At 35.4% G+C, this 288,358-nt stretch overlaps 1 protein-coding gene, 1 non-coding gene and 1 pseudogene across 5 annotated transcripts; 2 read left to right on the top strand and 1 right to left on the bottom strand.

Annotated features, from left to right (window-relative positions):
- Window positions 1-67,446: 67,446 nt before the first annotated feature.
- Window positions 67,447-276,020, bottom strand: OLFM3 (olfactomedin 3). 4 transcript variants are annotated; one of them, XM_058439528.1, is made up of 7 exons: window positions 174,986-175,000; window positions 173,976-174,112; window positions 106,296-106,442; window positions 100,104-100,259; window positions 94,533-94,752; window positions 75,525-75,631; window positions 67,447-74,353 (listed from the first exon to the last, which is right to left on the bottom strand). In XM_058439528.1, exons 4-7 carry the CDS (start codon window positions 100,248-100,250, stop codon window positions 73,676-73,678), a joined length of 1,152 nt encoding a protein of 383 aa, XP_058295511.1. In that variant the 5' UTR covers window positions 100,251-100,259; window positions 106,296-106,442; window positions 173,976-174,112; window positions 174,986-175,000; the 3' UTR covers window positions 67,447-73,675. The 4 variants fall into 4 exon arrangements, with proteins under 4 accessions (XP_058295511.1, XP_032011118.1, XP_058295510.1 ...); XM_032155227.2 differs by lacking the exons at window positions 173,976-174,112; window positions 174,986-175,000 and adding an exon at window positions 275,600-276,020; XM_058439527.1 differs by having other exon boundaries at window positions 173,976-175,402.
- Window positions 129,283-129,389, top strand: LOC116470016 (U6 spliceosomal RNA). The gene has a single exon (XR_004248454.1). It is a non-coding gene; the product is annotated as a U6 spliceosomal RNA (small nuclear RNA).
- On the top strand, window positions 167,399-168,701 carry LOC116469700 (dnaJ homolog subfamily A member 1-like; annotated as a pseudogene).
- Window positions 276,021-288,358: the final 12,338 nt, after the last annotated feature.

The raw sequence follows: 288,358 nt of genomic DNA, 5'->3' as shown, positions 1-288,358 counted from the left end.
TATCCAACAGGTGGATGGGTCATGACTGCAGCGTTCCTAGCCTCTTTCAATGTCCACTTGCGTGCTGGCATCTAGCCCTGAAAGACACTTTTGTGTTCTTGGCCCTTAAGCTCTATTTGTCGAGTACCGTGGCCATTCGTATACAGAGGCCTACTAGAGGGCTTCTGTCTGCTTCAGTTGTGGGTATCTTTGCCTTGTTAAGTGGATCATATGCATTAACTGTTCTGCTTTATAAGTGAGGAAAATGAAAGACTAAACACAGTAATGATATCAGTGCTTCTATCTCTCCTTTTAATATTCTTCTGTATATAACTCAACAGTCCTGCATGCAATGTGCACAGCCATAGAGTTCCACTTCCTGTCACATTGTATACTGGGAGTTTCAATCTCTGTCTGACTTTGTAAATAAAGGCTCTGACAGGGGAGCGGCTGAGAGGAGGACAAGGTTCAGAGTTAAGTTGCTCATAATTCCAGTGCAGTTGAGGTAGGTCTTTTTTAAATGGTTGGTGTATCACTTGCATTCTGGGATTAGTAGTACATGGCTGGAGTTAGTCAAAATGTTATATCTAACAGTCTTAGGGTCTTCTGTATTCTGATGAGGTTTGTGGAATATATCCAGACCTTTCACCCATGTCCATTAAGTATCACCATTAGTAAAACTGTAGTTTAAGTAAGAGAATATGGCATTCCCAAAGCTTTGATTTATAATGTCATCAAAAGTTTTCATCTTTTGGCCAGGCGTGGTGGCTCATGCCTGTAATCTCAGCACTTTGGGAGGCTGAGGCGGGCAGATCACGAGGTCAGGAGATCAAGACCATCCTGGCTAACATGGTGAAACCTCGTCTCTACTAAAAACACAAAAAAATTAGCCAGGCGTGGTGGTGGGTGCCTGTAGTCCCAGCTACTTGGGAGGCTGGGGCAGGAAATGGTGTGAACCCAGGAGGTGGAGCTTGCAGTGAGCCGAGATCGTGCCACTGCACTCCAGCCTGAGTGACAGAGCGAGACTCCGTCTCAAAAACCAAACAAACAAAAAAGGTCTCATCTTTTTATGTCTCTGTGGATTGTTAGTGTAGTGCTTTATTGCTATTCTGATAACCTGTTAACATGAGGGCTTGTCATCTCATCTTTATTCTCAGTCTGATTCTCTATATATTTACACCACCTCCTCCTTGAAGGATGTAGTACCCAAAGCATGAAAGGATGTATTTGGAGAACAATTGGATATATGGAGTTAACAAATCCTTGTTTGGTAAATTTATCTATCAGTTCATTTGTATATCAATTTATCTACCATCAGATATCAGAAGATTTAATGGTCTTTTAAGCTGAGAGAAAGAGCATGTGCAAAAGATGGGAGACCAACCATCACATCACATTCCATCATGTAATAAGAATACCTAGATGTTTGGTGCTGCTTTAAATGTGAACAGAGTAATGGGAACTGAATTTACTAAGGCAGGATGAAACCAGACTTGCTAAGCTGGTGTTTGGACTTTACCCTGTTGGCAGTGTGGAAACAGTAAAGGTAATTAAACACCAGAGTAACTTGGTTCAGATTTGTATCTCAGGGACTTAGCAACTGAGGCATCCACTGATCAGCTGGAAAGTGCAGGGACCACAGACAGGACTACCAGCTTGGAAACTGTTATAATAACTTAGGTGAGAGTTTCCAAGGGCCCACATTAAGACGGTGGTTGCATGAAGGTTGGAGAACAGGGGAGGTGAGAGATTTAAGAAATACCCAGCTGATGGACCAATTAGATTATGGATTTGATGCGATGGGGGAGAGAGAAAGAACAGTCAAGGATTATAGCTGAGTACATATTATTTGGATTAATGGATGCACGTTAATTTCTCACACATTAAGGCATGTGGAAGGGGCAGCAAATATCTGGGATTTGACCTTGTGTTATTTTAAATTTGAGGTATCTGAAAGACAACCAGGTGGAAAGAAATTAATATTTATTAACCACCTACTAAGCACTTGTACAGTGTTAGAAATTACACGTTTCATTTTATTCTCCCAATAACAACATTAAATTTAATTATTTTACAGATAAGGATCCTGCCTTCTGTACAACTTAGTTGCAAATTCTTGTTGATAGTAGCAAGATTTCATGATTAATGTAGTGTAGCCCAGAGTTGAACCAAGATCTAGCTGTGTCTTATTCACACACTTCTAGCCATGAAAGGTTAAAGGGTATGGGGTGAGGTTGGAGAGCAGTCAGTACGAAGACCCTGGATACAAGAGTGCCTGGTTCATATCCCACCTCTGCAAGTTCTAAGCTTTGTGGCCTGAAGTAAGATCTTTAAGCACCCTGTGTCTTATCTTCATCTTTGATTAAATAAAGGACAAAACAATACTAGTGTGTGCAGAATTGGTGGGTTCTTGGTCTCACTGACTTCAAGAATGAAGCCGCGGACCCTCGGGGTGAGTGTTACAGTTCTAAATGCGGTGTGTCCGGAGTTTGTTCCTTCTGATGTTCGGATGTGTTCGGAGTTTCTTCCTTCTGGTGGGTTCGTGGTCTCGCTGGCTCAGAAGTGAAGCTGCAGACCTTCGCAGTGAGTGTTACAGCTCTTACGGCCGCACGTCTGGAATTGTTCGTTCCTCCCCGTGGGCTCGTGGTCTCGCTGGCTTCAGGAGTGAAGCTGCAGACCTTCGCGGTGAATGTTACAGCTCATAAAAGCAGTGTGGACCCAAAGAGTGAGCAGTAGCAAGATTTATTGCAAAGAGCAAAAGAACAAAGCTTCCACAGTGTGGAAGGTGACCCGAGCGGGTTGCCGGCGCTGGCTCGGGCAGCCTGCTTTTATTCTCTTATCTGGCCCCCACCCACGTCCTGCTGATTGGTAGAGCCCTGTGGTCTGTTTTGACAGGGCACTGATTGGTGCGTTTACCATCCCTGAGCTAGACATAAAGGTTCTCCACATCTCCACCAGACTCAGGATCCCAGCTGGCTTCACCCAGTGGATCCCTCACCGGGGCTCCATGTGGAGCTGCCTGCCAGTCCCGTGCCGTGCGCTCGCACTCCTCAGCCCTTGGGTGGTCGATAGGACTGGGCGCCGTGGAGCAGAGGGTGGTGCTCGTTGGGGAAGCTCCGGCCGCACAGGAGCCCATGGACGGGGTGGGAGGCTCAGGCATGGCGGGCTGCAGGTCCCGAGCCCTGCCCCGCGGGAAGGCAGCTAAGGCCTGGTGAGAAATCGAGCGCAGCGCCGGTGGGTCAGCACTGCTGGGGGACCCAGTACACCCTCCGCAGCCGCTGGCCTGGGTGCCAAGCCCCTCATTGCCCGGGGCCGGCAGGGCCGGCCGGCTGCTCCGAGTGCGGGGCCCGCCAAGCCCACACCCACCCGGAACTCCAGCTGGCCCACAAGCGCCACGCACAGCCCTGGTTCCCGCTGGCGCCTCTCCCTCCACACGTCCCCGCAAGCCAAGGGAGCTGGCTCCCGCCTTGGCCAGCCCAGAAAGGGGCTCCCACAGTGCAGCGGTGGGCTGAAGGGCTCAAGTGCCACCAAAGTGGGAGCCCAGGCAGAGGAGGCGCCGAGAGCAAGTGAGGGCTGTGAGGACTGCCAGCATGCTGTCACCTCTCAGTAGTATCTGTTGCATAAGGTTGGTTTTTGAAGTTTAAATATGAGTGCATATATGTGTATGTGTATTATGTATATATCAAGTGTATGTATGTGTATATATATACATGAATAAGTGCATATTATATACATATAGATATCACTCAAAAATAGTTTCTGGTATGTGTTTGCCCTAGGTAAGTGTCTGATAATTATTATTACTATTATTAGTGTTATGACATTTGCATTTCATGTGAAATCATCTCTTAGAGAGTTGGAGATACAGGTACAGAGGCCAGGAAGAAAGGTTAGGGATCAAATATTTTGATGTTGGTCATAATTAGAGTCAGTGAACTGAAATGATTTTTCTTTTAGTTTTAAAAGTTGTTTTGAATATTTAAAAATCCGACTTTCTGGGAGAGAGCTTTCTTTTGTAAAAGGAGACTTATATTTATAATATAATAATAATAATTCAACCAAAGCACATACTTCAAAAATCTTCACCTGTGCTTTTCTTTTAATATGTTAAAATCCCTTTGGTGTCTTTGATAAATTAAATTTATCTAGGTTTTCTAGAAATGCTTTTGGGATTTTAGTAAGGAGGAAAAAAAGCAGTTTTCATATGTAAGTGCAAAGTACAAAGCAATTTTTTCAGAGTAATGTAATAAATCCACGAAAGTCCTGATGGATTCAAACTCCAATTCCTGCACAGTATTTCAAAAGAAAATTATGATAAAGGGAAAGTGTTAGCTCCATAGATACATGAAGCTGAGATTTGCTTTCAAAGTAATCTTATTTTGGGTTTGAAACTGGTAACTTTCTTAATTGTTCCAAAAATTCTGAACCTCTGCCCAATCTGTTATTACAGCAGTTTGTAAATGCTTCATTTTGCTAATTTATTCATTGATATGTCAGATATCTTTTGATCTCATATAGGTTCTAATGACTGTGTTAAGGGTTCAGATATATAGGGTTGACTAAGGAACAGTTCTCTATGACAAGGAATTCATAGTCACATGGGAGGGACAGGGAATGGGGTATTAAACACAGGTTATTATGGAACACAAAATAGACAACTAACATTGTTTGGGGGAAGAAAGTTTTTCTGGAGGAAATAACACTGAGCAGAATCTTTAAGGACATGTAGGGTGAACCAGGTAGAAAGGAGGAGAAGAGGGAAAAATGTTCTAGGTAGGCGGAAACAGTAATAGTAAAGTCATCCAGGTGAGATATAACCTGGTGAAGAAAGAAAAGTCCTACTTAGCCCTGCAGTGTTGCTGGAGCATAAAGGGCAAGGCCTGGCTGCATTCTAGGTGAGTGATGACTTTAATTAGATCAATGGTGAAAAAGGTGGAGGCAACAAACATGGTCACATTTTACAACTATTTACTCTTTCAATGAAGAAAACGTTCTCAGCTAGATAGGAAATCCAGAAGACAATAAAAAAAGTTGGGGAAACGACCACAAGCAAGTGACATATAAAGATGTAAACATCTTGATAGGTGAATTATTAAGAAATCAATAAGACATAGCCATATAGAAGACTGTATTCTTCCTACAGCTGGTAGGATGGAGTCTAGTCCTTTTGAAGATTCAGACTCTGAGAGAGGCTTCTCTGCTTGAGCTGACTCTAACATGTCAACAGCTACCCTGTGTCAGCTGGTTAAGATCATAACTTTCACAACGATCCCCCAAGCTCATTAGAGACAGCAGCAAAGAAATAATGGTAGATATCTATCTCTTAGCTTATCTGTTCCTCTAAGCTGGGTGATATATGTAAGATGATGTGCAGAGTGACTACACATTTAAATATATCAACCATATAATGTACTAAGTAAAAGATTTGTAAGGTTTTTGAAAAGACTAATTATACATTTAGTCATAGGAACTATTAACTATATCTGTAACCTACAAAGACCCTTTACACACCAATAATAACACTCCTCTCATAGGAGCAGAGTTTTTCTTCTTTAGCAAATATATCTATATTAAAATGACAGAGCAATGTCTTTTGGGGGGAATTTCTCTTATAAACTGATATCAACTGACTTTCGAAATTTTCAAAATGAAATTTTGGTTTAGAAATTGCAGAGGTGTTTTAACTCTACCTCATCTGACACCTGGGCAAATTGACCCATTCATATGTATAACTCAGAAGAGAGTAAGTAGGTCCTGTTCTTAAATCTCATACATGGTTTAGTTTGCCCTTTTCTCCTCTAGAAGGAATGGGCAGCTGCCTCATTCTTCTTCATTCTCTAAATCCTGAGATTAATCTGTTAATCTGAGCTGTCTGTGAAGACAGATCCACAGATAAGGCTACTTAGCCTTACTGGATTTTCATGGCAGGGAGAATTTGTTGGAACTTTATTTACATATATTTACTTGTTTTCCTTTTTATAAGCTATTAGGTGCACTTTAATAAAGGAGATAAATTAGAAAAGGGTATAGAAGAAAACAAAACACCATGTCCTGTTGCACATATTGTATAAATTCTCAATATCTTCTTGTTCCCACAAGGGTATTGAGTCCCTAAATCCTATTAGAGAATACAGATTGAGTTCGTAAACTGAAAGATCTCTGGAAGTAAGTTTGGTCATAGTTTATGAATTTAACTCAGTTATGTATTTCCTAAACTGAAATCAATTTCATTTTTATTCTTAACCACAGAAACAAACATACATATTTGAAGTCTTATTTTAGACATACTTGATTGAAGTGGTCAAATTCTTAAATTAAGAAAAAGGCTCGTATTTGAAAAAGGAAAATAAAACAACAACCACAACAACAAAAAGACAAGACAGAAATACTAAGCAACTTTATTTCATCCAGGTGCTGCTTAAAAATACAACAAACTGTCTTCAGAATACTTTCATGTGTTGTTGAAAGAAAGCACTGCAGCTAATATAGCTACAAAGGAGAAACAGTTATTCTTAAATGTCATCTATTTGCTGGACCTGAACAGGGTAAGGATTCAGACTTGATTCATTCAATTACTATTCCCAGCAGTGTTCTCACCAGCATATTGCTTTTTTGGCTGCTCAAGAAAGTTGAAATAAGATTGGGTTGTATGCAAGAAAGACCTTAAAGAAAGAAAGAGCAGGTTATTGGCTTTAAAAACTAAAGAAAGTACATTTTATATTTTGTTATGTAAATGAATTGAAATATAATGCATTTTATTTTTTTTAACCTCAGCAAACAAAGCTTTTGGAGTGATAAAATAAATATGAAATCCAAAACATGAGTCAAAATGTTGTCTTTTGTGAATTTCAAAACTTAGCACTCTAGTTTTATGATAAATGTATTCTATTTATTGCAGTGTACAAAAGTGCATAAGTTAAAAACTAGTAGAATTAGATAAACATATTTTTCATCACTATTATGTCCATTTTCTCTTTACAAATCAAATGTTTGAAAAAGATGCCTTATGCCTCAAAGCTATTTCACTGTATTCAAAATATTTGCTGTTACTAGAAAATGATTTTCTAAAGGAATCCTGTTTATTGATTTTTGTAATAAGCCTAACCCAGTATAGTTCTTTTTTAAGTAAATTTTTAATACTTAAAAATTGTGTATACTTATAGTTTACAACACAGTATTTTGAAATATTCATACATTGTTCAATGGCTAAATCAAGCCCACTAACATATCCATTTCTTCACATACTTATTTTCTTTTGTGGTGAGAACACTAAACATCTTTTAGCAATTTTTATGTATGTAATAAATTGTTAACTGTAGTCACCATGCTGTACCATAGATTTTTAAATTTCTTCTATCTAAAATCCTGTATCCTTTGACTATGTCTCCCACTGACTAGTATAGTTCTACATATGTAGTATGTTCTCATTTTGCACTAATCTGGACAAAATGAAATCTTTAGATGGCCTTAGACATCTAATCATATATTAAATTTAAAATTAGCACCGTAGTACAAATTTTTTGAACATTATTTGCAAATTTTAAAAAATTACCTATTAGGAAATTATTGCGCGTGGATTCACTAGATACTTTACTGAATAATATGAATAATATTTTTTCATTCATTTAATGAATAATTATTTGGCATTTTTCCCTAATGAACTGAAATATTTATTTAAAACAGCTATTTACTTGTTACTTTAATAGTAATTAGAATACTTGGCTTTAAGTAGAGTTCACTGGTAGTGCAGTGTTATAGTTGATGGATTTAATAATGTTGAAGTTATTGTACTGGCATCTTATTTTCAAGACTGTACCAACAGGAAAGCACATTTTGAAGGAATCTGAGCCATTTTGTAATAGGAAAATACCTCATATGAGTCATTTCTTCTTATCTTTTGCTGTAGTGAGTTTTAGAATTTCATAATTTTAATGAAGCAGTTTATAGAAGCATGTTTCCTCAGAGGGTTTTTAGTAATACATGAGAATTCTACAGCCTTTGACAATGAGTTTAAAACATAAATATGACTAAAATGTGGTATTATTTATAAAGGATTCTTTTCTACCTGGTGATTTTTTTTGGAATGCCTCTTTCCTAACTCAGCAATACAGAAGTTCTTAGTACCTAAAGCATATAGAGTTGAACCTTGTTTTTTTATTCATCTTCTGATGGATTGCAGATAGAATTACATCTATTAAAACAAAATGAGATTTAGTAAAAGCTGTTACAAGTCACAGGTAGACCATGAAATGAGTATTAATCTTTCCTCCTCAACAGCCATCTTATCAAAGTATTCCTTAGGTGGGTGGCTAAGGTAGAGAAAGACTGATATATGGCCTGTGATATTTTCCCCATCGTGCTCTCAGGAAGGACACCTGTTGACCTTCAGGTAGTGCTCATTACCAGCCCTAGTGCATCCCGTCGCTGTCTGATATGCTGCTGCCTTGCCCTATGGCCCCAAATTAACCAGCCTATCATAGATTACTTTGATGGGTAATTTCCCAACATTGCATTAACTCAGTTCAACAGAGTAGAAGAAGACAGGCTCTATTTATCTGAAACATTTAATGAGGCTCCGTAGTTAGGCACCATGGCCCTCAAAGTAAGCCAGCGTTAGCAGACTGGACAATTGCTCCAATTCCTTATGAGAACTGACCCAGCATTTGATGATGTCTTGATTCATTCTACAGCCTTCCAGGAACACCAACCAAGCTTACAGAATGACAAAAGTTTATCAATAACCACAGCAAATCTATGCTTTTGATTTTATTTATCAATAACCACAGTAACTTTATGTCTGTGATTTTATGTCACCAATGATTGCAATTAATTGATCCTTATTAATATTTTCTAAATGTATTCCATAGAAATAACGTTAAAGCATGTTTCTGTAATCAAATAATTTTGCTTTTGGTGGTGGTTGTTTGAATATTTCATCAGGGATTTGAGAATTTTTATTATGCTCCTATACATTGTGATTCTCCAAGCTTTATTTGGCCATACATGTTTTTATTTTATTTTAATATTTTAAATTAAGATCATCCTTTTAGTTGAGAATCTTTTCTATAAACAATACTCTTTTCTACTCTTGATGTGGGTAATAGTGTAGTTGTACACATAGCACAAATGCAGATTTCTGAGGCATTGAAAATAAAGAATTCATGATCCCACATATTGACTGAAGTAAAGTTTGTTCATCTGTGGTTTAAGCATTACAAACCACAATGTTAACAATAGATTTTGCATATTAAAGAGCATTCTCGTAATGAACTGTGTGTTACCAAATATTGCCACAAAGCTGTCTTCGTAATTGTCTCTTAGAGATTTGGCTTCATTCTTTCCTTAAGGCCAAACTTCATCTTGAGACTTGGAAAGTGTCCTCATTATGCTAGGATGCAACTGTTCTTATAGTTATACAAAGAGGCAATAAACATTGCCAAGGATCAAGGTAACAATTTTATAGTATTATGCCATCCCAACAGAGGTCATCTGAAGTTGATAAAATAGCTCCTGTATGATCAGAGACCTTTGACTTAATGAAAACGGTTATAACAGATCCAGAAAATTGACTCACTCAGTAAAGCTGTCTTTTACATAAAACGACATATTTTTTCTGTTTGGAATGATCTTTTCTGCCGAATACTGCCTTAAAGTTTTAAATGAGCTTAGGCCAAAAACCTTACAAAACAAATGAATTTGTAATACTTTTGACTCACTGGCCTATAGTTCACCTTTGCAGAAACTGCTAGTGAAGCACATTTGCTGCGTCTTCAACAAGGACAGGGCTGACTCTGCCAAATTGCAAATGAACGTTCTTCTGTGCCACTTCCTGGAGTCCTTGCCTTCTCTTGTCCTGTCTTACTTGGAGCATCCTCTTAAAACCTCTACTAATGACAGCATTTCAGGCAATGTAATGAAGTGGAGATGGAGATACTTGCGAGATGAAGGTCTGCCCAGAGCTCCAAATAGCACACTGCAGAAGCCAACACTGATTCAAATCTGTCATGAGAGTTACCTGAACCCAGAGGCTGGCTAGCTCACTTTATTTTATTATTTTTTTAATTATAAATAAACTTTATTGGTATAGTAGTTTGGAACATGATCTGTGTAGATTATTGACCTCCATCTTGGTAAAGTAGGGATAGTAATAGTACCTCATAAGTTTGCAAGAGTAAAACGAGTTTAAAAATGGATAATGCTGGCTGGGCGTGGTGGCCCACGCCTGTAATCCCAACACTTTGGGAGGCCGAGGCAGGTGGATCATGAGGTCAGGAGTTCGAGACCAGCCTGACCCACGTGCTGAAACCGCATCTCTACTAAAAATACAAAAATTAGCTGGGTGTGGTGGCACATGCCTGTAATCCCAGCTACTCAGGAGGCTGAGGCAGGAGAATCACTTGAACCCAGGAGGTGTAGGTTTCAGTGAGCCGAGATCGCGCAACTACACTCCAGCCTGGGTGACAGAGTGAGACTCTATCTCAAAAAAAAAAAAAAAAAAAAAAAGATAATGCTTAGAATAATATCTAGCACATAGAAAGTGCTCAATAAATATTCATTATTGGTGTTATCATTGTTTCTACTTCTCACATCCCAGAGCTCTTTACAGTTACCTCCCAAGACATCCACCATTTGGTTCTGTACAATACTGAAGCTCTTCCATTTACAAACTTTCAATTAACATAATTTCAGAGACAGACAAAGCAATGCTCCAGGAAAAAAGAATGCAGAAGCTGCATACACTATAGATGGTGACAGTGGCCAATGACAGACTGTCATTTTGAACTAGTGACAGATTAACTTAGCAACAGTCTTTCTGAGACTAACCTGTCCCAGGAAAGATTAGCTTTCTCTGTTTTCTTTTTTCTCTTTTTTTTTTTTTTTTCACTTGCCAGCAATAGATTTATTTTTTGGAGGCTAGCTCACTTTAAATAGAAGGGCAGACTATTCTCTGCAAGCACTTGTTTAGCAGCAGCCTTAATATTCAAATTACTCTTGTGTTAATGATAGCTAATTCACCTTAGTAGAGTAAAGCACTAATGAAACTGTCTAGGGTGACGCAGATGTATTCTGTGAGTCATGTTAGCTGGTCGGCCAGGTGAAACAAAGGTGAACTGTGAAAGAAGATAAGGAGAACCACAAAATGCAAAGATAATTTTTTGTCAGAAAACGGACCAACAGAAAAAGTGTTATACTTCCCAGTAATGCCCCTCTCATCCCTGTGGTACTCATTTATTCCACTTGTACTTACAGAGGCTCTGGGCCTCCCTGCCCTGCTTATCTCTGCTCCGTATGAGTTTCAGTGGTGTGACCTTAGCACTTCAGAGTGTTAAGGTGACCTACAGTACCAGTTTGCCCAGGTTGAGGGGTTTCCTGGGACACAGAAATTTTAGTTCTAAAACCAGGGCGGTCTGAGGCAAGCCAGGATGGCTTGTCACCTTAGTTAACAAGCAGATAAGTGCTTTTTAGGCCCCCTTCTCTCTCCCACCAACTTAGAGCCGCGGTAGTTCGCAGGAATGAAAAAAGCATGGTTTTAAAATGAAAAGGTCATTGTTTAACTTATTTGTGGCTAGGCAAGATAGTGAACATTTTTCACACCATGTTTTTACATTTGTAAAATGAAGATAATAAAGTTTATCTCACATGATTGCAGGAATATGGAAAAACTTCTTATAAAGAGCACTAAATTAATGTCAGCCTCCTCTAATTTTCACAGGTGTTTTGCTCCTTGCCTACTGTAAGACAATACTTTTTACAAAACACAGGTATTCTAAATTTTTGTTGTAAAACTGACCTCCTCAACACTTACATGGAGCCTTGTATTTAAGAACTTTATTTTACAGTCCTTGAATATCTCTGAGTATTCCAGGTGACTCACATGAATATTCAAGGCCTTTGAGGTGTTGTGTTACATTAGGTGAATATCTTCTCTAATAAAGTTGGCTACACAACATCAGGTAACTTTGATTTGGTCAGCTCAGTAGGAAAAACTCAACTACTGCTTAAACTTATGTGTGGCTTTCCTGACTTAACTTGTAGTTTTGGTCAAAGTGGTAGATCTGGTAACTTTAGGCTGACTCCTCATGAACTATAAAGCAGCTCTGAGTTGGATGTGGCACATTTCAGCAGAGGCATGTCATTTTACCTCACTTCATCCTTCCCTACTTTTTGGGACTGGTCTAGACTCACTAAGTCTAAAAATATAGCACTTTCTTATTGAAAAAAACAGAAATATATCTGCTTTGTGCTTTTAAATATCTGGCCATATATTTGTAGCTCAGAAACGTAGGCATTTTTCTCCCATACTTTGTTGATCATGGGCTTCAGGGCAACTTTTGCACATAACTGAAAATCTTAAGCTAAAGAGAGAAGGTAGAGTGTGAGCTTATTTCACTAAAAAGTAGTGGATTTGTCATTTTTTAAACATGTCTCTTTTTCTATTCAATATTTACTATTATTATTATTATTATTTTTTTTTTTGAGACGGAGTCTTTCTCTGTCCCCCAGGCTGGAGTGCGGTGGCGCGATCTCGGCTCACTGTAACCTCCACCTCCTGGATTCACGCCATTCTCCTGCCTCAGCCTCCCAAGTAGCTGGGACCACAGGCACCCACCAACACGCCCGGCTAATTTTTTTGTATTTTTTAGTAGAGACGGGGTTTCACCGTGTTAGCCAGGATGGTCTCGATCTCCTGACCTCGTGATCCACCTGCCTCGGCCTCCCAAAGTGCTGGGATTACAGGCTTGAGCCACCGCGCCCGGCCAATATTTACTATTATTAACTCAACATAAATGTTACTATTCTCTAAGGTCAGAGATAAGTAACATAAATGTTATTATTCTCTAAGGTCAGAGATAGGAAAATCTGTGTATTAAGTTGACGTCATTACTCTTAATGGCATAAACCACAATTACTTTTGCACTAACCTAATAATATGGAGGGCCATTTGAGGACCCCTCATAAACTCTATTGACTCAATAGACATATGTTCTGATCATAAAACTTTAAAAAACGCTATGCTCATCACTGCTTCTATACCTTTGCACATGCTATTCTCCCTTACTAAAATGCCCACATTATACCCTCTTAATTATAGTGTGGGGTATAATGGCACACTTATACTCATTAATTAATACCTAGTTCAAATGAACTTCAATGTATAGCTTTTTGGAAAAATTTATACTGTAGCTTCCTGTTCACATACCTATCTCCTTAATAAACTGATCTCTATAGCTTACTTAATTCTTCTATCCCCAGCTCCTAGTGTAAGTTCTGGCAATGCATATTAAAATGAAATAAAATTTTGTTGAAAGAATGAACAGATAGATGAAAGATGAGTTTTTAGGTTAAAGTTTGACTATTAACTTACTGTGTACACTGGAGTAAGTCATTAGCCTGTCTCTGGGACTCAGAAAATGATACCCCCAAATGAAGGCCTTCAAAGCAGCCTCAGAAGCAACAGTTTTTCTGTGACCTTCTGCCCTCCTGTCTCCCCATCCCATTCTCCCCTGAGGTAAGCCATAGAAATGAGAATCCCTCTTCCCCAAGGTGGGTCGTAGAAAGCAGAACTCCTTTTCCCCAAAATCAGCCACAAAAACCTAAAAATATTACTCTAACTTTCCCTCTGCCCTATCTGTGTAAAAGCTGGCCACAAAGAAATTATCTGACCTAACTTTCTTGATTATAGATCATAAGACCCTCATTCTGGAAAGGGTCCTGCCTCATACCCAGAAGGAAGGAATCATGCTCTGAAAAGCCAAGAAGAATCTAGACAGACAGGCCTTACTGGGTTTCCTTACTCAGCCTATTAGCATTAGAACATGTTCTTTTTGTCCAATCATCTTTCTACATGGCAGACCATATTTTGCTGAACCTAAGTATAAAAATGGACAATTTCCCCTGTATCTTTAGGTCTTCATTTGGTAGGTTCCCGTGTATACATGTTAAATACATTTGTATGCCTTTTCTCTACTTAATCTGCCTTTTTTGAGTCGATTTGTCAACTAACCTTGAGAGAGCAAATCCATTGGCCCCTTCACCATCGAAGTTTCTTTACCTATAAAATAAAAGTACTAGAATAGATATTTTTATGGTATATCACATCATTGTACCCAGTCAATAATGCCCCTTCCCTGTCCCTCAAAGTGGATTATACAGCTCAGCTCAGTGCCAGGCAACTCCCAGTTCTTCCTGTAGGTAAAGTATAATTCCTGCCCATGATCAGAATGCCAAGTGAAGTAACAGTGTTTCAGTTTTGAGCAGAAAGTGTTTCAGTTAAGAGCCTGAGTTAGAATTACGGCTGATGTATAGCCTACATATTCTATGAATGAGACTTAAACAATTGTTGTTGCCAACTATTTGAATAATTCACTCCTTAAGTTTTCTTTCCTGGTCTGTTTTTTCATAATATTACTAGCATTTAATAAAAATCGCTCTACTACTAATTATTATCACTTAGGTTTTTTGTTTTTGTTTTTGTTTTTTTTGGAGATGGAGTCTCGCTCTGTCCCCCAGGCTGGAGTGCAGTGGCGCAATCTCGGCTCACTGCAAGCTCCACTTCCAGGGTTCCCGCCATTCTCCTGCCTCAGCTTCCCGAGTAGCTGGGACTACAGGCACCTGCCACCGTGCTCAGCTAACTTTTTGTATTTTTTAGTAGAGACCGTGTTTTACCGTGTTAGCCAGGATGGTCTAGATCTTCTGGTCTCGTGATCCACCCGCCTCGGCCTCCCAAAGTGCTGGGATTACAGGCGTGAGCCACTGCACCTGGCCTCACTTGGGTATTTTCAATATATTTAGAAAAGATGAGCTTGAGAAGTGTGTGAGGCAACCTTAAATTCATGAAATACGTCTTCCAACTAGTTTGTCACTGATCTTTTAGGCTAGCTTGAGCCATCTTCTAACAAGCGCTTGAAAACCAATAGAAGCCAGTGGCTCACGCCTGTAATCCCAGCACTTTGGGAGGCTGAGGCGGGCGGATCACAAGGTCAGGAGATCGAGACCATCCTGGGTAACATGGTGAAACCCCGTCTCTACTAAAAATACAAAAAATTAGCTGGGCGCGGTGGCGGGCACCTGTAGTCCCAGCTACTCCGGAGGCTGAGGCAGGAGAATTGGGGCAACCCGGGAGGCGGAGCTTGCAGTGAGCCGAGATTGCGCCACTGCACTCTGGCCTGGGAGAAAGAGCAAGACTCCGTCTCAAAAAAAAAAAAAAAACAAAAAACCAATAGAAGCTCATCATAGTTGTTCCAGCACAAGTTCTGGCACCCAACTGTTAAGGCAGGCAAAGTCTAAGTTGGTCCCCCAATAATCCCTACATACTAGTAATCAAGGCCTCTCATTGAGTAACTTGCTTGTAAGTAATATAATACCTCAGTGTTGAGGGGATATTGCTTCTGTCATTAGATCGCAAAAGATTCTGACTTCTGTGTCGGTAGCAGACTCTCTCCTTTGCTGGCTTGATGAAGCAAGCTGAAATGTTGAGAGTTACATATGGCAAAGAACTGAGGTTGGTCTCTGTCCAGTAACCAAAAAAAGACTGAGGCTTTCAGTCCAAAAACCTGTGAAAGATGGAATCTTGCCAACAATCACACAATCTTAGAAACAGATCCTTTCCATTCTGGCTTACGAATGAGATGACAGCCCTGGGTGACACCTTGATAAGAGGCATGTGAGAGACAGACTCTGAAGGAGAGGACCCAGTGAAGCTGCGCATGGACTCTTGACCATAGAAGCTATGAGATAATAAACGTGTGTCACTCTGATCCTCAAAGTTTATGGTAATGTTTTACACAGGAATAGATAACTAATATAACTGTGATTTATTAATTCAACCATCTGTTCATTCTACAAATGTTGATGAAGTATTTATTATGTACTAGAACAATGTTGGCACTGGGGATATAACAATGAACAAGCAGACATGGCTGTTGTCTTTTTGGAGCTTATTGTTTAGAGGGGAAGACATACCGTCAAATTTGCAATTTTAATAAAGTGTGGTAAGAGTACAGAATAGGGATCATGAGACACTGGGAGTCTAAATGGCAGAAAAACCTGGCTAGTAACGTTGGTGTTAGGAGGGTTTATTTTAAAAAGTGTTATTTTTGAGTTCTGAAGAATAAGACATTTATTACACGAAAAATGAAGAGAATGCTCCAGGGAGAGAGAACTTATGTACGATGACCTAAAGATGAGAGAGAGCTTGAGACAAGGGTAGAATTTCTCTATTTTTGAATCTGAGACACAGAAGCCTATTTAGATGTGTTGAGATAACATGAAGGCCTGGCAAATCATTTTCAGATTTAAGACTTCATGCTGAAGAAAATAAGCTACAATTACTGGTACAGAAACAGACACATAGACCAATGGAACAGAATAGATGATCCAGAAATAAAGCAGCACACCTTCAGTCATCTTATCTTTGTCAAAACCATTAGAAAAAAAACGAAAAACAAACAAAAAAGGACTCCCTTCTCAATAAATGATGCTGAGATAACTGGCTAGTCATATAGTCATATGCAGAAGAATGAATTTGGACCCCTACTTTTCACCATATACAAAAATTAACTCAAGATGGATTAAAGATTTAAATGAAAGACTTCAAACAATAAAAATCCTAGAAGAGAACCTAGAAAATGACCTCAACATCAGCTTTGGCAAACAATTTATGGCTAAGTCCTCAAAAGCAATTACAACAGAAACAAAAATTGAGAAGTGCAACCTAATTAAATGAAAGAACTTCAGCACAGCAAAAGAAAGTATCAAGAGAGTGAACAGACAATCTACAAAATGGGAGAAAATGTTCCCAAACTGTGCATCCAAAAAGTGTCTAATACCTACAATGTATAAGAAACATAAACAACTCAAAAAGCCAAAACAAAAACAAAAACAAAAAAAACCCTATTAAAAAGTGAGCAGAGGACATGAAGAGATACTTCTCAAAAGAAGACATGCAAGTGGCCAATAAACATATGAAAAAATGATCCACATTACTAATCACAGAAATGCAAATCAAAACCACAATAAGATAACGTCTGATACCAGTCAGAGTGGCTGTTATTAAAAAGTCAAAATATAACAGATGCTGATGAGGCTGCAGAGAAAAAAGAATATTTATACACTGTTGGTGGGGATGTAAATTAGTTCAGCCACTGTGGAAAGAGGTTTGGAGGTTTCTCAAACAACTTAAAACAGAGTCACCATTCAACCCAGCAATTCCATTATTGTATATATACCCAAAGAAAAATAAATTATTCTTCAAAAAAGACACATACACTTGTATGTTAATTGCAGCACTATTCACAACAGCAAAGACAAGGAGTCCTCCCAGATGTCCATCAACAGTGGACTGGATAAAGAAAATGCTGTACATGTATACCACAGAATACTATGCAGCCATAAAAAAAAAAAAGAAATCATGTCCTTTACAGTAGTGTGAATGCAGCTTGAAGCCATTATCCTAAGTGAATTAATGCAAGGACAGAAAACCAAATACTGCATGTTGTCATTAATAAGTGAGAGCTGAACATCGGGTACTCATGGACTTTAAGATGACAACAATGACACAGGGGTCTACTAGAGGTGGGAGGGAGAAAGGGGACAAGCACTGAAGAACTACCTGTTGGATACTATGCTCACTACCTGAGTGATGAGATCATTCATACCTCAAACCCCAGCATCGCACAATTAACCCATGTAACAAACCTGCACATGTACCTACTGAATCTAAAATAGAAGTTGACATTAGAAAAAAAATTTAAAAAATAAACTACCGCTGATGACTTTTAACAGATGAAGAACATGGTCACATTTTTGTCTTTGGAAAGAACATTCTGCTTGCATTGTGGAGCATGGTTTGTCTATTGGTTACATTCAGTTGAAGCAGAGCTATGGTGACTTTAATATTAGGGATTTACTATAGGAAATGAGCCTTATACAATGTAGGAGAACGAGGGATGCAAATGTCTGGAAAAAGAGCATGAAGATCTAAAAGGCCAAGCACATCCAGCCTCTGGAGCAGACCTGAAGGAGTTGTTTGTGGAGAGGTCTATGACAAGTGGTTGCCTCTGTGTGGCTACTTCCTCTGGAGTCCATAGGTATGAATCTGATGGTGAGCCAGGGGTTGCTGTTGGCAGATCAGAAGCTGGGAAGATAAGCTGCACATGCTTCTACTATGCTCTACATTTTCTTTTTTCTGTAGTCTCATCACCTTCCAACTGACTATAAAATTCTTTCCTTTGTTATATTTATTGTCTGTCTCCTAATTAGAAATATAAACTCCATGAGTGTGGGAATATCGGAACATTATTTTTATTCCTATCTATTAATATTTATTTCTATTACTAAGTAGCTTAGATCTAGCCCAAAACAATGCCTGGTTCATCAGATACATATAAAAAAATAGAAAATTTATGTAATTTCAGTTATCAAGGTATATATTGACAGGTGTTTTGTGATAATTCTTCAAATTTATTAATTGGCTCTATTTTGCTTATGGTGAAATAATAAAGTTTATCTCAAATATAATTACAAATGTTTTAATGTTTCTATGCCAGGATTGAGGCATTTTATTTAATTCTTTACTTCTTACTATAGAGATGGAAATCAACTTAAATGAATTCTAATGATGATGATTGAATACATTAACATTGGAGGAAATTGTGTTCATAAATTAATAGTCACATGGGGACATAGATCAGTTCTCTTTTTCTGTAATATTTATCTTCAGTTCATATCTGATCAATTTATTTTGATGATTCACTTTCCAAATTATGAAGTTTTCCCTGTGGTTCTGCATTTTTATATTATTGGACTGTTCTAAAAGTGGCAATTTTTCTAATTTCTAATCCTCGTAAAGTCCTTATGCTTGTTCTGCACATTGGGACTTAGATTAGGAAGCAGAAGATTTCTGTTTCCATTAGAGATGATGTCTTGTTAGATAGAATTGATTTCAGTAACTTGTTCTCCTGAGATAAAGTCACTTTCAAGTTTCTTGAATAACTTCCCATCAAATTTCTCATGATTAGTACTCAACAATTTCTCAGCTTGAAAGTCTTCTTGTATATTAATGTTGCAAAGCTCTGCCTGGTTTTGAGTCATAGATTCTGGTGTGACAGTTCATCCCTTGCCCCCTGGGAAACCCAGTGAAAAGCTGTTTTTGAATATGAGCTTGTTTTCATGCATATACAGTGACTTCCTGGGGCTGTTTGTGAAAGTTTGCTGGAAATGAATGCAGGCATCTTGGGATGAGGGTGGGGTATTGTATAGCTTGTGGATTCTACTTCTACTTTGTATCTTTCTTTTTATTTGCTGTATCTTCTTTACTTCTACCTCTAACCGACTTCATTTAGTCCTGGACGGCAAATTAGAACACTAGATGGACATTATAGGAAGTGGCTTTAAAATGAGACAGGGTTTGAATTAAATTATAGCTGTGCTAGCCACGCCATTTACAAACTACATGGCCTTAGGCATTCAACTTAGTTTTGTCAACCCCTAATTTTCTCATCTGTAATATACGTAATTTCTTTATCTCAAAGTTGTATGAGAATTTAAATTGTGTGTGTGTGTGTGTGTGTGTGTGTGTCTGCAGTTTCTGGCACCCTATAGGTGCTCAAAAATGTTATTTACTGGTATTAAAATTGAATTAAAAACTTATATGTACATTCAACTAGGTTTTTCAGTAAATGTGGAAAACCAATCCACAAAGGATGGAAATTTAAAATGTAGGTTACATGATCTTAAATAATCAAGAGTCACTTTTCTAAATTAATTTGCTTTAGTTTTTTCTTTTTCTTCTCTTCCTTTATGCTATTTTTTCCAACTTTATTGAAGTATAATTGAGAAATAAAGGCAGTTTATATTCAAGTTGTACAGTGTGATGATTTGATATACCTATACATTGTGAAATTATTACCTCAATCAAATTAATGAACACATCCATCACCACACCAAGTTATCATTGTGTGTGTGTGTGTGTGCATGTGCGTGTGCGTGTGTGTGTGTGTGTGTGTGTGTGTGTGTGTGTGTGGTGAAGACACTATAGCTCTTTCTAGGCACATTTCAAGTAAACATTACAGCATTACTAACTAGAGTCACCATTACGTTGATTTGTCCCGTGACTGATTCATCGTATGTGTGCTTTTTGAACAGCTTCTCCACATTCCTTGCTACTCCCCTCCCAAGCCCCCATCAAACACCATCCTACTTTCTGCTTCTATTAGTCCCACTTTTTTAGATTCCATGTATAAGTGAGATCATACAGTATCTGTCTTCCTGTGCCTGGCTTATTTCACTTAGCATGTGTCCTCTAGGTTTACCTATGTTGTCACAAACAGCAGAATTTTCTTTTTTAAGGCTGAATAGGTTTCAATTATGTATCTATACCACATTTTCTTTATCTATTCATTGATGATGGAAATTTAGGTTGATTCCATAGCTTGGCTATTGTGAACACTGCTGCAATGAAAATGAGAGTGCAGATAACTTTTGGACATAATGATTTCATGTCCTTTGGATATATACCCAGAAGTAGAATTGCCGGTTCAGGAGGCAGTTCCATTTTTAATTTCTGAGGAAACTCCATACTGTTTTCCACAGTGACTGTAGCAGTTTACGTTCCCATCAACAGCATAAAAAATTTCCCTTTACTCACTGACCTTTATCCTTACCAACATCAAAACCATAATATTTCATTATAGTTTTGATTTGCCTTTCTCTAATTAGTGATATTGGGCATTTTTTCATATACTTTTTGGCCTTTTGTATGTTTTATTTGAAAAATGTCTATTTAGGTTCTTTGCCCATTTCTTAAGTTAGGTTATTCATTTTTCTGCTATTGAGTTGCATGAGTTTCTTATATATTCAGGATATTAATTTCTTATCAGATATATGTTTAACAAATACATTATTTCATTCTGTGGGTTGCCTTTTCTTTTTCTTTTTTATTTTTTTAATGGAGTCTTGCTCTGTTGCCCAGGCTGGAGTGCAGTGGTGCGATCTCGGCTCACTGCAACCTCCACATTTCAGGTTCAAGTGATTCTCCTGTCTCAGCCTTCTAAGTAGCTGGGATTATAGGTGCATGCCGCCATGCCAGGGTAATTTTTTTTGTATTTTGGTTGAGACAGGGTTTCACTGTGTTGCCCACGCTGGTCTCGAACTCCTGAGCTCAGGCAATCCACTGTCTTGGCCTCCCAAAGTGCTAGGATTACACATGTGAGCCACTGTATCTGGCCTTCCGTTTCATTTTGATTGTTTCCATTGCTGTGTAGAAGCTTTTGTTTGATGTAGTTTCATTTGTTTATGTTTGCTTTTTTGGTCTATGTTTTTGGTATAAAAACCATTGCCAAAGCCAATGTTAGGGAGTATTTTCCCTGTTTTCTTCTAGGAATTCTATGGTTTTAGGTCTTAAATGTGAGTCTAATCCATTTTGAGTTAATTTTTGAATATTTTGGACTAGCTCAAGTTTATTCTTTTGCATGTGGATATCCACTTTCTCAACCCCATTTATCGAAGAGATAATTTCTCCATGTGTACTGTGTGCTTCTGTCAAAGGTTAGTTGACCATATATATGTGGTTTTATTTCTGGGCTCTCTATTCTGTTCCATTGGTCTATGTGTCTCTTTATATGCCAGTACTATACTGTTTTGATAACCATCAATTTGCAATACTCTTTGAAATCAGGAAGTATGATACCTCCAGCTTTTTCCTTTTTATTCAAGATTGCTTTGGCTACTCAGGGTGTTTCGTGGTTCCATACCAATTTTGGGATGTGTCCTCTATGTCCATGAAAAATTTCATTGGAATTTTGATAGAGATTACATTGAATCTGTAGACCACTTTTGGCAGCATGGACATTTTAACAATATTAATTCTTCCAATCCATGAACACGGGATATATTTCCATTTACTGGTGTCCTCCTCAATTTCTTTCATCAATGCCTTATAGTTTTGATGTATAACTATTCCACCTGCTTGGTTAAATGTATTTCTATTTATTTATTTATTTATTTATTTATTTTTTGAGATGGAGTCTCACTCTGTCACCCAGGCTGGGGTGCAGTGGTACAATCTTGGCTTACTTCATCCTCCACCTCCCGGGTTCAAGTGATTCTCTTGCTTCAGCCTCCAAAGTAGCTGGGACTACAGGCATGTGCCACCATGCCCAGCTAATTTTTGTATTTTTAGTAGAGATGGGGTTTCACCATATTGCTCAGGCTGGTCTTGAACTCCTGACCTCATGATCTGCCCGCCTCGGCCTCCCAAAGTGCTGGGATTACAGGTGTGAGCCACCGTGTCCAGCTGTATTTTATACCCTCTAATAATATTGGAAATGGGTTTGTTTTCTTAATTTATTTTTCAGATATTTATTAGTGTATAGAATTTTTTGCATGCTGAACTCAATTTCTGAAACTTTGCTGAATTCACATATTATTTTTTGTTTTTTAATAAAATTTTTAGTGTTTTCTATATATAAGATTATGCCACTTGCAGACAAAAACAATCTAATTTATTTCCTTTTGACTTAGATGCTTTTTAGTTTTTTTTTTTCTTGCCTAATTGCTCTGGCTAGAACTTCCAGTTATATGTTGAATAAAAATGATAAGAGTAGGCAGTTTTGTCTTGTTCCTAATCTTAAAGGGAAAGTTTTAAGCTTTTCATTTTTAAGTATGATGTTAGATGTGAGCTTGTCATATAGGGCCTTTATTATGTTAAGATATATTATTTCTATTTTAAGTTTGTTGAGAGTTTTTATTATAAAAGGATGTTGAGTTTTGTCAAATACCTTTTCTGCATCTATTGAGATCATTATGTACTTTTTATTCTTCATTCTGTTATTGTGGTGGTAATATCTATTGATTTACATATGTAGAGCCATGCTTATACATCAGAAATAAATCCCATTTGATCACAGTGCTTATTCCTTTTACTGTATTAATATTTTAAAGGAAGTATCTCTTGTTGGAGTCTGTGTATGCTTAAGTTAGTCAAACCTCAACTTCTTTTATTTTTAAAAATCTATTGTGGGGTGATCTTAACTATTCTCAATTTTTCTGTTAAAAAATATAGTTTCCCTCTTCTCACCTGGTAATCACTTAGTTACTAAGGATTTAATCATTATCTGAAATGTGCTTAGAATTAATTAGCCAGAAAATGCTGCCACTGACTTCAAATCAGATAAACAACTTTATATGTTGGTTAGCACGGAACTAAGGAAGGACTAGGAGGACAGATGAACTCAAAGGTCTAATGGAGCCTACAATACACATTTGTTGTTAATGCACATTCATTTTTAAAAACATGCCTAGTATAATTCTCATATTCTCTAAATACTTGCTTGTTGGTTGCTTTCACAGCCAGATTTTCCAAAAGTGCTTCCTCTATAGTTCAGTGGAATTTTAAGTAAATTCAAAATTTGTAAATTTAAAATGGTATGGTGTAAGACACATTACAAACATACTTATGTGCACAAAATTTGAAGTCATTCAAATCACTATAAATAAAATGTTAATCCAGACTCATACTAATACAAAGTTAGTGAGTAGAGTGAGATGTAAATTCTTATGCTATCATCATGTGGCAATACTACTTTTTCTATGTACATAAATATCCACCTTATTTTGTCAGAATCTAGAAAGTTTTATTCTGATAATGATCAACCACTCTTTCCTCATTGTCTTCGTGTGTTCACCATCTTTCATCACCTTCTCTCCATATCATATCACTGAAACAGCTCTTTCTATGACTTCTATATCATTAAAGCTAATGAACATTTTGCATTGTTAAATTTCCTCTCCTTGAAACAGCATCTTTCCTAGTCATTGTGTACTTTCTTTCTTTCTTTCTTTTTAACTTTCTTTATTTTAAGTTCAGGGGTACATGTGCAGGTTTGTTACATAGGTAAACGTGTGTCATAGGGGTTTGTTGTGCAGATTATTTTGTCACCCATGTACGAAGCCTAGGACCCATTAGTTATTTTCCATTTCCCTAGCTGTATTAGTCTCCTTTACAAGCTCATTCTTCTATAGCCTCTTCTATTTTCACATTAAATCTTGCCTTGGGCAATCTTATTCTTGTGTAGACTTCAGTTATTATAGGTAGGAAGGATTACAAACATGTTCCTCTTTCTCAGCTGATATGAAATTTTGTCATCTTCAGTCATGATTTTCTCACTTCTTTTCTATTCAACCTCAGCATATTTGTCCAAGTTACCATGAACTCTTAACGTGGATCATGTAGTAGTTTTTAGATTGACTTTCCTATATTTATTCTTACCTTTTTTCCAATTCAAAACACAGAAGCCACAGCGATGTTTTTGAAATATAAATCTCATTTCTTCCCATCTATGCCCCATTAAGTAACTTTTTTGGCTTTTCATGATTGTCAGAATGAACAAAAATACTTACATTCTCTAAAACCTTGTATGACATGTCATGTAAATACTTCTCCAGGCCACTGTGGTATCACACTTTCACCCATTACTTTTGGAACACCTACACTAGACTTTTAAGATATATTTTTTGTAGGTTTTCTTCTTCCATAGGCTATTCTTTCCGTCTGCTATACTTGTCCTGCCTTAATACAATGTAGCCTAGCTAACTTATTTTCCCCAATTCCCAACCCAATGTTCACTTATTCAAGAAGTAGTCCCTGATATCTTAAACGAGATCAGTTGTCCTTACTGAAAATTCTTACAGAACCATGTACATCTCTGTTATAATGTTAATGGCCATTGTAAATTTACATGTATGCAATTTTTAAGTCCTCAACAAACGCTTTTGCTCTGTGAGTTGGCAAGGTTAACCTTGTTTGCTGTTCTTGTTGTTGTTCACCATTTAACTTTAGCACCTAGCACACAGTATCTCAAACAAAATAGCAAAAAATACTTTTTGCATGAGTGCCCGAATGCATTAAGCAAACACAATTAGATTCTACTTCTCAATTTCTAGAATAGTAAGTATAAACTCCAAATCTCCCTTTATGTTCAAAGCAAATGAAATAATAGAAGTGTTGGAAGAAAGTGTTAAAAAGAAAATGATGACTGGGCTAGATGTCAAGTGATAGAAGTTTAGATATTGAATCTTCAGTTTCATACTTGTGCCCCTTTAAGCAAGACTCTGCCTCAATGTCATTTTTAAGATAGAAATAATAATAATAGTAATAACTAGGCTAAATTTTATGATGAATTTACCATATGCATTAGATAGCTGGCTAAAAGATGTAAAGACATGTCAGTTCATCCTTAGAATTCCTATGAAATATATACTAATATAAAAATTAAAACAATAACATGTAACAATTATATAGTACCATATGCCCAGCACACTTTCAAGCCTTTTACATTCATTAGTTCATTTACTCTTATGTAACAATGTTGTCAGGAGGATTAGACAAAATATTCATCAGAAACATTGTGTATAGTGTACATCAGAATATACAGGTGTTAATTATTATATCTATACAATCTAATGAAAAGTATACTTCTGTGTAAAATGGGGATTAGTTACGCTATTTTATGGCCAGTACTAGGCTTCTTTATTTTCTGCCGGGACTATTTTTCTTTCATGACTCCTTTTGCAGTAATCCATTGTTAGTCAGTTTTCACCTGTGAGGATTTTGTCATATTTGACATTGCATATTTAGTATTCACAATTCTCTAACACTGCGTGGCCAGAGGAAAATACTGTTTTGCATTCTTATAGTGTGACATAACTGCAGAGAGGTGATAAATTATTTTTATATTCTTGAGGCCTATACAATCATATTTTAAATATGTTTACAGGCTTAAAAATCAGAACTATTACATACGATAAACAGGTTTTTCAATGTATTTTTGAGATTTTATTAAAATAATTATTTATTTCACAAAACTGTTTGAGATAAATGAGACCAAATACCTGAGGGCATTTCTAACAATTGCAAAAAATAATATAAATATTGGCATTTAATCTTCCAGTATATAGCATATTACATTTAAGTTGAATATACTTTCCTATAATGAACTAAATAAAATTCTGTATAAAATCTTATGGGGAATAAGAATAATGGATAAAAAGTATTCAAATGTAAAATGATTTATTGCATGAAGCCTGCTTTTCTATTTTTTTTTTAACATTAGAGGTGTATAGATCTTTCTTCAAAACACAGGTTCTTTATTTACTGTATGTTGGTCAGTCATAGCCCTTGAGGTGTTAACTTCAGGAATTTCTCAATCTTTTCTTGTTAAAATAGATTTTTCTAGCTCATTTTTCATACTCCCAAGTAGCCAATAGCAGTAATAATAGCATGTAAAGTTATACAAAGTTGACTTCCCAAATAAAGACAATCCGGAAGTGAGAAACCAGATCCTAGTTCAACTTACAATAGGGCTTCTGTTTCGTTGTGTGTAACACAAGAAATTAGGACTAGAATTCCATTCATTCATCATTCAAACATATATTTAATGTACCAGACACTGCTCTAGATGCTAGAGATAGACAAAATTTATTATGAAGCTTATATTCTACAGGAAAGACAGCAAAAAAATGACTTTATGATTAAATAGCATTTTGTTATTAACATTCTTTTGCAGAAATATTTTTAACCTTCTTTATATAAATAGTACTTTGTTTATAGTTGTAATTTAACTTAATAAATTTTGTCATATTTACTGGCTTATATAGAGAGTTCGTTTGTGGGAATTCCTCAAAAATTGAAATAGTGTTTTAACTTTTTTTAATAAGTTGCAATACCTTCTACAACTCCTGGAACATAATGCCTTCTTAATGATGGTTTGCTAAGCAGATGAAGGAATACAATAAATAAATTAATTAAAGGAAGAAGAAGGGAATGAGTAAAATTTTTGGAGCCAGATTGAAGCTAAGATGTTCAATAATCTCATTTGGGCCAGAATCTCTGTGTGTGGAAGCCAAAGTTACATTCCCTCACTATACTCTCTTAGGAAAGTGGAATGGTACACTTCAAAGAACTTCTCATCCAAATATGTAACTATCATTCACAGAGAGGTACAGTATTTAATTATTAAATTTAATTTAAATTTATAGTATTATAATTACAGTATAAGGTTACAGTATTATAATTATATATAATAAATACAATTAAGGGACATTTGAAAGCATGTAAATTAGAAGGGGGTTTAAAGAATTTGCTTTGTGAACAATTAAAATCAATTTTACAAATAACCATTCTCTCTATTTGGAGCAACAGAAATTGAAATCTGGTGGTATGCATCAACCAGGCAACAGCGCAAAGTCATGCTGATGTTCTGAGGCCAGAAGAAAGAGCTGTAATAAGGAAACATCAAGTGACATGCTAGAGGGCCTGGAAATCCTCTGTAATGAACAGTGAAATATTTCCAAAGAACATTATTAGACATTTCCATTCCCTTACATAGAGAGAAACTATACCTCTCGCTCTTCACGTAGTAGCCAATACTGCCTAAGATGAAATGGATTAATGTCTCAGTAGTGTTAAAAATTGTAAGAAAAGAAAAAAACTTAGGCAGTAATTGCCACGAATTATATTGATCTTATGAATATATAATCCGTTTTTTAAATAACATTACTTATTTCTCATCTATTAATTGGATTAGTAATTTTATGACTTTTATTTTGACATAAAAAATTTTACTCTATCTTTTATATATGTGGATGATTGTGTGTGACTCTTCATATGTATATAAAGCCTATATTTATAATGCATATACTTGCTTCAAAAATATTTAAAAAGATGTACAATAGATGATATGCAGAAACCTTTTTTTATCTGCGGTGTAGCCTTCTCTGATTCAGTTACTTGAGATCAATCATGGTCCAAAAATATTAAATGAAAAATTCTAGAAATATACAATTCATAAGTTTTAAATTGTGCACTCATCTGAGTAGCCTAATGAAATCTCACACCGTCAGGCTCTGTCCTTCCTGAGTCATGAATCATCCCTTTCTCCAGGGTATTCTCCTGTAGACTCTACTCATTCATCAGTCACTTAGTAGCAGACTTGGTTATAGGATTGACTGTTGAGGTATTGTAGTGCTTGTGCTCAAGTAACCTTTGTTTTACTTAATAATTACCCCAGAGTACAAAAATAGTGATGCTGGCAATTTGTATATGACAAAGAGAAGCTGTAAAGTGCTTCCTTTAAGTGAAATGTGAAAGTTCTCGACTTAATAAGAAAAGAAAAGAAATCATATCCTGAGATTGCTAAAATCTGTGGTGAGAATGAATCTTTTATCCCTAAAATTCTGATGAAAGAAAAAGAAATCCGCACATACTATACATAAGGTTCGATACTATCCGCAGTTTCAGACATCCACTTGGGGTCTTGAAATGCATCCCCTGAGGATAAGGGAGGACCACTATATTCCTAAATATTCTGAGTTAAAGATTTTCTTAAGCAGAGAAATTTAAAATATATATTATATTTGCCTTTTCAGGCTCTTATCATAAATGTGTGATTAAAAGCAACTAGTAACATAGTATTAAATTATTGTTGAAAAATGTAACTATACACTTAAATATGAATTCCTCTTAGTAACATTTTAGCTTTTCTGTATTTACAAATCATCTTAAAGACAAAGCAAACTCAAAACAAATTTTCCTGTCTAGTATTTAAATTTTGGCCTGAATATATTTCCTGAAATCTAGACTTTGGTTATAATCTCACAATGAAATCAGCAAATGATCTGGAATTGGCAGGATCATTTTTCCTAGAACTACGTTAAAATGTCAAATTTGAATGGTATTATTCATGAAGCACAATGGGACATTTGAGCTTTGCTGGTGCCCATGGAATGATATTTTATCTGAGGGATATTGTCATTTAACAATTCCAAATGCCAATCAGCAAAATCCAAAGTCCTTTTATAGTGACTTTGAGCTTGCGTCAAAACATGATGAACAAGTTGAGAGATTAATCTAGTGAAGCAAAAGATTCCAGGCAAAGACAATACTCACTTTATCCAATTTGTGGTTCTCATACTGTACAGATTAGGACTTTTGTGGGCAGTTAGGGTGGTAGATAATAACTAATTATTTCAGAAATGAGAGCTGTCAACACATGATATCCAGGGCTTCAATCAAGTAAATAATCTTTTTAAAAAGTATTAATTTGTATTATCAATATTAACTTATATTTATTCACATACCCATTCTGTTACTCTTTATTTCTTACAGTGTGTCTGGGTTTCCATCTTGGATTATGTTGTTACTGATAGTAAATTCTTAAATATATTCTGTGCTGGTTTACTGGTTCATTATTTGAATTCTTCTTGATTGATTTATTTGTGAAAATATATTTATTTCGCCTACATTTTTGAAGGCTATTTCATATGAGTATAAGAATGTTAAGTTGGCAGTTACTTCTCTTAGTAGGTTAAAAATTTTGTTCCATTTTTGGTTGGATTCTGTTATTCTCTTGAGAAATCAGTTGTAAAATTAATTTTTGTTACTTTGAATAATGTGCCTTTTAAAATTTTATTCCCTATTTCCAGATTCTCTCCTTTTGTTTGAGGTTTTCTTCTATAATGTGATTAGGTGTGTTTTTGTTGTTGTTGTTATTGTTTTTATTGCATTTAAATTTTCCAGTGCCTATTGAATATGTGGATTGTTGTCTTTCCTGAGTTCTGGATTCTCCCCTGTCTTCTTTTCAAATTTTGCTTCTGCTTCATTTCCTTTCTGATTTGTGTTTGGGGTTATATCTACATTTATGTCAGATATTTGACTGTGTTACACAGCTCCTTTTTTTTCAACTTTCCACTTTTTTAGATGTGCTTTTGTTTATATATTTTGACTATCTGCTATTAAATTGTTTAAATTCTCAACATTCCTTTTTTTAATGATATTTTTCTTTTGGGATAATTTTTTCCCTGACAATAAAAATAAAAAGTTTCCTGAAACATTAAAAAATACATTTAGTGAGGGTTTTTTTAAAATGATTAAACACTTACAGTTTTTATTTCTACAGACTTAAAATTTATCATCATCCTCAAATGATTATTGTGAAAGTTTGTAATTAAAGGTTGGTGAGTATATTCTCTCAGCACTTTAAAAATATTATTTTACTGTTTTCTGGCTTCTATTCTTGCCATTGCTGAATATCCTTTTAAGTTAATTGTCATTCTTTTAAATACAATCTGTCTTTGTTTCCATCTTCAAGACATTTTTTAAGATCTTCCTTTTTTTTTTCTTCTTCTTCTTTGGTTGTCAAATTATGCTTTTAGTTAAATTTTTTTCTTTATCCTGTTTAAGATTTGTTGTACTTCCTGGACATGAGGATTTGTGTCTTCAATAATTCTAGAAAATCATAAAAATTTTAAGAACATTTTGTTGGAGTATAATATGCACTCAGATAAGTGTTCACAAGTGTGCAGTTCAATGAATTTTTACAAACCACACATATAGATCTAACCAGCCCACAAATCCAGAAATACAATATTTGTAGAACTCCAGATGCCTCCTTCATGTTCCCTTTCAGTCATCTTCTACTGCCAAGTGTTACAACTGTCTGGAATTCTGTAACCAAAGATGAGTTTTGCCAGTTGTTGAACTTTCCATAAATGGAATTCCATAGTATGTATGATTTTGTGTTGACTTATTTTGCCCAATGTTTATTTTAATCACTGAGTAGCATTTTATTTTTCAAATCCAGACATTATTTTTTAAATATCCCTTAAAAAATTGTCTTCTCAAACACCAGTTACACATATGTTAGACTTTCTTATTTTCTTTCTTATCTTCTATCTTCCAGCTCATTGTTTTACTGGCTTGTATTATCAGTAATTTCTTTCTTCTTTTTTGAGAAGAAGTCTTGCTCTGTCTCCCAGGCTGGAGTGCAGTGGCTTGATCTCGGCTCACTGCAAGTTCCGCTTCCTGGGTTCCCACCATTCTCCTGCCCCAGCCTCCCAAGTAGCTGGGACTACAGGCGCCCGCCACCACACCCGGCTAATTTCTTTTATGTTTTTAGTAGAGACAGGGTTTCACCATATTAGCCAGGATGGTCTCAATCTCCTGACCTCGTGATCCACCTGCCTCGGCCTCCCAAAGTGCTGGGATTACAGGCGTGAGCCACTGTGCCCGGCCCGTAATTTCTTAATACACATCTTTCAATTCATAAATTTTCTTTTGAGCTATTTATAACCTGCTGTTTAATCTGAACGTTGGTTTCAATCTGTGTTTTTAATTTTAGTAGTAACTTTTATTTCTAGAAATACTATTCACTTACTTAAAAATATGCCTTATCTTTTAAAAAATATCATATTGATCTTTTATATTTTTATTCCATTTTAAATGTATTTAAATATTTAAAGATACTTCTGTCATATTCTAAATCTTATGGTTATATTATCTGATGTTATCAGATGCCTAATTATACTATTGGCTGTTTCTGCTCACTCTCCCTAATGGTATATTATGTTCCTAAAGTGTTTTGTGATCTTAAGTAATTTGAACATTTGTAACATGAATATTTTTTAGAATCCCAGCAGTTATTGATTTTTTGTGCTACTTTTTTGAGAATACAGTATTTGCTTTTGATTCTTCAGGAGGATACTATTAAGTTGATTTTCTCTTGGACCTTGCAGATAGTGTAGATTAGAATTCTCAGTTTTGTGTGACTTGAAATTTCCAGGAGATTTTTTTTCACCTATATTTCACATAAAAGCTAAAACTTCCTTGTTTTCCCCTTATGCCAACATTATTTTTTCTCATCTGTAATTTTACAAGGTTATAGGCCTCTGAGGCATACACTTTTATGTGGAGAGCTCCTTTCTAACACTCTACCTTATGTGACACTCAGGGTCTTGCCACTTATTCTATAACTGGAATGAAAGACAAAGTCCATTTTACTGAGATTAATACATCATCTTAGATTAGCCATGCCTTTTGAGTAAGCTCACTATTTATGTTTTCAGTTCCTCCTTTATTTTGCCTCTGAGGTTTTGTTTTTAGTTCTTATAAATTCAGCTATGTCTTTAAAATGATGTTTGCTATACATTATAGACCATTTTCAAATGCTTTGTTTTGGAAGTTTTTTTTTTTGTTTTGTTTTGTTTTTTTTTGAGATGGAGTCTCGCTCTTTCACCCAGGCTGGAGTGCAGTGGCGCGATCTCAGCTCACTGCAGGCTCCGCCCCACGGGGTTCACGCCATTCTCCTGCCTCAGCCTCCCGAGTAGCTGGGACTACAGGCGCCCGCCACCACGCCTGGCTAATTTTTTGTATTTTTAGTAGAGACGGGGTTTCACCGTGTTAGCCAGGATGGTCTCGATCTCCTGACCTCGTGATCCGCCCGCCTCGGCCTCCCAAAGTGCTGGGATTACAGGCGTGAGCCACCGCGCCCGGCCTGTTTTGGAAGTTTTAAAGGCATCTATTCTGCCATATATCTGAGTTAGAGGATTTCCTCTTTTCTTTAAAAAACACTCACTCTATTTTATTGGGTAGCTCCCTCAGTCAACAATGACTTTGGGGAAGTTACTTTAGTTTTTGTGCCTTGTTTTTGTTTGTAAAATAAAGATGATAAAATTATCTATTTCTTGTGATTTTTTTGGATCAAATAGTATAATACATGTAAAGTGCTTTCAATAGTGCCAAACACATACTAAGTTGTCAGTAATTGTTAGTTATTACTACTAGCACTATTGTAACTGTTGATGACCCTTTTGAAGATATCGATTTCCAAGCTTTCAATTATTATATTGACAATAATAATTGATAACTTAATATTTATAGATTTCCCATGTCACATCTTTTATGCAAGTTTCAATTTATGCTGCCAACTTTTCCTTAAATAATAGTTTCTTCAGAGTTTAAAGTAATCCAAGATGTTATCTATTCCAAATTTTGATCTATTTGAATAATGTCAAACAGATTACCATCCAGTCTGTCTTGACTCATGCAAGGATGTGGAACTCAAGGAATGTATTTGATTTGTAATTCCCTCTTTCTTATAACTCATCATCAGCTTTCCTTCTTCCTTCTCTGGCTTATATAAATGATATGTACACTGATGTAGGTCATACATAGAGAAAAAGAACATGATTTCTAATGCTAACCATTTGACCCTGACACATCATTTCCTGGGAGAAGGGAGAAGAGAGTTTAGTAAAGAAAAAATAGTGACCTAGTTCAAGATTATATGTTATTTCTTTCATTTATGTTTGGACTTTTTCAGGCAGCAGTTCGGAATGGTTTCTAGATCCAGAGAGACTATATGCCTGAGGCTCTTGTACTTATAAAAGGTCAAAAAGAAAAAAAAAAAAGAATGCTCATGAGTGTTTCTATTGATTCATTTAAGATTCTTTTTGATTTAATACTGTGGAGACCAGGATTAAATATCCTTTGGGACTATGTTCATATAGATATGGCATGTATTATTGAATTATACTTCCCAGTCTAACCTAGTAAAACAGGTGTAGTTTTAAGCCTGATAAGTTTAGGACAGTTATAAAATCTAATATTTTTATTTCTTGTTATGTTATCCTTACAGTGGCATTTTCGCTGCTTTGCTTTAAAATATGAGAATGAAAATGATAGATTCTATTTTATTTCTATCCTTCTGGTATAATTTAAAAACCATCATAAAATAATCAGGGAAATTGTCTCTATGAACAATTATGAAAAAAGCTATTCAAGCTGAATGCCTCTAAGTGAAGCTTCAAGAATGATGTTAATTTGTTGTAAGATACATTTCTGATGAGAATTATTATAAAAGGAGGAAAAAAGGCATACCAGAATTCTAGAAGCCCTAAAAACTAGAAGCACACCCATACAACAACTTCTTTTTCCTCCTCTGCCTCCTTTACAATTTTGAATGAAAAAATAACATAAAGTGCTTCATTTTCACTTATTATGTTTGCAATGGCATTCTCAGATGAAGGCTGGCTCTTTTAACATCAAATTCTCCCTTTAAATTACAGCAGAGATGAAGCATGTCACCTTTCTTTCAATTCTAGCACATAAAGAAAACCTAAGTTTTTTATCTTAGCACTTCAAAATTTCTATTTCCTGGCACAATATTATAAGATTTTTCAAGAACTAGCAACATTATTGATGGTATCAAAAAAGAGGGAAAGTGATTTTTTTCTTACATACAGCGTATCTCTGGTAGTAGTTATTTTCTTCTTCTCAGGAAATCACATTGATTATCGCTTATTCACAAATGATTTAAAAATCTTTAATTTTGGAACTGCAGATCTATATGCACAATGAACCAATCAATCATCTGAAAGTTACACAACCTTTCTAAATTTGAACTCCTTATTTTTCCCCAAACCGTATTCCTCTTATGCTAAATGAATATTCTAAATTAGACATACTTTCCCAAGCCTCACCTACTAAATGGTTCTCTCTGCTTCCTATCTCCAACATAGACTTAACCTTCTCTCCATAGTGACCTACTCAAAGTTTATTATATAGAACATGCAGCTCCTAATGTCACAACTTTCTCACACTCTGCTCCCTTTGCCTGGAGCACAAGTCTCCTGGGCTTCCTTTATGTCTCCACCTCATCCTTTTGGATCCCTAACTCTCCTAGGAAGTGGTGATAACTTAAGAACCTCTCAGTTTAGACGGAGAGATGGGAAGCCAAAAGAATAATATAAAGAAATGTGATAATAGGAACTTCATTACAATAATTTGTTTATATGTCTTTATGTTGTTAAATTATAATCTTTTTGAGGTCATGGGTTGTATCTAATTTATCTAATAACCAATAAATATTATTGTATGTTTATTAATGAATAGATGCTTAATAAATATTTACTAAATATTTACTAACTATATGTAGTTCTCATGACCTACAGTTACAAAACCATTATTATACAAGTATCAGTAACTGTTTTCATTCTCAAATAAGCTCTAGTCAACGGCTCACTGACAAGGTTCAGATTTACATGAAATCATAATTTTTGAGACAAAATCCCAGGTGTCTTCCAAACTTGGCATAATATAGTTTACACATCCTATTGCAGATTGTGCTTTTGAAATGCAAAGGGGCAGCATTAAACCAAGGTAAATATAAGGCCATTAGAAGAAATTTGTATGAGCAAATTATTTTCTCACCATGCAAAGTGACTTCTTTCTTCAGCAGGACCTATATAGAGTTCTAGTTTGCTATTGGTCTAAGGATCAGAAGACCTGGTTTATGAGGCCAGTTCTGGTTCCTCTGTGAGCTAGCTATATAATTTATACATTTTTTTGAGGCTTAGTTTTCTCATTTATAAATGTGGGTGATAATACTTGCCGTGATTACCTCACATAGATAAAATGAGGCTCAAATGAGCCAATGCACATGAAAGTACTTTGAAACATACAGGTTGCTGTGAAGGTGTAAAATATTATGATTAGATAAAATGTATTAGTTTGTTATCATTATATAAATAGAGATGAATGTTGGAGTGTAAAAAATAAATTTCTGGTCATGAAGTCTTTGCCCATGGCTATGTCCTGAATAGTTTTCTTCTAGGGTTTTATGGTTTTAAGTCTTACATTTAAGTCTTTAATCTATCTTGAATTAATTTTTGTATAAGGTGTAAGGAAGGGATCCAGTTTCAGTTTTCTGCATATGGCTAGCCAGTTCTCCCAGCACCATTTATTAAAGAGGGAATCCTTTCCCCATTGCTTGTTTTTGTTAGGTTTGTCAAAGATCAGATGGTTGTAGATGTGTAGTGTTACTTCTGAGGCCTCTGTTCTGTTCCATTGGTCTATATATCTGTTTTGGTACCAGTACCGTGCTTTTTTGGTTACTGTAGCCTTGTAGTATAGTTTGAAGTCAGGTAGCGTGATGCCTCCAGCTTTGTTATTTTTACTTAAGGTTGTCTTGGCTATATGGGCTCTTTTTTGGTTCCATATGAGATTTAAAGTAGTTTTTTTTCTAATTCTGTGAAGAAAGTCAGTGGTAGCTTGATGGGGATAGCATTGAATTATAAATTACTTTGGGCAGTATGGCCGTTTTCACAATATTGATTCTTTGTATCCATGGGCATGGAGTGTTTTTCCATTTGTTTGTGTCCTCTCTTATTTCCTTGAGCAGTGATTGGTAGCTCTCCTTGAAAAGGTCCTTCACATCCCTTGTAAGTTGTATTCCTGGGTATATTATTTGCTTTGTAGTAATTGTGAATGGGAGTTCACTCATGATTTGGCTCTCTGTTTGTCTGTTATTGGTGTTTAGGGATGCATGTGATTTTTGCACATTGATTTTGTATCCTGAGACTTTGCTGAAGTTACTCATCAACTTAAGGAGATTTTGGGCTGAGACGATGGAGTTCTCTAAATATACAATCATGTCATCTTCAAATAGAGACAATTTGACTTCCTCTCTTCCTATTTGAATATCCTTTATTTATTTTCTCTTGCCTGATTGCCCTGGCCAGAACTTCCAATACTATGTTTAATAGGAGTGGTGAGAGAGGGCATCCTTGTCTTGTGCTTGTTTTCAAAGGGAATGCTTCCAACTTTTGCCCATTCAGTATGATATTAGACATCAAAAGCAATGACAACAAAAGCCAAAACTGGCAAATGGGATCTAATTAAACTAAAGAGCTTCTGCACAGAAAAAAAACCAAAAAACTATCATCAGAGTGAACAGGCAACCTACAGAATGGGAGAAAATTTTTGCAATCGATCACAAAGGGCTAATATCCAGAGTCTACAAAGAACTTAAACAAATTTACAAGAAATAAAGCAAACAACCCCATCAAAGAGTGGGCAAAGGATATGAACAGACACTTCTCAAAAGAAGACATTTATGTGGCCAACAAATACATGAATAAAAGCTCATCATTACTGGTCATTAGAGAAATGCAGATCAAAACCACAATGAGATAATATCTTATGCCAGTTAGAATGGCAATCATTAAAAAGTCAGGAAACAACAGATGCTGGAGAGGATGTGGAGAAATAGTAACGCTTTTACACTGTTGGTGGGAGTGTAAATTGGTTCAACCATTGTGGAAGACAGTGCGGTGATTCCTCAAGGATCTAGAACCAGAAATACCATTTGACTCAGCAATCCCATTACTGGGCATATACCCAAAGGATTATAAATCAATCTACCATACATAGATACATACACATGCATTCATATGTTTATTGCGGCACTGCTCACAATAGCAAAGACTTGGAACCAACCCAAATGTCAGTCAGTGACAGAGTGGATAAAGAAAATGTGGCTCATATACACCATGGAATACTGTGCAGCCATAAAAAGGATGAGTTCATGTCCTTTGTAGGGACATGGATGAAGCTGGAAACCATAATTCTCATCAAACTAACACAAGAACAGAAAACCAAACACCGCATGTTCTCACTGATAAGTGGAAGTTGAACAGTGAGAACACATGGATACAGGGTGGGGAACATCACACACCGGGGCCTGTCAGGGAGTGGGGGGCTAGAGGAAGGATAGCATTAGGAGAAATATCTAATGTAGATGATGGGTTGTTGGGTGCAGCAAACTACCATAGCACGTGTATACCTATGCAACAAATCTGCACGTTCTGCACATGTATCCCAGAACTTATAGTTAAAAAATAAAGTCCTGAATTTGATAAAAAATAAATTTATCTTATCTGAATTTATTTGTTAAAAATTTTTCTTATCAATAATTGTATTACTGTAATAATTGCTAATTTATTGAGTGTTTGCAATGCACTAGAACCCATGCAGATCATCTCATTTACTTCTAACTACAAATCCATAAAGTAGGATTGGTTATGATCATCCTTGCAGATAAGGAAGATGAGACATACAGATACTAAGTGATAAGGGTGTTCTATACTATTGCAGAATTTCAGCATCCAAATTAATTTTACTCCAATTCCTAAAGTGGTCCTTGTAAAGAAAGAGAAAAAAAAGTTCTAAAACATGAGTATACTCTTGCTAGTCAGTGAGTTATTTACTTTTCCCATACTTTCCCAAGAATTATTCTAAGGTGAACAGTACATGAAATTACTCTTAGCATGTTTACCTAGGTCTGTTTTTTTTTAAGTTTTTACAATGACATAAGAATAGCACATGGTATTACACCAGGAGGATAAAAAGGAATCTGTATGAGATGCTAAACTTTTTCTGTAAACATGCATTTTCCCCTGAGAAATTTCTTTATCTAAGTTCCCTAAATCAGGAGATATCCGTTAATTATCTACCATTTGCTCAAGCTAGAATCATTGGTATTATATATTTTTTAATTTTAATCTTTCTCTTTCATCCCTACTTCCCTATCCTTGTTTCATTTAATCAATTATCATGTCCTGTCTCTTCTACCTTGTCTGTATTTCTTGATTTAGTTTTCTTCTCTTCATCTCCTTTCTACCACACTAGTCCAAGCCAAAATGTTTCTTTGCTTAGAATACAGCAAACATCTTTCAACTGGTCCCAATGCATCTATTTCACATTCCTTTTAATTCGTTCTCCAGTGGCTAGATTGATTTTTTATAATGCCAATTCAATAATGCTATACCTTTGTCTGAAATAGTTTGTGAATTCCAGTTTTTCTTCAAATAAAGTTGAAAAGCCCTGACATGGATTTTGAGTCTCTGTATGATCTGTTTTACCTAATCTCATATCATACTATTTTCCCCTCCTTTTATACCTAGTAGCCATATGGACCTTACTTCACTTCAGTCAATACCCATGCTTCTTCCAGCGTTGGAAGCCTGTACATATTAGTTCCTCTGCCTGCGAAGCTCAGTCACCCTCACCTGCCACCTGGATACAAATAAGTCATTCTTCAGGCAGCACTTTACATGTCACTTCCTAAAGGAGGCATTCCTCCATCGCCCATAGATTGGGTCAGATTCCCTGTTAATTGCTCTTATGCATGCTGTTTTTCTTTTTTTAATAACCTATATCACAGTAATTCTTAATTATGAAAGAAATTATCTTTGTAACTCAAACAAACACAGAGTTTTTGTTTTTCTTATACTTTTGTCCTTATAGCTGAGTAGTGTAAAAATTATTTGAGATCCCTCAGAAAGTGAGATGGCAAAAGATCATAAATAGCTATGCTCTAAAATTTCCCCTGTCATACCTGTTTACTGCTTGAGGGCAGGATTTCTATTCTGTTTATTGCTGTACTGTGTGACTGTGGCACAGAGTGGGTGTGCAATGACTGTTTGGTAAATGAGTCAATATATGAAGTTTCTCTATAGATTATCTAGAATAAAATAAAATATAATTCAGTTCTTACTACTCAGATAAATGGAAACTTCCCCTTATGAATCTCTTCATGGAATCAATAATCTTTAGCCTAGCTAAATTTTTATATATTTTTTACTTTGTTATCCTTGATGCCTAATATATTTCTTGATTTTTATTACTTAATCTTAGAGACACCAATCTGAGCTGAATGCCATTATTCTTATTTTTATAAATAAAGAAACTAACTGTGGTAGTCTTCCAGCCAAAAGGATTTGGAATCCTTTACCGCCTTCCATAGTAACAGGACTCTGGCTGGCACATAGTTTGACATTTCTTTGACTTTCTTGCATTAAGATACGTCCTTTGGGCGAATTCTCTCCCATCTTGTAAGAGAAACTATGTGTGCCTCTAAGCCTGAGCTTTTCAGAGAATAGATGTGCCTTCTCTTCTTCAAATACTTTCTCTCTTCCTCTGACTAACCCTGGGCATGGCAACTCAGCTGTGTCTCTGAATCTCTGTGAGGAGAACGTCCTTTGTGCTTGGAACATACATGTAAGCAGCAAACAAATGTCTATTATGTCTGACCTGTTGCAATTTGGGGTCCAGTTTTTAAGCAGTTTGCCTATATGATCAAGGTACACTCAGAAACGTATTATAATATTCTCTATGGCCACCAGGTGGCTTCCAATCTCAGGACTGCTTGGCTCAAAGACCCTCCATCTCCTTCAAGGACATCTCTGGGGAACAAAATACAGAAATGTCTCTTTAATTTGTGTATTTATATAACCCTGCTTCATCTATCCTAGTTCTTATGTGATTATTTCCTCCACTTTCTTTTTTAGGTATTAGTGTGTTTCAATCATTCATCCAGTAATTCTTTCAATTAACTTTTAATGAATGCCTACATTTTTGGAGTAGATTCAAAGAACAGTTAAATCTCTACTCCTGAGAAGTCTGTTGGTGGTCAAAAACACAGGAAACGAATACTTAATAAATAAAATAGAACACAATTTTAAAAGTGGTGTATGTCGTAGAAATGCGAATACAAAATTTGAATGCTACAAGGAGAAAGTGCTTGTCATGTTTCTGTTAATATGAGCTGACGACTAATTAGCCAATATCCTGCTTAATTTATTTTCTTCCTTACAACCCAGTAAGGTCAGAGCACTTCTGACATCTCTATTTGAACTAGAGTAGACGAGAATGAAAGAGGAGGCCTCTGATGAGATTCTAGCCCTTTATCTCCTTGTAACAGCCCTTATACATTGAGTTGCACAGTTTACTAATGAGCTCTAAATTGTGTCATTAGGCAGGTAGTTTGGTTTCATTATCACCAATTCTTTCAAAGTGGCACTGCTAATCTTTCTAATTAGCCAAGGAAAATCACTGCCAACCAATCAGATAACTGGACTGGTGAAAATAGGTTACCTGGAAATGGTTGGCTTAAAACATAATAGTGTGTTCAGAAAATATTTTGGCAGAAATAGTAATTCCAAGGGGCAGGGAACATACATGGACACAGACTGCTTGAAAATAGTTCTGAGTGTTGGGTTAATTTGTCTTTGAAAATTCACAAAATAAAAAAAATATTTGCAGAAGTTTAATAAGTTATTCTTCAAACATTTTAATCTTTTCTGATTACATAGCTATTCTGTACCATAGATTGTTACCCCCCCACATGTTCACTTCACATGCTTACACATACACTTCCATTTTATAATGTCATCTGTATTTTCAAGAGAGCATTGGTTCAGCAAGCCACATTTCTAACACGTGCGTTTTCTTTTATCTACATATTTAAAATTAAACTAAATTTTATTTTAATAAAAAAGTAGAGGCAAGAGTTTCATACCAATTGCCTATGGTGCAATTCACAATTTATCCTTTGCTTTTCAAAAGAGAACATATCAATTTTGAATCAATCAAAATCTTTATAATGAATTCCAGTTAAAAATATATGTATGGCCCTTGATGTGTCCGATTGTAATCAGGCTGTAGAACCTTCTAAGTATAATGGCTCTAGAGACAGCTCTTATTTAATGGTTCTAATGTCAATAAGACCAGTGGCTAATTGTTGCAAATAATAGAAGTAGAGTTCTTATAATAGACTATGTTAAAGAATAAATTTCTCTTGCTATGAAAATAAATATGTTGAATTTCTTCAGCATTTATATATGGCAGGAGACCATTTGAATAGGTAAAATATTTTATAGCTTTGACATTAGTTTTTGATTTTACTGGATATTTTCCAAATACAAAATAGAATTTTAGATCTTGAGTTTATTGTACATAGAATTTGAAAGAAATAAGCTTTATTATCTGAAAAATTAATCTTTTTTTTTTTTTTTTTTGAGACAAAGTCTCGCTCTGTTGCCTAGGCTGGAGTGCAGTGGCATGACCTCGGCTCACTATAACCTTTGCCTCCTCGGTTCAAGCGATCTTGTGCCTCACCTCCCAAGTAGCTGGGATTATAGGCGCACACCTCCATGCCTGGTTCCTTCATATTTCATTTGTTATAAATTATGAAAAGTTAAAATGATGACAGATGCTATCACTCACCCCTTTTCATCCCTTTTCCACTTTATTTGGGTTACTTCCCTTAAATCTTATTATTCTGTTACTATTTTTTAAGTTGTCCCTTACCTAATCCTTGCTTTGTACTACGTGCCCTTCTATTGCAATACAGGCTATTAGAGTTCATTCTAGTAATAGTAGTAAGCTAAATTTCATATGCGTTAATATTGTTAAAATTATTTTGTTTAGAAAGGGAAGCTTTAGAGTATGGTCTTCAATATCACCTTAGACTCATCTTGGATTAACTTTTTGAGAGCCAACAAGTTACTTATTCTTCTGGAGCAGAACAAACTAGGGAGCACAGGTTACTTATCTCTGTAAATATAATCTTTTCTGGTCTTAACTATCTGTTTATGCAAATATCCTATCGGTTCTATATATTTATGCAGAGAGTTAGAGATGATTGAGAGATAATAGGATTTGATGATATTAAGTGACAACTTTAATGAGAACCCTGAAATCAGACCAAGAGATTCGATGGGAATTTCTTCCAAGAGATATATTTAATTGGGGCTTGAACAGGTTTTAAAAGCCTGGATGAATAATTCTATTAAGAAAAATGCATCTAACAAATAGAACTACTAATTGAACTGTAATGCTGACCTTTAAAAATAACAGACATGATTAAATGCATATCATCAGAGTGGGCTTTCTGTCTAGATATAAGGCTTTTAAGTGTTTCTTTCCTCTCTGCTTATTGACTTCGGTTAATATATTCTGTGGATTTACACTAGATGTATTCAAGAAAGTAGAAAATAATTAACCACCACTTAGGTTACTGTCAAGAATGATGAAGTAACAGAGATCCACCAGGCTTTCATGGACTGCTGGACTCACAATATTTTAAATCTTTGGGATCTCATTAGTAGTACTTCCAATACAGTATCTTTGAAAATGAGTTTCATTTCTAGTTTATGAAAGAGACACATGATTATCTGGTAAATTTAACTCAATGGGAACAATCCTTTTTTTTCATCAAAAATAGGATTTGATCAAGAGGTTTCAGCTAAACACTTGAGAGACAAATGACTACCTCCATGAAATGAATGATTGGTGTATTAGTCCTTTTTCATACTGCTATTAAGAAGTGCTAGAGACTGGGCAATTTATAAAGAAAAGAGATTTAATTGAATCACAGTTTAGGTGGCTTGGTAGGCCTCAGGAAACTTACAATCATGGCAGAAGTCAAAGAGAAAGCAAGGCACCTTCTTCACAAAGTGGAAGGAAAGAGAAATGCCGAGTGAAGGGGGAAGAAACCCTTAAAAAACCATCAGATCTCATGAGAACTCACTCACTATCACAAGAACAGCATGGGGAAAACCACTCCCATGATTCAGTTACCTCCACCTATTCTCTCCCTTGACAGATGGTGGGTTTTATGGGGATTATGGAGATTATAATTCAAGATGAGATTTGGGTGGGGACAGAAAGCCTAACCACATCAGTTGGTAAGATACTACAATTTTGGAAAAGCAATGGATATGGGAGAGGAGAAAGAAAGTCTCATGACTCCTCTGGAAGGTGAGTTGGCTAATGACGTTTGTAAGAATAAGATAAACACTAGGGATAAACATTTAGCAAATGGACTTCTCAAAACACACTCTGAAGTAGTAGCTATTATTATCTAAATTTGATGTGAAAACCTTGGCTTGAATAACTTTCTTAAAGTCACAATGCTGGAAATCAGCTACAGTCTGTGTGGCTCCAAATGGACTTTAAATTTCATGATTGTTTGGAAAAACAAGGTGATAAATTTTAAGGAGTGAAAAAGAACAGGGTTGTCACCTGGTGAGCAAAAAGATAGAAACTTAAAAAGAAGAACATCCACAAGAAGAACATAAAGCAGGAGAAAGTTTGCTACTTGAGATTTTTTGAGGCTCAGATGAAGTGAGAGTATTTTCTAAATAACCAAAAAACATACATTTCAGTTTTTCCAGCTATGCTCCATTTATAAAAATGCAAAAATTCTAAATAGCTGCTTTTATTTTCTACTTAATGTTCTAAGAAGAGACACACTTACAGTCAAGTGTCAAGTCAGACATGAATCAGCCTATAATTATTATATATATATTGCATAGCTAATGTTCCTTAAGTCCCTTCTTATTCATTGCATGATTTAACATTGCTCTTTTTTAAATAATAGAATTCACTATGGAGCTCATACAACTACCACTTTCAGCTATTAATCAAGAAGTAATTCAACTGAGAAAGGGGAGACCGAGTTGCTGAATCATTTCTCATTTTGTAAAGTCTACCAGAATAACCCATAAAGCAAATATCAACCTATTACAAGTGAGTTGTGCAAGAAAATTATTTAGAATAAAATGACAGTTTGTTTTTTCAATTCACACATGTCTTGAAAACTGGCTTGGGTGTGACAACAGCATTTCACATGACACTTTCTAAAGGTTAGAACATCAGAACAATTTGCCATAAATTTGTCATTTGTTTGCTCTAATACTTATTGTTGAAGAGCAGAACAAATAATTGTGCACACTGGCTCAGCAAAGACCTTATTCGTGGCTTCTCAATTTACTCATATGTAAATTAGCATAAGAAATAAATGAGAAAATGAAAATTTCTGTTGACTTTTACTTAGATCAGGAAACAGTAAAGTTTTTCTTTTACAGAGCCATATAGAAAATATTCTAGGCTATGATTAGTCTCTGTTACAGTCACTTGGCTCTGCCATGGAAGGGAGGCAGCAACAGATAAAATGTAGCAAACGGGTGTGCCTGTTTCAGTGAAACATTATGCATAAAAACAGGTGGTGGGAGGATTTGGCCTCTAGGCTGTAATTTGCTAATCCTTTACGAAATTCAACAACCCACCTCTGTGAAAAGTGTGGAAAATAAAAATCAGAGTTTTAGAAACATGGAATTTTAGAGGTTCTGTGGCATTCCCCCATTCATTTTAAATGAGAAAACTGAGGCCTAAAATAAATAAGTGAATTGCCTGGAGCATCACAGGTACACAGTCACAGAAAAGGAATCCTGGTCTCGCAGGTCATTGTTCTGGCAGGATTGCTGCCTTTGTTGCCCAGAGAATTGCAGAGGAAAAATGACCTACCTGGCAGTGTGGAAGGACACTTTTTTGGTAGTCTGGTGGTGCATCTTTCTGTATGTCAATATATGCAAATATATGCTAATTCAAATGGGATATTTGGCAAGCCTTAGGGATCCCCATTTAGCTGCTACTAAGGAAGTTATCCCCAAAGAATACAAACTAGAATAAAATTGTTCCAAAGCCTGATTAATTTTTTGTGGTCTGTGTAGAGCTGCCTGCTCATTTCTCCAATTCCCTGAGCTGGGTCTCCTCTGTGGTCGTCTCTTCATTTTTTTGCAAAGGTCACCAGGCAAATATGCTCTGACTCCTCCTTTTCATGCAAGCAGGAGCCCTGGCTCACCCTGGCTTTGTTGACCATGGTGCCAGACAGATGCTGGAGATCGTTTTAAACTGAAATTTTTCATGTTTCGTGATAGACTGGAGTTGAATGATTTTTAATTTGGAGTGCGTTCTGGAGATTAAAGCAGGTGGTTGACTTTGGAACCAGACTTCTTTCAGAGTAGGAGACTAAAACTGGGAGCAACTCTCCTGCAATTTGTTTTTGCAAAGAAAGTGCTTTAAAAATACCAAAAGCAAACTCACCATTTTGGACATTAGAATATGAACATTAGGTAGAAATTCTTATAAGAGGATTAGTAAACATTGCTCTGATGAAGATGATGATAACAATAACAAGCAATTACAGAGGGCTTACTACATGACATAAACAATTCTAAGTCTTTTGACATGTATTAAATAATTTATATTATATTATGTTCTGTATAAAACCCCTCCAGAGCTCTCCATTATAAAAAGAATAAATCCAGAATCCTTAGCATCTAGATCAATACTCTCTCACATACTTTTTAGTACTTTCATTATTCTCCTGCATATATCATACGCTGTAGACATTTGGTGCTACTTGCTATTTTTTAAAAGCTTTTCGTTATCTTCTCTGGACTAGACACTGCTTAGGTGCTGGGAATACAAAAAACAGAATTCCCTTTTTACTTTTGAGAAGCTTACTCCCTAACTGGGGAAATGGCGTTCAGCTAGTTCTAGATTCTATAAACCTAACTGGAAGGAGGGGAAGTTAATAAGGCTTTTGTTGAACCCCCAACTAGTTAACTAGTTAATCACATAACTATGTTTATTGCACATTTTTATCCTGTCATTCAAATATTAGATTCCATTTATTACTTGAGTGCTTTCCAAGGTACTGTTGAGTAGAAAAATATACAGTAGAAAAATATCAGTTTCTTTAAGCTTATCTACATTTAGAAAAAGGAGAAATAAGCTTCTCTAGAGAAGCTATTCTAAATGTAGGGAAAAAAAAGCCCAGGGTTGATTATTTGCATAAAGGAAAAAAGAACAATTAGAATAAAAATACAGTAAAGAAAGAAAAAGGTCAATATCTTGAAGGTCAAGATGTTGAAAAGGGTCAAAGAGAATGAGGGCTGAGAAAAGGCCCTTTAATTTGTCAAGAAGGAGATTACCAAGAATGCATATTTAGTAAAGTGGTAGTAATAGAAGCCAAATTTCCAGTGGCTAAAAAGAAAACAAGTAACCAGGGTCTAAGAAGTAATCATGTACATACTTTGCATTGAATGGAATTACCTCAATCATAGCTTTAGAAGCAACAGAAGCTTGAGAAGTCTAGATTTTTAGAATCCTTAGTTACCTGTTATCCATTGGAAGAGATCTATAGGCTTTATTTATATTAGTGTTTCTATATGAAGGATTTTTATTTTTAAAATTTCTTACATTGATAATGTGAAGATATGAGGGTCAACAGAAAGTGTATGTTTAAGAAAATGAATCCTGCTAGACTCTTTCAAATCACCTTGAAACTTTGGCTGGTGATCTAAAACCAGCTGTCTTTAGAGATATGCAAGAGCTGGAAGCAGTTTACAGAAAACAAAAAAAACGATGGGATTATTTTGAAGGACCACTCTGCCTTCTTTTTTTTAGCATTAATATACCAATAATTATTTGGATGAAATTTTGGTTACAAATATAATTTTGTTTTTAAAAAATTATGTTCTTGCTCTATTTTTAGAGTATCATAACCCTAACCCTTTTTTAGTTACCAAACACAGAGAATAGCAAGTTTCAAACAGTAGCAACTCTTGAATTAGAGCATTTTTGTCCTACGTAATCATAGTCTGACTTAGAAGGCAGTGCTGGAATGATGGTTGAATATTTCTTTCTCTTCTATTCTCCCAATTTGGGTAGAAGTAAATTAAAATATAGCTCACAAGCAACAATCTATTTGGTAGCAGGGCTAGCCTTGTATTTCAAAACATTGGGAAGGGGAGTTTACTTGACATGTTTGACTAATAGTGAAAAAAAGCTGGCCTTCGGATGTCTGAATAGTTGAGGAAAAAAGCAGCTATTTGGTATATTGTCTTTTTAGCTGCTTAGATGTCCAAAGAATCTTGTGTGACTAATTAATATGTACCCTGAAAGTTTACTCATTGTTAGACCATGTAGTCTACCACAGTGGTTTCTAGCCTTTCAGATTTGAAGAATCTATAACTTTTTAAAAAAAGTCAGCACAATTATATCACATGGCCAATATACTATATCAGCAAGACTTGGGCACAGCTGATGTTTTTGCTTAACTCAAAATTATTCACTTTTTCTCTGGTAACAGCACTCTGATTTTTTTAGAGGATCCAGCTCTTCCTCCTTTTTACTCCATGTTGTTCATAAGGGTCTGACTCTATCTCTGGGCTTAGGTATGGACATTTAGACCATTAAACCCTCTGGCTACAATGATTTGTTCAGGGTTGGTCGTATTATCTACCCATATCCAGTAAGAGTTTTGTTGAACTATTAGGAAAAGTTTTCTTTCCACTACTAGGATTAGAAGTAAGGATGATGTAAGCCTGACTCCTATGAGATCATTACGTCAAATTTGAGGATAAAGCCCTTTAAAAAGCAAAGTAGAGCCAATAAATGGAGAGAGACCAAGTCCTGAAAACGTCAGTTGAATCATAGATGTAGACACATTTGCAACTATGACAATGAATTTCTTTCATTACATGAGTCAATAAATTCTCTTTTAGTTTAAGCCAGTTTGGATTAGGTTTCAAACATGTGCAGCTGAGACTAATATACCAAGAAAGACCATTTAGAAATGCAAATAACTGCCATCGTTAATCATGAGCATTTGTTTATTTTTATTTTTAAAAATGTTAAAATTTTTGTGGGTACATAGTAGCTGTATATATTTATGGGGTACATAAGATGTTTCAATACAAACATGCAATGTGAAATAAGTGCATCATGGGGAATGGGGTATCCCTTCACTCAAGCATTTATCCTTTGAGTTACAAGCAATCCAATTACACACTTTAAGTTATTTTTAAATGTACAATCAAGTTATTATTGACTATAGTCACCCTGTTGTGCTATCAAATAGTAGGTCTTATCCATTATTTCTAACCATTTTTGTTTGTACCCATTAACCATCTCCAGCTGCCTCCCCGGCCCCTACTACCCTTCCTGGCCTCTGGTTATGGTCTTTCTACTCTCTGTGTCCATGAGTTCAATTGTTTTGAATTTTAGATCCCACAAATAAGTGAGAACATGTGATGTTTGTCTTTCTATTCCTGGCTTATTTCACTTAACATAATGATCTCCAGTTCCATGTTGTTACAAATAACTGGATCTCATTCTTTTTTATGGATGAATGATATTCCATTGTGTATATGTAACACATTTTCTTTATCCATTTGTCTGTTGATGGACACTTAGGTTGCTTCCAAATCTTAGCTCTTGTAAATAGTGTACAAAAAATATAGGAGTGCAGGTATTTCTTTGATATACTGATTTCCTTTCTTTAGAGTATATACCCAGCAGTGGGATTACTGAATCATATGGTAGCTCTATTTTCAGGTTTTTGAGGAACCTCCAAACAGTTCCCCATATTGGTTGTACTAATTTATGTTCCCACCAACAGCATACAAGGATTCCCTTTTCTCCACATTCTCTCCAGCATTTGTTATTGCTGTCTTTTGGATATAAGCCATTTTAACTGGGGTGAGATGATATTTCATTGCAGTTTTGATTTGCATTTCTCTGATGATTAATGATATTGAGCACCTTTTCATATGCCTCTTTGCCATTTATATGTCTTCTTTTGAGAAATGTCTATTTAAACCATTTGCCCATTTTTTGATCAGAGTCTAATAAGATTTTTCCTGTAAACTTGTTTGAGCTCCTTATATATTCTGGTTAACAATCCCTTGTCAGATGGGTAGTTTGCAAATATTTTCTCTTATTCCATGGATTGTCTCTTCATTTTGTTGATTGTATTCTTTGCTTCACAGAAGCTTTTTAAGTTGGTATAATCTCATTTGTCCATTTTTGGTTTGGTCCCCTGTGCTTGTGGAGTATCACTCAAGAAATCTTTGCCCAGACCAATGTCCTGGAGATTTTCCTCAATGTTTTCTTGGAGTTGTTTCATATCTTGAGGTCTTAGATTTAAGTCTTTAATCCATTTTGATTTGATTTTTGTATATGGTGAGAGATAGGGCTCTAGTATTATTCTTCTGCATATGGATATCCAGTTTTCCCAACACCATTTATTGAATATACTATCATTTCTTCAGTGTATGTTCTTGGAACCTTTGTCAAAAATGAGTTCACTGTAGGTTTGTGGATTTGTTTATGGGATCTCTATTCCGTTTTATTGGTCCATGTGTCTGTTTTTATGCCAGTACCATGCTGTTTTGGTTTTTATAGCTCTGTAGCGTAATTTGAAGTCAGGGAATGTGATACCTCCAGTTTTGTTCTTTTTGCTTAGGATAGCTTTGGATAAGGGTCTTTTGTGATTACATATAAATTTTAGGATTTTTTTTTTATTTCTGTGAAGAATGTCATTGGTATTTTGGTAGGTAGTACATTGAATCTGTAGATTGCTTTGGGTAATATGGACATTTTAACAATATTGTTTCTTTTAATCCATGAACATGAAATACTTTCCCATTTTTTGGTGTTCTCTTCAATGTCTTTCATCAGGGTTTTATAGTTTTCATTACAGAAGTCTTTCGTTTCTTTGGTTAATTTCTAGGTATTATCTAATTTTATGTGTGGCTACTATAAATGGGATTACTTTTTAATTTCTTTTTCACATTGTTCACTGTTGGCATATAGAAATGCTACTGATTTTTGTACGTTGATTTTGTATCCTGCAAATTTAGTAAATTTGTTTATCAGTTCTAATAGTTTTCCTATGGAGTCTTTAGGTTTTACCAAATATAAGATCATATCATCTGCAAATAAGGATAATTTGACTTTTTTGTTTCCAATTTGGATGCTCTTTATAACTTTCTCTTGTCTGACATCATCATTTGATTTTAAAAAAGAACATCTTCATGAAAAAGAAAGAATAAAAGGCAATCCTTTGAAAAAGAAATTATTTAATTTTATAAAGTCATTGCATTTAACATTCTTATTTCTTAACAGACAAGTGAAAACCTTATCAAAAGACACCAAGGAATGGCTGGTCCAATAGGACAGTGACTAAACTGAGGCTCAAAAGACAACAGTTTGAGTTTCACTTCTACCAGTTAGTATTACAGATTATTAGGCAGTTACTTGGATTCCTTGCATGAGTGACCCTTCAGTTTTTAACTGGAACAAATGATTCTTGCATAGCTATCCCATATACTAGTTATGAGAAGAAAAGTATGAGCTAGTTTATATAAAAAGTTCAAAAGTTTAATTTCAATATAATGCGTAATTTATTAATTTCTTACCTGTGATTATGACTTGAGGGCTGGAGAAATTTTAGTTTAATCTCTGAATGACTTTGGTAAATTAAGCTGTATCTCTACATGTATGAGGAAACTTTCAAAGCTTAAAAACATGGATGAAACTGGAAACCATCATTCTCAGCAAACTATCACAAGGACAAAAAACCAAACACCTCATGTTCTCACTCATAGGTGGGAACTGAACAATGAGAACACATGGACACAGGAAGGGGAACATCACACACCGGGGACTGTTGTGGGGTGGGGGAAGGGGGGAGGGATAGCATTAGGAGATATAGCTAATGCTAAATGACGAGTTAATGGGTGCAGCACACCAACATGGCACGTGTATACATATGTAACAAACCTGCACATTGTGCACATGTACCCTAAAACTTAAAGTATAATAATAATAAAATTTAAAAAATTTGTAACAGTCATTACAATATATGGTTTCAATTTTTTGCTAACATTTTGGGTACAATTTAACTTAAATATTATAAAATGCATACTCATTGAATATGTTAGAGTTAAATTAAATAAAGTGATATTTTTCAAAAATGCTCACATGTGAAGAAATGAACATCTGTTTTATGGGCTAATTATGTGATGTGTAGCAAGCACTTTTTGTTCATAGTTCTGTTTTGAAGGATTGGTCAACGAGCCATATCATAAACACTGTTAAAATGGGACTCTTGTGCATGAATAAATCTGTGTTCTTTTCTGTACTCTCAGCAGATTTTCTTTTTTAAAAGACAGACTTGATTTTTAAATGAATTTTATGGCCAGAACGAAGCAACTGATTTTAAATCATTTTAACAGGCAAAAAGTCTGATTTAGTGAAGTCCAGGACTTCTTTACCAGGAGACTGTTCTCTTTGGCTGTGTTATTTCTAAAGTTCTGGACATTAAGCTGAGCTTCTGTGAATTAGCAGCCAAAGGACAGAAGTATGGTTGTTTTTCTATTTGCATCACGTCTAATCACATTTGGCAGGAGAAAGAAGAAAAACGAGAATGCAGATAAAGCAATTGCTGACTGCTCTTGAGGCTACAAAACTCTGTCCTTCCCTAATCCTGCATGGGTGTGTGTCGATTTAGATGGTCTGTTCATTGGCAGCTTGCCAATCAGATGAGTGGTTCTTCTCTTTTCAGTCTGCCTTTGAAGTTTCCTGTTGCAGGGACCAGAGGTAATAGGCCATTTTGCACAATTTATAGGAGCAAAGTGAAAGTAGCAATTTCTCCTTCAGAAAGCTACTGAAATGTCACCTGCAGTGAGCATATGTTTGGCAACAAGGTCATGTACTTGGCCACTTAAACAGTTTGACCAAAACCAAAAGGCCGCAGTGTTTTGAAGTGCTACAATTTCACTGGGGGCATTATGACTTGGCCCAAATATGTCAGCACCTTTTCAGGTTGGCAACCCTCAGTCAGGTTTGCACTATTTCATTTCAATATTGTCCTGAACCGACCTGATTTATTAATTTTACCAATGCTGTATGCCTTCCATAGCTGTGGCTTTGCTAGATAAAATGGGTTTTGCTGCTTCCAGGCTTCAATGATAGTGTGATAGATAAAGCACATGGGCTCTGGAGCTAGACTATCTTGAGATTTAAATCCCAATTCTGTCACTAATTAGCTGTATGACTTTGGGAAACTTACCTACACTCTTTGTGCCTCAGTCTCCTTCTATGTGAAGTTGGGGTAGCTACCTCAATTGTTTTTTGTGAGGATTAAGTAAACTAATATAAGTAAAAGTGCCTAGCATATTTTAAGTACTTCATCAACATAAGTTATTATTATTATCATCATGGTTAAATTTTGATACTTTATTGAATCCTCTTATTTTTTGGTGATCCAGAAAAACTAATGATATCACACAATTGAGTCTGGAACATTTATTGACTATATGTACTTTGTTCATATCACTATCATAAGTGCTGTTGATGAAAGAAAACCAGATGATTAGCTCTTAGATGACTATGGCAATATCTGACATAGGGATAATTATGACAGAGAATAAAAACTGGTAGTTTTCAAGGGAACTTTGCAATTTATTTTGATTGAATTAGTTAAGTAAGCAAGCAAAGTACCCATAGCCCTTGGTGCTACAGTGAAGATACTGGGCAAAGCATTAGAGGGTCAAAGAGATAGATTGGGAGTTCTTTTCCACAAAAGGACTTGAAGCTTATAGAGATTTTGTGTTTCATCCCTGAGTATTTAAGTTTAAATGAATACAACACCTAGCTCCAAAGACAGTGCTTGACACACAGTGAATATTTTTTCGAATAATTGTCCTTTCACTTTATGAAGCAATTTCACATACACCTTCTCATCCAGGGTTTCTCAGGCTCAGTACTATTGGCTATTTTGGGCTAGATGGTTCTTTGTTTTAGACGACTGTTCTCTGCAATATAGAATGTGTAGCAGTATTCCTTGTCTCTACTAACTGGATCCACATTCCTCACTCTCCCCACCCCCAGTTATGGTAACCAAAAATGTCTCCAGACATTGTTAAATATTATGAGGGTCAAAATTACCTCTACCTGAGATCCATGAATTCTCACTTGATCTTCAAACTTTTTTGTGTGGGGAATGATAGTATTAGGTTTCAAGTATACAGCTGAGAAAACAAAATTTCAAAGCATTTAAGTGACTTATGCAGTGTTCTCTGGCTAGTGACTGGCAGAGTCAGCACTTGAACTTGGCAGGTTTTCTTGAATCCTAAGCCCGTCTTCTGACTTACATGACTGTACATGGCATAAAAGCCAAGACTGAAGCAGGTGGAATTACAGGGTGAAATAGCGTGCAAGGGCAGCTGGCTGATTCAGTTGGGCTGGTTAGAGTAGTGAGCACTCAGCAACTCTTCAGTTATGTTTCTATTCTCCCGGCCATCTTTGAAATAACAAAAAATGGCCACAGTGATAGTTTCTGGGGTTGAGTAAAACTCCCAAAAGGAACATGCTGTTTACTTTATATTATAGAGCAACAAAGTGTCTATCTTATCTAAAGAAATGGAAAGAATAGCTTGGTCAAATTTTCCTAGCCACGGACACAGCTTATTGATATAGAAGGACATAATGATTTTGTTTATATTTTGAGGGTCTAATTTAATTTCCTTTTCTTTGTTTTAGAGAATAATATATTTAAATCTTTCTTGAGGGGAAAAGTAAGGAAAAGAGCACTTGATGTCTAGAGTGTGCTTTAAATCATTCATGCAGACTGGCCTGTGAAATATAATTGCTGTTGCTTCCAGGAGGTTTTACAGACACAAGAGATCTAAATTTTACCTAACTGTGAAAATAAATTAGGGCCTTTTCCAGATGATGCTCCCTGAACTTTAAATCTCCTTTGCAGTTTCAAATTCTATGTAAACAACTTGGCATTAAAATTCATTCAATAAGATAAGCTGGGCTAGCACAGGTGTAAGCAATGATCACTATTAATATAAAGAGGCCAGAGAGAAAGAGATAAAATGGAAGCAACAGAAAACGGAATGAGGGAGCTGGAAAGAGTTTAGAGGACAACATTAAAATCAACACATGAGAATGATTTATATGAAGAATTTAGTGAAAAAAGAGAGATGAGAACTTTCCATCATAAATCAGATCTCTTTATATGCATTGCAGTGAGCATAAGGACACCCAAGACAGATTTTAGTTAAGAAAGTAGATATTGATAGAAAAGAGTTTGATGGTTTATCATTTGTTTCTAAAGAAAGAGTTTGATGGTTTATCATTTGTTTCTAAAGCTATTATTAATGTGATCAATAAAACATTTATTCCATGCAGGCCAAAATAAATGTATGTGAAGCAGATTGGACTCAAAGCATTGAAATCAAGACTTTCTCATTAACTAACTCTGTGTGTTTAGACAAAATTGAATCATCTTGAAGAACACAGATTATCAGGCCTTACCCTAGGGTTTCTTATTCAGTACCTCTGGTGTGAGGGCACAAAAACTGGCCTTTATAACAAGTTCCCATGTGATGCTGATGCTGTTAGATTGGAAGCCACGCTCGTGAACCATGGGTTTAGGTATCACTGGTACCCTCATGGAGCCCATTTCTCAGGCGTAGAATGTGACTGAAGACTACTTAACACCAAAGTATTTATCTGTGAGAAGTCCTTTTTAAAAGCATATACATATTTTTAAAATATATACACATTCTTAAAAGAATTGTTTTCAGTTATAATCTAGGACCACTCTACTGATCTGACTACTTTATGAGAAACATAATCAGATGATTATAACATATGAAGACTGTCAGTGCTACATTCTAGTGTCACCCTGGATATTATATTATTGAAAATAAATGGAATTAGGGATTTTTGGGGGGTGGGAAGTGACAGAATATTTGCTTTCATTACTTTTAGGATGCCCCATCTGTAGCTATTCTTTCCTCTTGCTTTCTGGTACTCTTTTGACAGTTAGAAAAATGAAAAATACTGATATAGCAGACAAATTCTGGAACTAACACTTCCACAAATCATTGATAATCCATTTTCCAACTTCTTCGAATTCCAGACCATCAACAAGTAAGTACTATCTGTCTATATAGTGTCATGTTTTATATTCATATTCTAGTTTGTAAATCCAAATCCTTTTCAAACGTCTAATGATGTCCTCTAATTTAAAGAATGGCTAAACTGAATTATCTGGAGTTCTAAAGAACAAAATATTGTTTAAAAAGTAGTGGTCATTTGAATACTTTATTACCCACTCCGTATTTCTGTATGTAGTTCTGTAAAAACAATGGGACACTTTAAACATTTAGGGAAATAAAATTATTATTTGTAATTTTGAAGGAATCTTTACATGTTTAAGCACTTTGAGTCACACCGTGTACTAGGCATTATACTAACTGTTGGAGAAACATTTAAATGAATAACTGATCTTAGTTTTAAGAAGTTTACGGGCTGGGCGCGGTGGCTCAAGCCTGTAATCCCAGCACTTTGGGAGGCCAAGGTGGGCAGATCACAAGGTCAGGAGATCAAGACCATCCTGGCTAACTAAAAAAAAAAAAAAAACCAAAAGGGTGTGGCCTTCCCTGTCTGAGGCAGGAGAATGGCGTGAACCCGGGAGGCGGAGCTTGCAGTGAGCTGAGATCGCGCCACTGCACTTCAGCCTGGGTGACAGAGCAAGACTCCATCTCAAAAAAAAAAAAAAAAAAAAGGAGTTTACAATGTATGAGGAAGACAACTTAAAAATAACTAAAATATAATACAATAGAAATCTGCTGCAATAGGGGTATATACAAAATAGTATGAGAACATAGAGAGTAGAAAATGCAGTACATTTAGAAAACTATTTTTAGAAAGAAACATCTCTTGAATGACCCAAATTCTTTAAAATTATTTAGGCTATTCAAAACAATAAATGTTATTAGCTTTGGTGGAGTTAAGCAGCAGAAGTTAAAAGCATTGTGGAAGATAGTATGGTGATTCCTCAAGGATCTAGAAGCAGAAATACCATTTGACCCAGCAATCCCATTACTGGGTATGTACCCAAAGGATTATAAATCATTCTACTATAAAGACACATGCACACATATGCTTATTGCAGCACTATTTACAATAGCAAAGACTTGGAACTAACCCAAATGCCCATCAGTGATAGACTGGATAAAGAAAATGTGGTACATATACACCATGCAATACTATGCAGCCATAAAAAGGAATGAGATCATTCCCTTTGCAGGGACATGGATAAAGCTGAAAGACATCATCCTCAGCAAACTAACACCAGAACAGAAAACCAAACACCACATGTTCTCACTTATAAGTGGGAGTTGAACATTGAGAACACATGGACAAAGCGAGGGGAACAATATACATCAAGGCCTGTTGGGAGGTGGGGGGTGAGGTGGGGGAACTTAGAGGACGGGTCAATAGTTGCAGCAAACCACCATGGCACATGTATACCTATGGAACAAACCTGCACTTTCTGCACGTGTATTTCTGCACATGTATCCTGTGTTCTTTTTTTTTTTTTTTTTTGAAATACAGAAAAAAAAAATGCCAGTAACTTTTAAAGGTTTGTTTTGCATATTATTCAGGCCTACATCAGGGTTCTCATAAATTGATTACCATGTCCCTTTTCATGTGTCCATTTATGCTTCTAAATAGTTCTTAATGGTTCACTGTATTTGAAGGCCATAAGCATTTGCTGATGAGTTACTAGTTTAATTTGTCACTGTTTCTCCAATACATATATTTAAGTGCTTATCGTCTTTTAATCCTAGATATTCTTCTGGAAGTAATAATAAAAGTTGAAGCTGGAAGGAAAATAAGTTTAAATGGTGTTCTTGGGATTATATAGTGTCATTGAATGTCAGAGCTAGGACTAAATTTCAGATATTTTGATTTATAATATGACTTATAGTATGAATAAAATTTTTGCCACATGACATTACTTGATTTTGAAAGTTGAAATGGAGCTATGTTTTGAACATACTTAAAGAGGAATAGGCTTCAAATGAAGAGTTTCCCAGGCCTGGAGTGGCAGTCGTGTTGATGAATGGGGGTGAGTGGCAGAGCAGATTGAAAAGTGGAACTTGAATTAGCAATTAGCAGAGAACCATGGAATTTGCCTTCTTTTAAAGTAATAAAGACTTTAAAAAAAATTTTGAATACATGCCACTTTTAGAGTGTTAAATTATGTCTTTCCTGATCAGGGTCATCCTTGCCTGTGAGAGTTCCTAAATATAGCAATGGGCTGTTTTCTTCTGCTTAATTGACTAAGACAAAAATTAGTTATTATAGACCAAATTGTTACTTCCCAAAATGTAAATGTTGAAGTCTTACTCCCTATTGTGACTGTATTTGAAGATAGAGATTGTAGGGAGGTAATTAAGGTTAAATAAAGTGAGATTCTAACCCAATGGAGTTGGTGTGCTCTTAAGATAAGGAAGAGACAACAAACATCCCTCTCTCTCCACAAACGTAGAGGGAAGGTCTTGTGAGAACGCAGCAAGTCGGCAGCCATTTGCATGATAGGAAGAGAGGCCTCTCCAGAAAGCAACCTTGCTGGCACCTTGACCTTGGACTTCTAGCCTCCCGAACTGTGAGGAAATAAATTTCCATTCTTTAAGCCACAAAATCTGTGGTATTCTGTTGCAGCCCAAGCTGACTAGTACATTACTTAACGTTAAGAAATAGTATGTCTTTATTTTATTCATTTGATCTCACTGGTCTCAACATCTCTAGAATATTATGTGATTAGCTGAGACTAGATGGACTTTTCTAAAAATATGATGCTTTGAGAGGGATGCTAGGCTCCTTGGTTGAAAGGTAAGAAAGCAATGGTAAGAAACTGACTTATGACAAACATAAGATAATTCTATATAGTGATTTAATATAATCGTAAACTTTTGCCCTTGACAATGTCTGCATGTTCATTCCCTGGATAATGAATACTTCCTGCTATATTTTAACTTTATTTGCTCAATATATTCCTTAAATTCATGTACAGCATGTACTGTGACTAATACAAACACAGCAGCCATGAGATCCATTTCATTAAGAAAAGATTAGGTAGAGACTTTGAAAATTTCCCATGAAACTTTGAAGCACAATTCACTCCTTAATTAAAAGCAAACAGCTTTGCTTTTTGGGATTAGGCTACCTAATTATACAAAAAAGAGAGAAGATGTTGATAGAAAATGTTTGACTGAAAAGGGAAGAAAATATTACCAGAATTTGCTGCAAATTAATACCGTTCCAGAAAGCAGGATACAAAAATGAAAATCTAAAACATTTTTGTAAATTCTATGCTTCAGTTTTCCCCAACTAATGAATTAAAATCTGCACTGCTCCAACGGCAAGCAAAAGTTAAGACAATGGTACTGAGAGATTGTCAATCTATACTATAGAGAACAATCTTTCTGAGATTGGAGCATTTATTCTGACCTCCCTACTATTTCACAGTGTAACCACAGGCAAGTTAGTTAATCTTTCTGTGACTTCATTTACACCTTTGTCAAATGGAAATAATAACACTTACTTCATGGGAGTATTTGGAGGTTTAATTAAATTAGTTCTTTGAGCTTCTTAGATGAAAGTGGCTATAGAAATGCAAAGTGCAATTATTAAGGTCATTTTTTCCTTTCCTATATGGAACAGGATGATTGAAACACATTTATTTCAATTAGAAAACTGACTAATTGCCTAATAGAAACCCTTCCTTGTGGCATATGATATAATAGGTCAAATCTCTTTATAATTAATTGTATCATAATCTAATTCTTTAGTAACAACAAAAATATAACTGCGGCAAAAGATTTTATGTTGAGAATCATGCAATATATAAAAATTCTAATACCTTAAGGTAATAGCAATGGAATTTGACTTATAGTCTTTTCGTGAAATGTGCTTTCTTCTATACCACCATCTATAGGGTTGATGCAATTCCCCAGCTTCTTTGTGTCATGAATTTATTACTTTTGCTTTTTGGTAAAACAAAACAAAACAAAAAAGCAAAACAAAAAGAAGCGGTGTTATCTAAGTAAGGAGGAGGCTAATTCTCTAAAAAGAAAAAGCTTCCACAAGAAAAGCAATCTGTGTATACATACTCTTATCTGGGGGTATGACCACGTGATCAGGTAGTTTAGGATTAGGCCACCAGTCGGTAGGTTAAGGAATTGAGAAGTGCCAGTGTTGGAAGATCATCTGCAGTAGTAGTGTTGGAGACAGCAATGATGAGCCAGGATGCAAAATATTGGAAAAAAGCGAGTGAGATCTGAAGGTCTGCAGATGATTCTACAAAGAAATTTAATGAATACTGAAGCCTGACAACAAGAGACTCAAAACTGAGCAATGGTGCTGTTGGAATGAGTGGACAGTGAGTATCAATGAAGGGCAGAGAGAACCCAAACTCACCTCTAGACCCAGGTGTATGAGAGCCAGTCAGAGAGGAAATAGCCTTCTTTGAAAGAGAAAGTTACGTCCCTTGGGGAGAGCTAGTTTTCCATTAGACTCAGTAGAGGTTCTCAGCATTGATAGCTTACTAGAAATGTTAACGTCTCCTCAGAAACGCTAAAAGCAATACTGCTGCTGGGCCCCATCCAAGACCAAGTCAATCAGAGTCCATGGGGGATAGATTCCAGAGAACAGTATAAAAAGACCAGTGAAACACGCAAAGAGAGTCAGCTGATCTTCGACAAAGAAGCAAGGTAATGCAATAGTGAAAATACAGTCTTTTCAATGAATGATGCTGGAATAGTTGGGCATCCTTCACAAAAATTAACTCAAAATGGATCAGAGATCTAAATGTAAAACATGAAACTGTAAAATTCCTAGAAGATAACATAGGAGAAAATCTAGATGACCTTTGGTTTGGCAATGATTTTTCAGTTTCAACACCAAAGGCACAATTTATGAAAAAAAAAGATAATAAAAATGTATTAAAATTAAAAATCACTGCTTTGTGAAACACACTGTCAAAAGAATGAAAAGAAAATCCACAGGCTGGGAGAAAATATTTGTAAAAGACATATCAGATAAAGGACTATCATCCAAAATATACAAATAATTCTTAAAACTCAACAATAAGACCACAAACAATCCAATTAGAAATGCGCCAAAGACCTTCACAGACACCGCACTGAAGAAGATATACAGATGGCAAACAATCATATGAGACAATGCTCCACATCATATGTCATCAGATAAATGTAAATTAAAGCAGCAATGAAGTACTACTACACTATTAGAATGGATAAAATCCAGAACACTAATAACATCAAATGCTGGTGAAGATGCGAAGCAACAGGAACATTTGTTTATTGCTGATAGGAATACAAAATGGTATAGTCACTTTAGAATACAGTGTGGCAGTTCCTTATAAAACTAAACACACTCTTACCAAAGGACCTAGCAATTTTCCTCCTTAGGTTGACCCAAAGAAATGGAAAACTTTTGTACACCCAAAACCCTATACACAGATGTTTGTATCAGCTCATTTGTAATTGTTAAAACTTGGAAGCAACCACAATGCAATTCAGTAGATGAATGGATAAATAAACTGTGGTGCATCCAGAAAATGGTATAGTAGTCAGTGCTAAGAATGAATGAATGATCAAGCTATGAAACGACATGTAGAAAACGTAAATGCATATTAATAAGTGACAGAACCCAATGTAAAAAGGCAACATATGATATGATTCCAATTACACCTTACAACATTCTGAAGAAGACTACACTGTGGAGACAGTAAAAAGATCGGTGGTTGCTAGGAGTTAGGAGGGAGGGAGGGATGAATAGGTGGAGAACCGGAGATTTATAAGGTGGTAAAATTACTCTGTATAATGCTATAATGGTGGATACATGCCATTATACATTTGTCCAATCCCGTAGAATGTACAACACCAAGAGTGAACCCTGATGTAAACTATGAACTCTAGGTGATAATGATGTGTCAGTGTAGGTTCCTCAACTGTAACATATGAAGCACTCTGATGCAGGCTATTGACAATGAGGGAAATTTTGCCTGTATAGGGACAGGAGACATGTGGGAAGTCTCTGTACCTTCTGTGCGGTTTTGCTTGGAACCTGAAACTGCTCTAAAAAAGTCTGTTTTTAGAAAACAAGCAAAAAGTCAACAGACACTTCTTCAGAAAATTGAGGTAAGCTTAAGAACTGTTACTGTAGGCAGATTTCCATTAGATCAAGATGAAGGGAGCTTTAGGAGCAGAGGTTAGAAAGGTGGGGGATATTGTTTATGACAAATTTTGAGTTCCAGAGGACGCACTGGTTGGGAGTCAAAAATCTGAAAGTGGATGTACATGTCATAGGAAAGTAGACTGAACTCTAGTTTTAGGTTTCTTGAACCAAGGGTATTAGACTAGATGATCTCCGGCTGTGAACCTTGGGTAGTGGGATGGGGAAACAGGAAGTTCTTGTCAAGATCTGTCAGAGTTCTCTTGCTTCCCTTTTACTCTTCACTATGAGACACAGGGAAAAGGAGAAGGAAAATCCGATTCTTAACAAGTAAAGTCTTCCTTTGACGGTTGCCATTAGGAGTAGTGATGAATATAAACCACAATCCAGATTACCTTTTTTTCCCTTCATTTTCCTTTTTTTAGTAGCTACCCAAAATATCAGCCTTATTGGATGTCTTTGTTTTTAAAAATAGTTTTGATTAACATACCTTATAACGAATCATGCATTACTGTTTCATGGTCATTTCTCATGCTTAGAAAACTTGTATTTCATGCAGGTAAGCACTTTAGGCTTTGACAAATGAAAGACTTAGTACTAGCCAGTTAATAGATGGCATTCAATAAAAATGAAATCATCTTAACACAACCTGCCTGTTAATAACAAGAAAGGTAGAAGCAGCTTTCTCTGCTGGGAACTAAAATTCAGCATGATTCTTCTGAGGATTAAAGTCTGCAGTCTGGCCCCTTGACTATCTGAAAGTTGCTGAATGAGACTTTACAACTCCTGTCTTTCTGGGTGTCTAAGTTATAGAAAATAAAATGTACAACATCAACATGATCTGAAGACTATGTGGTTTGATTTAAGAATTTTGGAAGTCAATAAAGTGAAAACATGGTTTTCAGATGTAGGAGACGACCTGGTGGACTTAACTTTTCTTATCATCTTTTTATACTATGACACTTCTGTGGCATTTGGGGAAAATAGAAATGGGAACATGGGCAAATGGCCCAATACATCTAATTTAATCGGATTCCATTCCTATGTCATATGCAGCACTGCAGACTTTATGCTTTCTTTACTCAACTGTATTCTGTTTCCTTAGACCATTACATCAGTCTTGCAAAGCATTTATTTTATTTTTCTGGCTGAAGCAGTAAGTGTGGGCAAAGTTCTGTCTGCAGGATGTTCTGGGGAGCCTCAAAAGGCAAGATATTTATGACTGCAACAGATGTTGATGATTTTTAAGAAAATGCTGACTTTATACTATGGATCTCTACCTCTCTTAGGGAAAAATAAGGAGTTTCCAATTGCCTGCAAGCTATAAGAACAGAAGGGCTAAACGGCCTAGCTATAAAAGTGGAACAGTAAAATTCTGATGAGGAAAAAAAATAACAGAAGATTTATCTCAGTTATTATTAGAGGGGAAGAAAATTTCTCTCTCAATGGTTCATTCTTTGGTTATGGTTCCACATATACGATTAAGAGAAGAGGTAAAAAATTAACCCTGCATTCCGAAATACTCATCTCTGTTTCAATATGATTTAAAAAAAATTAAGCTGACTGCAGAAGTGCAAATATTCCCTACTGTTAGTTTAGTATTATTATTGGTATGAGTCGTGGTGGAGTAGTAGTAACAATAGTTGTACAAAGTCTTAATCATATTGTTCCACTGTTACCACGTTACAGGTAAAAATAACTGAGGCATTTGGCTGGTGTTATTGCAGACTCCAGATTTGAGATTTCTTTTAACCTGCTATCTAATAACTGTGTTTAGGCAAACATGTATTTAATCCTATTATGTATATGAACACAAAAAATTCAAAGCAATTAAAAAATGAATAGAGAAATGGACAACTCAACAATATCAGATGTTGAGATATACACGCTGGAATTCTGACTTTGAGATAATTTTTTTTTTTTTTTTAAACAATTGATTGCTTCATTCTTTCATTTGTTCGTTCGTTTTTTCAACATTCATTGGGAAACCTCTATATTCCAGGCACTAATCTGGGCACTGCAACTAAAAAACATGAGTAACACAGCGATAGTCTCTGTCATAATTTACTTGCTGTTTGGCAGTGTATGAAAATTAGAGAAAACAAGCAGCTTCAAAAATATGAAACTGAGTCTTGCAGCATTTAACAAAGGAACCACTAGAGAAAATAAGCCTACAGAGCACACGGTGAGAAACAGAGATGTTCTCCTCGGTCATCAATGGCTCTTATGAAATTCCTCAAGCACTGTGGACTGCAAAGTTCATAAAAGAATCCTATCAGTTTGCCTTTAATTAGTTTCTGTGTCCACAGTAACCAGCATCTAATTTATTTAGTAGTTACACTTGGTATTTTTTGAACACACCATAGATATTTACTGAATGAAGGAATGAATTGTTTCAACTCAATCAACTTGTATATAACTTAAACTTCTTTTTTTAATTCTTACTGAAAGCTTGATTTTATCTTCTTACATTGCCTTTATCTTTTCTTTATTATTCATTTATGATCTAAACTGATTTTGGGGATCTCCCTGGTTTTGGTGAAAGTTAAACATTAAGGTGTCAAGAAGATTTCACTTGACTTAAGAAGCCTCAAAATCAGCCTAAAGAAAGTCCCAGACAGGATAAAGACTCAAGGAGGAATTTCAGTCTAGTACAAACATATTTATATAATAATAAATACTCCAATTCCCTTTGGAGATTCATTAGAGGAGGCTTTGCTTCTATTTCTTAGGACCACTAGAAATTGAATCATTCCTCCAGAGTAATGCACCTAATATGAGTTGCTGTGGTGAAATCCTGGTTCAAAAACAAGGTTTATTTGAGCAGATTTTATAGCACCATTAGTCAGCTTCTGACAGAATTTGGTCTGACAAACAGCTCACATATATTTGGGAATGTAATTAATTGTGCTGTAATGTCAAGGGCAAGATTTTGTTTGTTTGTATAATAGATATGTGAACTTGCTCTTTCCTAAAAATCATTTCACCAATATCACTGTATACTCCTGCAGAAACAAAAAACACATAGTTTCTTGTGAATTTGTGTGACTCTTGTTTTACCTTTATTTTTAATGTTGATGCTATATACAGAATTATTTGGCCTGAGTAGGCGTTACATTGGTCCAGGAAGAATAAGTGAAGATTTCGACAAGAGAGGAAAGATGACATTCAGAATGTGGGTATTAGATAAGCTTAGAAGAAAGAAGTCTGTATGGTGCATTTGTGGACAAGGATAGAGACTGAATGACTGGATGAGTATTTTGGAGAATAATGAAAATTAAGTTCTAAATGTCTGGCAGATTCTGCCAATACAACTTGAAATTGATGTATTGGGAAACAGAAAGCGCTTTGTTGATGAGCAAAGGTGTGTTAAAATGTTTTATGAATATGAACCTGATGGAATAATGCAGGTTACATTTTGTGTGGACAGAGAGTAGAAGAAATATCTGCCAGCAGCGTGTTGTAGTATATTTTCCAGATAGAAGATGGTGAGACCTTGTGTCACTTGTAATGCTGGTGTGAGTCAGTAAGATTGAGGAGAAAGTCTTTTGGAAGAAGAAATAACAGATTTGTGTATGTTAGTAAGAATTTGGACATAGGGAATGAAGGTGATGGAAGAGTTAAATATGTCCAGAAGAATAGTGATATTATTGATCAAATATAATGGTTTAGCTGGTCAAGCTAGCAACATATAGAACCTACTTAGCAGAGATCACTACGTTAATATAAATGTTGTTCTTGACTCCAGGAGATTCATAGTCTAGGGTGGGAAGTGGACAAGTAAATATATATTTATTTGTAGTGCAATTGCTGTGATAGAGATAAGTACAAGGTAATACGACAGCACACAAAAAGAAGCAAATCACACCCCTAAGGGAATAGTTACAAAAGCTTCCTATAAGAACAAAAATTTAAGATCATCTCTGAAACAGGGGCAAGAAGTAACCAATTAAGGAAGTTATGACAGTGTTATAGGTAGAAGTGACAGCAGGGAGAAAATGATGAGGAGTGAAACCTAAATTCTTATTTGTTGAGGATGATGAAGGGTTGTGTATACTGTTTTAAGGAGATTAGAATTTGTATCCCCTAAGAAGATGGTGTGGGAGAGATTAGTTCATTTATGGAGATATTACCTTGAAATTCATTGAACATTTGCATACAGATATCATTTAGATAGCTTGAAATGCTAAAATTGCAGATGTGAGATGAATTTGGAAGTCATTCAGTAATAGTTGAAGAAAGTGAGAGGAGGAGTTCTTAAAAGTAGTGTAATGAGGAAAGAGCCACAGACTTTTGAACTGAGGTGTGGGAGAGAATATTCCTAGTTAGGTAGTAAGTTTAGTCAAATAATAGCAATATGAAATGTTTGTCTTAGTTTTAACATAATGTAGGTAACTCTCCAGAAACTACTTAAAAACTTTTGGAAACTGAATTAGTAAACTTTTATCTCTCCTTTCCCTCTGGTATTTTCCCTTTCAATCTGAGCTACAGAACCATGAGTTCCAGTTCACGCACAGTCTTTATTGATCTTTTAGAATCACAGATTAGTAGAAGGTTAGAGCAGAAAGAAAGCTCGGAGACCATCTGGTTAAGTGGTTTTCATACTATTTTTTTTTAATCACAAAATGTTTTCTGACCAAAAAAAAAAAAAAAAAAACCCAACATCGAAACATTTTTAAAAGTAGATAAAAGTAGGGTTGTCTGTATTGGAGCTGATGAAAGAGTTTGTAATTTATTATATCGTCTCAATTAAGTTCATCTATCCTTTTATGGTAGACTCTGAAGAAAACCTCAAGCTCGAAAGCGCAGCTTTTGAAAACTATGCCCAATATTTTCATTTACAGAAAAAAAACCTTGCTCAGAGACGTATCATTATATTTAACTTTAGAACAAATATTCTGCCTTCTGGAAGAATTCCTTACATTATATAAAGAAGTGTTCTTCACTGATGTTACTTAAAAGGCATTACCAGGTGCCTTTACTTAGAAACTGGACTGATTAATGAACATCAGGCTTCTTGTTGGTGTACCCCTTGAAAACATGGGCTAAGGAAGGAGGGGGTAACTCCTTCATCTTTCCCTGACCTTGGTAGTACATGTCCCTTTGATAAAACTCTGTCTGTTCTGCCAAAGACAAATCATATTTCTACGAAAAGATTTTACTTACAGGAGAAAACGGAAAGTCGGGAATCAAATGTTGAGTGGGTGAAAGTTAAAATGATTTTTTTTTTAATTTTAAAAACAGGTATTAATGAGAAAAATAAAAATAACTATGGGAGCCCTTTTAAGCTTCTTTTCCCTGGAATAAAATGTACTGTATCAGGAAGGGGCCTACTCACCCAAGAGAGCAAATTAAGCCTAGTTTTACCTTCTTGACACTTCTTATGTTTAGAATTTTACCTTAGTAAGATATAGAAATTAATTTCCAATAAAATAAATTTGGAAAAGTTAATTTATCATGATGTTCCCAGAATGAAACAAATATTTTAGTGTTTTTATGTATGGTAAAGAGGTTACTTGACCACCCATACTTCTTTGGTTACTAACACTTATTTTGGTATTATTCTGTCAGACACTTTGCCAGGGGCAGGTATGTAAGGCAAAGATTCCATTGACCCCACTCTTGAGGAGTCCACACTAACATGAAGGAAACAAATCATTGCAATGTGGTGTGATAATTTGATAGTACAAAATCAATACAAAGGGAACACAAAATAATATGTTTCTATATGAAATAAGATGATGTCTTAAATTCTAAAAGATGAATCAAAATTTAATGAAAGAGAGTTTGAGGTTAACCTTGAAGTGAATTATGAGGGAGGGTATATACCTCACTCTTTCATCTGAGTTGGAAAATAATGGCTTACTTCGTCAGGAAACATTTCATAAAGCCGTAGCTGATGGCAGTACTCCTTGGCCAAAGGAAAAAGTAAAACTGGTTATACGGGAAAAGTAACAGAGGTCAGTAAACAAAAGAATCATTTCGAAACAGGGCATCAAATTCCGGTCATAGAGATGGAGATCGGGAAATTGATTGAATGAGAGCTGAAATCACTGAGTGAACAAAAAAAATTGGAAGATACTTGCTGAGAACAAATACTTGGAACAGGCATTTATTTACATGATTAGATTTTATCTTTTCATAAAAATCTGATAATGTAAGAAATTGTTCAACTTCTTTTTCTATGCATACTTCATATTCCAAGAATAGTTTCTTTTTTTTTTTTTTTTGAGACGGAGTCTCGCTCTTTCACCCATGCTGGAGTGCGGTGGCGCAATCTGGGCTCACTGCAGGCTCCGCCCCCCGGGGTTCACAACATGACTGCCTCAGCCTCCTGCGTAGCTGGGACTACAGGCGCCCGCCACCTCGCCCGGCTAATTTTTTGTATTTTTAGTAAAGACGGGGTTTCACCGTGTTAGCCAGGATGGTCTCGATCTCCTGACCTCATGATCCGCCCGCCTCGGCCCCCCAAAGTGCTGGGATTACAGGCGTGAGCCACTGCGCCCGGCCTCCAAGAATAGTTTCTAATGAAGTTTAATAAAGATACTAGAGAGAGAATGAAAATATTTATTTTTATTATTTTTGGTTTACATTGAAATGGAAGCTAGTGGGTAAGTCTTCTCAAGTCCTTTATGAGAAAAAGTCAAAGTAAACATCACTGATGGAAACAGCCTCAATTCTGTACTCAGCATGACTTTATCTGTGTATGATTGCAGTTTTTTAAATAAAAATATTTTTAAAAATCCTGAAGCTGTAGATTATGTGCACGTCAACTACCATAGTTTCTAAACCATGGCAAGTGTTAAAAGCTTTCTCTTTGCTGTTTATATGTTGCTGCAGTAGCTAATTTCAGAAGAGGAATTTGCAGTTAAATTTGATGGAGCATACTGCATCTGCTCAATTCCAGTCAGAGTCTAATGGTGCTGCCAAAAGGCTGCATTAGCATCATAAGACAATGTTCTCCAGACTCAAATAGATGTAGGACAGGCTTCATAATAGAGACTCTTGGGTCACTGAATCTAACAAGAACGTGCCTGTAAGGCTCTGCCACAGAAAAATAACTGGATTCAGTCATATATCTATATAATCTCCTCAGAGGTTTTACAGGGAACAACTTCGTCTTGAGTTCTTATGAAAACAAAACACAAAAAATTACTGATACTAGGATGTTGATTTCTTTCTGAATCAAGCTGAAATTCTTGAGGATTGCAAGACAGATGACAGCCATTCAGTGCTTGTTACAAGAATATTTAATAAATTTGGGATTAAATTAGATTAAATTGACATAGTAGTGGTATTCTGGGATATGGATTTCTTTGGAAATCTGATGAAAACTGGAAATCCTCTACCAGAAAGAGTACACAACCACATCTATATAATAAATTTAGCATACATTTTCAGGGGGTTCAGCCATTCCCAGAAGGGTATTTTTGGATTTCAAGTTAAAACAAAAACAAAACAAAACAAAAAAACTCCTGTAACTGAGAAATGTTGGGAATATTTGGTCCATGGATTTCTAAGAACAGAAATAAAGAGGACAAATTATTTTACATGGAACAAGTGATGACGTTTCATTCTTTGAATGAATTTACCATGGCAGGCTTCTTCTAAGGGAGACCTCCCTTGACTATCTCCTCTAAACGTTATCTCTTATCCCACCTTACCCCTAGCAAAGGCAGTCACTCTTTATCATATGTATTTTTTATTTTTTCACAGCAATTAATACAACCAGAACTTACTTTTTATTAATTTTTTGTTGCAGCCTGTTCCCATTAGAATGTAAGCAAATGAACACCTTATTTGTCTGTTGATGGCTATAACCCTAGCGTCTAGAATGTCATCTGGGAATACATAATGCAGTAGTATCTGGTTGTAAAGTTGGCTAACTACCCACTGGTAACATATATGAATTCATGTTAAGTCAAGAATGATATGGACAAACAGCCGGCTGGAAATATATTACTGTAGCATGATAAGCTTCTATAACATACTTAAATGGTCAGTGTTTCTTTTATTCAGCTGATTTCTTGCTCCATTTAAACATTTTTTGTCACAAAATATTAATTTTCTTAAAATGCCTATTTATATGCAACGTTTTCAAGTCTAAATTGTGGTAGGGAGTATATATTATGGCACTAATAATATAAATGACTATTAGTCATTTATAAAAATCAGCTGCAACTCTTCCGGGCATAGTATAACATTGATAGGGATAAAACATGACACTGAACTGCATAGATGTGTATGGTTTACTAGCAGACTTCTCAGGGCACTAAAATATTCCCAAGAACTTTTCCATGTTCACCATATCGCTTTGTATCTTTAACTAGGAATAATTATATTTATATTATTTTTTAAGATTGTCCTAGATATAAAATATAAAAGTTACTGTATCCTCTTAGCAATATACTTTATTCCTTTCTTTTATGTCAATTTTAAGTCATGTTTAATAATAGTTTATATCTGTAAAACCTGTTGGGCACTTGATAAACTGAGCTTCAAAGGGAGTAAGTTTTATGCCAACTAGTTTGACATTTTGGAGACAAGGCAGGCTCCAAACAGGATTAAAATTCCACTATGCCTGATGCAATAGATCAACCAAAAGAGAAAAACTGCATAACATAATTTTAAGATGTAAGTCAGATAAATCAGCTTGGTAAAATCAGTTGGGGGAAACATTTTTTTTTTCTGATTGGCTGACTGCTAGAGCAAATAGTTTTCTATTCTTTATTCAAGAGATTTTCAGATTTGCATTCATCGTTTCTTAGAAAAATAATGAAAAAATTTTCATGAAGTTGTTTTTTCTTCCATAAGTTAATGTTATCATTATTTTATTTTCTAGTATAAGGCCAACAATTCAAAAGAACAGATTTTATTAAGTCCCAGACTTTCTCTGAAGCCACTAGCGATGACAAATTGTTAGCTAATAGTTTTATGCTGAGTTTAGTTAACTTTTAGAATGAGAAATGATTCTATAATCTTGATTTCAGTATGGATACTGCTTGCTGAGTTGAATATTTATGACTCTGGGCCTTTCTATAAATAACTGTTTAAAGCTATAAACATTAAGTAATGAAGGCTTTGTTTCATCCTATAGAGTCTGCATATAATTCATGCTCTTTTCCTAGAACACTAGGTAGACTATTTCATAGTAGCTCATCTCATGTTCTACTTATCATCTGATGATGGAGAAAGTGAAGTACACTTTGTTTCTAGATGTCCATTTTTTTAAGCTTATAAACAACAGAAATGTATTTCGCACAGTTCTGGAGGTTGGGAAGTCCCAGCTCAAGGTGCCAGTAAATTCTGTGTCTGGTGAGGGCCCTTTTTCTGCTTCATAGATGATTCCTTCTTTCTGCGTCTTCACATGAGCATCCATCCTTTGATCATGTCATGAGAACTTTATCACACAGAGTACAACAAAGAATATAATCATAACTACTCTATCAAGTCAACAAGATGACATTTTGGATTCTGTTTTCCAAAGTATTATATTTCTATAAAGCTTGACTTTTAAATACTCTGCAGTGGCTAAAGTGATCAGATAAGTTTTTAAATTTTTTTGTAAATTATTCTTTAAGGAGAATAACACTAAAGAACTATTACATGTAAAACTTACCTTAATAGGGAAATTATTGGTTTTATTTTGAAATGAACATAAGCGTAATTTTATATAGTTACATTTTTAAAATAATTTTACTGGTTGAAAAATTCATACACCTAAATTTGGTAATTATTTTAAGATATAAAATCTTGTTTCTTATTAAAAAGAAGAAACAATAAGAAATTAACATTATTTTCTGAAGATAAGATCTCATCAGAGAGAATAATACTGACTACAAGGGTGAAATGACTCCATGAGTATGGAGACACGAATCAGAGATTCTGAGTTTGTAATGAATCTTAACTAATCATAATTCTATTTATATAACACATCTGCTATTCTTTTTTCTTTTATCTCTACATATTGGAAACATACTGAAATACTATCATTATCTGAACTCGTAGATGTAAGTTTAGGTGCAAATAATAAGCATTGTGATTCAAGCACCACAAATAACACACAAACACAATCAGACCATGAACATATTATTATTTGAGTGATATGAAAGCTTGTTAATGATCTGGCTAATTCAGAAAGTATCAGTTACATATTTCAGTTAGGATTAAGACTTTCTGAGCTTGGATTTCTCCAATGCTTTGATTATGTGAGTGATTGAAAAATACTCATTATTTCCCTCATAAGATTTATTTGTTGGAGATTAAAAAAACAGTGAATAGAGTAGTTCTTATTTATTTTAGGCATAAAACTGATAATAATTAATTAAGAAAAATGCTTTTAAACTGTAAATGTTTAATGATTATCACATTTTAAAATTCATGTTTCCCCACTTCTAGTGACAATAATAATATCTGTGCTTGCTCTAGCAGCACATACACTATAAATTGGAAATGGTGATAAAATCTTACTTAGAAAACAATAAAGTGGTTTGCAAGTTTCATACCTCATGAATAAGCTGTGATCAGCCAAATTTTGAATGTATGTGGTACAATATAACATTTTAAACAAACGAGTAATGATGATCCAGATATCTATTAAAGGCTATCTACTTAAAAATTCATTCATTTTTAAAATTAAAGTGACTTTCTTTCCTCATACAAACTCAATATATGGAACACAGACTGGTTATTTTTGTGGTGTGTGTACAATGACAAGTGAATCTCTTAAATTTCCAACTCCCAGTAGCAAACCAGAGCTTATGTAAACTCGTTAAAAAAAGAATAAAATATTGCAAAAGGACCCAGAGTAGTCATTAAATCATGTTAACTTTTTGTAGGCAAAAAAAGAAATCATTGTTAAACTTTGACAGTTTCAAGATTGGGTTATTTAATTCTACAATTTTGACAGTGAGATATTTGAGGATGATGCTTTACTTGTGACATTTGAAATGAATTACACTTAAATATTAGGATTTCTTTACATGATGCTTTATCTAAATCATTACATCCTTATCTTTCAAAGAAAATCGTGGTACTATGTATGTGTGAAACTAAACATTTAAAACAATTTGTTTTATTATTTATTATAGAATATACTTTTTAAATTGTAAAACCAACCTATATTAGTTTCCATAAAGCTGCCTTAGGGAACTATTTTTTTAATATGTGGAAAATATATCCAAACTCAATGAAATGTTTGATATATAGTTAGATTATATGTTTCATAGAGTTATTAACATAAGTATTATTAAAGCTCTTCCCTTTTGGTTACATTATTTTTCCACATACAGTGAATCAAGGTAACAAGGGGTTGTTTTTCCATTTTGTTTTCTGAATTGGTTATTTACACGTTTGAAACCACGAAGACAACTCCCAAGTCTCTCCATATTTTATTTTGCACAAATCTTGCCAATAACTCCTCAGGGCTCATAATCTAAATCTAAAGGACATTACAGAAATTTTTTTTTCTACAAGTTTTCAAATGTGCTTATTTTCAGGGTCCTGACATAAGGAATTTCATTATTGCAAGTTGTATGTAAAATATAAATTAAATGCTAGTACATTTAACTATGAAGAACAAAATTTCTTTAGTGTATAATAAATGAGTAGAGTCAACTCAAATCCAATATTTGGAATCCAGATGCACCTTGTGCAAGAAACTATATGGGTTGCATTCAGTGGAGTGAACAGAGTAACTCAGTTGTACGAAATCAGTTGTTGCATTCAACGTCAGTGGCCCAATAAACTTGGGGTAAAATACTCTATGTAAGGTGTCTGGTTTGGTTTTCATTTTAGTTTATAATGCTTATGTAAAGGGGTAAGCCAAGAAGATTATTCTTGACCACACTTGAAAATGGACTCAATTACTGAGATTAAATTTCAGTGTATTTTATAAAAAATATTACTTTCACAGAAGTGAAGAGATACAATAGCACAATGGTGGTTACAATGGTAGAAATACATAGTGCCAATAAAATGTTAGCAAGAGATTTAAAAATGACTGTACAGCACCGCATCAGAGAATTGTGTTAACAGCAAAATGATTAATATTATTTTTCAATATAAATGAAAACCTTACATTTTTTAAAGAAATAAATGGGATAAAAGTGCTTTTTGTTCTCCTAATTCCTACCAAAATATTTCCTGATATGGAGCAAAAGACAGTAAAAAATGACAGTTTTAAAAAAAAGACATTCATGCATTTAAGCCACCATTAGTCTCTGACTCTAATATAAGGCAGATCATTAATCTCTTGCAAAACTATGACTTTAGCCACTTAAACTCTTTTTTTTTTTTTTTTTTAGTGCTTTTCATGACAAGGACATGATAGGCCTTGTAAATTTAGAAGTTAAGATGTGTTTCCAACATGGTAAGTTAGACAAGCTCAGCTATTTTTTTGAAACACCAACTTTACAATAAAAATGCTTTGCTTTGGAGAAATGGTGAAAAATAATAGTGAAGAAAAAAACTGAGGGGGTCCTATAGAGTTTATCACAAATTACACTGTTTAGATCAATGAAAACATATCACATTTGCCTATGTGTCATCCTCTGTCTTGATGATATGGAAAAGGGTGACATTGAACAGGACCTGGTGGCCATTGTTCCAGGCATAGAGAGCTCGATCTCTTGCATTGTAGTCAAGCATGGATATGTGAAAGTATTGGTTATGGAAGGGAATGTCTGTGTACTCATATGTGGAGGTTTTGGTGGAATAGGAATAATACACCTTGGCTCCAGTTAAGTGGGAGTTGGTGACATACAGTGTCCCACAGATCATGAAAGATTCCCCTGCACTTCTCTTGGGGTATCCAGTGCTCCAGCTCTTCATCACCTCCAAGGTATCTTGGTTAAGTTGGCTGATGACAATATTGCCTGCATTCTGGTTAGTTGCATACACAGCCCACAGCCCGATTTCATCAGCCATTAGGTCGATGTCAGAGAATCCACCCCATGTGTAGGGGTAAACATTATGAAAACCAGCATACTCCAGGCTTCGTTGGGCAAGCACTCTCCCCATATCAAAGCTATATTTGATGATGATATTACTCTGATACTTGTTAAAATAGAGTGAGCCATTGTAGACAACATGGTTAGTTCCTGCCCACTTGAAAGGAAGGTTGTATGTCCTTGATTCAGCCCCACTGACAAAGTCTGCAATTGATTTGTATTCACGAACAATTTTATTGTTAGTATAACTGTCCATGTACCAGACCTGAGAAGAAGGAAAAAAATAAATGGAGTGACTAAATTCTGTACTTTTCTCATAATTCCAAAAGAAAGACAGTGAGAGTCAGCACTTATTATTATTATAATTCTCAGGCTCTGGAAGCCACACTGTCTTACTGCTGACCTGCTGCAATGTATTTCAGGCTTTTGTAAAAATATTGCTATGATCTGCCTATGTGGAAAAGAAATAACTGAATTTACTACCTTGACATTAGTTTGCTTTTTTGCTTTTTCTTTCTTTGTTTTTTAAATTCCTGACCATTTGGTACATATCACTGAGTGAACCAAACATACGTCAATGCAAATTACAACACCTGGTAAATAATGCCATCAGTGAAAACTACAACAAATATAACCTTCAGCAAATTACATTTATTCTATCTCTTGCACTGAAAAAAAAATGTATAGTCTAGTTTTTCATACTCAATTGAAATAAGTACCATGGAATCTTCTAGAAACACTTGTTTATTGGGCTAGCCTGTAAGTACAACTACATTTTAAAGAAACAATTTTACTAACTTAATAACTAACCTCATTTAGAAGTAACCCTAGAGAATCTTAATTTTTACTGAGTCCTGTAATAGGACATAAATAGAGCTATGGCAAGTTTCTAGTATATTGATTTACATAGCACAGGCATTGTCAACTTATGAAAATACCCCCCAGAAGTTTCAGCGCTATTTCTTTTAAAATTACTTCTAGACTCCAGGGATATTTAAGCTTATTTAGTAAATTGGTTTTGCCCTTGAGTTTTTCACTTATTTAGTCCTATTTTTTCATACTAAGGAACATAGTTTAGAAAGAGTATGCAGGGAAGTTTGCCCTTGAGTTTTTCACTTATTTAGTGCTATGTTTTCATACTAAACATATTTTAGAAAGAGTATACAGGAAGTTAGCCCTTTTCAAGCATAAAACATGACTAAAATCAATAAAAATTAGATTTGCTAAACTGATGAATTAGAAGATAGAACATTTTACTAAAATAGATTTGTCATTCTTTCTTAGATATGTAAATATTATCAAACAGAAAATATTTGCAAATTATGTAACAGTTCTCAAGTACAAACAAATATCCCTGAGGAAAATGAATAGTCCAGAAGAGAAAAAGTGTAAGCAGAACTTAATTCTAAGCAAAGGTGTTTGTGGGAGAAACATACTCTGTTGTTTTTCTCAGATGCTAAAGGATCTGTCATCCAAGCACCAAATCGGGTTCCAGATGTCTTGACTGTAACTGGGCCTGTGATTTTCATCAATTTGCCACATGCTGAAATTAGAGAAACACAAACATATTAGATGAACACAGCCAATGATTCCAACACGCATACTCACACTAAGAGCAAAGAAGGGGATCATAAAACTAAGCCAATCCATGGGATTAATATCACATTTCTGAATAAATGATTATTCACAGTGGGTGCTGGGCCTTTAACCAAACATTGAACCATGAGGAGTTGCTTTTTCAATGCTCCAAATTTTAAACATAAAATTTTAAAGTGGGAAATGATTTGTACAATCTGGAAAGAAATAAATGAGGAACATCATTATCATTATACCAATTCAGTGGCTGCTTCTTTTAAGTAAAAAGTTAGACAAATGAAGCAAATTGCCCATAGACCTGTTTACTTGATAGCCAGAAACTCCTCCCCTTCTCCTGTCCCCATGCCTTGTGACTATGGATAACTTATACCAGCCAGAAAAACACTACCAATTGATTTTCATTCTGTTTGGCAAAGAAGCAGCCCCCAAGAAAGATAACTTTACAGTCTATAAGAATAAAACATTCAATCACAGTCTATAAGAAAAAGGTAGAGATTTTAAAGGTAAATGCCTTATATAGATAGCAGGTCTGATAGGGCAGATATGAACACACAAAGAACAAAACCCCCAAAACTCAAACCCTCAGACTCTGAAGTCACATGCAGATGAAAGATGAAGAGATGTAATACGTGACAAAAAGACTTTAATGAAAAAAGTTATAATATTTTTATCAGCCCAGCCCACCTTTGAATAAGATCTTAGAAATAGCTTGGACTTCATAAATTCCAAAGCCAAAACCAAACAGAAAGCTAGACATTTTTGTGAGGTTTTTAAAAAAGATTACTATAAAGTTTTAACCGTATTTTAAAATAATGTTTTTGTCCCTTTACCTGGATTATATTAGTTTGGGTCACTTATTATGCTTATCTTTCTTTTTATTTATTTTAAATTCAACTTTTATTTTAGGGGTACATGTGCAGGTTTCTTACATGGGTATATTGCATCCAGGTAGTAAGCATAGAACCCAATATATAGTTTTGTGAGACTTTTAAACAGTAAAATTTAAAAGTGATTTATTAATTATACACATTGTGAAAGGCAATATGAGTGCCTATAAAATGTTGGATTTTGGTCTAAACTTAAAGTCTTCTTTCTCGTCCATTTATATGATGTTATTTTCTTCTATTTCTTTCTTTTCTTAAAACTCTTTTGGGTCATACTTGGTCTACATATTTTCTTTCCTCCTCTGACTATTTAGAATTGATCAATTTCTATTAGTTCCTGTTGGTTCTTGTTTGTTTGGGAAGAAAAGAACACATACCCAAAGCAAATCAAAGACAAACTAATTATAACTTGAAGCTTATTTTGGCTCAGTTTTCTCTATGTGTGCTTCTTATAAGAGTAATTTATAATTGGCAGAATACTAAGCTTTGCAATTAGGAAAATGATGAATGGTAACATTATATTTTGCACTATTAGTTCAGTGATAACTACAAATTTAATAATCTCTAGCATTTCATAAACCTGAATTGAATATATTTTTCCCTTTTTGTAAAAGAAATCAAATGTGATGGCATCGTTATGTCCATAGCGTTGAGTTACTTTATGATTTCCTCAAATCAGTAAAACTGGATCAATAATTCAGAAGACTTTATGACATTATCTATAGAATTGCAAGACCTTGCATTAAGCCCTATTTAGAATATATAAGCTCTACTTGGTACAAACACATAAACAATATATGAGTAAAGTAGTATCAGTTTGAACTAGAAAATGTTAATCATATTCTGAACGGATCTAGTTGAGTATATTTTCTGAATGCAGAATAAGTGGAAGTAATATTATTTTTAATAATGTCCTATATACATTTTTTAATCAACAGATGATAGCATAACAATTTGAAGTGTAAGTAGAGTATAACAAATAGAAGGGCCTCTCTTTCCCCTAAAAACATCATAAAACGTGATTTTTTTTCTAAGCATGGAAAAGTAATTCTGACTTAAGATGATGGAGTGATACATGATTTTATCTGCTTTCATTTTCTATGATCTCATTAAAATGATAGTAAAGGAGTAAACCATGAGGGGAAAAAAACAAAAGAAAAAAGCAAAGCAAAGGTACAAGAGCCATCAGTGAAGAAGTTTTAACCAATTTCCAGAAGGCAGGGTTGATGAAAAGTGGTCATTAAAGATGAAGATGGAATAAGATGCATTTGTGTCTATGCAGAGCAAGTGAGACCCGAGGAGGGAGATGATCTGCGTTGAAGAGAAAAAAGAAAGGACTCAGAAACATAAGTAGAAAGAATGCTAGGAGAGAGATGGGACTCTGAAAACAGAAACACCACTTAAACCATGCCTTAAGAGCAATTGATTCCATATTCATCTGTAGATGCAGGACTCCAGAAGGCAAAGGAAAAAAAAAATATGAAACTGTGTTGGTGATCTGAGTATACCTAAGGTGATTAATACAGACATTGGAGGGCCAGAAGAAAGCCTTCTACACAATGGCATTGGTTGTTTCCCTGCCTACTCACCACAGAAAGAATTGCCAAGCCCTAGCTTAATAACAAGAGTTTCCAAGCACATTTATTGTTCAAAACTTTAAAAATGTATATATAACCAAGGATGGCCAGATTTTTTCAAAAAGTTTTTAAGAATGACTGATGTAAATGTTCAGAAGAACCAGGGCTCCCCACAAAAGAGATAACTCAGAGAATAGACAAGATCCAAGTACCTTCTAAGAGATTTGTATAATATATACTGTGTATTGTAAAAGGAAAACACAAAAGAACTATTCGAAAACAAAAATATAATTATATTAAAAAATAGATTGCAAGATAAAAAGAGTTATCTCCAAAATAAAGCAAAAGAGATAAAAATGAAAACAAGAGAAAAAATATGGAGGCATCTAGGATCAATCTAGAAGCTCCAGCATCCGGAGAGCAAGGTTTCTAGAATGAGAAGAAAGAGAAAAAGAAAAGAAAATTATCAAAGAAATTATACAGGAAATCTCCCCAGTAACAAAACCTAAATATTCAGATTAAAAGAACACATGATAATGAATGAAAAAAAGATCTACTTCTAAAAAACTACTGTGAAATGTTAGAAGATTAAGAGTAAATTGAAATGGAAACTTTTTAGAGAAAGAATACGAGCTTGTCACATGCAAACAGGTAGACTTAGACCAGAATTGGGCTTCTCATCACCAATACTGGATGCTAGAAGACAATGATGAGGGCCTTTATATTTAGGAAGAAAATCAGAGGAAAACAGAATAAAGATATTTTTTGACATGTGCACTTTCCAAAAATTTACCTACAATGAACTCTTTCTTCAGAAATTACTTGGGGATATATTGCAGTGAGTACGCCAAGACAGGGGAAGACATCAGACAAGAAAATAGTGACTTCCTGTCCCAGAATGACAACTATGCAGTGGGCTTTGAGAATAATCAGCCCAGAATGGAAAGACAGTTCCAAGAGGGAGGTCTCAGAAATAAGTGGAATTGATACATAGATAGACTGTATGAGATCCTCTAGAAAAACTAGGTAATGCAAAGGCAATTATTGATGTATACAAAATAATTCACTGGAATTTAACTCTAGTAATAGCCTCCATTAAATGGAACAAATATGACATTGGGCTTAAAGAGGAAGGAAATGTGTCTAAGTCCACCACTTAGCTCCCAAGGAACAATATAGACATTGCTATAATAATGTAAACACTCATGTCTAACTTGTAGAATCAGCCCATAAACTAATTACATAAAACTTGTTAGACATCTCATCTCCTCTGTGATTACAGGAAAGCCAAAATGTTTCCAACCATGACAACATGGAAGAATAGGTAAAGTCCACGTTGTTAGGGAATTAAACATTGGGAGAGGAAATGGAAAGAAAGATGGGGGTGTAACTGTCTTCATATTTTAAAAATATGGAGGTAAGAGATTTTTCCTATTGTTGAAAAATAATGAAGATTCAAATCTAAGACTTGAAATTACAAAATTGATAGGGTTGAACTGTGAATAGTCATGAAATCATATTAGGAGGAAACATGAAAGAAAGCAGAGTTGGCGAAGTTATCTAAATCCTCATCTTGCAGAGAAGGAAGTCAATAAACAATGTCTAAAACTGTAAACCAAAATAATTGAAGAAAAAAAGCATGTTAATAGAAATATAGACATAATCACTAATAGCCCTAAAATTAAACTGTTAAATGTGGTTGAAACTGGGGAGCAGAGCTAAAGAAGGAGACTGTTGCTTTTTATTCTAAGCATACAATTTTCCAGCTATGTGCATACAATATTTAGGTTATAATGTAAACCAATTATATTACATTATATATTATAATTATATATTATATATAATTATATATTATAATATATATTATAATTATATATAATATAATTAAACCAATTATATTACATTATATGTAATGTAAACCAGTTACATTATATATTATAATGTAAATCTAGCTATGTGTGCATACAATATTTAGGTTATAATGTAAAAAGTTAAAACAGCTGTAAAAGTTTAGTAGCCTTTAATTTTATAAAGCAAAAATCACATTTACATATTGCCTTTTGAAAAATCTTTTCCAGGTTTTATATGCCATGCTTCCTTGGGACCAGGAAGTAGATGAAAATGGAAGATGTAAATAGTTTGCAGAAATGGAAACTGTGAATATTCTGCATTTTAATTTGGCCTTTATCCTGTAAGGAATAGATGGAAACTCTGTTCTTTAAACTTTTAGCTCTTACAATTGACATGGCAATCTCTTGCTCTTTAATTCTTTCAACCTTAAAAAATTAGAATTTATATTATGAATTATAATATTTATCACTTAATATATCAAAGCTAATAAATTTACAGTGGTTAGCAAATGTGCAGGAGCTGTAATAAAAGATACTGTACATATGATTCAAGTATGAATGATATGCATTTTCAAAGTAGTTAAATGATTACAATCTTGGAAAATATACTCCTGTTGGAGATCCACTAGTTAAAAGAGAAAATGTTAGTCTAAAACTTAAAAATATTTTTAAAATGTGAATGATTTTTATGATTATTTGAAAAAATATACACAGGATCTCAGAAGTCAGTTGAGTCCAATTTTGTTCTGAATACAGATTAATACAATGTCTCGAATATGAAACAAACATAATGTAATGTGCATTCCCACAAAACTTTATACTCAGGAAATTACCAAGTGGAAACACAATCTGTAAAAATTTATGGCAACTTCAAGTTCTTTCTATTGTCCAAGTGAATATAGATTTTTTAGTTACAGAGTTTGACTTAACATTTTAGATGGCCAAACTAATGACAAATGGGATCTAATTAAACTAAAGAGCTTCTACACAGCAAAAGAAACCACCATCAGAGTGAACAGGCAACCTACAGAATGAGAGAAAATTTTTGCAATCTACTCATCTGACAAATGGCTAATATCCAGAATCTACAAAGAACCCAAACAAATTTACAAGAAAAAAACAACCCCATCAAAAAGTGGGCAAAGGATATGAACAGACACTTCTCAAAAGAAGACATTTATGCAGCCAACAGACACATGAAAAAATGCTCATCATCACTGGCCATCAGAGAAATGCAAATCAAAACCACAATGAGATACCATCTCACACCAGTTAGAATGGCAATCATTAAAAAGTCAGAAAACAACAGGTGCTGGAGGGGATGTGGAGAAATAGGAACATTTTACACTGTTGGTGGGACTGTAAACTAGTTCAACCATTGTGGAAGACAGTATGGCGATTCCTCAAGGATCTAGAACTAGAAATGTCATTTGACCTAGCCATCCCATTACTGGGTATATACCCAAAGGATTATAAATCATTCTGCTATAAAGACACATGCACACGTCTGTTTATTGCGGCACTATTCACAATAGCAAAGAATTGGAACCAACCCAAATGTCCATCAATGATAGACTGGATTAAGAAAATGTGGCACATATACACCATGGAATACTATGCAGCCATAAAAAAAGATGAGTTCATGTCCTTTGTAGGGACATGGATGAAGCTGGAAACCATCATTCTCAGCAAACTATCGCAAGGACAAAAAACCAAACACCATATGTTCTCACTCATAGGTGGGAATTGAACAATGAGAACATATGGACACAGGAAGGGGAACATCACACTCCGGGGCCTTTCATGGGGTGGGGGGACGGGGGAGGGATAGTATTAGGAGATATACCTAATGTAAATGGTGAGTTAATGGGTGCAGCACACCAACATGGCACACGTATACATATGTAACAAACCTGCACATTGTGCACATATACCTTAGAACTTAAAGTATAATTTTAAAAATATATAAAATTAAACTTCAAAGTGAAGTTTGATTTACCACCAAGACTGCTTCCTATGGTATAGGTACCTTATTGCCAGACTGAAGCATGATTTGTACAAAGCAAGAAGACACAATCCTGGTATTTGTCTCAAATGTCTGCATATTTCAGATGTTGAGGTGTGCATAATCAGATGTTGATTAGTTGAAACCTGAACAAGAACTGTCCTTGGAGCTCTGAATCATACCATTAGCCTTATCTAATCAACATTTCCAAACAACCCGCAGCACATCACTGGCTTGGGGTGTCTTTGGCTTCGATGGTGCTTGAATCTAATCCAGCCTTGCATTTCTATGGCAAACGGATACTGCTGAGTCTTAGGTTGTTTCAGCCAAAACTTAGGACAGAATTTGTACCGGAGGTTAAAACCTTCTGGCTCTTAAGCTAAACATTGGGTGACCATGGTAAAGTGGTCTTTTGGCTAGTTGACTCTTTTATTTTGTACCTGGTTTTGTAAGGAAAATTGATTCTTACTCCAGTCAAGCATACCTTAGAAAGCAAACTTTACTTTCGTGTAGCACTAAGCATTTCTCTGAAATATGTTAGAGGGTAAAATCAATAGTTACTATTTAAAGATTTAATAATTAATTTATTCATTTGACAACCATTTACTGTGAACTTATTTTGTACCAGAACTATTCTAGGTGCTGAGAATACAAAGGTGAACAGGGAGGCAAGTTGCGTGTTATAGCTTCCCAAAATACTATGGCTTATGCTTCTCCTTTCTGTTGCCTTTTTTCTTCTTCTTTTCTCGTTTTTAAATCAACTGGAAAGGAAATTTAAAAAAAGAAGTTATATCGGACCAAATCTGTATTGAGTAGAAAAGGACACAGCAATGAGTGCACTAAATATTTGTCAACATTAAATAAAAATTATTGAAATTCAGTCATGAGTACTGTACCATAACAGCATTCCGTTAAGACAGTCTTCTTAGATAACCTGAACTATATCTTATGTTTAGCCATATTTGCCTCTACTCTTCTTCCACAAAACATACTCATAAGTTGTCAACATAACAAGCAAATTAAGCTACTGTTCCATGTTTACTGTTTATAAAAAATGAATATGTGTGTCTAGTAAAAAAATCAAATATAGTTATATTTCACCATATCTCACTGACTTGTTCCTGCAAACCTATCTTAAAGGTAGTTGTTCTGTCTGTATGATAGAAACTTATTCCTATAATCAGGAAATCAATATATATCTAGTGTTGGCCAGGGAAGGTCTTATGAACACTTATGAATTTAGTGTTTTGCATTATTCGATTCTCCTCTGTGTAATCTTCTGTCATGTTGCTTCATGTCTATCATCCATTAGCTATCTTCTCTCTACCCAGTGACTCAAAATGCCCAATTGCAGGCTTTGTCTTCCTGGTATTACTCTTTATTTGACCTCAGTCCATCACAACTTTTATTCCTGGAGTCAAATCCTTTGGGTAAACTAATATTTGTAGTGTTAATATAAAAAATATACTTTAAATGAAGAGTTAATGTCCCAAAGCATTAACAATTTAAAAATAATAACTGCATCTTCGGTTTCTTATTCTGAAATAGTGAATACATTAAAAATGTTATACTTGAAAGCAATATACTTGCTTAAAACCCAAAGTAGGTATATGATAATTACGTATGAAAATGTCCTTTACTTTTCACTGAGTAGGGGACAAAGTGCTTTGCATAAAGTTTCTCCACATTTGGTGACCATGTAAAGTGATCTTTTGGCTAGTTGACTCTTATTTTTACCTGGTTTTGTGGGGAAAATTGATTCTTACTCCAGTCAATCTTACCATAGAAAGCAAACTTTTAGGTGGTTAAAAGAATAGCTTTTGTATGTGACTTATGTGCTTCATTCATTTATTTATTCATTCATCCAGCTAAGGTTTTTTTTTTTTAGCAGAAAGCACTGTTCCAGATACTAGAGTTAACAATAATGAGAAAGCATGACACCTCTGTTCTGGTGAAGCTTACATTTTGGTGAGAAGAGAGAAAGAATAAATTAAAAAACAAATAAACAAACATATCATACAGAAATAAATTTAATGCCAAGATTTAAATTGGGCAATTTTATAAAGAGTGACTGGGGAGCTACTTGATATTGGGAGGGTAAGGAAGACCTCTCAGTGTGCGACATTTACTTTGAGATCTTATTGACAAGAGAAGGACATTTAGGCATTTAGTTTATTTACTGGAGCAGCTGTTTAGTGGATTTAGCCATTTAGAGAATAGCTAGGGGAAGGTAGCTTCTTACAGTGGTTGGGGACATGGGTTAAAGAGTCGGCCTGGATTTGAATCCTGATTTTATCCCTTATTCGCTGGAGACATTGAACAATTTTCTAACCTCTCAGTGTTTCATGGGTAACAATAGAACTAATACCTATATCAAAGTGTTATTGAGAAGATTAAATAAAAAATACAGGCTACATGTTTAAAGTAGTGCTTGGTACATAGTTAAGTACTTAAGAAATAATAGCTATTATTATTGTTATTGCAAAGGCCTTAATATGCTTGATGAATTAAGAGGAACAAATAAACAGAAAGAAGATCAATGTGTTTAGAATACACTTGGAACAGAAGAAGACGAGATTGGAGAGATGAGTAGTCCACATTAAGTTTGTAAACTTTGTGAAGACAAGATTTGGATTTTATTCTATGAATGATCAAAAGTCATTGGATTATTTTGAAGGGGGAGGAGAGTGACAGAATGTAAGCTACACCTTAGAAAGATCTCTCTAGCTACTGTATAGAATATTAATTGTAGAGTGGATAGAGTGTAAACAGATAGTCTCATTAAAAGGTTATCAGTTTCGGGAGGCCGAGGTGGGCGGATCACAAGGTCAGGAGATCGAGACCATCCTGGCTAACACGGTGAAACCCCGTCTCTATTAAAAATACAAAAAAAATTAGCCGGGTGTAGTGGCGGGCACCTGTAGTCCCAGCTACTCGGGAAGCTGAGGCAGGACAATGGCATGAACCCGGGAGGTGGAACTTGCAGTGAGCCGAGGTCACACCACTGCACTCCAGCCTGGGTGACAGAGCAAGACTCCGTCTCAAAAAAAAAAAAAAAAAGTTATCAGCCTGATTTAGGTGAAAGATGATGGAAGCAGTTGTGGAGATGGAGAAAAGTAGATGGACTTGGGGTATGTTTTTAGAACAAAGTGGATAGGACTAGGCTTTGGATTAGATGTGAGGAAAGGGTATTTAAAAACTCAAAAAAATAATGAAGGATAACATCTAGATTTTTGGCTTGTCCAGCTAGGCAGATTATAGTGTCATTTACTCAGATGAAATGACTGAGGGAGGAAAGGGTTTGGGAGCAAAAATAAAGAATCCTCCAGGGACAATTCTAAGTTGTTCATGACTATTACACATATCAGTGGAAACAGCATATAAATCTAGGGAACAGATACTCCTTTGAGTTTTGACAAAACAGTTTTGATGGTTTTTAGCATAATGATGACAGTGAAAGCCAGGGTCTACATATTGCCTCAGAGGGAAGGCATACACAGAAAAGAGAAAGGTATCTAGCACAGAACTCTGTAAATCACAATATTTATAAGACTCATCAAAGAAGCCCAAGAATAAGCTATAAGTGGGATAGAAAAAATAAGGTGGTATTAAGAAATCCAAAAGAAGAAAGTGTTTTAGAAGGATATAGTACTGACCTGTGACAAACACCACTAAGATGTCTAGCAACATAAGATCAAAGAAATAACCATAAAATTTGGCAGCAAGAGTCACTGCTGATTACAAAACTTAGATAAAGTGTGGTGATCCCAGAAAATGAATCGAAATTGGTTTGAAAAGAACGTAAACCAAAGCAGCAGCTATAAAAGATTCTTTCCAGGGAAAAGAAGTAGGGAGATAGGGGTAGGAAAATATGAGATTACAGGAAATTTTTATTGTTGTGCTGATGATAGTTAAGAAAGGTTTGTTTATAAAAATAATCTAGTAGGGAGCAATACGCTGATGTTGTGAAAGACAATAATTAAATAAATGAAGCCCATGAGCAGATGGTAGTTTAATCTGTTTAGTAACCATGAGTAATCATGTGCCTATCTTTCCTTTTATAATTTTTGTGTGTGAGTGTCTCTCTGTTTTTACTCCCATCAATTTCACAGGAAATGTTCTTAGAGTGGTATATTCCATCCAGGTTTGAACACTGAGGCATGAGTTAGGAAGCCTTGTTTCAAATCTAGGCCACAGCATTCAATCATTGTATGAAGTTGGACAATGCCTTATTCTCTGGAGTGGAATTTCCTCATCTATAAAATGAAAATTCTGAAGCCTGACATTTTTTCATTTTAAGGGAACATTGAATAGATAGTGGATCAACAGCATGTACATGCTGATGGAGAGAAGGTGGTATTTGTGGTTGTGGTCAAATAAACACCATCAGCGTTATGTTTATGATCACCATCATCTACCCTTATTCTCAGGAAGCAAAAAGCTGACAGAGCTCTCAGTGTTGATTTCTTCTTAGTAGATGCTTCCCTTACAAATGGTTATTGATTTCCTAAGCTAGAATTCATCTTGCCAAATGAAATTAGCAAAATTAAAGTTACAGGAATGTATAAAACTGGCAGCATCTTTGTTTATAATTTTGTGTACCTTAGTGTTAAGTAACATAGGTATCTCCAGATTTTAATGGAGCATAGATACTGTAAAATGTGGTAAAATAAAATAATAAGAGTCATTTTTTACTTCTCAGCTTCCTCACACTAGCTTTTGTTCAAATAAATCATTATCTTTCTCACTTTACTCTCACTTTTTATGAGGACAAAGGGAGCCAGAGAGGATAATTTTCCCAAATGCCTGGAAGACAAATGTTCCTGCAAAGGTGGATGGCAAAGAAGGAAGTTAGGAGTCTTGCTTCATTGATTTTCTCCTGCTATGCTCTTCTGTCTGCAGTAAGATACGAAAACATTAGCATTTATAAAATATTGTATGTGCACATTGCGTATATTCAGAAAATGTACTGAAATATACATCTTACCAAATGTAATAATTGAAGAAAGTGACCATTTTATTTCTATCATGACTTTTGGACATTAAATTTCTTATAATCAGTTACAATCCATATTTATCAATCAGTAGCTCAGGAAAAGATATCATTTGGGATTCAGCAGGAAGACCAGTTGTTTGGACCAATGAAGTGTAAAAACCATCTGTCCTCTCTTTTGTTTATTTGTTTATATATATAATTATTTCTTATGTAATTGGACTCTGTAATATCCTGCACTAATAGCTTCTGGATTTGAATCTTAAGGCCATGCCCTTATAAACAAATTAAATGGATTACTGAATATGTTTATGGACAGAATGTTATTTCTTTTTACTTAAGGCCATTAGAGAACTCATGCATTAAGAAATACTTCTGATTTGATCTTTAAAGTCTACCTATTTAGGTACTTAAAATAAGTTTGTACCATATATTTGGTAGTAAAATAAATTTATGTTATTTAAACTTTTATTTGCATGTCTAGCCTTATGAGTTATACTTGTGAGGGAAAGGTACAGATAAGAGTGGATATTTAAAATGTTGTATTGGATAGAGCACCGGAAGGAGTTTCTAATGGTTATCTGGCAAATGGGATCAAGAATAATATGAACATTCTAAATAACGAACATTTTTCAAAGTTAACACAGTTTCACCTTTTTAATTATTTTTGAAACTCCCTTGACTCTTCCTTTTACCTTTTCTGGGATTAAGCCTAATTATGAACATATCTTTAAGGAGAAGCCTGTTCAGCATTCAAACTGAATGACAACTTGTGTTATGAAATCCCAACTAATTTTACAATTCCTACTTGCCTTTGGAAATACAGGTTTTATATTATTAAGAGGCTCATAACTTAGTCGTAATCTAGAAAAATGTAGGAGATAAGAGGAGGATTAATGATAAATAAATATATGATAAAGTTTACCAATTACCAAAAATATGGCTAAAATATAACTAAGGTTCTAGAGTTCCAGAAGAAAGAATAAAATGCATAGACAATGGAGACATTGCCATTCTATTTTACAACCTAGAATTTTGGGAAGAGCAAGACTGTTTTTGGTAAATGACTTATTTGAAGATTCAATTTAATTTAAAGGAATATTCTTATAAATTTCTTCTATTGCATTTCTGAGTCAAACCTCACTCATCTCTACCTCAGGCACACAGCTTGACTTTTTTGTTAATTCCTGTTTTCACTGAGATCTTTAGTGTCTCTTGCTTTAAGTGCTAATAAAGCAAAGTATCAGATGTTTTGGAATGAAATACTGCATTGCCATTGAAGAGAGAACAGTTGGCAATGACAACACACATGAAAAAAGGCTGTGCTTTTATTTTCCTTTCCCCCCAAAAGCTTTTTGGCTTTGTAAAAGATATTGATGTGTTTTATATTTGACACACATTGATTTATTTCTTGAAAGCAACTTAAAGCTTTTGATTTTACAAATCAAATTTGTTCTTGAACATTCTGCAGACACTAAATTTTTGTCCACTGTGTTTCAGGTATATTGCGATGGTCTCCAGAAATTCAACTAGAACAAGACATTCATTCTGATCTCTCAATGCAGGGAGAATTTATCTATAAGGGTGTAAAGATTTAAAACAGAAAAACAAATGGGCATTTTCTGTAAAATATGTTAATGTATTAAGTGTCATGGGAGAGTAGGGGAGGTGGTTGTGGAAGACCATGCCAGGGGAATCCAACCATATTAAGGAAAAATCATGGAATAGTTAAAGTGGGAAGGAAGAGTGTCCCATGACAAGGGAGAGCAAGTTCAATGTCAAGAAGGTAAAGAAAGCATGCACAATTGAGAAACTGGAAGATTAGAATGGTTAAAGCTTAGAGTGAGTGCATCATGAGAACTCAAGGCCTTGAGAATCGGGCAGAGCCCATTTCATGAAGACAAAGCATGCAAAGGTGTTTGGATTCCATTTTAAAGGTAAACCACTTGAATACAGGTGTAATATAACAAGATTTGTATTGGGGAAAGGTCACACTAAATATTTTTTAGTGATGGAGAGCCAAAACAAATGGTCAGGAGGCCATTTGAGTAATTCAGTTGAAAAATCACGAATGACATTCTGAATTAGGCTGGTGGAAGTGAGGATGCAGAAGAGGTGGTTTTGAGAAATTGGTGAGAGGAGAGATAAAAGATATGGTGATTGCATGGCAGTGTGAAGTTCAGAGAAGAATTAAGAATGAATCTAGCCTCTTTTTTTTCTACAACAATTGGGTGGATGGTGGTTCTATTCATTAAATTATTGAGGTATCTAGGGAGTCTTTATTATTTTGTACCCCACAAAGACATTATGTATCGGGAAAGAAATCTCAGTCTTTGAACTCAGAAGGACTTCCATGTAAAGTGATTGCCTCTAACATGAATCTTTGGCAAGTTAATTTAAACTTTCTGAGTATCTGTTTTAGTGAAGTTGTTGATACTAATGCCTAACCCAGAGTTCTTGCACAGATTGGAAATAGCACATGCAAAGCAGCTGGCCTAGTGCTTGTCAAGCAGTAGGCATCCAATATTGCTGTAGTTATTGACTTATGTGTCAGTTGTCCCCACTAAAATATAACCTTGACAGGAAGAGGGAGATGGTCTCCTTCCCATCTTTGCACCCACAAATACCTAGCAAAGTGCCAGCACACATTAGAGAGTCAATAAATAATTGTTAAATTAAAGTATTAGCCCATAGATAATTTGGTTCTCGTTTAAAAACTACTTTGGCATAAACGGTAAAGACAGTAACTCAGGTTCTACTTGTGACCTTAAATTTCTAATCTTCTTTCTGTTAAACATGAAGTCTCAAAGCTGTGTAATAGAATCTAATGCTTCACTAGATGGCACCAAACCATTGCCCTAAAACAGCACTAACACGAGGGAGTCGGGGCAGAGGACTGGAAAGCTGGGAAGCCTTATTATAATCTACATTAAATATCTATTTGGTGTTCTTAGGGGTGTGTACAAACTTTAATCACGTTTTTTCAGTCGAATTCTCACATACATACAATTACATTCTGCATATCTAGGAATGTGACATGATTCAATCAAGAACAGGGGACTTTATTCTATTCCATCTTTCATTGGAGTACATTAAGAACTTAGAAAAGGACATTACTGTACTTCATTCAGGCCAGAGGTCCATTGCTGTTGAGAGATTTTCCTAATTTTTCCAAACTTTTAATTCTCTAGTAGAAATAAGCAAAATGGTGCCCATGGTGCCCCAGTGGTCTTGATGACTTGTGATTCCTTCGGGATGTTATTTACTATTGGGGGGTAACTTAGATTTTGCAGGCAATGAGACTAGCTTGTGTTTTAGCATCTTAAAATTCATGTGATGTATGCTGTGACATTTATTTAAAAGCAAATCCACTGAAAAAGTGAGGGAAAACACATTCATCATTGTTGTAATTTTATTGTTTCTAATCCATTTCTACCCTCTACTAATTGGCCATGTGGGTTGAGAAGCATTTGTGTAGAGTGAAGATGTCTTTGATGAATAAGCCTTCTTGCTCTTGATACTATATTGCTGATTCGATAATTATCCAATGTCCCACTCTAGATCTGAGCAGCATAGCAACTGGATTATAGGCCCTTTTGGAACAATTGAACCCCTGACATGCTTTTTTTTCCTCTACCCTTTCTGTTAATGGTCCTGATGTTAACATCAGTTTTCTTCCCCAAGTCTATGCATTCTGATATATGGATAATTGGGCATTTGTTTATGAGATAATATTAGCCTTGGAGTTCAAGGGTTCTCAGAGATGAATTGATCCAAACTGTACCAATTGCCAGGAAATGTAAATACTAAATTGAGTGTTAATCAAACTATAACCTACTGCTATACTAAAAGTTATATGTTTGATTTCTTCTGCAATTGTATATATACATACATATATTTATGCACTATATATAATATAATAACATATATAATATATACTACCACACATCTTCTTTCAAATAGAGTGGCTCTTTTAAGAATAAAAATATGAAGTTTCATTTATTAATTTTTTCAGTAACCATGTGGTTTTATACTTCACTGTATAATGACTGTATGGCTCTGCCTGGACGTTTTCTACATTGTAATTAAGGGTTGTGGTCCAGCTGATAAAATCTCCTCCTTGTTCAGGAGATGCTCAATAAGTGGTTAATTGACCTAAACATGATGGGATGGTAAAAACTACCCAGTTATTGAGATAAAAAGCATGAAAGAGTTACATTCATTGTTTGTGGCAATGGTCCCTCTACTAAGTGAATAAGAAACTGAAGGCTGCTAATAATCTACGAAAGCATTTATGAAATGTGGGAACTATTTTCAGTATTTTATAAAGTCATCTCAATTAACTTATATAGCAATCATCTCATTAAATAAGAAAGTTGAATACCGATTTTATTGCTATTTGATATTTGTATTACATTAGTTGCCAAGTTTTGTTTTAGATTAGCTAAAATAAAAATAAATATTGATTAACTAATGCAGTTTATTTGACAGTCAAATTCTTTCTAACACTGTGGTCCACTGGATAAAATTAATTAAAAAGATCCGTGATGTTACAGATATTAAGGATCAAGTCCTAAGCATAAGGATGCTATAGAAATATTATGCAAAGTTCAATACGAAGAATAAAAAGGATGAATGCGTGCCTACTTAAATTAACCCTCTTTGTCCAAAATATTGAAAGAGGCTATATTTGGGAGGTTACATGTGGGTTAGAAACAACAAACAAATGGGGTTAAAAAGAGCTGAGGAGAATACAGAACTACCCAACTGCAGTACAAATTATTTCCATCTAGGTAAACCAGACAGAATACCTGTAGAAGGAAAGCTTATTTATAAAATTGGGCAAATCCCAGAAGTTGTTTTTTGTGTTGTTCATTCAAAAACATAACTGACATACTTTAAGTTTCAGGGGGTTTACTAACTAGAATCATCCTATTGCCTGTCCTTGCTTCAGTAGAGTGCATTCGTACTTAGCAGATGCCAGCTGACTACACGCAATGCCTATGTGCTTGGGTTTATTGTGACATGCTAGGAAGAGTGAATTGATTCTCAGGGTCTGGAATGGTTTCTTTATAACAAATGGACCTCCTCCTCAAAAGCAAGTCAAAGCCCTACACAGACAAATCCTACAGATTGTCACTTGCAGAAAATCTTTAACCAGGTATTTTATGAGCTAATAGAAAATGCACCTGGATATTTCTTTGTAAACTTCATATTATTGAGGACACTGGGTAATTCTTCATTTGAGATTTACTTCTTAACTTATTTTGTGGAGACACCATCTGGCAAGCCCTGTCACTAATATGGGCATTAAACTAAAGATATTTCTTAATATAAAAAGAATCAAATATAACAGCAGAATTTCCTTATGTAAGTAATATTTACCTATTGTATATTAACCATAAACTCCACAACTCGAATTATAAAAGCAGAACATGTAAAAGAATTATTTAAGTGCTACGTTAAATAAATAACTTTTCCCTTGCTTAGTCTTATCATGCCCTGCCATTTTGACTCAAATAGGACGTGGCTAAAAAGATGCATTTCTTGTTATGAGTAAAACAGATCATTCTCTGCTACTTGAAATAGGTAATACGGTTGAAAAGTGTAGAAATTATTCTTATGACTCCTTATAGAGTAAATTTATTCACCAGATATTTATTGAGTGACTTTTCTTTGCCAGGTAGTTTTCTAGGCATTGGAAGATACATGTCGTGTGAACATGATAGACATAGTTCTTGTCCTCGGAAAAGTCTAGCAAGACACATTGTGCTACACATGCAATGATAATGAAACAAGATAAGTCCAATCATTAGTGAAATATCAGGATTTGGAAGTGCCCAGTGGGGACACCAGCCTAGTCTGGCAGGTCAATGAATGATTCTATCAAGAAACAACATTTAAACTGAGACCTGACAAACGAATAGTTTATCACATGTGTCAGGTGAAAGTGTGTTGATGGAGGCAGGGTACATAGGGGAAGGAATGTTTCAGAGCAGGAACAAACAACATCTTATAACAACTCCAGGTAAGACAGTGTAAGGCACACATAACTGGGACTTAGTGTGTGAGGAGAGAAGTAGCAAAAGCTAAGCCTGGAGAAGCAGAAGGGGCCACACATGAAGGGTCACATAAGCCATGGACTGTATCCTATGACATAAGGAATCCATAGGCGATTTTAAGCAGAGCAAAATAATTTCAGATTTATACTTCAGAAAATCCCTTTGGCAATAATGTGCACAATGAGTTAGAAAGGAATGAAAACTGGAGTCACAGAATCTATTATACATAGTTGATTGTTAGAAGACCAACTGCAAATGAAAAAATGTAGACTGTGTTTGAGGAGGAATACAGAGCTGAGGATTCTTGAACATGTGTTTAGGCCTTCAGGTTTACCTTATTTCCTCCTCATTCATTTTGTTGGGTTCTCGTAGAAATCCTGGTATGATGACAGTGGAGCCTCCCATGTAGCAATTTCCCACACTATTTTGAGGCTGTGATAACTGAATGCAACATTTTGCATTTTGGATTTCTTTTTATCACTTGAAGCATATTTGTAAAATAGTCTTTACAATATTCCTGCAAGCCATTCAAATTTTATTTTAAGTGTTTATGTTTATTCACTGAAGTTTTCTTTACTAGAAATTAATCATATTTTGTGTGTGTGTGTGCCTTACTTCTCTTCCCAATTTTCCTGGTCCACAAAAGGATTTATTTATCTTGAGAGAACACTTTCTATGGGTATTGACTTGCCCTCCCTGTCATGTCACATCATGTCAACAACTAAAATACTGATCCTAAATTAACTTGTAACTCCTCCTTATTCAATTCATGGCCACTTATTTATTTTACATTCAAGTTGCAGACTAGTCCCATGTTGACTTCAGTTAAATAATTAGCTCATGGATATCATGAAAGAGTTTGTAACTCAGACCAGATTGGACCACACATTTTAGGAGGTAAGAACTGGAGTCCATGACCCATGCGTGTCACATGCTTGACTCTTTACACAGTGGTGAGTACCTATTTAAGTAGTTGCTACCTTTTCATTTCTTGAGTAGATCAGAGCAGTTGATGGCAATTCTGTAAATTGGAGGAATTATTTCCATTTGCTTTAATAATTGCTGTTTGACATTTGGTCCCAGGGTAACTTCCCTTTCCCTAGTCTCTAAATTTCCCCACTAACCAAAAAAAAAAAAAAAAAGTTTCTTTTTCCTCTAGCCAAGCAATGACTGATATCACATATTGGAAAATAAAATGTATATCCACTAGTGTAGTCCATAGAGTTGACTGTATTTGCCAGACTACTTATTTGAAGCCACCAAATGGTAACACAGTGCTCTAAAAATCAAGAAACCATTAGCCTAGCACAGAGTACCCAGACATGCTTAAGTCATTAGGGGACACTTCACACTCAGAAAATGGGCTCTGATTTCTTTACAGTTAGATATTTTATGACTCTTTATAAAACGTAAGAACACAATTTTCTTTGAAACTATATAAAAACGTAACTTAGACAAATTAAATTGTCATACTCACTTAGCTTTTTCATGCAGTCACGAAGTCTTGTTTCCAAGCTCAGCACTCTTTGGTGTAGTTCCTCGTAGTCATAGGCACCAATTTCCTCCTGAATTCCAGTGAGGACAGCAGACAGATTCCGTATTTCCTCCTTGAACTGGGTGATTAACTTAGCATCTGTTTTGTACTGTTCCAGCACGGGGATCAAAGGCAGGAGCTCGTCCATTTTCTCTTTCAACTCCTGTGAAAAGCAGCCTATTGTTCCTGAGAGTCATTTAAAACAGATCATGCTGCTCTGTTCTTTTTATTATGATACTTAAAGGAAATTATTAAAACAGCTTCAACATTTCTTATTGATTTTTGGTTGAAATTAGGTATTTTGTGAAAATTTAAGTGGTCATGTGATTACTACTAAGTCCATTTATTTCAGCTTTTCCATACAAGAACCTTTCTTTAATGCTTACTTTTCTATAACAAATGTATCCTTATCATAATTAGAAAAACTTCTTATGGTAGAAACTAGGGCTATATACTATTTAATTTTCTGGTAACATTTTATGTAGTGAACAATGTATTATCTAGTTAGGAAATATAAGCAGAATCCATCTTCTAATTATGAATTAAGTTTGAATAAAGTGATTAAAAATAGGTCAAATACCCTATGATTGTTCAGTTGAGTCTAATCATCCACCTACTAAGTATCCATGTTATGGGGCACATACAGAAAATTGTGGACTCTGGATCAGCTTTTCTCTGACACTTAGAATTTTTCCATCATGTCCATCTACCAACTTTGTTTTTCCTTTGTGCTCAGGTATTCCTCGATCTTTTAAATATCAATTTTAGCACAACTTCATTATGAAGGTAAGTTCAGTAAGTGTTATAAATCAGGTGAAGATTCCCAAGGCTCAGAGAAATGTATGTTACTGTCTACTATTTTGAATTATCACCTGTACTTCGACTCCATTTATCTTACCATAGATAATTTAAACGTCATTATGTATGGCAGAATTAATTGCCCATGTGGTGAATTAACTCTTTAAGAAACCAAGGTGTGTAGTTTATGTAACAGATGAGCCAGTTACACAGAGTTGTTTGAAACTGAAGCATTGACTTTCATCAAACACACACACACACACACACACAAACACACACACACACACACATACACAGTGTATATTGTCAAGCAGTATCCCTCACCCCTAGCTGTAACAGGACTGAAGCATGCCTACAGTTTCACCTTGGGTTTCTAGACATGTCACCTTTACTTCTTTCTCTCTAACTTCATAGTAGTGAAAATAGTAGTGAAAAGAAATAAATATTTATTTATTTATTTCAGGAGTTTGATTCAATTGTGAATTTATTGGAAAAATGTCATTTGTGGAAAGAGCTGTCCCTCTTACAATTATTTGAGAATAATATATAGGTGCTGTCAGAAATCATACTGTACACTAACTAATTTAAAGAGCTGAAAATTGCATTTTTAAATTACATTCAGGAGATGTTATTACTATAAATGCATTAAAATAGCAGGAGCTCCCATTGCCGCCCTGATTTATGGGCTTGAGTTTCTTGTGGGGTAATTTCCACTTGCTCTGTAAGTTCAGAATCTTTGAATTTGTTCACATGTACATATTGAGTGGGAGGCTAAGGAGAGACTTAATAATGGAAAGATTCATAGATATCACAGTCAAAGGCAGAATTGCAGTGCTTTGCTCATTTTGTCAGTTCATTTGGAAATAGACTTATTAAAGTATCTTGTGTTATCCCTAAAGGAAGACACAATTGTTTCATTAGGATTTTAATGAAAATATTTCTGTATCATTTTCTGCACATTATAACAACTGTACAATCAAAGGTTTTACATTCTACTATGGGCATATTTAAAAGAGAGCAATTCAATGTCAAAATGTTGGTAGCTTTTCTTCTCCCTCAATTCAAAACTAGGTATTTATATTTTTTAATCTTTTCAACAATTCATAATTTGATTATTGGCAATCAATTGTGAAACTCTGGAAACTTATATGAGAGCATTGGAATGTCCATCCAATGCTCATATCAAATATTTAAAAGATTATGGTAGAATAGCATAGACCTGTGTTTGTTAATCTCTTCTAGAATTTCACTTTCTACTATGAGTAGAGCCAACATCAATCTCTTCATATAAGAATGACAATCTCAAGTATAGTAGTTGGCATAAGCTTTCTATCTGAAAGAGTGTAGAAGACAAAACCTACTTAACATTCTTGATAAGATGGAAATTTTGTAACAGAGGAAGATTTTTTTTTTTTTTTTTGAGACGGAGTCTCCCTCTGTCACCCAGGCTGGAGTGCAGTCAGTGGCGTGATCTTGGCTCACTGAAATCTCTACCTCCCAGGTTCACACCATTTTCCTGCCTCAGCCTCTCGAGTAGCTGGGACTACAAGCATCTGCCACCACATGCAGCTAATTTTTTGCATTTTTAGTAGAGACAGGGTAGGAAGATTTTTTTTAAAGTATTCTTCAATATTGAATTTACTTTGGAATGTTCCATTTCTTCTTTTCAAGTATAGTACTAGCACCTATAACAAAATCCAACTCATGGTAGGACTCAAGAAATAAATAAACTCCACAAATATATGTTGAGCACCTAATTATTATTATTTGTAATTCAGAGACCTAAAGTCTACTTGGAGAAGCAATGCAGCGTTAGTATTAGAAGGTATAAGTCTGGAGTTGGACTTTGTGAATTTGAATCTTGGTTCTCATGCATATTAGATATATGATGCTGGATAAATTACTCGACCTCATTGATATGGTTTGGCTCTGTGTCCCCACCTAAATCTTATCCCAAATTGTAATTCCCATATATCTGGGAGGGACCAGGTGAAAGGTGATTGTATCATGGGGGTGGTTTCCCCCATCCTGTTCTGATATTGAGTGAGTTCTCATGAGAGCTGATGGTTTTAAAGTGTGATACTTCTGCATTCATGCTCACGCTCTCTCTCTCTCTCTCTCTCTCCCCTCCTGCCTTGTGAAGAAGGCAACTGCTTCCCTTTCCACCATGACTGTAAGTTTCCAGAGGCCTCCCCAGCCATACAGAACTGTAAGTCAATTAAACCTCTTTCTTTCACACATTACCCAGTCTCAGCACAGATATTTATAGCAGTGTGAGAATAGACCAATACACTCTTTGTGCACCAGTTTCCTTGTCTTTAAAATGGAAACGAAAATAGTGCCTAAGTTACAAGATTGTTGCGAGGATTATACTGTTAATATACTGAAAGTGCTCAGAACTATACCTTGAATATGTATAATATTCTGAAAAATCATTATTGTTATTATCATTACTGTTACTTGGATTTTGACATACAACTTCAGCATATACTTGGATTACATGAACTAGGAAAATCCAAGCCATTATGTCACATGGTGCTGCTGCCTGAAAATTGTTTTCTTATTAGTAGCCTGGCTGATTTGCTGCTAGGCAATTTATAGGACTAGGCACATTATTTCTTTGGGGTTTATCTCAATTTTGTATCCTTTTTGTTTCTTAGTTTCCTGTCTTCTGTCAAAAGTTCCTAAAGATGCACATGCTTCATCATTCATTCCCCAGCCCTGTCAACCCTGACACTCTCAAACTGTCCTTTGGCTTTGCAGAATTCTCACTGCACTGTCCATCTGTGCCAAACAGCCTGAGCTCCTCCCCTCCTGACTAGTTCCTTCTGGGAATGCTCTTCCCACACCTAAGGTGCCAGCTTACTATTTTCTACTTTGCTGATGACCTCAGCATTGGGTTCACATTATTATTTTACCATCTACACTCTAACCCTGAGAATTGAAAATTGACATAGTAAATCTTTGCGTTTTCTTGATCCCCCTGTAATTTAGTAGTGGAGGGGTAGGGTCACTAGTACAAAACTGCTTTCTCATAACTCTTCTTCTGGTCTTTTTAAAACAAAATTAATTGCTCCTCCCTTTATGCTCATAAGTAATGTTTATGCCTCTATTCACCATTAATTCACCTGCCTGTTAGTTGTCTTTCATAGAAGACAGATTACATATAATACATCCAGCAGAGGGGCTAGCCGCACCTTGTATATGGTATGTGCTCAATAAATACTGGCTAAAATTAATTCTTTTGCTCTTCATCCTCATATTCTTCTCTGTTTACCATTTATCCATAAGTTTCCTATTTATCCAGTTCACTCATACTCTCATTTTCAATAATCTTTAAATTTAAGTATATTCTAAATCTTGCTCTAATTTGTCCTAATTACTTAACCTGCTGGCTTTGCTTACTTCTCTCTTCAATTTAAACCTCATGATTAATCACTTCAGTCCCCTCTCTTTTCAATACCCTCAACTTTCTTGCCTTCTTTTTCTTCCTTTGTGACCTTCTGGGTCAAACTTTAAAACCAGTTCAGAGTGTAACACTTTTCTATACCTCTCTACTCAGTCTCTTGAGTACCGCTGAAGAAAATTACAAAACTATGAAACTTTCTGCCACATTCAAATGTGTTATGCAGAGACTCAGTTACATGTTCCTCACTAGCTCCCCACCAGCCACCATTATGTGTAGGAAGCACTCCTTTCCTTGCCCAAGCACTTGAATTCAGATCCACTCCCTCAACATCAGCAGTGAATCTCACTTCCTAATTGACAAGAAAACCAGAGGCTATTAAGTGGGCAACCACAGTGTTTTATGAACTACGTGCTGTGCCTAGGTAAGGCAAATGGGAGCTCAAATTGCAGACCAAGAGTTTTTTTCTTTTTTTTTTTTTTGAGAAGGAGTCTCTCTCTATCGCCCAGGCTGGAGTGCAGTGGCGTGATCTCGGCTCACTGCAAGCTCCGCCTCCCGGGTTCACACCATCCTCCTGCCTCAGCCTCCTGAGTAGCTGGGACTACAGGCGCCCGCCACCACACCTGGCTAATTTTTTTTTTTTTTTTTTTGTATTTTTAGTAGAAACGGGGTTTCACCGTGTTTGCCAGGATGGTCTCGATCTCCTGACCTTGTGATCTGCCCGCCTCGGCCTACCAAAGTGCTGGGATTACAGGCGTGAGCCACCGTGCCCGGCCGAGTTTTTTCTTAAAATTCATAACTCTTTCATATATAGTTAACAAAAGTCCACATAGCATGATTTTTTTCTCCATTTTCAGTATTTGTAAATAACTGTCAATAAAACACTTAAAATCTAGAAAAATACTTTATTTGGATAAATTTATGAAACAACTCTCTCCACATGTTCATATTAATGGCATAGTTATCTCTTTAAATAATTTATATCATCTACTTCTTTCTTCATATTAGCAGGGCATAAAACCATTAGAGAAACATTTATAATTTAATTATTAATTTTCCTTGGGGAAATTTCCCTTGTTTCAGAAACTCCACCAGACTCTACAAGAATGAAGCTTTTTCTATAGCAAGGCTTCCATGTCTTCCTACCAGCTAATGGTCAGTTTCAGTGGAGAGATGACTGAAATCCCCCATGAGTCTTTTACCTTGCACATACGGGCCAATGCACAGTCATTTCTAGCTGAGTGCCCCACTGCTGTCCATCCCACTCCATGTCTGATTTGGATTGACAAGATTGCAGAAGTCAAACCTACCTGAAAATGCTTGGTCATAAGTGTCTTTCGATCATCTTCAATCTGCCGAAACTTTGCCTTCAGCCCTTTCATTTGGGTTTCCATTTTTAAAACATACTGGAAATCTCTCTGAGTTCTCAAGTTTAAGACTTCAATAGACTGGGACATGTTCTGAACCTGTTAAACAAGAATATTGTCTGTACATTATTATCTGTTTGCAGGTTTGTGCAATCACTAAGAAATAGCAAAAATGCCGTTAACATAAAAACTAGAAGTGCCAAATTCATAATTGCATTCCCATATGACACATTTTCAGAAGAACAATTCTTCATTATAAACATTTAAAGAATTCAGCAAGAGAAAATTATACCTAGATAGGAAATTTAAAAACGGGCATTCTAGCATTAGAACTGACTGAATATAAATGAGCTTAATACAGTAGAAAAATAAGCTTTAAAAATAGGATTTTCATTTTAAGGCTTTGTAAGCTAATAACACCCCAACCTGTTAAATGTCAAAATAAGTTGTTTCTGTAAGTACTAATTCTGACTTCTTAAATATCTAGGATGTTTAGCAATTGTGGATGGTAGTGAAGTGTCGAAGAGGCCTAGAATGCATTCATTCTAGCTCAGTAAGTTCTTAATGGGTCTAAAGTACTCCCGGGGTGAGACTGAATCGACTAAGACAAGTGGTAGCAGTACTAGAACACTCCCTAAATTGGACAGCATAGTGTTCGAGGGACCCGGAAAACGGTAACTGTATCAAGTGCTTGGTAGACAGGTCTTAAACACATTTTAAGCCAATGGCACCATCCCAGGTTCACTGAACCCTGGGCTACTTGGAAGTAAAAAAGAGGTAATCTATAAAGCATGCAGAAATGAGAGGAAAAAATGACTGGTCTAATTTTTGTAGCAACAAAAATCTGAAAACAAAGAGAAAGCATCTAATAACAGGGGATATGTTTAATAGAGAAATAGAATATGAATGACCCATGATAAAGAATAAGATCTCTATGCTGTTAGTACTCAAAGCAACAATTTTGGTATCACCTAGGAGTTTGTCAGAAATGCAAAATCTCAGAAATGCTCATCCAGAACTACTGAATCAAAATATGCATTTATCAAGATTCCCAAGTGATTCCTATGTCTATTAAAGTTTGAGAAGTACTGCTCAACATAGAAAGATTTCAATGAGAAAAGCAAATGTAAAGATCTTCATAAAATTTGATCTTTTTTGTTGCTTTTGTTGTTGTTGTTGCTGTTTTTTGTGAGACGGAGTCTCGCTCTGTCACCCAGGCTGGAGTGCAGTGGCATGATCTCAGCTCACCACAACCTCTGCCTCCTGGGTTCAAACAATTCTCCTGTCTCAGTCTCCTGAGTAGCTGGGATTACCGGTGCACGCCATTATGCCCAGCTAATTTTTGTATTTTTATTAGAGTCGGAGTTTCACCATATTGATGACTATCACCTCAAGTAATCCACCCACCTTGACCTCCCAAAGTGCTGGGATTACAGGTATGAGCCACTGCGTCCAGGCCAATCTGTTTATTCTAAATCAAATACAAATACATGCACACACATATAATCAGTAAAAAGTTATTTTCATTGAAAAAATGTGATTTACAAAGGGATGACTTGTTCAGACACAAATTTTTGTCATCAGATAAAGTGGCAATGCTAAATGGATCAGCCAGCTGTAAAGTTCCCATAGTTGATACATTCCTTAGAACTATAATATTGGAAAAAGGCAATGAATACTGCCTTGGCCTGCCTCAGTTCTTTGCCTTTTTTTTACCCTTTTCTGTTCCCTCTGCTGTCTTGATCCATCATCATCTTGCCCTATTTGGATCCTGTCCTTTTAGGACATATTACAGTCTGGCTTGTCTTTAATTGTGTTGCGTGGGTGTGGAGTAGGGGCAGGGAAGTGGCCTTCCCTCTGTGGGCTCCATGAGGTTAGAAGCTGTGTCTTACTCATATCTTCCATTTCCAAGACCTTACATGGAACCAGGCACAGAGTAAGTGTTCAATGAATATTTATTGAGTAAAATTATCTTGGGTTTGTAATAGTAATAATAAGTAATTAGAATTTTAAGGAGAGTCTTCCTCCTCCTGTCTCTGGTTAGGCAACAGCATTATAGGAATGTAAGTATTTCTTAATTTACTAAAAGTTTAATATTCAGAAAGCTTTATTTTTAATTTTTAAAATATTTAATCTAGCACAAAATTATTAAGACAACATTGGAAGCATGGTAACGCCATTGTGGATAAATGCAATGCTTTCAACATAATTTTCTAACTTCATTTGTGGTTAAACATGTATAAGGAAAAGCCATTTGCATTAAAAAAACTGTCTACATATTTAAATATGGCATTTGTCTGTGAGAACACGTATCATTAGCATGGCTGATATCCTGGTAATAATTCTATGTACCTGGGCCAAGTCCGTACAATTAGAAAATGATGGGCAAGATAAGGTATTCTGGATAAAGTTAAAATAGCCTGTCTTTGTTTCTGCCTATGACTCGCCCTATAAAGTTAATTTTCAACTTCATTTGTGTTACAGGAAAATGCACTGAGATAATTTTTGCTAAGGCTTGATGGTGATGTATATTGCAGAATCATGTGTAATTAGAGGAGCTACATTTGGGGTAATGGCTAGAGCTAGAGCTGTCTAATTGGGCAGGATTTGGCTTCAGGTTGTCTCAAGCATCTCTTGCTGGTTGTACCTAGGATTGTTTAGTTTCCCACTGGCTATAGAGGCCTACAGAGCATCAGTTTCCTGATGACACAGGAGACTGGATACCCATGACGACATGAGTAGGGAAGGAGAACTGTCTGCTACATTCCCTCTTTTTGTTGGCTTATCTCTGCGGTTGTTCTGTGATTGAGCTTTCCAGAGGTGTTTCTGTGATTAAGATCTCTCAGCATAGTTTGGCAAGCTCATTGTCACCCTTCCTGGATAATTCTTTTGGAATTTTTATTTATTCTGGTTCTTTGTATAAATAAAATATCTGGGGCTTTTCTGGACTTAAACACAAATTAACTTCAATTTTCACTCTCGCTCATAATTAGTGAGGTGGCCACTTGAAAAAAAGTTCTATTAATTAAATATGTTTGGATAGCCGTGAGTTTAACACATATAAACTGATTTCTTGACAGTAGGACTTAACAAAACCTTTAGTAGTAAACTGTGTATTAGAAATCTTCAAGAGTGAAGTATCATGTACAATGTTTCTTAAACTTATGTCGTTGGTGAGGATGATGGCAGTGTCCTATTCAAAAAAATCACACTTTAGGAAATATTGACTTAGATAATACTAGACATCTTTAAATGTACAGGGAAGCTACATAGTTAACAAATAATTTTTTAGGTGAGCAATTTTAGTTTTGGCATACTAAGACCTGAAATATTGTGAAACCAATTATATTTTTTCTAATATTCAATAATGTAAATACCTGTTAAAATGGTAAACAGAGCATCATTTAAATAAGTATGGATATACCAATGGGATTTTGTATGACACTGGTATAGCATTGAGAAAATGCAAATAGATCTGTTACAGCCCATAACTTACTGATTGAGTGACAATGGAAAGTTTTCAACCTAAAAACCACTAGTTTTCTTTTATATAAACTTAGAAAGATAACTATCCCTTCTACAAGGATTTAATGAAGTAGATACAAAATATAATATAGAAATATACTAATTATGGGAACTATTGTTGTAAATATAAATATTGTCTTTATTAACAATATTCCCTTATATATGACTAAATCAATCTTTTTGGTTAAAAGTGAAAGAGGTGCTTAAAGGTCATGCTCTTGTTTGCCCTTTGGTGCCTTGGATATATGTGAAACTAGAGAGAGATAAGCAAAGGACTGGCTCAGTCTGAAATACTGTAATATCTCAGACATCTTTTCTTTGGATAAGTGCAGCAAACCAGTGCTACTTAACCTCCTTCAGGCCACTGTAAAAGAGTGCACACAATTTATGATTCCTCTTTTGCTCTAAAACTACCGTATGGTAAGTTTAATACATCTACCTTGTGGCGACTACAATTTTGTTAATAAATTTTGCTTTTTGTCATTCATGTATTAATAAATTTTTAAAGGTATGATGTTCTAGAATTTCTTGAAAACATTCAGACAAATTACATGTTGGATAGATGGAGTGGTCATATTAATTTCTATTATTATTTTCAACCAACCAATATAATGCTTTCATACATTTTTGCTTTATTCATCTTTCACTAATTCCCAGTTTTATCATAGCTGTGAAATACATTTCACTTTGAACCTGTAAAGGGAATTATCCACTTTCTGACATTTATACTTTATTTTAATTTTTTCAACTGATTTTTGAAGAAATGTTTGAGTGTATGTGTAGGTGTGAGTATGTAATGCTGTACTGAAAAGTAGCAACAGAGAAGATAAAGTATGGTGTCTAAGAAAATCTCTCACCTTAGTTTATGTAGAAAAAAAGATATTTCTGGGTAGAAAAGAAGATTGGTGAAGAACATTGATTATCTGAAGGGAAATACAATTTAACAGGAAAGCAAAATTGGATGTAAAAGATTAGATCTTTTTACTAATGTAAATAATTTCCCTGGTAAACAAACAAAATTAAAATATATATTTGAATTTTTATATAAATAAAAAAATAAACTTTCGGAAATATACCCAAGAATAATCATAATTCTCGCTCTGTCACTCAGGCTGGAGTGCAGTGGTGAGTTCTTGGCTCATTGCAACCTCCGCCTCCCAGGTTCAAGAGATTCTCCTGCCTCAGCCTCTTGAGTAGCTGGTATTACAGGTGCGCACCACAACGCCCAGTTCATTTTTGTATTTTCAGTAGAGACGGTGTTTTGCCATGTTGGCCAGGCTGTGTTGCCAACTCCTGACCTCAGGTGATTCACCTGCCTCAGCCTCCCAAAGTGTTGGGATTACAGGCGTGAGCCAGCACACCTGGCCTTGTCATGGTTTCTAATAGTTAGATGCATGTTAGCTGAAGTCATTATTCTGAATGAAAATGACATATGCTCTTGTTGGATGACAGATATTGAGGGATCCGAAAGGATGGGATCTTACCATAAAAGGAGGCTTAAGAAGAAAGAGCCAATAGGTGATGATAACTTCAAGCAGAGGGGAAGGAGAAACAGACTAAGCTTTGTATAAGCACATGAAAAAAATCCTAAAATCTTAGAGCATCAATATACTTGCAAATAATATATACAGAGGAAACTTATTTTCACTATGTAGCAGTGGAAGAAAGTCACCATGGCAGCCTGAAATTGTGTAAATAATGAGTGTCTCTATTAAAAAACTTGATGATTTCATTTTTTCTAGCTTCTCTTCATTTTTTGTTAAAAAGTTTCTATTCAATGCCATAAATGTGTGGGTGATCATGAAAATGACATCACACAGAGTCAATTATTAAGCATGATGTCCTCTAAAACACATACTACCTAATTTATCTTATTATTCCTAATGACATTTAGAATCCAAACACGTCATCTTTCCATAATCTGGCCACCCCAGCTGTCTTACTACATTTAGAGCCCAGCACAGTGAAAGTCTGAGTGAGAATATTTGACAGAACCATTCATTGGTTTTCCTCGCTCCCAACTAAACATAAATAACCTTTCATGAGCTCACATTTAAGTGCAAAAGAGAATAAATCAAAGACATTCTGCATTTGATTGTTACGAATCCATATTTAGTAAATTATGGAGAGAATGGTATTGAATGAAATTAAGAGCTTAATGTTAAAAGGAATGACTTAGAGAATGATGATAAACACTTGGAATTATTCATTATCTGTCCAGATAGCTTGCATATCACATGCAATTATTTTAACTTTCTTGCAAGGTTGTTATTGGATTCGAAAGTTTGAGCTCCAAGAGTCTAGTGTGATCCTGAGAGTTGAGCTGAATTTTTTTTTCCTTAATGAGATATCAATTAGAGATTAAGATATATGGTAGAGAGCCAGTCTTAAGGTGGCAAGGTTAGAAAAAGTAAAAATGTCATAGAAATAGGACAAAGACAATAGCAGGAAGCTTGAGGTAACCCTTTCAATGATCAGAAAAAATGCTTATTTGAGAAGGGGGACAAAAATCAAAAGAACCCTCTTCATTATTATCAGCTCTACCATATTTCCTTTTCAAAGAATGTTCGATTTTACTAAAAATATGCATAGGGAACACAGGACACCTACCTTTTCCAGTAGTTGGCGAAGCTGTCTGCTTTTGGCATCCCGGGAACACAGGTTTTGTTCTGGAGCAACAACTGTGCAAATGCACCGCCCATCAGGATCCTGAGCTGAGCTGTACACCTGCCACCCTTCTTTAGGACTAATCTGAGTCTGAGGAAACCAATGGGAAACATAAAACACAGACTCCTGTTATAGGATAAAAAGAGTGTTGGTTTGTAGCATTTCAAGTAAAACACTTTTTTGATAATTTAACTTTGTGTTTTCATTCTTTAAAGTTAGCAGAGAGATATTAAACAATTTATATAGGCAGCATAGCTTCATTCAATATACCCTCCTTATCAATGTCCAAAACAAGATCCTTTCTTGTCTTTGGGTGCCATATTAGTAACTGATTTTGATCTCATGCTATTTCCCAATGCTTTTTCCATTTTGTGACATTTTAATGCAACTTTAGAAGCATCTAGTAACTACTTAATTACATATTACTCATCTTTCTACATAAGATCTTCTTAACAGTAAATGGCAATTACTAATATTATTATTTTCGAATTATAATTTATGTGTGACATTCTGAAACAAAGTCCTATTTCAAGGAGGTTTCCCATATATTGAAGGCTTAATTATTAATAAAGTGGAAAAGAGATCATTGACAACATATGGTAAAAATAATTAGACCAGCACTATTTTGCAAGAAATGCAGACTCTTAGAGGCCTTAGAGTTTTTGGCAGAGTCTGCCAAATTGATTTCCCAATAACTTCTGTACGCTTATCACTCTACCTTCTTAGAACTCAAATGTGAAGGGATGATATTCCAGTTCTACTGCAGTTTTTCTACGATTTATGCTTCTAGATTTATCTTCTGTACCATCCAACAGAAACCTTTAACCAAATCGGTCTGTGTGTATCGTGCAAGCATGCCATGTTGATTCATGTCTTTTTATGTCACTCATTTCATTTTTCCTGCTTGGAATGCCTCCTTTATAAACCATCAATTTATTCAGCCCTTGTGATTTCTACCTGTTGTGAAGAAATTGTCTGTACTATTCATTAGGTATTTAATGTATATTGTCTAGAATTGTCATTTGCTTTTCACATATCTCATTTCAACAATTAGCTTATATCCAGCTTTTTTTTTTTTTTTTTTCCAGACAAAGCCTCACTCTGTCACCCAGGCTGGAGTGCAGGGGTGAGATCACAGCCCACTGCAGCCTCCTGGGCTCAAGCAATCCTCCCACATCAGCTGATAGGCTCACTGAAACCTCTGCTTCTCATGTTCAAGCGATTCACCTGCCTCAGCCTCTTGGGTAGCTGGGATTACAGGCATGTGTCACCATGTCTGGCTAATTTTTGTATTTTCAGTAGAGATGGGGTTTCACCATGTTGGCCAGCCTGGTCTTGAATTCCTAGGCTCATGTGATCCAACCGCCTCGGCCTCCCAAAGTGCTGGGATTACAGGCGTGAAACACTGCACCCAGCCTAGCTATTAGAAATGTAAATATTTCCTATTTGACCTATCAAGTAGACTCTATCAAGCACAAAGATGAGCATTATTATTTTTTATCAAATCATTTTTCAGCTAGAACATCAATAGACTTCCAAATAATGTACACCAAACAAATTTATTTTCATAAATAAATTTCAGTGGAAGAAAGTTACCACAAGTAGACTTGAAATTCTGTAAACTAGAAGTGTCTGTACTAATAAACTTGATGGTTTTATTTTTCTAGCTTCTCCTGATTTTCCATTAAAAAGTTCTTTTCATTATACAGATAGAAGCTATTTTAGTAGAGATGGATTTCGCCATGTTGGCCAGGCTGGTCTCAGACTCCTGATCTCAGGTGATCCGCCTGCCTCGGCCTCCCAAAGTGCTGGGATTACAGCTGTGAGCCACTGCACTGGGCCAGGAGCAAATTTTTAAAGTGACTAAAGCATGAACCAGGCTGACTTCTTTCTGCACAGATTTACCATAGTGTGTAGAGTCTTCTGTCTCTAGAATTCACAGCAGAAGAGACACAATCTCCTGTATACTTTGTCCTAGGTTCCAGCTCATCATATACCATAAACCACCACAAAGGTCTTTTTCTTCTGAAAGCTTTAATGACAACTACTTCTAGGTGCTGATAGGCCTTCCAACAACAATCATGAGCAAATATTGGGGATGTTAAAAATTATAAATTCAAGAAACTCATGATGATACCACAGTCATCATCCTTGATCTATTACATAAAGGAAATGGTACCAGACATATCTTTTTAATGTTTTATTTTCTAACTCCTTTAAAAAAATTAGTTCATAGATGTTTCCAATGCTGCCTTTTATTTTTGGGGATCAGACTTGTTAACATCGTCCCCATCCCTTCTTTCTAGCTCTTATGCTTGAATATCCAGTTAGGATGGAAAGATATACTTAGAATTATACATTATTCAAATTAGATAAGATCTTAGAGATTACTGGGTTAGTCTTTTAGTATTATTTTTTAAAATGCAGACTACCCACAGAATGGATATAGAAACAGCTTAGCAGAGTAATTTCAATGATATAATTAAAGGTTCAAGTTGAGTAACAGTATGCGATTTGATATATCTGGACATAAGCCCTGCAGTTTTAGCTGGGCTTCTCCTAACATTGGATGCAAATCTAAAATATGCCAGAAAATTGAGGCTTGTCACTAGGATAAATTAATCTATTGGACAAAGGATGAGAGGCCACCTAATTATAATATTAAAATATTTTAACAGCAGTCCAAACACTGATTATTAAACCTGGCAGCATTAATATTGATGTGCACTTGCCAAGTGTTTGGCTAACTAGTGTGGAGCTCATCATGACAGAACTCCATGTCAGTTGCTCTCTGGAACCAGGGAAGTGGGAAAGGTGAAGAGGGTTTAATGTTCATTTAGCATTTCCCCTGAAGTGTCAGTTCAATAAAACTAAAGACTCCAGACTTGTTTGTACTTCCAATTGTCTTATTGTAAGAATCAGTGAAAAGAGCCATGACCTTAACTACTACAGAGCTACTTTGAATGATCTAAACTATAAAAAGTCACCTTTTTGACAAGAAAAAGGTAACTCAAAAGAGGAAAAAACCTAATAGAAAAGATGAGTGCTTGACAGTCCTGTGGGTTTTGATAGAGACCTCTGTGTTGGGGTCAGTGATAAATAGAAGAAGCTTTATGAGTGTTTCTAGTGTTCTCTTTTAGGGAACCCATGCTGGCATTGAAAAGAGAGTCAAAATAAAACCCACTAAGATCTCTGATGGAAGGATGTATTTAGAAGTTTTTTGGATACCCATAAGAAAAGACTTGCTCCAATTTTAACATATAAGAGCAATTATTCAGGTGTCAATAAAACATGCAATAATAATAGCAATCATTAATGGAGTTCTATTCATCACCTGGCAGTTCATATGTGCTATTGCTTTTGAATATTATAATACCCCTATGGACTAGGTGTTGGTATTCTGCCCATTATACAGATGAGGAAACAGACTTAGAGACAGGAAGGAACTTGTTCAAAGTCATTTAGGGAGTATCAGCGAGTAGGGAGATTTGTGTAAATCTGCATTTTAGGCAGACCTGGGATTTGTACTCAGAGAGTCTTATTTCAGAGACTTAAACTTTTTTTTTGAGACAGGATCTCGCTCTGTTGTCCAAGCTGAAGTGTAATGGGGTGATCTCAGCTCACTGCAACCGCTGCCTCTTGAGTTCAAGTGATTCTCCCACCGCAGTCTCCTGAGTAGCTGAGACTATAGGCACACACCATCATGCCCAGTTAATTTTTGTATCTTCTTTGGTGATGGGGTTTTACCATGTTGCTCAGGCCTACCTCGCACTCCTGGGCTCAAGCAATCTGCCCACCTCAGCCTCCCAACAGAGAGTGAAATTTAACCACCACACTACACCATCAATTATTTTAATCCCCTTTCATACATAATGTTTATAACCTTGGTAGCATTTTCTGAACTGCTGTGAAGCTCAGTGCTTAGACCTGGAGGGTACATATAGTTTATTGGTACCCAAAGCATTAATAATCACAGTGATAACTGATGCAGTTCTCTTTGAACCTTTCGTGTTAATTGGAAGAACTAAATGAAGTATGGAGCAGTTTTTAATATTGTAAAACTCATAAAATATTTAAGAATGTTCTAAATAGGAGAATTAAAATCATAGTTTTAACAATCGTATTTCAAATCTGGATTATTTGCTTATAACTTAATTACAAAGCTGTGCTTTATAAATATAAAGCTACTGTATGACAGTTCTAAAGCTTCAGGGGCTTTGTAATAGGAAAGAAGGATCTTGAGGCTTGACAGGTAAAAGTAAAAAATAATCAAACTACCTTGCATTTCAACAGATTTTTTGCTTATAAAATCCCTTCTATTGTTTTAGTCTCACTTTTCTTGAACCAACTATCCTTAGAAACAGACAGTGTTTAAATTTACTTATGAGGAAACTGGAAACTAAGACTCAAAGAACTTAAACATGTTTTTCCAAGTCATCCATTTAGTTAATGCCATGTATAGGACTTATACCAGCTTTCCCCAATTTTTAGCCCAGAGCTTTTTGTGCTCATCCTCTTTGGATAAATGTATGTAGATCATCTATGTCCATTCACCAGTAACCATAAACACTGCTATAGAGAAGACAGGCCCCACTGTAGTGATGAGAAGTGATGTGCCCAGGCAAGTAGAGGGCATTATCCAAACAATATGGGAACAAGTAGCCATTGGTGCCCCAGAGGAACAGATAGCAGTAAAGGCTCTGCAATATATAGTCAGATATTCCTGTGGAAGGCACGGCAATCATTTATCAGGGTCCAGGTGGAGGGACAGGCAAAGTAAGAGAATTCTGATCCTTTGAACAGAAGAAAATCAATGGATTGAATATTGCTAGATTTTTTTGTATTATCCTGATTTTCTGGGTATTTCATAAAAAGGACAAAAAGGGATATAGCTACTGAAAGTGGTGTACAGATGGAGGAAATAAAGCCTAAATAAATCTGTTTATTAAAACTTATTTGATTTAGAGTGGAGATACCTGAGTGATGACAAATCCCTGATAAATTTTCTGTCTGAAAATAGGCTTGGTCCCAGAGAGTGACATAAGGTTTAGCATGCTAATGGCTTCAACTGTGGAGACAAGAGAAATGTGAGGATAGGAATTAGAGAGATGTCGACAGACCACGCCAAAAGAAGCTGTGTTCTGGAGGATGTGTTAATATAAGATGTCACTGCATAGCTGTTTTCTTGCTATTACTTATAAGAATACTTAGGACTGAATAAGAAACGCATATTCTTCACTGAAGGAAAATTCCAGGATTTAAGAAAAAAACAACTATAAAAGCAATAATAATAATAATAATGAATAAAAACCAAAGACTATCAAATTTCGGTTAGGGTGCAGTGGCTCAGGCCTAAAATCCCAACACTTTGGGAGGCTGGGGCAGGTGGATGGCTTGAGCCCAGGAGTTTGAGACCAGCCTGGGCAACACAAAGACACCCCCTCCTCTCTAGGAAAAATGCAAAAATTAGCTGGGCATGGTAGCCTATAGTCCCAGCTACTCAGTGGGGTGAGGTAGGGGGGCCGCTGAAGTGGGAAGATGGCTTGAGCCTGGGAAGTCGAGGCTACAGTGAGCCAAGATAGTGCCATGGCACTACAGCCTAGGTGACAGAGTGAGACTCTGCCTCAAAATAATAATAATAATAATTTAGGTTGGCCACCTCTGCTTACGCCCTTTGGAAATCACAATGACTTAGAGTTAGGAAGGTCCTTAGAAGTCATATTTAGTCCCATGTCTTTCCACACAATGGAACATCTACAAATTCTCCTTGTGTTTCCATTTGACCTCTGCATGAAAGGGATTTCACTGCTTTACAGGCAGCCCCCTCCACTGAAGAAAAGCAGGGGACATGAGCCGAACTTCTCTTTCTGCAGTTTTCCTTCTTTGGCCCTACTTTTGCTTCAGGCACTTAAGCTAGAATAAATCTACTCTCTTATCCATGTGATGATTCTTCTATAAGAAAGTAATGATCATATTCTCTGTCACCATCAAGATTTGCCTTTCTGTTCTCTCACCTGGCTTCCCTCCTTAATTTGTTCAGTTGCCCTATCACAAAAATGAGCATTACCTAAGAGTTTAGGGAAGAAAAACAGAATTTGGGGGGGAAAAACAGTCATATACAAATCAGTTAAATCAAATATCTTCATCCAGGACTAAAACACATTGGTTAATTGAGGTTAAGAAACTTAGAAGATATTGACAGTTCATTTCAAGGTATTCTACTCATTTTATAGAAATTTAAATTGACTAACTCATCAAAGTAGTTATTCATGAGGAGAAGCCAGCTAGACCTTTGAAAATGTACCAAAACAAATGACATGCCCACAGGTTCCTTCAAGGCCTCTTCCCACCACAGCAGTAGGGCTGACTATTTGAGAACAGCGGTTGTCTGCTGAATGTCCTCAAATTTTTTAATTGCTGTTTCCCAGGGTCTTCCTGGTGTGAAGCCCACAGCATGAGGGATTTCTCAGAAGCTCAGCCTCAAGGGGAAGTTACTCTGCATTCAAGAGACGCGCCAGAGGGAGCCTGAGCCTTCTGAGAGCTGAGGCTTCCTCTGCTCAGAAACCAATGCCTCCAAAGGCTGATGGGCCCAGTGGATAGATTGGAAGGGGGATAAAAAAGAAAGAAAACAGGGCCAACAAGAAGGATAAAGGAATGTTTCAAGATTCTGAGAAAAACAAGAGGGAGCTTATTCCCTAATAAGGAGCTGTATTTAACTACTTACTGATAAAAACATCTTGGAAATTTTAAAACCCCTTTCAGCTTTTGAGATAATCAGGTGTGCCCTGTTTCACAGGCACCTGCCATAAATTGATTTAATTGCCATTCAATGATTTAAACCCTATTTTTCCTAGTTTTCTTTTTCCAGGTCATTTGAAACTATCATTCTAAAAAAGGACTATGATCATATTTGTGTAAATCTGCTTTTCTTAAGCCATCGTATTTATGTTGATCTGTTTTTTTAACTTCTGCATATTCCATGAACATTCAGATTTCAAGATCTACGTGTGCGTGTGGTATATTGCAAACTCATCCCATTCATACTGTTTAAAGTGAGAACATGGAGTGAGAAAATTGATGAGAAGAGCTGGTTTACTACTTTACAGCAATACTTAGTGAGCTAGGGAGCTGTCAACCCTTCCATCTAAGGGAAGAGTTTTGCTGGCCCTCCATGTGGAAGCAGCAGTAAGGGTACCTTGGAATTATTTGAGAGGCAGCAGGAAGAATCCCCTAAGCAAAAGAACCGCTTTCACTGCTTTGCCACATGCCTAAAATGCCAAGAAAGGATGATTTTTTTATTCTTTATAAATGCAAAAACTTTGCGAATGGTTATGACATGATTGAGAGTATAGCTTTTCTCCAATTCTGTGAGGCCAGGGAGATGAGAAAATATACTCTAAAGGATGAAGGTGTTGGTGTGTAGGAGGGAAAGAAGAAGAATCTAGGGACATGGAAACAATCTGAGCGGGGTAGTGAGAACCTAGTGGGGCACCAGGGACCAACAGGACCAATGACTGGCAAAAGCAATGGTGAAATAGCTTTGTTGAGTAGGGAGGTAGTCATGTAACTTGGTTCTACACTTGCCTCTGCCATTAACCACATGGGGGAAATCTGATTGGTGGCTTAAATATTTCCAGTTAGTCTTCCCATTTGTAGAATAATGAGGCTGAATTAGATCAGTCATATTTCCAGCTAAGCTCTTAAGAGCCCTAAGATTTCTAAGGCGATACCTTGACTGAGGCAAGGAGTTGATTGTGTGGGGAGATAACACGTGGTGGAGGCCCAGTAAATGCCTCTCCCAGTCATTTATTATCTGACCTATGAGCTCTTTTATATTTTGAATTTTCATTTTGTTTTATTCAAAAATATTTATTTAGCACATATAGGATTAAATTTGCAAAAAAAAATCTGCTGCTAAAAATAGTATGAACATAACTGGCTTGATGGTTTCTAAGATCGTTTCCACCTTTCTTGCATTAACATTTTATGTTCCTAGTCTAAGAGATACTGATGCATTCATTCTTCACCACGGGAATCTTAAAGTATGAGCACTCATTTGGATAATTAGAGAAATGTCATAGACATTGCTATTCTGTAAAGCATACCTAAAATAAAAACAAAGAAACATCCAAAAAAGGTTTTCTCCATTCCAGTGAATACCATTTACTGATTTATTTTCAGTAGCCATAGTGAAACCTTTTCTACATTTTCTGTTTTTGTTATTTTTTTTTTTTTTTTGCAAAGAGGGGGGAATCAAAAGTAAGAATCGTCTGTGTCAAAACATACACATACATACAACAATGCTTTATATATATTTTTCAACTAACAATTTTTCGATCAGTGAGTAAAGATATTAAGTCACTTGCAAGATAACTAGAAATCCTAAGAGAATCATGTATAATTTTGGAAATTTGATTCTCATCAGTCAACAATAAAAAATAACCAAGCCAATGTCTATATACACAAAAAATGTACATGTCAGAATCAAGGTGCCAAGTTTGAAATATAACTCATTAATTAGTACCTCAGTTTACATTCATTATCCTGCAAGAGTTAATTCAACAATGATGTTGAAATTCGGTACTTGGACATTGAAAAAAAAATTGGCTCAGTAATTATTAGATAATATAAGTTTCTGTTTTGTAATTGTTTACTGATGTCTATCTTGCTTTCTTTATAACTCCAAATCTCTTTTACATCCTTCCTGCCAGGCCACTTCATGCAAGTAGGGAAGAGAATCTCAGCAATGGAGGCTCTGGGGTTCCATAAGTAACCTAAGGGAAATGAAAATGTAAAAGCAGGTCAAAGTGTGGCTCGTATGTGCTCTGCTGGTGCCTTAAGCACTGGGAGAATCTGGAAAATTATGTAATTATTTGGTCAGACTATACTCAGTTAAGTAACATTGGTTGATAGATTATTATTAGTAACTAATAATGATTAGTTACTAATGGAACTAATGGGAGGCTACTTTTCTTTCCATATCTGACGTTTTCTGATCCACTGGGGTAACCCACATGAAAGTGAAAACCCCTAGTTTTGCTTTTGTACCTTTTATTTCAGGGCAGAGGAATTATTTTCTAAGAAATTTCTTTTATTTGAATTTGTAAATTTCTATTTCAAAAAATAATAGTTTTCATTTTTCTTTGAAATATCGAACATGTTGCTCACTGAACCTTGCTTCAAACTATCAGGAAATACTTTGTTAAAATGTAGGGAGGATTAAAAAGCCATTAATTTTAGATGAATGAAGATTATACAAGATAGTCTTGTGATAGGAAGTCTTCATAAAATATTAAAAATACAGGAAGATGTTTTTATCAAGTAAGTTTTCTATTGTTCATGTTTCTTAGCTTTCTTAAAGGAATTTTGAGCAGGCTTTAAATTGGCGAGTTTTTTAATTCATTTATGCTTAAAAGATGTTAGTTTCTTTGAGTGAATTCATTGCAAATAGTCACAGGCATTGCATTCCAAGGAAGAATCTGCTGTAGTAAAACTAGATTTGACAGAATATACTTTGTAGCTTACTTTGTGGGAAAAATTATGAAGATTTTTACAGATATTAAAATAAGCAAAAGATAAGAAACAAAACATATATATATATATATATTTAAGAATTGCCCAAGCTTCCAAGTAATATAGTTGAAGCTTTTCACCCTTAAGAATTTAATGACTCTAGTATTCTCTTTCATAGCTCGTTTCTCAAGCAGTGCATTTTTGGGGTATAACTATAAAGTGTTTATAAATAAATAAATATGATGAAAGTTACCACATAGATACTACATTTTTGAAGCTGACCTGTAAAGGGAGAAGCAAAATCTTAGCCTTTGCAATTTACAAAACAAAGCCCACTAAATGCACTTACTTCTCAAGATGGCCAAACCCACCGCAGTAACTTACTAAGGTATCCGGAGTCGACAGCCTCGTGGTGTTCAGTCCCACCAAGGATGGGAGAGTTTGGGACATCCAGTTTGAGATCATTGCCATGGTACTAAGCACAGCGCCAAGCTTCAGCAGTGGAGGACTCATTGCTGTGGAGCTAATGAGTTTTCATAGTGACTGATTAAGATCCCGGTGCCGGGCTGGCAGCGGGAGGCGTGACTGCAGCGCGCCACATCTACAGCATGAAAAGAGATCAACTTCCCCAGCTCTAATCACCCAGGAAAGCTTACGGAACCTCCTTCCCCCATCCTCGTGGGAAGTGCCCTGCCCTTCTTTTTCCTCCCTTACCAGACATTTTGCTGGATCATCAAACAAAATATTCTTGATAGGCTTGGTTGGTAATTATCAGAGAGCAGAGGTTGGAGGGAGGCGGAAACTTGAGCTTTCCCAGCTCCACTTTAGTTAGTTACCATCAACAGAATCCATTTCCTCTGGGGTTTGTGTAAGTATAATCAGCTACTCTTTATCTTTCATTAAAAAAAAAAAAAAAAAACGCCTTTAAATGGAGGTCTGCCAAAGTGCACATTTCAAACACCAAACTTAATATCTACAGATTTCTCTGGGCAAGGACAGAGTGCTTTTAGGCAGAACATGAAAATAAAGTCTGCAAATAATTTTCCAGATGATCATATTGAGAGTAGGAGATAATTTTTTTTTTTTTAGAAAGTAATCTAAAATTAGCCTCAGTGCTTTAAAAATACAGTCAAAGATTAATAGCTACTGCTTGTGGCAAACATTACCTTTAGGCATCTTACACCTGAACAGACAGAAAAGAGAAAAGGCAGCCTTGCAGAAAAACTTCTGTTATAGAAATTTTATATGTGTTTCCAGTTTTGCTTTTGAGAATGAAGGCTTTGCTTCGTAGGTGTTCAGTCACACAGGAAACTCAGTTAACTCTATTTTGAGTTTGTGAGGAATGACGGACTGATATGGAAAGTCTGTAACTTGAGAGAACGTGTGATTTAGTATAAAGGGCACAGGACTTGGACTCAGGAAGTCTGAGGATCTAGTATTTATTCTCCTCCAGTTAGCCATGTGACTGGCCAGTGACAAGATTCCTTGGCTTCAGTTTTTTCTACAATATAAGGATGTTGGAAAATATGCTCTCTAAGGTCCCTTCCAGCTCTCAAATTCAATGATCTGTTTATTAGATTCCATTAGCAATTGTGGTATATAGAATCCAGGGTTTATGGGTAACTTTATTATATTATTTTCATAAATACTATAAATTTCCCACATCCAAATCTCAGGTTCCAAATGAAAGAAATCAGAGGTCTTTGTCTTATCCAATATATGTGTTTTAAAATAAAAATATAAAGAAGACACAAAACAAAATATGGATGAATGAAAATTAAATGAAAAGAAATTGGTTACAAAAAGGAAAAAATATTGTTTCAATTTCTTAGGAGAATTCTAGACTTGTTTGTATTTGGAATCTTCAGCCAAAGATATATATTTTTCTTAAATAGTTTTGGCAGGAGAAATAAATAAAATGTCCTTAATAAAATTGAAAGAGATACATATTTATAATGTGTGTATACTTTATTCTCAAAAACAGCTTTAAACTGGGGTGGATGCTAAGAGACTCCTCAAATCTTCCTTGCAACTATTAGCTTAGAATCCAGGCCATTTTATTTTTTCAAAATATATCCAAATGACTTCAATCGACTCTTATTTTTTAACCACAGTGCCCAGAAAACCAAATGTTATTACTTTTGTATTCTTTCAAAAATCATGCCATATGAAAAACCAATAAAGACACAATATTTTATGTATTAAACTTAGCAGAAAGCCCTGTGAAATTTTACGTTAGTATTACAATGTGGTAATGACAAAAAGCAAAGTGGATTTACAAATCTAATGTTGAAAAATACACCTGGAACTCTATCTTACTTTAATAAGGAAGGGGGGTGTCTTTTCAAGAGCTTAATTTCCAAAATTGAAAGAAAATATACATATAATTACTAGATAATTTAAGAAATGAGGTGGCAGATGGTAATTATACTTATTAATGAACTATCAGCCCACAAAATAGTAGCATTTTTAGAAGAATATAAGATTGAATGTCAGGGGAAAACAGTGCTCTGATTTGCAAATTATAAAGAAAAGAAGAAATAGAGAAAAACAATACAAATGGAATGCTTCTTGTAATTTTCCAGAGATGCAAATTACTACACTAAAGAATTGAAGTAGAACAATAGTAAAAGTTTATGATTCGGCGATGTTTATGAACAACGTAGAAGCTAAACTGTGTTGTTTTTAGAACAGGTTTAAATGATACACATTGAAGTAGAAAAGCTCAAATTACAATAATTATTAGTTGTGGGAAATTAAAACAACTGCAATTTGCAAAGAGCTAAATAGTTTGCAGTACTCTCATAGTCTACTGAAGTGATATCCATTTGAAAAGTTGAGTCCTAGTTTGCAAATGGGAGAAGGGATTAGTCTATTTAGAAGTAGCGGACTGTGTTTAGGGCAAGCAACCAGTAGTTGCAGAAGTTCCACAAGCATAGTGTGAATGGTAATGATATCACCACTGGCAATGAGATGAGGCTGGAAATGCTGGCTGTGACCAGCTCAGGGCTTCAGGGTCACCCAAAAGCGTTTGGACTTTATCTTGTATGTAATTCAAGAGTTTAAAGCAAAGCAGTAAGATTGTTAGTTTTATGTTGTGAATCATTGCTTTGTCATTTTCATGATGCAGGATAGGCAGGTGGGGGCTGCAGAGAGTGCAAAGCATATCAGAGACAGGAAGGTCACTTAGAGGTATATTCTCACAGTTTGAGCAAGAGATGATGAGGTCCTGAAATAATAAACTGTCAGTGAGGTTCAAAAGGATGAATTCCATAAAGGTTTGCACAACAATTGGCAGTCCTTAGTGACTGAATAAATGTGAGGCAGTGGAAATTACCTGGGAGAACTTTTAGTTTTGGGGTTTGGATGATGAGTGTCAATCATCAGAATAAGATACACAGGTAGAAGCATAACTTTATGAAGAAGATAGAATTTATTGTCAGCTGTTATGCATCACCTGTAGTACTGAGGGTCACTGGATGATAATGTGCCCCACACCTAGAGTTCAGAAAAGAATTAATTTCCCTAGGCCTCAACAACTTAATGGACTAGTGAGTATAATGTGTCCTACATGTATGAAAAAAATGGTTAACTTAAAAATGCAGTTTTAAAACTACCACGATTTTCATTTATTCAATTCACGGTAAACTATAAACTTAATTACTTATACAGTCCTTAAAAATAACAAACCAAAATCTCTCTATCACTAGTAAATAGTGAAATATTTCTAAATCTAATAATCTCACAAAAAATGTGATCTGACTACACACATTTTCTTTGTAGAATTTCATAGTGGATCAATAACTATATAACCTACAATTGTGCATTATTGCTCATGGAATGCTGAAAGCTATTGATTAATATATTTATTCATTAGATTTTTTATAGTAGCCTGTCCTTTTTATTACCCAGAGAGTATATTTCATGATAGACTTATATAGTAAATAATAAATAAGCAAATAAATATTGAGTGAGAATGACTCATAGGTAATTTATATAATATTGGCATGTTCTGTCATTAGAATTTTATTTTTGTCTTTTATTTGTAGAGCAAAAGTTAAATGTTGCTTTAATGACCCTGCACAGACATATAATAATATATATTTCCTAGTCTGGGACTGTATGTATGGTAGATGTATGTGTTCTAGAAGACACAACCTAGGTAGATATGAAAAATCAAATACATGAAAAAAACATGATGACCACATAAAATATGGTAGAAAATAAACAGTTAATGAGGTAATTGTGACCTAAAAGTTTGACTTTAGGTAAAATGAGAAGACTTAGGTTGCTTGCTAAACAGTAGAAGCTTTAAGACGAAATAGTGTACTCGTACTTTATTTATTATTTAAAACAAAATTTAAATTTGTAAATGGCTTCAGGCAGAGGGGAAAGTGGCTTATTAGATATAGTTGTAAAGGTACAAATATAGGGCTGAAGAAATTATTGAAGAAGGAGGAGGAGAAGAAAAAAAGAGATAAGAAGAAGGACAGCAATTGAGTAGGACATCGAAAAGTGAACTGTATTGACTGATTAAACCAGAGTGACCTCTAGAAAAAAACAGTGGGCTCCTTTTAGCAAGTTAAGTAGGAAAAATAGGAAGAGTAACATAAAATAGAAGAAGGTGGAAGACAGAGTAGTTGTGTTGAAATCACTTGGGGAATGCTGGATACCCTGGATGGGGTGTGGTTTGAGAGTGACCAGGTACATAAACAGCTCTCCACCCCCTGTGGCACCTTAAAAGCAGTTTAGTGGATAGTCCTCCAGATTCTTCCACTTACTAGAAAGATACCATTGACTAAGTCAGTCTCTCAGTCTCCATTTTATTATCTGTAAAATGAAGATAGAAGTACCAATGTGAAATGGTTATTTGAGAGACTGAATGAGATGACATATTTTGAAAGTGTCTGTAGTATGTCAAATGCAAAATAAATGGCAACCCTGTTTTTGACAAGAAATACCATGATTTGAGCCAGCCAAAAGGAATAGACCAGCTGAAGGAACAATCAGGCCTAGAGAAGGTGGAGGAAAGTCTTGCAGCTTTGCAAGGGGGTAGCTGAGTGGAGCTTGGAGTATATGCTGTCTTGCAATTCAGTCACCTTGGGTGAAGAGAATAATACAACTTTGCTGCATGACACCATCAGTCTGTGGCTCTGGGGCTAATAGTCCAATTCAAAGTAGAGGAAAGGGACTGATTGCTATTTTTGCTTCCCTCTTCATTGAAAAGTCGAGGTAACTACTAGAAAACTTCCATAAGGTCCCACTACCATATCTGCTGACTTCCTCACCTGTGCCCACATAGTTTACCTTCCTTTTGGTTGCTATGGATAAATTGACTGTGTTCCTAGATAAGGCAGAGCTCTCCTCTGTGCAATAAATCAGTTATTTTGGACAATCATGCATAAGAATTACTTGCAAGCCTGTTAAGACCCAAATTTCCAGGTCTCACCTGAATCTAATTTAGCTTTAGGACAGGACAAAATAGTTTGCTTTTCTAACAAGCTCCCAGATGATGCTGATGCTGCAATTCTTGGCCCACCCTTTGAGTAGACAGCCCTAGGATATATCTCTCTCACCTACTCAAAGACAACTCTTATTTCCTCTTTTTCCGACGTCAATAAATTTTCCCTCTTTAGCAGTTCATTCCCAGCATCACAAATACCACCATACTTTTCCTACTTTAAATGCAAACAAACAAACAAACTTTCTTGATCTTATTCTCTCTCCAGGAATTCCACCATTTCTCACTCTCCCTTTACAGCATACCCTCTGAAAGAATTGTTTATACTCACCATCTTCAATTTCTCTCTTCCTAATTGCATTTTTGTTTACACTTCTCCACTCCGCTGACACTGCTTTCATCAGGCTACTAGTGACCCCTAGATTGCTAATCTAGCAGTCAATTCTCAGTCCCCAACTTTCTTAACCTATGGGCAGCATTCATGAGAATTTACTTTCTCCTTTTTGAAATAATTTTTTCACTTGGCTTCCAGGATGCCACACTCACTAGTCTTCCTCCAATTTTATGACCTCTCTTTCTTAGTGTCATTTTCTGATTCTTCCTCATCTATATGCTAATGATTCCCAAATTCATTTTTTTCCCAGCAGACCTCTCCTATCAATTCAGAACTGCATATCCAATTATCTACTTGACATCTCCACTTTAGTGTTTAATAGACATATTAAATTTAGCACATTGAAAAAGTGAGATCCTGTTATGGCTCCCCCAACCCCAGAAAAGAAAGCAAAACAAAAATACACCAAACAAAAAAACAACAACAAAAATACACATGCAGCCGTTCCTGCAATCTTCCCATTTCAGTTAATTGGCAACACTATGGTTAAGTTGCTCAGGTCAAAAAGTTAAGTTTCAATCTTAATGTGTTTTCCTCCACATCTTATCAATTCAGTCAGCTAGTGTCTACTCTGAAAATATATCCAACATTCAAGTATTTTGCACCATCCCCACTGCCACTGTGCTGCTTCAAGCCTCCATTGTCTTTTATCTGGATTGTTACAAAAGTCACGAGTTACGGCCTTTGTGTCACTTCAGCCCATTTGTTACTGCTGCACACCAACATTATCTTGTTAAAATATAAACCAATTATGTTATTCCAATGCCTAGATTCCCGTCTTTCTCATGGTGAAGGTCAAAATATTTAGCTTGCACTATGAAGTTCTGCATAATGTGGACTCCTCTTATCACTCTGATTTCATTTCTTTCAGCTCTCCCCTTTGTTAACTCCACTGGAGCCACTCTGGGCCCCTGGCTGTTTCTCAGAGATGCAAGGCAATCTTTCACCTTAGGGCCTTTGCACTTGCTCTTCTCTTGTGGAATTGCAATCTCTCAAATATCTCCTCACTTCTTTTTCTCCTTCCTCCCAAGGTCATCTCTCAGAAGGTCTTTTCTGGCCACACTATCTAAAATGTTTACACTTTTCACCTGGTTGCTTTATATTGTCTTTTGCTGCTGGTACTTTTTTTCTCTTTAGAACTAGGTAACATGCTATCTATTATATTTATACATCTTGCTTATTATGTTTTCTCCACTAGAAATCAAGCTCCATGAGGGAGAAATGATTCCTGGTTTCTTTACTGGGGTATTCTTAACCTAGAAGAGTGTTTAGCACACAGTAATTTCACAATAAATATTTATGAGATAAATGGATAAATGAATATGTTACTATTTAATTTCTGGCCTGCTCTCAGATTAAAAAGGAAACCATTTTTTGTGTGAATATACAGTAGAGCCTATTCTTGCAAAACAAGCCAGTACAATATATTCCAGTAATGTGTTTTGTATGTATGTTTTTACGTGTGCATGAGGGACCTATACGTGGGTAATGGATAGTGAAAAGTATTGAAACATTATGCTTATAGTTACATGTATTTTTTCCCTCCATTTTTCACATGTAGAATGCAAGCACTTTTGGTCTAAGCCAAGAAGTACTAACTCCAACTTTGATTCCGTCTTCTGTTGATAAGCTTCACGGGTCACTGGAACCCTACATAAATATGGAAGCAATCTTTTCTTCTTCTTGCCTTTGGCTAGCCAAATTTTTCTCTAATAGCGTAGGGGTGGTAGAAGGGACTGTATGGTATGTAGAGAATACTTGTAAAAAACCATTTCACTATCTATATGTATATCAAGTATCATGTTGTACACCCTCAATAAATATGATAAAATTTTAAAAGAAAAGACAGATTTAAAAAAAATGCTTTAGAGAAGATTGAGATCTGAGTCTCCTTTCACCGAAATCTCCTTCAATTTGGCCCTTGGCAACCAATTAGGGACCACTTGTAGGTCCTAGAATCAGTGCTTTGTCATTTTTGCCTTGAGGTTTCAATATTGTCTTAAAAGTACTCACTAATGAAAGAATGAATTTAGAATGAAAAACATTTGCAAAGTTCTTTAAAGGAAGGATTTCTGTCTTCTCATCTTTGCCTTCATCTGTGAAGCTGACTGATGCTCTATAAGCCCGGGGGATCCTCCATTGGCAGCTGTTGCTGCTACTTCAAAGGAGAAAAAATGGATGTGTGGGAGAGAAATATATTCAGGGCAAACATGTTTTTTTTTTTTCTCTCTCTCTCTCTCTTTCTACTCAAAATTGAAGAAGTGGGAAAATATAAATCCAGGATTAGTCCAGAAATAAAAACGAAGAATGCAGAGTGGTGTGACAGAAACCTTCAGCTTAGTCACTACCTTGCTTTGGGTCTTAGGTTCTTCAAATAGGAAATAAAGATATTAAACAGAATTTCCTATCTAGCCCCTTTCATGATATAGTGCCACTCTCAAGAGCTCAGTCTTTATCCCTGCAGTCTCACATGTACCCTTTCACTCCCTGTTCTGGCACTAGTAGATGACTAGCCATGTGACCTCCCAGAGCTGTGGTGTTCTCATGTGTAAATTGGAGATAATAAGAGATACTCTTTGGTATTTGTGAGGATAAAATAAACTGCTACACAGAAAGCCCTGTTACAGGGCCTGGAACATGATCAGCGCTCAATCAATGTTTGCCATCACTATGCAGAAGAAATGTATGCATCTGCTACCCATCTTCATGGAAGAAAGCATAAGCACAAATGTTAGTGACAAAGAAGCGAAGTTCATCAAACTTTGGAGTAAATTAACAATATAAAATTTATCTTTAGAGTTTAAATATTCATCTTTCTAATATGGTTTGTTCATATGGATTGACTTCAAACATTCTAGAAAGTATATAAAATGTGCCCGTCCTATTTTTTATTGAGAAGCTTCCTTATTTAAGCCTGTCAGCCAGGCACTATTCTAAGAACTTTACATGTATGAAGTCGTTTAATCCTCAGACAAACCCGATGAGGTAGTATTGTTATTGTAACCAGTTTATAGTTAAGGAACTGAGACACTGAGAGGTGAAATATGTTAGCTGAGGTCACACAGCTAATAAATGACAGGGCCAGTATATGAACCCCCATAGTCAGATCCCAGATAGTGTGTTGTTAGTTATGCTATCTCACTGTGTCTCATACACACACTCACCTCATAGTTATGCAAAAAACTAGCCAATATTGATTTCAAATTTTGTCTTTTTAAAATAATTAGAATTATGTAGGTGAAGTATTATAGGTTAGTTATTTGCATGCTCTATCAGTAAGTGAGTGCTAAAAGTTAAGCACAAAAATTAAAAGCAACTTGTCTTCACTTACTGAGTTTATCTTTGAATGTGATAGAGCAAAGCTCTCATCAGGGAGGCATTGACACTCAGGTAAGGGCTTGGTCCCCCTGCTTTATTTTCACTGCGATCTATTTTCAGACTTTTCTAATTCACCCAACTCACTAGGGCAGACTGAAGTGTTAAATTACTGCCAAAAGCTTTTCTGGAAGAAATTGTTTAGAAAGAGAAATTTTAAAGAGATTGGGAAATTGCCTGGTGATCAGAAAGGAGACTGTTTCAGTGGTTGTGTGAAAGAACAAAATTGGATCTTCAAATGTGCAATTTTCTGAAAAGTTGTTATGAGTTGTTTCATAAAGCTTATCTCCCTCATGGCATATAAAATGTATGTTTAGCAGGTACCAAAAATCTGGTGGTAGTAAACAACCCCAAACATCAAAGTATGAAAGAAGATTACATCTGTAGCCTGCTTTTTAGCAAATTCATGCAAATAGGAGATCTGCAGAGCAGGGTTTTATGTAGCAGCATAGTTACACTGTCATCATTGTCCTCTCATCAATATGTGTAGTAAAGGTTATTTTGTGTTTTGAAAGCTCTGGGCAGACAAATACGGTTAAATATATACCTCTAAAGATCTGGTGTTGAAATAAGTCAGGCACTATTTATCACTGAAAGCATCCTAAGAGTTATACAGTTTTATGAGAGGTTGACGGAAACAGTTAAGGCTGGTTCATTAAAATAACCACCACATAGATGAAGCCATATAAAGCCTTTACTTCATTAAATTGCCCTTTTTGGCTTCAATGCAATTAAACACTTTTAACCTTATAAAAACTGTTTCAGGAGGACATAAGTAACTCAATGTAAAAACAACTCCCTTTGCAAATACTCATCTGTAAAGAGACCAGTGACTTATGTCTGAACTTAGCAATAGATAAGTAAAGGAAAAAATGTTGTAAAGGTTGTCTCTTGTTATTGAAATTAAATAGCTGACTTTTTTCTGCTACTTAATATTTTCTTGTTCCCTCCACATTTTCCAGCTTAATTATGTATTATTTTCTGTTGTCAGAAAAACATAAACAGAAGTATGTTATGTCTCTCTCATTGACCTTTAAAGGCACTGGTCTATTAAACATTTATCAAGTGCATTCTTTGGAGCAGGAACTGTACTATTCTGAAAATTTAAGATTAATATGATACAGCCTTCTCTTTTGAGTAATTCATCAAACTGGGATTGTAACAGAATACAAGTGATTATGCATATTGGATTCAAATAGTTCCACACTTGTAAGTACCTATAGGGATATAATGGAGGAGTAAAAGAAGAGGGAATTAGTACCACATAGTGTAATGGTCAGGGAAGACCACAGTGGAAAAGAGAATGCTTGAGCTAGTTTTACACATTCAGATCTAAATTTCTAATTCACCCAGAGAAACTGACAGTAAAATTTTACTGTAGGCCCTGAACACAAGATAAAATGTAAGTCATAAGGATCTTGGTCCTATACTCCAAAAGACATATATATATGTTAGCTCTTTCTTTGTCAATGTACATCTGTTGCCCTAGTACTTTACATTTTCATCTCTCTTTTCATTAATAAAATAAAATAGTGATATTTACCTAAAACATAATATAGGGCTACTGAATGTAAAGAGACTGTGAAAAGGAAGTAACCGTTGTCAGGAAAACAGTATTTTCCTTGAGAAGTACAACAGACACGCAGAAATATCTGAGTTCTCGGAGAACCTTGCATTATCAAGAAAATAGATTCAAAATTACAAACACACATTATCCAACAAGTAATTTGGATTATAAATTTACACATAATGAGTCATAATGTACAGAGCTAAAACTGTAAATCTAGTATAGAGGCTTCTTGTCAGGTCTCTGCAAAGAGGCATATATACATTATATAAACATTATAACGTGAGGAGTGTTAATATATTTACCATTATTGAAAATGGATCAGCTTTGCAAAGCATTCCACCCCCTCCCGATGCTCTCCTTTCCCCCTCTCCTTTCCCCTTCTCTCTCCCTGCCTTCCTTCTCTTACATTGTTACTTTCATCTGTCTTTCCTTCTTTTCTACCTCTTTGTCTCCTTTTCTTCCTTCCGTATTTTCTCCTTTCTTCTCTTTCACTTTCAGCAAACTTTACTGAGTCCTTTCTAGCTGTTCTGCACTGAAGTAGGATTTAAGTATGGTTTCCAAGAATTCTCCAGGTAATTTTGATGTGTTCTCGTTTTTAACCATTGCCTAGGCCGTATGGCTGCAATTTAAGCACAGATCATTGTAATATTTTGCACTTCATATTTGGAACTTTTGATTTACCTCTCCACTCATTCAACACTGTTTTAAAACAAAACAAAACAACTTTTTTCTTATCCGAACATTGAAAATGCATGTTTAGGTCACAATTTACATTTTATTGCAATCCATAAGGTTTTCAAGAAGTTATGGATGTCAAAACTGGAAACTCCTCAAAACTGGTGTTTAATAATCATAGTGTATTATTCATGTGAACCTCATTAATAGCTTTTTCTTACAGGACTGGTTAATAAATATGTCAATGATAAAAAATAAATTTTCTGTCATGTATTTTCCCTTTCAATAATATGCGTATTAATATCTATTAAAATATCCATATAAGTTAGTTAATATTTTTCTACCAAAAATATATGTAGAACTATTTGAGGAGCAAGGTCTGTTTCACAGTGAAACATGAAACCTGCATTTATGCATTCAGGAAGGATTTATTGATCATCCTGTATATGCTAGACACTAAATGCTGGAAATCAGGAACTAATGCAATTCACTCTGACTCAAGATCTCCCATTCTAGTGGGATACTGACAGGAACAAGAAAGAAATATAGCTGTAAGTATAATTTCCATATAATAGGACCCATAATGTGTACAATGTGCAATGGGTCATTGATATGGTTTGGATTTGTGTCCTCGCCCAAATCTCATATCAAATTGAGATTCCCAGTGTTGGAGGAGGGGCCTGGTGGGAGGTGATTGAATCATGAAGTGAACTTCCTCCTTGCTGTTCTTGTGATTGTGAGTGAGTTCTCACGAGATATGGTTGTTTAAAAGCGTGTAGCACCTCCCTCTTCACTCTCTTCCTCCTGTGCCAGCCATGTAAGATGTGCCTGCTTTCCCTCTGCCTTCTACTATAATTGTAAGTTCTCTGAGGCCTCCCCAGCCATGCTTCCTGTACAGCATGAAGAACTGTGTGTCAATTAAACCTCTTTTCTTTATAAATTACCCAGTCTCAGGTAGTTCTTTATAGCAATGCAGAACAGACTAATACAGTCTTAAACTGTTAGTGATTAATTCCATTTGGGTGGGATAGAGGAGGCTTCAGAGGGATAGTGGATTTCCATGGCTTCAATAAATTTCCCAAGAAAATCAGGAAGGAAAGGCCATTTCAACACTGGTGACAGCATGTGAAAATTCATTTCTGAAGTGTGAAAGATCCCATGTTATTTCGGAGATCTGAGTAGCTTGCAGTGGGGGCAGTGAAAAATGCATGATAGGGGGAAGGAAGAGAGGAAATAGAGTTGGAAAGGTAGCAGGAAAAAGAGGTAGCAGAAACATGTAGCTCTCCAAAGAGAAGATTAAACATTGCTACCACTATGTCTTTACGGAGTTTCAGGAAGAAACTGTTGATACCAAACCAGTTTGTTATTTAGAAGAATATCATTCAGAAAAGATGCAATAAATATTAGGGAGTGGGCGAGGAGTGAGAATGCCAGCTGAGAGAGTAGTTAGAGGGCCATTTCCGTGTCAGCATAAGAAATAACAGAAAGACTGGGGAAGAATAAGACATGGGCTAGGCACATTACACAGGATTTTGTGAATAATTAGATGCAAAGACAAGAGAGAGAAACAAGACAAAAGTGGCTTCTAGATTTCACAAAATACAATACAAGTTGAATGTACCTTATTTGAAATGCTTGGGGCCAGAAGTGTTTTGGATTTTGAAATATTTGCATTATACTTACTGATTGAGCATTTCTAATCCAAAAATCCAAAATCCAAAATGCTCCAATGATCATTTCCTTTGAGCGCCACGTTGGTATTCAAAATGTTTTGGATTTTGGAGCATTTCAGATGTAGATTTTCAGAATAGGAAAACTCAACCTATATAACAGAAAGTGTTTAAGAATTGTCTAGGCCAGTGCTTCTTAAACATTGAGGTGCAAATGAATCACTTGAGGATCTTGTGAAAATGTAGATTTTGGTTCAGAAGTTGGGAATAGAGTGCTCGCTAGAACAGCACATATACTAAAATGGAAATGATACAGGGAAGGTTAGTGTGGCCCCTGCCCAAGAAATTGGGGATACAGTCTGAGATTCTGTATTTTTAACAAGCTCCCAGATGATGCAGAAGGAGCTGGTAAACAAAACACTCTTTGAGTAGAAGGAGCCATGGAAGCCAGCTCAGAGACTGTGGAATTAAGTGAAGTGCTGATGTGTGTAGAAAATAAGGAGGCACAACCAAAGTGGGGTTGGGGGAAAGGCCAGCTATGTAAGAGAAGTGAGAGTGAGGATTGCCCAGAGACACACACGCTTCTTATCAAGAAAGGGGGTCCAGAGTTCTTGTCATCCAGAGCTAATTGTTAACAGAAAACATTTAAAAGTAATCCACTTTAAATAGGTACCAACATTTCTTTCTTTTTTTTTTTTTTTTTTTTGTGAGACAGAGTCTTGCTCTTTCGCTCAGGCTGGACTGCAGTAGCGCTATCTAGGCTCACTGCAAGCTCTGCCTCCCAGGTTCACGCCATTCTCCTGCCTCAGCCTCTTGAGTAGCTGAGATCACAGGCGCCCGCCACCGTGCCCAGCTAATTTTTTGTATTTTTAGTAGAGACGGAGTTTCACCGTGTTAGCCAGGATGGTCTCGATCTCCTGACCTCGTGATCCGCCCGCCTCGGCCTCCCAAAGTGCTGGGATTACAGGCGTGAGCCACTGCGCCTGGCCGGTACCAACATTTCTTAGAAGTAAAGAAAAGCTGCTGTTAAAAATTTATCTCGAACTAAAAAAATAAAAAATAATACTATCCTTATCGTGAGGATATATTTGCAACTGCGTGTTAACTCAGCATGAATAACAAAGTCTTAATTCATATATGTGTGTGTTTATGCAATTATTTTAACAATCTCATTATTTAGTTTCATTTCACAATCATAAAGAGATTTGTTTTTGCAAAACTCTTCAAGGAATTCCATAATTTTTTCAGAGCCTCTTTTATTCTTTTGATATCCATATCATTGTCTTTTGAAGAGTACATCCCATAATTTTCTCTTCAATCATTAAACAATGTATACCTTCCAGCTACTCTTTAGTAATCCCTCTGTGTTTGGTCGGACCAGTTCTCTCATAACACTTCCATCAACTTCATGAAATCATGTATGTGTCTTTTACATGATACTAACTTCCACCATATTTACAATAAATAGCATTAGGTAGTCATAATATCCAAAAATCAGTGGCCCAAGAAGGATTCCACTGTTAGGCAATAAGGGATACTTTAGTGGGATTGAGAGGTAATTCATTAAATAAGTGGCCATATAATTAGTGAATATTTCTGATGGCTTGGATAACACGTACTTTGATAACTTTAACTCAGGGTTGTCTAGAGGCTTAAACATAATAGCCAGTCACCCATATGCTCTGACTTTTTGATATAGGTAGAAAAGAAAGAGAAGGATCCTGCTTCCACATAATTCACTCATTTTAGGGAAGGATTCTACTAACCACACGCAGAAGAGTTAATGCATTGTTTTCTCAGCAGCTACAGAAATCTGAAATGAATAGTTTGATTTGATTATACTTCCTTTATTATTATTTTTTTTTTTAGACACATTCTTGCTCTGTTGCCCAGGCTGGTGTGCAGTGGTGCGATCGCGGCTCACTGCAACCTCTACTTCCTGGGTTCAAGCGATTCTCCTGCCTTGGCCACCCAAGTAGCTGGGACTACAGGTGCCCACCACCGCACCTCGACAATTTTTGTATTTTTAGTAGAGACAGGGTTTCACTATATTAGCCAGGCTGGTATGGAACTCCTGACCTCAAGCGATTTGGCCGCCCTGGCCTCCCAAAGTGCTGGGATTACAGGTGTGAGCCACTGTGCCCAGAGATTTGATTATACTTTTGTCTGTCAGAAAGAAGATGATCAGAAGATAACTGCATCACTGGCTGCTGCCTAGACATTACCAGTGTTTGTAGTATCTACGTTACTACTGTCTCAGTGAGGCCCGAGTATCCAGGAAACACCATAGAAGGTTCAGGGAAAAGGGAAAGCCTGAATAGTTGCTGATTGGCAGCTGAACAAAGATAAAGCTATTCCCATATGACAGTGGATCGGAAGGTCACGATAATGGAATTCTAGTCTTACTGTCCATGTGAAGTTAGCAGCATGGCATGCCTTAGTTTCTTTTGAAGCTTCAACATTCTCTGATTCTATGCATTGTATTAAGAGCATGGGCTTTGAAGTCATGTAGACCTGGGTTGGAATGCCAGGTTTGTCACTTACTGTGTGATCCTATGTAAATTAATTATTTTTCTGAACTTCATTTTACTAATCTTCAAATTAGAGATTATAATATCTACTGATGAAGCCCATCTGACAAGGTACTCCAAAGACATAGTTCAACGATGTTAGGTTTATCAATTTGTTGTATGAAGGGAGATTGCACACCAGAAGCATGGAGCATCCTAACAGGCAAAGGAAGAAACAGGGTTAAAAATAGGATTGGGGGAAAATGGTGTTTAGGCATACTTAAATAAAGAAGAATCTTGATAGTGCTAAAAATGAGCAATGCTCAAAGTAAAGAGATTAACATCAGGCCAGAGTTAAGAAGTGGACTCTGGATTCTGTTTCCTTGGAAACTCCAAAGTTAAGATACATGTTGAATATTGTATCTGAAAAACCCTTATCTGAAGTTTTGCACCTGGGTTGAAAATTGAAGCTGTTTCTTGGTGTCAGTGACTCAAATCTTCCAGGCAAATGTAGGTTGTTCCATTTTTACTGATCTGATTTCAAACGGCAAAGTTTCTAATAGTCTGTGATTTTAGAGAACAAAGTGTCTCAGTGTTACATCCTTTGGTAAAGCAGCAAAAGCACTATTGAGAGGTTCGCCTCATAGGCTTGTACAAATAAAATGAAGCAATGTACATGAAGTACTAAGCATAGTGCTTATCTTATAAGCAATTTTTACTCTTACTATTATTGTTTAGCTGTATTTTCACAAATAAATATCCCATAATAAGACAGGATGCTGACTTAAAATGACTAAACTTTAGTTACTGAAAAGCACAATTCTGAAAACTTAACTAGCCAATAAAGGGAGAAATTCATTCTTATGACCTTAGATACCCCATGCTTTCAAGAGGAGTCTAGATGCAGCACAATCAACTGTTGCCTTTGATAATACTGATTTTCTGATCCCACCTCACCAGAAATGTGATTCAATAAACAGGCTTACAGGGAAATATGTATTTGCACTTTTCAAAAGCTCCTGATTTTGATATGCAACCAAATTTCAGAAAGACTCATATAATGAAATGACCATGAGGAAGCATTGTAATGCATATACTATTCCCAAATGATCAGAAGTAAAAGTTTAGAACATTAAAAATATGGCATAAATATGATCTTGTACAGATTTCACTCAGTGTTGTAATGCCCTTTGAAAATCCCTGATACATTTTCAAGTTGAATACCTTCAGTATTGGTAAAAATAAATCCTATGTAATTAGTTGCTTTTTTTTTTTTTTTTTTTTTTTTATGGAGTGTTGCTCTGTCAGCTCATTGTAACCTCCGCCTCCCAGGTTGAAGCAATTTTCATACCTCAGCCTCCCAAGTAGCTGGGATTACAGGCATGAGTCATCACACTTGGTTAATTTTTGTATTTTTTAGTAGATACGGGGTTTCACCATGTTGGCCATGCTGGTCTCAAACTCCTGGACTCAAGTGATCCACCTGCCTTGGATCCACCTGCCTTCTCCTCCCAAAGTGCTAGGATTATAGGCATAAGCCTGTGTGCCTGGCCTGTAGCTGCTTTTGATATTGGATATTTCCAATCATGAATAAGTCCTTGCTATACTCATACTCCATTCATTGTCTGAGTTCTGCTTTCTGCTGCACCAGCCAAGATTTACTTCTTTCTGCTACATAACAGCCCTTCAAATATCAAGCTACTTCAGCTTGTATGTTTTAGGGAAGAATATGGCCCAGATTTTTGACCATTTCTCTTATGATATGCTTTCAGAGCTTCCCCCTTCCTGGTTATTCTCATCTGGACACATTCTTGCTGGTTAATCTTACTAGACTCAGTACAGAATGATATACTCTGAAACATTCTAGGTTTGTGTGATGAGCCTAGATCAGGAAAGTAAAGAGGCTTATTCATAAAAATGTCAATATATTTTTCCTTATAGAATTAGGAAAATTATCACAACTTAAACATATTATTTTTTTCATGAAGAATTGTGGTTATATAACTGACACAAAGAAAACATTTTTATTCTAAGCCAACAAACGCTGTCTGCTAAAGTGAAGTTCCATTGCAGAGGACATGGTTATTTTTCAATTATGATAATATATATCTCAGTGATAAATCGAATTAAAATTTCCTCATCACTGCACATAATGATTTAAGATATATTCTTAAATCTTATTAAAGATTTACTATCCCTAATTGCTATTGGCTCCCAGACAATTGTCTCACAGGATGGATCTCTGAGCAACTTGATGCTTCAGAAATGGGCTGAGACTCCGTGGGGAAAACAGCTTAGAGGGCGCCAGTGCCTCTTCTCTTCTGCTTCAGGGCTTTGAACTTTAGTTTCAAATTTAGCCCACTCTCCCTTCTCCTAACTCTCCTAACAACTTCAGGTGTTACTGAATTAGCTCATATGCAGTTGGTTAATTGGGGAGTGATGTCAGTATAATGTGAATTTGTTCTGGTTCATATGCTTTTTTTTTCCAAAATCTTTAATATTTTATATGAAAAATAACAAGCAAAGTGTATTATCATAGCTGAAAGCAGCAAGCTGCAGTTATGAAGTCCTTTACACAATGATAATTTGCCTACAGTTATTTTCTTGACTTGATTTGGACATGTGTTGCCTGTGTTACTCCCTAATGGTGCCTTTTCTCTTGTCTCTGTAGCTCAGCTACCTCAATCTTTCCTTACATCTATTTTTGTCAAGTAAACTTCAACTTGAAAGTTAAGACCCTAAACAATATTTACTGAAGTATTTTTATTTATTAGCAATATAAAATTTTTTTTTAGCTGTGTTAGTATGTAACACAGTTACTGTTTTTTGTTAATTCTCTAACAATTGTATAGGTTTGAGGGGTATGCCATAACCCTTCTTGTTTATAATGCACGATTTTGGAAAGCATGAGGTTTTTTGAGGAATGTGTGTTTTGCATTTTATTAGCACCATGATCAGGAGTCTCCCAACCAGAACAGACCAAGAGACAGTGTGGTTGAGGGGATTTTGTGAGGTTGGGGTCCTTTGATCTTCACTCATCTCAATGGCTGTAAATCCTTTACCTCAAACATTTGTGGTCAACTTCAATACCAGTGCCAATATGCCTCACTGAATGTGAAAAGTTAATGGCTGAAAAGATATTTTTATCTCCCTGTTCAAGGCTTTTAAGACATGCCACACTACCACAAACAGAGGCCCATAAAAACAGTTTCTCAGGATTCTCCCATTTCTGCCCTCACCTTAATGACTTCTAGCCCATTCCATTTGGTTTTATCTATTAGGTTGGTGCAAAAGTAATTTGCTTTAGTTCAACTCCTTGGCTTCAATTTCTTGGCTCAGACCTTCAAAGTTGATTAGTATTTCTGTCTCCTCCTTATGTAGAATTCACTTTGGTTTCCCTCAGCCATTTGTACTGTGGACTTTCTGTGTGGTTTCTTGCTTATTCTGTCTTCCCTGCTCCAGTTTTGAGCATTATGGAGCCCCCTGCACCAGGCTGATTTCTCAGCAGTGCTCCTAATTGGAACAGCCCTGGCAAATCCTTAAAATGAAGTTGATTTAGTAAGATTGTCATGAGAGAATATAACGGCATTTTTGATCCTGCGGGCTTACTTTCAAAGTCACTTTACCTTCCAATAAGGCTATGCCTCTTCAATCTTTATACCTGCAAAAGCAATCTAGCTATTAGCATAAACCCAGAGTAGAATTCAATCTACACTGCAGACCCCTAAGCATTTACTTCTTCTTTTATAATGTTTTTAAATGCTGTTTCATATTCTGGTAGCTTCTCCAAGTATGTGATATTACTCCACATGTGGGAGGATATTGGAATAGAAAGTAAAGACACATTGATTCCTTCAAATCAGCAGCAGGTCATTCAGCAGTGCTTTGTGCCAATGTACCATGTAACCACTTCTTACTCTACAATCATTAGTTTCTATCCTAGCATATCCAATAGCCCCAGAAAGTCACAGCCTGGACAAGTCCTGGGAGACACTGGCTGTAGTGCTATCATTCAAAGTCTGGTAATGCCCACATTGGATCAGAGTTGGCAAATTCAAGGACTACAAGGTCAAAATTATGTAACCATAAAATTATATAACATTTAACTCTACTAGATTTGCTTTTAAAAGGAAAATAAAGAATCTGTATTAACATCTTAATGAATTTACACAGCATAGCTATTTGGTTGAGGGTTTATTTTATTTGGTCAGAATCCTTCTTAAAGTTAGGCCAGTGATTTTCATTATATGCAACAAAGCTGTTTGCCTTTCCAAATGCATACAGAAGAGAAAACAGCAATCATGTTTCATCAGCTGAAGGAATCTATCAGTATGTAGAGCACTAATGACTATTCATTTGTATATTTAAAATACAGCCAGATGAAATAAAATGTCTCAAATTTCCAGAAAGTTGTTTTCTTCAGCCAAATGTATTTAAGGAAACATTTTATTTAGTAATATAAATAAATATGATATAATTATTTCTACGTTAAAATGTAATTGCTCTATTGGAATCAGAAGATCACTACTTTTTTATTTTAGTTGAATCATTTTGAATAAAATGTATTTTTGAGTTGGTATTAAATCAAATAAAACTGCTTTAAATATATCCGTTCTATTTTAATTTTACCAAAATAAAATATCTTCAATATTATTGTTCAAACACTGCAATTTATGTGTTGAATCAATAGATGATAAAATTCTAAGAATACATAATGCCACATCTTTTTTAGCTTACAGTGATTAGTACCTTAATTTAAATGCTTGCTTCATAAAAGCATAAGTAGTTTGTTAAATGTCAAGGTATATTAGGAATGTAATGTGCATTTTAAAATCTGGTTAATGTTAATTTAAAAAATAGCTATGAAAGAACATAGAAAATTAAAGAACATTTAATAGTACTTAATATAAACAAAGTAAATTACTTAAATAAGCAGTCATCTGCTCATATTACTGTTTTTACATATGCATTCTACATAAAAATTTTTGCAATTTAGGTAATAATTTAAATGCAATATGTAATATCACTTATCCTTTATTCAAATATTTGCAGGTTTTTAAAATATAAATAGTAAGTATGACTTGGTAATGGAATGTAACATCTCTAATTTCAAGTTTTATGTGTGTGTAATTTAAAATATTTATTGGTTTTACGACATGTTGTGCCTGAGAGAAGAGCATAAATATTACGTTTTAATGGAGTCAGAGGATACAACCATTATTTAAACCCCAAACACTTGGCTCATTGCTGACATGGACAATAGTGACTTACTGGTCTGCACCTTTATGATGCAGTCAATGGGGACAGCATTATGATACGATATTTAAACAGCACATTACTTTACAACCTCTTATGATCAGTTATATTGCCTATACATTAAACAGGCTTTGGTGGTCAATTTGCATTGCTATACTTATTTTAAGGATGAGTAATTGGTGTGGCCAAGGAAGGCTAAAAACATGACCACTGCTGCACAGCAATGTCACAGGAAAAGTTGAACCTCTGATTTATTTATCAAATCTGGAGATAATCTTTACTAGTAATTCTATCCTTTGTGATCTTCTAAGACTAAAGCATTTTGCTGTAAGAACCTCATCACTAACGTAAATATTATAGACTGAGTTTTCAATATTACAATGGTGTCATGTTCTTAGTATCTTAATTGTTCTTAATGTTCTTAATGTGGAGAACTCCTGAAGGATTGTTACCTTCCTTGTCAGCCACACAATGTTTATAAAGTCAATCTAGACCAGAATATTATTCCAAAGTCGATCTAGACTAGAATACTATACCCCAAACCAGTTGTTTCCATATTAGACAGTTTTCTGTTTTCTGAGGCAGGGTGAATTTCATGATTATTTATCCCGTTAGGTCAGAATAACTCGGTGATGAAGACCTTGTACTCCATGATTAGCCATAACTAGATGTGAATTCTGCCTCTACTACCAAACAACTGTTTGACTCAAAGAAACTTATTTAATTTATAAATATTTCATTTACCTATGTCTATAACAAGAACAAATAATAGTTTTTGCTTCATAAAGTCAGCATGAGGGTTATGCTATGGTTTTGTTATGTCCCCATCCAAATCTCATCTTGAATTGTAATTCCCATAATCCCTATGTGTCATGGGAGGGATCTGGTGTGAGGAAATTGAATCATGGGGCAGTTCCCCTATGCTATCCTCATAATAGTAAGTTCTCACAAGATCTGATGGTTTTATAAGGGGCTCCCAATTTGCCCAGCTCTCATTCTTCTCTCTCCTGACACCTTGTGAAGAAGGATGTGTTTGCTTCCCCTTCCACCATGATTGTAAGTTTCCTGAGGCCTCCCCAGCCCTGCAGAGCTGTGAGTCAGTTAAATCTCTTTCCTTTATAAATAATCCAGTCTTGAATATGTCTTATAGCAGTGTGAGAATGGACTAATACAATAAATTGGTACCACTGAGAGTGGGGTGTTGCTGTAAAGCTACTGAAAATGTGGAAGCAACTTTGGAATTGGGTAACAGCCAGAAGTTGGAACAGTTGGAGGGCTCAAAGAAGATATGAACATATAGAGAAGTTTGGAACTTTCCAGAGACTTGTTGAATGGCTTTGACCCAAATGCAGATAGTGATATGAACAATGAAGTCCAGGCTGAGGTGGTCTCAGATGGAAATAAGGAACTTGTTAGATACTGGAGTAAAAGTCACTCTTGCTGTGCAAAGAGACGGGTGGCATTTTGCCCCAGCCCTATAGATCTGTGGAATTTTGAACTTGAGAAAGATAATTTATGGTAGAAAAAATATCTAAGCAGCAAAGCATTGAAGAGGAAGCAGAGCATACAAATTTGGAAAATTTGCAGACTGTCAATGTGATAAAAAAGAAAACCCCATTTTCTAGAGAGAAATTCAAGCCAGCTGAAGAAATTCACATAAGTAATGAGGAGCCAGATGTTAATCACCAAGACAATGGGGAAAATGTCTCCAAGGCATGTTATGGTGGCTCTTCCCATCACAAGCCTGGAGGCCGAAGAGGGAATGGTTTCATGGGCTGGGCCCAGGCTCCCCCTTCTGTATGCAGCCTTGGGAAATGGTTCCCTCTATCCCAGCTGCTTCAGCTCCAGCCGTGGCTAAAAGGGGCCAATGTACAGCTCAGGCTGTTGCTTCAGAGGGTGCAAGCCCCAAGCCTTGGTTGTTTACATGTGGTATTGGGCCTCTGTGTACACAGAAGTCAAGAACCGAGGTTTGAGAATCCCTACCTGGATTTCAGAGGATGTATGGAAACACCTAGATATCCAGGCAGAAGTTTGCTGCAGGGGTGGAACCTTCATGGGAAAACACTGCTAGGACAGTGTGGAAGGAAAATGTGGGGTCAGAGCCCCACACAGAGTTCCCACTGGAGCACTACTTGTTAGACCTGTAAGAAGATGGTCACCATCCTCCAGATCCCAGAATGGTAGATCCACCAACAGCTTTTACCGTGCACCTGGAAAAACTGCAGACACTCAATGGCAGCCCATGAAAACAGCCTGAAGTGGGGCTGTACCCTGCAAAGCCACAAGAGCAGAGCTACCCAAGCCTCTGGGAGCCCACCTCTTACATTAGTGTCCCCTGGATGTGAAACATGCAGTCAAAGGTGACCATTTTGGAATTTTAAGGTTTAATGACTGCCTTTTTGGCCAATTTCTCCCTTTTGGAATGGGAGTATTTACCCAATGCCTGTACCTCCATTTTATCTAGGAAGTAACTAATATGCTTTTGATTTTACAGGCTCTTAGGTGAAAAGAACTTGCCTTGTCTCAGATGAGACTTTAGACTTGGACTTTTGGGTTAATGTTGGAATGAGTTAAGATTTGGGGGAACCGCTGGGAAGGCATGATTGTGTTATGAAATGTGAGCACATGAGGCTTGGGAGGGAGCAGGGGCAGAATGATATGTTTTGGCTGTGTTGCCACCCAAATCTCATCTTGAATTGTAACTTTCATAATCTCCACATGTCATGGGAGGGAACCAGTGGGAGGTAATTGACTCATGGGGGCAGTTTTCCCCATGCTATTCTCATTATAGTGAGTGAGTTCCCATGATATCTCATGGTTTTGTAACCATCTGGTGTTTTCCCTCTCTTGCTGCCATGTGAAGAAGGACATGTTTGCTTCCCCTTGTGCCATGACTCTAAGTTTCCTGAGGCCTCCCCAGCCTTGCAGAAGTGTGAGTCAATTAAACTTCTCTTCTTTCTAAATTACCCAGTCTCGAGCAGTTCTTTATGGCAGCATGAGAACAGACTAACACAGGTAATTATGAAATAATTGACCAGCTAAAATGCTTAGTGTAATGCCAGAAATATATTAATGCACTATTCAAAAATATTAGCTGTCAACAATATTAACATTCCCATCATATTTATTTGTTAAATAGTCCCAATAGATAGCATGTAGTTGATGGAAAATTGTGAAAATTTACTTGGTAATTACAAAAATAATTGCTTCACCTTCCCCCTATAATGTGGATATATCTCTTTGTAGCTGAAAAAAAATGAGACATCAGTAGCTCAAGGGATGTTGTCCATTACCTTAAAATTTTTCCATAATTCATCAACAACATCATGCTCACCTTTCTCCCTCACAATGTTCCCAGACAGTTTTAGCTACAGTGCATGGCAATGACTTCTGGTGTCATATTTTTCCCCACTGCTATCACTGGGACTAGTGCATATAAAAGTATCCACCTTGAATTAGCTAAAGACAACACAGTTGCCTTGCAGTACCAGTATTTGAGATTCGTAACTTTTCATAACACCTTTGCAATCTTTGTCTAGCTTTCCAACTGCTTGTTCTACTTCTTCCTCACACATCCCAATTGCTACGTTTCTAATGCCTCTGTCCCCTTAGATATTACAGACTGTTAATGGCCTATTAACACATCAAAATTAAACTCAAAATTCATTTCCTCTCAGAAGGTTTCCCCAACTCCTGGCCTCAAGCAAACTTAGGAGATAATGGGGGTCTTTTTTTTCTCACAGTGGCTTCCTGTGGGAGTGTAGGCAGAAAGGTCAGAATTATAATACCTAGAGAGCTTTTTTTAAATACCCATATGCTGAGGGCTTTTCTTCCCCACATGCTGTGGGAATGAGTGCAAGAATATATAATATAAAAATTTTCCAAGGTACCTTTAATACAGCATCCACTACTTCCTTTTCTTATGACACTATACAGAAACATTGATTCTTGACTTTATAACTCTTTTTTTAAAAAAAAAAAAACAGAAAAAAAGAAAAGATCCTGTATTTCTAATTCTGGTAAGAAATTTAGACAGAGTAATATGTTGACTTTATAACTCATACATACTCAGTCACTATGCAGTTACCTTATTTTATAGTAGTTTAGTTTTATATTTATCACCCTTACCAAACTCCTTGACAGCAGGAGTTTTTTTTTTAATCCCAAGAAAGTATAATGCTAAATACTTGATAAAAATCAGTAAGTGTACTTTTGCGCTGACACATGAATGAATATATTTTAAGACCATTTTACTTATTGTCTATTAACTATAAATCTCAAGTAGAATAACAAAATGTGTGTTGAAAAAAAGTTTTTTTAGATCCCAACAGAGAAAACACAGTCTAAACATTAAAGTTCAAATATTTTGTTTTATAAGAAAGCCCCCAGATCATCATTCACTTTTACTGTAAACAAAATTATAATAAGGTTAGTTTTACTTTGCTAGTTAATTTACTCATAGTAAATTGTGTAAAAATATTGAGTGGTTTGGCTGACATCTTCTGCAGAAAGATGCATCATCAGCAGTAAAAATAGATAGCTTGACAGGCTATCAATAGACACAAACCCTAAAATGGAAATCCTAAAACAGTTGAGAACTTTCATGTGTTTTAATTTAACAATAAACATCTCCATAGATAAGTCACTCAGGTGCAACAAAACCAAAGCCAAACCAAACCAAACAAATCATATTTATAATCTAAATTGTATCAAAAAATTTAAATTTTTTGATATTTGATACAAGTAATATAAATATGATTTATAATACTATTAAGTACTTTGAAAATAGAATGCACATAGAGGGAGCCAAGATGGCCGAATAGGAACAGGTCTCGTCTACAGCTCCCAGTGTGAGCGATGCAGAAGACCGGTGATTTCTGCATTTCCATCTGAGGTACCGGGTTCATCTCACTAGGGAGTGCCAGACAGTGGGCGCAGGACGGTGGGTGCAGTGCACCATGTGTGAACTGAAGCAGGGCGAGGCATTGCCTTACTCGGGAAGCACAAGGGGTCAGGGAGTTCCCTTTCCTAGTCAAAGAAAGGGGTGACAGACGGCACCTGGAAAATCGGGTCACTCCCACCCTAATACTGCACTTTTCCGATGGGCTTAAAAAACAGCACACCAGGAGATTATATCCCACAACTGGCTCAGAGGGTCCTATGCCCACGGAGTCTCACTGATCACCAGCACAGCAGTCTGAGATCAAACTGCAAGGCGGCAGTGAGGCTGGGGGAGGGGCGCCCACCATTGCCCAGGCTTGATTAGGTAAACAAAGCAGCCAGGAAGCTCGAACTGGGTGGAGCCCACCACAGCTCAAAGAGGCCTGCCTGCCTCTGTAGGCTCCACCTCTGGGGGCAGGGCACAGACAAACAAAAATTCAGCAGTAACCTCTGCAGACTTAAATGTCCCTGTCTGACAGCTTTGAAGAGAGTAGTGGCTCTCCCAGCATGCAGCTGGAGATCTCAGAATAGGCAGACTGCCTCCTCAAGTGGGTCCCTGACCCCTGACCCCCGAGCAGCCTAACTGGGAGGCACCCCCAAGTAGGGGCAGACTGACACCTCACACAGCTGGGTACTCCTCTGAGACAAAAATTCCAGAGGAACGATCAGGCAGCAGCATTCGCGGTTCACTAAAATCCTCTGTTCTGCAATCTCCGCTGCTGAGACCCAGGCAAACAGGGTCTGGAGTGGACCTCTAGCAAACTCCAACAGACCTGCAGCTGAGGGTCCTGTTTGTTAGAAGGAAAACTAACAAACAGAAAGGACATCCACACCAAAAACCCATCTGTACATCACCATCATCAAAGACCAAAAGTAGATAAAACCACAAAGATGGGGAAAAAACAGAGCAGAAAAACTGAAAATTCTAAAAAGCAGAGTGCCTCTCCTCCTCCAAAGGAACGCAGTTCCTCACCAGCAATGGAACAAAGCTGGATGGAGAATGATTTTGATGAGTTGAGAGAAGAAGGCTTCAGACGATCAAACTACTATGAGCTACAGGAGAAAATTTAAACCAAAGGCAAAGAAGTTAAAAACTTTGAAAAAAATTTAGACGAATGTATAACTAGAATAACCAACACAGAGAAGTGCTTAAAGGAGCTGATGGAGCTGAAAGCCAAGGCTCAGGAAAAACATGAAGAATGCAGAAGCCTCAGGAGCCGATGCAATCAACTGGAAGAAAGGGTATCAGTGATGGAAGATGAAATGAGTGAAATGAAGCGAGAATGGAAGTTTAGAGAAAAAAGAATAAAAAGAAACAAATGAAGCCTTCAAGAAATATGGAACTATGTGAAAAGACCAAATCTATGTCTGATTGGTGTACCTGAAAGTGACGGGGAGAGTGGAACCAAGTTGGAAAACACTCTGCAGGATATTATCCAGGAGAACTTCCCCAATCTAGCAAGGCAGGCCAACATTCAGATTCAGGAAATAGAGAGAATGCCACAAAGATACTCCTCCAGAAGAGCAACTCCAAGACACATAATTGTTAGATTCATCAAAGTTGAAATGAAGGAAAAAATGTTAAGAGCAGCCAGAGAGAAAGGTCGGGTTACCCACAAAGGGAAGCCCATCAGACTAACAGCTGATCTCTCAGCAGAAACTCTACAAGCCAGAAGAGAGTGGGGGCCAATATTCAACATTCTTAAAGAAAAGAATTTTCAACCCAGAATTTCATATCCAGCCAAGCTAAGCTTCATAAGTGAAGGAGAAATAAAATCCTTTACAGACAAGCAAATGCTGAGAGATTTTATCACCACCAGGCCTGCCCTAAAAGAGCTCCTGAAGGAAGCATTAAACATGGAAAGGAACAACCGGTACCAGCCACTGCAAAATCATGCCAAATTGTAAAGATCATCAAGGCTAGGAAGAAACTGCATTAACTAATGAGCAAAATAACCAGCTAACATCATAATGACAGGATGAAATTCACACATAACAATATTAACTTTAAATGTAAATGGACTAAATGCTCCAATTAAAAGACACAGACTGGCAAATTGGATAAAGAGTCAAGACCCATCAGTGCGCTGTATTCAGGAAACTGATCTCACAGGCAGAGACACACATAGGCTCAAAATAAAAGGATGGAGGAAGATCTACCAAGCAAGTGGAAAACAAAAAAAGGCAGGGGTTGCAATCCTAGTCTCTGATAAAACACACTTTAAACCAACAAAGATCAAAAGAGACAAAGAAGGCCATTACATAATGGTAAAGGGATCAATTCAACAAGAAGAGCTAAATATTCTAAATATATATGCACCCAATACAGGAGCACCCAGATTCAAAAAGCAAGACCTGAGTGACCTACAAAGAGACTTAGACTCCCACACAATAATAATGGGGGACTTTAACACCCCACTGTCAACATTAGACAGATCAATGAGACAGAAAGTTAACAAGGATATCCAGGAATTGAACTCAACTCTGCACCAAGTGGAATTAATACACATCTACAGAACTCTCCACCCCAAATCAACAGAACATACATTTTTTTCAGCACCATACCACACCTATTCCAAAATTGACCACATAGTTGGAAGGAAAGCTCTCCTCAGCAAATGTAAAAGAACAGAAATTATAACAAACTGTCTCTCAGACCACAGTGCAATCAAACTAGAACTCAGGATTAAGAAACTCACTCAAAACCGCTCAACTACATGGAAACTGAACAACCTGCTCCTGAATGACTACTGGGTACATAACGAAATGAAGGCAGAAATAAAGATGTTCTTTGAAACCAACGAGAACAAAGACACAACATAAGAGAATCTCTGGGACACATTCAAAGCAGTGTGTAGAGGGAAATTTATAGCACTAAATGCCCACAAGAGAAAGCAGGAAAGATCCAAAATTGACACCCTAACATCAAAATTGTAAGAACTAGAAAAGCAAGAGCAAACACATTCAAAAACTAGCAGAAGACAAGAAATAACTAAAATCAGAGCAGAACTAAAGGAAATAGAGACACAAATAACCCTTCAAAAAATTAAGGAATCCAGGAGCTGGTTTTTTGAAAAGAACAACAAAATTGATAGACCGCTAGCAAGACTAATAAAGAAGAAAAGAGAGAAGAATCAAATAGATGCAATAAAAAATGATAAAGAAGATATCACCACTGATCCCACAGAAATACAAACTATCATCAGAGAATACTACAAACACCTCTACACAAATAAACTAGAAAATCTAGAAGAAATGGATAAATTCCTTGACACATACACCCTCCCAAGACTAAACCAGGAAGAAGTTGAATCTCTGAATAGACCAATAACAGGCTCTGAAATTGTGGCAATAATCAATAGCTTACCAGCCAAAAAGAGTCCAGGACCTGATGGATTCACAGCTGAATTCTACCGAGGTACAAGGAGGAGCTGGTACCATTCCTTCTGAAACTATTCCAATCAATAGAAAAAGAGGGAATCCTCCCTAACTCATTTTATGAGGCCAGCATCACCCTGATACCAAAGCTGGGCAGAGACACAACCAAAAAAGAGAATTTCAGACCAATATCCTTGATGAACATTGATGCAAAAATCCTCAATAAAATACTGGCAAACCGAATCCAGCAGCACATCAAAAAGCTTATCCACCATGATCAAGTGGGCTTCATCCCTCGGATGCAAGGCTGGTTCAACATACACAAATCAATAAATGTAATCCAGCATATAAAAAGAACCAAAGACAAAAACCACGTGACTATCTCAATAGATGCAGAAAAGGCCTTTGACAAAATTCAACAACCTTCGTGCTAAAAATTCTCAATAAATTAGGTATTGATGGGATGTATCTTAAAATAATAAGAGCTATCTATGACAAACCCACAGCCAATATCGTACTGAAAGGGCAAAAACTGGAAGCATTCCCTTTGAAAACTGGTACAAGACAGGGATGCCCTCTCTCACCACTCCTATTCAACATAGGGTTGGAAGTTCTGGCCAGGGCAATCAGGCAGGAGAAGGAAATAAAGGGTATTCAGTTAGGAAAACAGGAAGTCAAATTGTCCCTGTTTGCAGATAACATGATTGTATATCTAGAAAACCCCATTGTCTCAGCCCAAAATCTCCTTATGCTGATAAGCAACTTCAGCAAAGTCTCAGGATACAAAATCAATGTACAAAAATCACAAGTACTCTTATACACCAATAACAGACAAACAGAGAGCCAAATCATGAGTGAACTCCCATTCACAATTGCTTCAAAGAGAATACAATACCTAGGAATCCAACTTACAAGGGCTGTGAAGGACCTCTTCAAGGAGAACTACAAACCACTGCTCAATGAAATTAAAGAGGATACAAACAAATGGAAGAACATTCCATGCTCATGGGTTGGAAGAATCAATATCGTGAAAATGGCCATACTGCCCAAGGTAATTTATAGATTCAATGCCATCCCCATCAAGCTACCAATGACTTTCTTTCTTCACAGAATTGGAAAAAACTACTTTAAAGTTCATATGGAACCAAAAAAGAGCCTGCATGGCCAAGTCAATCCTAAGCCAAAAGAACAAAGCTGGAGGCATCATGCTACCTGACTTCAAACTATACTACAAGGCTACAGTAACCAAAACAGCATGGTACTGTTACCAAAACAGAGATATAGATCAATGGAACAGAACAGAGCCCTCAGAAATAACGCTGCATATCTACAACTATCTGATCTTTGACAAACCTGACAAAAACAAGCAATGGGGAAAGGATTCCCTATTTAATAAATGGTGCTGGGAAAACTGGCTAGCCATATGTAGAAAGGTGAAACTGGATCCCTTCCTTACACCTCATACAAAAATTAATTCAAGATGGATTAAAGACTTACATGTTAGACCTAAAACCATAAAAACCCTAGAAGAAAACCTAGGCATTAGCATTCACGACGTAGGCATGGGCAAGGACTTCATGTCTAAAACACCAAAAGCAATGGCAACAAAAGCCAAAATTGACAAATGGGATCTAATTAAACTAAAGAGCTTCTGCACAGCAAAAGAAACTACCATCAGAGTGAACAGGCAACCTACAAAATGAGAGAAAATTTTTGCAACCTACTCATCTGACAAAGGGCTAATATCCAGAATCTACAATGAACACAAACAAATTTACAAGAAAAAAACAAACAAGCCCATCAAAAAGTGGGCGAAGGACATGAACAGACACTTCTCAAAGGAAGACATTTATGCAGCCAACAGACATATGAAAAAATGCCCATCATCACTGGCCATCAGAGAAATGCAAATCAAAACCACAATGAGATACCATCTCACACCAGTTAGAATGGCCATCATTAAAAAGTCAGGAAACAACAGGTGCTGGAGAGGATGTGGAGAAATAGGAACACTTTTACACTGTTGGTGGGACTGTTAACTAGTTCCACCATTGTGGAAGTCAGTGTGGCAATTCCTCAGGGATCTAGAACTAGAAATACCATTTGATCCAGCCATCCCATTACTGGGTATATACCCAAAGGACTATAAATCATGCTGCTATAAAGACACATGCACACGTATGTTTATTGCAGCACTATTCACAATAGCAAAGACTTGGAACCAACCCAAATGTCCAACAATGATAGACTGGATTAAGAAAATGTGGCACATATACGCCATGGAATACTATGCAGCCATAAACAATGATGAGTTCATGTCCTTTGTAGAGACATGGATGAAACTGGAAATCATCATTCTCAGTAAACTATCACAAGGACAAAAAACCAAACACCACATGTTCTCACTCATAGGTGGGAACTGAACAATGAGAACATATGGACAGAGGAAGGGGAACATCACACTCCGGGGACTGTTGTAGGGTGGGGGGAGGGGGGAGGGATAGCATTAGGAGATATACCTAATGCTAAATGACGAGTTAATGGGTGCAGCACACCAACATGGCACATGTATACATATGTAACAAACATGCACATTGTGCACATGTACGCTAAAACTTAAAGTATAATAATAAAATATAAAAAGAATTCTAAAATAACTACAAAAAAAGAAAAAATAGAATGCACATAAATATGCATTGATATACTTTGAATATACACTGAAACTAGAATTTACATTAAAATTATTTTAAACATATGTATTTTAGCTTCTTATGTGCTAGAACTTAAGTACCACAGAGAGAAGTGGTCACATTGTGAGTGCATAATATGATGAATGTTGTCATGGAAAAATGAATTATTACTGGGTGATCACAAAGTCAGCTACTCACTTTGAGTTAAAGATTTATGAAATACGTTAGAGAGATGATAATTGAGTTGAGCGTTAAAGAATGGGTGGCAGTTTTGCAGGAGTGAAAGCAGAAGCTCAGAGAACCTGGTGTGTTTGAGAGGAAGGTAAGAATGTTCATGTCCTTGAAGCATAGGAAGGTGAAGATTATAGATGAGGTCAGAGATGTTGAAAAGGGTTGGAAAGCCTCATAGGCTGTATGTGCATCAACATACTGGCAACAGGGAGTTAGCAAAGGTGTTTATCAAGGCAGTGGCATGAGCAAATTTATTTGTTTCTTTGATTTAGTCAGAAAACCCAAGTGGTTGAGTGGAGAATAGATCTGGTAAAGTTAGGTGGCTATGGCAAGAGTTCAGAAAATTTATTTTTAAAGGTCTGAAAAAGGCTAAAGATTAATGATATATTAAAAAGGTATTTAGGATTGATTGGATAGGAGAAAATTAAGAGATGAGTGGAAGCTTTAGTACATATATGTCTGATTGAAATAAGTGCCATACTTTTCTTTAGAGGGGATTTGTTTTTAAAATAAAAATTATAGCTTACTTTTCAACTTTTAAAAATAGTGTGTGTAAATACTATTTATCTAGCTTCCCTGGAAAGATCTCAGTTTTTCTGGTTCAATCTCATTTCTTCAGAAGTTAGACTTTCCAAGTTAAATGATGATGAATGATAATTATTCTGTAATGAAACCTCAACTTGGCATGAACGAACAAGACAACATGAAATGCGGATTAAAATTTTGCATCTAATTACTATATTTTAGTAATGAAGATGAACATTTTGGTACTTTTTAGAGTTCAAAGGGCTTGTTCTATCATTTTTGCTTCTGTAGAAACTCTGTTGAAGATTGTCTAGCACTCTATATCTTAATGAGTACAATGCAAAAAATAAGTTAGTTTTAGGAAAAAAGGTATTAAATTTTAAAATCTTTAAAAACAAATCAATCTAATTTTAATTACATGATTGTAGGACATTTAAAAGCTGACATCAGCTGAAAATTTATATTTCAGTGAATACTTAAAATTTTGAGAATATACAACTTACATTTTCACAAACTAAGTGAATTGCTAAAATAAGATGAAGTCTATCAAAATGTCACCATAAAACATAGCTACCTTAATATGTATAAACATGAAGAAGAACTGAATGGCTTCATAGAATGTAATAATTAAAATATGAGCATGAGAATAGTGCCGTGTCCCTTTACAGTGCCTCCAAGCTTTCCTGTTGTTGCTCTTCCTTCTGCATATGTATATTCATTTATAAGAACATAAGCAGGAAAGAAGAGCCTCAAGAAAATCCCAAAAATGATTTAACATTGTATTCTTGCTGTTTTGTATATCACAATTTATTTTGTGTGGGGTAAATTGTCTTCAATATATGAAATTCAGGCTCATAAAATAGGGTAATAAAATGCAAGCTTTTATATTAAAAATAGAAAAACATATACATTATAATACTATCATGTTAGTCATTTGTGGAAGTTGTACAAAATACAGCAACCCTGTAAGGCCTATAGGACCTTAATTTAAGGAAAATGTAACTGGCTGGGGCCCAGGTGGGGGGTGCAAGTATTGTAACTTTTTCATGGTTATGAGTACTATGTGGTAGATCTGGATTTATTTTTTTTTTAATTTACAATGTATTTGTTCTTCCCTAGTATAACAGAATAGTTGAGTATAGAGGAGTGTTAACCATATGGCCTGTGTTCAAATTCTATTCACACCATTTTCTAGCTTAGTCAAGTTACTAGATCTTTTTTCAGTTTTCTCTAGTGTAGAATGAAGAAAATAATGGTACTCTGAGAACTGTTTGGTTTAAATGATGCAATACTTCATTATTTAAATTTTGCCAGACCAATTAAACACTAACAAATATTGACTTTTATTGTTATTCTCCAAAAATTTACATTTTATTTATTAAAATAATTAATCTCAAACTTCAAGATCTAGCAGAGAAAATATTTTGACTATTAAACTGTAATATGACTTCAACATTTAGTTATTCATTTCTTCCTCTTGTCTACATTGCTTATTATGAGCAGACTGGCCTGAGAGCAAGAATAATCATCATAGCTTTGTAGTCCTCTAATTCTATAAGTTGGAAAAATACATAGGGAACTTTTTAAAATATATAATACTTTTACGATTAATAGTGGTTTCTGAAAAATCCTTTTCTGTCTCTTGACCATGTGGTTTTCAAAGATTGATTATATTTTGGATGATTTCACATTAGACAGCAAATAGACACACGTCAAACTAACCCAGAGGGAAGCTGGGAGAAATTCCAATGAGTATTACTTGATTTGAACATTGTCCCCATCACTAAAATGCTAATTTACATTGGCTGGACAGCTAAAGCTATGCATGTCTGGAATGGAAGATCTAATATTTATCTTGATCATTTTTTGCCTGAACTGCAGTCAGTTGTTGCTATGGTCAATTTCTTTTCTGTATCTTCACAGTATAATAAGAATTCTAATAATATAATAATGATAATAATAATAGTAACAGCAGTGACAAATATTTATTGAGCATCTGTCAAATGTCTGGTACTATGTATATAATTTTCATATGTACTAAATAATTTGATCATTACAGATATTGAGGCAAGTGTCATCTTGTTACTCACATTCAGTATTTTTAAGTAAGGAGTTTGAGGCTCAACAACAGTAAATTTCTTGCCCAGGGTCACACAGAATAACTGGGATTATTTTATCTCAAGCGTTAGATCTGTTGTTCTGTGTTGTGATACTGTTTGAGGTATTGAATGGAAGGAGAAGGCAGATAATCTGCAAATCTAACTTTAAGAAATAGGGGCATGGATCTAGTCATCTTCCCCAACTGGCTAGGTAGTTTCCAACTGGCCAGCTGGAATTTCCCATCCTGATTTAAGTAATGAGCAGACATTACACTGAAAGTCATTGCAGAATTCCAAATCCCAGCTTCTGTTATTTGTGGATTAGACTTTCTGAGTCACAATGACTATGAATCCCCTCATGACTAACAATTTCATTAAGCAGAATTATTTCTGACCTCACAGTCCTGGCTAAAATCCATTTAAAGATATTAGTTTATGAAAAAAGTAATTAAATTCACTGTTAATGAAGAAAAATTAAATGATTCTGTATAAACAGAATTTTAAAATAGATAATCTCCTCTAGATTGGGAGGAAAAATACTGAGATGGCAGTGAGCAATCTGAAAAAGCAATTAAAATACATATTCTATTAGAGCAGTGAAACTATTTTATATGATACTGTGATGGTGGATATATGTCATTATATATTTGCCAAAATCCATAGAATGTACAACACAAACTCTACTGTGAACTGTGGAGTTTAGTTAGTGTTAATGCATTAGTATTGGCTAATCAATTTTAATAAAGGTACCATCTTAATGCAAGATGTAAATAATAGGAGAAACTATGTGCATGTCTGTGGAATAGAAGGAAGATATAGGAACACTACTTTCCACTCGTTTTTTTTTTGTAAACCTAAAACTTCTCTAAAAATAAAGTCTGTTAATTAAAAAGTAAAATGTATATTCTAGGACATAAGATGAGTTAAATAGAAAATAAAATGTGTATACAAGAAGTGGTTATCTACAGTCCCTATGCTGAACTTTATAAAAGAGTATCATTTCAAATATTCCGTTTTGTCTGTCATCAGACCACTTGTCTCCATTTCAAAGCCGTATCAAGAGCTCAAAATATGTATGCACGGAATTGAGTTGGAGAATGTCATCAATTCTTATACCTAACTTCCAGTAATCTTGCTGGAATGGCCCTGACAGTTTTAAAACAGCTACAAGGAAAGACTTCAACACTGTCATTTAAGTGGATGTCACAAAGTAGATTTCAGTTAAATAACAAAATGATTTAACTTTCATTGAAGAACAATTTGTACAAAAAATGAGGAAACTGTTTACATAAATGACTGGCTTGCTCATGCTAAAAGAGAATTTATCAGAATTCTCTGGAAGATTCAGTTTTGCACTCAATTTATTTACAGTACTTCAGATTAAAGAATTTCACAACATAAGAATGTTGTAAATATTTAAGAGACGATGCTTTAGATGAGCAATTCCTAAGGACCTCTCTGTTTAAAATTTATTTTTCTCTTATACTTAAAATGAAGATTGGGATTGTTTATAAATATTCATTTCATGGATATCTTCCCACAACTCTCTTCATACAGCAGGAGCCACCTACTCTGAACAGCCTTAGAGTGCAAACCATATTAAAGGGAATTGGTGAATGCCAGAAGACAGTGGTGTTAAGTGTTGGCTGGCTTCTAAAGCTCCCCCCTCCATACGGCAGGTCCAAAAGTGCCTAGGCAATGAGCACTCAGAGAAATGGTGGCTATTGGGCCACTACATACCTATACTCTGTAAAGTGCTTTTAGAAAATTACTGTTACTCAAGTATTTCTATATCTCTGGGATGAAGAGTGTCTAAAAAAATTACTCTTACATTCAGAAATTTGGGGCAGCCAATTTAATAGCTCTAGCTCTGTTTGTATTTGTTTTAGAATAAAAACAAATTTAAGCCTGGCCAAAATAAGAGATAAACAATAGATTCATAAACAATAAAATCGTATGCAAATAAGAGATAATTTTAGCATTAAAATTCCAAATTAAATATTGAAATATTGTAATTTATCTAGCTTATTAAGCTTTTTTATAATTCCTTTTTTTATTTTTTAATAATAATCATCCTACCTGAATTCTATATGTTAAAATCATTTAGAAGACTGCATGGTTTTTCCAGGGTTTTAGTATAGGTTTTAACAAATCACTGTGTCATGTAATTGTGTTCATATTGTCTTGTAAATGTCAGTGTCCTAAAGTGGGATGGACACAAGATTTGCAATCATCATATCTCAATTCCTTATCTAACTCTGTCACCCTCTTAGGTGCATGACTTGGGTTGTAATTTCAGTTTGTCAACTAGAAGAAGAAAGTCCAAACTACTCACACAATATCTGAAACATACTTGTTGGTGAACGGATCCTTCACTGAGCCATTTTGAAGAAAAAATGAGCTTACATATGAAAGTTTCTTCGTAAACAATAAAGTAGTATGCAAATATGTTGTAAAATATTCAGATAGTTGCAAGATTTGACTAGTAATAAATGATACAAACCATGGTTATTTCTAATTTGCTGATCATTTGAAGAAGTCTGGATTCGAAAGCTGAAACTTTTAACCCAGCTGTTCATTTAAGATAAAGCTTTAAGAGTGACACCATCAGTATATATCAGGACAACCAGATTCCTCTCTTTCCACTACTTCCTCCTCATTCCTGAAGGACTTCTTGATACCAACAAGTTATGGTACCTTGACTACTATTTTAAAAGCTGGAGATCAGGAGATCGAAATACAGAACATGTATTTCATTTTGATTAAATATGTTCCAATTTTGTTGACACTGATATTACATATTAGAAAGCAGTTTTTCAATGAGCTATATTTCCAAAACAACACTATTACATAAAATAAACAGCATCATCAGAAGTTACTTTTGTATGTTTTAATTTTTGTGAGATAATGTTGCATAAGAACTTTGGAATAGGAGAAGAAAGAGGGAATGATAAATAGGTAAAACCTACTTTGGGCTTTTAGTGTTTCATGTTACTTTCATTATCAACCTGTTTTTTTTTAAATAAATGCAAAAAATAATTTTAGTATGTACGATCTTATTAAAAATGATCTTAGTCTAAGTAAAGTCACTTAGTTGTTAACATTGTGTTCAAATATTTGGTCTTTAATGAAGCATTTTTTTCATATTTTATTTATACAACATATTTTTAATTAAATCTTAGTTATAACTTTAATATCATTATAATAAAGCTTTAGTACTATTCAGATTCCCTTAGAGTTTGCTAGATAAGTTTTTTTTCTATTTAATACTTATAAAACTGGCTTAGGATATGTATGGCTGGTGACATCACCTTAGATACAGCTCACAAAGTGAAAGGACTTCAGGAGCATACTCTTGAGGCACAACGGGGATTTAAGTGCCTTCTCACCCACATGACCTAGAGAAGCTACAACTGGGCATTCTAAGACTTTCATTTCAATGCAAGACCTTGAGACTCTGAAAACTGAAAAATCTTTGGAGAGACCCAAAGCTGGATTTATGTCTTAGAGACATTTATCAGAGAAGTGTGGGTACTATTTTTTAATTAAAGGGATGGTGGTTAGATTGTTTTATCTCCCTTGTTGTGTTAATGGTCATATGCTTCATTTTTGGATATTGAGTGGTAGGCAATGATGGTGCAGCACACCTGAATTAACTTCTCCAAATTGCTCTGCATGGACCCCATCAGTGCCAGAGGAAGCAGATGTAAACTTACTATGTAGAGTCCACAAAACACATAGGCATTCATATATGTTGGCTCACCCATTAAATTGGTCACATCAGAGGAAGGTGACTTTCATAAGCTGATAAATTTGTATTCTAGACCAGCTACAGTGACGAATACTGATGCCATCTATAGCACTGAGGCTCTAACAAACACTGGCTTGAGATTAGTGGTTATAGGAAGCAGTAGGGGTAGAAATAATGGAGACAAGATTCCAGTATTGACCTGGGCTCATGCTGGAAGCCATTACCTGTGAGCTGGTAGCATCCTTAGCTGCCATGCATCTTCTGGGTCCATCTTTTGAGCAATGGCAACAGAGTTCTAGGAAGCAACTCATGACGGTGGCAGAAAAATCTTACTAGATAGCTTTAGAAAACAGAAGCAACCACAGTCCTTGAAAACTAATGAAGAATTAGCCTTGGTACAAATTTGCACAGTTCAGATCATCTATAGTTCAGCTGGCAGAGGGCAGTTATAGAAATAGCTTTTAGGTGTATCTCATCACGGACTACAACCAGTGATCATTGTCCCTTAGAGAAATCATATGAGCTGCAGAATATATGTAACTGAACCACATTTGGTAACATATTGACCACCAATGCTTGTGAAAGTTCTGAGGAATATCACCAAGGGAGGGAAGTGGAGAAGGGATAATTTAGAACAAGCTGAATTATCACCTCAGCTTTGAGATTCTAATAAAGTTAAAGAAAAACTATGAAACTTCTTCAGAGGATGCCACAGAGTCTCAGTGGATTGTGGCATCACCCTTTTGTCAAGAGCTAATGAGAATCTACTTTTTTGCTTAAAACACAGGAAATATGGATTTTATTAAACACTATATTTTTTTCTTTCAGTGTCTGTATGACATTATTTATATGTGCTACTGACTACACAGTATAGTTTTAATGTTGAACTTCCAAATGTATTTATAGTTCTTCCTATTCTTAATCATACCTCTATCTTATATAAATGAGAAATTATTCCTTACAATAATAATTTTCTCTCAATTCAATGTTTCAGCTGCTTTGCTATATCTTAAATTATTTGATGCTGGGCTCTATATCATTTCATCTTCTGTTCATAAAAGATTTTGATTGATATTTGTTTGATATTTTATATGTCTTACTGTTAATGAGCTGTTTTACTTTTTTGATGCAATACATTGGGTCTGGGTCAAAAATCATGTATTCCTATCTTTTATCAATCATGGCTGGAATATTACTAATTCACTTAACATAAGGGGATTTATATAGAAGCCTAGATTTAGCTATGGATTGATTGAATGCCATTTTGGTAAATGTAATTCTGAATAGCAAATAACCAAATATCTTTTATTCTATATTCAGTAAATTTTAATTTAAAGAAGAGTGATGCAAGGTTTACTTGGTAAATGCATTTTCTGAATTTCATAAATATTCTGAATCAGTAGTCACTCCTTTATGAATTTGTAAGAGGCCAAATAACACCCCAAAATAAAGTTTCTCTTAAATTACATTCTTATTGTAAAGTAAAATAGCATATAATTGATGAAAAAGCTCACAACATTCTTTCCTCCATCTCCTAAAATCTGGGATTATAAAAAGAGCAGCTGTACAACAAGCATTCAGGCCTTTTACTATTAGAAAGCCCATCTGTTTTTCTGTACTTACGCCTAAATTTTTAATAATTATGTGTAGAAGTGATAAAAACAAACACAGAGATTAACTATTTCTTCACTGATTACAACTTTAGAAATGAACCTCATAAAAATTCACACTACATAATTTAATTAGTTTTATTTTAAATACGGAGAATGAAAATTTAGTCATGAAATACACAGACACACATACACACATATACACACGACATTTATTTGATTTTAAGATACCATTGAGTATAAGATGTGACATTAAAATGAAGATTAATGGTGTTTTGGAAAACTGCATAAGTATTGATTATATAACAATCAAATTTTCAAAAATGTTATATCCAAAAATTTATGTATATCAAAATCAACAAAACAATACTACATTATTTCTACCCTTAATATAAGTGCATATATATGTATATAAAGATTAAAAGAATTCTGCCAGTTCTGATGTTGTTATATAATCACATATAGAGTATCCACATATATTGGATTAGGGTGACTAAAAATTACCAAACAAATCTTTACCTAAGCCACCTTTCATGTGTATGCAAACCTAAGTCAGTGTAGGTTGCCAATCCTGCTGCCAGGGCTGCCTAAAAGATAGTATTGATCTGGATCCCTGAGAACTCCTGGAACCTGGAGAATGGCTTTTTCTGCCAGGACAACACTGATGTAAGCATGACAGGGCATGAGAAGGTAAAGTGAGAGATGGTTGCTATAAGTTTGACATCTGCTTCATTTTTGTTGCATTAGACCACAATCTAGATAGACTCTTGGGCAGTACCAGATGACACTGCCCTAGATGTAATTGCCAGTAGTGAGCAAACCTATGAAGATTTGACCAACCTCAACAAGGCGGGGACAGCTGCCAAGGATGGTGAAGTCCAGGAAATCATCTGGTGTTTTATAAAGTCCGGTCTCCTGAGAAGGAGCCTGATCACTTGTTTTACAGTAACAACAGTAAGGTTAAAGTAGACATGAAAAATAAACTTGTCTCCCATTTTGACAATTTTATCTTTCATATCTACTTACCCCAAAGAATCTAGTCAGAATGTCTCTGGGCATAGTTACTTAGTTCAAGGCTTTGGGTAGTGGTCTCTTTACCAAAGACCTTCTTGAGTGAAGACAGGAAGGAACTAAGACATGACCAATGAAGATCAAGTGAGCCTAAGGTTACTTCTATCAGCCAGTCTTACTCTGCAAAACTGTCCCAGGTGGCTGTCATCTTTCCAGTGGAATAAAAGGTGAAGGTAACCAGTATTACAGTTTAAAAAAAATCAATGTTTTTAGCTTGACTCCTGGGGGAGCCTGGTTAAGATCAAACCTGAATATTTGTCTGCTTATATTTACTGTTACATATATACTATATATAATATATATACACACATATATACAATTTCTATACCCCACACACACACATATACACATATACAATTCAAAAATATAGAAATTCAGATTTCTACTCCCAATTAAAATAATGTAGTCATAAAATATTTCAAGCCATTTCTTATTCCACTGTGGTATAAGCTCCCTAAGTGGTAGGGGGAGTACCTCCTATTATATATTTCAGAATCCCTTCCTTCCTTACCAGTGTGTGTCTGTGACTACCCTTAACGTCCTTGATAATGTCCAATTATGTCTTTCACTGTGTCACCTTTCTAAGGCATGTTCTAGTTACTTGGCTTCTCCACATGGGAGCAATATCAATTTTAGTATAATTTCCTGCCTCTCTCTTTTTTTTGCCAGAATAATATGAAAAAGAAGTGATGTGCAATTAACAATAATTATTATATCTATTTACATACATATAATTGCATTTTTGTATTATCAAGAATGTATACTTTTAGAGTTATGGGTTACATGTGTAAAAGACAAACAGTTTCAGAGTTAAATACATCCATGACATTCACAATATTTAGATAAGAAACATTAAGAGTAAAGGACAAGACAGCAGGTTCCATTTGGCCTCCCAAAGGGAAAAAAAAAGTTGCTATCTTTTTTTTTTTTTTTAAGTGCTGGTCTGTATTGATTCGCACCATCTTTTAAGCCACTATCACCAAGAGTCTTAAAAATAAGGAAGAAAGGCTTATTTATCAACATTCGTTGACAGCACCATCAATGATCTAGAAGAATCTGCAGTTTCCTTGACTTCTTAGATCATCATCTGATTTCTATCCCCATCTATGGACTTTCTGGAGCCCCAGACCTCTCCCAACATCCTCTCTATTTTCCTGGTCCCCTTGGCATTTCCCTCTTTACTTTTTTCATGTTTAATATGTTTTATAAAAAAGAAAAGTCCTTTTATGAGAATTTACAGTAATAGGAATGTGAGGAATCTAAAGCTGGAGAATTTAGTGCCAGCAAAGGATGGTTTAATGTTTTCCCAAAGAGATTGACTTTAAAAACGTCAAGACAACAGGAGAAGTAGTCTCTGTTAACCAAGAGGCAGCAGGTAAGTTCCTAGACGCCCTTAAGAAAATTGTTGAGAAGAAAGGACACCTTTCTGAACCAGTTTTTAATGCAGAGATAAGTGCCCTGTTCTGGAAAAAAAAAAAAAAAAAAAAAAAAAAAAAAAAAAACAGACGAAAAATGCCACAAGGGACATTTATTAGTAAAGAAGAGAAGAGAGCACCAGGATTTAAGACAGAAAATAATAGGCAAACTGTAATGTTTTGTGCAAATGCAGTCAGTTTATAATCAGTACCGCCCTATTAAAGCCTTGAAAGGAAAAGATAAATACCAGCTGCCAGTCTTTTGGTTGTACAATAAGAAGGCCTGGACAACGAGAATCCTTTTTCTGGAATTGTTCCTTTGATGCTTTGTCCCTGAAGTCAGGAAGTACCTTGTTAGTAAGGGGTTGCCTTTTAAAGTTCTTTTGATATTGCACAATGCCCCTGGCCACCCGGAACCCCATGAATTCAATACCAAAGACCTTGAAGTGTTCTACTTGCCCTGAAACACAACGTTTCTAATTCAGCCTGTAGATGAGAAGGTCATGAGAACCTATAAGGCTCATTACACATGTTACTCTATGGGAAGTATTTTCAGTGCTATGAAAGAGAACCCCAATAGACAGAACACCAGGAAAGTCCATTGAAGATGTCATTGTTCTTATAGGAAAATCCATGAAAGCCACGAAAGCCATCAGATTTCTGCTGGAGAAAACTATCCAGATGTTGCACATATCTTCGCAGGATTTACAACAGAGCCAGCCAAGAAAACTATGAAAGAGATCGTGGATATGACAAAAAAAGTGGTGAATAAAGGGTTTCCAGGTATAGATTTTGTAGAAATACAAGAGCTAATAGACACCACACCACAGGAATTAACAGAAGATGACTTTGTGGAGATGGCAGCTTTCAAACCAATGCCAGAAAACAGAAAGTTTCTGATTATTCAAGACTTCCTTTGCTTTTTATGACATGGGCCCTTCTATGATACAAGCACTAAAATAAAGCAAATGATGGAAAAAGGATTGGTACCATATGGAAACATTTTTAGATAAATGAAAAAGGAAAAATCAGAAAGAGATTATGATGTATTTCCATAAAGTTACATGGAGAGTGCCTGCCTCTCCTTTCTCTCCTTCCATCTCCTTCACTTCTTCTGCCTCTGTCATGGAGACAGCAAGAACAGCCCCTTCTCTTCCTTCTCCTTCTCAGCCTAATCAATGTGAAGATAATGAGGATGAAGACTTTTATAATGATTCACTTTCACCTAATGGATAGTAAATACATTTTCTCTTTTCTATGATTTTCTTAATAACGTTTTCTTTTCTCTAGCTTACTTTGTCATAAAAATACAGTATATGATACGCATAACCACAAAATGTGTGTCAATCAACTCTTTATGCTATTGGTACATCTTCCAGTCAACAACAGGCTAATGTGTCAATCAATGCTTTATGCTATTGGTACATCTCCCAGTCAACAGCAGGCTATTAGTAGTTAAGTTTGGGGGAATCAAAAGTTATACATGGATTTTTGACTGCACAGGGCGTCAGCACCCCTAAGCCTCTCATTGTTCAAGCGTCCCGTGTACATGTATAGATATTAGTGACAAAGGAAGAAGTGTGTAAACACTCAAGTAATATCTTATAATAAGTGATATAAAAGCTTCAGTTGAATTTTTGAATATTCAAGCTTGAGCTTAATTTGGAATATGGGCAAGAGGGAGTACATAAAAAACAAAGGTGCTTGTCTTTTAAAAAATGTTTGATTTTTTCCTTTTGAGTTCATGCAAAAATGAGAAGATTGCACCCCCTCCCCGCAACCACCCAAGATTTGAAATGTGTAAGAAAAGAGAGGCGAGGGAGGAGAAAACATATATGGTATGGAAAAAAAAAAGTAATAGAAAAGTGGAAAGACTTAAGTTAACTAATACTTAATTTTAAGTTGTTCATTTTGTAGAAGTGCAGCACAACTTTTGCTCAGACATTATGCAATGATACATAAAAGTCTTGGGAAGGGAGGAGGCCGGCTGGTAGGTAGGTGGAGGGTGATAATTTTGTATGTACATAAAATAAAGTGGTGATGTTTCTCATATAGTTCAGTCACAAGGCAAAGGAAAAAAGTGAAATGAGACTGGAGGGGGAAGAATCAGGATCCAAGGCATAGCATGTTAGCTTGGGGGAACCAGCCCCTGGCTACTGCAGCCATTCCAGCTAGAACATCAGACATGTGAGTGGGGACACTAGTTAAGATGACTCCAGGTGTTATCTGACTGTGATTGCATGAAAGACCTCCAAATGAAACCACATAGCTGAGCCCCACCAACCCACAGAGCTGTGAGACAGACAATTAAAACATCACCATATGAAGACACTAAATTTTGGGTTTGTTGCACAGCAATAGATTATTGGAACACACTCCTTTACCAGATTACTAATGAGACCATATTTTCTCCTTGTTGATTATTTCCAATTTATTCATTAAACATTTATTAAAAGTCATCTCCTATGACAGGCCCTGGGTATAATAAGGTAAATAAAACATCATACTTTCCTCCAATGGACTACCCTCAGTTATATAATTTCTTCTCTTGAGAAATCTTAAGAGGGGAATTAATGGATATTTTAGTATTTGCTATTAGCACAATTAGCTAATACTCTGTAATAAGTTAATTTAGACTCTTTTTTCAAATTATCTGGAGAAAATTTTGTTTTTTAAAATAAATTATAATGCATAACATATAGATATAGGTGAAATATTTGTATAAGCTCCTGATGAGTGAGGTTATACAAATATCAAGAAACAAAAAGCCATGAATCAAAAAATTTAAAGATTCGACTCCATGGATGGAAAAACAAACTTTATTGTGGCAGAAAACAAAATAAACAGAATAAAAGAACAAATATTTGAGAGAAAATAATTGTATACCTATGTCAGAAAAAATGTTAAGAATGCTTAACATTAAAGAGCTCCTAGATATTTATAATAAAATGGCAAACCAATAAAATATAGGCAAGAAATATAGAAATGCAATTTATGGAATAAGAAATGAAAATTAGAAATGAACATGTAGTAACATATTTAAAATCATCAATAGGAAGAATAAAATTTGAAAGAAATTCTCCTTAAGAGAATTTTTTCCAGTAAGATCTTAAGGTCAATAATGTCTAGGACATCTCTTAATTCAGTTTGATACAGGGAACAGGCAGTCTCTTATGCAACTTGATTGCCAAAATCTTTTCTAAATTCAGTATTATTGTACTCTGTGTCCAAGTAGTAATATAATCATCTTGGAAAATACTTATTTTCCAAAATAAAATCATCTTAGTAAATACTTATTTTCTAAAATAGTTACAATGTAATCTAAAGTGAAAAGAGGATAATCTTTGTGTATAAGTAATATAAACAACCTTAAAATTGTCTGTTAAAATTCTACAAATCCCACAGCTGAGTACATTATACAGAAAAAAAAAAAAAGCATCAGTATATGTGGATATATATCTCATGCTTACAGTTGCATTGTTTGAAACAACATAAATGCCAATCAATAAGAATTGTTAAATAAAAAAGCATATATCCAAATTGTGTAGTATTATACTATGCAGCTATTAACATGAGTGTGTTGCATTTATAATTACTGACTTGGAAAAATACTTACATTGTTAGATGAAAAAAATTAAATGTGAAGTAATTATGGCATGATTCATTTTTACTGCCCAAGGTAATTTATAGATTCAATGCCATCCCTATCAAGCTTCCAATGACTTTCTTCACAGAATTGGGAAAAAACTACTTTAAAGTTCACATAGAACCAAAAAAGAGCCCGCATTGCCAAGATAATCCTAAGCAAAAAGAACAAAGCTGGAGGCATCACACTACCTGACTTCAAACTATGATACAAGGCTACAGTAACCAAAACAGCGTGGTACTGGTACCAAAACAGAGATATAGACCAATGGAACAGAACAGAGCCCTCAGAAATAATAGCGCACATCCACAACCATCTGATCTTTGACAAACTTGACAAAAACAAGAAATGGGGAAAGGATTCCCTATTTAATAAATGGTGCTGGGAAAACTGGCTAGCCATATGTAGAAAGCTGAAACTGGATCCCTTCCTCACACCTTATACAAAAATTAATTCAAGATGGATTAAAGACTTAAATGTCAGACCTAAAATCATAAAAATGCTAGAAGAAAACCTAGACAATACCATTCAGGACATAGGCATGGGTAAAGACTTCATGACTAAAACACCAAAAGCAATGGCAACAAAAGCCAAAATTGACAAATGGGATCTAATTAAACTGAAGAGCTTCTGCACGGCAAAAGAAACTACCATCAGAATGAACAGGCAACCTACAGAATGGGAGAATATTTTTACAATCTACCCATCTGACAAAGGGCTAATATCCAGAATCTACAAAGGACTTAAACAAATTTGCAAGAAAAAAATCAAACAACCCCATCAAAAAGTGGGCGAAGGATATGAACAGACACTTCTCAAAAGAAGACATTTATGCAGCCACCAGACACATGAAAAAATGCTCATCATCACCGGCCATCAGAGAAATGCAAATCAAAACCACAATGAGATATCATCTCACACCAGTTAGAATAGCGATCGTTAAAAAGTCAGGAAACAAAAAGTGCTGGAGAGGATGTGGAGAAATAGGAACACTTTTACACTGTTGGTGGGAGTGTAAACTAGTTCAACCATTGTGGAAGACAGTGTGGCGATTCCTCAAGGATCTAGAACTAGAAATACCATTTGATCCAGCCATTGCATTACTGGGTATATACCCAAAGGATTATAAATCATGCTGCTATAAAGACACATACACACGTATGTTTATTGTGGCACTATTCCCAATAGCAAAGACTTGGAACCAACTCAAATGTCCATCAATGATAGACTGGATTAAGAAAATGTGGCACATATACACCATGGAATACTATGCAGCCATAAAGAAGGATGGGTTCATGTCCTTTGTGGGGACATGGATGAAGCTGGAAGCCATCATTCTGAGCAAACTATTGCAAGGGCAAAAAACCAAACACCGCATGTTCTCACTCATAAATGGGAACTGAACAATGAGAACACTTGGACACAGGGTGGGTAACATCACACACTGGGGCCTGTCATGGAGTGGGTTGAGGGGGGAAGGATAGCATTAGGAGATATATCTAATGTAAATGACGAGTCAATGGGTGCAGCACACCAACATGGCACACATATACATATGTAACAAACCTGCACGTTACGCACATGTACCCTAGAACTTAAAGTATAATAATAAAAAACATGAAATAAAAAAGTGTATGTAATAAATCTGTATATTTGGATATACTGATCTAGCATAGATAACATGTATAAAAATGTACATAAAACTTAGCAGTATTTGACTAAGAGGTAAAAGATTAAAAGGAGTTAAAGATGGTTACTTTTATTCTGTATATATTTGCCATATTTAAATATATTATTTTTCTACTTTTAAATATCTTATTTTTCATATCATTTGAACCTATAATTCTAATTCTCAGAAGTCATCTTAAGGAAATGATAAAAAAGCCAGAAAAGAGTGGAGAACAAATATTGTAATCCATATTATATATAATGACTAAGTTGAAAATACCCAAAAAATTCAGCCATAGGGAACTGATTAAGTAAATCAGGTTGAAGTCTTAAATATGATACTTGTTCATATTAAAAGCATGTCTTTCAAAGACCTTTTAATGATCTTGGAAAATAATAGCTTTTAATGACCTTGGAACATAATGATCTTGTAAAATGATATTGAAAAATAGTTTTAATGATCTTGGAAAATATGATACTTGTTCATGTTAAAAGTATGTCTTTCAAAGAGCTTTTAATGATCTTGAAAAATAGCTAATAATCTTGGAAAATACTTGGATGTAGTATAAAGTGAAAAAAGGAAATTAATCTTTGTGTATAAGTAATAATATGAAAATCTTAAAGCACAATTATGCCTATACACACACACACACACACACACACACACACACACACACATACACAGAAAGAGAAAAACAATCTAGAAGAAAACTATTGTGATGAAATCTTGCCAGGATTAGGAGTGATATTAGTTTCATTTTACTTTTTAGACTTTTCCATAATTTCTGAAATTTTTATAATAAGTGTCATTGGTTTTCTAATTCTCCCAAAGAATATATCACAGCCAACATGAAAATATCACAATGAGTCAGGAATTTTGTGAACTCTTTAAAAAGGGATTAGTTGATTATCCTTCTAATCAAGGTAAAACTTTGTTTTTGATATCTGTATAAAATACTTAATTATTTCACATGCCTGTTCACCAAGTTCATTATGCAGAAAACAAAATTAAATAAACAAAAATGACTCTATGAAGTAGTACTGAATATAATGAATATCCTGAATTCTAAAACTCAATGAAAAAAGAACTACTTGATTCATTGCTTAAATAATTATAAAAATGAAATTCAAGAAATAATTTGGGAAGATTTGAGTACTAATAAAAAGAGGTAATAGTTCAGCAAATTGAAGACAACAGAATGAATTAACACTGTTGGAAAAAAATTTACCTTCAAACAGCAAATATTTCCACTTTTCCACAGATACCATGGTCTTTCACACTTTATGCAATATAGCCTAACCAAATATTTAGAAAATCTGGGAATTCAATTTAATGAAACAGCCTCTTTTCCAGTACGTTATTAGTAATACATTAGTTTTCACAGTGATTTAGCAAATTTATCTTTCTAATTATTTTGGTTGAACTAATGTCAGCACCCTGTAGATTGTTCTGGTGCAAGAGAATATTTCTTCCACTCAGGCCTCAGAGTTTGGAAGGATTTGGCTAGAGATTTTAAATTTGCACTAGTTAATCCATCCCATGAATCATTAACTTAGTATAAAAAATAAACAGTGGCTTGGGTTAAGCACAGCAATTTAAATATTTTGCAGAGATCCAGGAGAAAATTTAGAATGGTCAGTAGTTTTGTAAGAAATAATAGTATACTTTGTCAAGTATTCCAGATAAGGGAGGTAGATACTATATGAATAACATGCTAGTTATTACTATATGAATATTAAAATAAAAGCAATAAAAATAAAATGTAAGCACTAGAGGAATAATAAAAAATATTGATGAGCTGCTGATCACTATTACTCATAGGAAGCATGGTTTTGTTTGTTTTCTTAAAATTTGGACCACTTTCTCGTATAGTATCTCATTTTTGATGGATTTTTTTTCACTTAGGTTCAAAAGCCCACTGAATGTTTCATAATGTGATAAACATTAAAGACTAGTAATTATATGCATTAGATTATCTACAGTAGTGCCAATTCATTTTTTGTAGACAGGCATGGTGTTAGCTATTGAAGAAAATAAATGTTAGTGGCCAAATCTCTAATGTGTATATGCAAAGCTATCCATGTTTAATATTCATTACTGATGTTTAAAATTTCAGGTTTAACATGGACATTATTTACCATGAAAATCATAAAATGTAGTCATATTTCACTATGTGTTTGTTAGAACTATATGGAATTGCCATTTTTAAAAGATATAAATGTTGAACATGGCCAATTTGATATGCATTTACCTACTACTTAGTTCTCCCCAAATCTTAAATTTGTCTTTAGGTACATTATGGATTGTAGAATTAGGTATACTGAAGACAACATTTTAAATTTTTTAATGTGTAAACTTAATTGTATAAAGCTTGAAGTTCTTTATTAGTTCAAGCTTCATATTTTCTATGGCCCTGCTGGAAAAGAATGAGATGAAACTCTGTCCTGTGTGAGACTCCATTAATTTTGATAATAAATGATTCTGCAATTTATTTTTCCTGTTTACACTATATAGGTGTGCCAAGCAAGATTTGTATTGTACCGGTTCTAGACTCAATTCGGTATCAGAATGACTAGAGCAGTGTGGGGAGATAATAAAGCTTTTGTATTCTCCATAAACCCTTCTAACAACAAGCTGGTGAATATAAGAGACCCCAGCAGATAGCCAGTCAAATTTAAGCTTCTATACAAAGACTTCATCTATAGAAGCTTATGAGCAGCAACAGCTGAACAGCAGTCTTTGAGATTTGCGCATGTATCTAACAAACATACTTTTCCTAAATCCTTTTACAAAAATTAAATCTTAGTAGAAAAATATGGTCACTCTTTAACAAATTTTTAAAAATTACTTTAAACAATTTGATTTACAATGTTTGCTTCTCTTTTCTCCTCCTTCCTCCTCTCCCATTGCCACCCTTTCCCTCCCTTTTCTTTGTTCTCTTCATTTTAATGTCCAAGGCTATTAAAGAAACCACATGATTTTGCCTACTCCTACTTTAAAAATGGTGAAAAATTTGCATTGAATTCAAAGTTTAGCCACCACTGTGGCTGATGCCCACCTCTTTTCTTCTTTACCGTAAGCATTATTGTAGCCTTGGCAAAGAAATCCACAGGGGCTGGCAAACAGGCTCTCTCCAAAAGAGAATGTGTTTATAAACAAGTGTTTGTCCTCTCTATTCTACCTTTACCTATTCAAGGAATAAAAGCTAACTCTATTCATACTTTGCTATAATTTTTACTCTTAGTATTTTTGGTGAAGGGTAACAGGAAAAGTAAGATTTGAATTTTTTCAAGTAGATTGTATGGTAACATTTACATTCATTCATTTATTCATTCTAATCAACCTCAGTTCCTGAATCTTTGATCTGTCTTATAGGTGAAAGGATTTTTAATGTCCCTGTGAGCCAATTTTTAGTTTCTGAAGAGGAGGAAGGATGCAGAATAAAAGAAAATGTAAAAATGTTATACACCAGCTCTCAGTAACCTTAGAAGATTTATATGGTGCTGCAGTAAGAAAACAGACTCTGCAAAATAATGTGATTTGTGACAGATGTGAAGTCAGAGGTGGGAAAAAAAAGGAACAGTACACTGCTGTCATAATTGCTGAGGTATTGGAATGCAAATAAGAATTCATCAGATAGAACCCAGAATGGCTCAGCAAATTCAAGCTGTGTGCATGGAGACCCAGGGCCATGGGGAACAGATCAGTCCTCAAGATAGATGTAAAAGCTGCAATACAAAGAAGATAGTTTTGGGAGAAGACAGTTCTAGAAATTCATATTGACAAAAGCATGAAAGATGGCCAGAAAATAACATCCCATAATGAAGGAGTCCAAAAACCAGGACTGGAGCCAGGAGATATTATTATTGCATTAGATCAGAAGGACCATGCTGTTTTTACTTGACAAAGAGAAGACCTTTTCATATGTATAGCTATACAGCTGGTTGTAGTATTGCATGGCTTCTGAAAAGCAATATCCACTCTTGACAACTGAACAATAGTTATCATCTCTCATCCAGATCAAATTGTCAAGCATGGAGCCATCAAGTGTGTGTTAAATGAAGGCAGGCCAATTTATTGTAGACCACATGAAGAGTCACTTAATCATTGAATTTAAGGTAAACTTCCTTGATAATGGCTTTCCCTTTTTTGACAAACTCCTTGCTAGAAAAACTCCTACCCAAGAGGAAAGTAGAAGAGACTGATGAGATGAATCAAGCAGAATTGGTGGACTTTGATTCAAATCAGGAAAGGTGACGCTGATGCCACTACAATGGAAAAGCAAATGGGGGATCATTACAATGGAAAAGCATGAGGATGATAAACATCATTTCAGAGGTGTTCAGTGTCAAACCTCTTAATGGGACCAGTGATAATACTCGCTGCTGGCATTTTATATGCAGTAGTGAATGAGCAAAGGACTGTAATCCTAATATGCTCACTACTTGCTATTGTTTTTGTTTTACTATTCAACTAGAGTAATGTTTTAAGAATTAAAGGAAGAATAAATACAAATTATTTAAAAGTTGACAAGGATAAGCATGGCCAACAAAGCTCTCTCCACTTTGGCAACAAATAGTTTTAAATTTGGTTTCCAGAGTAAGTTAATAGAAGGTATAACACAGAGAGCCAGAAATACAAAGTGCTCTATTAGTGAGATGTCAGAAGAGAAGTGATTATTCCTAACTATTATCTGGTATTTTATGAAACAATCTCTTTTGAGATATTAAATATATACTGAGATTCAGAAAACAGTAGACATATAAATTATCTCATTTAGTAAATCAGTGAGGCTATTTAATTCAGATAATTTAAACCCTAAGAATAATTTTATTTTCCAGTAGATTGACTTTTACTTATTTTATTTATTTTCTTTTACATAAACTCAGAGGGAATTACACTTTTTCAGACCATGTCATTTAATATTTCTAGTTTCAAAGAGAAATAGAGTATTTGGCATAATTAATGCCTATTTTACTATTTGTCTTTATGTCATATGTAATTTTTCCTCTGAAAGTTTATTTTAAATGTGTTTCAAAGTCCAATACAGGGAACACTAATACAGATTGTAATTGTATTTCAGTAATTTAAACTATTCATTCTATAACTGTGTAACTTTAAGCATCTTTAACACAAATTATATGTATTGAAAGGACAGGTTCCTTCTTTAAGCTTTCCATTAGCACGTTTGGAAATATTTTCCCTACATGGAGCTTAAACATGTTATGTGTGGCATGGAAGAACCTGAGAGAGTTCTTTGGTTCACAACACTCAGGATACAGGGGACACGATCCCAGTAATGAGCTATTTACTTTGTATAAAGTGAATAAATATAATACTAATAAATGTAAACACCCTGCCTACTTTCAGGCCAGCTGGAACTGGAGTGACTAAATAAGACAAATGGGCCTAGGTTTAACGTCTTTATTTTTAAACCCTTTCTAAGAGTCATTATGCTCTTGTACATGCTGTATAACCTTTATTTCTAACCACAATGGGACTTACTTCATCAGTTTTACCATAGTTTTGGACTAAATTCCTCTATTTGCTTATTTGTTTACAATTCATTGTCTTTTTTCTGTTGCACTCTATTAGAATCCCAAACCTCCACTTACCTCTGTTGCTAGAGATAAGTTATGCATATGAGCACACTGACAAAATTACTCTTAAGCTGGGATTTTGACCTTAGACTTATGTGCTATTCTACCTTGTTAAAGCTCAAGAATACACACACACACACACACACACACACATTTGATTACATTAAAATACACCTAGATTCCATGCTTCATTAATCATTTTCCATGAATTTTATATTAATCCTGTACATTAATGAGAGCTTTTAACAATTTCCTTTTCTGCTGTTGAAACTTCAGTCTTCTCATATTTAACCCATTTTTGGACCTTTGATCCATGTCAAGATAGCCTGTGAAGACTGTTGAACTGTTTGGCAAGGTCTCCAAAGCAGTGGTTTACAAATTGTGTGGCTTCACTACCATTAGGCTGTTCAAATTAATTAAATGGGCTATGAACAGATTTAAAATTGAAATGGAATAGAATACATTAGATTGAATTTTATAATTTTTATATTACACTGCAAATGAAAAACTTGCAAAATTTTCCGTGTTTGTATGCATGTGTATATATATGCTTGTGGTAAATATATTACTTTTATTACTTACTCTGGTTTGTATTTGAAAAGTTTTAAAGCCTAGAGAAGGATTTCTCATGTAAGAGTCTTGTGATCCGCCCGCCTCGGCCTCCCGCTTACACACTCTTAACCCATACAATATTTCCATTCTCTGATCTCTTTTTTCTATCTGAACTGATGCATAACTTTTGTTTTATATCATTCCTTGACTTCATTTGACTCTCACTCAGAACAAATGCAGTAGAAAACAAGTAATTGAAAACAATAAAATTATTAAGAGAAAAGATGCTCACAAAAAGATCCAGAACATGATTGGATTAATTCCTTTTTCACTTATCCTTGAAATACAAAACACGAAACTTAAAATCTGTCATAGAACCTTCCAGAATATATTCATGGAGCTTAGGATGTCCATAAGTGCCAATGTGGAAATCCTGATCTAGATAATTTCTCCACATTTTGTAACTGCAAGTGTGTGTGTGTTTCATATGTACCAACTATCTGTAGAAAAATAATCTGTGATAAGAAAAATATTGAAAGAAATCAAATGTTTATGCAGGAATTATACATGTTCAAAATTAATACTATCTACTATGCTAAAAATCAATAAATGCCTATAAAATATTTTAAAATAGATACCATTACTAACACAAGACAGCAATTAATGTACCTATCACAAAATATTCTTTCTAAAACTTACTAGAATTCCAACAATTTGTATTTGTGTATGTATGCAATGAGCTTTGTAAAATGGTTAAGTTTTACATGGCAGGAGAACACTAAATTGCAATGCTAAGTGAACTCTACTCCCTAATTTTAGGTTGTGAATGCCAAATTATAATGATCTCTATTTACTCTCTTTTTTTTTTTTTTTTGTGAGCAACATGGCTGTTTATTTCACCTGGGTGCAGGTGAGCTGAGTCCGAAGAGTCAGCGAAGGGAGATAGGGGTGGGGCTGTTTTATAGGATTTGGGTAGGTAAAGGAAAATTACAGTCAAAAGGGGTTTGTTCTCTGGCGGGCAGGAGTGGGGGTCGCAAGGTGCTCATTGGGGGTGCTTTTTGAGCCAGGATGAGCCAGGAAAAGGACTTTCACAAGGTAGCGTCATCACTTAAGGCAAGAACCGGACATTTATACTTCTTTTGTGGTGGAATGTCATCAATTAAGGTGGGGCAGGGCATATTCACTTCTTTTGTGATTCTTCAGTTACTTCAGGCCATCTGGGCGTATACGTGCAGGTCACAGGGGATGCGATGGCTTGGCTTGGGCTCAGAGGCCTGACATTCCTGCCTTCTTATATTAATAAGAAAAATAAAACAAAATAGTGTTGAAGTGTTGGGGCAGCGAAAATTTTTTGGGGGTGGTATGGAGAGAGAATGGGCGATGTTTCTCAGGGCTGCTTCAAGCGGGATTAGGGGCGGCGTGGGAACCTAGAGTGGGAGCGATTAAGCTGAAGGAAGATTTTGTGGTAAGGGGTGATATTGTGGGGTTGTTAGAAGAAACATTTGTCGTTTAGAATTATTGGTGATGGCCTGGATACAGTTTTGTATGAATTGAAAAACTAAATGGAATAAGAGAAGGAGAAAAACAGGTATTAAAGGACTAAGAATTGGGAGGACCCAAGACATCTAATTAGAGCATGCCTAAGGAGGTTCAGCATAGCCCTGCCTGCAAAGATTATTTATTTACTTTAAGAGTTAAGAGTGGCGGTTTGGGGATAGTACCAGGAGATATCAGCTGTGATGGCTTGGAGAAACAGTGTAAACTGGCAGTGTAAACAAGAGCAGGGCATGTATGAGTAGTTGAGAATGGTGAATAGGAGTATGACTAGACAGGAGATAGTAGGGATGCCAAGATTTTGGGGGCACAGTCTAAGTTGGTCTGGTGGCTGGAATGAGACTGGGGCCTAATAAAAAGGAGTGTCTATACAGGAGCTTAAATGGGCTGTATCTTGTAGCATTCTGAGGACAGGCCTGAATTCTGAGAAGCAAAAGTGGTAAAAGTATTGTCCAGTCCTTTTTAAGTTGGTGCCTGAGCTTGGTGATGTGTGTTTTTAATAGACCATTAGTCTGTCACTGAATACTAAGAGCCTGAAAAAATGCTTGGCTGATTTGACTAATAAAGGCTGGTCTGTTATCAGACTATAGAAGTGGGAAGGCTAAACTGAGGAATTATGTCTGACAGAAGGGAATGACAAGGCTAAACTGAAGAATTATGTCTGACAGAAGGGAAGAAATGACTGCGGTGGCCTTCTCAGACCCTGTAGGAAAGGACTCTACCTATCCAGTGAAAGTGTCTACCTAGACTAAGAGGTATTTTATTTATGTTACTCAGGGCATGTTGAGTAAAGCTAATTTGCCCATCCTGGGTGGGGACGAATCCTTGAGCTTGATGTGTAGGGAAGGGAGGGAGCCTGAATAATCCATGAGGAGTAGTAGAATAGCAGATGGAACACTGAGAAGTTATTTCTTTGAGGATAGATTTCCACGATGGAAAGGAAATGAGAGGTTCTAAGAGGCGGGCTAGTGGCTTGTACTATAGCATAGCCTGCCTTTGCTGGTGTGTGGCGATTAGGCCTGGTGGAACTGCCATCAATAAACTAAGTGTGATCAGGGTGAGGAACAGGAAAGAAGGAAATATGGGGAAATGGGGTGAACGTCAGGTGGATCAGAGAGATGCAGTCATGGGGGTCAGGTGTGGTATCTGGAATAATGTGGGAGGCCAGATTGAAGTCCGGGGCAGGAACAATGGTAATTGTGGGAGACTCAACACAGAGTGAGTATAACTGAAGTAGCCAGGGAGCAGAAAGTATATGCGTCAGGTGTGAGTAAGGAAATAGAGTTTGGAAATTATGAGAGCTGTAGAGAGTGAGTTGAGCATAGTTTGTGATTTTTAGGGCCTCTAAAAGTATTAAAGCAGCGGCAGCCACTGCATGCAGAAAAGAGGGCTAGGCTAAAACAGTAAGGTCAAGTTGTTTGGACAGAAAGGATACAGGGTGTGGTCCTGGCTCTTGTGTAAGAATTCTGACCACACTAACCATGCCTAGGAAGGAAAGGAGTTGTTGTTTTGTAAGGGATTGAAGTTTGGGAGATTAATTGGGCATGATCAGCAGGGAGAGCACGTGTGTTTTTATGAGAATTATGCTGAGATAGGTAACAGATGAGGACGAAATTTGGGCTTGATTGAAGTAATGGGATCTGTCTGTGAAACCTTGCAGCAGTACAGCCCAGGTAATTTGCTGAGCCTAATGGGTATCAGGGTCAGTCTAAGTGAAAGCAAAGAGAGGCTGGGATGAGGGGTGCAGGGGAATAGTGAAAAAAGCATCTTTAAGATCAAGAACGGAATAGTGAGTTGTGGAGGAAGGTATTGAGGACAAAAGAGTGTACGGGTTGGGCACCACAGGATGGATAGGCAAAACAATTTGGTTGATAAGGCGCAGATCCTGAACTAATCTGTAAGACTTGTCTGGTTTTTGGACAGGTAAAATGGGGGAATCGTAAGGAGTGTTATAGGTTTTAGAAGCCCATGCAGTAGCAGGCGAGTGATAACAGGCTTTAATCCTTTTAAAGCTTGCTGTGGGATGGGATATTGGTGTTGAGCAGGTTAGGGTGATTAGGTTTTAATGGGATGGTAATGGGCATGTGATCGGTTGCCAGGGAAGGAGTAGAGATGTCCCATACTTGTGGGTTAAGGTGGGGGGACACGAGAGGAAGGTGCGAAGGAGGCTTTGGGTTGGGGAGAAGGGTGGCAATGAGATGTGGCTGTAGTCCAGGAATAGTCAGGGAAGCAGATAATTTGGTTAAAATATCTCGGCCTAATAAGGGAACTGGGCAGGTGGGGATAACTAAAAAAAAGTGCATAAAAGAGTGTTGTCCAAATTGGCACCAGAGTGGGGGAGTTTTCAGGGGTTTAGAAGCCTGGCCGTCAATACCCACAACAGTTATGGAGGCAAGGGAAACAGGCCCTTGAAAAGAAGGTAATGTGGAGTGGGTAGCCTCTGTATTGACTAAGGGGACGGACTTACCTTCCACTGTGAGAGTTACCCGAAGCTCGGCGTCTGTGATGGTCTACGGGGCTTCCGAGGCGATCCGGCAGCGTCAGTCTTCAGCCGCTAAGCCGAGAAGGAGTCAGTCAGAGAGCCTTGGGCCGGAGTTCCAGGGGCTGTGGAAGTGGCTGCCAGGTGAGTTGGACAGTCCGATTTCCAGTGGGGTCCCGCACAGATGGGACGCGGCTTAGGAGGAATCCTGGGCTGCAGGCATTCCTTGGCCTGGTGGTCAGATTTCTGGCACTTGTAGCAAGCTCCTGGGGGAGGAGGTTCTGGAGGAACGCCTGGCCGCTGCGGTTCAGGCGTTTGGAAGTTCTTGTGTGCTGTAGATGTGGCTGGGGTTTGTCTCACAGTGGAGGCAAGGAATTGCAACTTTTTTCTATTGTTGTACACCTTGAAGGTGAGGTTAATTAAATCGTGTTGTGGAGTTTGAGGGCCGGAATTTAATTTTTGGAGTTTTATTTAATGTCGGGGGCAGATTGGGTAATAAAATGTATTTTGAGAATAAGACGGCCTTTTGACCTTTTAGGGTCTAGGGCTGTAAAGTGTCTCAAGGTTGCTGCCAAAGGAGTCATGAACTGGGCTGGATTTTTATATTTGATGAAAAAAAGCCTAAACGCTATCTGATTTGGGATAAAGAAAAAGCATTAACCTTGACTATGCCTTTAGCTCTAGCCACCTTTTTAAGAGTAAATTGCTGAGAAGGTGGGGGAGGGCTAGTCAGGGAATGAAACTGTAAGCCGGACCCGGTGTGAGGAGGGGAAGTGATAAAAGGATTATAGGGTGGAGGAGCGGAGGGTGAGGAAGAATTGAGACCTAGCTCGGCCTGGGGAGGAACAGCCTGGGGAGGAGGGGAGAGGTCAGATGGGTCTGTAGAAAAGGAGGATTAGAGGACTCAGCGACGCTTGGGATCCGGACTGAGGGGACAGGCGGGAGGGAAAGCAGGAGGATTTGGGACGAGTTGCATTGGGCACAGAGAGGCCACTTACTGGATTTGAAATTGATGAGATGTTTCTTGGGCTGGTGGGTCTGAGGAATCTGAGGTTGTAGGTCGATCTTTCTCATGGAACAAAGAACAGGAGGACAGGGGATTGGTCTCCCAAGGGAGGTCCCCCGATCCGAGTCACGGCACCAAATTTCATGCGCGTCCACGTGAAAAGACCACCAAACAGGCTTTGTGTGAGCAACATGGCTGTTTATTTCACCTGGGTGCAGGCGGGCTGAGTCCCTATTTACTCTCTTGAGAAGGTACTAGTATAACCCTCAAGTGAATACAAGAGCGAAAAACAGTGGTAAATTAATGGGACTAGAGTGCATATTTTTTAAAAATCAGTTTGCAACCACAAGAATTCATGTGGGTAATGAACCATACATTATGAAACAACACTAAATGTTTAAATATAATATTAGAAACTGTTATGATTTACCAACTTTTAGAAAAGTAAATAAATTGTTCTATATTAAAATATTAAGTAAATCTAGGTTTGATTTAATCTGGAATATATTGCTGAGGATATTGATTAACATAATCCAAGTAACTCATGTGATGCAAAGTGGAAAATCATGATTTCTAGAGTAAATAGAACTTTTAAGATTATTATTAGAAGTACAGTTTGTAAGATCACAAACAAAAAAACTTCCTTTTTCTAAGGCAACTTTCCAAAATTTCTTATAAGTCATATAAACAATTATTATGTTTCGATTGAGTATTGACTCTTGGCTTGAGGTACCATGTGTCTGAAGGCAAGTTTTATTTTATTTTCCTTCTAGACATTTATTTTATTTATTTGAATTGGGATAAGAAAAATTTTTTAAAGGAATAATTCACCCTTCCTTAATATTTACCTACAATATAAATATCCATAGCTTACTAAAAAAAGTGTTTTGGAGAAGTTATCTCATATTTTCAGTTTTAGAAGGATGAGTTTAAAAAACTGAATATCATTATATAGAATATAATATTGAGTGGAATATCTGTGTTGGGTAATATAATCTCCTTTTGACAGATCAGGAAACTGAGGATATGTAGTAAGGTTGAGCAACTCACCCAACATCATATAACTAGTAGTGGCAGATTCAGGATTTGGTTTCTGATGGATTCCAAACACATACAGCTTTATTGTGAAGTGTATCAAAACTTTGAAATTATAGTGGGTGGTTAAACATAATTCTAAATGGTGTTCAGACCTGACTTCTCCATGTTTAAGGGGTTCTATTTAATATTGAGCAGTTTGGGGAACTAATTTATATCAGCAAGTATGCATTTTCCATAAAATAAAAAACAGAATTGAGGCTGGGCATGGTGGCTCATGCCTATAATTCCAGCACTTTGATAGGCCAAGGTGGGTGGATTACTTGTGGTCAAGAGTTTGAGACCAGCCTGGCCAACATGGTGAAACCCTGTCTCTACTAAAAATACAAAAATTAGTCGGGCGTTGTGACGTGTGCCTGTAGTCCCAGCTACTCAGGAGGCTGAGGCATGAGGATCACTTGAGCCTGGGAGGTGGAGGCTGCAGTGAGCCAAGATCATGCTACTGCACTCCAGCCTGAGCAACAGAGCAAGACTGTGTCTCAAAAACAGACAAACAAAACAGAATTGAATGACAGCAGTACAAAATCTTGAACATGTATTTAATTCACTTATTCAGCAATTCATTCATTCATTATACAGGTGGCATGCAGTACACAGAAAAAAAGCAATTATATGAAGTATTTATTGCTGTGTAACAAAGTACCCCAAAACTTATTTTCTTTAAACAACAAACATTGACTATCTCACAGTTTCTGTGCCAGGAATCTGGGTACGGCTCAGTTGGGCGGCCCTACCTCAAGGTCTCTCACAAGTCCACAATCAAGACTGGGGTTGTGATCGTATCTGAAGGTTCAAATAGGGGACAATCTGCTTTTAAACTCAATCACATGGTTATTGCTAGAATTCAGCTCCCCACTGATTGTTGGACTGAGGTGTCATTTTTTTCACTGGCTATTGGCCAGAGGCTGCTCTTAGTTTCTTGCTATGTAGGCCTCTCCCTAGGGAAGCTCACAACATGATAGCTTGTTTCCCTCCTGGAAAGCAAAAGGGAGAATAAGAGCAGATGAAAGAGGGAGAGGAGGGGCAAGAATAGCAAAAGTGTCTTTGAAACTAATATTTAAGGCATAATTTTATCACTTTTGCATATTCTATTCATAAAAGGGAGTTACTAGGTGGACCCCCATACTCAAGCAGGTAGGATTCCACAAGGACATAAATACGAGGAGGAAGGAATTTGGGAGGTAGTGTAGAAATTGCCTACCATAGCAATTAACATGTGTTAGTTGCTGGTAAACATTTGACATTTGAATTGCATACCTTTTATCTCATAAATTGAATCTATAGGAATTTCCTCCCAAAAATAACTAGAAAGACAAAAAATTCTAAACATACTTAGGCAAGAATTATTTGAATTGTAAAAAAATACAAAACGGTTTGAATTTTCAATAAAAATGGAATGAATAAATACATTTATAAGTTTAATATGTAAATAAATAATTTAAACTGGAAAATTTATTTATATTTTTTAATTTAACATTTAACACATAAGTTACTTATTTAACTTCATTCTTTGTTTTAATGTCAGCTCTTTGTTCTAATGTTAGCTTCTTGTAATGTTATTTCTTTGTTCTAATTTTAACTTCTTAAGGAACCCTTCTCTGTCATATCATGACCCTAGAATTTTAGGTAAGGTAGTGGAAGTTGAATTGCCACAAGAAATTACAAGATCTTCACTTGAGATATTATAGGATATTCCCTTATTCTGCCTAATTACTTTTCCTGTCACTTATCATAGCCTGACATATTAATAGTACTCATGAGTTTATTTATATGTTTGATGTCTCTCACTAGAACGCAAATTCTAGAATGGCAGGAAGTTTGTTTGCTTTGTTCATTTCTGTGGTTCAATCATCCAGATAAGTCCATGAACATAGATTTGAAAAATATTCTGAAATTTTTCTGAAGAAATGAATGAAATGTATGGATAGACTCCTATGAGAACATAGAAGAAAGGTAGTTAATGAGCCTGCAAGCCCTTGGCATGTTTGATTAACAAAGTTTTCCCAGAGGAAGTAATATTTGAGCTAAAATGAGATGGAATTAGAGAAAGGGAAGGCTTCCCTGAAGCAATAGAGATATCAATTTGTAAATATATTTGATCTCATATAACAGCTCATGATCTGGCATGGAGAGGGCATTCAGTGGTTTGAAAATTGGCTATTGGAGATAAAGAGAGACAAGCTAATTTAGTGTAAAGGCAAGAAAGTGTTTGGCCTGGGCAAATCATGGGGTCAGAGCTAAATAGTGAAAGAAGTGAATCTAGGAAGGAGCTGATAAAGTAGAAAAAAATGGTAGAGTTAGTGGACTGGAAAGCTAAATAAAGTAAAAAAAAATAGATGAAAGAGTTGAATTTGGGATATGATATTATGATTGAGATGTAAAGGATATTTGAGGTGGCAAGGCCAGAATAAGACATGAAAATGGGTGGCTAAAGTGGATTGAGGATAAAGGTTAATGGCATCTATTTTGAGAACATCCTAATATTAACTTTACAGATTTATTGCAGATTTAGAAATTCCTTTCAGAAGTGGGTGCCTGTATTTAAATAAGTTGTTAAACCTGTTCAAAAGTAAAGTGAAATGCAATAATTGGTTATGATATTTTTGGATTCTCTATGACCTTTCTATTTATCTTTAATCATATTCCTAGTAATAAGTCAATTTCAATAATATAATTTATTATTGTTCCTCAGAGCCTACTATATGGTATGAGAGTTACAAAGAAAAATGAGATTTCCTCACATAACAAACTGGTTAAGACTACTACTGGCTAAGACCAGCAGGGGATATTCTAAGAAGTTTACATTGTTTGGGACATGCAAAATAAACAACTGTTACACTGTTGGAAGAACCAGGGAAGACTTCAGAAAAATTGTATTTGAGTGGGTCTTGAAGAATACATAGAATTTCATCAATCATATAGGACAAAGTAGAATTTCAGATGGAGACAAAAACCTGAGAGAAAATAGTGGAGACAATCAAATGAGACAAGCATTTGAGAAACAATGAGTACTGTACATGGAACATGGAATGTCCTTACATATGGGTATAGAGATTTAGAGCTGGAAAGGTAAGATAGAGAATAAGGCTACAGGAATAAGAGTCGGGACTTAAATGAGTCTGAAAGTTTTCAAGATGGCTGGGGACACTGTCAGCAAAATGTAAAATGGAAAAGGAAGTAGATTAGAAGCAGAAATACCAACTAGGAGGCTATTGAAAAAGTCCAGCAAGGATTAATGAGAGCCTGAACTAGATAAAGGAAGTATGACTGGAGAAGAATGTGGACACGAGAAATATATGGTGATTTATAGGCCTGACAGATAATTGACCATGGGGGCAATTGCAAAGGATGGTGTTAAAGATGACTACTAAATTTCAACTGGGAGAACAGTGGTACTTCAATAGAAACAGGAGAGTCAGTGGAAAAGTAATAGGTATAATAAATTGATATTTTCTGATTTGATTTAAATGCTACAAGTAAATCAAAGTGGAGAGGTAAAACATTCAATTTAAATTTTGAGCTACAAATTCAGAAGTGAGGTCATAATTAGAATTTCATATTCAAGAATCATCTGCATAGAGATGAGATAAAAAAACTTCAGAATGACTGAAATTATTAGAGAACAACAGGGTTAAAAATAGAACTTGTCTCTGATGAGAGATATTACTATTGAAAGGTGAAAGGAGGAAGGGGAAATAGAACTAGAAATAGAAAAGGAATAAATTTCCAAATAGCTATGAAAAAAAGAGACGTAAATGATGACTGTATGATGTGGAAGCCACATGGGGAGAGAGTGCAAGGAGGAGGGCATGGCTGGTGAAGGCCAACCATAGTGAGGAGAGAATAATTTCAAAATAATATTCAAAAGATCTATTCAATAGAATAAGTCCACACTGAATCCTGATTATAATGGTTAAATTTGAGAAGTAAGTACTTCTGAGAAAGTGGTGACATCAAGATATGATCTATTTCCATAAGTTTGGCAGCAAGGCAGGGGGACAGATGGTGTGGAAGCTTGGAATAGTAGCATCACAGAGAGGAAATGAAGAAATTGAGCATGTTTGCCACCCAAAAGGGAAGGAACTAAGTAGTAGAGAGGGAGACATTAAAGATGGAAATGAAACTAAGAGGAACTAGGAAATTTAGAATAGTCAAGGGACCAAAAGTACACATTAAAAGAGAAATGTTTGTAAGAAAGAAGGCCTCAGTCAGGTTTACAAAGAAAAGAAGTGGAAGTTCTAGAAATAACTGATATGTTAAACAAACACCACTTGGTTGGTTCTAACTGCAGTAATCAATTTAAAAATAGCTACCATTTATTTAGGGGTTACTATTTTCCAGGAACTGTGCTTAACAGCATACATGTACTATCTCATTTAATCTTTCCAATAGCTCTATGGAGTATGTACTATAAATACCCCCATTTTAAATGTAGGAAATTTTATCATTAGAGAATGTAACTTGTTCAATGCTGTCAGTGAGGGTTATATCTGTGAATCAAACTAAGACTGGCTCCCAAGCCCATACTCTTTGACTACCTTGCTGGGTAAGTGGATTGAAATATGAAGAATCACCACTGCATGAAGGATAAAAGGGATTTTCCAGCAGCAGTGGAAATCCATTTGACAGCTTGACTTTCTAATGTGTTGTATTTAGTGTGGTTTTGTGAGTACTTGCAGAATTTGACAACGAAGATAGTAGATAATTTCATGACTTGCAAACAAGCATTATAGAAGGGCAGGGAAAAGAAAATTTCAAGGTGAGAGTTGTCATATGTTTTAAATGACTGACACTGGAGTCCAGTCTGAATGGAACAGAAGGGAAGCCCAAAGAGAGTGGCTAATTGAAAGCACAGGGAATAAGCAAGGGCCTGGGCAACACAAGAACAAAGACAATTGTCAGGTAGAAGAGAATGAAGAACTGTGTTAAGAGGAGTTTAATTCCTTCAAAAGTATTTTTATGTCAAACTGATGCCACTGTGGTAAGCTCAGGATATTCAAAGGTTAATTAGACATAGTTCTGCCTGAGAGAAAGATTTAATACCAAGGAAAATGAGTAGAAATTGGGGTTGCTGCAGCCATGGAGCTAAGGAATCGAAGCCACAGATAGGCAGAAGTTTTAGTCTGTGCATGATGTTAACTGTTGAGTTTGTAAGGCTTATAATATTGACTTTAGTAAGGTTGTATGCTATATAGTTGTTATTGCTTTTGCTATTTTATACCTTGTTTATGATTAGTGACACTTAAGAACCGCTTGTTTATAGATTCTGTTAAAATCTATGCTTCTTGCATGTCCTATCAAAGAAAAACAATCCTTGAAACTATTTTGTAAAAATACAGTTTCATATATTTCAATGCACGTCCTTCTTAAGGAAATTTGATATGTGAAAAACTGTTTGAAACAAAACATTGTGATATTTTAAGCAGATAAAAAGTTTTTTTTTTACTATTATAATACTTACACATGGCAATACGTTATTTTTAGTTATTATTTTTAAATAACTGATTACAATAAGGAAATATGATTGTGTTTGATTTATTAATATGATACTGGACACCTCTACATTTATTAACAAAGTAATCTTTATTACTTTTTTATTCAGAGGGCTTTGGATACAGAACAAAGTATCCCTTTATTTCAACAAAACCAAACTTTTTCAAACCTTGCCTTTTCTATAACAACTATTATTTACTAGAGAATATGGGCAATTGTAGGGAATTTTTCGTTGACTCAGTCATCATTATAGTTTGCCAAGTTATAGTTCTTTATATTGAATAGCCCACAATAACGCACTTTCTTGAAGAAACTGTTTAAGATCATCAAAAAATAAATGGAATAAGTTAAAAGAAAATGTTCTTGGATGATTGAAGATGGGAGAGGATATGGTCAGGGTAAATTGGAACAGAACTCCAAAACTAATCATGTCAGGCAGGAGGAAAAAATATCTTGACTTTATTTTAGGAACGAGTCAGAAGTTATTTGTAACATTTAGTAGGGTGGAGGAAAAGAGAGAAGTTCCATTTTTCATTTCTGAAGATGCAGCTGCTAGTGCTAGCCTGACACATGGTCCATAATTCTACAGAAAGAGTGGATGAGAATGAGTTTGTCAATATCTAACTTTTAAGTAACTTGGAATATATTGTTTATCCTTTAATATGTGGAGGGAAGCTAAATCTGTTTGAACACTTGAATAAGTGGTTGATAAATACCTGAAAACTGCAATACACAAAGCTGTGAACAGAATTGCAAAAAGGTGGTGGCCAGCAATACAATTCAGTGATGACAAATGACTGTTTTCCAAAGAGATTTTCTTCCTGGAAGGTGAAAACTGATGGCAAACAAATCAAGGCAAGCAACTTTCTCCCTATCACTGAGAATAACTCTTACAATTATGAAAAACAGCCATCCAGAAAACATAAAATGCTGAGATGAATTCTCCTCCCACCTGTTTACCTCTACTCCCCACAATCACAACAAAACCAATGCCCAGCTAATGTCTCAGATAACTCCCTTTCAGCATGTGGTAGACAGACAAAATTTGTAATCCTTGGGCGCAATAGAAGGTAGAAAATGGTAAGGCCTGAGGAGTTATTTGTCAAAAATTATTGCTCTAGGGTAAGATAAAATGAATCTTTCCAAAATTTCTGAAAGAAGGTTTTGGTAGTGAGGTTGTGGCAACAAAGGATTTGATAGATGCGTACTCATCAGAACATATATTTTGTACATTTTTGAGTTTTTGTTTTTTATTAGTAAGTCTTCAATCAGCTACTCTTCTGTGTGCATTCTTGGACAGTCAATACCATGCCTCTTTCCATATTGCAAAACTCTAATGTAACTGTGCAAGAAAACACCTCCCCCAGTTTTGAAACAGTGAGAGTAATGTGAAGACACGGAAACATTCATTGGATTGCAATTGACTCAATGAAACTTCCTGAAACATCAAAATCTCATTAAAAGCAGCTATTGAATAAAAATATCACTTAAGATACACTCAATGATGGAGTCAGGCCAAATGTAATTTAATACTCTGTATCCAGACTGGGTGTGAGAAACTGTTAACTCATCCTGGTGCTATATTGCCAAAAGAGTTGTTCTACTTTAGATCTATTTACTTCTTGGAGAAAGCCTACAATTTGCTCTGTAAGGGTTCCCCTGTAAATTTAAGGAAGTTGTAAAGTAAATCTCTCAGTGGGGAGTGCTCATCAAGCTGACAGCCAGTTTCCAGGGAATAAATAAAGCTTCTGAAATTGAGATGACATCACAAGCGGAAGGTGCTTTCAACATTGTGAACACTGGCTTTCAGAATTGTGATTGGTCATTAATACCTGAAATCACAGCTGCAGTCAGTGTTTTCAAGGCAGAGTTACTGGCAGCAGCAAGGATCTATGAAAACACACACCGATTGACCCAAATTTACCTTTAAAGTTGAAAGAATGACTCAAAACCCAAAAGAATCTGCCTCTGACGTGAAGCAGAGAACCACAATTCTCAGAAATGCAACCAGGAAATGATCTACTCTTATTGTATTAACTTTGTATGGGCTTCTTTTCTCTTTACTATCTGGTTAAATCACTAGTAACCAGTGAAGATGAGGGAAAACTCATTTTCTCACATCTCTTCTCTTTTTTAAGAAAAGCTGTAATAGGGCTGAATTTTGAATGATTTCTTTTTGAGGAGCCAGGAGAGAAATAGCTATCTTTTTCTCCACAAATTGAAGATGTTTCCTTGACTAATAAATCAATTCCATAGAAACCAGAGTCTAGAGTCTTAGAGAAATGCCTTTTATAACTCCAGTTTTTTTAATGTTTTGATGATACTTTACTCTGATTTCTTATATGATTGCTAAATTATTGAATTGGAACAAACATCTATTTACAAATGACACAGACCTAAGTTTAATTTTATGCCTAGAGTGAGAAAATTCAAATATCTGAATAAAAATGGTATGTCTCAATATTTTCAACTGTGCATTGCCTCTTAAGTATTCTCATATTCTATTTAACATATTTTATGTTACCAAAGAGATTATCTTAGAAATAATTTATTTTAATGCCCCCATTGTACATGTAAGAAAACTATGGCCCAATGAAGTTAAACTGATTTCCATGATTAGAAAGATAAATGGTCAAGGACTTAAGTTCCTTTGACTTTAGCTTAATAATCTTTTCATAATTATAAGTAAGTTCTGTCATATTTGAAAACAAAACAATAAAACCATGGAAGAACCTAAGATTTTCCAGTGCCCACAAATGTAGAGCAAGTAGCAGTCTTTTATCCTAAGCAATGGCAGTCTGTAGATGAAGATTACCCAGTCTTGACAAAAGCTAAAATGAAATGGAAAACTACTACAATCATTTGGAAATCTGACAGCTAGACTCATTCAGTTGACTATCACCATCAGTGACCAGATTTTATACATACCTGTATGAATCATTCACATACAAGCATTTTGAATATGATATATATGAATACTTAAATGCACACATATACAAACATGCATGCATACATATGTATATGTTACTCTCAAACTAAGCTAGTAGAAGTCTTTGATTAAGATAATCAACCATTATTTGTCATATTTACATTTCATATTTTCCATAAGCACTTAATTTTGAAATTAAAATGTTTAATTTTCTAACTGTTCTCTGTGACAATAAAAAAGGATTAAAATTGAGCTACAAGATAAATGTGACTATATGACACGTGCTCTTAGACCAGGTTTCCATTACAATAGCAATGAAAGATTTTAGCATTTTTTTTTGCCAAGGGATTCAGATAAAATCACAAACTGAATGAGATATTTGGATAATCATTTACATGCAGTAAAAGGAATTTTAAGTTTTCATCTCTGTAGAGAATATGTTTAAAATACACAACCCACATATACAAACATCAATCACTCATCAATTATTAGGACTATTTATATACAAAATCATTTTGATGACAATACCATTCTCTGCCCTGGAAGAGCCAGGTGGTGTTAAATGCAGACAATGGGATGCTGGTTTCAAAACTCTGCCTCACTCCTGCTGACTGCTTGACCTTACTTGATCTTATCTGTGCAGACTATAGAGGAAAATAACCAGGACACTCTGACTTTGATAGCTGTTTCCATGATGCTAATTAGCAGAATTGCAGAAGCGACCCAGGACACCAGGTAGGGATAGCAAAGAGGGGAAGGAGATGATGTCAGGGTATGTTCCAAATTGCACATTTGTAAATATTCATTTTAAAGTTTTCAACATCACATGTCATTGGCATTACTGCAATGCCAAAGCTCTTTTGGACACTGTCTGCTCTAAGGCTAAACTTCTAATGAAGAGACAAAAGTCACTAATCAATCTGAGATATTTCGTGGTTACCTACTTTGAGTTCAGAAGATTCTTTTTTGCAAAAGGACAAAGATACTTGGATTCTTTAGAAAGCTCTATTTCCCTAAAATAATCACTCAGACACTTGGAAGTAATACTAAAAAATGTGTAATTTTTTCCAGTTCAAATTAAATTTTCTACATACTTATTAGCCTCTACTCACATATTATCTATATGTATCCCCAAAATATGTTAATTGTGAAAATGTTAAATGGAGATATAATAGTTAATATTTGCAAAAGTAATCTATTTAGAATTTTTTCCTCACTAAATATGTAGATACAATTCAAACTGTAACAAATACACTTTATTTTTACATTGTGTTTTACGTGTTACAAATGGATCTGCCTCTATAATTTCATTTAATGATAGCACATGCCTGAGGAAAAAAACTTTTATCCTTATTTTACAGATGTGAGAAATGAGTCATAGGCAATTTAAGTGATTTGACCAGTAAAGTGGGATAACATCTTAGTAAGAGGAATTAAATCCTTTCTCAGCCATATTGTTCTTGATCATGCCATATGTCAATAGCAGAAAAAATGTCTATAACTAAAAGAACAAAGGCAAAGCATTATGAGGAACAGTCCAAACCAAATTCGTAAACAGTGGAGGAGAGTAAATTATATGTGCTATAAGCTCTTGAGTACTTCACACCTTTTATTGGAAGGAAAGGTGTAGACAGAAAAACTAGGCAGACCAGGTGGTTCTCAATGGAGCGATTCTGCGCACATAGATGCATTTTGAATATTTGTAGGAGTGTTTTTGGTTGTCACAATGAGGCATAACAAAACCACAGCCTGGAATAGAAGTGGGGTAAGTGGTGACCCCCTAAAAGATATGTACATGTCCTAGACCCTGGAAACTTATTTGGAAAAAGGATCTGTGGAGATGTAATTAAAGATCTTGAGATGAAATGATCCTGGATTATCCAGATGGGCCCTAAATCCAGTGACAAGTGTTCTTATAAGAGATATTTAGAAGGAGGCAGCCACACAGAGAAGAGGAGGAGCCAATGTGACCCAAAGCAGAGATTAGAGTGATTCTGCCACAAGCCAAGCAATGCCCGGAGCCACCAGAAAGCTGGAAGAGCCAAAAAATAAAGTTTCCCCTAGAGGGTTTAGAGGACATACTGTCCCCTGGATGGCAGACTTTTGGTTCCAGAACTATAAGAGAATACATTTCTGTTATTTTAACCCACTAAGCTTGTGATAATTTGTTACAGTAGTCACAGGAAGTGAACATAGAGGTATATCCCGCCTTTATATTTTTGTGCCCTGCTTCCACTTTGCTTACCTTCTTTCTTCAGCTGTTGCTATGAATTTCCTGTCTCCACTCAGTTATACAATACATTTCTCACTCTGCCCTGGGGCTTCTCTGCTGCCACTTGGACATCTCTGAGAAACCACTCAGTCATTCTGACGGCCTTGAGTGTCTAACACACAGAGAGGCCACAGGTATTGCAGATCTAAGGATAGCCTCAGATAGAAAAAACAAAAAATCTCCTGAATTCCTCAAGACATTCAAATGCTTTAGGATACATTCACATGGGCAAAAACTCTATTTATAATTATTTGATTCTATAAATAACATTTTTTGTACAAATGAAAAGTATTTGGGCAGGCTTATAACATACACTGAGTTTTCCATGAATATATTCATCATGTAAATTGAGGGAAGATAGATTGTATTCTGTTTGGGCTGGAACTTAACTAAGACCAGTTCACTATTTTAAAAGCTCTCTATGAACAAATTTAGTGTGTTTTGTTAGCAACAATATGCAAATTACCCATATCACACACTTGATTAATCTTCATTTGAAACTCTCACATTTACGATCATTCTGCATATAAGTGTGAGCATCTAATTACTTAATTATACCTTTTAAATATTGAAGTGCATATTATTATAATTACTTGTATTATATGTCTCAATTATATTACAGTTAGTTATACTGAGTTTTTAAATTTTGATGCTGGTAAGTTATGTTATTTTGCGTGTAGGCTGGCAGGTTTATTTATTTTTTGAAATAATTGCTTTTGGGGACATTAAAAATGTTTGTAATTAAAAGGGTGTATACTGGTTTGAAGAATATTAAGATTTTCTGAGCTAAAACGCTATCTTTCAAGGCAGACTTGGTGTCCAGGTAAACTATAGACTCATCCAGTAATCTTCAAAGTACCATATAAGCATAGCCAGAACACATCTCATCTTGCTTTATAATATTAAGGTTATTTTTCCTCCTCCTCACCTTTCCCCTCCGTTCTCCTCCTCCTGCTTTCCTCCTTCTCCTTCTTCATATCCCTTGTCTCAGAGAAGCTTCAGCTTTAAGTTAAATAATCCTCTTCATCATCACAAGATGTTTATCGAGTATCTATCACGTTAAAAAGCACATTCTCAACCGGGTGCGGTGGCTCACGCCTGTAATCCCAGCACTTTGGGAGGCTGAGGTGGGCGGATCACGAGGTCAGGAGATCGAGACCACTCTGGCTAACACGCTGAAACCCCGTCTCCACTAAAAATACAAAAAATTAGCCGGGTGTGGTGGTGGGCGCCTGTAATCCCCGCTACTCAGGAGGCTGAGGCCGGAGAATGGCGTGAACCCGGGAGGCAGAGCTTGCAGTGAGCCGAGACCACGCCACTGCGTTCCAGCCTGGGCGACAGAGCGAGACTCCGTCTCAACTAAAAAAAAAAAAAAAAAAAAAAAAAAAAAAAAAGTACATTCTAAATAGACTGTAAAGAGTATAAATTCAGCCTTCTGTCCTCAAAAGCTTATCAACATGAACTGAAAAATATATGCTGTATACATAAAATATACTTAAAATCATGATTAGCTGTGTCAATTTCCTGGCTTTCTTCTCCAGTTGATATTTTGCATGTCTTTTTATGTTTTTCCTTGGCAGTACTTGCTTAGATTATAAAGTCCTGAGGGGTTGGGATCCTATTTAAATAATTCTCTCTGTACAGATCCTAAAATAGCACAATGAAGAATTAGTACTTTAAAATTCTTTTTGATGAGGGAGTGAAGCTATGCCTAAATCCCTGATAGAAATCACTACTATTTCCAGATTACATAACGGCTATATTTAAAGCCTCTGAAATAGAGCCATTGGTTAGAACTCAGATTCAGTGATTCTTTTGGGAAACTTAGAATTTTAGTGAGCATTTTTTTCAGTCACAATCCAGAGAGGATATTCACTCAATAGAGTTATTAGCATTGTAATGTTAAAATATTTGAAAGGAAAATGGCACAATGGCATAGTGACTCAACGGTAATATTTTATGAATCTCGTTATTATTTCATGCATAGCTACTCTGTGAGTAAAGCCATCGTAAATCTAGTCAATGATTTACTAAGGAGCTCAGTGGGTATCCTTTGAACAAAATGGAAGCAAATATCTGGTAGGACAAAGGCATAATCTTCCATAACTTAAGATAAATATGGTTATATTTGGAAAAGGACAATAGAAAATAGGAAGGAAGGGTAGTAGAATATTAAAATGAGATTTTTAACTTACACAGGAAAAGTAATGATAATTTAAAATGGAGAGTCAATACCAGAAAAGCAACATTCAAATTTAGACTCTGAGTTGAGGCCCCACTGCAAATTCAGTGGTGAGGTAAAATAGATAAATGACTGAAACCACATGGACCCCTTACTTGATTTTAGGAAGTAAGAAAGGGACTTACTTTAAGTATTGTGATGACATGGCTACCTATAATAATAATACTATAATACAGTGGAGGAAAACAAGTGAAATTAACATACTCTGGGTCTCTACTTTCACAAGTTCCCCAAGTTTAACCTTGCAACAGTCCCCAAGATTGTCAGAAGGACAACAAATACCAATTGAGATAGCAATGAGCTTTACACATACAGTTAGTGTTTTAAGGGGCTAATACATGCACAACAATAATGTAATTTCCCAATTCTCAGAGAGGAGGAAATCCAGGCTAAACCAGACTAAGAAGCTACCACCAAACCACCAGTTTGTATATTGAAGAAGGGAGATTATTAATTTGAATACAGGCATTTATATGAGTCTTCACACTACCTTAAACTTACAAGATTTCAAATTACTTCTTTGAACTCTCTCCCATATCTTGAATCTCCAACCTTATTTAAGTAGGTAATTGTGAAAGGAGTTTATTTAATAGTTCAAGTTGCTTTATTTTCATATGGAGTACATAAGTTATTAATATTAAAAATATCACAAGTAGTGAAGCTTTGGCAGTGAGGCATGACAGGTCCTCAGCCAGGAGAAGAAGGGGGTTTATCGAGCACCTCTGAGCTCTGTCTGACATGCCCTTGGCCCACATACTTATTCTCGGTAATGAGCTGTGCTGGTATCACCTGACAGCACTTTTTCTTGGCTCTATCAATCACGTGCCTTTTCGGGTTTCTCTGCTTAGGCCTTCTCTACTGCTATCTTTTGGAATACCTGTGGGAACCCATGCAGACATTTGAACTCACGTATGTGCAAAGCTGGAAGTGCAAGGAGTTTAACACTTCAAATCTCGACTAATTGGAGACCTGGGCCAGAGGATAAATAATCCCCTTTTAATTGTTTTATGTAAGCAGTCTGAGGTGCATTCAACATGGCTTCTCTGAAGGTCATCAGCAATAACTCCATTTGCCATCCATGGAATCTTTACAACAACCCTATGACATAAATTCTGTATCTCTATTTTTAACATGACAAAACTGAAGTTTAGAGATGTAGAGCAAAATTCCAAAAGTCACACAATTTCTTGATGAAGAACATGAGGTTTGAACTACACTTATTCACTGCAGAAATGCTAAAGGGATATAAGACAGAGGTTGAGAAAGCTGCAGAGATGCCTATAGGGAGAGAAAGAGAATCATATAATCGAGGTACTTCAGATACGACGTCTTCCAATTTGGAATTATTTGGAGAATATCTAGATGATGCCTTCTACCCACAATCTCTTATGATATTATCTAAATTTCCTCCATTAGATATCTGTTAGGTCTTCAAGATCTGTTCAAATGAAAATACCTTTTGGAAAAATTGCTATAAATTTAATGGTAAAAAGGGCTAGTTGTCAGCTATTTGAGAACAATAGCTTTGAAAGAGTATAATCCAGTCCTAGGATATAAAAAACACAGGGAAGGAAGTGAAATTAAAAGAGGTAAAGGAGCTACAAAGTCAAATTTCACTTTTATTTATTTTCTTTAAGGTTTGTCCTACTAGTAACTATAAGGAATATGAAATTTCAAAGCAAAAAAAGATTAATTAGTAGGAAAGCCTTTTTATTTAAAAAGTCTTGAAAGTGTGTAAGGAGCAAAGCAATTTCTAAAGCAGTGCTCCAAGTTTAGCTTTCTAACTTTAGTTAGGATATAAAGAAATAATTATACATCTGACTTAGTCATAATTGCACCATCTTCCCTCTCATGAAAGGCTACAGATTATGTAACTGCAGCTATTGATTTTCCACATCAGACATTTTAATTGAAAGGTTAAGATGAAGCTGGATCAGCAAAGTTTGAGGTTACTAACTCTGCATTAAATAATTTGGGACTTGAACTCCCTCAACAGACAAGAGGCTAAGAATGTTATAAGAAACATCGCACTTCTCGGAAAAGGAGTATTACTATTACCAATTAACAGAAAATATTTAAAGCTTGGACTGAAATAAAAAACATGAACTTCAAATAACCTTAGCTTATGAGTGAGAACATTCTGGCATTGTTGGTTTTGCTGATTGTGATATAGACTACTACTCAAAGCCTACTTCCACTTTAGAACTGACATCATTTTTATTGACATTGATGTTAACATTTGAGGTATTTAAGTAAAGAAGATAATGTCAGAATGATCATTTAGTAACTTTGCCATCCAGAGGCTGAATTCAAACCTTAATCCTAAAAGCTCTACAGAAAAAAAAAAAAAAAATCAACACTCACTATTCAACTGTCCAAAAGACTGATATCCCTGAGGCCATTAAGTGGCAATAGTAAGGAATAACCCCCATCATCATTAGGACTGGAAATCATCTAAACATTTATCAACAGAAATACAATGATTTAAATGCTTCAGGAGAAGAAATAGTTTAGGTAAATTAATATGAAATAAAAGGGACTAGGGAAGATTAATATGTTACTAAACCTAGACCTTGCTAAGAGAACCCATTGTAAAACTCCAAATATATTCCCTGTATATTGAGCTAATTAATGCTACACTCGAGGCACAAAACTACAAATTAGACATGTAAAACTAAATACAATGAGACTTTCATAAAGAATTTTAATTATTTTTGTTAATATTTTCTAAGCATATCCTTCCCTTTTCAGGTATGGGGACATGAATAATTAATTACATAAACCTTAAAATATTTATTATATGTTGTAGTGAACTAATATCTAACAGTTCCTAGTCATCCTGCAAGTCTGCCCTGATGACCCGTCATCATGAAGGCATTCTGGATCCCTTTATCTGAATTGGATTCCCATCTCTTTGCTCCTACTGTGTACTGCCCACACCCAATTTCTTAGGGTTTACCACATTGTTTTTGAAATTGTCTACTTAAATATCAGTCTCCGCCAGTAACTGGGAGCATAAATGAGGGTGGTAACCATGTTTTCTACAACTTGGTAATACTCTGCTGCCTCAGCATTGCTTTTTAGATAGCTGTATACAACAGTAGTTCTTAAACAAGTCTGAGTCCCAAATTCAGAGCTTAACCTGACTTATTTCCCACCTAAATTTCTGTTTTTAGAATACTATTTCAATATTATTAAATTAGCTCACTGCTTTGAAGTGATATTGCAGTGACCTGTGCCAACGTAGATGTTACTTCTAATAGTAGTATAATGCTGGAAATTGTTCAAGGGTGAGAACATGAGGAAGTGGGGATAAGTGCCAGAAATTAATGCTGTGTAGGTATAGCCAAAGGGGGAAAGCCTGCATGGGGCTCTTTCCAGCCTTTAATCTGTTGTAATGGTCAAAACAATAAAAGAGTTTTCAGTGGTCTGAAAGAAAATCACTGAAGTTAAATAGATGCATACTCATGGAGTCCAGCTATAAAAACATATTTGACAGAAAGAAGAGGTTGGGAAATTTCTTTGTAGAATGATAATTTAAATGCTTGACAGTTTGTCTAATGTTTGCATTATTCATCACTTGGTATTTGATGAAGATACTTCACTTTTTATCTTGATTTCATTCCTCATTGACCTACTAAAGTATGTATATTTCAAGTAAAGTCAGCAAACATTAACAATTTCAAGAGCTCCAAAAATTATATCAGTACCAACACTACATAAAGTAGGTTCATACTACATGCTACATTGTATACATTCAGTGTACCCAATACAACATTGCAGAAAAAGAAAGACAATTTGATTTTTAAGCTGCAAGATATTATGCTAATATCAAAATTTCATGTATAATTGGGACATTATGCTCTTAAGATACAGAAAATACCTGAAACTTTTTGGTGTACTTTATTTAACCAGCTGGAATTATTATTTAATACACACTTCCGCTTCTTACAAACTTGCTATAAATAATTGTACACTATAATCCTCTTAGGATTTAATCTGTTTAAAAAAAAGCATCCTTAAAACAAGTGAAAGGCAGCAATAAATAAAGTTGCATTATTTTAAGCTAAATGAAGTATCATGCTATTGAAAAAATGAAGCACTTTATCTTAAAATTCCTTAATTTTAATAGCTGGATTCTCTGCTCTTGATGAGCTTAAACATAATGATAATCATTTGATACAGCTAAAATACAATATCTCTCCTCTCTTAGTAGAAATAGTTCAAAATTTCTAGAAAATAAGTTGGCAAATATTCAAAACACGAAGAAATTGATGAATGTTAAAATAAAGTAATAATCATCTTTGCAAGGTAGAATGGTTTCACATCCTATCTCTGGAAACCACACACAGCTGAGCATATTCCAACCTTGGCATCCTTTCAGAAGTTATTTCCATATACTTGCCAAATCGTTGGGAAGTTTCTATTCTGAAAATAGATCATTGTAATATCCTCAGTAAGAAGGCCCATTGTTGAATTAATGCCAGATTTATCTGTGCTGTTAAAATTATTACCAGTATTAGCACAGCTATTAATAATACTACCCTGTGTTTCAAAGAGCTTTCATTTGTACGGCCTCATTTAGTTATTTCAGCAACTCTGTGAGGTAAAAAGGACTAGTATTATTATCCCCATTGTATATATGGGAAATTGACACAAAAAGACTGAATTGACGCTACAAGTTACACAACGGGAAACTGTGACTTACAGATCAGGAATCTTTGTAATTTAAAAAGTAGTGGAAATATTTATTAAACATTTGTTATGGGCAGTCACTTTCATCTCCTAATAATAGTTATTGTGAATTGTGTGTTTTCTTTGTGCCAGATAATTTAACAAACCCTATCTTTAAAAGTTCAAACAAACTTTCAAAGACAGATATTATCATTCCCCTCTTTCAGGTGAGGACGTAGTAGCCCAGTGGTGGCATAATAAATTTTAAATTCAGGTCTGTCTGACTTCCAAGTTCAAGGTCTTCCCTCTGAGATATTGCTTCATTTAAATCTTACATTATCACTTTGAAGTAGGTATAATGTCACTCCTTTTTTTTAATTTTATTTTTTAAACAGACCTGGAAATGATCTAAGACAGTTACTATTACAAGAAAAGACTGGTTGAAGAATAAGCATTCTGGCGGGCTGAATTTTCAATTTTTGTGATTGTTGACAATTTTTTAAAAATATATAATTAAATTTCCTGCCTCACTAGGAAGAATACAATTAGAGCAACTGTAGTTTTTGTTGAAGATGGTAGCCTTTCAACTGTTAAGGACAGTATTTTAATCTTACTTTGCAAAACATTTGTGTAAATATTGAAAGTAGCAGATAGGCTTGAATCTGTACTGATCGTCATATATGACTGAATATTCTTTTTAAACATAAATCATTAACGTCATAGAGTTTTTGTGATTGTGAGATCTGGGTAATTGGTTTATTATTATACCCCTACTGTGAGCCAGATACTAAGCTATAGCAAAGGGGATAGACGTATGAGTGAACTAAGCACATGAATTAGATTTTACAATACTGGAGAGCATCAGAATTCTGAACAAGATAAAATTAGATATTTAATATATTTTAGGGTTAGTATGAGGAAAAATGCTTCACTAAGCTATAAGCAATTTAATATTTAATCACAGCATAAAGAAACCACAAACAAGAAAGTAGTACAACAGATTTACATTATTTGTTAAATATAAAATAATCATCTGGAATATTTTATTTGGGGCTATTTATGTTATTTATGATTTAAGAGTACAATATTTTGTTATGTGTACCAAGAGGAAGGTCAGTATTTTTTAGAGTTAAGAGTTAAGATCACAATGATTATTAATACTGTTCCTAAATTGCAATATCATCTGTTGTAGTAACAATATTGCAATGAAAGGTTGAAATAAAATACAGCGTGGTTTATGTAAATAAGCACAGATTTTGTTTTGTGTAATAAGCAAACTGTTTTCAGAAAACACTATTTTAAATAGATAAATTGTTGTTAGTCTTTCTTTTTGTAAACACTGCACCAAAAATAAAAACAAAAGCCATAAATATATGACTATATATATATATATATATATATATTTTTTTTTTTTTTTTGAGACCGAGTCTTGCTCTGTTGCCCAGGCTGGAGTGCAGTGGTGGGATCTCTGCTCATTGCAACCTCTGCCTCTCGGGTTCAAGTCATTCTTCTTCCTCAGCCTCCTGAGTAGCTGAGATTACAGGCATGCGCCACACCACATCCGACTAATCTTTATATTTTTAGTAGAGGCGGGGTTTCACCATGTTAGCCAGGCTGGTCTCGAACTCCTGACCTCAAGTGATCCACGCATCTCAGCCTCCCAAAATGCTGGGATTATGGGCATGAGCCACAACGTCCAGCCCATAAACACTATATTTTATAAATCACAATCATTATTGTTGAAGTTTTTTAAAATATTGAATTATCTGATTACTTTTCCCATAACTAAAAATATACAAATCCTAGAATGCAATCATAGTACAAACTTGGAGAAACCAAATAATGTATTTTTCTTCTAATGTTCAGCCATTACAGTGGTATTCTCCTGAGCAGAAAAGAGCACATAATTTATAATTATTGAGGTTTTCTTTTACTTATGTTGATAAATGTATTTATTCTGGAAAGAACATTGATTTAAAAAAATACCACATTTTATCGTTCTTCCCTTTGGGAGTTTCTTTCCACAGACATTTTTATAATTACTGTTCTGGTTTTGATATAATACTTCAATACTAATTAAGTTGTCCAAAGAAATTCAATGATCATTTATTGAACAACCACTATAGGCAAGGTACTGTGGAGATCTGTAAAAAATAAAGAGATGAAGGACATCACAACTTGTCTTCAAGGAGTTAAATTTCCTGAGAGATCTAGAACAAATTCAGCAGTTGCCCTAATACATAGTGTGTTAGTTCTCTATTGCTCCTGTAACAAATTACCACAAATTTAGTGACTAAAAACAACACAAATTAATATCTTATAGTTTTTTTGGTCAGAAGGCTGAAATAGGTATCATGGGGCTGAAATCAAGCTATTGATGCACTGAGTTCCCTCTGGAAGCTCCAGGAAAGAATTCAGTTCCTCGTCTTTTCAGCTTCTAGAAGCTGCCTTCATTCCTTGGTTTGTGGCTCCCTTCCATCTTCAAAACCAGCAATTGCATCACTCCAATCTCTGTTTCAACCATATGTCTCTCACTCTGACTCTCCTTCCTCCTGTTTTTTTTTAACTTAATAGGGTGTCTTTCCATTACATTAGTCCCACTCAAATAATGCGGGATAACCTCTCCATCTCAAAATCCTTAACTTAATCACATCTGCAAAGTCTTTTTGTCCATGTAAAATAACATATTCACAGGTTCTGGGGATTTGAATGTGTAAATATCTTTTATTACAGGGGGCATTCTTCTGCCTATCACACTTGACTAAACTATGGTGAAGCGATGAATACCTTACATTTTAGATGTAAACACTGACATAATCAAAAATTCAACATTTAAGTTGTTTTAACCTATTCATGTTAAAATATTTAAATATTAACAGGGAAGATTATAAGGCCAAAAGTTTATCATATCCAATTAAGTAAGCAAGAAAAATTTCCCATTTCAGGTTTCAAAAGAAATAAGCAAATTTATTGATAATGCATAGATTAAGTCTTAGTAAATAAATTTACATTTGTATTTTTAGTTCACTGTTACATATCAACCACCTAACTGTGCTTTAATTTTATTTGAAAAATCTTACTATCAGAAAGCAAAAACAACTGGACAGTAGAACTTAATTTTGTTCTACAGAAATTTCTTGCGCTGACTTGTAAAACAATGAAATACTAGTTTTAAAAAAAAAGTATTAAATTTTTTAATAAAAATCTTTAAATACTTTATAAAATCTTTTTATTTCACATATCCCTCTATTATCCCATTTCTCTGTTCCTCCTTAAAACAAAATGACTTGAAAAATTTTTTTGAACTTTCTATTTCCAATTTTTTTCTCATTCTACGTTTAACCTATTTTAGTCCTATTTTGCTCCCGTTATACGGAAACTTAATTTTAGTGAAAGTCACCAGTGATCACCACACTGCTAAATCAAAGATCAAATCCTAGTCCTTATTTTACTGGATCTCTCAGTAGCATTCAAAGCTGATGATTATTCTCTTTTTGAACTTCTTTCTTAATTTGACATTCAGAACCTCAACTCTCTTGATTTTCATACTATTTCACCATTCAGTCCTCAGCCACATTCACCTCTCTTCTTTAACCCCTTAACCCCCGATGATGGAGTGCCCCAGGGATCAGCCTTCGGATGTTTACTTTTCTGTGTTTCTTCTACTCATCCTAAGTGAGATTATCTAGTCTTGGGGATTTTACTATTATTTGCATGGTATTCATTCCTAAAATTTTATTTTCAGTCTGTATCTCTTCCTGGAGCTCCACAATCATTTACCTAAACTCCCTATTTAATATATCCAGTTGGATCTCCAGGAGACTCATAAACTCAGCATATCCTAAACTGAATTTATTATTTCTGCCCCCTTCTCTTACAGGAACAAAACAAAATTGCACAAGTAATGTTCTCTGTCTCAGTAAATGGCAACTCTATTCTTGCAGGTGTTCAGGCCTAAAGCATTGTAATTTACCTTGACTCTTTTCTGTCTCTTATATTTCATAACCAACCTGTCAGCAAATCCTGCTGATTGTAAACTTAGTTCCCGAATACGAACCTTCTCACCACATTCATTATCACCATTTATCTCTCACTTAGATTATTTCCATGATTTCCTAACTGATCTCCCTATTTGTGTTGCCTCCCTACATTACATTTTCAAATACAATAGGCAGAGTGATTCTTTAAAAATCTAAGTCAAATAATTTACCTGTGCACAACCTTATACAATTTTCCTGACTCAGTCTGAGTGAAATCCAAAGTCAGGATAGTGGCCTATAAACTCCTGCATTCTCTGGTTTTCTGTTACCTACCTGAGCTCAACTCACAGGCTTTCACATGCACTTTCTCCTTCTGGAATGTTCTTCTCTCCCATGAAGGCAGGGTATTTGTCTCCTTTATATTTTCAGTTTCAGAAATAGACGCTGGCACAGTGAAGGCACTCAGTAAATGTTTGTTAAATAGGTGAACATATTTTGTCTAAAACTAAATGTGAAGTAAAATATGTTCACTACTTTTCCTCTTAGAAAATCTAATGACAGCAAAAATGCAGAGGGTTTATTTTTCCTGTTTGTGTTTAGTACTTGATTCCAAAGGAATTTATAGGCTGAACAATGGTGTGTAACCAGTGACTTGCCTGTATTTTTCAAATTAAGGATTACTTGACAAGTGATAGAGGCATTGGGGTTAAATAAATTTCTGCTTCTGCTAGAGCTCTTGTATCAGCTGTCCTCAGAGTTGTCTCGGGTGCTTTAGTAAACAATAGAGACCCGTTCCCACTGCTTTCTTCACTGTCAGTCTGGCTGCTGCTAACAGCAACCAGGCAGGTCCTGTTTTTCGTTTGTTTGTTTTATATGTGTATTGACTTTCTTAAACATCTGAAAGCTATTACAACTTCTCTTTGAATTTTTCTCAAAAGTATTTTCTTTGTGTTTTTATTACTTCTACTGTTATAGGTACAATATTCTATTAGGTTGTTTGCATCATTCACCTTCTCCTGCCCCCATTGAGAATTCTCCATAAGCCCAAATATAAATGTCTTGACTACTTTTCTTATTTCACTCAGCATTCTACAGATGCTCAGTGGTGAGTGGAAAACGTAATAGTTATTAATAATTATAATAAAATGTCTGGTAATCTCTTAATTAGATATATAACAATTAAATTATTAGTTGACAATCTATTTAAGTTTACACACACACACACACACACACACACTAATATTTGTTTCTTTCCAACCTCTTATAAGGCTGGTGATTATAATGATCCCTTGATTCAAGCAAGGTTCTTACAGCAGAACAAGAGTAAAAGAGTCAAATGCTTGTCTCTGAGATATAAAATCTAAAGTTCAGCCACAAAAGAAACATATTTTGAAGAACAGAGGCTGCTGCAAGTATTTTCACCTCCTCCCAACATTAAGCTCCTCTGGGCTAGAAAGAGAGAAGCTTCATTCAGGAGGTATAGTTAAAGCTGGTGTAGGCTCCTTGAGAAGAGGAGTGGTGCTAGAATCCTCGGAGAAGCTTGGCTTGAGTAGAAGGCACCTGGGCTCATTTCCATTTGGGACCAGTGAGTCAGTAAGTCTTAGAGTTCTATCCTCAACTACAGAGGGGTAAATCTTTTACCAAAGAATTTTTTGTTTGTTTGTTTACAACAAAATTTGTTGAGCATAATAAATTCATTAAAGGTGCTATCTGATTTATCTCTACAACTCTGTATGAACTGATGAGAACACTGAAATTCAGAAAGTTTAAGAAACCTGCCAGGCTGGGTGTGGTGGCTCATGCCTGTAATCCCAGCACTTTGGGAGGCCAAGGTGGGCAGATCACTTAAAGTCAGGAGTTCAAAACCAGCCTGGGCAACATCATGAAACCCCATCTCTATTAAAAATACAAAAAATTAGCCGGGCATGGTGGCGGGTGCCTATAGTCGCAGCTACTCAGGAGGCTGAGGCAGAAGAATTGCTTGAACCCGGGAGGTAGAGATTGCAGTGAGCGGAGATAGTGCCACTGCACTCCAGCCTGGGTGATAGAGCGAGACTCCATCTCAAAAAAAAAAAAAGAAACCTGCCTAAAATTGTACCACAAGACACAAGAGAGGTTGAGGTTGTGGTCTCCACAGACAGATTGCCTTGTGTGAAACCAACTCCATTTCCTGTGAGTTGTGTGCTTTGGGAAAGTTACTTAGTGCTTTTTATGCTTTCTTTCTTCATCTTTAATACTAACAATTATAGCCATTTATATAGTTCTTATTAGTACTAAATTAGTTAATACAAGTAAAGTGCTTTGGTTTTAGTAAGTGCTTAATAAATATTGGCTCTTAATTTATTATGCAGCAGAGTTAGGAGTATAACCAAGACTCATCTGACTCCAGCCTGTGCTTTGAACACCGTACATACAGGCCCATACACACAGCTGATCTCATTATTGTAAGGACTGGAGAGGAATGGGATGCAGTTGACCTTCAAAAATAGCATCTTCCTGATTCTAGCTAAGCAGGGCTAACTGAGGCCCAAGCTGACAGGTCAGATGTTTCTTTCACAAGGATGTTCCTCTGTTTGACTTTACCTCCTCATTTCTTCATCCTTCCTATGGATTAAGCCATTTAGAACCAATTATTCCTGTGAATACCCATCAGAGATCTCTTGTATTTGTCTTCTCTGAAGTAAGAATGATTAAAATTATAATAAAAACTCTCCCACTCTACCCTAAAATGTGTTGTTACCTGGAACACCTAAATATGTGTTGTTACCCAGAATATTTTCCCTCGGAGGTATCACAATGTGCCTATGAATATGTAAACTTGCCTTTTAAATCAATATCTGTGAAAATGTGATGAATATCTTGTGAAATTAAATGGAAGTAATTGCTAACATATTTAGAGTTTATGATGAGGGGAGTAGTGTACTAAGCAGCTGACATCCAATAATTCATTTAATTCTTACGGAAGCTCTATAAAGCAGTTGCTATAATTTCTCCCAATATAGAGATAAAAGAATGACTCAGTTTTAGCTCAAACAAGCAAAGTCATAGCGTCTGAGTTTTATCCAGGCAGTCTGACTACAGGGCCCTATGGCTTAACCATGAACCTCAGAAAATTCTGTTCAGACATTTTCTGGATGCCAGGTGGTCTTATCCAGCAGACAATGCCCTTTATTTCATAGGCATATCTCTGTAGAGTGACTGATTTTAACCTGATTGTCCTAACGTATGTAAATTTTAAAATTTACACAAGGATATATTCCTTCTGGTGTGACTATTCCTTTGCTTTTGAATATTTGCTCCAGAATATAAGATAAGATATGGTAGAATTTATAAATATGTTAAGCTTCTCCTGTGGCCATGTCCTTTTAAATCTGTGTATTTATAATTTCAATCCAATTACTTGTTTTTAACTTACATTTTTGCACTAAATTCTACAGGGGAATCTAAAACACTTCAGCATTTCTGAATTCTGAGCAACCTGAAAATAGGGATGTCTCAAGTTATATTCTTAGCTTCATCTTGCTAGTGGAGTAATTAAAGCATAAGTAAAATCTGTTTAAAGTTTAATGTAATTAGCAAAGCTTTAGGGTAAAATCTTACTAAATTCTAACAAATAAAATGTGTATGGATTTTTTTTTTACTTATTCTTAAAAAATGTAAAGAAAAATTGAGTTAATTATCAGAAAATCTAAGACTAAAACTTCTTTACTTATTTTTATCTTCTCAACTTATAATTCTCTTGATAGTCTCTTCCATGTTCTAATTCAGTTTAGGTACATATGTGCAGAACTTAGACAGTTACAGTTACAGTGCTTTCCCTTCAATAGGCTGGGACTGTGTTTTTTTCTAAAATATTCTGTATCATTTCTTCCATACATGTTTTTTAAAAGTCTCCACTTAGAAATATAACTGTGATAACAGAAACTTTGAAAAAAATAATAGTCGAGGTTAATGTATTGATGATTAAAATTTCTGATCCACGTTTGAGGCCTGAATATTGTTTTAAGTGCAGTAAACCATTGTTGAGAACTGAAAATTATTTCCATTAGCTAAGAAATAACAGAGGTAAACCACATTAACTTTCTATCCACAGTCTTCAATGAAAATGCTTTCATTGTGCATATTTTGCTTAGAAAATGAAAGAGCTTCATTAAATTTAAACATAAATTGACACGATTCTATCAATTTTGCACTGATTATGAACACTTTTATGGTGAATTATTTGCACAATAGTAGACACAGAGTGCCACTGTGGCCTTTTCAGTATGTTTGCATGGAAGCAAATAAGCCTACTATCAAAACCAGCGTGAAATTCACAGTTCTTATGGATTTTATTTTTATTCTTGATTCTAAGAATTCAAGTATATTACTTTTGTTTCAACATTGAATCTGAACTAACAAAGGATGAAGCAAGAGTGAAATGGAGATAAAAATAAATCCAAGCTGAGTAATGCGTGTTCAATCTATCACTACTAAAGTTTGAATTCTGGAAAATTAACCACACTGTATTAGATCCCATTTGCATGATAATATTGTATATTTTTACAAAGGATGTTTACTTTTTTCATTAATTCTCATTTGTCTTTCTGACAATTCTATGTAACACTGTGATTCCCAATAAGTCTAGTGAAATATTTCCACTTGCATCCTCCAAGTCAGACCTAACTGGCTGCTTCTTGGTTCTCTCAATTTAATTCCCATAATGGTTAATTTTAAACTCTTTTATTTATTTACTTAAACACTGCAGTACTGGAAATGCAGTATCTCCAATCAGATCAAAGCTCTTCAGTAACAGGAGAAAATTATTCAAAATTCAATGAATATTTATTTAGTTCTTGAGATAGGTCAAACAATGTAGTAAGAAGCTGAAAATTCATAGATGAATAAGCTACTGAAGAATGTTGAAGGCAATTTGTAAGAAGCACTGTAGTGTGGATGTGCACAGAGTGTTGTGGATCACAGAGGAATGAATAAAATCTAGGGCTGGAAAGAGGTTAAGAGACATGAAATAAAACACAAAACATTCAATTTGTGTTTAAATTAATGAGTAGATGCATTTCTCATGAATAAGGAGGAGGAAGAGACAGAGAATAAGACCAGGTTATGGGTTTTCATAAAACATGGCCTGCTTGGGAAAGAGAATAGAATAGTTGTATATGGTCACAGGGTGCCAGAGAGGGAATAGTGGGAGATAATGTTAGATAGATGGAAGGCAGTCAGACTGGGAAGGGCCTAAATATTTGTCTTTTTTTTCTATAATATTTGTACTTTCCTTGTAGGAAATGGAAAGACATTGATCTATATTATATTGGAGTTTTTTAAATGAAATATCACTTTCTTTAAGAAGCAGTATCATACTCTGCACCTCTAAATTAGATGCCTTCTTATGCATTCCTAGATTTCATAGTATGCTGTACTTAGTTCTACCATAGTACTCACCATAGTTTTGTAATTGTGTATATGAGTGTATGTGTGTGTCTGTAGTCTATTTTAATTTTTTATTTAATTAATTTATTTTTACATACAGGATCTTGCTCTGTCACCAGGCTAGAGGGCAGTGGCATCATCACAGCTCACTGCAACTTTGAGCTCCTGGGCTCAAGAAATTCTCCCCCTTCAGCCTTTTGAGTAGCTAGGACTATAGGAATGTGTCACCACTCCTGGCTAATTAATTAATTCTTTTTTTTTTTTTTTTTTTTTTTTTTTTTTTTTGTAGAGAAGGGGTTTCTGTATGAATGCCCAGGCTGGTCTCAAACTCCTCGGTTCAAGCTATCCTCCTGTCTCAGCCCCACAAAGTGCTAGGATTACAGGCATGAGTCACTGTGCCTGGCCTATATCTGTAGTCTATACTCAACTGCAGGCTTCTGTAGGACTTTGACATACCTTATTCTCGGTTATATGCTCATTACCTAGCACTTGGCTTTGCCCATGGTGGATTCTTAGTAAATATTTGGTGAATATATTAATCACGTTTTTAAGATGAGAACTCTGACATGAGTGTCAAGGAGGCAGAGAAGTGAGATGGGATAATCAAGGAAAGTGGCAAAGTATGAATTTAGCCCTGAGAGATTATTTTAAAGTATATGTAGTGAATATGCTATGCTTTGTCCATTATAAATAGTCCAGTGTTTGAAGCCTTAGGTTAATTTGACTACATAAATATTAGAATTTTCTAACTATAGGCTTAAGCCAAGTAAGCCGTATTCAACCACTTTAAACTATTTTGTCATATATCTTATCTTCTTTCTTTCTATGGCAACAGAGATAGTACTATGGGGATGATGATATTGAATCTATATCTAGTAGTGTAGTCTGTATCACAGGTAAAATCATATTTACAGTATCTTGTCTTAGCTTTGACAGTAAGATTCAGTACCCAAGCCATTTCTACTTATCTAGGCTGCCATTATATTCATGCGAGCCTTTGATAGATCAATGGAACAGGGCAGCCAGGTGTAGCAAGAAGAACCCTGTTTTAAGACAGAATAGGAAAAGTCTCCATCTTGCAATTAAACTGTCTTGTGACTTTGGACAAGTTATCAGAGCCTGGAGCTAATGCTTCTGGTTTCAAATTTTAGCAGATTTAAGTGAGGTAAAGTATACAAAGTCTCTAGTACAATAACTGGCATATTGGAATTTTTAGGCTCCTCCCTGGTCACCTCCCTGAGTTTCTTCACTTACTAGTGGCAGTCATTTCTGATGTCATCATGAGTTTATGATTCTATTAAGATGAATTATAAAACTAGTTGTTTACACTTCACATAGGGTAGACAATTGTCTCTCAAATATGGCAGAACATTTAAAAGGGGAAACTGAACAAAGTTTTCTAACATTGGGTTTTTAAAAGGCTTACTATTTTTAATGCATTTCTAAAAAAGAAGTCCCTTAATACTAGCATTACCTTCTGGAAAACAACAGCAATAACAAAAGAATTGGAAGAATAATACAATCGCTTTTTCCTATCCATAAATGAATGAATGATGCAGTGCTTCTAGAACTGAAAAGCATTTGAGAGCCATGCTTAGCTTGAAATCTTTTTAGAATTATTTAGCCTTCTTTCTAAGGAAGAGTTGCTTTTATTTTTTACATATGACTACTTCCATCTTTTACAAAAATAGAAGAGACTGAAAATGACTGTCTTCTATAACCCTATGCTGTAAAGGCCTAGAGGGGAATTTTGAGAAAAGAAGTAAAAACTGCCTGAAATGGTTTGACATAAAATGTCATTTTTTTCTAAAATGATTCTGACTTGTCTTTCAAATATTTTGAATGAAACAGAAAAGAACTAGCTTCCTATTAATCTAGAATATAGATTTTTTATCATTCTTCAAAAAATAGTCCATTCAAACATTTCTTGGCAATATGGAGGAAGACTTGTCACATCACTCGAAATTTTCTTTAAGAAGCCTTGTCTCATAAAGTCAGTCAATCTTTTAAGATTTGAAGAATAATGATTATCTGGTAAGAAGATAATCAGGTTAAAGCTAGCAGCACTGGAAAATTTTCTTTCTTGAGTCTACAAGGACTGTTTGGCTTTTCTAAAGCCTAAGATCTTGTTCCTAAACCTCCTTACTTTAAAGCCAAGTTAATGAAATATATTAACTACTATCACTTAGTCATTATGCTAAATATTAACATTTTAATAATATACTGTTTTTGCAAAAGCAAGTATATGTATAATATGTATAATTATACAATTTTTCACTTTTATTATATTTATTTTAAGTATTTAAAGTTTTAATATAATATACTAAAAATATTATAAATATTTTTTCTGTATATAAGAAAAAGTGGAAAAACACATACCAGACTATTGGCAGTGGTAGATTCACAGAGAATATATGGTACAGGAAGTTTTCTTTCTATGCTATATCTCTTGAATTTTTGATAAGAACATGAATATCTTTGGTAATTAGAAAATATTTCCTAAAAAAATTAGTAGATGAACATACGAAGAGAGTGATATGTGAAGGAGTAGGTATAAACCCCATTAAGATAGGCTCTGTTTCTGTCTTGTTCAGGATTGTGTTTCACAGTACCTGCCTCACAGAAGGCACTTAATAAATATTTCTTGAATGAATGAATCAAAACATTAAAGAAGCTGCCGCAACTAATTTACAAGCTGTCTTTAGAGACCACATGAAATCTTTCTTCATATGGGAACATTTGCATTGTTAGACTAGGATAATACATCTTTGACCATTGCCGTGGGAATACATGCCTTGGAAATACTTTCAGGTGCAAGTCTTTGGAAATAATAGTCATTCAGCGAGAAACAAACAAACAAAAAGTGTGTTCATTATGTTTGCTAGAATGGCTCTTTTTGTGGGATTATAGAGGTTTATTGTGCATGACTTAACACATTTTGAATTTGGCAAGATCTACAAAATGAGAGAAATAGAACCTGGCTCCTTCTGATCTACTTGTGTCTTCTTTTACTGAGAGTGTTTTACTGGCAGTCTACCCAGTAACACTAGCACAAGATTCATATTTCCTTTTACTTTCATTCATAAGCACTTTTCCACTTTCTAACAAAGAGAACTTGAGAAAACTCACTGAGTCTTAGAATTTCACTCATTCCTGGTGAACAAAATAAAGTTTCTTCCTTCACAGAGATTCTAAGGGTGTGATAAGGGGTAATACTTTCCTTAGATATGTCTACAACAACTATAGATGCAGCAGCAACTACTATGTCCTGAAGACCTGCTATGTGTTTGGCACGACATACATTTTCTAATGTAGTTTTTCTAAAAACCTTATAAGGTAGGCATTTTTATATTCATTTTTGGAGGGTGAAACAGAGGCTCAGAGATATTAAATGTACTCAAAAGAGGCTTGTATTAAAATGACTTACCTGAGACTCAATTCTGGTAGGTCTGGATCTAAGGATGTTTGCTGCTGTGGCTGTTTTGTTTTGCAACTTTCCTATAGTCCATTGTTTTTATGGCTTCACTTGACAGCTGCCCCTTCTATGTAAAGAGCATGCATAGCCTGGGAAATTCTGATGAAAATTAGAGTACTACCCTGAAATGCCAGAACTTGGATTGCACTCAAACTGTCACATGCTTTCTAGCTATGATAAATGGGCCTGAACTCATTAGTGATGGATTTCTAGCAGCAGCAATTGCACAGGTAAAACTTCTTAACTAAGCAGATATTCAATCATTCTGGCACTGTAAAATGTCTTAAGTGCTCTCAGTGTAATCATCTTTTTGTTTCTTTGCTACATTTGGATGAGTAAAATCAGGAAGCATTAGAATAATGCCAAGTCCTTCCAAAAGTATAGGCCAAATGCAGAGGTATTTTGGGAAACCCACTTCTTGTGTCACACTAAGCTTTCTTGGATCTTGATTATTTAATGCCAAAAATGCTAGTTGAATTACAGTCTTGTACACTTGAATGCAGAAGAGTAAGTGGACTCAGCTCTTGGTGGAAGTATACCTTTATTTCCTTTCTCCCCACTCTGGCAGATCCTCATCTATCTCTATCTCTCAGGCTCCAGGAGTTTGGCACTTTGCCACACAGTCAGCTCCTGAGACAGCATAATGAAAGTTAATGGACCTCCAATTCAGGTAATTCACATGAATTAAAAATAACTTAGGAAAGCATTTAGGGCCCTATAAAATCAAATTTAGAATACTACACTCAGAGGTCATAATAGTCCAGTTTAAACTTTCTGCCACACAAAATAAATTAAATTTATTTGAAATATCTAAAAATTATTAAAGTCAGAGAGAATAGAATTTTTCCAAGTCTTTTGCAAAATAAATAATCCCAGTAATGCTTTCTTGCTTGATTAGTTCTAAATGTTTTAAGATCTGATTTAAAGATTGCTTACACCTTTTAAAGTACATGTAGAAAAGACTTGTAGCATATAATAAACTTACATAAATTATTTTATAATTTCTAAAATTCTATAAAAATTATGGTCCAATATAGAATATAGACTATAGAGGAAAAGGGTAGTAGTTGTGCAGAAACCACATAAATTATATGATGGATGAAAGAGAATGAAAAGGGACCTTGAATTTGCTTTAGAAGAGGCATAATAAACTTACCGCTGAAAACCCTTTAATCCTTTCCTTTGTTACAAATTGAGCTTCACTTAAACCAACCCAGAGGGACTGCTGAAATCTCTTCAGGAGCTAAATTTCTCAATTCCACAAATATTTATTAAACTAGGCATTATGAATTCAAATATAAAGGTCAGTAATTTGCTGTCCTACCCTTAAGTAATCTACAATTTAGTTATTAGATAAGGCAAGTACTGGCATCTTACAGTGCAAGGAAGAATATAATAGTGGCCACAGGCAAAGCACAAAATACTCTCTGAGTTTTTTGAAAGGAAACTAAATCATGTTGAAGTCTGCATGGTAGAGTGAGAAAATATAAAACTGAGGTTTAAATATGGTTTTTCCACCTTCTAATTTTGGGTCCTAAGAAATTATTTAAACTTTTGGAGCTTTAGCTTCTTTTGATATAAAATGCACTTCATAAGTGTTTTTTACAAGATTTTCTCATTATCTGTTTATTAATTCATGAAGAAGTATGTACTGATTGTTAACTGTTTGCCTGGTTCTATAGCTGTGTACAGTGTATAGTATAGCTGGGTAGCAAAAATATGGTAGATGCTATGATAAAATGGATATGCAGATTATAGCAGGGCTTTAAAGAAAAGTGTAGTCACTACAACTCAAGGGAGATCCAGAATCTCGTAGAGGAGCTGCCATTATGATCTTTACTTTGCAGATAAGAAAATGAAAGCTAAGAACATTTGAATAATTGTCCCCAGGGTGGACAGTTACTAAGTGGCTGAGCCAGGAGCCAGGGCTCCAGCATTTTTACATGAGGCAATCAATTCTGTGTTAGCTTTGAAAAGGATTATCAAAATAATGAGACCTAAAGGAATCATTTACATCAATGGGAATGTGCATACCTCAATATCTCAGAGCATTTTAAAGAAATTGATATTTTGTTTAGCAATTATTTTTATAATTAATGGTGACATATACTCACTCATATAACTGTTATGCAAAGCAGGCTTTTGAATAGTATGTGGAAATATTTAAGAAGTCTTCTAGTTTCAGGTTACTTTCAAAGAGTTTTTGTTTCCAAGTCATCTCAATGGAAATAAAATAAACTGTCTCTGTAGTTCAATAATAAGCTCCCATGACCTCACCAAACTCATATTTTTATCCTATGTCAAGGCACTATTCTTTTGTACAAGTGCATAAGGCCAAAAAATTGTTTTTTTCTCATTGCTTAGGACATTCATATAAATTAATCCTCTCAAAGGGGAGAAACCTATCCTGTACTTTCTCATTCCTCCCTGCTTTCCCATTGCTTTTGTAAAGGGTGGGAAATGCTGGTGACACTTTCCCCTGCCATTTGAAGGCAGCTGCTATCCCATGGTATAGCTGCTGAGGAATTGCTAGAATTGATCTTACAGTAAGTGACTCTCAGTAAGTGCCTTTGTCATTGTCTTCCTCCCTTTGCCTCCACTGTGGATGCAATAATGGTTCATGTATTACTGCATGAGCAATCACAAAGAGAATATACAGCAGAGTCCAAGTTAGTGTTTACACAGAAAATGAGAATAGGGTGCCCATAGCTATACTGAGCAGATGCCTGATTTTTAGTGGGAAGTGGGAGAAGATAGAAGGCTGCTCATGCTTTCCAGAATCCATAGGTGTTTTGACTTGTGTCACCAATATAGCTGTGGGAGCTCATCAATATCATCTCCTAATAATAACTGGCAATCCACTGGGGTAAACTGAATTTTCCATCTTACAGGCACAAGAATCTTTCTGTAGCTTTGTGGGTAGCCAGATAAATGGAATCAAAATACTTGTGGCAATTTATCTTTGACAAAAAGCAATAGGGCAGCACATCACCTGGGACACACTCATCTTGTTCTCACATGATCAACTAAAGGTGACCTACAATAATGGAATAATTGTTTATTATAGGGCATGAATGTATTAAATAAGTTGGAGAATCTCATGCAAAATATGCATGGCTCTGGATTATTTTCCTTAAGATGAAGATAAAAAGTGTACAGTGTGATTTTTCCCCCTGCTATACTGTAAGGCTTTATTTTTTCTTTTGTGGAAATACTGTATTCTCTGTATTGACTAATTGACTAGTTGCAGTGATTTTTAAACTTTAGTGTGCCCAAGAACTTTCTGGAATCATGTTTAAATTGAAATTGGTGGGTTCATCTTCAGATATTCTAATTCAGTAAGATTGTGGTGAGACCCAGGAGTATGCATTTTAAAATTGGATTTTGACTGAGAAAAGTATTACATAAAATGAATGACTGGATGCAGCCAGGAGAAATAGCTCCTACCAATAGACCAGGACATTGGGAAGACAGGCACACTATGAGCAGATCTTCGGAGGAAAGGCATTGAGGGTGGATGGAAGGAGGACACAGATACTGGGCTGAAGGGGGAGGAAGCTGGGAACCCTGAACAGGGCTGTTGAACACTGGGACTCATTCCTAAACCCTGGTGACATTGTGGGAAGAGAAATAAACTCAGTCAACTGAATCCACCTTATACCACAATGAAATCCCTAATGGCATGACAGAAGATCAAAGCAAAGCAAAGCAAAACAAAACAAAAAACATGGAAAGAATAGGAGCTCCAGAGATTGAAATAACATCAACCCACACAGATGACAAAGAGCCAGCACAATAACTCTGGTAACTCAAAAATCCAGTGTGTCTTGTTACCTCCAAATGACCACACTAGTTCGCCAGCAATGCTTCTTAATATGGCTGAAATGACAGAAAGAGAACTCATAATATGGATAGAAACAAAGATCATCAACATTCAAGGGAAAGTCAAAACCCAATCCAAGGAATCTAAGGAATACAATAAAACAATAAAAGAGGCCGGGTGAGGTGGCTCATGCCTGTAATCCCAGCACTCTGGGAGGCTGAGGTGGGTAGATCACGAGGTCAGGAGATTGAGACCATCCTGGCTAACACGGTGAACCCCATCTCTACTAAAAATACAAAAAATTAGCCAGGCATTGTGGCTGGCGCCTGTAGTCCCAGCTACTTGGGAGGCTGAGGCAGGAAAATGGTGTGGACCCAGGAGGCGGAGCTTGCAGTGAGCTGAGATCACACCACTGCACTCCAGCCTGGGTGACAGACCGAGACTCCATCTCAAAAAAAAAAAAAAAAAAAAGAAGAAAAAAGATGAAATGGGAATTTTGAGAAAGAAACAAACTAGTCTGATAGAGCTGAAAAACTCACATCAATAATTTCAGAATACAATCACAAGTATTAACAGCAGAATCAACCAAACTGACGAAAGAATCTCAGAGCTCAAAAATTGGTTCTCTAAAATAATTCAATGAGACAAAAATAAAGAAAAATCAAATGAAGAAGAATGAACCAAACCTCCAAGAAATACGGAACTATGTAATGAGACCAAATCAATGATTCATCGGCATCCCTGAAAAAAAGAGAAAGAAAGCAAGCAACTTAGAAAGCATATGATAATATTGTCCATGAAAATGTCCTCGACCTCAATAGAGTAGCTAACATTCAAATTTAGAAAATGCAGAGAACCCCTATGAGGTGTTATAGAAGACAACCATCTCTAAGGCACATAATCATCAGATTCTCCAAGATCCAAATGAAAGAAAAAATGTTAAAGGCAGCTAGATAGAAGGGGCAGGTCACCTGCAAAGGGAACCCCATCAGGCTAACAGTGGAACTTTCAACAGAAACCCTACAAGCAAGAAGAGACTGGGGGCCTATATACAGCATTCTAAAAGAAAAAAACAAAATCCAAAGAAGAATTTCGTATCAGGCCAAATTAAGCTTTATAAGCAAAGAAGAAATAAAATCCTTTTCAGACAAGCAAATGCTAAGGGACTTCATTACCACCTGACCTGCCTTGCAGGAGGTTCTTAAGGGAGTATTTAATATGGAAAGGAAAGACCATTACTGACTGCGACAAAAATCACATATAAATAGATTAACTATTGATACTATAAAGCAATCATACAATCATGTCTGCATAATAACCAGTTAAAAACATAATGTCAGGGTCGAATCTGCACATATGAATATTAACCTTGAATGCAAACAGGCTAAATGTTCCAATTGAAAGACATAGAAAGGCTAGTTGTAAAAAGAAGCAAGACTCAATGGTCTGCTTTCTTCAAGAGACACATCTCTCATGTGATGATACTTATTCACAGCCTCAAATAAAGGGTGGAAAAAAATCTACAAAGCTAATAAAAAAAATTAAACAAAACAAAGAACATAGGTTGCTATTCTAACCCCAGAATAGTCTTTAAACCAACAATAATCAGAAAAGGCAAACAAGGACATTACATAATTGTAAGGGGTTCAATTCAACAAGAAGAGCTGACTATCCTAAATATATGTGCACATATATACACACAGCATCCAGATTCATAAAGCAAGTTCTTAGAGATCTATGAAGAGACTCAGATAACTATAGCATAATAGTGGGAAACTTCAACATCTTACTGACAATATTAGACAGATCATCAAGTTAAAAAACTAACAAAGATATTCAGAACCTGAACTTGACACTTGACCAAATAGGCTTAACAGACATCTACAGACTCTACCTAAAAACAACAAAGTATGCATTCTTCTGATCTGCACATAGCATATATTCTAAAATCAACCACACATTCAGCCATAAAACAGTCCTTAGTAAATTAAAAAAAAAAAAAAAAATCACACCAAAACACTTTTTGACCTCAACACAATAAAAACGGAAATCAATACTAAGAAAACCACTCAAACTCATACGATCACAGGGAAATTAAACAACATATACCTGAATGACTTTGGGGTAAGGAATAAAATTAAGGCAGAAATTAAGAAAGTATTTGAAACTAATGAGAACAAAGATACAACATACCAGAATCTCTGAGACACTGCTAAAGTGGTGGTAAGAGGGGAGTTTATGGCATTAAATGCCCACATAAAAAAGTTAGAAAGACCTCAAATTAACGACCTAACATCACACCTAGAGGAACTAGAGAAACAAGAGCAAACCAACCCCAAAGGTAGCAGAAGACAAGAAATAACCAAAATCAGAGCTGAACTGAAGGAAGTTGATCTTTTGTATAAAAAATATACAAAACATCAACGAATCTAGGAGTTTGTTTTTTGAAAGAATAAATGAGATTGATAGACCACTAACTAGACTAATGAAGAAAAAAAAAAAGAAGATCCAAATAAATGCAAAGAGAAATTACAAAGGGAACATTACTACTGAACCTAGAGAAATACAAAAAAAATCATCAGAGACTACTGTGAACACCTCTATGTACACAACTAGAAAACCTAGAAGCAACAGATAAATTTATGGAAACATACAGTCTCCCAAGATTGAATCAGGAAGAAATTGAATCCATGAACTGACCAATAATGAGTTCCAAAATTGAATCAGTAATAAAAAGCCTACCAATCAGAAAAACATGAGAATCAGATGGAATCATAGCTGAATTCCACCAGATGTATAAAGAAGAGCTGCTACCATTCCTACTAAAATTATTCCAAGAAATTGAGGTATAGGGATTCCTCCCCAACTTTATTTTACATGGCCAGCATCATCCTGATACCAAAACCTGGCAGAGATGCAACACAAAAACAAAACTACAGAGAAATATTTTTTATGAACATAGATGCAAAATTTCTCAAAAAAAAATACCAGCAAACTGAATCAAACAGCACATCTAAAAGCAAATCTACCACGATCAGGTAGACTTTAACCCTAGGATACAAGATTAAACATACACAAATCCATAAATGTGATTCATCTCATAAATAAAATTAAAAAACACATGATCACCTTAATAGATGGATAAAAGGCTTTCAATAAAATTCAACATCCCTTTGTGTTAAGAACCCTCAACAAACTAGGCATTAAAGGAACATGCCTCAAAATAATAAGAACCATCTATGACAAACCCATAGCCAACATCATTCTGAATGGGCAAAAGCTGGAACATTCCCCTTAAGAAATGAAACAAGATAAGGAGGCCCACTCTAACCACTCCTATACAGCACAGTACTGGAAGTCCTAGCCAGAGCAATCAGGCAAAGGAAAAATGTAAAAGGCATCAGAGAAATAAAGAAGCTCAAACTATCTCGGTTTGCAGATGATGTGATTCTCTACTTAGTAAACCCTATAGATTTTGCCAACAAGCTCCTGCGTCTGACAAACAACTTCAGCAGTTTCAGGATACAAAATCAATGTACAGAAATCAGTAGCATTTCTATACACCAACAATGTCCAAGCTGAGGTCCAAACGAAAAATGCAACCCTCTTACAATAGCCACAAAAAGAATAAAACACCTAGGACTACAGCTAACCAGGGAAGTGTAAGATCTCTACAATGAGAATTACAAAGCACTGCTCAAAGAAATCAGAGATAACACAAACAAATGGAAAAACATTCCATACTCATGGAACCAATATTGATAGAAAGACCACACTGCCGAAACCTGTTTACAGATTCAATGCTATTCCTATCAAGCTACCAACAACATTCTTCACAGAATTAGAAAAAATGATTTTTAAGTTTGTATGAAACCCAAAAAAGACCTTGAATACCCATGGCAATCTTAAGCAAAAGGAACAAATCTGGAGGCATCGCGTTACCCAACTTCAAACAATACTGCAATGCTAGAGTAATCAAAACAGCATGGTACTGGTACAAAAACAGACACATAGACCAATGCAACAAAATAGAGACCCCAGAAATAAAGCTGCGCACCTACAACCATCTGATCTTTGACAAAGATGATAAAAACAAGCAATGAAGAAATGGCTCCGTATTCAATAAATGGTGCTGCTGGTGGGATAAGTGGTTAGCCACGTGCAGAAGAGTGAAACTAGACCCCTTCCTTACATCATATATGAAAATCAACTCAAGATGTATTAAAGACATAACTGTAAAACTTAAAACTATAAAAATTCTGGAAGATAACCTGGGAAATACCATTCGGGACACAGGCCCTGACGAAGATTTCATGATGAAGGCACCAAAAGCAATTGCAACAAAAACAAAAATTGACAAATGGGACCTAATTAAACTAAAGAGCTTCTGCACAACAAAAGTGTTTACTCTTCCCAATCAGAGTAATCCCCAAAATCCTCAAAGGGCTTGCAAGGGCTACATGCTTTTTACCCCACCCACTCATACATCACTGACTGCATTTCTTACTGGTCTGTTCCTGCATCCGTCTATTCCAGCTGAAGTGGCATTTTTGCTGTTCATAATACAAACATGCTCCAGTGTGAGTCTTTGAATTTTTCTGTTCTCTCTTCCTGAAATGCTCCAACCCAGATGATGTGGTTTGGCTCTGTCCCCACCTAAATCTCATCTTGAATTCCCACAGGTTGTGGGAGGACCCCGGTGGGAGGTAACTGAATCATGGCGGCAGGTCTTTCCCGTGCTGTACTTATGGCAGTGAATAAGTCCCACGAGACCTGATGGTTTTATAAGAAGGAGTTTCTCTGCACAAGCTCTATTTTTCTGATGCCATGCATGTAAGACGTGACTTGCTCCTCCTTGCCTTCTGCCATGCTTTTGAGGCCACCCCAGCCACATAGAACTGTACGTCCATTAAACCTCTTTTTCTTCCCAGTCTCAGGTATATTTTTAAAAGCAGCATGAAAATAAACTAATACATCAGATATACCAAAGTTCACTTTTACATTTTCTTCATATCTCAAATACTTTCTTATCAAAGGTATCTCCTGACCACCCTATACATATACAATATCTGGTTCTCCTTAATTGCATTATCATTATTCTAATCACTTATTCATCCCTTACATATTATGGATTTTTCTTGTTTACTTCCATATTGGTTGTTTCTCCCCACTAGAATGTAAACTCCTCAAGGGCAGGATTTTATGAGCTCTATTTATTGCTGTTCCTTGAGCTTCCTGAACACTTTGGCATTTAGTAATGGCTCAATAAATAGTTATTGCATGATGCTCTTCTTGCTTTCTGTTGTGAGATATAGCAAATTTAATGTAGAAATCGAATATTTTTCATTGTAACTTATTAACAAATTACTTCAATACTCTTCAGAACCATGCTTTCTTTCCTCAGTATTTGTTTAACATCCTTCATCAGAGATATAATTCCTAAACAAATAGGGCCCACTATTGTGCTTTCTATTTCGCTGAGCCCTCTCTATATAATCTATTGCTACTTGTGCAATCTTTTATATATAGGCTACCCTAGCACAATCCATGACCTGAAACACAAATGTAAACTAGAACAGGCCTTTACCTCTGAGTTTCTATCCTGGTTAATCATTGGGGGATCCTCCAAGTTTTTCTAGTCCCCTGAAATGCATGCATGAGTCCTTAGAAGACCATGAACACATCCTCCACTTTCGCCTTCTTTAGCTTATCTTTGCTGCCTTCTGATATTCTACCTTGTGCCCCATTATTTACCTGGCCACCAGATGGTGACATAATTATTGCTATTCCCACCAAGATCATTAGCACAAATGTCCCTTAAAGTTATGCACATCATAGCACAGGCTGCTTTTGCAAGGAAAGGAGAGAAGCTTTGGCTCACTTGTGTTAAAAGTTATTGGGGTTCCTGCTGAGTTTTCCCTTTTGCTCAGTTTTGTGCATTGTTCCCTGGCACATACTAGAGAGATCTATTAGGCTCACTCCCTCAGTTTCTTACAGCTGCCTCTCTCAAGGTATTTGTAAGAAGTCCCCCTGAGGCTTGGGAAAATTGAGGTGTCTCTATCAGGTATTCACCCAAATCATCTTCCCATGCTGAGAATCAACATGTTTGCCAGGATAAATCCCAGATGGTTTGTGTGTCTCTATCTAGGGTAAATTTCCCACCCACCTGGAGTCCTTGTTGAGAGACTGGGACTGAAGAGAGGCAGTGGCTCTTTCTCTTTTTTGTTCCATATTCTTAATTTCAGTATCTTTTATAAATTCTCATGCTAATGTGTAATGTAGGTCTCACTTGGTAAAATCCCTGCAATGCTTAAAAAAATTCATAAAAAACCTCCATTAGAAAATAAGCCATTTCACAACTAGCACAAACACCATCCAGTGCTACAGACGGATAAAGAGAAAGATTGTAACTCATATACTAAACTTCATAAGTTTTATTCCCAAGAAACAAACTTCAGTTGCATTTCTACTTGTTGTTTGCTTAAGCACTTCTTTGGTAACTAAACTTGGATGGCAAAATGTTAACATGTAGGAAAGTAAATGGCTAAACATAATTTATATCAGTATGATACTTTGAAAGTGGCTTTTTTTAATTCATGTGTTCATTCAACAAACATGTTCATTGCTCATTAGTGGCCAGACGTGTTGAGCCCACAGAGATGAATATGCACAGTGTGTGCCCTCAAGGACTAACAATAGTAGATATAAAAATCTAAATAACTCTCTGTAAGAGGCTTATTGACAAACTTGGGTGCATCTTCATAAATGTGATGATACTGTTGAGGCTCTTTGGAACACCTGAGAGAGAAGATAACATTCTGGAGGCCCAGGATACTTGTCTTCAAGGAATTGAAAGACTGTCATATGGACAAAGGAGTAGACTCAATGTGTGTGGCTTCAGAAGGAAAAATTAAAGAGATGCAGGATTGAGAACATTGAGGAAAAACATGTACCAAGCAGACTGTTTAGAAAATATGGGCTACCTTCAGAGGAGCAAAGTGGTGGAAGTTTTAAACAATCGTAAGGGAAGTCGTTTGTTTTTGCTTGTTTTTTTGTTGATGAGAGGTTATACTTACATTGTTTTTAGGGTATTTTGGGTGATCAAACTTTATGATATTATCATAGCCTCTATCCACACAGTGCTTATCCTACCATTATATTATTTTCATCTAGTTCATAAATCAGTAATTAAAAAAGGGCATTAATTCAGAACCTATAAAATCATGGTGAAAAAGTATAACAACTTCACGTTTTCATCTCAATTTGATTTAAAGTTCATAATTATTTACTAATGAATGTGGGAATTCATATGGGCCAATAGGAGTGTAATAGACATAGTCTGAGTGTGTTCGTGATAGGCAAGTGCATCCATTCTCCCTAATATTCTGAAGGGAGAAGTTATAGAGAGATGTTTCCAGCCAGTAATATGGAACAGTGATACTGGGTCAGTAAAAAGCTGATGAAAAAAAGTGGGACTTTAGAATATTTTCCTGTTTCTTGAGTTTGACTAATTTTTCAGAACCACAATAGAGCTGTGCTATTCTCAGGATCCATGGGCTACGGAAATGTTTTGGAACTTTTTTTTTTTTTTTTTTTTTGGCTCTGCCTTCAGGTTCTTCTCACATCCCTCTCTTTTTGAGCTTTGAAAAAAAATCTAGGCCTTGATTTTTAAAAATTTTTATCTATCTATCTACCTGTCTTTCTAATCTATTATCTGTCTTTCAGTCATCTATCTCTGTCTATCTAATCTATCATCTGTCTATCTATCTATGTATCTATCTATATCATCTATCTACATTTGTGCTACAGCAAGTCCCAGCTATGTTGGAGGCAAATATGGGTATGTGTGGTGGGTGGAGTCAGGTGTCACACATTCCTTGATATTCCCCAAACTGTAACTACCCAGCTATATATATATAGTTATATATATATATATCGTTATATATATATAGTTATATATATATATCGTTATATATATAGTTATATATATATCGTTATATATATATATATCTTTGTATATATAGCTTTGTATATATGTATGTATGTATGTATATATATATTCATTTGTATGTGTATATATATAAAAACACACAAATGTATGTGTATAGCTATAACTGTGCAGCTATATCCAAATACATATTTATGTCTATTCCTAATTTATTTAAATCTAACTGAATCCAACTATCTCACTATCCAAGCCTAAGAAACTGGCACTGAAAAGTGGTATTTGAGGTTACAACACAGTGTCTTGTTTACTGAATCTGTACTGGTGGATACATTTGTACCCTGGGGAACAATAGGCTGTAGGTAAAATGTAAAGAGTTGCTTCATTAAGTTTTGCAGCATTGTGAGGCTAAAGGAACCCTTCTGCTGGACCATCATAAGAGAAGGAAGTGTGTTGTTTCCCACTTTACTTCATAGAAAAGTGTGAAGTGTGATGGCACCAGCAGATTGGAAGCACAGGTCCCCAAGGTTTGATGGAGGTCCATCCCAGAACAGAGCAAATAAAGATCAACCATAGCAGTGGCAGAGTTATTGACACCTAGGGCCTGTGGATGGTCCAGGCAAGGCCCAAATTGCAGCATCACAGCAGGGAGACTGAAAAGCAGCAGCATAATAATGGCAATTGTGGCTCAGGGTGTGGCTCAGCAGGGAAGGGTTGAACAGTTAGTTTTCCTGGATGGAATTTCTGAATGTGGGAATCTCCCTGGGGTCTCCAGGCAATATGCCAGCAGAGAGGTCATTTTTAAAGGTAGAACTGAGAGATTATAGTCATATTCTTTGAGGAAAATAAGTTCATGAATGTGACCTCATTCATGTCCCCGAATGAAGCTGGTGAGACAGTACAATTTTAAGTTATTTCTGTTACCCTACTTAATTATGATATTGACTAATGATGAGGTAATAAAAGGAAGGAAAATCTAGAGACATCACAAAATTAAAATTGTAGAAACATTTTAAAAACTTTTAAAAAGCATATGACATTTCAGAAGTTATACTCAGAGGTTACTTATATTTTAACTCAGGTATTTCTTTATCCTTGCTAAGGGAAGATGTAAGTAGCCTAGGTTCAAACAAGTGGGGCATTGATATTAGCCACTTCTCAAGGCAGCTGTGTAGTATTTCCAGGCTGTCAGAAAGAGTTATCAGATAGAAGACCATGCTCTTAAAAAGATACCAGTAAAACGAACTTACGTAAAACACTTTGTAATCTACAAACCTCATTTATTCATCATCTCATTTATTATTCATAATAAAGCCTTTTCAAGAAAATGTTTTTATCCCAATTTTGTAAATGAGGAAGCAGGGTTCAGAGATATGAAAACACACCCTAGGACAAAAGGACTTTGAACTTACGTATTTGGATTCTAATTACAACTGTCTAGCTATAAGTATAAAAGCCCAGAGTGCATCTTAATGATTTTGGGGTAATGGAATATTTGAGAATCAAAAGAAAGTGGTAAACCCTTGCCCCAGAATAGCTACATAGATATGCACATATACGAAGTTAAAATATTCTTTCAGAAACACTTCTGAAACATATTCAGGGATATGCTACATGTCTAAAGACCACCGGATGAAAAATCTAGGCTGGAAGTGTTATATTGGGGTGACGTAATAATCAGGTTTAATAAGTGAAGAGTTTATGTGCAAAAGCAAACAAACTCAAGAAATTTAATTTTGTAATTGCAGTCTTATGTTTTGGGTCCCATGGTGATATTACTAAATGTTTTCTCCTAATATAATTCATATATTCATACTGGGGGAAAAGGTTTCTGTAAATGTAGTTCTTATTTCCCTTCTGTATGTTTCTAAGACACCTCTTTGTATTTCTCTATTCCGGTAGCAGTAATCCACATCATTGCTATATAGAACGGTACTTTACAGTTCTATTATTTTGTGTACCTGCTAAGGTTTTTTCAATTACTACTAGACAATTGCCTGTCCTAATTGGTAGCCATGAGGTGAACTGATCTTTGATGCATGTGGTATACAATATGAGGGATGTTAACTTATTTTTCTCCCACAGTTAATGAATAAGTTACTGGAGAGTGACATTTAAATAATAGCATTGCATTAAGAGAAGCCAAATTTCCATTCTTGCTTTGTTCTTACAAAAACAGAGGGAAAATAAATCAAGAATGACCTTTAGCCTTTTAGCAATTAGATCATAATTTTTTCTTTGGTTACTAACAGTGACTCCTGACTCCTGAGAGTCACTATTTACAATTCTATTTATTTCATTTTACTTTAGAGTTGAATGATTTATGAATGTCTGAGCTCAGATGCATAAAGGACTAACAAAACTCAGCTTTCTGGTCTCCTGTCTGCTAACAGGATAATGGAGCATCGTGATGGTCTTTTAGATGTGTGAACTTGGCTAGGGAATAGCCTCTAGTTAGTCTTTCAAGCATAAATCTAGGTATTGCTGTGAAAGTTATTTTATAAATTGTATTAATGTTCATAAAAATTGACATTTAATAAGGGAGACTGTCTTAAATAATCTGGATGAGCCTGAATCAATTGGCTGATGAACCTTAAAATTAGAGATGAGGGTTTCTTGAAGAAGAAGAAATGCCACCTGTGGACAGCGGCTTCAGCCTGGGCTGAGTTTCGGCACGCCCTTTTTGATAGCTTGTCCTACAGATTTCAAATTTGTCTAGCCAGCCCCACAATTTTGTAAGACAGTTATTTGCAATAAATATCTTACATACCATCAATCAGTTCTGCTTTTTTGGTTGTCCATTTACTGGCACAAACATATACGCAAATATCAATTGAGTTAAAGCAATAACTTCAGGTACCTCCTTATTTCTCAAAAAATATACAAGTTCAACAAAAGGAGTTACCCTGAATTAGAGAGAAATGTGATGAATCTCCTGAAGATTTCAAAACATTGAACTAGTCTAGATCAGAATGTTGCTATTCTAGATGTACTGTTATCTATTATTTTAACTTAATTTGCAAATATATTAATTATCAGCTTTAGCTGGAATGTTTTCTTAAATAAAAATATACAGATGTATGTATCTATATATTTATAGTTCACCTATTATCTATCCACATCTGTATCTAATACCATTTAGTGTGTATTTGCACAGGTATATCTAAAGGAGGATTACTGCTATTATTGTATATTGGTATATTTAATAACATCATATCTGATTAAGTTCATAAAACTCTAGAAATGAAATCCAATAACCTCTTATTAATATTGTTTCTGATTGAAATAAAAATGTTTGCTTCTTAAAACATTGCCTAATAACTTATGATAAAATAACCCCAACAGAATATTCCATTGAAAGTTGTATTCCCACTATATATATATATATATATATATATCCATATCTAGGTTGTATATATTATATATGTATATATAGTGGGAATACATATATATACACATATATAGCAGTGACTAGATTACTACTGTATCAATGATGTTAAATAATCTATGCCTACTTCTATTTTATATTTTATTATTGCATATAAATTGTGTTTAATTATTGCCAATGTCTAGGAAAGTAAGCTCTGAAAATTAAGAGCTTACTTTACATTAAGATCAAGTTATCACGGACCAGAGCACACACTAAAATTTACACCTAAAGGCTCTAATCCTGCAAGAATTGCCTATAACTTCATTGTGATAATAATCTAGAGGAGGGATGCAGAAAATGAAAAGTGGTAGTTGGTCAGGAAAGATAAAGGAAAGAGCCAGAGACAAATTTCAATAGTGCCTATTCAAGCAGTGCTTAAAGGAGGGGCTTAACTCCTGGAGAAAACCATTCCTAACCTAGATATGGATAAATCGAACTCTCCTTATTTTGATTCCACATGTGCACCTGCCCATCTTCCTTCATTCATCAATCTGAGACATTCAACCTGCCATTAACAGTACCTGGATGCTAGGTGCAGTGGCTCATGCCTGTAATCTCAGCACTTTGGGAGGCTGAGGTGTGCAGATCACCTGAGGGTCAGGAGTTTGAAACCAGCCTGGTCAACATGGCGAAACCTCATCTCTACTAAAAATAAAAAAATTATCTGGGCATGGTGGTGGGAGCCTGTAATCCCAGCTACTCAGGAGGCTGAGGCAGGAGAATTGCTTGAACCCAGAAGCCAGAGGTTGCAGTGAGCCAAGATAGCCCCACTGCACTCCAGCCTGGGCGACAGAGTGAGACTCCGTCTCAAAAAAAAAAAAAAAGTTCCTGGGAATGTGCCATTGTGAGGAAATTACCAGATGCCAGAGAAGATGCTCAGTATTATTTGTCATTGGGAAACAGAAATTAAAACTACAATGATATACCCAATACAAAAGACATATACATAAATGTTTACATCAGCTTTACTTGTAATGACCAATGACGAAAACAACTCAAATGTCTATCAAAAGGTGAATGAATAAATGAATGTGATACGCTCATACAATGATGTACTATTCAGCAATAAGAAGGAATGAACTATTGATATACACAACAATATGAGTGAATCTGAAAATAATGCTGAGTGAAAAAGCCAGACATAAAGAGTATATATGGTATGATTCCATTTATCTAAGATTCTAGAAAATATAAACAAATTATAGTTGCAGGAAGCAGGTCAGTGGTTTCTGTGGGAGGAGGGTTAGGAAGAAATGGGAGGAAGAGATTACAACGGGAAAATTGGAGTGGTGATAGATTTTATTTGATATTGATGATAGTTTTATGAATTAATACATATGTTGAAATTTATAAAACATAAAACTGCACACTTATCTTTATTTTTTTTAAATAAAAATAAAAATCTGCTGGGCATAGTGGCTCACGCCTATAATCACAGCACTTTGAAAGGCCAGGGTAGGAGGATTGCTTGAGACCAAGAGTTTGAGATCAGCCTAGGCAGCATAGTGAGACACCTTCTATAGTAAAAGAAATGTGTTATCCCAATAAAGTTACTGGGATATAATTGACAAAACAAAAACAACAAACACAGCAGCAATAATTAAAATTTTTTTAAAAAGCATAAATAAATATTGTTATTATAATGATTATAATGAGGGGAATGTATTTCCTGTTGATAATGTTGAGGCAGGGACATGGCAAGAGTCTGAATGTTTTAAAAATGGAATCATGTGCCAAAAATGTTGTCTTGTGAGAATGCTGTTACTGAGACTATCATTTCAGAAAATGCCTGAAGTTAGTGTGTTCCTAGCAGTAGCATCAAACTTCCACTTGGTGCCTTGGTCAGCAGCATTCTTAAGTTTGTAGATCACTGACAAATACTGCAGAAGGTAAAAAAGAAAAGCAGTGTGAAAATGACTGCTTAGACATTTCTCTAAGTAATCAGAATCCAATTTGATTCAATATCTGTAAAATGATAATGAATTTTCTCTGCAAATGTGAATATGTTAATGACACAAATAACACTTATGTGTTAAACATAATTTATTTGATTCTCACGAGAATCCTTTGAAAATCTAGAGACAAAGATACGTGACTTGAACAACAGAAGTGGTTTTCAAAGTTGTTAAGCAAGTCAGAATGTTAAGACTTTATCTGGTTCCAACCCTTTAAATGAACAGGCAAGCAAATAAGTACCTAAATTATTTAAAACTTCCTATCAGAATTGCTTGATAGAGTCATTCAACATATATTTTTAGAGTACCTATAATTTGAAACGAAAAGTTACAAACACGGTAAGTGGCAATCTTTTACTCAATTAATGAATTATGTTCTTAGTCATTCAGTTATTTAGGCATTAACGTAACAATGTTTATACTGAATATTTTTATTAAATAGTGTATCAGGCACTGTCATTAATAATGAAGAATGCAAAGATTAAGGATATAGTTCCCATGGCCCAGGAGGTTCTACTGAACTCTATAAACTTTTTTTAATAAATAAAATGGAAACTTTAGTAGATAAACCAGCCAGTAAAATCTACAATATCATGTTGTAGGATCGTATACTTTAAATAAGTGTATACTTAAAATGATTGAACAAGTGAAGCATAAATACATAGTACACAGTGAAATTAAAAATGCAATTATTCTGTTTTATTGCACATAGTGAAGTAAAAAACAAAATGCCTCTTGGAAGATAAAATTAAGTGCTTTTGTTAATGTGAAAGAAAATGAGAAAATTTTAAGTGAGAAAATCTGGCTGATTGTCTATTCAGCAATCAGACAATTGCATGGTTTCATTTTTCCTTGAGATGCTTTGATAATTATTTGCTATACTTTCCCAAGAGAATTTCGATTTCAGTTTTAAGCATATTCTCAAAGTTTGAAAATAATAATTCTTATGAATTACTTTTTAAAATGTTTAGATCATTCATTTTAATAACACACAATGCTCTGTTTGTTGCAAAAATATAATTTTAAAGTTTCACTATATGATTTGAATTTTACCAGGAGAAAATCAACTGGAATATCAAAATAATTTCATTTCCTTTTTGCAGTTGGTGTTAACTCTTCATTATAAACACAATATTCATGTAATTATAGTTGAAGAGTATATACAAGCAAAGTTCAAGTTGTGGCATCTAATTTGTAGAAGTTCATAGTTTGCTCAGGGAGGTAAGACAAAAAAAATAGCCATTTAGAAATAAAATTGTTTCTAGTTTACCAAGTGTGTTGGCTCACACCTGTAATTCCAGCTACTTGGGAGGCTGAGGAGGGAGGATTGTTTGGGGCCAGGATTTCAAGTCCAGCCTGGACAACATATTCAGACATATGGATTTTTTTTTTAATTATTTTTCTAAAAATAAAGATAAAGTGTAGTATAGAATTAAGTTTCAATATGAGTGTTACAGGTATAGAAATGCTTATGAACTTTTAGTCATTGATAAAAGTGAGATAATGTTCCACAATGGTTCAAGTCCCAATGCCATCACTTAATAGGCATGTGATTTTCAGTGAGTTATTTAACTGTTCCATGGCTATTTATATGGCATGAAAATAATAGCTGCTAACTTATATGAGCTTTATCAACAAGACTAAATCAATTTCTGTATTAAGTTACTTAGAATGATACCTGGCACAAGTAAGAGCTCCATGTTGTCAATTAGTGCTATTTAGTGAAAGGGAAGAGTTGACCAAGCCAACTTTTGCCACCAGTGTGTTTGGGAAATCTTAGAGGCCTGGAAATTATCACAATAGATCTGAAAATTCCAATGAAAACCAAAAGATAACTGGTCTAAAAATTATAAGCAAATTATTAAAATAGGGAGATGCAAGCCTTTTTAACATTGAAACAAGGTTCTCATACTTGAAAAAAATACAATTACTGATAAAACAAAAACTAAGTATTTGAAATTAAGTTGATCTAGATTTTAATGTCAGTTCTGTCCCTTATTGTCTGTGATACTGATAATAAATGGTTCAAATCCTGTCGGCCTTTTTTTTTAACCTATGAAATTATATTACATTGATTAACTGGAGATAATGAATGAGCAAATTTTCAGTAAGTTTTCTTCCAATTCTTCCTTCATTCCTTTTCTTACCAAATCAATTATCAGAGAAGATTTAAGGAAGTAGATGAGACTTTCTTTTTATCCTGAAGATTTGTGTTAAGACTTGTATGAGAGAGAGAGAGAGAGAGAGAGTGTGTGTTTTCACTTAAGACTCGAATCAGATTTGTTTAGGTAGTTTTTTTTTGCCAATTATTTTTTTGTTTAGTGCTAAATAAATGTTATTTGGTTCTCACATTATTGGTGATTTCTCTTAACTTTCAATGTTCACATTTCACTTTTGTTTTCTAAATTTTTGTCTAAATAAGTCTCACTGAAACACATTTGTGAACACATACCTCCATTCCCTGTTGCATCAAATTGGGTACTAAAAGAACTGGATGTCAAAACACTCAGGGTTTTCTCTTTTTATTCTCCTTTGCATAAATACTAATTTCATGTCTCTAGTTATCTTTAGTAAAATAGAAATGAGCCTTTTCTCTTAGCAACGCTGTGACTATATGTAATATATATTTTTATATATTATATATTTATATATTTTTTATTGTTATAGATATATATTTTATGCATATAAAAAACAACAACAACAAACAAAAGCAAGCCTGCCGTTTTAACACTATGCAGGAAGTTAGGATCGTAAAAAAGTGATTGCTAATTATATCTTTTAATGTCACATATAAAAAAAGTTCTTCCTATGTATTTGAAATGAAATTATATATCTTTTTTTTTTTTTTTTTTTGAGACGGAGTCTCGCTCTGTCACCCAGGCTGGAGTGCAGGGGCGCAGTCTCGCGCTCACTGCAAGCTCCGCCTCCCGGGTTCACCCCATTCTCCTGCCTCAGCCTCTCCGAGTAGCTGGGGCTACAGGCGCCCACCACCATTCCCGGCTAATTTTTTGTATTTTTAGTAGAGACGGGGTTTCACCGTGATCTCGATCTCCTGACCTCGTGATCCGGCCGCCTCGGCCTCCCAAAGTGCTGGGATTACAAGCGTGAGCCACCGCGCCCGGCTGAAATTATATATCTTATATTTTGCCTGTTTTTAATTGTATAATATATAATAACACTATTCCAGTCACATCTGAGTTTTACAATAAATATCCAGAACTTATTTCTTCTCAAATACTTTTTTTGCTTGGTTTCCAAAACACCACTGTTTGTGTTCCCTCACTACCTCACTGCAAGCTTCTCCTCAACCTTCTTTGCTGGCTCTTTTTATCTTCTTGACCTCTGAATGCTGAAGTGCTTAGTTCTTAGGCCAAGAAAGACAGAAAGGTATTTTTACTTTCCTGAACTCCCTAAATGAGTTCATGCAATCGTATCATTTAAAATATCACGTACATGCTGAGGTTTCTCAAAATTGTCTCATATACCTTATCTCATGGTAGGTCAGCAAATGATATTGGTGCTACTCTCAAAATCAGAGCCACCCTCACACTTTGACTTCTATTCCATCCGTAGAAATATACATTAGTATATATTCCAATTTTTTGGACCCCTATATCTCTATCTTCCTATTGTCTCCAGAGTAGCAAGAGTGACCTTTTTATAACAAAAGATTTGATCAAGCCATTCCTCTGTTAAAAAGCCTCTGATGCGGAGTTTGCAGTGAGCCGAGATCGTGCCACTGCACTCCAGCCTGGGCGACAGAGTGAGACTGTCTTAAAAAAAGAAAAAAAAAAAAAAGGCCTCTGGTGGCTGCAGTTTTTACTGAGGATTCAATCTAAAATCTACTTACCATATTTAAGGCCATTTGGGATCTGGTCTCAGCTACTTCTTTAATATCATCTCTGATCACTCTCTAATCGCCTAGAAGTAAGTTGGCCTCTTTGGTGTTCCTTGAACTCACCAACATGGTTCACCACTAAAACCTCTTATAATCTCCATCCTGGAACACCCATCCTCTTGCTTTCTTCACATTTCTGCTCAAATGTCATTTTAACAGAGGCCAACCATGACTTTAGTGTATACAATTCGCAGACCAGCTGACCCTTTTACCCTTTATCCCTTGATGTAGGTGGATTTCTCACCTTACCACACCCATATTACTAGTAATAGATTTATCTGCTTTTTTTTTTTTTTTTGAGACGGAGTCTTGCTCAGTCGCCCAGGCTGGAGTGCAATGGCGTTATCTCGGCTCACTGCAAGCTCCGCCTCCCGGGTTCACGCCATTCTCCTGCCTCAGCCTCCCGAGTAGCTGGGACTACAAGCGCCTGCCACCACGCCTGGCTAATTTTTTTTTGTATTTTTAGTAGAGACAGGGTTTCACCGTGTTAGCCAGGATGGTCTTGATCTCCTGACCTCGTGATCCACCCGCCTCGGCCTCCCAAAGTGCTGGGATTACAGGCGTGAGCCACTGCACCCGGCCTTATCTGTATTTTTAAAAATTTACTATCTCTGTCTACTAGTATCCTCTATAAGAACAAGGGCTTTGTCTGCTTTATTCATTGCTATATTCCTTACAAAAGTGCCAAACTCGGAAAAGGAACTCAATAAATACTTATTGATTGAACAAATAAATGAATTCCACATCTGCCACTTACTGCAAACATGGGCAAGTAATGTAAACTCTCAATGTCCCAATTTCTCTATTTGCCTAGCAAATAAAGAAAGAAAACCTAACTTACACGGTCTATTTCAGGTTAAATGGCACTATATGCTATGGGGATACCTGAGCATGTAGTAAATCTTAATGAATGATTTATATTGCTTTGACAGTCTAGCCAGCAACTATTTGGATTAGCACAGATTTTTAGCACTTGAATTTTCCTATTCTAATTTATTTATGAGTCAGTTTCACCTGACAAAAATTAATGACCATCACAAACATATATTTTGGAAGATCAAATGAGATAAATACACAATATTTGAATTAGTAATTGTGAATGCTGTATGATAATTTACAACATTTTTCACTGAAGTTTGTTTATGTTGTGGTATACAAAGGAAAATCATAGTATTAACCTACATTTTTTGCAAAATATGTTAAATGAAACACAATGGTCTCATTCCTATCTCAATATTCCTGGTGTATGTAGCTTAGACCTCATAATAAACTGAAGACTGACTTAATGAATCATTCATGATTAGTTTGAACTAATCATCAGAATGATCAGATGTTGGCAGGGGTTCCTGTAATAAAAGGAAATGATCTACTATCTATAAGTGCCTCAGAATTCTGAAGGTTCTTAGGTTCTATTTTTTTCCCTAATACTTAGTCATTTTCTGTAGCCATTTATCTTGAATAAGCCAAAAAAAGGAAAGGTCAGCCAGATTCAAGATTTCAAAGGTGTCATTTCTTTAGCAAACACGCACTATTCTTGATAGACTTTGAAATATTTTGCATCTATAAAGGTTTCATTCAGAATCGTAAATTACAAGATATTCCAGTCTTTAAGATAAGGGAGTGTTTTGAGCTTGAGTCAGCAAAACCATTCAAACTCAACTTTCTTTCTTCCAAATAATGAAAGGATTGCCACTGCTGAAACAAATACTGAATTTTTTCAATTTTTCTATCTTCATAAAGAAGGTGGATTGTAAATGGAGAGGTGTTGATTGGGATAATTTTTCTTTTAAATAAATCTAAAATATGTAAATATTGAAAGTTTTTCAGATGATCTGAAAAAACATTACCAAATATTTAGCTAGTTAAAAGTTACCTATCTAACTATCTGATTAACTTTCTCACTGGTACTTTTGATCAAAAGTCACTATTTATTAACTGTACCCTGGCTTTGCTATTTACTACCATAAACAACTGATTTGTCTTGGAAACACATACCCAGCCTTCAGGACTTAGTTCAAGAAACCTGCCTCTATGAAGAAAGTATAATTTCTTATTTTCTCCTTTATTGTACTGACTTGTTTACATATAGGTCTTCTTGGCTAATTTATAGAATCCTTGAGTTATTTAATCTTCTTTTGTTTTAGTTTCCTAGTACTGAAAACAATTCTATTTTAAAGCTCAGAGTTATTTAATCTTTTGTGTTTGTTACCTAGTACTGAATACAATTTTATTTGAAAGCTCAATTATTTATTTTAAAGCAACAGAAACATTTTTTGTGAGTAGATAGTAAATATAATGACTAATAGAATCAATGCTAGTAAACAGATTTTTTTGCATCTCTCTGGAATGAAATAAGAAAAAGACATGTAGTATTATAAATATGTGTAAGACATGCATATGTGTATATGTCTTGTATATGTTTATAAAGGAGATACAGAGTTATAAACATATCCAAGACAAAATCTTTTTTCTAAAAAAATTATCTAAAACTGATGAAACTACTAAGATAAAATATATATAGCAGGAGATGATACAACCACTTACCAATGAGCATTCATTTCATTGTTCATTCATTCATTTATTTATTCACACAAAGGCTTTTGGAGCTACCAGTAACAAGATCTTCCTGGGCTATCTTTTTTTTTAAAAAAAATGCTGCAATTAAAAATCAAAAGGACTCTGGACATCACAGGAGACTGACTACTCTCATGATCTCATTCATGGTCTGGAGCTGCATATTTCGTTATGATAGCCACTAGTCTTCAGTGGCTATTCAGCCCTTGAAATGTGTCTAATCTTAATTGTGGGGTGCTGTAAGTTTTATTCTACCTATAAGTTTTATTTCAGAAACAACATGAGTAAATGTACAAAAATGCGTGCTAATTTCCAAGACTTATTAATTTAAAAATGTAAAACTTCTCAATATTTTTTATTAATAGCACATTGAAATGATAGCATGTCGGACATACTGGGTTAAATGAAATTTATTAATAAACTTAATTTCACCTGATTCTCAACTTTTTATTGTGACTACTAGAATATGTCAAATTACATATGTGGCTCACATTATATTTCTACTGGACAGCAGTACTCTAGGACCGAGATGGCAATCTTTGGCTTGTGGGCATTCATCCCTCCACCTGTTTTTGTAAATAAAATTTTATTGGAATACAGCCCCACTCATTTGTTTACATATTGTTCATGCCTGCTTTTGTGCTACACTGGCAGAGTAGTTGCAATAGATACTGTATAGCCCACAAAGTCTAAAATATTTATGATCTGGCACTTTACAGAACAATTTTAAAGACTCCTACACTAGATGTTGTTTTCTCTTGATATCTCTGCTTCTCTTTATCTGCCTTTCTGCCCCTTCTTGCTATGAATCAGGCAAGCCCCTTTGTAATAACCATGTTCTAGAAGAAAACAGACTTTTTGGTTTATCCAATTACCATTAATCCTATTTGTTCCGAGTATTTTTGACCAGGCTGTATTATCCAACCTATAGATCAAATGTTTAGTTCAGTCCAGTAAGTGACTAGCTTTGGGCAAAAAATAAACCTAATATTTTTACCCTTCACATACTTTTGTGAGCAGGTAGAACAGGATGCTGGGCCCAGCAGGTACTGTGACCCATGTGTCCAACATATTTAGCACTGTATTAGTCCCTGGGTAAAAAAAAGAGAGTGACAAATATAGATTCATATTAACAAGAGACAACTAGCTCAGATTCTGGGTTATGAGGGAGAGTCTTTAATAGAAAGCTTTGAGGCGAAAGGAAGCATTGGTTGACAGCTAAGAAAGTAAGGAAAATTATTTACCTTTCTGATTTATTTCCTTGATCTTTATGAATCACAGTGCTAATACTTTATTTTAAATCTTTTGTAGTATAGATTCATATACTGAGTATAAGTATTGAAATATGTATTCTAACATAAATTTAAAATGACCTTTGTATTATCCATTTAAAATCATTTTAATGATGCTACCATTTCTTTTATAATTAAGAACTGACCGAATTGCCCAACCATTTGAATAGAATTATAACCCAAAAGGAAATTGCTTTTCAATCTTATGTCACAGAATGAAATAAATTAACTTGTTAACTTTCATTGTAAAAGGATTTACTTCAAATTTACATGTAGGAATGTATAATTTCTTCTACCTATAAGTTTTATTTCAGAAATAACATGAGTAAATGTGCAAAGTTGGCTAGAACAGATGGATATATATGACTATTGTGAAATCAAAGTGGATTTCATTCTATTTCTAGAAACATGACACACTGTTTCTTGCTTGTAATGAACATGTACCCTAAAATGTTTTAATTTAGCTTTAATTTTAGCTTTCGATAATTTCATAGCTCTTCTAAGATGTGTACTTACCTTGAGTGTCAATAATAACTTTTGGCTAAAAGTAATAACTCTACTTTCAACATTTCAAACTAGATGTGTCACCTAAACGTGAAGATAAAGTAAATTAAAAGGCAAATAACAGCGTTTCTAATGTTTTATCAATAAATTCCTTTCCTCAAGAATGAAGTCCATCCTCTTTTATTCTATCCTAAAGGAGGAGGAGTGGTGATTGGGGTTAGTCCAAATTTAAAACATTTTATTGGCTACTGTGCTAATAAGTGACATTTTCAAGTGATGTTAGATAGCTAAGTATGACTATTTTCAATGTTGTTCCTATGAGAATTGTCTTCCTCCCAATCATGCTTTGGGTCAAAATACACTGAATTTTAAGTGTATGGATATGTGTAACCTTTCTGCACACCAAACTCAGTTTCAACAGTTTTACTGCTGGGGAAGGAAAGGCTGAGCCAATCACACCACCTGGTTCATTATGAGGCTATTTCAGTAGACGAAGTATTATGTAAAGTAAATTCTCCATATGGTTCATTTTGGCATGCTAGAATTCTACATTAAAAGTTTGTAAGATAAAATGTTAAATTGTTTTTCTACTATGGTACCTACATCTTCATTGGAGATCCAAAGAGGAAAAAGAAGTAATTGGATTTAAGGAAGGATTTAGGTACCCCCTAGGTTTGCTGAACATCATCATGATGCCACCCCAGCTGGAATTGGGAGACAGACTTTAATCACATTTTAACAAAATAATCATTCTTATCCAAGGCACTATCACTCTGGGCTATTCTTACTCAAATTATGATATATCTCATTCTTTGTAAAAGTAAGAATTTAATGAATTGTCACACCTACTTGACATCTTTAACCTTTCTTGCTTTTTTGTGGACAAAACTTTAGCTTTTTAAACACACTTGTAAACACCATATTTGATAACCTATCTTCAGCACTACTTGACTTCTATGTGCAATTTCTACTACTAATGCCCATCCATCTTCTACTTCTTAAAGTTTTTTTTCGCCCCATGATTTCCAAGACAATTCTCACTTCTATTTTTTTCTCATCTCTCTGGCATTAGTGTTCAGTTCCCCTTGCTGAAGTCTTCTTCTAACTTGTTGAAGTTCAACACGTTTTGATTCTTTATTTTCACTTCTAACTATATATATTTTGGAATAATCTCATTTACTCAGTGGTTTCAACTATCTGAAATGTGTTGATATCTCTCAGATCAATATCTTCAGTCTTGAATGCTATACATAGTTACATCTAATTGCTTCTTGCACACACCACAGGTTCCTCAAATACTGTAGGTACCAAGGAGTACTTTCATGCTTTCCCTTTACCACCACCTCCAAAGTCTATTCCTATTCTTGTATTCTTTATCTCAGTTAAGGGAATCACCATCCACCATCAAGCTACAAGTCACAGAGTTATTATTTTATTGTATTTCTCAGTTTATACCTTACTGGTCACCCAATTCTGTCAATTTTGCTTTATGATTTTTTTCTTGCATCTGTTATATCTCAATTCAACACAATAACAGGTGTTTTTTTTAAAAAAAAAAAAAAAAAAAACCTTTACAGAATTTTCTTGGAATTTTCTCCCATCTCTGTTACCAACCTTTTTCTATACCAGTCTAAACTTTACAGTGCTACCATAGCAATCTTACTAAAAACAAAATCTGCTGAAAATCCTCTTCTAGATATTTGATTATAAAATAAAATAAAAAGCCTCTAATGTTCCACATAAAGGCCTTTATAATATGTCCTGATCTACTGAGTTAGTCCAATCTCATCTCTTATTATTCATTCCCACCCTCATCATTTGTCTTTGATTCCAGGTATACCACACTTTCCACTGGACCCACAAACATCAGCTATTATTTAAAAAAATCCATACATTTTCCAGTTCTGTTTTCTTGCTGGTAATACTCCATCTACCCTCACCTTCTCTTCTTGGGAAATACCTATTTCTCTTCCAATATTCAAATATCCTTTTTGTTCTTTGACACTTTGCCAGAGTTCTACCTTCCTCGGGCTAGTGAATACCTTCAACATTAAATATAAATTTGGCTTCAAAAATTTTGAGTCTGTAAGTATAAGCTTGTAATAAGCTTATTCATTTTATCTAGACTTACTATAATGTCAATGGAAAGCTTGATATTTTGAATAGCACTTAGTAGTTCTTCAAATGTCTGTTTTGAACATTTAGTAAAAAATAAAAACATGTAACTACAACTGGACAGATTTCCCTAAACATAATCTATAGGGAATGAAAGAAAGAGAGATGATATCTTTTGCATCTATTTGGTTTTTGACTGTCTTAACTCTGTGTCCATATATTATGACATGATATAATAACTAATGCTGTATTATTCCTCTATCTTCCTAATCAGATCACGAACTCCTCCAAGATGGAGAATGTCCATCCTAGGATCTCTAATAGCAGAAACAATTAAAAAAATGTGGCTGTAGATCAAACTTTGGATAAGATAACTTGATAATATCAAAGGAGAATCATTAGAGAAAAACTCAGGAATGATAAAATCTCAATCTTTCTTTTAGTTCCACAAGACCTCTCTTGGTGTTCAGTGTTCATTGAGAGGCCAAATAAAACCAATTACATAGCTATGATTTTAAAGATATCATTTGGGAAGGGCTATGATGAGAGATATACTTTTTAGACTTTTGGAGTCAGTCTCATATCTATATGGCTTAATCCCAATGTGTGGGGATTTTGTGATGGTTTGACATTTTGTCCTTTTTTTCCCTTCTTTCATTAGCAAAAAACTCTACAAGTCAATTTATATTTTACTTACTTTTTAATTATCCACCTTTAGCTCACCATCCCTAAACCAACTTGTGCTGCTGGTGTTTTAGATTAGGATGGGATGGAAAAAATGGGAAAAAATCTGGAAAGACAAAAGATATTTGGAAGGCAAAATCAAGAGAAATGGAAAGGGAGAAGGTAAAGGAGAAAGTGTCAAAAGTGACTTCAAAATTTCTGATTTGCACAAATGGATAGGTGGTAAAATTCACTAAAGCAGAAATAATTAGACCAAATATATGTTAACACTAAGGACTGGAAGTCCATGAATTAATTTTTGGACATATTAAATATGAGGTACTTTTGAGACATCTACAAGATGTCAAGTAGCTGTTGTAATGTTGGCTTAGAGCTCACAGTAATATCAGTAAATATAAATAATTAATTACCTTACTAACTAATTAGAAATAGAATTTTGACATTTGAAAAAATTTATTGATAAGAGGTTGACATTGGTATTTTATGAGGCTTTATCAGTGTCAGGTTGTACAAAGATAGCTAAAACAATCCTATCCTAAGAGCTTATTACCTATTCAGAGAGATAGGCATACATATGCAAAAACCGCAAATATTTTCTAGCCATACCCTAAGTACCATACTAGAGGTATAAACCAAATGCTATGAAGCCATATTGAAGGAAGCAAATAATTCTGTTGAGTGAATGAGTCTGGAGTATAAAGATGAGAAAATGTAACAGGATATATGAAAGTTTAGCTGGGTTTTGTAAGAATATTAAGCACTGTATTCATAATTGAAAAGAATGAGTTAATTCTCAGAGGCATTAAACTTCGTAGCCTACTGGAGACTAGCAAATGGTCCTTTGTGAGAGGAATATAGTCAGGTAAGTGATGCTTTTCCTACAGCTCTAATTTCTGGGAAGAATTTTTGAAAACACTACTCATCAATTTCTCTCTTTCTGATAATCTTACATTTTGTAATTCAACCAATTTTCTTATAACAAAATTAGGTTGACAAGCTTCTAGACTTCGTTATGTCCTTTCATGCCTGTACTATGTTTTTGCAAATATTCTGAGGTTTTAGGCAAGTTGATTACATCCAAAACGAAATGTTCAGGTGGTGTTTTCTGAGGCTTGTTATTGTGGTGTGTTTTCCAACAGGGAATCCATGTACTCCCAAAAATATAAACTACGTAGGTGTACATTCAAAGGCTGCTTCCAGAACTGTTGCTTGAAAAGAACAAGGTAATTTTACAGCTATTGTGCCAGACCTGTGGATTACCTCTGAGTTTCCACTCAACTCATAGTGAGCAAAACCTTTTTCTGGGTGTTTTGATTGCTAAAAAATGAAAGACGTTTGAAGAACACTTAGGCTGAATGTCCATGTAATGTACTCCATCAGAGTGTCAGAGACAATGAAGATCAAAAGGCAAGTAGATCAAGAAACACAAAAGGGACAGTATGAAAGCTACATAGCAAACTCTGAATACAAATGAAGAACATTTTCACCTTCACAGTAGATCACCCAGAGGAATTCAGATTAAAAATAAAACACCCAACACAATGTTCAGTTAAAACATCACCTAAAAATGTAAATGTTGCTAATTTCATAGCCAAATGTGACTGAAATAATAATGTGCATGATTTATTATTGCACAGGAATTAAGTAGCTGCTAAGTTACATGTACTTTCTTTTTCTTCCTTGAAATTTAAGAAAATTATAAAGACTAGATGTTACATAAGTGAGGTCTCTCTGGGAAGAGGCTGAATAATTAGGAAGTAAGAGAATAACAGTGTGGCTTCTTAAAAGGTTAGAGACTATTAAAATTGACAACCAATTCCGAGCATCAGATATCTAGCAATAATAAGGAAGTGAGAATGGAAATTAGAGAAACTGTAGACAATACTTTCTGCCTAAGTGGATTTAATTCTGAAAATATCCCAAGGGATAGGGAGAGTGATAACATAATGCCTGCATTTAACTGACAACCAGAGCAAAATGTGAGTGCACAGCAAAAAGAGGTGCAGCAACTGTGGATTGTGCTATGATTTATGTGGCTAAATGAATGAGCTGTAGAGTTACTACTGCATTCTGAAGACATTGGCAAGTGAATGGCTTATATCACCTATTCTGTCTCTAATTACTGAGCCTGTAATAGCTAACCCAATTTCCCTGAAACACTGAAACTTTTAAAGGCATAGCGGGAAAAAAGCCACACTATATGCTTTACTCAGTACTGAAGTTTTGAATTACATATTAATTGTGTCCACTGTTTTTATTAGCTTGAAAGTTTTTATTAAATTTCACATTTAAAAATCTTTGCAATATTAGAATGTTACAGATTGTTCATTATTTAGCCCATCATACCTTTTCAACTAAGTCATTTCAGTGGTTCTTTTCTACACTGTGAGGTAGTAGGTATGACTGATGTTATTGATCCTGTTCTGCTAGGAGAAAATAGGCTCGAAATGTCTAATGCTTTTCCAAATTCATATAATTTATTAGTGTTGAAGTCAACATTATTCCACTATTTGAGAGTTCTGTGTACAATACTACATTGTAGATTTGGGGACTAGCAGAGCATACAGATTAGCTGCATCGTAAGTTTTCTTCAGAATATATATGCTTTTTATCATCTTAATTTTAGAATGTAGCGGTGTGTGTGATCTCCAATCAGGTGATGAAAACGGGATTTGGAGAAGACACAAGCATAATTTTCTTTATAAAATGTATGATCATGAGAGTGGATTCTTGAGTTAACGTGATTTTTTCCTCTCAAATAGAGTGGGTATGGTCTTTTAAATGACTTTATTTTAAAAAGTTTATTTATTTTCAGTTGACAAATGAAACTTGTATGTTCTTGTGGTATACAAAGTGATGTTATATATATATATGATTAAATTAATGTAATTGGCATACCGTTACCTCACATACTTATATTTTGTGGTCAAAACATTTAAAATCTAGTTTCTTAGCAATTTTCAAGTATAGATTATTAACTATCGTCACCATGCTGTACAATAGATTTGCAGAACTTATTCCTTCTAACTAAAACTTTGTACCCTTTGACCAACATCTCCACATTCCCCCCTTGCCACCCCGGTCTTAGCCCCTGGTGTTAGAAAACAATTTTAGATAAAATAGTTACAAAACTTTTGACCAGGAGGTGCTCTGGACTACCTATAAACTACATCTGAGGCTGCAATGCATGCAGGCATATCATTTATACTGCATCCTAGTTTTCAATATTACAGAATAATGTTTTATTGTTGAATATGTTAAAGGTGATAAAAATACAAAGCCAAACAAGATAGGTCCTAGACTTTGGAAAAATACATATTTCTAAAATGTCAACAGATACTTCTTTCCTCCCCTCCTTTTTTTTTTTTTTTTAACTTTTTTACTTTCACTTTCTAAAGCTCTGTTGAATTTGGAGGCATAAGGATGAGAAAAGACTGGCCTGCAACTTGAGTGCATTGTTCACTGTGAATCTTGATAATAATAGTATCCCTCATCAAGCACTTCTACATGACATGCACTGTGCTTGGCTTATAAAACATCTACAACAACCTTATGCAATAGGTATTTGGATATTATCAATTCTTAATGCAGAAAATTAGTCTTAGAGAGATTTTAAATTTGAATTTAGATCTGTCTCCATTGGGTTGCAATACTGAAATTAGACTTTTAAAAAGGCTGCATGGCAAGACAGAAAGGTGACTCAATCTCCAATGAGGCTAGATAGCTGCTGAGTCAAGACCCTATAAGGCAGCATTAATCTGTGTAAGTTCCTTCAATTTCAGAATCTGTTAGTGATTGGACATGACTTAACTGCAGGTTGCTGGTATGTCAACCAAACTCACAAGAAAGTGGCATACATAATAAAAATGCAAATTTATAATTTCCCACTAGAAATATGACAAATGGATTAAATATTTTCTTTATACTGACCCCTAATTATCAGAAAATAATCTGTGTAAGAATGCCTCATCATATAATACGAATAATACTAGTGTCTGTATCCTTGAGTCTCTCTATAGAGGATAAAAGTGTTTCTGTTGCAACACAACACTTGCGTTCTTGAAAAACCCTGTATTCTGCAAAACTGTGTACTAAAAATAAAATTACAAGGCTTATGGAGGAAACGGGGGTGGGGCAAAACCTATGTAATTGTGTACCCAAAGCACTAACAAAAACAGTGATTGGTACCTAGAGAGATTACTTGAATAACTTGGAAAGAGAGGTCAAGATAGCTGGGGTTTGCACCATGAAATATTATAAAGGCTGAAAGCAATCGAATGGAAATGCTGACTTTTAAGCACTGGGACAATGCAGAAGACAGCAGAACTCAGACTCATTGTGACTGCTCTTCAGATGCACTCTGCAGTAACTGCAACATGCCAGGAGCTTAGAGCAAGGCAGGGAGTGAGGAGATCCGGAGAGGGTAATCTAGGTCAAGGGCTCATTATAATTTCACTCTCATTATTCCAGCTCCACTTGCCTAGAAGAAATTATCTATAAAATCATACAACATTTCTGTTTTATTAGCATTATTGCTGTATTTGCCAATCATATGAGCTACCTAGTGTTACAGAAGATATATTGTAACAGAGCAGTCTGGGTGTGTTGTCCTAACAGAGTACTCTTAGCCCTGTGTAGTTCTTGGGTGAGTATTGCCAAATTGTCTTATTAATTCTCATTTTATATTTATATATCACTGACCAACTCTCCCTTTTGACTGACACATTCTTAGGCTCTATAATATCTTCAGCCAGGATATCTCAACCCCCTCTACAGACAGAAGGGATTAGATTTAACTAGAACTCTAGAGTTCTGCTAGTCCAACTGAGAAAACCTCACAATAGCATCCATCGTTAACCACTCTGCTCCAATTCATACAGAGATAGAAAGTTCACTGACTTCTAAGATGGCCCATTTATTCATCTACTTATAAAAAACACATATGATCATAATAGTTCTAAACGTTTTGAGTGTTTAGTACTTAAATAAGTCTTAAGCTTAAGAATAAGTTGAACAGAAAGAAAATTCTGATTTAGAGACTCTGATGAGACTATTTGGATAACATATGTAAATATTCAATGGCTCTAGGAGACGTCTTTTTAGATATGGCAATTTACCATAGGAATGCTTATCTATAGAACTGGTAAGAGAAGATGATGGAGAAAATAAAAATTTATCCGAAGTATATTTTTAGAAGATTAATGACTTTTGTAAATTTCTCAAGTAGTTAATGACAGATTGTTGCATATAGAAGCTGAAAGAGAAACTAATTTGTAATTATATATAATGTTACATTTAATTTGTAAATGGAAAATTTAAGTTCAGTAAATAAGATGATCAAAGTCATTTGTAAATTATAGTAACATATTTTAGATAGACACTGTAGTAACCTATCAAATTTTGCATTTTATATTTCATTCCTAGAACTTATTATATACCACATGGAAGCCTTTTTTGTTAGTGAAAAAAAGTAGAGACTTTTTTATAAAAAACTTTTTAAAAATATTTAAGTCTAATAAATCAAATTAAGTTAGAGACAGAAAACACCTACAGAAATCCCTTTCCTAATGATACAGATCCTTCACAGACTAAAGGACTTATATAATAAAAAGTCATTAATATTATTCTGATTTCTAATCTTGTAGTATTTCAAAGCAGAGGAGATAGCAATTTACTGCAGACAGCGAGGAGAGAGTATGCATTAGAAATAAGCAAATTCTCAGAATAGGTGGCAAGGTAACCAATATGTTTTCATGACTGAAAGATATAACTTATGAAGTTATTCAGGACACTGGACATGAAGTTTTCACAAGAGGTAAATTACATAGAGCTAGTATGTTAAAAAAAAAAAAAATCGCAAGAAAGAAAACCATATAGCAACGTGTACCTTGAACGGTACGGAGAGTTCTGAGAGGATCTCAGGGTTCAGCTGCTTAGCTTCCTTTCCTCTCTTCTAGCTATCTTTTCTACCACCCACAACAGTTTCCTTTTCATCTGTTAACACTTCTGTCAGCATTTTTCATTTTATTCACCAAAATCTTCAAATTACTCAATTTTTTAAGAACAATTTCTGCTTGCCGTGTAATAGGTGTAGAGGTGTTTATTGAAGCTAAATTAAAAGTTTACTGTTAGTCACTGCTCATTAGTTATCAGCACCTTTTTCTTTTGGGGAGTTCAGCGTTGTAAAAAGAAGGGGTGATGGATAGAACTATAGGGATTATAAACTTCGTGGAGGTCTGCAATTCAATGTAATAAACCTGTATGGAGTTTTGACTGAATATTATACATCCCACCCCCTTCAACCTGGAGTACCTAGCAAAACTCCTTCCTTCTAGTGGGGATGTTGATGTGATTAATTAATGTAAGTTATAGTAAACTGGGCTTTTTGTTTCTTTTCCTTTATAAAATACAGAAACACCAAATAAAAGAAAAAAAAATCACCTACAATACTTTTTAGAGATTTGAGCTTTATTCTCCAATTGGATTGTTGAGTATAAATGATGCATGGATTATGGCCAAATGCAACTTTCTTTACTAGTTTTATTGATCCTTGATAATGTATCCAATGGGGTGAGTTTCTCTGGCTCCCAGTGAAAATTCTAGGAGGTTCCATGGCTTTTTACATTTTGATCAAACTAACAGCTTTAAAGTTACTTCAAAAAACAAACACAGTCTTGATTAAGAAATTATCTTGTCCCTTACAATAATCAAAGAACAGAAAATGTTCTGTGTTAAATATTCTTCCTCTGTCATCTCAATCTGGCTTCAAACTGAAAAACCTGGAGCATTACTTGTAGTTTTCTTTATCATTTCCACCTGTTTGTCTCTGCTTTTCCTTAATCGTTAACTCACTGCCAAAGTTGACGATCCAAGGTGGTGTATAGAGAGGAGCAGAGGTGGAAAGCCAGTTCTTACTTGCTTGAATAATATTATGCTCATTGGGCTGGTAGTTAAATTTGGCAACCCTATGTGGTGTTCAGTTAATTGAAGCTAACCATTTCATTGTGTAACTTTTTGGGATTTTCACGAATTCCCCGGTGGGCTCTCTTTCCTACAGTTCAGTTGATACCAGTAGATGCACCATGTGCAGAGTGGAGCTCCTTTTTCACACTAGACACCTGGCAGTACACCTTCAGATTCATTCTGCTGGGGTCTCTTCAATGCTTCTGGGTCACCCTATTGAGCAGGACTCAGAGCCCTCATTATGCATTACTCCCCCATTGCCACCCATAGTGTGTAGGAAATTCTCACGTACTTCTTTTCCTGACAAACTCGAGGAGTACAGGCACCTCCATGATCACTCTCCTTGTTCTGCTTCCAAAGCAGAAAATCAGCTTTTCCCTTGACCTCTGAATTCTTTTCAGGTGGGAGGGTAACCCCTGACCACAGTAAACTTCGACTGGGTCCAGTAAAAGTTTTATGTGCGTAATTGCAGAAAATCCACTTCAAAGTTCTGCAAATGGTTCTTTTGAAGCCCTCTTCACTAAGATTTGTATTAGAAGGTAGCACCACAGGCATCTGGGGTGAGGAGGCTGAGACTTACAGAGACTTCCAGGCTGGCTTGACTCTCTTAGGAGAAATGTCTCCATCATTTTTTTTTCTTTCTCTTTAAAAAAAAAAATCTCTCAGACCACTTTGTCTTTGAGTTTAATGAGAGATCCAAGAGATGCAAACAAGTTTCATTTCACCTCTTTGTGAATTCCTTTCTATCCTTTTCATGTCATTGGTTTTGATAAGGAGACCAAAAGAGCTGGGAGGACATTTACATTCAACCCTTTAACAAATTCCTCATATGGGATTGGAAATCTACCCTGTTTTCTGTTGAAAGTGAGAAAGAGTTTCATTTTAGGTTTTGTTTTTTTTTTTCTTTTACACTGTCAACATAACAGTTATTAAATGTATTGTAAATACTGATTTACAAATGAGTTTTTTCTACCAAAGATAACCATGTGCTAGAAGGCATGGACTCTCCTTATTCATGTTAATATAACAGTAACTAGTGCAGTGTCTGGGGCATATGGATATTCAATAAATAGTAGTGAAAATAAACTTTATGCTTTTATTGCACAGCTTTCACTTTCATTGATATGTCTGATCATTGATTTTCTTCTCAGTTCAGTTAACACTGAGCAAAGCTTTATAGAAGAGATTCTTAAATTAGTCTTGAAGCAGATTGTAGGTGGTGATGGTGGTTGTATATGTATGTGGAAGAAAGTTTAAGGGAAGCATGGCCAAGAGAACAGCAAGTACTAAAACATGGGGGTGTGAGGAAAAGCATGTTGGGAAACGTTGAATATTGTTGGAGTGTATGGTAGAATGAAAAAGGCAAGAAATGAGATTAGAAAACAGCATACGGGTTTTATATACCACAATAAAGGGTTTGCAGTTTATCTTTAGGATAATGGGGGGATTTTGAAGAATTTTAAATGGAAAATACATTAATTGAGAATAGAATATGTTTTTGCAAATTTATAAGAGAAAGACTGAGAGTAAAAAAATTAATTGAAAGTGCAGTGTGTTTAAAATATTCAGCAATAAATCCTTGTGTTTCTGTTGATTAGCTATGTAGGACTTTAAATGGACCTTCACCATTATCAAGCAGTTTTTACTTTCTAAACTTTATATTTAGGGAAAAAAAGAAATTATTGTTTAAACTATGAAAGTTATTGCCATTTTCACCTCACAATCATGAAGAAAGAGACCTGGGAATTTCGTTCTCCACTCCTTGCAGGTAGATTCTTTCCACAAGTGTTCATTTAATTCTGAGTTAAAGAAAGTAAAACTCAGTACAAGAATATCAGCATGAAAGTATACAGGAGAAATCCATTTTTATTTTAAACAAGTTGGTACAAACCAAGGGAAGAAAGTAGAAACTGGGTTAGATGAAAGGCAATGCTTCAAGGGAACTGGCATTTTGCCATAACCTCTCATTTATTTGAGGGTATGTCCTGTCATGTGGGTAAAGTATAAAGAAGCATTTCTGTGACAGCCAGTTAGTCAGTATAAGAAACTCAAGTCTATGTTCGGGCTTAAAGAGGGAAGATCATTCAAACCACTTTAAACTGTGATGAAGTTTAAAAGCAAAGAAAATAGCACCGACAGCAACTCTTTTAGGAGAGAGCAACAATTGTTTAAAGGGTAATAAGGACCCCAGGAAAATACAGAAGGAGCCATTGGAATTTCCACAGTAGTTAGGAAACAGTGCTTTTGTTATTTTTGGCAAAAATTATCTTCAAATAACCTGAATAAATGCACAATAGTATATAAACACTCAGGCTAATGGGAACTAACCTTCAGGGCAGAAAATAATCAAAAGAAGAATAAAATGTTGTAGAATTAAAATGTGGGCTGCCGAATAGGACAAAGATTTCGAAGGAAGGAAAAAAATGTGATATTTCTGGAGAATTAGCTATTAAGTCATGCACATTTATTGTAGCCAGACTTGGCAGTATAACTGCTGGTAAAAGAATGTCAGAGGTTTCAATATAAAACTCCTATTAGAAGCAGTTATTGTATAAAATTAGCTATCCAGATCTTTGAGCATCCCACACCATCTGGCAGAAACGTACAAGCCCAGATGTCCTGTGTCTTTATGTAAAGTTTAAAGTCACTGGGTATCAAACCAAGAACCATAAATATCTCATTCCAGGGAAAAGCTAAGATATTGTTCATAGGTTCAATTTGCTCTACTTTGTCATTAGTTCAAATAACACAACACATTTATTTGTAGTACCTATTCCACCATAACCAAATTGAAGAGGTTATATATTTTCTGAATATATTCTGAAGAAGCATATATTTTATGTACTGAAGAGTCATATATTTTCAATTTGCACCTCTAGATCCATTCTTTACCCTTCACCTCCTGCAATGTGTTTTCAGGGAAAGGGGCTAATCATTGCCTTTTGGTTATATTTGGTAAATGGGAGATACTGGTAGAACATCAAAGACAGGAGGAAAATGAAGTCCATATATTTATTCCCTTGATTCTCTGCCTTTGCCCAAAGTGCTAGTTTATTTTGCATGAGCCTTTCCAAAAGGTGTATGCCTCTGCAGTTTAGATAGCTAACTCCTCTTCTTTCATTAGGCTTGGGATAGCAGTTGTTCTCTTCTGCTATTAGCCCCATGGTATTGTAACATTTCTTGTTGATTTTCTTTAACCTTCTCATATGTTTTTTATTTTTCATTTTTATTTTTATTTATTACTGTATTCATTTTTGAGCCATGATCTTGCTCTGCTGAAGTGAAGTGATGCAATCATAGCTCACTGCAGCTTTGATCTCCCAGGCTCAAGGTATCCTTGTGCCTCGGCCTCCTGAGTAGCTGGCTAAATTTTGTGTGTGTGTGTGTGCTACAGATAAGGTCTTACTATATTGCTCAGGCTAGTCTCAAATTCCTGCACTCAAGAGAGCCACTTGCCTTGGCCTCCCAAAGGGCTGGGATTACAGGCGTGAGCCACTGTGTCGGGTCCTTCTCATACTTTGGTAAATGAATCCTTTATTAAAGTTCTTTGTTTGAATTTGCCATTTGTTCCCTTCCAGGGCACTGATTGATAAGTAGCCACTTACTAAAAGGTAAATGGCTTAGCTTGTGGGGAAATGTTTTAATGTTACGTGCTGATCTGGTGTTAGGAAAATATACAAGATGACAGAAAACCAATTAGTTAGAGCAAGGGAAGAGAAAGTAAGCCCTGACATTCTATTTGACACCAAAGCATCTGGAGGTCTTTACTGAGATCCTGGCTTGTTCTTCTCATATTTCTAGTTAATACACTGATATGGTCTTTCTGAATTTTGAAAGGTCTATGTGTATTTAAAATACTTTTCCTTTTTTATTGTTAGCAGTTTGGGTTTGATATATTTCTTATATCTGATAGTTGGATAAAATTCAGATATAAAAAAATAAGTACAATGTAAGCTTCCCGAAGGGAAATATTCTGAATGTCTACTATAGAAATTAGGGCAAGTGTGGTTGTTTCATTAGCATTTTATTTCTCTACTTCTCTGATTGTTTCTTTTGTCATGTTTGCTCATTAACCTCCACCAGTTGCTATTCATATTAAAATTACTCCAGGCTGTATATTGACCTTCACCTTTTTATCTTTTATACTACCTATCTCTTTTGGGATCTAACACACACCAGGATTTCAATATACTATATCTATATTTAAATCATTCAGTAATTTGGGTTTCTTGTTGATATTTCTGAGTTGTAGTCCAACTGTGTACTTATGTCTACCCTTAAATGTCTTCCCTATTCAAAACTCTGACAATTTCTCATTTCATTTTGACCAAAAAAAAAAAAACAAATACCATGAACCCTGTGGCTATAAGTGATTTGCCTTCAAGTATACTGTGTTGGAATGCAGTCTAAGCTGCTGTAGCTAAAAGAGAAAAAAAGTAATATAAAAAGCAATGGCTTAAGAAAGGCAGAAGTTGATTTTTCCCTCATGTAACAGTCAAAAGATCAATTGTTCAGGGCTGGTCACAAAGGGTTCTGCTAATCACTTACATAACACTTTCATTTTGGGATCCAAGGTGACTGCTCAAGGTCCTGCCTTTTTACTTCCATCCTAGTCAGTGAAAAAAAAAAAAAAAAAAAAAAAAAAAATAACTGGAAGACGAAAGGAATGCCTAACATCAATCATTTTAAGGACATGGTCTGAAAGTGGGAAAACTTATCAGCGGAAAAAGAAATTGGTTTGAGAATTGTGTTATAGTCATACCATGGAGGTGCAGACCACCTCCCCACCCTGGACTGTGTTTCTTTACCCTGACGTATCCTGAGAAACAGGAATGGTACAAACTAACTTTTTTTTTCCTTTAGAGGAGTTGGGGGAGGCGGTATGCGCAGGCATTCTTCAGAGTATTCTTCCGCCCTCAGCATCCACTCTCATTATTTTCCCTTTTACCACTGACTCTTCTCCTGAAAGATTGGTTGCCTGTTATTTTTGGATCAAACATACGAAGAAAGCCCTTAACTTCTCCTTTTGGAAGTTTCAAGTTTCAGGAAGCCACCTAGCCAGTTGGTTTATTTTCTTGACCTAACAGTAGTTCCATGATGCATTGGTTTTAACAAGGCAGCTGAGGCAACATAAACGAGTGGATTGCCATTCTGCCTAGTCACTGTAAGCCTGAGTACTAGAATGAACGGCATATAACTTTGTGTGAGTCCACATATTTTTAAAATCTCCTAATCCTATGAGTTCATAGCTTCTCTACCTACATGATGCATCTGGCACTAGTTTGAATGGTCCCATCACATCCTTTTTACAATTGCTTTCCTCATCCAGAAGAAAACTTCGCACCATAAAGAATTATGTTGCAAGAGATTTCCAAGTCAGAGAAGATAGCTTTCACAGAAACAATTATCCAAAGTGAGCTTAGGTTTTCCAATTAACCCACAGAATCATGTTTAGTCCATAGTGTAGATGATGTGTAGCACTATTTTCAATTCTGGATCTTAGGAATGGGGTATCATATAGTAACAGAAACTTAAATGAAAAAGAACTTCCTCTCTTTTGGTTCTGAAAAAAAAAAGCGGGGGTGGGGGCGGGCATTAGTATCCCTTCCTCATATATCCCACAAGTATTCCATTATACCCTTGCCTTTTCAAGGCCACTTATATGGAAAAGACAAAAGAAAACCAACTTCTATTCCACTACTGTGTTTTCTCATTACCTTCAAATTAGCTACTCCCACTATATAAAATTGTCCCTGTCTCTCAATGACTTCAGTCTGAGAGGAAGAATGTTATAATGATTTAACAAATTCCACTAATATGTGAACAAAAAGCAACAGCTCCTTAACATTCTCAGAAATCACTGGAGTTTTTAAAGAATGATAATTTTGTTGTGAATTTTTTGATTCATAGAATTTTAGGAAAGATAACAAGGAAGTCAAGTGAAATCAGGAAGCACAGAGATTAAAAATGGGAACATTCCTGCTTGAGATAGCTCCATAGAGCCTTTCCTGCCTTTTTCTTCCTTCTCCTGTCTCTACTTCAATGTTTACAGATTATGTGAGGTTTTCAGTTGCTTTCATGGTGATGACATTAGTGACCCAGAGTGAACAGCCTTTGCATGGCAGGGCTATTTGTCTTATTATTTTACTTAGCTGGGTTACAAACTAACTAAACCATGTCTTACATGTATTTTTACTTTTATTTTTGAGAGAAGGTCTCCCTCTGTCACCCAGGCTGGAATGCAATGGTGTGATCAGAGCTCACTGCAGCCTTGACCTCCTCCAGGCTCAAGCGATCCTCCTGCCTTAGTCCCTAAGTAGCTGGGGCTACAGGCATGCAACACCACGCCTGGCTAATTTTGTGGGTTTTTTTTTTTTTTTTTGTATTTTTAGTAGAGGCAAGGTTTTGCTATGTTGCTCAGGCTGGTCTTGAACTCGTGAACTCAAGCGATCTGCCCACCTCAGCCTCCCAAGAGTGCTGGAATTACAGGTGTAAGCCACCATGCTTGGAAACTTGTCTTTTTATTATCGTAAAGAGCCAAAGCGGCTGGTTGAGGTGGCTCACGCTTGTAGTCCCAGCACTTTGAGAGGCCGAGGTGGGCGGATCACCTGAGGTCGGGAGTTCGAGACCAGCCTGACCAACATGGAGAAACTCCATCTCTAGTAAAAATACAAAAATCAGCCAGGCGTGGGGGCACATGCCTGTCGTCCCAGCTACTTGGGAGGCTGAGGCAGGAGAATCGCATGAACCAGGGAGATGGAGGTTGTGGTGAGCCGAGATTGCACCCTTGCACTCCAGCCTGGGCAACAGGAATGAAACTCCGTCTCCCAAAAAAAAAAAAAGAGCCAAAGCATTAGGTACTCAATAAAGATTTATCGAATGATGGTGTCAAAGTACATAGACTTTTTCCTCCATTTAAATAATCAATTTTTTTCCTGTGTTATTCAGACTTTAATAAGATGCAGCCAACTCCAACACGTTAGATGAGATTTTCCATTTCTATGTCCAGCAATTGTTAATATTGTCCATGAGCACAAATCTTTTCTAGATTTGCCTTCTTATTGATTTTTTTTTCCTCTTTGGGCTTTTTTTTTTTTTCCCTCCATACCATCACTAAGATGTGTCTGTGTCTATGTCAGGGAAAGGATGTCAGAATGGTGGTGAGGATAAGTGAGTTGGTACTATGAGAATGTACTGGAACTATGGTAAAGGAAGAGATATTTCTAAGTGGAGATTTGATTAAAAAGGGGAGCATCTTATACCAACCAGCAAGTCAGCGGGGGAGGTCAGGAGTGATTAACTGACAAACGAGTTTCCTCTAGGTCCCCTCATGCCCTTCAGGCTACAGGTTGCCATTTTGTAATGACAGAGTTTTGTTTTTTTTTTTTTTGAGATGGAATTTTGCTTTGTTGCCCAGGCTGGAGTGCAGTAGCTTGATCTCAGCTCACTGCAACCTCCACCTCCTGGGCTCAAGCGATTCTCTTGCCTCAGCCTCCCTAGTAACTGGGACTACAGGTGTGCACTACCACACCCGGTTAATTTTTTGTATTTTTAGTAGAGACGGGGTTTCACCATGGTCCTTTCTCTAATCTTTTCCCCCTTCTTTCCTACTCCTTTTACAAATATTTACTGGCACCTACTTCCTGTCAGGCATTCTGCCAGGCTCTGGGATATGGAAAATGAAGACAGGGCTCTGATTCTTGTCTTTTAGATCCTCACCTTCTACTGGGGAGACAAACACAAACATAGTTAGGAAAATCATAATAAAATTAGCTTTTGTAATGATTTCCCCAAATACAAAAGGAGAAAAGGACCACCCTCCCCCCATCCGATTTTCTGCTGGAGTACACTTCATACCAGAGGAACAATTTGAGTTGAAGCATGGGTGGGAGTTTGTAAGGCAGAATAACATGGAGAGGAGGATATTCTCATCCTGAGGGATAGCACATACATAATAGACTGCGGCATGACAAAAATCATGTTTTGAATGTTAAAGCACATTACTGCTGTGTATAAAGTGAAAGTAGCTGAGTGATGGCAGATGAGCAATGTACAGCCAGCTTTTGAAAGCCTCTATATGCCATATAAAGGAGTTTAGGTTTTGTTCTGAGATAATGAAACTGTTTCGATGACTTTTGAATGGGATTCTGAAATAATTACATTTTTAGCCATTGTTGAAAAGATTATGCTCACAGCAGTGCTGATGGTCAGGTATTATTAAAAATACAGTATAGGAGAGAAGTGGACATCAATTGTTCTGGTCTCGTGAGAGATGAGGATCTAAGCCAGAGCAGTAATGAAAGAATTGGAGTAGAAGGGCTGATTTAAATTAGATTATTGGTGCAGACACGGGGATTGGTGATTGCTTGAATGTGGAATGTGGAAGATATTTGGAATAGCTTTTGCATTGGAATTTAGGATGGCCCGACACTTTTCAGCTGGTTTCTGCCAAATGTGAAATTGCAATTTACATAGAAAATTTTGTGAAGACTTCAGAATGAAGAAGTCTGCATTTTCAAGTCTTCTGGTAAAATCGTGTTCTTGTTGCAAATCAGAGAACATCCCCACCTGTTGACAGATCTTTGATGGCAAGGCTACATTTTTGATGGTTTCCAAAGATGCAAACATTGCAGAATAAAGTTCAGAAAACATGGTGAGTTTAAATGAATAAGTTATATTTAATTGGGTATATGGTATTGTTTTCAATATTAAAGATATTTTGAGGCCCAATTAGACAAGGCTTTACTGACCTGAAGATGTCTAAAATTATATTATAGTTCAAGAACCAGAGATGATAGAAATTTGGTCAGATCATTTCTTAATTTCTCTTTGTCCACTTATTATTAATCATGTTGTTAGGAGTATGGGGACTCTTCCCATGAGAACTAAAGGAATCTTTTTCTGTTTGTAGTTTATGTCCCAGTAGGTGCATAATACAATTTAGTTTTGCTTTAAGGATTTTAGGATGCATATGTGTTTGTCTTTATATATTTTATATATAGTATATATACACATACTTGTGTATTATATATAACTGTAATATATAAATATAAACTTTAAGATAATTTTTTAAAGTAAACTTTTAGTTCAAAATTTATTTCTTTTTAAATCAGATCTTTTTACCTTTGTACATCTATATCTGTGGCATAACTAATATTTTTTAAAGTTTATGTTCAATTTCTTTCAAATCTTTGATGTTTGATTTTACTGCTTTCATCTTCCTTTGTGAAAGTAATGATAATGAGACACCTACTGCTCCTTGAGCAGACTGAATGTTTCTGTCCCATTAGGGGATAGTCTTGTGATAGTTCCAGAAGGATATTAAAAATCTCACTTTATAGTAGAAATTATCCCTTTGTGAATACTGAATGTCTTTATCATAATGCTGTCGGTTCTGCTATTTTTCATACATTTCAGTGGCAAAAACTGAAAATTAGTGCATTGATCATAATATTAAAAATGCATCCCTTTCTACTACTTGATCAATAGTACTTTCCAGTGGATTATCTTGTCTGACTGAAATGTCTGTTATCTTTCATTGGCTAAGTCTTGAGAGTAGACTTTAGGATGTTGGTTTGGAAAACATTTTAAAAATGATTATATCTAACTCCTTTAATTTTCAGATAAGAACATTGAGTCCAGAGAACTCAATGATGATAAATATCTTAGACAACATTATAGACCCAGGGCTAGAACTTACAGTGCTTTGAAGCACACAATCTAGCAGTTTTTTCACATTGTCTTGATATAAAAGATTCACAACTACAAGAAACAAGACTTTATTTATTCTCAACAGGTCTCCATTTTGCTTTTTAAATGTAATTGTTTTCTAAACCAACCCTATGCTCAAAAGTTTAGACCTCCTCTCACTTGTGGAATAAGCTGCACGGTATATTGAATATAGACTGTATGTACCACAGAAAGTGGGTTTATAGATCTATCAGTCTCAATTCCTTCCACAACCACTTATCGACTAGCTACAGTGTGCCTCCTCTGCAGCAATGGCAAAAATAAAGTGGATTGAATTTCTGGCCTTGAGGCATTCATGAGAGAATTGGATACCTACATAAATGACTCAAAAAAAAAAATAGGCTGTTTAAATGTTATAGAAGAAATAAAAATATAGTGCTATGGGGCTGTATTAGGGTCTTCAGAAAAACAGAACCAATAGGTATATATAGATATATGAGAAGTGATTGTTTATGGGAACTGGTTCATATAATTATAGAAGCCCAAATCCCCAAGGCATGCCATCTGCAGTGGAGAAATACGAAACCCAGTGCTGTAATTTAGTCTGAGACTGATGACCTGCGAACCAGGTGGGGTGCTGGTGTAAGCCACGGAGGCCAAAGGCCTGAGAACCAGGAGATTCCATGTCCAATGTCTGAGGCAGGAGAGCATAGATGTTCCAACTGAAGAGAGAGTAAATGCACCCTTCCTCTTTTTTTATTCTTCTGGGGCCTCAAGGGATTGGACGAGGCTCACTCGCGTTGTCCAGGGTAGGTCTTGTCTACTGAGTTTACTGATTTAATCTTTTCTGGAAACATATTCACAAAAATACCTAGAAATAATGTTTTGCCAGCTATCTAAGTATCTGTCTGTCCAGTCAAAGTGGCACTTAAAATTAACCTTCATAGAGGCCATGGAAAGAAAAGCCAATTCTGCCTGGGGGAAGAAGAAATAGTTGAGTGAAACCATGAAAAATCAGTAGGCTTTGAGAGTTAAAGAGTAGAACAATTGGTCTTCCAGGCAAAATAAATATTGTAAAGCAAAGGAATGAAGACTCCAAAGGCACAGATGTGGGAATGGTAGTTTTAATAGGCCTACAGTAGAAAGTATCAAGAAGGACTAGAAAGAGAGATGAGGTCACAGACTGAAGGATTTTATGTGGAATTTTTCATTTTTTTCTAAAGTCAATTTCTGATTATTGGCAGTTTTGATAAAAGGAGCAGATGGAAAATAAACTTGCTTTCTTTTACTGTTTTCCCAAGGATTTTGAAATAATATAGCTTAGACCATCCACCCTTAAAAAAGATTATTACAATCTGAGGACTTTGGTTCATTTGCCTTTTTTTTCTTTCTTTTTTTTTTAATTTGCTTAGCTTCAAGACCCTGTTTACAATGCATATATGCAAGGTTGTTATTGACTCTCCAGTAGTCAGCTTTTCTCATTTCCCTAACTCGTAGATAACACTAACAAAAAATTTAGTGGCTGGATCATGGTAGACGCTTAAAAAAAAATGACAAATTTAACAATTATTTTCATCCACTATTGGGTCTATGCTTAATGCTTTGTTTTTTGCCAATGACTAGCACTTTACACATTCATGTTTGTGGAAGAAATTAGCGCATGAGAGGGTAAATGGATTTTCTAGGGTTTTGAGTATTTCCACACAAAGTATATTGTTTGACATCAACCTGCTGATTGCTAATTATTTTAGTTAGTAGGCTAACTAGGCTATAAATATCTTAATATCATTCCTCAGCTCAATAATTTCATAGTTACTAAAGGAGTGCCTTAAAGATCCTGATACCTTAATTGGAGCAGTTTTACCCTCACTTTTTAGTTTTAGACATTCTAATGGTGGCTCTTCTTTCATAATTTTATGTCACTGTGGAGATGCTATAAAATTCCTCTTATCCAGGTTATAAGGACCCATAGTGTCCTCTCAATGTATTGTTGTGATTTTGCTGGGTTTCTTGAAAAAAGCACTGCTTTAACCTAGTTCTGACAGAGTCTACTAATGCTATATAACCCTACAACCAAGTGATGCCTGTGCACTGAACCGGGCTTGTGGCAGACAACTAGATAGTTTTGACATTTGCTTATGTACTTTTTTATTTGGTCCTGGGTTCACAACTACAGTATAAGCCCCATGTAGTAGGGACTGTTCCTGATAAATTTCTGAGCCACGTTCTCTAGAAAAAGGTGCAGGTTAAATTGGGAATGTGAAACATTTTTTTGTTGTTGTTCTTCAGGGTTCTTTATTCCATCTTTCATAAAAGAGATGTCAGAAAATCTCTTTCTCAGTCACCTTTACCATGGCACTTGTCTTCTGAGTTGATTACGACTTTAATTCAACAATGAGAAGCCAATATAAACTCATCAGGCCATGGTCTGTGGAGGCACGTGCTTTACAGATGAAAGTAAATCATATAATTATCCCTGCTCCACAGGAAGCAAATTATTTCAATTATCTGAAATTAACTCTGTATCTAGATTTCTCCCAGGTAAACAATTGCTATTTGGGTACAGTGGTGTGGATATTGTCAGAAAACATTTATATTAACACTTAAAGTGACACAGTAACACACCTACATAGTCTCATGGATAGAAAGTAAATATCTGGCTAAATCACACACATGCATTTAGTTTTAGAAATGAAATTAAGTTTATTATCTGTATGCTGATGCTTTTACTTCTATGGAAATGTAAGCAACATCCTGTGGACATTAGATAATTAATAGTAAAACATTAAAACAAAGGTTTTCAGTTTTTAAAATATATCCTTTTTTGCAGTGGGTAGAGAAATCTTTAAAACATATGAAATAGTTGGCTGTATTTTTTTAAGGGAACAGGTTTGTTTTGGCAGCTGACTTACAGCCAGTCTTTTCTGCCAAAATATCAACGTTTTCTTGAGGATAAAAATAGTCTCACTGCAGCCAGCAAAATGTCATTTGAAACTATAAGTGACCACTGTCACAGAAAAGGTAAACCACTTACTATTAATGCTTGTAACACAACAAGGAGTACAATGATTTCAGCAGAGACTGCTGTTTCCACACAGCTCAGAGTTATCAAAAGAGATAGCAGAAGTAAGGGGAAGGTAGCAGAATGTAGCCCATTGCACAGAGGCTACTATCTTGAGGAAAGAATATTCAGGAGACACAGGGAGCAACGCAGCATAATACCCACACTCAGAGTTGAAAAGGTCAGGGAAACAAAGAATATGCAAAAATCAAAGAAAGAGCATGAAAGAAAAGCAAAGTAAGAAAGAAACGATGGAAGAAAAAACCAGCAAACTTTTAAGGATTTTCTACAAGTTAACAAAAGCCTAGCTATACTTAAGTGGACATTATTAAATTCTAATGGGAGATTTTAAGCTCTTTGAATAATTAATAAGGACAGAATAGAAAAGAACATAAGATTAAGACATGAAAGTCTCCAAAACACTCCAAAACAATACAGTCAATTTGCAATTGGTGATGTGTGGGTATTTTTGTTATTATTTTAAAATAAATTTACCAAATATATGATTAAATAAATTTTTTTGAGACTGAGTTTCCCTCTGTCTGATTAAATAATTTTAAATTACTCCATTTTGTGTTTAAATCCCATGTAAGGAACTCTGACCTGGTATTATCAGTAGCTGCACTGCATTATATCCAGGTAGACTGTAGTGACCATCTGGTCCCTGGACAGCTGCCCAAGACTGGACAGACTATTGCTGATTTTTAGCTGCACCCATGCCTTTTTCACCAAATGGAGAGGACTTACATAATTGGTAGCCTAAGAAGAGAAAATTACACACAGATACAAATACTAATACAATAATAGAATTAGCTATCAGGCTATAATTGGTATTATTGTTTTTGGTTGTTTCTGTCTTGCTGTGTTTTAGATACTGACAGAAACTATTATCTCATGTACTTCCCATAGTAATCTTATAAGTTCAGCTTCATCTTTTCCCTAAATTTGTATATAAGTAAACTGAGGCTTGTAGAAGTTTATAATTTCTCAAGATTCTACTGCTAATAAGGAGACGCTCAAAAAAATTCATCTCCATATCATGAGTTTTTAACCACTTATGGTAGATTCTGTAAATTAGAAAAATAATTTGAAGTCTTTACCATATGCTGGACTCCAAGAAAGATAACTTTTCCTTTCTTCCCTTCTAAGAATCTAAATTATTCTAAGAATCTCAAAATTCTTAACACATACATTAATAGATTTACTTGGTTTCATAGTAAGGTATATTTTATTAGAAGCAATACAAAGTGAAAAGGTGAGTTATGGGAGTATATATCCCCCTAGCTCATGGACAACTTCAATATTTAAAACCTTTCCTGAATAATTTGCCCTAAACAATGCTTTCAATAAAAATTAGGTGATAGTAAACTAGAAATTTTACCCTCTGGAAATCTCAGTAGTAGTTATATAAACTATGTGTTTTAACAATTTTTCAAAGGTAGAATTAACATCTTTTATTAAAATGGAAGAGTATATAAGCATTTATAATCAAATAAAATGAATTTGGAGATTACAATCAACACTTTTCTCATTTGAAACATTTTCCCCATAGCAGTTGGAGAAACTTTTCACATGATTATTAAAATGGTCATTTTAAATTAATTTTTGAGTTTTTGGAGATATTCTACCTTGTTTAAGAGTTAGAACAAAAAAGTCAAGTTTAGATCTATTTGTATTTCTCTTTTCCTTCAATACTAACTGTGATTATGAATAAATACCAAATGACTCATGAGTACAAAAAGAGTGTAGAGAATTGGAACAAACTAAAATCACAGCATCCGGGAGACCTGACATATGCTCAGCAAAGATTTGTTGGATTAAAATACATTTCAGAATTGGGAGGGACATTAAGGATCACTAGTTAGTACAATTCTATCCTACTTTATGCAAAAGAATTTTTAATACCAGAAGTGATGTTGAAAAGAACAGAGATGATCTGTAAGTGAGTGAAGACAGAATATTTAAAATGGCTTCCTTTCACCTCTCTTTAGTCAACTCTCATGGCAAATCAATGGTTGCTATATTTTTTTTTAATAATTGTGTCCATTATTTATTCCATCAAATATAGCCTTTTATGTTTAGAAGGGTCTTTGTGGTTTCTTTTTTCTCTTTTTGTCTCATGAACATAAACACTTTAACACCATTGCTTCATAAATTAACCTGAAAACATTAAAGTTTATAAAGAGGGGTTAGGGACAGGTAGAGAGTTTATGAAAAATAATATGTTTATACTTTGTTTCTTTCTCACAACATATACTGGAATCATGTAAAGTTGAATAAGATGAACTGAATAAGCAACATCAGGTTACAGATTAGTACATTAGTTACAAGGTAGAACATACAGCATGAGCAATATTTTTTGAAGACTAATTTACTGAAAAATAAGTTACTGTTTATCTTGCATTTACTAAATGCCAGGAAGTGGATTCAGTTCAAAATGTTATGTGATTTAATGTTTATGTAGTCCCTTGAGGGAGGTATTATTTTCCCAATTGTATTATGTAGAAATGTGTGATTTGGAGAGAAGTAACATGCTTCAAGTGAGTCAAGTTTTTTATTGCAATTTCAAACAAGAAAAATTATTTATTATAATTTTGCATCATTTGAACCATATAATAATTCCCACAAAGATTAAAGATAAGATATGGAAAAGAAAAGGTATGAGCTTTCTTAGAGTGAGTGAAATTTTCAGTAGAACTTTAAATTATATGAAAAAATAATTTTAAATTGTTATGTTTATTTAATTGATAGGATAACTTGAAAGTCATCTCATTTAGTTTTTCAGCGAGTTTTAAGAATCTGTTTAAGACAACAGCTCAAATAAAATCTGTAGAGTTATCTTAGGTTATTATGTAATTTAGAATAATAAAGTACATTTAAAAATTATGTAATTTATGCCGTTCACTTACTTTTTCTAGAATTAATGTAATTAGTTTTGATCATTGAGGTTTCACTCTATAGTAGTAACCAGATCAAACTCTTGCTCTTTTACACCAAACATATATATGCTCACACAGACAGGCACTTTAATTTTTTCAATTTCAGATTTATAGCTCAACAACATTGCGGTACTTTATGCGTTCCTTTCATTCTATTATATCAACCCATAGCAAGGGAAATGGGAAGAATGTCACATAGGTCTTTTTTTTTTCTTGCTTTAGTCACATAATACTAAAGTTAACATTTTTCTTCTTTTCTGTTTGTTGGATAATTAGAAAGACATTGTATAATAGATTAAGAGCCATATGTGATCCCTGTCTCCTTAGGCATATGCTAGAGCAGAAATAAATTGCTAAGTATAACAACTGACAAGTTTATTTCCATTAACGTAGTATATTGAAATTAAATTTTATTTTTGGTCTTAGAATTTTTCAAAGGAACAAAAGTGAACCCTATTCTTCTGTATGTCTTGTGGGGGGGCATGCAGAAATAATACATTCTCTTAGACATGGGTTAATTTTTACATTGCTTTGAAGATGTTCCAAGGGAATTTTCAGTGTGGAGTTTTGACTAAATGTTGTTAAAACATACAGTTCCACCTGCTGTCTACTCTGCCCTTCTTTCATAGTTATATCATATCCACCTCTAACACTCAATGGATGAGTCTTCCCTTGAGTAAAATACGACCACTGATATGGTTTGGCTCTGTGTCCCCACCTAAATCTCACCTCGAATTGTAATTCCCATAATCCCCACGTTTCAAGGGTGGGACAAGGTGGAGGTAATTGGATCATGGGGGCGGTTTCTCCCATGCTGTTCTCGTGATAGTGGGTGAGTTCTCATGAGATCTGATGGTTTTATAAGCATCTGGTATTTCCCCTGATTTCACTAACTTCATCCTGCTGCCTTGTGAAAAAGGTACCTGCTTCTTCTTTGCTTTCCACCATGACTGTAAGTTTCCTGAGGCTTCCCCAGCAATGTGGAATGATTTCAGAGAATGTATGGAAATGCCTGGATGTCCAGGCAGAAGCTTGCTGCAGGAGTGGAACCCTCATGGAAAAGCTCTGCTAGGGCAGTACAGAAGGGAAATGTGGGGTTGCAGCCCCACACAGAGTCTCTACTGGGGCACTACCTTGTGGAACTGTGAGAAGAGGGCCACCATCCTTCAGCCCCCAGAATGGTAGATTCCCCAACGGCTTGTACTGTGCACCTGGAAAAGCTGCAGGCACTCAATGCCAGCCCATGAAAGCAGCTGGGAGTGAGGCTGTAGCCTGCAAAGCCACAGGTGTGTAGCTTCCCAAGGCCATGGGAGCCCATCTTTTGCATCAGCATGACCTGGATGTGAGACAGGGAGTCAAAGGTGATTATTTTGGAAGCTTAAGGTTTAATGACTGCCCTTTGGATTTCAGAGTTGTATAGGGCCTGTAGCCCCATTGTTTTGGCCAATTATTCCCATTTGGAATGGGAGAATTTATCCAATGCCTGTACTCTCATTGTATCTAATAGCTAACTTACTTTTGATTTTTATTCTCATAGGCAGAAGGGACTTGCCTTGTCTCAGATGGACTGTGGACTTTTGAGTTAATGCCTGAATGAGTTAAGACTTTGGGGGACTGTCAGGAAGGCCTGATTGGTTTTGAAATATGAAAAGACATGAGATTTGGGAGGGGCCAGGGTGGAATGATATGGTTTGGCTGTGTCCACACCCAAATCTCACCTCAAATTGTAATCCCCATAATCTCCATGTGTCAAGGGTGGGACCAAGTGGAGGTGACTGGATCATGGGGGTGGTGTCCTCCATGGTGTTTTCATGATAGTGAGTGAGTTCTCATGAGCTTTGATGGTTTTATAAGCATCTGGCATTTCCCCTGCTTGCAGTCACTCTGTCCTGCCACCCTGTGAAAAAGGTGCCTGCCTCTCCTTTGCCTTCTGCCATGATTGTAAGTTTTCTGAGGCCTCCCCAACAATGTGGAACTGTGAGTCAATTTAACCTATTTCCTTTATAAATTATCCAGTCTTGGGTATTTCTTCATCACAGTGTGAGAATGGACTAACACAACCACCTAGGGTAAATCTGGCCCAGAGTGAGAGGGAAGGGAGTGATACATCCTCCCACTTTCTATTATAATTTGTGTCGAATGCCCTCCAACTAGTTTATGGCTTTGTGCATTTTCCACATCAGAAGAGAACTGGGCTAACTAAACCTTTTCATAGGGTCAGTGAAAAAAAATAACTAGTTCCTGGAGAAAACTCAGGCTTGTCTTTCAATGTATATGAAAGATTCATTATTGATTTAGTTCAGACTGCAACAAGTGAGGAACTCACAGTCAATCATTAGTGACATTTCCTCATGTCTGTTCATTTCTCTGAAAATGTTTTTCACCTTTTAACTTTTACTGAAATTTGATTCTTCTCTGAACACTCAGCTGCCCCAAAAGAACTCTCAAGCCCTTTGCCACACTTCTCTGTCACTGAGCCTGGCAGTGTGAAAAGCTGTCCTCCTTGCTTCTAATTGCAGTTTTCAGGACATTATTCTTTTCTTCTCCCTACAGATAACTCATCCTCCCTCTCAGCTGCTGACCAGGCTTCCTATTTCACCGAGAAAATGAAAGCAATTACAAGGGAGCTTCCATGCACTCACACACTTTCTTAGCTGAACTTCCAACAGTATGTGTATCATATACTTTATCTTCCCACCTGTTCTAAAGGAAGTCTCTGCACTCCCCTTTTAAAACAAATGTCTCATGTATCATTCCAATCAGCATCATAGTAGAGTGTTATTTCTTCCATTTTAGACATTAATAAAAACAAACATGTCTGATGCCATATTCTCCTCTAGGTATACTTTATTTCTCATTTCTTTTACAGCAAAACCCCTCAGAATTCTCCAGTTTCATGGGCTTAAATACTGGCTGCACACTAGTGATTCTCAAAATGATATCTTCAGTTCAGACATCTCCCCTGAACTTCAAATAACAGCTGCCTACTCTATAATTCCACTTGGATGTCTCATAAATATTTCAAACTTACTTACATGTTCAAAATCAAACTCCTGATCTTCTCTCTCATCTACCAAAATTTCCCATCTTAAGAAACATATTCCCTTCCAGTTGGGAAAATTTGGGGCATTATTTGGCTCAAGCCAAAAAATTTGGAGTCATCCATGACTCTTCCCTGTTATCTAATGTCAACATACCAACCCATTACACATGATTTGAACTTTTGCCTCAATTTTAGCATTATGATGGAGTTTTATTGTATTTATAGAATGAATAAAATAAAGAAAGGATATGAAGAAGGAATAAAGGAAGGAAGCAGGAAAGGGAAGAAGGAAGGAAAGAAATGGAAAAATAAGAAAGATATGAGTAAAAGAATTACTCTTAGCCCAAGATGAATAAACATTGAAAAAACATTGATCATTAGAATCTGAAAGCAAAATGACTAAAATGTTTTAGGTTAGGCTAAATTGAAGGCCAGTTTAATCAAGCCAGAGTCATCTATAGTAGAAGATTCTTTATTTGGGGGAAACCTCCCCAACAACAGACTTATTATAAAAGAATTTATAAATATTTAAATAATTGATTAATATGCATGTGTGGTGATGGTGATGCAATCTACAGTGCAAAGAATCTCCACTTATGATTATCATAGGGTCCAATCGGCATAATTACAACAAGCAGAGACAATCACAATGAAATCATGGAGACTTTGAGGTAAGATATGAATTGGGATTCTTCTTAGTAATTTTTGTTTAGATGATTAAAATAAATAGATTGTCCATAGCTAGCTAGGTAGGTTAACACAGACAGAGATAGGAAAATAAAGATAGAGAATATAGAGACACTTAGGTTTTTTTTAATGTATTACTACTGTGATGGTTTATTTTATGTGTTAACTTGACGAGGCTATGGAGTTCCCAGATATTTGAACAACGAATATTTTGCATGCATATGTGAAGTTGCTTCCAAAGGAGATTAAAATTTGAATTGGTAGGCTAAGTAAAGTAAATTAACTTCCCTAATGTGTGGGCCTCTTCCAATCTGGTGCAGGCCTGCATAGAACAATAAGCCTGAGCAGAAGAGAACTGCTCCTTCCTGACTGCTTTTGAGCTTGGCTATCCATTTTTTCCTGCATTCATACTTGAGCTGGAACATTGGCTCTTCCTGGTTCTTCATCCTCCAGAACATCTGATTACAACTATACCCTCTCCTTGGTGTCTAGCTTGCTAAATGAAGCTCTGGGACTTATCTGCCTACAAAATCATGTGAGCCAATTTCTTATAATGAGTCTCACTCTCTGTCTCTGTCTTTCTTTGTTTCTACACACACACACACACACACACACACACACACACACAAATTTATATATTGATTGTTTCTCAGGAGAACCCCGAATAGTACAGCTAAATTGTATGTTTTTAAATTCTATCTTTCACCTTGTTTGGAGTTAAGATAACTAAATTCCAGAAATATTTTTAATCTGGTACAGGTTAAGTCCTGAAATGTTTGGATAATTATATTTTTTATCATTTTAATGCCATCAGTGGCTCTCTTTCTTTTACATCTTCATCAGCCTCTTTTGCATCTCACATAATTAAGGATAAGGAAAACTCAAGTCATGTAAAAAAGCTCTTCAGTGCTTCACAGCCTTGTACATCTCTTTGACTTCATACATGCTGTTGCCATTTACTGGAATATCTTTTGATTCTTCATTGCCTAGTTAACCTTTCTTTAAGGATTCCTGTCCCCAGGGAACTCTCTTCTATCCTGCATTCTGCTATAAGTCCCCCACTCTCAACCCTGCCACATTCTCTCCTTGTGTTTTATACAGGTTTCTGTTATGGGACATGTCATCCAGTACTATAATTATTAATAAAAATCTTTGAGTCCTCCAGTAAAAAATGTTAAGCACTTTAGAAGGGTAGAAACTGTATCTTTATAAACATGTTTTATGTCCAACTCCTAAACTAGTGCCAGTTGTATTTATTGAAAAAGTAGTTACCACATAAATGCCAATAGTCCAGTCTATCCCATGTGATAATTTAGAACACTGAGAATCTTTAATATCTGAACTAATTATATTCTTCTTTAATAATTTTCTTTATAAATTTTCTTAAACCTAAAAGCAATTCTCAATTATTTGCAATTAAATAAGCAAACTATACAACACATTTTTTTTCTCAATTGCACATGAAAGAGGAAATCCTGTGTCACTAGGCAATCATCATTTATTTTTCTGTTCTTTATGAAATATGCATTGGTTTTCTAAACAAAATTGCTTTCATTGGAAGACTTGCCAGTGCCTTTGGTAGCTCACATTTTGACTGATGACAGCGAGGGAGAAGGAAAAAATTGAATCATAGTCATCATTGTATTGAATGACGGGTAGCCTGCGGCTCACACCTGTAATCCCAGCACCATGGGAGGCCAAAGTGGGCAGATCACTTGAGGTCAGCAGTTGAGGCCAGCCTGGGCAACATGGCAAAACCGCGGCTCTACAAAAATTAGCTGAGCGTGGTGCTGTATGCTTGTAATGCCAGCTATTTGGAAGGCTGAGGCCCAGAATCGTCTGAGCCTGGGAGGCAGAGGTTGCAGTGAGCCGAGATGACACCACTGCACTCTAGCCTGCGCAACAAAAGGACAAACGCAAGACTCTGTCTCAAAAAAAAAAAAAAAAAAAAAAAAAAAAAGTTTTTAAATAGCAGGTGAGATTCTATGGGCAGATTTTTACCTAACAACAAAATGATTTATTTTTTATATTACAAATGTCAACCAGGGAAAACCTAAACTTATCATGCAATTCAATTAGGGCTATGTGTAATCCAATTAAAGCCTTCTTCAATAAGCAGTGCTTTGTCGCCCAGACTGGAGTGCAGAGGCGCCATCTTGGCTCACTGCACCTCCGCCTCCCAGGGTTCTAGCAATTCTCCTGCCTCAGCATCCGAAGTAGCTGGAACTACAGGCGTCTGCCGCCATGCCCAGCTAATTTTTTTGTATTTTTAGTAGAGACGGAGTTTCACCATGTTGGCTAGGCTGGTCTCAAACTCCTGACCTCAGGTGATCCACCCACCTAGGCCTCCCAAAGTGCTGGGATTACAGGCTTGAGCTACTGTGGCCAGCTGCAATTTTTCATTTCTATATTATCTATCTTCTTTTATAATATTTAGACCACACTGTAATTTATGTCTATGGTCTTTCTAATTTTCATATTCACAAGCATAGACTTTAGCATTATTTGGCTGATTGTTTGCTTGTACACATTAATAAGGTAATTACCAATTATTACTAATATATATAAGCCAATGTATTAGTTTCTATTGTTGCTGTAACAAATTACCACAAACCTAATGGTTTAGAACAACACAAATTTATTACAGTTCTGGCAGACAAAAACCTGAAGAGTCTTAGGAGCTTAAAATCAAACTGTCAGCAGGGCTGCATTCCTTTCTAAAGGGTCTCTGGAAGCATCCATTTCTTTTGGCTTTCCAGCTTCTAGAGGCAGCCTGCATGTGTTGGTTTGTGCATCCTTTCCCCATTTTAAAAGGGCATCTCCCCAATCTCTGCTTTTGTCATCCTTGCTTCTTTTTCTGATTCTGGGCCTCCAGTCTTCCTCTTAAAAGGACCATTTTGATTATATTGAGCCTACCCAGAAAATCCAGCATCATATTCTTATCTCAAGATCCTTACTTTAGTCACATCTACAAATTCCGTTTGGTCATGTAAGTTAACATATGCACAGGTTTTGTGAATTAGAATGCAGACATCTTTGGAAGGATATTATTTTGTCTACCACAGTCAATATACAATTTTTATTATATTTTGCCAAAAAACCATAACACAGTAGCAGTAAATATCATTAGAAGGTGTAACTCAATATAAAAAGAAACTTTCTCATAATTATTTCTTATTAAAAATAAACCCAATTTCTTGAATACTGTTCTACTCCCCACTATTGGAAACATATAGACAGAAGCTAGATAACCATCCACCAGTTCTCTTATAGATTTGAAATAGAGGATCTCTCTATTTTCTTATAATTTTAGCCATCTCTTTTGCTTTAACTTTCATAAGATAAAGACAGTAGAAACACAAGGTCATTTACTCATTTATCTTTCAATTAAATTTGCAAAAACTAATGGAAGGGAAGATACAGAATAAATGTTAAATAAGCCATAGTGCTTGGGATGTGAAATCAGCTTATATATTTTTGTACTTAATTTTGTGTGTGTGTCACACAATGAATTGCAGTGATTTTTCTCCAAGACTTTAATTCTGATTTTCAGCAAAATGAAAGCAATATACATTTTTACCTTTAATTTAATCAATTTGAGAGGCTATGAGCAGAAGTAAAAAGAATGAACAAACGATGAACTACATTTTTTTTTTTTTTTTTTTTTTTGAGACGGAATCTCGCTCTGTCCCCCAGGCCAGAGTGCAGTGGCGTGATCTCCGCTCACTGCAAGCTCCGCCTCCCGGGTTCACGCCATTCTCCTGCCTCAGCCTCCCGAGTAGCTGGAACTACAGGCGCATGCTGCCACGCCCGGCTAATTTTTTGTATTTTTAGTAGAGACGGGATTTCACAGTGTTAGCCAGGATGGTCTCGATCTCCTGACCTCGTGATCCACCCGCCTCGGCCTCCCAAAGTGCTGGGATTACAGGCGTGAGCCACTGCGCCCGGCCTGAACTACATTTTTGAGAGATTGATGTGCCCCATTTTAGGATGACCTACCAGAAGTATAAGAGCATTTGGTGGTTCAACATACTCATCTTGTACATGAGGAAATGGAAATCACAAAACTTTAGTGACTTGCCAGGGCCATACAAGTAGATAATTACAGAGCTGTTATAAGGTCCCTGCTTTTCTAACTCCTAATTTGGTACTCTGTCCACAATACTATAAACTTTTCAATATCCTATTTAGTATATGATTTTCTTCGATTTGGTATGATTTGTCTTTTCCCTAATCTCCATTTTGTATGCTAAATTAATATTATTTAGGTTGAGTCTCTTGAGAGGGAAATAAGATCTTTTCCAATATCATTATGTACAAATAGACAAAATGCAGTCAAGCTTGTTTCCTCTTTCTCTGCAAAGTTAAGATGTAAGTAGGGAAAGAAAAAGGAGCTTAATGATGTTTTCTTGCCTTTTCCTTTCTTCTATTTATTCTTTCTAAGAAATATTAAGATTAGTTGAACTAAGAAGATCTTGTTCCAAAGTTGAGTGCCAGCAGTAATAGAAGGGTAACTAGGTCTCATATTAATTAATATAATCATTCTCTGTGTGGGGGTTGGGGGGTGTAGGAAGCAATAAAGTTAACTGAAATATTTAAATACATATTGACAAATGAATCATCATCTATAACAACTTAAACGATCCCTGATATGTAAACAAATAGCTTTCCTCACTGTTTTCCTTTTAACTGTATTTGAATGTGCTCACCTCCATGCTACATATAAACTCATTTGTAATTTTATCACTTAAAGTCTCATTTTATTTTTGTTTTAGAACAAATATTTAGATATGGAGTCTTACCTTGATTTGACCGACAAGGAGGTTGTGAAGCTTTGGCATCAATGAGGGGTGCAATGAATAAATAATGAATTAATTCCATTCACTTGATTCCTTACCCTCAAATGTCTTCTGCTCGGTTTGGGGTCATTATATTACAATAGCTATCTCTTCAGCATAAGCTTCGCATTACTCTTTTTACATTTCCTTCTGCGTAGACCTTGAGTACTTTAAGATCAATCAAATTAAAGTCAGTTTATTCTCTGTTTCTAGTACCCAACTTATAAAGAGTAGAATATATCTGTAGCATCTATAAATAATAAGTATAATAAGAGGTCTTTAGAGAGCCTTGAGCCAAATAATATTTCGGTTTGTTTTTACTGCAATGATATGTATGAAGATTTCATTATGACACAAAACTTACGTACGTGTAAAAATAATGACTCTTGGTCCTGATTCCAGATAAATAATTCCCGATGCAGCCATAAATGTAGATCACTCCCAGAAGAGATGGCATCTTTTGTAAGTCATATTTTACCAGTGACATTTTGGTGCTAGTTAATCAATATTTCCAGTACTGATTCTCTATTTGAAGAAATCCTGCCATCTGGAATTGGTCCCTCTAGTAATATTATTTAAATCATCAAGGGGCAATGCTTCTTAATCACCTTCAACTTAGTTGGAAAAATTGATAGGCTTGTCTATTCAATTTATGTCCTCCCTTTGGGGTTATATAGATATCTGTTTATTTGTAATATGTAAGCAACTTTATTACTGACATTTTTTCCAGAGCATTTTAACCTACAAAGTTAATCATACAAAATATTTAATTTCTGATACTATTTAGAAGTTATAATTCAGATGAATCTGACTCCACTATACTTATATTTGTTTTTAATCATTAAAAATTATTCTTAATGGTGGTGCTATGTCCTTAGAATAATGTAGTAGAAAAATGGAGGCAATATGGCTTTTCTTTATATGGCGCAGTACCATTATAAGTGTATATACTAAGATAATAATTTAAACAGAACCTTTAGATACTTTAAAAAAAAGTCAGCCTTTAAAAAGAGTTGGAAAAATATAGGTAATATACGAATTTATCAAATAAAGCTAAGACATTACATACAGTAAAAGTAGTCAAAACAACATGTACACATTAATGAAATGTTTGGACTTATAAGTGCATGCAAATGAAATGGACACTAAGAGGATATACTAACTTTGCCACCAAGCATCATGAAACACAGGTAACTCACAGGAGTATTAAGTTTGTAGCAATCTAGAGAGCTACTACAAGTCAAAAATAGCACTGAGGATAGTGGGGTGTGCAGGAAATTAATAGGAAATTTAAGGAAACATAATTTTTGGCGTAAGTCAAGATAAGTAACCTGGCATGAGTTCTAAGTCTTTAAAGGTTCTTAAACTCAGTCTTACTTCCTTGCCTCAGTATCTTGTCTGATGGAAAAATGGATCAAAAACATAGATTATATTCATGCATCATTTAACCCAGGATTTCAAGTTTATTAGATGTTCCTTGACTTATTTATTCTTCATATATTCATTTTTTCATGTAAAAAAATACTTATAAATATCTTATATCAATAAGACACTGTGCTAGCTGCTAGATAGGAAAGAATATGATAGTGCCCAAAACACTGAACCTGCCCTTATAATTTATTAGAAGGGATAAAATATAATAAATGAATACATTACAATTTAGTAAGAGAGATACAATAAAATAACTACTAATAAAGCAAGAAAAGTATGTGTACACTAAATACTATTTCAAAAAAAAGTGATTAGAAATTGTTTTGCAAATTTGGGGTAGGGAGGAAATTGAATTCAACTTTTGTTCATGAACAACTATTCTGTGTCAGACACAGTACCTGTAGCTAAAGATACAAATATAAATAAAGCATCATTATTTTCTTCTAGGAGTTCTTACTTTATCAGGATTATCTACTCTTGGGGTACAAGGAATGTCGGGGAAGAATTTATGGGAAAACTGGTATTTGAGTTGCATCCTAAAATATAGGTAAAATTTTGACATATGGAGAAAAGGGAAAAAAGCTTTCCAGGGAGAGGCAAAACCATGAATACAACAGCATCTGCAATCTTCTCTCTGAACTTATTTTTATACTTCTGAAGGCTTGGTATGAAAATAACAGAAGGCATAGCTCTGTGATAGATGCTTTACAACACCTTGTTTTTAAAGCAAAAAAGAATCAATGTTCTTGGAAAAATCAATTTTTTATTATTTCAGCAACATTTTTGAATGTTGCCATTGAAATTACCTGGCACTGTAGATAGAGATGGTCTTATGCTCTTTCTGTATTTTAGATTCCCCCAGATAATCTGCAACCTCTTATAGAAAGCAACAGAGATAAATTAAACCTCATTATGGTATGGTGTGCAAGTATTTTTAAACATTTTTAAAATAATAGTTGTTCATGAATGGGGTCTATTCTAGATATTACATATTTGCTTTTGTATTTTTTTTACCCTTCATATTATTTACATGTGTTGAGTATAGAAAAGAAAAAAATTAACTCATGAGCTACTGATGTGGATTTGCTACTGGGTGAGTAACATCAGCAGAAATATTACAATAGCTAATTGAGGGTCAAGGTCTTTTGAAAAACTCTCTAGAAGTCTCTACTGAGAAGAGCAAGAAGATCAATATAAGCAGAAGGACAGAGAGCAATCTGAGAGAGAGTAAAGAAATTATATTCCTAAATGTGGTCTTTTCTCCATGACCCTCTGCCTTGATTGAGTAACTTGAGAAAATCCCTTTTCTGACCTTCCCTCCTTAATATTATTTTTGAATATTAAAGAGAATTTAAACTACTTTCTCATTATCATAGTTTGCGAAGACATAAGAAGTCCATACTGTGCACACTGGCAATAAAAACAGTTTTATCTGTTGGTAGATTCTTTGGTTAAATATATCTTTCCCCTCTGTGATCTCTTCTCCATGATTAGTTTAAAAGTTCTTTTCTTGATGCAGTTGGGCTTTGATGTTATGAAGCCACTCTTCATGTTTTACATTTTTTCCTAAGAAACTTGTAAAATGTGCCTTTTTGGATATAATTATGATGTAAACTTGTAAGGTGACAAGTTTAAATTGGAGCTTTGACCAAAATGATGGGCTGGTTTTGAGAAGCTATGCTGATAACTTTGTACAATATTCATTTTTCACAAAGCTGAGAAGAGGAAACAGCAAGAGTGAAGGAACATGATAAGCCTTTTTTATTATTAGGAGTCCTTAATATATGGTCCACAATAGACTTTAGATTTGGTTATAGGTTGATTGATGTAAGTGGAATATTTGCACTAAATTTTATGTTTTAAAATATGTTTTCACATATATTACTATCATAAATAATTGTATAAGTTCCATTGCTGTTATATTATTTCATTGTTATGAAAACTGAGCTTCAGACATGTTAACTCACTATTGAAAAGTTGTACTATTAGAGCTGAAAGCCACTTCTTATTTCATGTCCAGCTTCTGTTTTTACACTGATTTGGAAGTACAAAATTTAAAAGTGTATTTAAAATATTGTCATAACAGCATTAGTTTCATTAAAAATGTACTTTATGGTGGCCGGGTGCAGTGGCTCATGCCTGTAATCCCAGCACTTTGGGAGGCTGAGGCGGGCAGATCACGAGGTCAGGAAATCGAGACCATCCTGGCTAACACGGTGAGACTCCGTCTCTACTAAAAATACAAAAATCTTAGCCGAGCGTGGTGGCGGGCACCTGTGGTCCCAGCTGCTCGGGAGGCTGAGGCAGGAGAATGGCATGAACCCAGGAGGCAGAGCTTGCAGTGAGTCGAGATTGTGCCATTGCACTCCAGCCTGGGCGACATAGCGAGACTCTGTCAAAAAATCAAAACAAAACAAAACGAAACATATATATATATATATACACACACACTTCGTGGTTTTTGATTGGTAAGCGGGCATAGACTGAGTAGATTAATGACCAGTGTTAGGTGAACTAAAATGCTCAAGGACCACCATTTCAACATTATATTATAGATTTAAACCAGGGTAATGAGTGTTTACATAGCTTTGATATTGTCCTAATACTTGAATGCTATCGGGAAATAATTTCACTCAGATATATGGAAATGTACAGATAATCCCAGTGATTCACTGTAATTAATTTCACATAACCTACCAAGACAACAGTCTGGTTTTGTATCTTTCCCTAGTTTCACTACTGCCAATTAAGTTGTGTTTTGTACTTTTAAGTAAATTGATGTTTAATTAATACTTAAGTAAATCAGATGCAAAGTCTTAGTTTCTAAGCTGAAGGTTTATCCAGTCTCACTTTTTCCTTTATACATTTTCTTAGCACAAAAATTGAAGCTTTAAAAATAATTTCCAGTCTAAAATCCTTAAGGATGTGTCTGCCTAGAAGAGTCGGCAACAGAATATGTGCTACCTTTTATATGTAGCCTTCCCAAATAACCTTTCACATCTCTTTAATACATCCAGTAATTCTTTTCATATGGAAAACAAGTTTTTACTTTACATTTCCCTAGATGATTTTCAGTTAAATAAAATATTTATGGCTGAAGTATGTTCATGTTGGTTTTCAGACATACTAGATTAATGAATGATCTCTTCAGGGGAGCAATGTTTGATAAGTGAATGGATTGAAGCCTGAGTATATGGATTGTGTATATGAATACAGGAGGGAAGCAGAGTGGTGAGGTGGAAAGTAGAAAATTGAAGGCTTTAAATGCGAAACCAAGAAGATGAAAACTGTGTGATATTATCCGGGGAGGCTCATCCTCAGGTTTCACAAAGTTTATGATATTACTAACTAGACTCTACAAAAGAATTGGTTAATTTTTGATAAATGGTCAAATATTATTAAAAATTCATTCTAGAGTTTAACAAAGTTTTCAGAACATCTAGGCTCCTCATTCTATAGGTATGGGCATCAAAATCGCAGCTTCCCCAAAGTCACATCTATGTATATCATCAGTAGAAGAGGTAGGGTCTAGAAATGAAGGACCTTGAATCCCCTGTGTTTCTCCCACTTGTGCTGCTTTCCCTCCCAACAGAGCATCGATCATCACAATAGCCACTTTGTAAAGAGAATAGTTGCAAAGCTATAAGCAGTAAGAATTTTAAAAGAAAAATGAAGAAAGGTGATACCATTTAACTGTTTCTAGTTGCCAAGAGAAAGATTGAGAAAGAATATTTACTTCTTCCACAGTAAAAGTTTAATTAGGTTAAGGAAGATGAGACCAGGAAGCTATTTGCTCCTTCAAAATATAGACAAGCTGCCTTGAACTCTTCAGTTTTTGCCATATCAGGCTTTACTGGTGCATAATTACAGGTCCTTGCCAAATGTCATCAATCCATATTTTCTGTTCTAATTTAAGTTGATCCTGTTATGAAGAGGATGTCTCTAGTGCACAGGAGAAACAGGAAAAGACAGATTTTTAAGGCAAATTTTAAAGCAAGTAGTAATCTCAGTTTATTTCTCTTGCTTTTTTTTTTTTTTGCTTTTTCTCAGTTTCATTTAAAAATAGTAAGAACAAGAACTTTGATTAGATTTATGTATGAAAGCTACCCTTAGGCAATTTGTCTGATTATTTTCTTTAGCAATATCAAAATATGAAGGTTGTTATGGTATATTACATTATGAAACATTCAACAATATAGTTATTAAAATATTCCTACTTCTCATCATGCTTATAGGGCTTTAAAGCAATTACGTTATTTAGGGCAAGAGATCTAATTGCCTGGGTTGCCTTGGACAGAAACCACAGTTTGATGATGGAGATTATTGCTGAATCATTGTTATATTTTATGTCTGTAGTATGAGAAAGTATCATGAAGATAAGTTTAACATATTTCTACATAAGAAGATAGTAAATGTTTCCTCAAACTCAGCACAGTTCCCCTGATAGGGCATTTTCTGATATATTTATGAGACAAGTATGACTCATCTAAAGTTTAGCAGTCACAGTGGTGTGCAGATATGGCCATGTCACCTCTTTTTAACTGTTCCCCAAGTATCTAGCTGGCTCCAGTGTCAATGTTGTGTTTGAAACCTGCACAGTTGTATTTATATCCTCCTATCTTTATAGTTCAGAGCAGAGAAATTCATGGTTCTGATTCACAGGGATTACTGTTTTGTTACAATGTTCAAATAATGGTCCGCTAAAAATCTTCCTGCAACAGAAAGAAGTCCACTCTTCTACTATCAAGGTCATTACTGAAATCAATGCCTTCAGTTTAAAAGCACAGAGATGCCATCTAGCAGCCGCCCTCAGAAATTCCCTACACAGAAATCGTTCTTTCCCTATAAAATTGAGCAACAACTGAATTCCTACAAGCTTTCAGTGTTTGAAATTTTGCTTATAGAATGATGATTCGGCATGTTGTCTATAATTCCAACACTCCATTACAAATGAAATTAATTGACATCTCTTAAAATAGGCAGTGATGTACATCTGAGTTTTTCTAAAAAGAACTGGAAACTTACTAATTATACTTTAATTAATAAAAAGTATTTCAAACAAATTTCCTAAAAGAAAAATTCATCATCTGTTCCTACAAAAATACAAATAATTAATTAGTGTGAATTGCCTTCCTTTGTTGGAAGAGAATACCAATCTTGCCAATTTTTTGAGACAGTAAATGAGAGAAAAGAAACTAAGTACATGCTGAAACTAAGCTCAGTCTATGAACAATGAATCTTGGCCATTTTTAAAAATCTAAAAACAATATTGACTTTCAAGTAACTTATCTTACCATAAGATGGCGATACTTAAGCACTTTATAAAATGCCATATAAGACCTGTAAGCTTCAGCGACAGAAAAAAAAAAAAAAAAAAAAAAAGACACACAGCATTATAAATGTAAACATTATATAGTCTTCCATGAAATAGAATTAGCACTGTTGTTAGAAAACCCAGTTGTCTTCAGGTAAATTAATATATAAGAAGTGCTTTCTAAGATGTAGATTTCCAGTATTTGATATATGTAAAGTCCTGTACCTAAAAAAATCTATTCAATTTTAAGAGCTCTCCCATTTTGCCAGTTTGTTTATCCATGTGAGATATACATATATATCTATATAAAATAAACAGAAAGTATAACAATATAAAATAATACTTAAAATTATTTGAAAATTTGATTATGACATATATCACTCCTAATGTATTAGTATGTAAAAAAGCAGTTGGTTAGCATTTCTGTTCATTTAAGTGTTATCGCAAATTATTTCTTATTTGTCCAAAAACTGTATTTTTTGTAGTACTATATTATTGGATTTTTAATTTTAATTTCACCACATATAATTTGCTTTATGAATCCTGACTTTTAAAATCTAAGCCCTTAAGTAACTAGTAGGATAAAAAATAAAATTTTACAAACTTCTTAGTTTATAACCTGGTTGACAATTCTTTTGAGGACGCAATGGTGCCATCTGTAATTTTTTGGGGGTAGCAATATAAATATATATTATATAAATATATAATATTAATATAAAAGTAGCTTCTCTTCATTTTTTAAAGCAATGTTTTGTCTAAAAGTCCTAAAACTTTTACAACATTAAAATTACTTGTTTTGAAAGTTTTAATATTCTCTGTAATGTCTATGATATAGAACAAATATCGTCTTTTGAAAAAAATCATCTTTTGTTCTTTGCACACTGTATTGCAGTATGTGGAAGCTGAGAAGGACAGTTTGAAAAGTTAATGTATGCCTTCCCTGGATTTTTCAGCTCATTTGTAGCAAATATCCACAGCTCATTCTGAAGAAAGTAAAAAGTTTTATAGCATTAAATACACACAAATAAACTCACCAAAACTAGAAAAGATTATATTGGCCAAAGATGCATTGCTTATTTTAAAAATGTCTTCATATTTAACAGAAAATTATCTATATATTTAATTTTGGAAAGAAAGGGGTGCAAGCAGTAAAGATATTTATGCATCAAAGATAACAGACAAATAAATCACATACAAAATTGTTAATGAAGCTCTACATTTCTGAATTTATTTTAAAGAAAAATAAAACTCACTTTAAGTCAAGTGACTTTTTCTGCAGTAACTTAGTGATGATTAACTTTGCTTTTAAAAAATGTTTTATCAAGAATATTCCCAAATCATATGGAATGTCTTCATAAGTTTTAAACAATATCATATAAAAAGAGTGGCAGTGGATAGAATGTGTCACTACAGGGTGCAGAGGCAAGAAGAAAAAGAAAATTAAATATAAAAACAAAATCAACACTTTTTCCTAAGTGTAAAATGCTTTAAAGCTACACCTTAGTATATAAAATATGCCTTTAAGATTATTAAGATGACATTCACACAGTGTGAAGTGTTTTCATCAATAATACCAGCACAGTCAAAGCTTTAAAATAAAATGAGTTTATTCTCATCAGGTCCTTCTAAATATGAAAGAGTACAGAAATAATTACAAATATATAAGACATGATTCTAAGTTTTAACTGTATACTATATTGGGCCTACAAATATCACAATCACAGTATTAAATTATGCTTGGTTACATCTTAGTTCTATTCAGTAATGAAAGGAAACTTAATTTGTCTGCACTACACACATGATGTAAAGCTTTAAAAATAACTTTATAATATTCCAAAATATAGCTTGTATTAGTTTTATAACATGGAATCATTCTTCCTATAATGTCAAATTGCTGTTGGCCAGTTAAATAAGTAAAATAATAAATTGTATCTCTTACTCTTTTTCACCAGGTGGCTTATCTCTTATTCCCTGTCATTATGATTTTCTTAGAAGGCTGAAGCTTTCAAATTATCTCACTTTGTCATCAAGACTTTTCTCAGACATCGTTGAAAATATTTGTCCATATTTCCCTGTCTTTTTATCAAAGGAGTTTAGCGTTCACTTTCATTGCCAGTACTAGGTAATTTTCAGAGTTCAACGTCTATGAGCTCACTCATCCTTCCTATTGCCCTCCTTAGTTTGTTAAGGTTCTCACTTCCTGTTTCTTAATACTGATAATCAGAACTTCCTCAGTGCCCCCTAATTTTCTTAATGAAAAGGAAGAAACAAACACAGCTCCTTTCACCAACGCCTCTCAGCCACGGCAGAGAGTATAGCTGTGCTGCTCTGCCATGTGTTTTACAAGCAGCATCCCAAATGTTTTGGACACAAACCGCAGCACGTCTGCGATGGGAGTATTATTGACCAGGATCAGCTGGAAAACGCTTCCATGCTTTCAACAAAGAAACGGTTCACCATGTCCTAATACATGTTTATAAATTGCATTGTTTCTACTGCAAACTCCTTTGCATTACCCGTCCGACTTCAAAAGAGAGCATTAAGCAGTTGGACATGGAATAAGCTAAATTCCCCGGAGAGCCGCCTTGCCCGCTGCCCATGCACATTATATTTTCTCCTAGTCCCTCCCCCGGCGCAGTAGGACTCTACCTTGAGGAGCTATTCCTCCGGTAGTTCACCTTGTTATCTTCCAAGCAGTGGGGATACGCCAGGCACCATAAGGTAGCTGAAAGAGCTGTCTCTCGTCCCGTTTTTGCATATTTATTTGCATTTCTGTTAGGTTTGTTACATATTGCACATTTATTTCAAACAAGATTCAAAATATTGTTCATACCTTGGAAGGATCTAATCCGGCAAGCAAAGACAGCAGCAGGAGGTTGAGAAGGTTGGACGTCGCCTGCATTCTGATCTGGGTTTTTGCCCCTCTTTACTCTCTTTTATGTAGGCACTCCACTCACTGCAGAGACCTTTCCCTCGTCAGTTGCACTTTCTGCCTGCCAGTCAGAGCAGAGTGGAAGCAGAGGCGGCGGCAGCAGCAGTAGCAATAACAGCAGTAGCAATAACAGCAGCAGCGGCAGCGGCAGCAGCCGCCCTGGGGGGCGATCATTCCGCAGGCATTCTCAGAGCTAGGAGTCCGGGAGCTCAAGAGAGTGGGTTGGGCTGCAGTGGGCGCTGGCCGCGGTGCTGAAGCGCCTCCAACCCGCGCGCCCCAGTTTACCCTCTCCCCCGCTGCTATATAGCCAGCCCACCTCAAAAGTTTTGACCCAAAGAATAGATAAAGGGAGTAACTGCTGAGAGAAGTGTGGAGACCTGGACAACGGATATGACATCACTACAGCTCCTGGGGGTTTCGGGGGCATATTTTGCAGGGAATTTGTTAACCAAACAAGGATTGACTCTCGTGCTCCAGTTCAGCATTTGCCGGCAACTTGAGCTGCAGAGAAGTAAAGAGTCAGCTAAATACAGGATTATGAAACAAATAGTGCACTAGAACCTTCTGCTGTCATTGACAGAGGACTTGATATTGTATTTAGTGCTTTAAACAAAGTTTGCAGTGCAGACTATCAGTGTGTGTTTGTCATCCAAGGCACACGATTTTCAGCTGTTATTGATAGATGAATGTGGTAATTTATAGATATGTACAGTCATTTATGAATAGCTTATTAAAATTATATGTTTTGGTTAGGTATTAGTGTATCTAGGGATTTTGGTCATCTAAAAACACTATGCATAAGCAAATAAAGAGACTTATATTCTTCTTCTAGTTATAAATGGTATATTCCATTAGTGATCCCCCAACTGAAATATCCCCCCCATATGCACAGCCATACCTGGAAATACAGTTTTTCTATCAGTCTGACTTGTGTTTTTACTTGAGGAAGAATTCACTGATTGATAGATGGGTAGCGGGATGGGAAGAGTTTATTTCTAAGCTTTCAAACACTTCTGTAATCTAGGGCTCAAGAAAAGGCAGAATAGCTGCTTCACAAGAGCAAAGAAAGGGTAAATGGCAAATTCTCTTACCCTGCATCATTCAACCTTACTGGAGCAATTTCATTTCTTTGAATATAGAAAAAGTGTTCTCAATAATATACAAAGGAAGAAGTTGGTAGCCACCCTGAAACATCCCTCTCGTACAATTATGCCTTTAATATTTCCATCTTCTGTTGATTTTTCTAGAAATTATACTTCCTAAGGGTTAAAATATATAAACTGGGGCTGTGGACATTGCTTCCTTTTACTTCGACATTTAAAAGACAATGAATTGAGATATCAGACACATACCGAGTACGAAATCTTCATCGACCTTTCACTGAAAATATATTCTATTTTTAAATATAAGAAATCTCAATTAGGACTCAAATACATTTGAAAGTTATTGTCCAAGAATTTACATCATATTGCATCTGTTTTTATCCTAATATTATAAATGTGTGTATAGTTACTCGAGGTTCTTATTTTCTGTAAACATAAATGGCATGAAGTTCACTACATCTGATAATTCTTTTTGAAGGAATGGATCATACAAAATAAAGATTGCAAAATCATAGAAAGTGAAATTACTTATAATGGTGTTAATTTAATAACCTTAACAGCCATAACCATATTTAGAAGTTTCCATTATTTTGAGGTAATAGATAAAACTACAGAGTTCTACCACTCTCTGGGGTAACTTCCTAGAACATATTTGTCAAAGAGTTTTTTTTTTTTCTTTTTATCTTTGTTTCTTAACCTAAACTTTTCTACCTATCAACATCTACATACTTATCTATGTAGGATAAAATCAGCATAATTTTTAAATAAATCACATATAGAAATTGTTGAAAATTTTGCATCCATTTTTAAATCTTTCACATGACTGTGCAGATTGAAAATGAATTTGCAGAGGTGTGTTGGCTGAATGATTATAATAATAGATTTTTATTATCCATTCTCTAAATATATTTTTTGTTATTTGTACTTACACATGCTTTTCCCTCTTCCCAAGAAGTCTTCTACCATCTTTTTTACATCTCTACCTCTCAATTAGCAGACAGTAGTACATTATACTTGTTTGAGTAGAGGAAGCCGTATTTAACAGATGCACACAGTAATATGAAAATATAATCATATCAATTTTATCACTTCAAGATAAACAGATATTCTTATAATGAAAATAATGTTTTTTTTCTGGAAACAGAATTATTCTGTTCTCATACATGGTTTACAATATTAGTGACTGGACCAAAACTTTTATGTGGGCACAGTTTTTTTCCTCTTTAACTCTCCTTTTTTATGGCACTGGAATGTCATTTGTAATAAGAAGTTAATAAGAAGGCAAATTCTAATTCTATGAAATCTTGTCAGGAAAAATGTGATGGAAGGAGATAATATTTAGAGATCCAAAATAAGTAATATATGGTAATTATGTTACAAATGAAAACAGATGATCTTAGCAAACTTACAACATATTTTCCATAAGAGAAGCTTAGTCATTTGTAGAGAATAATCAAGTTCAGTAATGAATCAAAGCTGTATTAAACATGCCACTGAAAAACACAAGCTGTAATCTAAACAGTATAAATTCACCAATACTCTACTACTTCCTCTATCACTCTTCTAAAATAAAACAATACAGTTGCACAGCTTCTCTTAAAGATAACTATTGGTTTTAGTTAGTCATTTGTTTAGTAATAAAACCCTCTTATAATATATTTCCATACAATCAATCTAACAACATTGTAGGTAACATCATATCTTATTCATACATTGCAATTCATGGAGCATTTCTCATTGCAAGAAAGAAATTCCACGTAGTTCTTTGTATCTTGTGTCTTGCATTAGCTAGTCAAAAGAGTTCTACTAAAAGTAATAAATGGTGCATCTTTTTGCTTTTGTTTTTACTGTCACTTCAGATTTGTAACTGTAGTTAACTGAAAACAAAATTACACATAATTACATATAACACAACAAAATTATACATAACAGATTTAGAAATCTTGCATTTTTGAATGCATGCACAACAAAGTATTTGATATTTATGTGTCTAGTCAAAGTTGGCCTTCTTAAGCTTATATGAAGTTGTACAATACAATACCTAGAACAAATGATACAAAATTTTTAAAACATTTGTGCCTTATATTACAAAAGTTCTTAATTCTATATTTGATTATAGTGTTAGCTAAATGTTTTATGCATTTACTTTTCTTTTGATAAGAGACTGTATGATATACAGTTGACCTTTGAATAATGTAGGTATTAGCAGTGTTGACCTTGTGCATAGTTGAAAATTTAAAAACAATTTTTGACTCCCCCAAATTTAACTACTAATAGCCTACTCTTCACCCAAAACCTTACAATAACATAAATAGTTAATGCATATTTTTTGTGTTATATGTGTTATATACTGCATTCTTATGATAAAACTAACTAGAGAAAAAATGTGATTAAGAAAATAATGAGAAAGTATATTTACCATTGATTAAGTGAAATTGAATCGTCATAATCATCCTCATCCTTGTCATCATCATGTTCAGTAGACTGAGGAAGAGGAAGAAGAGGATGGGTTGATCTTGCTGTCTCAGAGGTGGCAGAGGCAGAAAAGATGTAGGAGATGGGAAGGGAGACAGGAGATGCAGGCACTATTAGTGTAAGTTTCACAGAAATACATTGTAATTTCTGTTGACTTTTTACTTTATTTTCTCTAAACATGTTTATTTTTAATAGGTTGACTATGTAGTACCCATCTTTCTTTCATCATTTGCTTTAATTTCAGTGCCCATATCATAGAAGTGTCCATGTCACAAAAGAAGTTGAAAGTAGTCTGGAATAATTAGAATCTTTCCACCAGATTGTCTAATGTCAATTTGTTTTCTGGCACTGTGCCTTCTATGTCTTCCTCCTCATTGTCTTGGCATTGGTTTGGAGGTACTCATCTCTATCAAGTCACCTTCTTTTAATTCCTCTGATGCGGTACCTATTAGCTCTTGAATTTCTTTAAGATTGACACCTTGAAACCTTTTACCCCTTACCTTCTTTTGCCATATCTACAGTATCTTTCACGGTTTCCTTAATTGTCTCTGTCCTAAATCTTGTGAAGTCATGAACAACATCTGGACACAGTTTTCTCCAGCAGGAATTTCTTGTTGTATGCTTGATGGCCTTCAAAGCTTTTTCTATAACAACAATGGCATCTTTAATGGTATAAGCCTTCTAAACTTTGATCAAGTTCTCTCTATGGAAGTTCTCTTCAATAACGTTGAAAATCCTTTCTATAGAGTACATGCGTAATGGAGACTTAAAGGTCCTTATGATCCCCTAATCTAATGGCTGAAAAAGAGACATGTTTGGGAGCAAGTGGACCACTTGGATGTTTTCAATGTTAAACTTCTGGGGTTCTGGGGTGACCAGAGACATTGTTCAATATCAAGAGAACTTTTTAAAAAGCAGTCCTTACTGACAAGGTACTTCCCGTCTTCAGGGGCAAGGCATCGATGGAACCAGTCAATAAAAGGGGTTGTCATTGCCCAGGTCCTCTTGGTGCACAACCAAAAGACTGGCAGGTGGTGTTTATGTTTGCCTTTCAAGGCTATGTGGTTAGCAGCTTTATAGATAAAGGCAGACCTGATCATAAACTTGACTGCATTTGCACACAATGGTAGAGTTAGCTTATCTTTTCCTGCCTTAAATCCCAGTGTTCCCTTCCCTTCCTTATTAATAAATGTCCTTTGTGGCATTTTTTTTCCCCCAGAGCAGGGCATTTTTGTCTGTGTTAAAAACTGGTTCAGGAAGATATCCTTTTCTCTCAATAATTTTCTTAAGGGTGTCTGGAAAGTTGTCTGTTGTTTCTTGGTCAACAGAAGCTGCTTCTCTTGTTATCCTGACTTTATTTTTTTCAAGCTGAACCTCTTTCCAACATTATCAAACCATTTTTGCTGGCATTATATTGTTTAGCTTTAGATCCTTCACCTTTCTTTTGCTTCAAGCTGTTATATAATAACTTCACTTTTTCTGGAATCACATTATAGAGTCTATAGGTATGCCTTTCTTACAGGAAACCTTACATGTACACAAAAGTTCTTTGGCAAAATATGTGCTTGCTGACATAGCTGCAATGATGGCTTCAAACATTTCCTTTTCTTCTTTTTATAATCGTCCTTACATTGAATTCATTTATGTTAAAATAATGGGCAGCCACTGCTTCAGACTTCAATCTATGGTACAACTTTTTCTTGTAATGTCATGAATTTTCTCTTCTTCTTGGAAGGACTTCCAGCATTGCTAGTGGCACTTCATATGAATGCCATAATGTTATTCAAGGGTACTGTATAGAGTGTTTTACTAAACATTATGAAAAGTACATGAGAACCACAAGAGTCACTTTTCACTGTGCCATGCAATTTAGTAGATAGACAAAAGGCCCCCTGGAGATCAGTGTCAAGTGGATACTGGAAACTCTTGAGCTCACTGCAATAGCAGTAGGAGGTGGCTACAACATTATTACAGTAGTACAATATGTAATACAGTTAAATTAATGCAGTTATGATTTAATACTGCATCTTTATATTGTTTATATTTCTTGCTATTACAAATGGCACCATTTACAGTCTGCATGTGTAAGTTTTGATAAATTTTAACTTCAATAATTTATTTGTGTATATTTCATCATAGTAAATGATAAAATAGGCTAGTATGTACATATATTTTATGCATTCATGACATAGCTCATTTTTTCTTAACTCTTTCAATTTTTCTAGGCTATGCAGTTGGTCTGAATTTTTAAAATTGTTGCAAATTTACAAAAATGTTTCCAATATATTTATTGAAAAACATCTGTGTATAAATGGACCTGTGCAGTACCAACTTGTGTTGTCCAAGGGCCAACTGTACTTTTTCTCATATATTTTATAATTCCTCAGCTTTTCAGAGATATTCCATTACGTTAAAAAATGCTGTTCCTTATTTTGGTTTCATCTATAATTTATCATTGAGAGACCTAGTTATTTTAGAATAAAAATAAGAATAACTAAGCGTGTAATATAAACTCCTTGAGCAACTCTTCATCTTTCATTATGTAGATGAAAATTGCCTTTGATTCATTTCCTAATGTCCATGACCTGTCAGAGGACTGCCAGGATTTCATTTCCTGCCTGCTGCTCTTCTACTTTCTTTTATGGTGAATTTTCTTCCTGCCTGTTTTTAAGCCATTTTCATCTAGATCCCCTACCTCTACTAACTACCCTATCGAAAATAATACCCCAGTTATTCTCTATTTATCATATGTTTATGTCATTTACTTACTGTCTGTCTCTCTTATTAAAATGTGTTCTATGAAGGGTCTTTGTCTGTATGGTGTTCTACCTTAATTCAAGTATCTAGAACAGTGTCCAGCACCTAGCAGTCACTTAATAATGATTTCATCAATAAATGAATGAATGAGTGAATTTTTCAACCTTAATTTCTTCATGCATATTTATATACCCAAGATTTACTAGATGTCACTATGTAATTTCTTCCATTGCAAATTCAGTATTTCAAATGAATATCTTTCCTAAATCATATTAGTTTGTGACACAATTTTCTCCCCATTGCAAAGCATGAAGCATGGAAATCACGCTTAACTTCTCCCTCACTTTTATCTCTTCATTCAATGGATCAACAATACTGTTAATTTTATCTCTAGAATATCTGTAAATCTATCCTATTGCTCCACATACACCTAGGTCAGGATCCTATTAATGTCATCTGAAGTATTAAAATGGTTTATTTCCTTGCCTTGCCACCAGTTTTTGGCTTTTTGTTTGTTTTTACTTCTATTTTCAACTTGCAATTTGTTTGCCACAAAGGGCTTATTTGATTTAAAGACTAATTTTATCATATTGGTCTCAGATTAAAGGCCTTCAATGGCTTCCTAACTTCTGTGTGATCAAATGTGGAGTCCTTAAAATGGTTCATGCAGATTTTTGCATGATATGGCCCCTGCCTTCCAATCTAGTCTCATTTCTAACTATTGTCAACTAATAATTGGAATCCAGCAAATGTTTGGTAATTGTACATCTTTTAACGCTGTTCTACTATGAGATTAATAATTCTTCTTTTGCCTAAAAAATTCTTATTCTGCATTTAAATTTCACTTTAAATGCCATCTCTTCTCTTTATTTGACCCTTGGTACCCTCCCTCAAGGTGTCTCTTCTCATCATGTTTTATAATGTCTTGTGTATGCTTTCATCATTGTATTTACTATGCTTATTAAAATCTACTTTCGTGTCTTTCTTCATTTGATTGTAAAGCTTTTGAGGATATTTAGGTTATCAATTGCTCTGTAACTAACCATTCCAAAATTTAATAGTTTAAAATAAAAAATATATTATTAATGGTCATAATTTTGTTACAATTTCTTACTTAGGATTTCTTATACAGTTACAGTCAGATAGAAGGCTATACTTGACTAGATATTCAAGATGGTTCACTCCCATGGCTATGGTTGATACTGGTTGTAAGCTAGGAGACCAGGTGGCATTATTGAGTAGATCACCTCTGTGTCATCCTTCTGTGTCGCTTGAATGTCTTACAATATGGCAGCTAGGTTTTCAGAGAGCATCTTAAGAGCTAGTATTCTAAAAGACCTAGGCAGAAACTGCGAGAATTCTTATGACTTATACTGAAAAATCACATTATGACCTATACTCAGAATTCATGGCCGGGCATGGTGGCTCACACCTGCATCCCAGCACTTTAGGAGGCTGAGGTGGGCAGATCACTTGAGCCCAGGAGTTCAAGACCAGCTTAATAATACAGTGAAACCCCATCTCTACAAAAAATGCAAAAATAAAAAAAAGTTAGCCAGGCAAGTTGGCACATGGCTGTAGTCCCAGCTACTTGGGAGGCTCAGGTGGGAGGATCACCTGAGCCCAGGAGGTCCAGGCTTCAGTGAGCTGTGGTCTCACCACTGAACTCCGGCCTAGGCAACAGAGCAACAGAGTGAGACCCTGTCTCAAAAAAAATAAACAAATAAAAAATAAAAAGGCGAGTATTTATATCTCCTTTTTTTTTCTTTTTTTTTTTGATTTTTCATGACTTTATTGAGATATAATTTACATGCCATAAAATCCCTTTATACAAGTCAATGGTTTTTAGTATATTCACAGAATTGTGCAACCACCACCACCACCACAATCTAATCTAGAACATTTTCATCACACCAAAAAGAACCTTCATATAGCAATCTCTCTTTATGCCTCCAAGTCCTTAGAAACTACTAATCTATTTTCTGTCTTCATGGATTTGGTTATTTTGGACACTTTATATAAATGAAACCATACAACATGGCTTTTTCTACTGGCTTTGTTCACTTGGCACGTTTTCAAGTTTCATTCATAATGTAGCATGTATCAGTACTTAATTCCCTTTTATGACTGAATAATTGTCCATTTTAAAGATATGCAATATTTGCTTATCCATTCAGCAACTGATGACTATTTAGGCTGTTTCCACTTTTTGTTATTATGAATAATGCTGCCATGAACATTTGTGTACAAGTTTTTCTGTAGCTAAACATAGAATTACCATATGACCCAGAATTCCTTTTTTTTTCTTAAGCAAGTAACTAAAACAAGACCAGATGTAAGAGAAAAATAACTGGACTCTATCTTTCAATTTAAAGCACAGCCATGTGCATACAGGGAGGGAAGAAATTGAGGGCAGCCATATTTGAAATTATATAACAAAGGATTATTTCACATATTTATTTAAAAATACCCATGTTTCCCTTACCAATCACTAACCTAGCTGAGTTGGATTTTAAAGATGGATTTTGATTTGCATATACTTTGGCAGTATATGCAGTTTTTTTAATAAAACAATTTAGTAAAAATTAGTAAAAGATTAAGTTAAATATATATATTTAAATATGTATATTTACAAATATATATTTAAATACTATATATATATATATTTACAAATAAACACCAATATTACAAAGGATTTGTGCTTCTAGTAATGCAAGGCTAAAGAATTTGGACCAAGTCTCTTACTGAGAATGACTTTAAGAACCATAAAAATATGTAAATACAACTGCTTGAAGGCATTGGATAACAGCAATGTCAGTGATGAAATAATGGGATCAGGGTCTGAGAGAGCAGAGAAATAAGAGAGCTTGGCTTTTAGGACCTCTTTTCCATTAAGAGTGGCTATCATCTTCAGAAGAAGCTACCTAAAGACCCGAGAAACTTATTGAAGCCTCTGACCTCACAGGGCTAGGGGAACACAAATTAGAATTCCAGATTTTGCTGCCAAAGTAAGAGCCCTGTTCCCACCTCCCCCTCTTCTTACCTTGAGTAGAGACATTTAAGTGCTAAACACCTATAAGTGAAGGTGAAATCAAAATAGAACAGTCTTCACAGGGGCTTTTATGACCAGCTGCTGATCATCTCCATCCCCGACACTATAGTAAGACCATCTGGAATTCCTAGTAAGCCTAGGCCTGTGAAAAAGGTGATCTGACAGAGGTTAAGGGAGATGTTATTGCCTGGAAGAGAGCAAAAGTTGGTTTTGGAGGGAAGAAAAAATTTATACTTTATAATATTTTGTGGCCCTTCTGAAGCTTCACATTATACAACAAAATCTTATTTCTTAGTGCTTAATTACACTAAGTTGTTAAGAGGAATTTAAACTTAATTTATTTTTCTCCTGGGCAGAGCAAAAATGAAGTTGAAAACCACTGGTTTATATTTAGCCCTAAGGGGTCCTGCAGGCTTTTCAGGGATGGAGATGGAAGAAGAACATCCATGGTTCCATCCATAAACTTGATGAAAAGAATTAAGATGTGTTTGTATTATTTTTTGAACCCTGGATAATTCTGTAATTATTTAACAGATTTTGTTTCTGGATATGAATTTTACCTGGATGGATTTTTAAACATTGTGGGCATTAATTAAATTAGCAAATCAAATCACTACTTATTTAAACATCTGTTCTGTACAGAGCATTATGTTGTGGATGATACAAAGACCTCAACATTTTTTTTTTTTTTTGCCTTTTGTGGGTACATAATAGGTGTACATATTGATGGGGTACATAAGATATTTTGGTATACGCAAGCAATGTATAATAATCATATCATGAAAAATTTGTTATTCATCTCTTCAGGCATTTACACTTTGTGTTACAAACAATCCAATTATACTCTTTTAGCTGTTTTAAAATATGCAATTATTATTGGCCACAATCTCCTTGTGCCATCAAATACTAGGTTTTATACATTCATTTTATTTTTCTTGGTACCCACTAATCAACCCTTCCTCTCCCCTACCCTTCACACTACCCTTCCCAGCCTCTCATAACCATTCTTTTTTCTGTATTTCCATGAGTTCTATTGTCTTGACTTTTAGATTCCACAAATAAGTGAGAATGTGATATGTTTGTCTTTCTGTGCCTGGCTTATTTCACTTAACATAATGACCTCCAGTTCCATCCATATTTGCAAATGACAGAATCTTATTAATTTTTATAGCTGAATAATACTCCATGGTATATATGTACCACGTTATCTTTATCCATTTGTCTGTTGATGGGCACTTAGGTTGATTCCAAATCTTGACAATAACAAATGCTGGTGAGGCTGTAGAAAAAAGGGAATCCTCCTACACTGTTGGTGGGGATGTAAATTAGCACAACTACTATGGAGAGTAGTTTGGAGGCTCCTCACAAAACTAAAAATAGAGCTACAATGCAACCCAACATTTAAGAATTATAGACTCATGTTAAAAAAACAGGCATTAACACATGAAAAATCAAATATCGTATAAAGAGAGATATATATTCAGTGCTATACAAGATTAATTATTGAATAAATTCTTGTCTCATAAAACTCTGAGTTTAGAGGAATAAAAAAATTTTAACTTGACTTTAAAAAGACTTAATTTGGCTTTTAAAAGCTGTATAGGATATAGATAATAATTTTAAAATGCCATAGAGAAGATATTAAACTACTTCTAAAATATATTTATTTCTCTAAAAATATCTTGACTGTTTTAAAGAACTATTTTAATGGGGTATTGGCCATTAAATATTATTTTTAATGTTCAAAATTACAGCTCTCATAGAAAATAAATATTTGTCAAAGATTTTATTTAACTCTTTAGTTAACGAGAGAATCAGAAAGAAATGTTATAACTAGTAAGAAGAAGAATCCACAGAGCAGACATATGTAAAGGCCATTAGAAATCCTAAAATGAATTTGCTTAATAGATTCAAAACTGGCCTCTTCTGTTAGGGAAACAAAATAAATTGAACCTCCACCAGACAGACTTTGCATTTCTATGAACAGAAATTGCTTGCATAGATATCTATTTTCTACAAATTAATTTCTATCTCTCTAGGGTTGGAAAATAGGCTAGTCAAAACGATGAAAGGCAAAGATAACCTATAAGGTTGACTGGATATATTCCCTAATACTTTACAGGATAATTGAGACGTTCCCTTTTAAATTTATAAAGCTTATTATAAATACTAAGTGCCTTGCAGCTTATAAACTGATTTTTTTTTGAATTAATTAGATCGTGAGATATAGTTTAGAATACATACTCCTAGATATGTATGGGAAAATGTCCAGTGGAAGGCAGGACCAAACAAGTCATAGAGAGAATGTCTAGCCATCTATTGGATTACTTAGACATGCAATCCCAAACCCAAGAATAATTGAACAATTAAAAACTTCAAAAAAGATATTTACATCTTTGAAGTATACAAGAATTTCAATAAGCTGAACTTATTCTCCTCTTTTGGCAGTATGTGGTTGTACAAAGCTAATATGTAATTTCCCCCTCTCAGCAAAACTATTTGGAGTTCAATTATTTTAATTTTCCAAAAGCACAGGCTAAAGCAAAAAGTAGATACATTGAACTTCATCAAAATTTTAAATATTTGTCTTTAAAAATACAATATCAAGAGACTGAAAAGGCAATATTTGCAGATCATATGTGTGGCAAGAGATTAATATTCAGAATATATAAAAACTACAATTCAACAGTAACAAACAGCTTGATTTTTAAAATGGGCAAAATACTAGAATAACATTTTTCCAAATAAAATATACAAATAGCCAATACACATATGAAAAGATACTAAACATCACTAATTATTAGAGACATGAAAATAAAAACTGTGATGAAATACCACGTTACATCCATTAGGACGAGTATTATCAAACAAAACAAAAGAGAAAATAAGTGTTTTGGGGATGTGGAGAAATTGGAACCTTGGTGCCTTGCTGATGGAAGTGTACAATGATGCAGCCACTGTAGAAACAGTGTGGCAGCTCCTAAAAATGTTAAACACAGAATTACCATATGATCCAGCAATTCTAGGTATATACCTAACAGAATTGAAATCAGACTGAAACAGACATTTGCACACAAATGTTTATAGCAACATTATTTACAATATCCAAAAAGAGAAAACAACCCAAATGTTGATAAACAGATGAATGGATAAACACAATATGGTACATACCTGTAATGGAATATTATTTAGACTTAAAATGGAATAAAATTCTGATAAATACTATAGCATCTATGAAACTTGAAAACATGTTAAGTGAAATAAGCCAGAAAC

This window comes from Hylobates moloch, unplaced genomic scaffold (genome assembly GCF_009828535.3).
Source record: "Hylobates moloch isolate HMO894 unplaced genomic scaffold, HMol_V3 SCAFFOLD_5, whole genome shotgun sequence".
NCBI classification, from domain to species: Eukaryota; Metazoa; Chordata; class Mammalia; order Primates; family Hylobatidae; genus Hylobates; species Hylobates moloch.
This window is presented reverse-complemented; position numbering and strand designations above follow the sequence as displayed.

Excerpts from the sequence above, each read along its gene's own strand:
- OLFM3 (XM_032155226.2), bottom strand. The coding sequence starts at position 116,378 with ATGAGTCCTCCACTGCTGAAGCTTGGCGCTGTGCTTAGTACCATGGCA. Across the intron at positions 94,753-100,103 it reads TTATGACCAAGCATTTTCAG|GAGTTGAAAGAGAAAATGGA; the intron begins GTAGGTTTGACT and ends TGCTTTTCACAG. Across the intron at positions 75,632-94,532 it reads TGACTGCATGAAAAAGCTAA|CATGTGGCAAATTGATGAAA; the intron begins GTGAGTATGACA and ends CTCTAATTTCAG.